The following is a 276,036-nucleotide window of genomic DNA, read 5'->3' on the forward strand; positions in this document are numbered from 1 at the left end:
TCTACCATAAGGGTTATGACCACAGAGTTAAGAAAAGCCAAACCCAGTGCATTTCAGGGAAATAAAAAATATTCCACCTTTCTTAATGGCAGCATGCCTATTATAGTGCCTATTACGCTATGGGAGAGTTGTCCTCTGCTCTTGATTATCCTTAAACCTGAAATCAATTTCTGAACTAAAACTATTCTTCTATTTGGATCTTAGTGGTGACTCCCTAACCCCCACCCCTGCCAAATCCAGGCAGCCAACACAGGTGTTCCCACTATACATTCACACTTCCTTTTTATCTTCAATACCTGATAAAGCAGAGAACGGTGTAGTGTGAGCCCTTTTCAACAATTCCTTTGATGCTGTCATTAATTTAAAAAAAAAAATCCTTTTCTTATGATCCCGTTCTCTGGAGACACAGAGTTCTGGAGAATATCTGTTTTTGTTTCAAATACAGCAGGTGTGTAGCTCTGTTGGTTTTGCGATGAGTGTGTGCTCGTGTGTGTAAGATTACAACAAGTGAAAATTACTCTGAAGCAAAAGGTGATTTAATTTCTTCCTGTTATCTTTAAATTTATGCTATAGTCTCCAAAACTCAAGATACATTTTCTGAAAGGCCGTAAACAGCAGCACTACTGTGAAACAACTACATCCTTCCCTTCCCTGAAAGGGAAATTGAAGCACCAACCCCCCCTTAATTCCTTATGCAAGCTCGTGCAATAGGTTTTTGACAAAATCAGGATTGGGAGCCAGGTCTTCTAACATTTGTTTATTCTCCAGCCACGGATTAGGCTTCCTCTTTGGCGGACAGTAAACTCAGGAATCCCCCTCTTGCAGACCCTTGCTCTAACAGCTAAGAATTGAAAAAAGACCACAGGATTAAGAAGTCAGGTTTTACGTAACATCAAAGTGTCTGTGTGCTTGTGCACATGTACTATATGTGTATATACTACATGTGTGTCTAACCCAAAATATTCAGTAATTTATATATTTTTAACCAAGAACTGCCAGTTTTCCTTCCAATTCTTTGTTAATTCAAACACCTTAAGCTGCCTAAATTTACAGAATATTTCGACCAAATATGCCAAGATACATAATCTGTTCCATGATTAGCTGTTAGACAGCTTTTACCTTGCAAATGTCTTTAAATGATGCACAGATGAAAAGGAAAGCAGTACTGGGACAGGGGCTGTCTGGTGTACAGCCCTGTAGGCCCTCTCTCAGTTTTTCTACGGGTATGTATTGTTCTGCTCAAATCTCTCTTTTATGGTGACCAAACGATTTAACAAGTTGGGATGCTTTTCTAAGCCTTCAAAAACACAACACAAAATTACCCTGTTTGCCCTCCCAACTATGTCAGGGAAGAAACTTAAAAAAAAAAAAAAACCAAAAAACAAACAAAAAAATTAAAAAACAAACAAACAAACAAAAAATCAGCCTATGAGGGCTTAGTTAGATGCTCATTTGCAACTGAAAAGATGAGGCTCACCCAAACTTTGCGCAAATAGGAACGTGCAAAATAGAAACTTCAGATAAGCTGTGGGAAGAGGGTGGGATTTCCAGAAAATAGGGAAGAACTTGTTACACCCTCCTTGTCAAACTTTGCAGGATCACCACAGCTTCTCTGGAGAAACAGTGTGTGCCAAGGGGGAAAGCGAAGAGCTTTCCTTTTGGTTCTGCTTCTCCATACAAACTGCTTGCCTAATTTCCTTTGCAATCAGAGAAATATTCAACTCAAACCCCATCATTTCCACATCTCACTCTGCTGTGTACTTTTGCTACAAAGTCTCTTGCTACTTCCATAATTTTGTATCATGAATATTTTACCAGGATCTCAGTTCTTCTCAGGCCCACGACTGCATCACTGCTGAGCAAGTTAAAGCCTCCAGAGCAGGGGGAAGAGGGAGAGGCTGCAGCCACTCAGCACCTCCCAGCAGAGCCCCTCCAAAAGGCACCAGGGCCAGAGGGCCGAGTCCCTCTCCTGTTTCACACCGTGGCAACACGGGAAGTTACACAGCCCATCTTTCTCAGTGTTTTCTGCGGTAATCCTTGGAGCTTTTCCCTAGACAAGCAGAATAAATGCTTTGTCACACGTGGGTAGCAGGGTCGGGCTTCCTGAGCTCCCCCACTGCCCCTGGCTCCTGAGAGCACATCAGCCCTTCCCGGGATAGGCGCGCCCGGCACCGTCAGCTGAGACGCGTCCTGCTGGAGCTCATCAGCTCCCCGAGCATCCGCGCTGCAGCAGCGGCAGGGGGGCGCGGGAGGGAAGCGGGCAGCACCCTAGCCCGGTCTGGCCAGCAGAGAGCCCCCTCAGGGACATTCATCTGCCTCTAATCCTACCTCGGCACCTCGAGGTACCCCCTGTCCTCACGGGGGATGCATTCAGCCCCACTGCGCACCCTGACAAGTTGGCTGGGCTGGGGTTAGAAAGGAAATACCTAGAAGAAACAAACACCAGGAGGCTTGATGTCAGCAGAGAGGGGAAAAGAAGTTTACACTTATATATTAAAAAAACCATATATTTTGGGGGGCGTTAAAATAGACAAAAAAAAAAATTCTTCAGGAAATTGCACTTCTTGGCTTCTTTAGACTAAGCCTGCCTCTGCACCAGGAAAACACTGGGGAGAATAAAGGTAGGTGCAAGAAACACTGGCTTTTGCAGTGAGATTTCTAAAAAGTTTTGCAGCAGTGATAAGGAAAAAAAAACCAACCCAATATAAATAATAGTACAATTGTCACAAAGTGGGCCTGGAAAGAGCTACCCCAAAGATGGATATTACAGAGAAGGGATTTATATTTTTTTCTGGTAGCCTCATATCAGTTTCAATTTTAACTATGTATCAGAACAAAGAAAATAAACAGGGAATTTGGATTGATCTATGACCATCTCAGAAAACTACACAACAGATTTCTGGACCCCACAGAGTACCTTGGCCTGCTTTAGGCACAAAAATTAAGTACAGGATCCAAGAGTGCACGTCTTCACCTTGTCTCACTCGGCAGGACAGCTGTGATACACGGCAGTGCCCCAGAGGCCACCAGGAGACTCCAGCAGCCATCTCCCTCAGCAAGATTTCAGCAACAGCACGTTCAGACCCACGGGACAGAACAAGAGGGAGATGTTATCACCATTTCCTTTCCCTTCCCTCAGGCGATTGCTCTTTAAAGAAACACTCCCTTCGAAAAAGGGAATTGCAGCAGCACTGGGCTTTCCCCCCCGACCATCCATGCTGCCACTCTGTGACGTTCCCTTTCCAAGGATTTGCTGAGAGGTGCTGTGTGGAAGACCAAATCTGTAGTCCAGAAATTTGTTGGTTCAACAAAAGGGATGGCTGAAACAAGCTGCCTGACAAAGAGCGTGTGCTTCCTGTTGTTGGCAGAAAGTGAGACTTCACACTGTTCCCCCTTGCTTCCTTTAAAAAGAGTGCCAGGAATTGATGTAAATTGGCTTCAGAGCATCTGACCCACAAAGCAGGGAAGTGAGAAACTGTAGGACTCGGGAAGATAGAGCAATATTAGCCACCTATATCTGAATATATACGGGGGTTTAATGTACTCGATCAGATGGCATCAGCGATTTTCCCTTGAGACGTGCTCAAGGGGCTGAAGCCTTCAGCGGCTCCAGAAAATTATTTCTCCAGAGAAATCAATGAAGTGGTTTCCTCAGCCACAAAGGCTCCACACCACCGGGCACGCTGGGCACGCTGCCCAGATAGCTCAGTCGCACACTGGCAGAGGGATCACCCGAAAAGTTAACTCCTTATCCAGCACAAAGGAATTCTGTCGGGGGCATCAGGAGAGGGTCCTGCACTGCCGGGTACGGGTGGTGCTAGTGTTTGACCCTATTGCAAGAGCACAATGATTTTTACTTCTGAGACAATCCTAAGAGAGCAATAAATGCCGTTTACTATCAACCAGAACTCAAATGAATTGAGACTTTTGAATTAACTGGACTCAGTTCCTGTTACCTGATGTGTATCTACATTTCAATGCATTTTCAGGATCTTCAGCCTGGGAGACTGCTCGTACCTGCTCATTTATTCTGTTGTTAAAATTCCCAATCAAGGATCAGTTTTAAATACAAATGCACTGTACCAGGATTTTCACCTCTTTTCCCAGCTCCAGCTGACCTGAGACACAAAGTAAAATTAATCTTTTAGAACCCTGCCTTGGTTAAATAGGAAGTTCTATAAATGTCACCCTGGTTTTTGCAGATCTCTCAAAAAAATCTTAAAAATCGAAGCTCACCCAACGAGAAAACAATAAATACAATAATTAATAAAAGCCCAGTAACAAGTCATTAACACTGGATGATTTTAAGTGACAAAACCAGGAAACAACATTGACTACCCCTGGGCTTTCCTTAAGAAATTGGATGGACTTCTTTGGAAAAAGAACTCCATCTGGTGGCAGGCAACAAAAAAAAAAAAAAAAAAAAAAAAAAAAAAAAAAAAAAAAAAAAAAAATCAACACTACAGCGGTGTTCCTCTCCCCGGAAAAGATTGCTGTTCTTGGAAATGGAGAGGATTTGTGTGGATTACTATTTCTCCATAAATTTCTAAGATAGGATAGGTGGAGCGAGGCGTCCTTCAGGCTTGCTAAGCCTGTACTAAATGCAGGCAGAGCTAAAGCGCCTGAGCTCATCAGGCTCCCATATCCCATCGCACAATTTCTGCTGCTGGCAGCGCTCAGCGAGCCATGCCCCGCCTGTGCAAGATGAGGAGCAGCAGTGCCATTGCCACCTGCACCCGCAGGCACATGCGTCCAGGATATCGGGATTCACCCACAGACAATAACTACATTCCTCTGTGGCGACGTAAATAAGGCGGCATCACTTTTCTGCTGCTCTAAGGGCAATAAAGACTCTTAAAATACGGATTATTTTTTAATGGGATTGTTTTACAGACAAAAGGTAACATTCCCTGGCATGAATTCCCCCTCCTCTGGGGTGACTAGAGGTGTGAATTGTACTACCATGACTATCTGGAGAGTTGCAGTACCACAACTATTTTTAAAAGCACATGAGAAATAGTTTTCATGAATGAAACCACAGTGGAGCAGTCCCCAGCGTGCTCAGCCTTGTCCCTTCTGAGACATCTACAGACACAGTGTTAGTGTGTACTTTCAGCAGATGACAGCAAAAGTTTCTGAAAATTTGGTCTTCTGTTTCTTTGATGCAAAACTTCTGGGTTTGGAACGACTTCTGATATCACAATGTTTTAATTATCACATCTAATTTTTTTCAGTCAGCTCTCACACTCACTGTCATATGATAGTAAGGCACCACATTAAGCAGGGTGGAACCTTTTAAATTTAGCATTAAAATCACTGAAAAAAAATCACAAGGCACGTGCAGAAAATAATGAACTGATTACAGAATTATCACTGAAAGCTTCTTCTTTCTCTCCAGTTGTAGCTATGCCAGCCCAGAGGTTCTGTGACCTTGAAAGTGGAGTTTTCTTTTTCTTTTGTGCCATCACCACTAAATGTTTTTATATAACATTAAGCCATCAACAGGTATTGAAAAATATATCATCAATGGCAAAATAATCTGAAGGTATACATTAATTTTTGTCTTTACATGTAATCGATCTCCCCACCCACAGCACTTTTCAATTTTCTCTGTTGATTCTTTTTGCATGTTCTCTCTTTTTTAGTAAAAGAAGCTGGCACCAGAATAGCTTGCAGACACCAGCTTCCAGAGTCCATGCCCTCTCTGGAAAACAATTCTCCATCACTTAAGAAAAATCAGGAGTATCTGTAATGCTATATAAATATCTATATCCTTCATCACACCAGATCTATATCCATTCTGTAGTACAAAGAATTGGTGTGAAAAAATTACAGTATATCAAGAGAATCAAGCTCCCTTTGTCAATATTTAGTCCTCTTCTTTTTTCTTTTCATACTTGGTAAAAAAAAAAAAATCCACAGGTCAAATAAGTTCTCCTTCTTCAGAATATTGAATTAAGTATGTGAGCACGAGCCATTTCATAACAACTCTTGTAAGAAATCTCACTGGTTACATCAGACCAGCAAGGAGAAGCAGTCACTAATTGCAAGTGTCACAAAATAAAATTACTCATTTGGAGAAAAAAGACTTGTAGGTCTTAACCACCACTGAGGAATATTGGGACTGGTGACATTCATTACTCAAAATGATTCTGCACAACAGGTTTAGGTGGAACTGTCCCAGCTGGCAGAGGCACACTTGCCTTTGGCTGTAGGCAAAAAGTCATAAAGAGACAGGTTTACTAATGCCAGTAATCGAAAATCATAAAAAACATTCTAAATTTAAAAGCAGAAGCCTAGGCAATTTAATCTCTTACTACATTTTAACCCATAGTACATCAAAACCTCTAAGAATTAGGTAGGAATTTTCACAAGCCACTGCCCAGAATTTTGTGATCTACTTCTGAAAAGAAAAAAGCCAGCATTTTTTTCCCCTGTGAACACACAATCGTTCAGTCTTTCAGAGCAATGCATTAGCAGGCTGGCCATCATTTAATTTTAGGTGCTCAGGTGTTTCTATTTTACAAAGCCCAGAGAGAATTTCTGATTGAAGTATGCCAATTCCAAAACCAGGCAAACTAATCTGAAACTGGAATTTTCTATCAGCACAGTTTAGGGAAAGCCTGAGCCCCTGGGAGCTCTTCTCACATGGCTTTGGTGAAAAGCCTCAGAGCAGCCTGGCCGTGTTTGATTACTCTGCACACGTCGTCGTAGCCAAAGGAGGATGTGATAAGATCGGAGGTGCGACAGAACACCAGATGCCACCCTACCCCTGACCACTACAAACCAACCCAACTCAAATGGAGGGGCTCTCCTGGGCTTAGGGTGTTGTTTGGGAATCTGACAGACCACCTCAGCTGCACCCAGGAGCTCGTGGTTGTGATGCTACAACAGATTCACATCCACAGCAGCCTTGTCCCTGCCTGAGCTGGGACAGCTGAAGGTTCCCCTTTTCTGTTCCCCCCCTTCCCTGCCGAGCTAACGACTCCAGTCATGCCTGGGTGAAGAAAGGGCAGTTGTTCCCCTTTCCCCCAGTGACCTACAGTGAGGAAGCAAGGCATCATCTCTCCCCCAGCCAGAAAGAAGGTCTGGTGTCTTTACAGCATCCCTGCAGCTTTCATTCACTTTCCTTGACCCTCAGGTTCTGGAAGAGAACAATATTGCCTTTTGCTTACTGCTCCATCTTTGCCACAGGAAAACAACTTAATGTTCCTCTGGAACAGGTTATGTGCCTTGGCAATATGGGAATGTGGACACAGGACACACCTGCTCTGAGTCTTTCTCATGTGATATTTTCTGAAGACAGAAATCATACAATTGTTGTAACAGCTCTGCCCAGTTAGTTGTAAAGCCATAATCAAAGTGCGGTAAGAGCCAAACAACAAGGCATGTCCGAGATTTCACTTGGGTCTTTCCTGCAGCACTGACGATGGATTCCTTGGTGACCATTAGTGATGGAAGAGGGAGACTCTGCTGTGTAAGGCTGCTGTTGAAACCAGCCTGGGCAAGATGGGAGAACACAGCAACTTCAGAACAACTTTGCTGCAAATGAACAATACTTTGAAAAGTTCATCCATCTGCCACCCTGCACCCATGGACAGTCCTACTCTGCTCCAGTTTCGTCCCTTATCAGTGCCGAGCACTGTCATTTGGAGTACCTCAACACTGAAGAGATATGAGCACACACACATGACTGGAAGTCTAAACAACAGGGTATTATTAAAAAGAGTTTTATTGTAATGCCAAAAAGAGTGGTATTGTAATGCCAAATGAAAACAGATCCCAACTGTTTCAGGTACCTGCTACACAGGGGACAATTAAACCTTTCCCTGTGTCCATGATGTGAGCAATACAGACAGGATAAGGCACAGAACATTTGCACCACAGTAACAGAGATGAAGCACTGCGGAAGAATTTTAATAAATTCCCTTCAATCTTGCTAAAGAAGAATCCAGGCAAGAAAGCCACTTTATTAATGGCTAACACTAAACATTTACCACTCTGTGCTTGCATAGCAGCATCTACTGAATACATCAAGTCCTGAGTGTGACCATGAGTGTGGTATGGGAATAAAGTCCAAAAAGAGACCAAGGTTTTTATAAGTACTGAACATTTTTAAAGAAGAAACCAAGCAAAACATGCATCAGGCATCACAAATAATTCACCTTACATGAAGTGGGAATTTGAGGACTTCTTAGAGTCCTTTCCAGACCCAGAACTCTGTGATAATGCTATCTTGGCTTCACAGCTATGACCCAAGATTCTATGAAGTTTCTCACCTAATGGGACAAAAAAAAGTACTAGAGACCTATTAGTACTACAGCTGCTTATAGCTACAGCATCTTACATGACTGATTTTCTACAGGTAAGATACCGAATGGTAATAAAATACTAAAAAGCTAGGCTAAGAAATTGGGACTTTGGGAATGTTGTGTCTGCCTCTTCCCTAAGCCCTGCATTTACGTGAATTGTTCAGTGCTGGGTGCAAGTGGGAAGGTTTCCGTCGGGGAGGGCTGCAGGGGTGCCCTCCCTGGGGTGGGCACGGCTGGGCCCAGCAGACCCACAGAGCAGATGCCTGCACTGCAGCCCAGGGGACAGCCCATGCTCGTTTGTTTGGTGGGTTGTTTTCCAATGTCACGTTAGCTTGTGAGAAGTTCCATAATTTCTGTTAGAAGGAAAATTGCCTTATGTCAAAAGGACAGTCTTAGTGATGCCCGTAAGAGGCCAGTCTGGTTTCCATCCACTTACCATTAGCAGGTGATGATCATTTCTGCCTCATCAGCTTTTTCCCCTACTTGTGTTGTCACAGTTTTCTGTAAATGAAAATCCCCCCAGGGACTTCATACAGCTCTGAGACAATTTAGCTAACTCAAATTCAAGATGGACTGAGAGTCTGAATTGCCTCATTTATTAATAAGACCTTACTTTTTCAGGACTGCAATTATTTAGCTTTAAAAGAAACTGAGAGATTGTGCACCCAACGCTGCTGAACCACAAAACCAGAGGAGAGTCCTGCATTTCTTCTTCCAAAGATCAGCCAGCCAAAAAGAATAAATAATGAAGTACATAGGTTTCTGCATACACTAAACAGATCCATTAGAGTGGATTTATCTGCACCATTTCCCTTAAATTACAATCATGCCCTATTTCTGTGCAATTTTCTGTATTTTGCGAAATTATGTTCCTGGCAGTCGAATCACTGTGTGGAGGCACTGTTACAGAGGGTTATGAAACTCATCTTGGGCTGACACTGCAAGTCCTGCTGGCTCTGAGCTCTGCAGCAAAGCCCAAAGGATGCTGCATGGCTGAAGAGATGGTCGTGTTACCTGCATCATTACCAAAACAGAATGAACTTTACCTAATGTTCCCTTTCACTGTTTCTATGTGTTTCCGAAGAAAAAAAAGGCGTGTTCATGTAATTAATGTAATGAATAACCTAAAAAGTAGGAGGAATGTTGCTGCCTGTTCTGAACTTCCCCTCCCCCTCCCCAAGACAAGCCAGGACTTGCCTCTGCCATGTGTTCTGAACTCCTTTGTTCCAAGCGCGGGCAAAACCAAATGTAACTCAAACTCTTTAGCAGTGTCTGATTGGCCAGTCACCCCGGGTCTGCCCCCAGTCCTCCCCTTCCCCTTCTCTGAATAAAAGAAGGACTCAAGAGGGGGCCCGCCCTCTTTGGCTTTGCAATCCTTCTGCAAACATCTGTGTGTTTCTGTTTCTGTTTGAAAACTTCCAATTGCAGGAATTGGCAACCGAAGACTGTATTTCTCCCTCTTTGCTTCCACTGGTTGTGTCAGCTTTGCAGCTACCATTTTGCCGCTTTCAGAGCTACTGAAATGCTGGATTGCCCGTGCTACCTCTCTAGGCTGCTCAAGGCTTTCTAAGGCGTTGAACTATGAGCCTAGCCGGTAAAAAGCTGTGAGTATACTTCCTCACTGGAAGAACAGCCTTGTCTGGTGCTGTGGTTCTATTTTTATGTCTTTGACAAGTTTCACTTTGCAGGAGACAAATACGAGGCACAGAACTTTTGTCCCAGTCCTTGCCACCTGAGGAGGAGCTTTATTCTCTTATCACTCACTGGCCCCTCCTTGTAGAGCATTTATATCAAAATGTGACTATTCGGATACACAGATGACCACAGAATGCCCCCTTGGCATACCAGAGTAAAGTCCACCATAAATAAGGCAATTATTTAATCATATGTAAGGCATTTATTAACCCTTGAGCAACCCTTAGATTTTACTAAACAGTTAAAATTCTCTGGGGTTTCATTCACTTTCCTGAGCAATGATTTTAAAGAAATGTTTGGAGAGAGAAAAAAATCTTACCTAGTATGTGTTTATAGCTCTCCAATACTGAACTTGTACGAGCAGGCTTAATCTCATAATCTTTACCCAAGTGGCACAAAAGTCAGTTGTTTTGGACCACATCACACATTTATTCTTACAAAATAATCTAATTCTTTTACTCCCACTATTTCAAAAATGAAGATAAATTCCCATACCTGAATTTTTACATCTCTGCAAAACAATTTCTGATATATACTGGACTTTACTAAAAACATGAGCTACGAGTAAAACTGACTCATTTGTTTAAATCAGGATGAGATCTAAGAAATTCTAAGCCTTCCAAATTATTCTGAATTCAAGGCTCACTGTGGTCTCCTGGGCCCTGTAGTTTCCAAATGTCTTGTAAAAATGCTAGCTAAACAGCATTCATCCAGAGAAATCTGAGGAAGAGCAGCTTTTAAGCTCTGCTTTTTCCCCAGTATGAGAAAACATTCTTTAGAGAAACTGAACACGAAGCGCAGACAGCACAGCAGCCAGCTCTGCCATACTAACAAGGAATCCAAAGGAAAGATTTCCATTTATTTTCCTTATTTTCCTTTCAGGGGCAGCTGTGTTCAGCCAGTGGGCAAGGACAGGTTATGTAAATAAAGGGTCATGCATTCTTTCATACCTTAGGTATGAATGCCAAATATGAGCTAGCCAGCAATTTTACCACTGCTGCATGAGGATTTTTTAAGGAGCAGTAGAACCCAGGAGATGTTGAGACACGGGATTTCTCCTTCCTGACCGCTAGAGCCCAGCACTCTCAGAGTAAGGCATCTTCCATCTTAATCTGATGGATGCAGCTGCTGCCGTTTCTGCTTGGGGTCCAGCAGGGAGCAAGGCTGAGCCCCTTAATCCAAACCAGTGGATACAAAACCACACACACACACAGAGACAAGGACAGAGAGGGAGCAGTGTCTTTCCCAGCATGCACACACACAAACGCACTCCCATATATCCACCCACAGCCCCACCCTGTCCCTCAGCTCCAGCCTCACAGGACCCAAGGTCACAAGCATGAGACACAACCCCCACACACTCCAGTTTCACAAGGACATCTCACTCACAGAGCCTTCAGACACTCCCATGGGATTTAAGTTCATCAAATACCCATGCCCAGACCCTGAGCCCCCTTATCCTGCCACTGGCAAGGCTCTTTTCAGATGCTGGTTTTCCTCCTTGCCAGCTTGTCCAGCCTTTAGTTTGGCAGTGAGTTTTGGATCCCTACAGCACCTGGTTGGCCACACTGGCTACTCCATGGCTAGTCCCCGATCCTAAAGCCCCACAGCATCTTCTCCAGCTGCAGGTGTCCAGACCTCCCAATAAAACACAGCCGCACATGCTGATGCAGCACAGAAAGCAAGGTCAAGCAGAAAATCATCAGAAAAAGTTTTTAATGAGAAGCTGGGATAGATTGCAGTGATGAGTCACAAGGCTGTCAGACAAGAGCAATGCTCAAGAGACCTTCCTCTTTTCTCCCCCCTTCCATTTTTCCATACAAGCCCACATCCACCCCTCCTCCCTTTGCTCCTGTCTCCTCCCAAACTGCCTCTAACTACTCTTCCCCATCTGTCTCAGTTTTGCCATATCCCTACCCAAAATCGGTATTTCTGCTATTACTTGAATCCCTTACTGATACAGCTTGGTGGACATTGCAAGATTCCCCAAATATTCCCTTCAATTATTTGTGAGGTTTGATCACCTTCCCCTTAAACACCAGTGAAATTGATCCATCTTTCCCAGCAATCCCAGCCTCTTGCTCCCACTGCTGTTCAGCAATTTCTCGTATCATGACCAGCAGCTCCTCATAATCTTTTCAGCTGGCAAAGCCTCAGCCAGAGCCTGGACATCTGCCTGCATAACATAAGAAAGTTTAATTCCAAGACAGAAAAAAAAAGTGCAGATGCACCGAACTGCCACGGGTTTAACATGTGGCAGTGCTGAAGTCCTCAACTGTTCCTGTGAAACAGCTGTGATGCAGCTCATCTACCACAGCCAAATGTCTGGTTCCAGGTTTCATAGAGCTCCAGGTCTTTGGGGGACACGCTGGGCCGCACCGATCTCAGGGCACTGTCAAAGTCCAGGAAAGAGATGGGCCGTACCTGGTCCGGCGTGATGGTTGCAATGTCCATGGACTGCAGACTGCGGATAGGGCCCAGAGAAGCTTCCCGACAGAGCTGTGTCATGTCTGCCCCAGAAAACCCATCGGATTTCTGGACTATGAGTTCGATTTCCTCTTCATTTAGAGAGCAGCGCTCCTTTGCCATCAGCCGGGTGACAATCTGCTTCCTGGCAGAGGCTTCTGGGAGAGGGATGTACAGTCTCTTCACCAGTCTCCTTCGGGCAGCTTCATCAATTTCCTGGGGTCGATTTGTTGCTCCAACCACGAGGATACGATCTTCAGAGGAGGTTGTTGCCCCATCTAACTGCACCAGAAATTCAGTTTTTATTCTCCTTGACGACTCATGCTCCCCCTCTCCACGCTGGGACAACAGGGAATCGATCTCATCGATGAAAATCACTGCTGGCTGCTGACACCGCGCCACAGCGAACAGCGCACGGACCATCTTCTCCCCCTCACCCACCCATTTGGAAGTCAGAGAGGAGGCACTGATGCTAAAAAACGTTGCTCCAGACTGGCATGCAATGCACTTGCCTATGAGGGTCTTGCCAGTCCCAGGGGGGCCAAAGAGAAGAATTCCTTTGGGAGGACCACGCAGGCCGGTGAAGATGTCTGGCCTCAGCATGGGCCACACCACTATTTCTTTTATCGTAGCTTTGGCAAACTCAACTCCAGCAATGTCATCCCAGCTGACCGGAGGCCCATGATCCATGATCTCATGCATGATGAGTTCAACCATCTTTGGTTCTATGTTTTTCAGCCGTTCATCCACAGGCAGCGATGGACCTGTTGATACCCCTACATGAGGTTTACACTGTGCTCCTCCATTTTCACTTCCATCTTGTTTCGGAACTGGAGGCACAAACTTGCTGAACGGACCCCGAGACCTGCCTGCACCCAGGGATTTTTTCACACCTCCATATGATGAGACTGGTGCACGCTGGTTTTGAGATTTCTTTTGCTGATCCACCCACAGCTGTTCCTTTGCAGTTTTAAACCCAGGAGCACTGCTCTCTTCATTTCTGTTTCTTTGCCCTGAAAAACCACTGGTTTCTGTAGAAAGGGAAGCCTGACATGGAGCAAGGCTAGGAACAGCTGTGCTGCCTTCATCAGCCAGACCATAGAATGCTTTTCTTTTCCCAGAATTTGCAGACCAGGCAGGTACAGCTGACTGGTTGAAAAGAGACAAATTTTGTGCGCCACAATAGTTACCTGACATTTTCAAAGAACTACTATTAGTGGCTTCTTTACTTCCAAAGAGCGGAGTTGCCTGGAAACCTGGATGAACCTGTTTGCTTAAGGAGGCTGAAGCGGCAGGAAGCGTGTCTGAAGTTTTGGTCACAGGAGGCACACTGCTTTGAAGGGACTTTGAAGATGAGGGATGCTCAAGAAGATCTGGTCCCTGACTTGCACATTTTGCTGAGCCAGCACTGAGCTCAGTCTCCCTGGTACTGCCGAAGACATCAAGTTTAGGAAGAGCTGGAGCAGGGGAGGCACTGACCCCTTTATCAGCTCGCACACAGGCATCTGTTGGTGCCATCTGAGAGCTCTGGAAAAATTTGCCAGCCTGCATCCTCTCTTGCACACACTTTAACTCAAATACATTATCTGTTGTCAAGGCAGATTGCCACTTGTCACTGTCACTTTGCTGACATTTTGCCAAAGTCAAAATGTTTTCTGCATAGTTATTCAAGCCAGTCTCTGCGTTGCCAGAGTCAATAATCGCAGAGTATTTCTCTGCGTACTTCTTAAACAGGTTGGCAGCACAGACCTGGGAGATCTCGGAGTTTGCCCATGCATACTGAATGCGCAGGATCTTGGCACGGTATCCATCTGCCTTCTGCCTGGGTGTGCAGGTGCCAGAGGTGACAGCAAAGTAACTTTGCTGCCAGTCACTCAGGTGCACTGCGCTGGGGGTGGGGGCCTCCATCACTGACACTGGAACAGACAGAAAATACCTGCAGTTACAAAATGCCATCTCACACCATTTGCACAGTCTGCTTCCCCCCTTTCCTAAATACTTACATGGGAAAACCTACATTATTTTAACTGAGAGAAACAGAGCAGGAGGTCTTGAAAGCTACTTAGCCAGTCTGGACACTTTACTGTTTTCAAAAAGCAACCAGCTTTGTGGTGCAAAGGCATTTAGACTGAGGTTCTCTTTTCTTCCTTGTTCAAAGAAAGAAAAGAAGAAGAAAAAAGTGGGGGGGGAAAAAAAAGAGAGAGTTTGCTTCTAACCAGAGGTCTCCTGGGGAGGTAAGTGAACTGCAAAGAATGGTAACAGATGGCCAAGTAAAACTTGGCCTTGTTAAATGAAATCACCAGTGCTTTCACTCTTATTTGACAGACTACGGCACAACGTAACGGGGGACAGAGGATACACCACTGTCAGAATGATTTCATTTATTGCAGTGATGGTAATGAAAATGAAACAAGCCAATAAGTAAAATTGTATGCAGACTCTCCGAGGGGAGATAAAAATGGAATGAATAATCCTGAATGTAGCAATCTTTCAGATTAATAAAATAGTAACAGACTACTAGCAAATGTTCAAAACTATTTATTCCATTTAGAAGGCTCTAAAAAGCCCCCATTTTACACTTTAGAGAAAAAAAGCTCTTGCATGTTTAAAAAGCAGAATTTAAACTCCTTTAGTGTTGGGGTTTTTTTAAGAAATAGGAAGGATAACATTTGGCTCAGGAGTATTTTGTTTGACTTGAAATGATTCGCTCATGTTCATGATGTATTTTCTTTCTCTGCAAAGTTTCATGTCCATATATTCTGCACCCTTTCCAACAGAGTATGAATCAAGTTGCAATCTCCTGGATCAGGTACGGACTATGTAGGAATGCAGATGGAGGTACAGGTGAAATGTCCATACAAGGCTGGGGAGACAGAACTGAAGGGTATTTGGGGGTGTCCTCTCTAATTATTGGCAAAAAGTCTGGCATCAGCATTAGACAACAGAGGGCACAATGTGATTATTGCTCATATGATTATATGGTTACGCACATGATGAATAACAAGGACGTAAATCATTTTGGTTTGAATATTTTTTTTTACTACAGCCCAAATTTGTAGAGCTGTTTAGAAAAGTCAAAATACATTTTATCTGCAAATCTGGCACCTCTACAAGCAAATCCAATTCAAACAAACAAAACAAAACCACAAAAGCAAGGCTTTCTCTCTAAAAAGTTACTGCCAACTTTTGCACCGTGAGAAGTCTAACTCGCACCTAGAGAATCTGATACAAACTCACATCATAACCCCTCCATAGCTGAGTGACAGGTGAACAGAGAAAGGCTGCAGCTTTCTACTTCTTTTCTCTAAACAGCTATCACTGTGCACATAACTTTTTTGTAACTGTTGAACCAAAAATAACTTAAGCGACATAAAAGCTTAAGTTCAGGAAAAGTTTAATAGCAGGTATTTGCTCCGAAGAAATACTTCGGTCATTCAGAACACAAAATCTCAAGTTCACCACCACTTCCTTAAGGATTCAATGGTCCCCTTCATAGCACTGAGAGAAGGTCATAACAAGTGAACAGCGGTAACCAGTTTGAAATTTGTTTAGTTTGATTATTCACAGAATCACAAAATGGGTCAGGTTGGAAGGCACCACAGTGGTCATCTGGTCCAGCCTCCCTGCTCAAGCACGGTCATCCCACAGCACATGGCACAGGATTGTGTCCAGATGGTTCTTGAGTATCTCCAGTCAGGGAGACCCCACAATCTCTAGGAAACCTGTTCCAGTGCTCGGTCACCTGCACAGTGAAGAAGTTCTTCCTTGTATTCAGGTGCAACTTCCTGTGCCTCAGTTTCTGCCCACTGCCTCTTGTCCTATTGCTCGGCACCACCAACAAGAGCCTGGCTCCATCCTCTTGACATCCTCCCTTTAGTTATTTATATACATCTTAAGCATCGTCTAGCATCACATTACCTCCCCCTATTCTAATACCTATTAACTGTCCTCATAGCCTTACAACTTCTCTTCAAGAGAGCCACATGCACACACGTTCAGGCAGAACTGTTCAGAACTGTTCCCAGACGAGGATACCCTACTTCGTGTGCATGCCCGAAGCTGGGGCGTATCCAGGCACTGGCACCAATGGATCTCTGGCACAGAGGTGCGGAGCGGGCGGGAGCTGCTGCTGGTGCCGCTGCCTTCACACACCAGCACAGGGCACGCCTGCCTGCGAGCCAGGGAACCACGGGCAAGTACGCGAGCACACCCGCCCATTCACTGCCCTCAGGCCAGGAATCCAGCCGGGGAGCTGCCCGGGCACGGCTGAGCCCTCGCCGCCCCTACCCAGCCGGCAGCCACGGCCCCTCAGCTCAGGAGCGACGGGCGGGTCCCCTCTCACGGCCCCGGGAAGCGGAGACCAGAGCCCCGAGGAGGTCCCGCAGCTTGCTCGCTCGCTCGCCCTCCTTTCTTCCCTCCCTTCCCTCTCCCCTCCCCCCAGTCCCGGCCGTGCCGCTCCCGCTCCCGCCTCCCGCTCCCGCTCCCGCTCCCGCTCCCGCTCCCGCTCCCCGCACCCCGCACCCACCGGGCCGCCGCCGCTTCTGCGAACCGCGCGCGCCCGCTCCGCAGCCGGCCCCGCCCCGCCCCGCCCGCCAATCGGATAGCAAGGCTCGGGAGGCGCAGCCAATCAGAGGCCGGGAGGGCGGCCCGAGTGGGGGAGGACGGGCTCGCTGCGCTGACGTCACCCGCGGCGCTGGGAGGGACGGCGCGCGGCAGGGCGGGCGCTCCCTATTGGCTGTGCCTGAGGCGCGCGCCGTCCAATGGGCGCGGGGTCCGTGCCTTGGGAGGCGGGGCCGGCCCGCGCCACCCGCAGCTCGTGGCATGGCGCGCGCGTGCCTTCCGCGGATCGGCGCGTGCCTCCGGCCCTGCCGCCTCCTTCCCGGCTCCTTCCCGGCTCCTTCCCGGCTCCCTGCCGGCTCCCTGCTGGCTCCTTCCCGGCTCCCTCCAGGGTTCCCCGCCGAATACCCAGCTGACGGCCCCGGGCGCTTCCCTGGTGCTGGTGCTCCCGCGCCTTGCCAGCCCTGCTCACAAGCTTCGGAATAACTTTCCTGATAAAGGCTTGGCTCCTCAGCTGAAGGTCAGAGCAGCCGAGAATGGAGAGGCTGGAGAGTGTTAAGGGGTTCTGCCATGCTCATTGCCTATCCAGGCCATTTTCAGTAGCGGTAGGAAATGGAAACGTGGAGATGTGCAGTTTGTGAGGCAGACGAAGCCTTTACCTTCAGTTCGGCGGCTGAAGGAGCAGAATTGCTGTGGCTCTTCCTGTGTCAAACTCGAGTCTGGCAGCCCAGAATGGCAGGGCAGCCACCTCCCATCAACATCCCCCAGCTACCCGCTGTTTGTTCCTCTCCTCTCACTCAGAAGCCCCTCTGGATGCCCTTTGCTCTGCTCACAGGCAGCCAGGCCAGTGGCGTCCCGGGCTCTGACCTTGGCAACAGCCGTCCGCGCAGGACGGGCTCCACAGGAGGCAAGTTCCATGAATGATCGCCCAAGCACAAAGCCCGGCTCTCCTGGTGGTGACTTCGCAGCCAGTGACGGGTATCTGGCCCTTATGCACACAAGCACTTGACCACCATGGCCACCTATTTCATCTCTGCCCCTGTGGCAGCGGCTGTGGGGCCACCACGGCAGTGTCAGAAGGGGATGCTGTCTAACACTCCTGAAAACAACAGCTGCTGGACAGGCCTTTTTGGGAGAACCGCTCTGACAAGATGAATGACATACTGTTTTACAGGGCAAAAGATGGTGGATGTATCCCATGAACTGAATGTGGTGGTGGAGTCCTCAGCTGTATCACACCAGCCCACGTTCAAATTAGCGCACCAACCTAGATGCAAATTAGCACTCTAAGCTGCAGTTACACTTCTGATATTAACACAGAGACTTCTGTGTGGGTGAACATTTCCCGTGAGGAACCTTTCCTGCAGTTACTGTCAGGTTTTTGTTACGCATCAGGCTTGTTATACCATTAGCACAGACAGCATATTACATTAAACTGTCTGTGCTGGTATGCAGGCTATCATCTCAGGCCCAGCTGGGCTAACATTTATATAGTTTGTGACTCTGCTGCCATCAAATTTTTCCCAAGGCATGCTTGCCCGATTTCCCTGGGGTTGCACAGGGGTAGGGAGCAAAGGAGCCTTGGGGACACAGGCTGCAGCCAGGGAGGGCTCATGCCATGGGCCCCTTCCCTGTCCTACCTGATGGCACCGGAGCTGCAAACCAAAGCCGAAGCTGGGCAGCTGGCTCCAGTGGCAGATCCAGCTGCAGGACTGTGCAGAACTTGGCAGAAGGGTCAGCATTGGCCCTGGGTATGGCCAGGTATTTTTCAGACTCCTGTTGCTGAGAAGGAAACTTCCTACAGGAAAATTTGCAAACTCCCATTTGCAAAGTAATTTGAAGGACACATTGAAAAAAAGTCCCCGGTGGTGAAAATCAGGGCACTGACTTGATATGAGTGGGGAAGTTGGACCTCTTACAGTGCATCTGGCATGAATGAGTTGGGAAGAGCTTAGTTACGTACAAAGAGACAATAGTCTTAGTTTTGTTTCCATTTATTAATATTGCCAGTTAAAACCTGTATGTCTCTTCAGTAGGTTTTGGATACAGATTTTAAAGGGAGTTGACAGCTCACAAATTATAATTAGAGCATTGAATTTCTGATTATTTTTCCATTTAGAACATACAAACTTTACATATGCTATGTAGATATTATCCATTGACAGTTATTTAACTATCCCAACACCAACCACCCTGGTTTTCAGGATTCTCAGTTTTATTTCACATTTGCTGCTGTCTTTGAGTAATTCAGGTTTATACCTCTCACGGTTTAGACTGCTGGTGTAAGGCAACTTCAATGTGAGTGCTACTCATCACATATGGTGATAACAACACAACAACAACAACAAAATGGCCATGAGCAGAATTTTGTATGTAAAGGCAAGAACAAATTGGAAATTTAATAATTATAATGGAGTTCAGAGTATAATATATTACCAATACTTTCATAAATACATATATTTTCAATATTTCGCCATCAGCAATAAAATATATTTATAATCTGTCATTAAGAATGTAAGTACTGTACTCTGCTAGTTTAAAAAAAAATAAATTTAGGTTACTGAAAAGTCAGGTGTTTTCCCTCCTTCTCTAATAGCCACAGTCTTCCTTGAGATGTGGATATTCTACTAAAGTACAGTTCTGGGATTCTGTAATTATTTTTAATATCAAACAGTATTCATCGGCACAGACTGTATTAGCTTTTGCACACAAGGCACAATAAATCCAGGTTAACATATTAACTATTAATAAATGCAGTGTTTCTCACTTACAGATACATTGCAAAGCTACAGAACAGAAACACCAGTTATGTTCTTCTTTCGAAATGCTCCTTTCAGTGCTTGTTCTTGAGTTGATTACATAGCCCAGATTTCCTTTTTTGTTAATAGTCTAGGAAGGAATTATCACATGGGGAAAAGAGGGTATGAGAGACTCAATACTGTGAAGGCCTTCACTAGTTACATATTCGAATCATCTGAGAATTTCCAAAAAACCAGAACTGTGAACTTCAGGTTTCTGTACTAGACTAGCCATGGGGAAATGTAATTCCATGGGTCTCATCACTGCTGTTTATTAGAAGATTCACTTACATCACTTCTTTAAAAAAGAAAACAAAAATTAAGTTTTACTCCATCTATATTTTAAATTAGCCTTTATCTTAAATTCTTCGCCAAGAGGAGTTTTGCTATCTGAACAACAGCCACTTCTAAAACTGATATCCAGATACTGAAAAAGGTTTAATTGAATGTCAGTTTTGGCAATATTTTCCCACAAATGTCTAAAGGGATCTATGTCTAATTCTGGGCTGTTGGGGACATTTCACCTCTTCTGGGTTTGGATGTGCATCCTTCCTGCATCCCAGTTTTCCAGCAGTTTGAGGCTCACACAGGTGGACATCATTTGTCTGTGTGCTGGTTTCCATGGAGCAGATTTCCAGCAGAATCTTCTTATGTTCAGTTTAGTGGTGCCTTAACTTACGCCTTTCTTTTCCAATACTTATTAGTCAGATTTTTTAATTTCAATTATAGTCACCTAAGCCCAAAGCAACTCCATTTCATTTCAGTGGAATTACCTTGGATTTACTCTGTGATAGCTTTGATCCAAATCTGATCTCTCTCCCTTTTTTTTTTTTTTCCCCAGACAGACCTGCTTATATATTTCACATACAAAATACTGGTTTCTCTCACAGAGAAGGTGTAATTCTTCTCTGGCTCCAAGATTCTAGAATTTTCATAATGTAAAAGTTGTAAAATTGTATCAGTGTGGAAGATATGTGTTACGGATGAACATTGTTTTCCAGGTCATGAGATCTGAATAATGTTGTTTTAAAAAAAATGATAACAGAGAAAGGGAACAATATGCCAGCATTTTTCAGTCTCTTCAGTCTACCAGTCTATTGCATTGTGCTACCACAGAAAAGCTAGATTTCATATTGGTTCTGCTAAAGAGAATGATGCTATCAAAATTTCTGCAACTGACAGTAGTGTCTTGTGTCAGTCACCTGCTCAAATATTACTGTGTTTTACTAAAATCATTGGTCATCCCTTTCTTCATCTGTTACCAGGGAAATCAGTTCCTTATGGAAATAGTAATCCTTCCCAGTTTGCACCCCAGAAGTGAGAGATTAGGAATCACCAGAAAAATCTACCTGGTCCACATTCAAATTTGTTAAGGTCTTCTGGAAAGACAGAGGTAGAAGCAGACCATGTGCCAAATTAACTGTCCTGATCCATGTTCCCTGGTCTACTTGCAACTTCCCAACCATAGGAAGTATATTTGAAAGGGATGAAGGAAGAAAGATGAATAATTGTGCAAGTTGCTCAAGAGGCTTTAGAAGATAATATGAGCATTAAAAGGAAGATTGAAATGCAAATGTAGGAATTAATCCTACATATTATTTTTCTTGGAGCAGCTATTTATGTTGTTCTTATTGACACAGAAACAACTGTCTGGAATTTGCTTTTAAAATGGCAAAAGTACTTCTTGAATTGATAAGGTTCTGACTTTGACCTCTAACTTTCATTTTAGCTCTTTACTGTGCCCACCTTCGACAGGATGACATATCAATGGTTTGTGTCAAATACATACGATTTGACTTTCTCTGAAAGAGGTTTTCCAGTATTTTCATGTTCCATTCATCACTGTTAATGGAAGAAAACCACTGATGGAGGAACCACAGCAGATTTTGGGGGTTAGTTCTCTTACTTTCTATTTTAATTGTCACTTGTTTACTCATTTGTTAGCTAATTTGAGAAACTTAACATTTTAGACATCATATTCCTTAGCACATTTTGTCAAAGATTTATTACACAATGAAGTAATCAAAATGGTAGCCATAAAAACAAATCACAAGTCAGTTTCACAGAACGTATCTTACAGACTATTTTCAAGTAATCACTGCTGATAATAACTTGATTAAAAATATAGAATACCGAGTAGCACATGGCTTTTGACGAGACTCTTCAGGAGGAGCTTTTCAGGGACCTCATTATGAATGATCAATCTGGAAACCAATAGCCAGCATAACCTATTTGCTGGTATTGGACAAAATGAGTGTTTTACAAGCAAACCATTTAGGGGAAAGTAGAGAACCTGCCAGAAGAATTATTAGTAATCAGTCAGTTCTCATTCCCCTGGGTCTGGCTATTCAGTGAAGGAAGTCTTGAAGTCCTTTGTCCTTTGTTCATTTACAAAATTACTGCAGCAAGTGTGTCGTGACATGATAGTGCCCCAAATCCTGGCAACTACATTTGTGCATGCCTATTCAGATATTAATATAACATATTAACATATTTAAACCTGAACAGGTTACTGAACTTCCCCAACTTGGATTCTTTCTGCACTCATAGTAATGTTAAATTAATTGGCTAAAACACCTCTCAGTTTCATCTGTGAGGAAAGGAGGGGGTATGCTAGAGGTGAATGGGGACAACAGAGGGAGCACCAACCCTTCCATTTCCATTGCTTGGTTGAACAAATGCTCTTGGCTACAAACTGGTAAGAAATGACAGCTCAAGTCTCCTTGTCTATGTGCATCTGGAAACAAGCAGGATGAAACTACAGTACAGAGAAGGAATGACTAAGGTTACAACACAACTTGCTGGCAAGGATTTTGCTACTGCAGCTGGGCTATATAACAACAGGTTTTGTATTTTTTTCCTTCATAGTTTGACTTTCGCACCTGCACCTAAAATAAAACTTGGCAACACAGAGAAAGCCAGTTAATTACCTCATCTCCACTTATACTTCATTGCTGTTACTGCTGGTGGTGGTTTTGCTCCCATGTTTTCAGAAGATCAGTTGCCAGCTGTGAGATGTGCTGCCAGGCAAACTTGACATGGGTGGATTCCACTGTGCGGGAACAAATAGCAAAACGTAGCACAAACTTCTCTCTCAGGTGGCACGGGACCAGATGGATCTTCTTGGCATCATTTATGCTTTGAAGAAGTGCCTCATTTAGTTCATTTGAGCCCTGAAATCATTGTAATTCAATGGATATGACAATGAATTTCAGAAACAAGCCTGGAAAATGTAAATCCCACCAAGCAGCCAAGCCCAAGTAGCACCAGTAACAAGCAACCATTTTCTCATCTCTCAGTCCTTTGCTGTCAAAGGATATCAAAAAGATGATGATGTAAGAGAGAAGTTTTGAGCCACAAAGAGATATATGGATTATCTTGGCTTTAGGAGCAGTGTTCACACTGGGGCATTTGTGATAGCTGCCCTTTTGTGACCTAAGATCATGAGCTATGTTAAAAGCATTCATTATTGTATCCATGTTATTACACTCTTCTTGGATCTAATCAAACAAACATGGGAGGAAGCTTTGCAGTGAACTGTACTAACTTTCCTAAAACAAACCTTCCAGTCTTCACTTAAGCATGGCTGCTGTGAGAGAGTCTTTTGAATGTGAAATCTTACCCTTAATTAAAAAATTTTTAAGGTAATGTATCCCTGGCATAAGTAGGTTTCATGTTATTAGTCAACACCCTAAAAAAGTATCTGCCTCAAGTTCTATAAGAATTGTCCACCACAGAATCCATCAGAGGAAGAATCTTAGCTATTGTGCATCCTTTACTCTCTCTATTACACTGGTGGTAACACACAATTGCAAGAGATTCTGGGAGCATCTGCACTTTTACTGCAGTGTCCCCTTACTGAGCACGGACTGTGGAAAAAGAGTCACAAATGGCCAAATCCGTCTGTTCCGCAGCAGTTGTGTTACTGGGGCAGCATTGGTCTTCTTGAAAACTTCCTGATCAGAAAACACCTTCTCTCAAATCTGGGCAGTTGTGACTTTCCTGTTTAGCCTTTTCCATACAAAACCAAAGCATAAGGCCGACAGTTTCCCATTGGCAGCAAGGATAAATGTATCATTCTCAAGTTTTTAGATCGTATTAAGAGTTCGAGTTGAACCCAAGTCAAAACCTTGTTCTGTCTTAGCACAAGTTGTCAGGAATTTTGTGTGATGTCCTGAAATTCATGGCTTAGCCTTACTCTTCTAGGAGATATTTATGCAACTGAACTGCTCCTAAGAAAATGGGCCAGCTTTGGTGTTTTGCAAGTCCCCACCTATTCCTGGTCAGTCACTGACAATGATGTCCTGCTTTCTTATCAAAGGTAATGCCTTATTAAAATGACAATCCTTGCCTTTAATATCAAATGCACAGCACTGGCTTTCAGGCAATGCAAGCAGGTATATGATGTTAATTTGGCAGGGGTGAGGGGAGGAAGGAGAAAGATTCATTTAGCTTTCTTCTGTTCTACTCTCACAGCTCCACCTTAGGGCTGCTGTGACACTCGGGTGTCACGTCAAATTGAAGTTGGTAGTGACTAATCCTCTCCCAGAGCTTTGAGAAGCCAGCTTTGATTGAGTCTGTGAGCTTCAGTAAGACAGCATTCACACCCCCTTGGAGAAATTACTAGCTTGACTTGTATTCATCTGCAGTCATGACAAGGAGGCCTAAAACTAACCCTTTGGCATAACATATTTGATGAAATAATTATAATATGAAAGTCATAGGTAATTAGTCCATTTGCTCAACAGTGTGAAAGGCAAAAAATTAAAAGTTACAGCTAAGCAAAACAATAAAAAAGGGCTTCTCAAGCACAAAGGAAGGAAGAAAAAAAAAATCATACTTTTACAGCTGTGCAGCATTATATTGTTGAAGGCCCCTGATCCTTGGTCCTACTGTAACTACATAAAAGTTACAAATACCCTGCTTCTAAGATGTATTTTAATATGAATTATAAAAATGACAGAAAGATTTTTGAAGGAGTGATATAAAAAGCAAATAAAGCTGTTAAAATACCTATAAAAAACTCTTAATTTGAAAGCTTGCTAGTTTTCTTTTTCTCTTTTTGGATCAGGTATGCAAGAAATGAAAACACTGCTCTTTCTACACTGTTTTTTCAGTGGAATCAGGCCTTCATCCTACAACTTGTCCAAAGGTTTCTTAGCTAAAGGTCCAATATTTACCTCCTATTGTAAAATTGTCTTCCCCTTTAGATGAGATTTCTTCCTCTGAATCATGAGGGACAGGAGAACAGATGAGGATGAGCTACTGGTCTGATCAAAAGTGACAATTCCTGTGTTGCTATGCTCTATTTCACCATAACTGTTCCTTCAAAGTAAATGTAGAGCACTGACTAACAGCTGCCTTTGGATCTGCAAAACTAGTGTTTGCTAGTTCCATGTGAGAGAGCAGACTGCAACCAACATTTTGTTATTGAGCAATAAAAGCCAAAGAATCTATCCCTCAATATCTTTTAAAAGTTCTTTTTAGGAAAGGCATTATATTTGTGTTTCCACTTACTGAAAAAACTCTACATTCTGTAATCTGTCAGATCCCCTAGACACAGGGTCTTTTTCAATTTTATTTTAAACAATATAAATTATAAAAAAAACATTTTCCTATTCCAGATGAATTCACCTTTACTTTAGTATTTAACTGTTAGCTTCTTCAGCCAGTTGCATCAAACTCAGGTAACTGGGGCAACTGAATGACTGGGAAAAGAATTTGTTAAAAATTAATAATAACACACTATCCAGAAGGAGAAAAGATGTGCTTGGAAGCCTTCAGAAAAGCTAAAAGCTCATTTAGGTATCGTGAACTAGAAATAAGTATCATAACTAGAAAACACTAGTGCTAGTTATTATTATTGTTGCTTGGTGGTCAGATTCAGTGTCACAATCCAGTCCTTTACAGAGTCTTTAGCTGAAAGTAACTCTAAAAAATGAGTTCATTACCTAAACTAAGACACTGATCCCTTTTCAATGTCTGATTAAAACAAATGAGCTCTCCCAACTACTGCAGATTTTATGCTCCAAGTGCAGAATGTATTTTCTAGTTTCTGTTGGGCAAGGTCTCTACATCAATGAACTTGGCACTTTGAGAGATTTTGGGGAATAAAAGGCCAAACAGGGCAAAAGGATCATGTTCAGCAATAAAAAGCAGACCACAGCCAAGGGCAGCAGGGAATCTGGCCTCCCATATAACCTGTTTAAACATATCTTGCTTCAATTTTCCCAGTTTGACCACAGAATTTTATAGATAAAAAAGCAGTCTTTAAAGAAAACAATAAAAAAGTGTTTAGTGCTCTAATTTTCATCTGTGACAGTAATTTTTTAATAAAATTGAAAAATAAATTCACATAAGAAATTAACTTGACAAGAGACAGGTAATTTGCACTCATCATACACAGAAGTCTAGGGAAATATACTGAAACAATCATCTTTATCAAAGCTCATCATGCATAGAATGTACCAGTCATTTTGATGACAGGTTACAACATTTGTTTGCCTTGACTATATATTTCCATGCCTTAATATGCTTTAATTTCTCTTAAGCATTTGATTCAGTTTTAACAAGATTGTCTTAAGCTTTTCTCTTTCATCTGCTTTGTTCTAAACGAACTCCCTTTAGTTTCCTTAAAAAATAATCAAGTATATTAACTACAAAGACTGTATTCAGTTGCAGGTTACGGTGTTGCCAGAAACCATGAGAGCAGAAATAGGAGATCTTAGCTGCCTTACCTTCAGCCGGAAACAGACCAGTCCCAAGACAACCTCAGCACAGATCTCAAACCTTTCATCCTGAAGGACTAAGCATTCAAACTGATGCGACAGCCTGACATGCTGAGAAGAGAATGAGAGTATCTATATTGTATACATTGGATTCACCAAGAGAAAAGGTGTGCTGAATGATTTGCCATTCCTTTGCTCTGTTCCTTCTGCTGATGTGTGATAATATTCACATATTGCCATCTGTTTGTGTTAACTTCCATCCTGTTTATGACTTCCAGAGACCATATGGAGCCATTGCTGTCTTAGTATCTCAGTCTGTCAAAGGCAGTACTGGTCTACTTCTTGAGACACTTCAGCACAATTTGATATGATACCACATTAAGAGTAAATAATTTTAGGTAATTCTCCTTTAGTTTTTATGCCACTGCTAGTTTTGGCTGGGAATGGCTGAAGAGTCCAGAAGTCATTAGAGGGAAAGGGGGAAATGGACAGATATGCAGGGAAAAAAGGGTCACAGTTTCAGTGCAAATTAAGCTGGAAAGATACACTTTTTTTTAGAATAGCTCACTTAATATGAGAAATCTGTGAAGAAAGGGACAACTTGCTCACTATTCTGACCTGGGTGCTCAGGTTCAGTTGAAAAGAAAGTTGATGGCAGTATTATCAGGAAAATGGATAGCAAATCTCAGCAAACCTGTTGAGAAGTTACCGAGGCAAAAATGAATTACAGGGGGCACCAAGCCAGAACAATTATTTTGAAGCAGATGAACCCAAAATTCAAATAAATAGGAAAAATACCAACAGACATAGTAAAAACCAGCTGGGAAGTCTTAACATCAGTCAGTGATACTTGCACACTCACACCATGTTTTGCTTTGCTTTCTTTCAAGTAGAAAATTAATTTAAAAGCATTTTCAAAAAACCAACCCATATCCTCATCAGGTACCTGCAGTACTTTATCCAGTCCCCCTCTTACTGGCTTTGTCATTATCTTAGTGTTCACTATCATAAAAAAACCCAAAACCCCAACCAACCAAACAAAAAAGATAAGACAGCAACAGCAATCAGCCATTTGAATTATAGTTTGTCTTCATGCAATAGCCAATCTATACCAAAAATTATCTGAAACATCTAAAAATCATGTTTAAAGGTTCTTCAGCTTTTATATATTTAGGATTGCAAATAGTTTTACAAAAAAAAAAAAACAACTAAGCCCATGCTTTTGCACTTTGACTTTTTGTAAATTCAAGGACAGCTATTAAACAAAAATGAAACATATCACTTTGGGTCAGGGTTAAACGTGGAATGTTTCATCTCAGAGGAACTTCTTCCGAAAGGACAAAACCAAGGCAAAACAGAAATAACAGAAAAGGAAAAAAAAGAAGGAAAAAAGGCCAACACATTTTGCAATCTTAATCATAGCTTTCAGATGGTTTTTTATTTCTTAAAATAGAAAAACATAGTTTAGATTGAATCAAAACATTGCTTCAAACCTTCATATTGCGCTTACTGGTACCCTATGCAACCAGCTAGTTTTCCTGTTGTTACCACTTCCGCTCTGCTGTTTGTTACATCCATTTATCATCTCCCTCTAAAATTAGCCTGAAAGCTCTTTGAGTCAGGAATGAGACCAGTAAAATGTCCAATCCCTTCCAAGGCGTTTGAATGTTCTGCTAATATGAAGAGCATGAATTTACAGCTGTGAAATCCAACCAGAAGTATCTGCATACATACAGATACTTGTATGCATAATAAGTGCATGAAAAACATATGTGAAATAGGCACAGGTGTTGTAATGGTTGTTTACTGTCTCCTCCTGTGCTCACGTTCTGTAGCTTTAACCAAACATGTCTTTTACACAGCTCTGCAAAATTCTGCACTGCATGTACCGTGTCTTGGAAATCAAATCCATAAAACAAATCATGTTCAATGAGATAAGAATTTCACAACTGTCCAGCTGAATGTAATCACCAGCTAAATTTCATCCAAATTTGTCTGGGTAAGAACTGAATAAAACAAACATTTAAGATTTGGCTTACTGTGAGAATTTTGTACAAGGAAACTCCAGACCCAAGCCATGCATTTTATAGCATGTACTTACGTCCAGTTTTTGAACTAAATGATTTTTCAGGAATTTGAAAGAAATAAAAGCAAGGGAAAATAGAAAATTTTTAGTTACGTCACAAACCAAAATTCTAGAAGTATTTTGCTTTCATGTCTGGATGCAAATACTTATATCCACAGCAAGTCTTAACAGCCAGCAATAATTGGTAAAGACACTGGGGGGCACCAAGCGTTTTAGGTTTTACAGAACTGGAAGGAGAGAAAGTGGTGATTTAACTGGAGTTTCACGTGTACAGCTTTGCCTAAGTACAGTTACCCATGGCCCTGCACCTTTGAACCATAAGCTATTATCCTGAATTGCTCTTACAAAGATTGCTGCAACAGTAAAGTTAAATATTATTAAGCCTGGAAGTTCAAGCCCTGTAAAACTGCAGGGCATTTAGGTATCAAACGTGCCTCTCTTAAGTCCAAAAACTGTACCCACGCTCTGGACACGAGTATGGCAGTAACTCACAGGAGGACACGTGTGACTTTAGTGCCTCAGCTTTTCAAGACAGGCAGGTACACTGTGAAAATAAAGTCCCGTTTGGAAAACTGCAGGCACGAAACTGAGGATAGGAAAGAAGGAGAAGTAAAAGACTGACAGGCTGCTCTCAGTTTTCTGCTGAATGTGTACATACCAAGCCTGACCTATGGATATCTTGAATCTCCAAGTACTTTTGATTTTGACATATGTGTCAAGCTGTGTCCCTAGCACCATTAACTAAAGTTGGCATTCAAATATTATTTAACTTTTCAAAATTATTTTATCTAGAGTTGTCATATGATTTAACATATGATTTAATTTATATGATTGTGTATGTGGACATACACAAACCAGCTCACATACTGTTTCTAGAAATACCATTTGGGCAATCCCTTCATCATGTGGGGTTCTCAAAGTGGAATCACATGGACTGTGTTAATGTCCTGAAATATCTTGGTATATAGGAACAGAATTACAGCCCCAGTCGTTACAGTGAAATTTACCTGATTGAGAAAAAGAGGCTTGTAAGGAATTTTTATGTGTCACTATTATCGCAGGTAAATAACCATTGCTTTTCTGCAGTGAGAAAGGAAACAAGGGATCTAATTAAATTGGTTATTCTGGATAAAGGGAAATGTCTTACATAATAATAGGAGCAGTAAACTTGCAAGGCACTAGAATGTGGTCTCTATTTTAAAAAATCTGTATTCTTGTAAATATACTGTGAATAAATAGAAATAAAAATAAAAATCATTATAAATATAAATATAAATATAAATGCTTCTGCACTGACATGTTCAAGCTGAATTTTAATTTCTGGGCAAAGTCTTCAAGAGCTAAAATAGTTTTTGATTGCAGGGAGCTTCTCTGAAGCATCAGAGTACACTACTGTGTATATGCAGATAAACATATTGGCCTAGTCTTGATCACTTTGTACTTTTCCTCCTATAGATTTCACCTCTTTGCCTGCCTTAGCCTGCATCCCACTACACTGAAGGAAAATGCTGTCAAAAGAGTCTTCTTAACAGCCACTTGGACCGTGCCACTCTCCAGTTTTAATGCTATTGCATTGCTGTTCTTTACAGTTCCAGTTTCTTGGACTCTACTGTTAATTTTTAATGGAATTCATTATCCTCAGTACACTGATTACTTCTGGTCCTAAGGAGGATTCAGCTGAGTCAGAATATTCATAGGGATTGCATACAAAAACACACTAACTCCTAAATGTCTCAAACTACTTTTGAGCTCTTTGAGAGGGCTTAAACCAACGAAGGAATAATAAATAGATGGTCAAGCGGTTTGCAAATGGGCCATTTGGATTTCACATTTATACGGACTCTGAGTGGTTGACATCAGTCCAGAAGACTGTTGTTGTTGTTGGTTTTGCCCTCTTTTTACATCTCCTCTGTGGCTTTGGGACTTACCTCCAAAATTTGTATTCGTCTCTCCCCACATCCTTCAAAGATGACTATCCTCCCCTTTACCACTGCTTTAAAACCTATACTTTGCAATAGGTTAATATGACATGCTGTGTGTGAAAAGAGTGCATAACCGGAATGTTTGGAAAACAAAAAAAATTACTGTATCTAAATCCAAGTCACACATTCTCATCTCCTGGGAATATTTTAGTTCCTAAATGCCATCCTCAAGTAAATGCCAAGTTGCAGTGGTTATCCAGTCATTTTGATGTAGACCTTAAGGCTGCAAACACAACAAACATATTTTCCTTAAAATACACTAATAAAATTTTAGTGACAGTTCACCTCAAGAAAAGAAGTTTGTGAAGAGATAGTTACAGATGTCTTTGGTCTTCCACCCAGAAACTTGCTAACACACAACAAATAGGGTGGCTTCTTAAGGATAAACAGTGTTTTTTCCATCTATATCATGTCAGAAAGCTCACCACTATTGAAAATCTCAAATCCCTTTGTAAGTAACACCAGGCTGCACAAAAGAAGCCAAACTAGAAATCTATAAACACTGCACAGATCTTCCTAGAGTTTTCCATGACTTAGGAGCAAACATAGGCATATCCTTCCCCAGATTCCAGCCTAAGGAACTGTTTCAAACCTCTACTCTTCTGCCCGACTCTGTTATCCTTTCCCCGGGGCAACTCCTTAATAATACGAGATTGGGGGGGAGAGAGAGAGAGAGAGGGAGAGAGAGAGAGAGGGAGAGAGAGAGAGAGGGAGAGAGAGAGAGGGAGAGGGAGAGAGCGCGCTTCTTCCTGCTTCCCCAGCTCCAGCACCTCCGCTCTCCACTGGAAGGTTGCAATACCTGCCTCTGCCACTGTTCCTGGGCCTCTTTTCATTCTACATGTCCACTCTATCACCCACTCAAATGCATCTCCAAATCATAATATACTGCTTCAGAAATACTTCTGGCACCTACAAGGCTTCCCTTAAAACCCAGCTAAAAGTCCCAAGTACACAGGAGACAGTACCATCCAGGAACTGCCTGGGACTGCCTTGGCCAGCAATGGGAATATAAAAGCTGCTACTTGCAAGATGCTACAGCATGTTTAAAAGAAAGCAGCTTCTCACGGCCAGGCATGCGGATGAGCAGTGTTAAAGTTCAGTTAACAAGTGAAGCTAAATTCCAAATTATTTTTCATTTGGAAAGTTGTCTGTAGGTTTAAAAATTTAAACCAATGTTGGGCTGGTTTAGATACTTCATTACTACTCTACCAAAAGAAAAGTCATCACAATCTACCTGTAGCTCATGATAATTCCTGAGAAGAGAGGAAAAAGTACAGGATATTAAACACATTTTTAATTTTTATTTTGCAGCTAGTGATATAATTTTACCAACATAGCTGAAAAGTCATAAGAGATACCTTAAACTCTGCTAGAGCAGGGAGCAAATGAAACACAATTATTTCTTGAAATTTAAGTTCAACAGAGGCTTGCTGGAGATACAAATTACATTTTTTTTTAAAGATGCTTTGGAACCCACTGAACCAGCATTCACTGGGAGTGGGCAAGGGGGTATGAGGATAAATTACTTTAATGGTTCCAGCTTGAAGATGTATACAGTGAGCCAAATTCTTCACTTAATTATCCCTCTTTCCCTTTCATAACTTATTTTTATATTTATACTGAAGAACAATTTAGTCCTTAATGAAATATAAACCAAACACACTCATTTCAACAAGCCCTTGGAAATCTTAGCTGTCTGAATTACCTTTACAAATGAGGAAAGATACAAGGGTCTTACTTTGGAATCAGTATCTTTAAGAAGAGATTCATTGGCTTAGCCTTCCTGAACTGTACTGTGATAGAAAATATGAAAGCTTGGTCCTCAGCTATGATTCTACGAAGACACGCAGCTTTTGCCTGGACAGTCCGGGAAATACCTGGGACACAGGGAAAGTGGGAATTTGTTGAATGTAAATACCAACCTGTGGGAACCAGCCTGACAAAAGGCCATGCAGTTGATATGAGTCTTTCAACCCTCTATTTTCCCAGTGAGAGATTTAGCCCTACTTAAAAACAGCATCATACTGCAATAATTGCAGTCGCAAGAAATCTAACCAGAGAGAAAATGCTACTAGGAATGGTAATGGTAATACTAATAAAGGGATAACAAACCTCAAATCAATTTTTCATCAAAAGGATATGTATCAGATTGATACAAGGATGATTGATACAAGAACATCACGATTGCCACAGCTGCCAAAATTTATTTCTGAAAGCCTCATTAAAGACAAAAATCTAGTTTTGGTATTTGTAGAGTTGAAAGCTTTAGTGTGATTAAAATAAGAAGCAAAGAGGGTACTGTCTATCCCATAACCTTTCCAAATGAAAAGATACTTCCTTCTACAGTGATTTTACAAGAGTGGAAAAAGCCTTTCTTAGGAATTCTTCTGTTTAGTACCACAATTGGAAAGAATGTGTGTCTGCAGGGAGTTTGGTATGCTAGGCTAGGCCCTTAGTTAATGGATATTTTTGTAAATATTTAGAGCCAAGTCATGGATCTCCCCTCACTAGAGGTTATCCTGAACTTCATAAAGATAAAAGCTATGCTTGAATTTGACTTTGCCACTACAGAGGAAGTATATATATAATTTAGACTGGCGCCACATATGTTTTTTAGTGATTAAAAAAACCCCCTTTTTACATCAAGAATGAACTTAGTACTTATAAAAATATTAACAAACTGTAAATTGCACACATTTTTTTTAAATGTATTTTAAACAGGAAAGAAAGCAACAGCAGAGGTAGACATGCCAGATAAGTCACTGTATCCCTTAATCATAATCTAAACATGTTATCAATGCATGCACATCAATAATATAATGAAGAAATGAATATCCATGTGTTTCCACAACAAAACCATGGATGTGCTCTGGCTTAATTTGAGAGGGAACTATAGTACCATACTGTAGAAATTCCAAATTCCTAGACTTTTCTTTCCTGAAGACAAGCACAAAATAGACGGCACCTTTAAGCCTGCCATGATATGAAATTGTGACCTTACATGGGGCAAATGAGCAGCACCCCTGTTGAACTGAGCTGCCTAAAACTATTTCCTGTGCTTTCTGATGTGTACAGAAATCATGGAAAGTAGATAGATGGCCAGCTCATTTTCCCTTGCCGTCCCACCACAGGGTACCCAAGAAGGCAATTCCCAGTCACCTTGCGGATGTGCTCCTGCAGCCCCTTGACCCCGTACATCCTCAGCACAAACCAGAGCTTCAGGGAGCGGAACCTCCTGCCCAGGGGGATTTGCCAGTGCTGCAACCAGAGAGAAGAGCCCATGTCAGAAGTCACCATTGCAGTGAAACAGCAGAAAGTATGTTCTGCCATGGTTTTGAAGTGAACCACATTCCACATCCTACGGTCAGTTGCCAGAGGTGGGTCAAATAAGAGTAGAAATATCTATTCCTGGTTTATTAATCCCTGTTTATTAATACCATTTAATATTCAAAATTTTCAAATTAAAATTGGCAAAGGAAGTTGGAGTCAGAATGAAAGGGCCATGAGGCAAACCAAATTTTCTTTGTGGATCCTAAATTCTCCTCAAGGGCTTTAGAAAAACAAGTATCTGAGAAACTCATGTACATTGGCTTGTTTAAAGTTGTGGGGCTAGCATCTACAAAGACAGGTATGTTTTCCATTTCAAAACAACAGTGTTTCCATGGTAAAAGATTAAAATAGAGATGCCTTAAATTTGTTTTCTAATTGTGTTATTCACTATGTTAAAGAAAATAAAACCCAAACCCAAAACTTTAGGAAATTTCTTTCTACTGCCTAAATCTAAAGATACTGCACATGCAAGACAATTTCTGCCTTTAAACAATATTTTTTTTCAAAAAACACAACCCCAAATTTCTGTTCAAGGAATGTTAAAAATTTAGAAAGCTGCATCCTTCTTGAAAAGAAACATAAAGTTTGGAGGTTTATGATAGTAATGAAAAAATAAAAGTCCTAAAAATACCAGTCTGTACAAGTAATAGTATTAATTATTACATTGGTACTGTACTTACCCGATAATCTGTTACAAGACCTGGAAATTAAAGAAAAAATGTTCACATTGCATCATCATCACAACAGCCAAAGACTTCAATCATTCTAATGTTATTGAAAAAGCTGCATCTTAGCTGTCCTTTACATCTGCAACAAAATTCAGCATCATCAGTGTCACCAGGACCACTAAATATCTAGCTGGGTACTTGGCAGCATGTTAAATGAAGGTGCTTTTAATAACCTTCATTCCTTAGCTAGTCAGAATATACCACTAGCAAACAGTTCACAGAAGAAACTATTTTCCTTTCTGTTATACTGCAGATACTATGGAGATGACAGAATAAATACTATGTTTATTTTCTTCCTGTAGGGAAAACAAGCAGTAGATGAAGCAACTATTATTAATTTTGGTTTAAACAGTTTGCAGGATCCCCAGACTCACTTCATAACTCATGCTCTACTATGAAATGTCATCACCTTTACCCTACTGTACTGGTAACACTTCTAAAAATAATCCACTTTTAAATACCTTTTATACTCATACATATATATATTTGTTGCTAATTCTTCAACATGTCTAATACGTGGCTGGAAAAATTCACTCAGAATTTGACCTGTTCCTGCTTGGAGAATAGTATTCTGCAATTTTTTATGGCTTTTCTTCTGATGTAGTGCAAGCCCCTTACAAACACAGATGGACTAAGCCACAGAGCAGTCCAGGGAGGCAAGCAGAGGGCATTATTAGTTATCCTTTATAGAAGCACATGGTGTCAGGATTCACCTACCTTTTTTTTAAATAAAGGAATTAAACTGATTTCACAGTAAAGGAAACTTGAACATAGTTAGTTACTTGCTGTAAGTCAGTGACAGAAATTAAACTGACGTAATATTTAAAGCACTTCTTTAGGAAGCATCTGCTTAGCCTCCTTATTCTGCTTTATTTCTCTGCAGTGGAGTATAAGCTTCATAGGAGAATATGTACTTGGATTCCTTGGGAAAATGCTAAGTACTCCTGGAACTGTCAACTGGAAGGTTGAACTGTAGCTTCTGAATTTGACCAGTCTATGGCATTTACATAATTTTCAGCCTTTATGTTTTCTAGGAAAGAACAAAAAAAAGACTTTTTCCTGTGTTACAAGCTCTCTTGCCAATGTCCTCTCATTTATACAGCCAAAGCATAGGAAATAACATGGTCCTTCTTTCCCTGTAACAGAAGGCCATTGGGTTCTTTAACCTGTTACTATGTTGGTTTCCAGGTGGTAAAAAACCCCAAACCCACAAAACAACCAACAATGATTAACCTGTTCCTGAACTTCAGGAAATGAATATGGTTGTCTCTGCTTGGTAACAAGGTAAATTGATAACATTCATATTCTTCTGCAGCCAATTGTAGCAGCCATTTCTGTTTGATAGCTGCAGGACTGGTAGCAAAGAGAGTAAAGCAACTGGTGACAGATAAATAATCCTACGCTCCTGTAAGGGGCTGGTGTCTAATGATCCACAACAACGCCTTTCCCAAGCTGTGAAGCAGAATGTAATCAGTGATTAGTCCTTGATTCCTTGATTACAAGCCTTAGTCTTACATCTGTATTTAACCAGGAGGAATTGCATTGTGGGAGTGTATGTGGTGTTCACAATAGAGTATAAAGCTGCATTCTTCTAACACTGCCATGAGGATTTGACCTATATCCTGGGTTGCCAGGCAAGCTAGTATAATCTTCCTGGTGTGATGATGCAAATCACATAAAATTATAATTAATGACAAAATAAAGACTCTCCCCTTGGGGACACATATAATTGCCATATGGTTATTAAGAGTAATTGCTCACAGATAGAGATATTTTTCCTCTCATTTAAATTCTTGAGTGAGAGATGAGTGAATTCAGAAATACTACTTCATTTACTTAGTAAACCAGGATAGGAATTCTGAGACCTGAGAATGCGGAGAATTCAAGATCCTCCATACAAGTCATATTTCCAGGAGTGCTGACATTCCATAAATCACACAGGGATCAATGAGTACTGCAGCATCTTCGTGTAGCAAATTTGACTGTGTTTATTGAAGGCATAAGTGTGGGTTGGAAGTTTAACCAGAGGCATTTGCATTTGAAAAGCGTTGTCCAACTCTTCAGAGAATTGATATTGAAAGGGAATGGAGCATAGAAAAAAAATTAGCATTCCTAAACTGCTAGTAATCAGCTGATCTCTTTGAAATCATTGTGTTAGATCACATAATATGCTATCACCCTTCTGAAGGCAAGATGAAGGCTAAAATACTCTTTATCCAACTGGGGTGATAAAGTTTTCAGGTCAACTAGGTGGCCTTACTGAAACCACCTGTTTTTAAGAAAGATTTGATTTTTTTCAAGCGTTATTTAACCTAGGTAAGACCTAAAGTTTTTGTATCAGCACTGTCAGTTGTCCCAAGAACATATTTTCATTTTAGTTAAGGCTGGATTTTCTTCTCCTGAAGAGAAATATTTTTTATGTATGTTAAGTAAAAGATAGTGCCTTAAGTGTATTTGCTGTAACTTGTATTTTTCAGTAAAAAAGGCAAAAAAAAGTATACATTCTTTTCTTAACAATTAGAGCCTTTAGAGGGTGAACCTCAGCTCCAGAATTACTACATGTTCCTTTTTGCTGCACTGTTCTATGTTTGCATTGCTTGGAAATGGAGGAAAACAATAAAATGCAAGGTTTATACCAGTTCATGATTAAGGCACATGAATCCATTTTTCCTAGGGCTTTTTAGTGAATAGTGGAATTCTGGATGGTATTAATTTAAATGTCAGTGAGTTCATAGCCATAACAGGATACACTTCAGTACACAGATGAGCACCAGCAATTCCATGAAAATGATGCAGTTTAGCATATGGTAAAACCTTCTACAGATGATTCAGCCTCTTGAGAAAGTTATGATGGAACATCCACCACATGTTGACACTGCACTGCTATGACCTTCTTCACAATTACTCTGTTAATAACCAAATGTGTAAAAATGGGCTTCAGGAGGGCAAATACCACTCTGCAGTTGCTAGGTATGTGCAAGGACCAGCACAAATCCACTAAGGAGCTTTGTACAGAGCCTGAGATTTGTAAGTTCTTTGTGAGCATTTTGTGAAGAGCTTTCATGAGCATTTTGTACAAGACAGATAGTCCACTCTTACCGCCTTTTTCTACAGCCAGTGTAAGAGCATGAGGGCTACAGCATAATGTCCCAGAAAGCTACCACTCAAAAGCAGAGCACAGACAGCAAACACAGTTCACCCCTTCTTTGTAGTTTCAGGGAGTGTTTGCTCCTCACATGGGTTTCTGAAAAATTTGAATCAGAACTTGCATGAATAACTAAGAAAAAAAGTCACAGAGCTTAGGAACTCTAAAACCAAATCAGATCCTGAAATCATTCTGGAGAAAGATGTGGTGGGGAAGACAGGTTAAGGAGCTTGTTACACAACACTCAATAATACGTTTATCTGACAGCCCAAAGATCATAAGAATTTTCTCAACACTCCTGCAATCAATCAGTGGTAAGTCTGAAACTGGGGAAATCCCAATACAAAAGTAGTAATACAATGGTTTATGAAATTACTTTCCTTCTATTGCTTTCAACTAACTAAAATCTCACTAGACACGTATTTGCACTTTAATGAGCTTAGCTCCCTAGAGTGCTCAGAAAATGGAAACAGCCTCCTAAACAACTTGGGTAGTTTAAGGATTGGCGTTTTCATCTTAAGTCCTTTTTTTGCATTACATAACAGAGAACAAACAAAATAACAATAATCTCATTTAATCACAAAATTACCAGACTCCTGATGGTGATGCTGCAGGTAAAGAGGTTCTAATTTAAAGGCACCTATTAAATCTGATCTTTTTTTCACCCTGTATAAAAAAAGAAAGAAATCAAATTGAGAAATTTAAGAATAAAGACTTAAGGGATTAAATTTCCACAAGAAGTGAAGTAAAATTGAATGTGTTTAAACTGGCATATTTCCTGAGCACAGCCTGTGCCATTTTCAGTGCTTTTTCACAGCCATATCAGTACTGTACTTACAAGTAGTTAAGTGTAAGGCTCAGCAGGAACGGGCAGCATGACTGCACGACTGCATATTTAAAAACAGACAAGAAACAGACATAGAGGATCTTTTTATGGTGATAGACACTCACACCAGAATGTGAGACTAGCTGAAGCAATGTTAATGTTTGCAGTCAACAGAAGTTGTCTTGAAATTACTGCAGTACAAAGCTGCGTGGGAAGAGCTGTTGCTTCCTAAACACCGCACAGATCGCGCTGAGGCTGCGGGGGGTGCTGGCCACTGTCTCTCCGTGCTGCTGGGGAAGCAGCAGCAGCAGCCACCGGAAGGGACCAGCCACCCAGTCCTGCCTCAGGCTCCCCTCTTGTACCACCCTGCCATGAGCTGGATCCAACACACAATTCCTGACATTCTACAGCACAATGCTACACTGGGAAGCATAGCTTACTATTGCCAGCTAGGGGTGGTGTGACTGGACTGAGGTTCAAAAGCCAGTGTGTCCTTTTTAGGGAGAATAAGCTATGTTTTGCCAGTGATTAACAACAAGATTTTTCTGGTTCATGCCTCATGTTGTGTAAGACTGACTCACCTCCACAAATGTTGGGGTTTATAGAGGCAGAAGAAGAAGAAACCATAAATCAAATAGGGAAAGACTGTTACATCATTAGATTATGCCTATAAATATATTACAAAGTAAGCAAAAATCATATCAGCACAGGGATACTCTAAAAGACAAAAGTCCAAAGCTTTTTTCTGTGTTTTAATGGTTTAATATAGAATTGTAAAATTCTAAGTAAAAATCTAATTTCCAATATTTTAGTGTGTATGTATAAATGCACAGGCCAGTACATACTCCCACTCTCATGCACATTTAGACTGTGGTCATAAAACATCTTATTCAAACAAACAAAAAGCCTTCCTCTCCCTAATGGTCAGGGAAGTACCAAGGTAACAGCCAAGTATTTGCCTTCAGGTATGGGAAGTACATAACTGAAAATAAGTAAACTTATGCACATGACAGTAGTAACAGATTTTCAGATAAAATAAAAAAAATTAATAACCTAACTATTGCTAGAAATGTCCTGTGGACAAAAGGAAGAAAACATTACCTGAAAAGAGGTTTAATTAGGATAAATATTTTTAACAAATTCTAAGTTGCTCTACTGTAGTTCATTTGAAATATTTGATTACTTTGCTATATTCGTGTTTCAGTAGCTCATTCTGTATGCAGCTAATCCAAGTTACAAGCAATGTGCTTAGCTGTTTTGTGAGAGCTTAATCTCTTCTCCTGTAAGATGCTGTATTAAACAATGGAACAGATGACTATTCTGCAGGAACATCTAGCTTAGAAGACACAAAAAAGACATGGAAGTTTCCGTAGGCAGGGCACGCAGGAAGGGTGCTGCTGCATTCTGCAAGTAGGTCCACACCTCAGGCAAGTCCTAAGTGCTCAGGAGGTCCCCACCAGAGTGCTGAGTGCTCCAGGTCTCTGCCATAATGGTGGGCACCCACCTCAGAGCCAAGCCCAGTGTGTCTACGGAGGCAGCCCGTGAGAAGTCTGATGCTGCCAATCAGGCAGAACTGGTAAGGAAGGAGACATCAGTACAGCTGGTAGCTTGCAATGGATGCGCAGATACTTCTCCTGGAGAAAAGGCTGCGACCTGCACAAAGTGTGGATGACCTGTTGTGGCAGGTGGCTGCATTACAAGACACAGACAATAGGCTGTGTGGTAGTAGAGGGACTGAAACAGAGCTAGATGTGTGGCTCCAGAACCATACACCTACAGTAGATAACTCTGAGCTTGAGACACCTTGGACAAAAGCAGGGCTCCAACCTCCACCCTCCAACATTCAGACCAAAATCAGGTATGATGCTTTAGAGGTTTTTGATGTCTGTGAGCAAGGCAAACAAGGAGAATGTACACCAGGAGGACATGGTGGTTACTGTAAAAAGAAATGCTGAGTGACTGTAGTGGGCAATTCCCTGTTAAGGGACTCTGAGGCACCCATCCACCAGCCTGAAAGATGTTCCTTGACTACCTCTCAAGATGAAAATCATAGGGCTAGTGATCTCCAGAAGTCCCTCCCAACCCTAAAGAATCTGTGATCCTGTGAATATGTACTTCACAAATTATACTGGTAAACTAGAATTGTTTTAAGGCTAATAGACCAAGACCTAGCTTAAGTAGCACAGATTCACATATTAAGTACTCATAATACAAAATGCACAACAAAAGTCCTGGTGAATAAAGTGATGAAAATCCGTGAGGAGTGACTTAGATGAATTGCACATCTGCAGCTTTTAACTGCCTCTCTATTTTGTGCATTTTTAGTGACAGATAAAAAGGTGACCTCATATTATGAACCAACAGGAAAATTTCACTTCTGTTTATGTTCAAGTGGATCGTTCAAATTTTTTCAGTTGAAGTCAGGAAGTGAAATACAATTTCATTTCAAGCAGTTTCCAAGGCCAGGCTGGATGGGGCTTTGAGCACCTTGGGCGAGTAGAAGGTGTCCCTGCCCATGGCAGTGGGGTTGGAAGTAGATGACCTTTAAGTTCCCTTTCAACCCAAACTATTCTGTGTTCTATGATCTACAGGTAAGTATTTCCTGTAAGCACCTTCTTTCAGTTACTGAAACACCCTTCCCAATCAAAAGTTAACACTTAAACCCTGAAAAGAGTAATAAAAATCAAAAATACCAAGACTTTGCAAAATTGTTATTTTTATTCCCTCTGAATGAAGATACTTCTTCCTATTTTATAATATTCCAGAGTATCAATTAAACAAGTCAGGCAAAACTGACTGTAGTTTCAAGACAAAGTCTCTAAAGGACTCTAATATTTGAATATAGAAAATACACCCTTCTTGGACTGGCTGTATTAAATTCCTTTTTATAGGAAATTGACTGCTCTTTTCTGTACATCAGGAAGTCTGAGAATATTTTACAAAAGGTTTATAATGAAATTGCCTCCAAATCTGAAATGATATCAGTGCCACATATTGCACTGAGTAGTTTAATAATTACATTACAGATCTAATGGGTAGATTATTTTAATCAGTTTGCAGCGAAAAGAAATGTGAATGTTTACTGGGGAAAGTGCTGAGGAGTCTGGGTTATTTTGAAGTCTGCCCATCAGTGGAACTCAGATTACTTTGATTCTGAAATGGTGTTCAGTGTTTGCTGAACTCTTTCCATACTACCATAGTATCATGCTTAATACTTTTCATGGATCCTAAGAGGACTATGTATCCTTCACAGTTACTTTTTCTTACCATCCTTTATTGTTACTTTTCACCTTCTCAGGGAGTGTAACAGTTGGTAAAACAAGTGAATTTTGGACATGGGTCTTAGAATTAGCTGGACAATGGACTTGGCTTTAAGTCAAAGAGTTTAAGTGTACATTTATTCTGTATTAAGTGAATAACCCCTATACATAAATGCCTTGCTGAATCGAAGCCCAAGTGGCTTTAGTTGTGAAACTTTTACTCTGAGTAAGGAGACGTTGCAAGATCTCTTCAGAGTCCTTGTATTGGAATCTTCCTACCTATGAAAACAAGCATTTTATGCAATGGTTTATCTAAAAAAAACCCAACAAGAAACAAAATGCAGACAAATACTTTCCTAAGTCTAAAGTCTAAGCTTTACTAGGAATAACCTAAAATCATCTGAGATGGGAACTCACAGAGTGATTGCATATACCTTGTTTTACTGGAAAACCAGGTAAAATGCCTTTAACATAGTTCCACAGAGTTTTCAGGGAAAGCAGAATTAATGAGAAACTAAACTGTTAGGGAATAGACAGTGGTTCCTAATTGTTCTACAAGCATCAAAGAGAATGATAGTGTATTGTCTTATTTGCAAGTGGCTCTGTTTTTAACAGTGTCTTTGAGTGATAAGAAAAAGATGGGAGGAACTAGCAAAGGAGTTTGTTTCATCATCTTCCTACTTCCTTATACACAGAGACACAGCACACTGTGGGGTGCTGCCACTACTGATGAATTAAGGTCAAAATGTAAGCCATCTACCCTAAGGAAAAGAAAAAAAACATAATGTATTGGAAGATTTGAAATGACTGCACCAGCTGAAATATTAAAGTAAAAACCATAATATCTAACCTGAAAAGTCTACTTTGCCAGGGAAATTAAAAGGGATGAAGGTTAACCAAAAGCAACTGAGGGACCATTGTCTTACATTTATTCTTCTTTTAAATAAGATGACCTATTTCTGGATGATGTTTTGGAGTCTTCTTTTTTTTTGCTTTTGCAAATTTCCTTCTATTATAACTGAAATTAATATTTTCATTTATTTTGATAAATAGTCTGCATTTGTTGAATAGCTATTTTGCTAATAAGTATCATTAGTTGTGATGCTGGTAAGCGTTTAGTTTGGGACAAAATAGGATCATCTACTATGGAATGTTCTTAACAAACCCATGCTATTATTACTGCCATGATACTTTGCTTTGTTTGAAAGTATGTCTGTGAGTTTCTATTTTGGCATCTTTTAATATCAAAATGTTGTCTCTGGTGTCATCTGGGAAAATTGAAAGTCACTACAAAATTGCATAAATAGTCCTTTTTGAAATCAGCTGCTTTTCATCAGCCAAATCTTAAAACATTTTTAGAAAGGCTTTTAAAAGAATCAAAGCTCAAACCAAAAGAAATTTTATGGAAAAGCAAGAGAAGAAAAAAAAAAGCCCTGTTTAGCATGCTGTTCATTGCACTGATATCTTTAAAGTAAGGTTTTTTATTTACATTTTAAACAGCCCCAAAATGGATTATGTATAAATCTGCAGACTTTTTGGGACTTCTCTCTCTTTCTGGAACATAATGCAGAGCTCAGGCCTATTTCTAAGTTTCATGGTTTTGAACCTTGGATTAAATGAAAGTTTGAATTCTGTAAATGATTTATAAGAGTTAAAGCTATCCAGTTCTCCTCATTTCAATAGAGAAATGTAACTAAATGTCTACTGCTAGAAAGGAAGACTAATATAACCCCAGTTTTGTCTTTTGTAATGTTTCCCTTTACTGTAATACTTACCACATAGCAGAGCAGTCAAAATTCACTAGGAGCCATTTGTGAGGATTGAAGTTAAATGAGTCTGCAAACTGAGAATAGATAAATAAAAACAGAATTATGAAAGAGAAAAGGATCCACTTGCTCATGATACAACTTTGTCAAATTGTCTGTGTAACTATGAATCAGTTCCTGAACTGGGTCTTTAAAATGTTCATACTGATGTCACCTTATTTAGAAACTGCTGTAGTTCAATCTTCATTTATTTTGGGAGTGGAATTCACGTTAGGTATGCAGTTAGGCTAGTGGTATTATCAACATTACGAGCACTTGTTTACAATTACACTTTCTAGATACGTATATATGGAAAAGTATATATCTTATTGTGAACTAAAATAAATAAATAAATCTGCATACTCAGAAACATTCACTGGGGTTCATATCACATTTTCCAATAACAATTCCCTAAGCTTTCTATTTCCAAGAATATTAAAATAATACATGCACAATTCAGATATATAGCAATAAATTATACATGTAATTCCGAATCTGCACATCATATTCCTTAAAAAAATTACAACTGACTAGGAATTTTTTTTTCTTTTTTTTTTTTGCTGACAGAGTATTTTCTTTCAGTAGAAATTATTGTTTCATTTAAATCAAAAGAAAAATGACCAAAGAGTAAGCACTCGCAATACATATTTATACACCATGTGCCTGGCCTACTTTACTTGGCATATGTTTAGGTGGGGCATCAGAAGAAACCCGGGTGGGTAAGATGGACACCATGTGGGAAAGGCTTCATCCATGTTTTCTGTTTTAACAAAGGCAGAAGTCACCAGCCTTAAAAAGCCTGGGATGGGGACCTGGCAGCATCAAGGTCTGACTATTCCATATAGCACTTTTCTGTTCTCATTTGCTTCTCATAGCCTTCCCTGTCACCTGTAAACAATTAATAATTGCTCTAATAAGAGAATATTATCTGTCTATCTATCTATCTATACATCCATCTAGCTATCACCCTGTACTATGCAAGGTAGGAAACCTATTCATGGTTGTTAAATATTTACTCTTATGACAAATGCTGGCCCAGACAAGGGATGCTGTTTCATTTCCTTCAGGAACCAATAACAATAATTTTAAAAATATTCCCCCACAGGAAATTACAACAAGCTTCATTTGCTGATAAGAAAGAGACAGAAAGAAATGTTTTATTTGTGAGGGGGTTTTCCCTCCTCTTCTTCATTAGTCACTGCCTATCAGTGCTGTGTTTAAACTTCTGGCTTTACCAAACAGTAATATTTTCTCCACTGACATGGAAGACAAGGACTTATCTGACTGTCTGAGGGGAGCAGCAGGAAATTGAAGTATTCTTATCTAAGCAACTGAATGCCAAGTAGCTCAGCAAGGCGGCGGAAAAGGAACAGCAGTGCTGTTGGGGGAATATTTCATTTAGGTCTCCTGGTTATTAAACCCTGTCTGTTTGAGATACAGCTACTGGCTCTATACTATATGATTTTCAGGATGTAAGAAAAAGAACAGACATAATGAGCTCATTAATTTGTCAAAATTATTATTTTTTTCCTCTTTCTTTGTGTAATGTAGAATTAGGATGTCACAAATATGTCTTTAGCGACGTTTGGGAAAAAGTTCCTCTTTTCTATTTGTTGATTCAGTACTACTTGCTATTCTGAATGACAAACTTCTTATAGAGAGGTGCTTGCATACTCCCAGTATAAACCAGTAAAAATTTAAGTAACAGAATACACAGGGATTTGTAGTGCAAACCGAGGTGCAGCTTACTCGGAGATTCTGGAAGAGCCATTAATCTTGGGTGCATAAGAAACCCACAAATTCTATGAAAGAGCAAGGTTTCAGCAGGCTGCTAGAGAAAAAACACTCATTCACCTCCACTCCATTTAAAAGATGCCTGAATTCAGGGCAGATGAAAGCACTCCCCGCATAGGCTGCATCAATATGCATCCATATATTTTCCTTATTACCTAAAAAAATAATTGAAGGAAATAAATTAAACAGCAGATTAAAAAGCCCAATTAATTTGCATGAAACCAAGTGCCTGAGAGATTTCTCTTTGATGTTATTATTTTCCCAATTTAAAATTAAATTAAGAGATTAAATGTTTCCACCATCTGGGTTTTCATTAATATATAAAAATGTATATATAACGTATTCTTTTTCCTTCCCACTTCTAATGGAACAAAGTTACAGAACCATAGAATATCCTACGTTGGAAAGGACCCAAAAGGATCATCATCTCTAGGTTTCTCTTACTAAAATTAAGCAACATAAATTATTTTGTGGTTTTGATTTAAGAACCATTATAAAATACACTTTAAAAAAAACGTATCTAGAGATTTAGCTATCGTATCTATGGTAATAAAACTACTTTAGCAGAAGGAGCTAGAATATTAGCTGTGCTCCCCACTTCTAACTCATGAATCACAAACATGTTTCTAAACAGTGTTTTTTACATATTGATAAATGTGCATGCACATGCTTTTGAATTATGTGCAGCAAACTATTTATTTCAAGGACAGAGACATTTATGCAAAAGCAAGCACTGACATGCTAAGAAAGTGCTACTTTTGATTAATCACTGAATGGTTTCTACAGAAATATTTTGGCATATGAACAGCTCACATATACTCTGTAATTTAGTATTCAGTCTACTAGAGATCACTGCTTTAATGCACTCAGTAACAATTCTGGTCTACCAGTTGATGGCTGAAGCCCACATAACATCTGTAAACTGGTCACCAAATAATTCTGATGGTTATTTCCACATAGAGAGGTATATCCATTGAGATCTGCAGTTGAGCACCAAGATCATGCTGAAATTTTCCTTCTTGTGAACAAAATTTTGGTTTTGCATGAATTTCTGGGAAAAGCTAATAAAATACTATTCACAGCATCCACAACTTAGGTTTATTTGAACACATGTTAAAAGTTTAACTGATTATCTATTTTTCTGTATATACTAGTTTTGAGACACTGCCTTTATATCACAGGACTACTGCTCATGTATGCTAAGGAGAAAATTAAGCAGAAAAGCTAGCATGAGACTTCTGACTTCACTGCCATGGTTCTGCTGGGCTCTGCTGCACAAGCAGGGGATGACTGAGGTGAAAAACGATTACTTGCTATGCCTAAACTTATTGGTGTCACTGTTTTATTAGGTCAGGTCTATAGGAATAACCCAAACAGCAAAAGAATCTGTAGCTGCTAAGCAGACTACTAGGAACCTGTTTAAAAAGAAAGATTGGGTAAAACTGAGTCTCTGAGGCTTGTGCTGAAGGGCAGGAGACCTCACAGAGCTGTGTAAAAGTGACCACCACATAAGCTCCAAAGTTTTTAACCTCACCGGAGTAAATTAACAGGACATCAAATCAAGCTGTGTTTCTATGAAGCTGCTTCCAGGTGCTTACATCTATGGTTTTCCTGTTCTAAATGAACACTTGAAGAGATATGGTGCACTTTGGTAGCATTTACATCAGCCACCAAACGTGTGCTTTTGACCAAGCCCTGCTGCAGATCAAAGCTTGACACAACAAACCATAACTCAGAAACACTTAGGAAGAGTCCATGACTCAACCACTGTATTAAACACCCTGGCATTTGTCCTATTTTCTTGAAAGAGGAAGGAAATTGGGGAGGGGAGAGTAAGGATTAAGAATACATGGGGATTTTTCGTGCATATTTCCCTACTTTTTATAGTTGTTAGAACCACGCAGAAACAAAACACTTGGTGCAGAGCAGAATTAAGAGTTCGACTTTTCCCCAGTTTCCAGCATTGCTCTAGATGCACTTGCAGGTAGAAGGGCTAGAAGAAAAATGTTACAAACTGAGGCACTTACAGTAATGCTTAACTGACAGTGTTCCAAAATATACCCCCCCAGAAAAGAAACCCTTGAGGCAATGTCTCCTAACTCTTTTAACAGTTTGAGAATGCACATTTGCTGCTTGACCTAATATTAGAAATAAAACTATAACTGAAGGTCTCATCTATAAGTTGCTTTATTGGATTTGGACACAGACTCTGCATAATGTCCTGGAAATGACTCAGCATGGCTTACACTGGTATCTGCAATTTTAGAAAGAAGCAGTGAAGACTTACAAATAGGACCCAGTTCTAACAATTTGTCAAAGGAGCAGCAAGGGGTGGTTCCAAGTGTTGCACAGAACTGTAGAGCCAAAAAACAAAAAAAAAGTGTTACAGCATAGAAAATTACCAAATGAGAAAAGCTGTCTGCAAAAGCAGCAATAAACAAAAAGAAGAGATTATAGGGCAAAAAACTGATGTTAGTCATTACCTGCCCTTGGTGGAATTTTTGACTGTGGGTGGGTTTTTTCCAAAGCGCCTGTAACAGTCCATTGAAGTAGATGCATAAAATCAAATTTTAATATAAAATTGAGTGATAAGTACTATAATATAGTACAGTATTGTGCCAATGCTATTTTTTATATAGTTTCTATATGTCCCACATGCTTATCGTGTGGCTCAATACTACCCTAACACATGCAAATCCCATCAGAACGATTCGCAGTTCAGGGTATATAAGCAAGTTCTGAACTTGAGCAACTCAAAGGTGCTGGAATTATTGTTGACAGAATAGATAGACAAATGTTGCTGTCTTGATAAGAGCCACAGCTCTGCAACAGAGATTTGTAACAAATTTATGCTCAAGAGATCTGCAACCTGGAACCTGTTCACTAGTAGCATATGTTCACTATTTGGCTTGCAAGACTTTTTCCCAGAGAAACTTCTTCTCCCAGATTCCTCCTAAAACACTGGAACAGTTCTTCCTTCGTTCTGTTAATGTCTCATTTAATGTATTCTTCTGTGTGACCAGTGGCCCAAAAGAAGAGGCAAAATAAATGCTGAAGTTTCACAGTAGAAAGAGAATATAACTAGGTGAAAACGAGCTATTGAAATTTACTTGCAATACACAGGTAGAATTTTTACCAAAAAAAACCAACTACCAAGGGCATATAAACATTATTTTATTTTTCATTGCTACACTTATGTTTTAAACACCCTGTCTTATTTTTGAAAGCACTAATAAAGGCTGAGTCTGGTTTTTCTCTTGTACTAGATTTTTACATAATAAAAGACACTTTACAGTTTAAATAGACAAAGTATGCTGTGTTTTAGTCAGAGTATTAAAGTACAAAAGAATTAGATAATTTATCCAAGGTCACACTTAAACTATAGTACAGCTAGGAGATGATTATAAAATGCCAAGCCCAGAATTTTGCCTTTTTTAGTTTAGTATTTCTGATTACCTTTTCTGCCAAGTACACCATCAATGCAACATATTTTGCTCCTACAGTTTTACCCTATATACCTGGAACTAGCCACATTTTCCTGTGTGTATGTCTGCCCACGTCCCTTAGCAAATTCACAGTGAGACCAATAAGAAGAGAAAGGAAAACATAAATACTTGTCCATCCACCAGACTTTTCAAGAAACAAACGTTCTGTCACAGCAAAACTTGAAAAAAGTCATTATTAAAATAATAAAGGGACAATTCAGTATTTCTTCTATATTAAGCTACTAAGAACCAGAGTTTGAAACAAATACAGTTCTGAAAATGAGAAGCATATTGTATGTATACAGTTAGTAAAATTGTGAGATAACATATTTTTCCCTCAAGATAATCTAATCTTTGTCTATACTGGGCCCTCCTATATTCCTGAAACACATGAGAAAAACAGAAAAATTGAAGTGCCTTGAGGTACGTTTATGACTTCTCTGGAAGACTCATCACCCTCTGAGAGAGGCTGCTTTGAAAAGATTGCAGGATTTTTTTTAATAGAAATAAATTTGGTCCCTATTTTTCCTAAGAAGGCACATATGTATGGAGTGAAAATATATTTATCACATTGTTGTCTGCCTAGAATGTTCCAGAAGAAACCTGCATTTCATCTTTGGCTGAACTACAGATCTATACATTGGATCAGTTTTTCCATATGCATAAAGATATAACCCATTGGATTGGGAAATAAATAAAAAGAGTGCACTATAGACTTAACTCTGCTTTTACACATATATTTTATGGTAATATGGTATTAATTTTCTGACATGATTAGAGTGAAATTGTCTTGGTTAGTCCACCAATTAAAATAACAATGGAAATTTCACCACAAAAAGTTACACATTTTTGTTATTAGTGTTGTACTGCAGTTTAGGTATTCTTCTTCTAATCAGGATGAGGAGTATGTTTTTTCAGTGAGAGATTATATGAGTTAAAACATATGCTTACTTGTTTAAATAGTGTCTTATTCTGTAAAGTATACCTCAATTTCTAAAATAATTTTGTTTTCCTCTCTGCAGGTGTCTAAGCCTCAAAGCTACTTGCTTTAATTCTCAGAAACCACTTAAAGTGACAGTGTCTGCTCTTGTCAGGACTCTCATTACCCCGCCTCAGTACTACAGAATCAACCTAACTCAATTTGTAGCCTGTGTAACACCAGAAAAATCACATTTGCGCAAAGGGCAGGGGACAGGCTGCATCACAGAAATGGGACTGATGGCTCAGTATAGCCTGCAGGCCTTTTCCTTTTCAGGTTGTGCACTTCAAATTTGACTCAGCCCTTGGTTGTGAATATAAAGCAGCTAAAATGCTTGCCTCAGTCAACTCATGTATTACTTTCCTGAAATGGAGACCTATGTCAGGAAACATGCATGAATCTTTATGATTCCTGAGAGCAATTACTCTTAATCTTTTCAACGGGAAGACCTCCTACAGCTTTTGAAAAAGATGTGGACACATTTTGCATGGTTCCACCACAAAGCTTTTCATTTGCAAATAACTAAAATGAGGCAGAACTTTCAATGGTCACTTACTGTTTTTATTTTCTCCTATTCAGTTCTTGCTAGCTTGCACTCATGAGAATGTCTGGGGCCTGAAGAAAACTGCAACAGTTCTCTAAACCACCATTCAGTATTTTACAGAACAGCAGTCATTCACAAACCAGGGGTTAAGAAACATCACCCCAGACATCTGTACATGTCTCAAGAATGCTTCTTCCAAATGGAAATCTGTGGTCAGGATCTAAGTGTTAACTTCTACTAAAAAGATGGCTCCTCTGTCAGTCTGATTCTGATTTATTGTTTCCTGAGTGAGTCTGGATACAAACAGCCTGCTTCTTAATATCCTGCAGATCATCATTCAGAAGAGTCATTTCATCTAGAACCAGAGAGATTTCATGCTGGGCAGCAGGCAATTGTGTTGTAGCAGCTTTATGTGGTTGAGGTCGTTGAAGTATATTGTACCTTGCATATGCCAGCTGCAATCTATCAGTGCTGACTTATGAAAGACAGCACAAAGCTCACAGGCCACTTACACACATTCAGGTAAACTAAGCTTGAATGCAGTGGGCACTCTATATGAGTTTAGAAGTGCTTAACTTAGTGGTCTTCACTTCTGAGCATCCCAGCTAACCTTCAGCCAGCACAGAGGCCTGTCTCAAGCTGGGAGCATAGGGCACAACTGAGAGAGGCATTTACACATGGGCTCAACCACCAGTGTGTGTTTACAATTAATGAAATGGACATGACTTCAGCACGTGCTTTAAAGCTCCCCCTGAACTCAGGGCCAGCTGAAGGGCTGCACATCATCCATGCTGGGAAATGGCTCCTCAGCAAATTATGGCAACTTTAGTGCCTCAACACCTGACGTGGTTAAGCGCTTTGTTTGCACAGTCTGCTTGCTTTAGCATATGAAAATATCTCTGTTTCAGTTTCTGCAGAAGTATTTTGAAAGAGACAAATTTTAAAAAGTCTGAACTTAGAAATAAAAGAAAGAAAATAAAAGTAGAGATCTGGGTACCCTAGTGGCAACAGCTTTTACTGAACAAAATGATAGACACATTAATAGTGCTACAAGATATTTACGGTGAGTAGGAATGCAAAGATTCCTTTTAAAGACAATGCCTCTCCCCAAAAAAGGCTGACTGCCAAATCCTATGTATGTGAAAAGCAAACCTTTAATTAACAGATTGCTGTAATGACAGAACCTGTTTCACATCAAGCAAACCTGACCCTGATTCTCCACTCACCTCTACAGGGAAAGCACTGCTATCAAGTTCAGTATAATGATTCTTCAGTTATTCATTAAGTGTAAGAGGAGAAACATGCCTATAAGGCATTGCAACTTACTTGTATTTTCTTTTTAATCCCTTACAAAACTTTTTCTTGTTGCTAAGGGAGACCGTAACAGCTTGGATGCAAACAAGACATCTTCATTAGGAATGATGTCTCTGCTGTCACAAGTCTCTTCAGGCAGAATTTCTTCCATCAAACTTGTTGCTTTGATGTTGAATCACTCCCTTTAGCGAAGGATCAGTGAATACGGGGAGACAAGGAATCAAGTGGCTGTAAGGTGTTTCCTTGGCAATGTGCATATCTTTGTCGCCAAAACAAAATACAACAGCACCAAATTACTCAAGAACAAAAGAAATGGAAAGGCTTTTGAAATCTGCAAGAAAAGGGAGCACTAATACAGTGCATGGACTGCTGCTCAGCATGACAGAGAATTAACACACCGTTTGAGTTAAGAGGCCAACCATACCGATAATGAGATCGAGTTTAATCTAAGCGGACATGTTTTATGTATACAAATAAATGGAAGACTTGATACAGGCTGTATTAACTCAGGCAGAGCCTCTACTGTCTTTGAAAGCCGGTTTTGCACAGCTAAACAAACAGAGGAAGAAAAACAGCAGTAAATCACCTTTTGTAAAGGTGTCACTGAATTAATAAATTAGAATTTTTTATTTCCTCTTGCTATGCATAGAAGAATTAATAAGGCATGAATATCTATGAGGGGCAAGTTGTATTTTTTTTGCTAATGGACAAAAGCTGAGGAAAAAACACATTAACTTTATAGTTACTGCATGAAGATGTGATATCGTACTGTACTTGTAATTATTTACAATTAACAGTGAGATACACAAACAGGATCTTGTGCAAGGTATTATGAGCTGGGATCATAACACAGAGAAATAAAACACACCTTGTGGCATGTTCTTCACCTCAATAGGTGCATCCCACAGAAAAAAGTTCTTTTTGGAATCCCTAGAGATGTTTTATTTCTCAGTCAGAATCTTGTTATATTGTAAAGCAATTGACAGGATGTGCTTGGTCATTCTAAGGACTTGCTGCTTCTAGGCAGCCTAGAAATTAGCAGCATTCTGCACATTTGAAAACCACTTCTCACTCTAGTAATCCTCATACTACATAAAAACATTCTCTAAAGGTTAATAACAAGAAGAGTAAAAAGATTATATTTTCAAAAGAGCTTGGTGAAATTTAAGCTTCTTTGGCCCATTTGGCACTTATCCATGACTATAAGCAAGCTTAATCTTCTAATTCTTCTGAAAACAGTTCATAGAAAATTTAAGTCATATTATCCCTTTTCAAAATGTTAGAAGACTAAAGAAAAGAAACAACCATTGTCAGACATGACTTTTGTGGGTAAAAAAAGTGACTTATTTTTCAGTCTCTTAAAAAATCCCATTTCTGAAATTCTCAGTTTCTAAATTAGTTGTGTGGGGGATTTTCTCTTCAGTTTTTGTTCAGTGGAGGCCAGTAAAAACATATTCTTTGTAGCATATATTATACCCATTAATAGATCTATACACCCCATGGTCTGTATCAAGTTTAGTAGAGCATAATGCTTGGAAGTGAAAAAAGAATTTTACTGATGATGTACAAAACCACAATAGAAGTTACCTACTTCATGGGAAAAAACCAAATGGCAAAATCTTGTTTTAACTTGAAGTAATAAACATGGTGTTCTGAACTGGCAGGAGGAGTAGATCTGATGAATAAGCAAATGTTCTTTTTGATCAGGTGCTTATCATGGTAGAACCAAATTTTAGAATTTTATCTAATCTAACAATGCTCTACGTCAAAAATTGGGGGATTTTGATCTTAAGCTACTGAGACATAACTATATTTGCCTTTGCTGTCCTGCTGTGGAAGCAGGCATCTCTGGAAAAGGAAGTGGAGAGATAACAAGAAATGGTGACACCTAAAGTTTCCACAGCTGCATTCCCTATAGCTCACTTGTTAGAGATTAGTTACATACAAGTACCTGACTGACAATGTCTGATCTCGATGATATTTGGGGTATATTATGGAGGTTCATTTCTTTGCTAAAGTAGTATCAAAGGGAAACTATTGTTTCTTGAAGACACTTGAGCTTGAGATAGCATCATTTAATTTATTGCCTTTAAACTTGTTTTATTTGTAAGTAAGTTGGAACCTGAAAAATAAAGGCAAACAGTTCAGAATTCAGGGGTTAGGAGATTATAACACTGCAGGACTACATACAACTACAAAATTGACCCCAAACATAATTTTACTGAGAATTGCAACCAGCTGCTCCAATTAGTTTCTCCTCCTGCACAGAAAGGCATGTGAAGAACACTCATGGAACCTCTCCTAGTATTCTAACTCAGCTGCCTATCAGTGCCTCTGTTAGGGATGAGATCATCTATTCATGTCAAAAGCGTCTTAACAGAAGCATTAAATCCACTGATTAATTAAAATCCAGTACTCACAAAGAATGGTATAAGACCAGCAGCTTTGTCTTCATCCAGAACTTTCTTCAGGGCTGAACCACAAACACTAAATGTGTCATCTGAAGGAACATTTTTAATCTTCACAGCGCCAATCAGTGCAGCCCTTTCCACAGATGAATGAGCCTAGAAGGAAATGGGCAAGTTTTAAGACCAACACCTTTTACTGGAATGTAAGACGTTCATCTGAATTTACAAAGAAAACAATTAAGTCCTTTCAAGTAAAGGCATACTTGAGATCCTTGGACTGTTGATGATATGTAACAGATACATACTTCTCCACCTTTCATATATGTAGATGGACACATACATATACATAAATATACATATAATATACATAAATACATGTATATACATAAATACACACTAATAAATAAACTAATAGCAACCCTGACATATCCTTGAGACCATTGCCATGACACCATTCAGACAAGAGTTCCATTAACCTCAGAGAGAGCTTTAATTTACATGGTAGGATTGATGCAGAGCTTCAGGATTTGACTCTAAATCAATCAAAAGACGTGCAGACAATCATCTTGTCTGATAATGATTCAGGTGCTTGCTAGCATATTTTTATGGTGTACAGTTTTGCTGAACTCTAAAATTATATATGTCACAGTATGGTACAGACAGATATTTTCTTACATGTCCATTTTTTTCAGATTACATACTGACTAAATTGTGGTTCGATCATTCATTCACTTTTTTAGGCAAGTAAGAATCATTCCCAATATGTTATTTCATTTACAACCCCCTTCATTTGAATTCCCCTGAAATAATACTGTTTTAGAAAATAAAGCACATCTCAGTAAATAAAAACAAGATATCACTAAGAAATTCTTATACATTTGTAAAGTACAATAGAATAATAACACGAATAAAAACTCCATTGACAATGAAAGATACATTTAGCCTCAAAATACTCTCCTTTAAAGCATGATTTAAACAAACAAACATAAAAGCTATTTTACCTTCTACCTTCTACAATTTCATTAATCATCATTAATTTGAAAGAGGAAAATTCCTCACCTTTTCATATCATGACTATTCTCATTCACAATCTCCTTGTTGATTCTTGGCAGTGCCTATAAGACTGCTTATTAATTCTATTTTAATTTAGCATACAATCACAAAAATAACAATCCAGAATTTTTTTCAAGTAGATTAGATCAAGTTTTTGCCTTCCAACTTCACATATCCCTGGAATGACGTGTTTTAAAGACAGATGTACCACTAATTTTTATCTCAGCAGTGCCTCTTGTTAAAGTGCTTTGGTAACTAATTAGGCACCAACTTGAGAAAATTTGGAAGCCTAGACTTGAAATATAACTTTTTAAGCGGAAAACAAGGTGTGTTGCATAGCGGTACCATACTTCATTCAAGTGTACAATGGAAAAATGTATTTTAGAACTTATTTATACTACAATTGCAAATAAGCAAACTATAATAATACACTGAGGTTGTTAGCCAGTCAGAACCCCTAAATAGCTTCATCAAGACTCAAAAACTGTAGCAAGATTCCTTTCCAAACGCATTCTTGCATTGCTGGGCTGTATCAGTGAATGGTTTTCCCTCCCACAGAATGGCTTACGTTTAACTTTCTTTTGTGGATTATTGCCTGTGAGTCACCCAGGTCTGTTCTTAACGCAGAAGGAACAGTGAGCTCGGCAACAATCTGCTTGGAAAGGTCAGCAGTATCTTAAGGCAAATCCTTCTGTAAACATAAGATCCTCTGACCTTCAGTAGGCAGGAAGGCCTGTCAGTCCTCATTTCAGGTCAGTCTCTTATATGGGACAAAAAAGTCAAAGCAAGTAAAAGGTTTTGTGCATCACTGGGTCGGTCAGAGCTCTGGGACTGGTGGTCTGTGCAATATTGACCTTAGGGTCCCAAGCAAAAAAAAAAAGGCTAAATATCCTTTGTGCCTCTTGAAAGCAGTCATGTTTTGTCATAGTTTCCTGTCCTGAATCTTCTCACCATGCAAGTGTAGTCCCTCTTCCCACCAGCAAAGAGCAAGTGTAGTGCTAACTTCTTCTACCACACTTTCTAACATACACTTTGCAGTAAATCAAAGGCTGAAACCTGGCCATTTTACCCTGCATATCAGATATTAGTTTAAAATAAACATTAAGTACTAAGAGAGGGGTTATTTTCTGTCTCATTGACATGTAGGTAAGAAAATGTCACAGATATTAAGAGAAACAACTTTGGATGGCCCTTCAGTAGGATTACTGTGTCAGAAATGTAGCAGCAGCAGAACTCACATGAGCAGAATTTGTTTTCATTAACATTAAAAGCCCCTCATAGTCATGGCCTGCTGAGAATTTAGTGTAACTCAGTCTGTTAAATACCACTCACAGTCAGAAATCAAGGATTACGTTTTCTGTTTCCTTGTAAGATTTTTTTAGTTGGATTGACAGATGGATATCTTAAAGGTTTTCCTTTTTTAAAAAAAACCAATATTTTGGTTTCTTCAAGTACTGTGACCAATTTTCTTTATATTCACACATTAGGTTTTTCTGTGTACATGCATCTTTACCCATGCATGCATATAGGGGGAGGATGTATGTGTGTTTGTTTGCACATGAGCTTGTAGGAGGAAAATGCTGTGTGCACAGATGGACGTAGAAGACTGGATGTAACAAAAGATGGCCTAGACTTACTAAAATAACTGAAATCATTACCTTATTTAATTATATCTTTACTTACTTCAAGCAAGCTCTTCATAAAGATATTTAACACTGACATCTGGATATTTGACCTTTATATTATGATAGCACACATGAAATTCCAGTTCACTTATCACAGAATCATAGAATGGCCTGGGTTGGATTGGAAGGGACCTTACAGATCAGCTAGTACAAATCCCACTGTCACGGGCAGGGACACCTTTCACTAGACAAGGTTGTGCAGAGCTTCATCCGTCCTGGTCTTGCAAACCTCCAGGGGTGGGACATCCACAACTTCTGTAGGCAATCTGTTCCAGAGCCTCACCACTCTCAGAGTAAAGAATTTCTTTAATATGTTCACCCTACTAGCAGTTTTAAATCATTCCCCCTTGTCCTGTCACTACATGCTCTTGTAAAAAGTCCATGTCTTTCTTGTAGGCTGCTTTAGGTCACAATTTGGTCGCTGCTTTAGGTCAGCCCAAAACCTTCTCTTCTCCAGGCTGAACAATCCTAATTCTCTCAGACTTTCTTCATAGAAGAAGTGCTTAATCCTCTGATCATCCTGATGTCCCTCCTCTGGACTCACTCCAACAGGTCCATGTCCTCCCTGTGCTGGGACCCCAGAGCTGGATGCAGCACTGCAGGTGGGGTCTCACCAGAGCAGAGCAGAGGGGCAGAATCCCCTCCCTCACCCTGCTGCCCACGCTGCTTTGGATGCAGCCCAGGACACGTTTGGCTTCCTGGGCTGTGAGTGCACAGTGCTGGGTCATGTCCAGCCTCTCATCCCCCAGCAACCCCAAGTCCTTCTGGGCAGGGCTGCTCTGATTTGTTCATCCCCCAGCCTATGTTGGTACTGGGGGTTGCCCAGATCCAGGTGCAGCACCTTGCACTTTGTCTTATTAAAGCTCATGGGATTCCCACGGGCCCAATTTTCAAGTTTGTCCAGGTCCCTCTATGGCATCCCATTCTCAGGTGTGTAAACTGCACCACTCAGTTCAGTGTCATCTCCAAATTTACTGAGGGTGCACTCAGTCCCTTCGTCTATGTCATTAATGAAGATAATAAACAACACTGATCCCAATATGGACCACTGTGGAACACACTTATGATGTACAGTAAGATTTAAACAACCAAAATCAAATAGTCACCAATCCAGAGTTAATACCAAATTCACCTGCCTATTCAGATGGCTGTAATTATTAAGTATAGACACTGTGTTTCCATGTTAATGAGAGGTACTCACCTGATCAGAAGCATAAGCCACCAGCCTGCCCATGATCTCTGCTTCTGTTAGCTCAGGCTGTTCTGACTGCACCCGTCTGATAGTCTTTGTTCTTGCAGCAAGCAGTGCAATCAGGGTGGCCTCGCTTGCACTCCCCTGTGGGACAAATTGAGGGAAGATTCAAAATCAAAACATTGCAGAAGAAGAAAAGCAGCATTTATTCTGCATGAATTGTGAAGTTCTTAACAGAAACTGCAGATGAGAAACTGTGCAATCTCAAGTTTTTTTAAAAATATGTCTGACAGCAAGGGAGGAATCTCTGTTTAATCTTGGTCTCCTCCTTGATGCCTTTGCCTGTTCTCTTTAATCTCTGTGCTTGTTCAGTTTAGGCAACAGCCTTGCAATCAGTGCTAGAAAGCTGGACTCACAGTGATGCCATGATGATTTGTTGCCTTTTCTTTTACACCCCTGTTGTACCGTTTTACAACTTCTGTATACCTAGTGCTTTTTGCCTACATTCTTGTTTGTTCAGCTAGGAGACTAAACATTTTAGAAGCTTTGTAGCTAGGGATCAGTGTGCCCCAGACCCCAAGGTCCTCTCCAGCACACATTCTGTAAACTAAGATAGAACCATCCAGGGGAAGGCTCCTAGGGGAGGGGGGCTCACTCGAGCCTCCCACTGGGGAATCTTTGATAGATATGCTAATTAGTAAAACCTATAAGGTTATATCCGAACTTTTGGGGTGGGTATTGTGGTGTGCATTTCAGTGCATTCGACCTGGACATAGTGCACCTAAGGATCCTTAAAATAAATACCAAGGTAAAATCATTATTTCCCCTCTAACCATGTTTGACTCTTGATTTTAAGACTAGGAAAAGGCATCAATAAACTCAAATGTATGTGAAAAGACTCTCAAACCAGGCACTAATCTGATGTTAACTCATAACAATGTCAGAGTAACTGTTGATTTCTGCACATTTAACTTCCATCAGAACCTGAATTCCAACTCTCACTTCTATCAAGCAACATGCCTAATTATATGCCTTCTTTCATATTAGAATTACCCTGGGCAAGTAAATTATTGTGGCTAAAAGGGAAAAAAAACACTGAAAAACCAAAACTGCTATGATTCAATATAGTTAACTGCAGTTCAAAGTATTAGTTATGTATGTTTTCTTCATCACCAACAAAGATGAAAGGAACAGTCACACATTATTTCTAAATTGCACTTTGACTCACAAAACATCAGTTTAAAATGTGTCTTGGATCCTCTGTGACAACAGAAAGGAGAAATTTTTGTATCAATTTATCAGTAAATTTCACAGAATACAACTTCCCAGAAATTCTTTATACGGTTTCCATCTAGAACATGCACCTGAAACATGCCCTAAACTGCTCTTTTAAACTGTAAGTAGCAGTTTGTAAATACATGCTTATAAATTTCAGTGTATTGGGGTGTCTCTATGCGAGATGAAGTTTTTAGGTACTTTCAAAGTTGATCAAACATCATGTGACTCATAACAGTGCGATGAATAGTCACTTATATTAATATCTATGTCTCAGAAATATCCCCAGTGTGAACAAACTAATTCTCTCTTCCCTCTGTTGAAGACCAGCGTATATTTATGAATGACAACAAATTTTTCAGTATTTGGGAAATATTTTTATTTCCCTGAAGGTGGGCCTGATCTGACAGATTTCATATGTGAGAATGATCCCAGTGAATTCAGACTTTCTCCTATACTGAAGTTAGCTGAACTATTCGTATGAGACCAAGCTGCCTTCTACACATGTCAACATCTCAACAGTGAATGAGTGCAATCCAGCTGAAATTCAACAGCCTCATCAATGGAGTAAACAGGGAAAAGGACAGTCCCCAAACATTCACTGAATGTATTGGCAATGATAAATATATTTTATCTACCTTTCTGGTGGTGTGAGATTTGAGGAATGTAGACCCCAGGGCAAAAAGACAAACTGGAGACAGTTTTGTGTACTTTTTTGCATTTTTTATAGCTGCTGTTGCTGCATACAGTATTATGGCAACTGAGGGAAATATTACAGATACAGTATGGAATAAGGATACAAATACTCCTTTTGGTCAAGTAAGGTAGAACTTCCATGTGGAGGCAAGGGGTGAAGGAAATTCGGTTTATTAATAACAGAAAACATAATTTGGCAATCTCCTCCTTTAATGTTATTCTGTATATGGTCTGTAGCTGGACAGAGCTCTCATAAGAATATCAGAACATGGAGAAATCATCCTACTTTTTCTGTCTAAAAAGTCAAAATAGCTGAAATAAAATAACTATTTACACTGTTAGTGTATTTCCAGGACATGTATGGAATACGCATGTTACAAAAATGGGCATTAATATATAGAAGAAAATGACTGTAAGAAATTTCAAAGATTAAGGCATTAATTTGGGATCTGGAAATTTAGGCCTCACTATTCTGGTGATAGTCTGGCTGGGTGGGCAAATGACTTTGGCTGAAGAATAGCCTCGTCTTTCTGAGGAGTGCCACAAGATATCCTGGGTCTTCATCTATGTTGGTGCATAGTCAATGTACACAACAGTTCTTGTATGAATTTCCTTTTACAGAAACAAGGATGAAAAGAAAAGGGCCTGTTGCCCAGCTGAATTTTGCCTCCTGATATACAGCTGGGATGCAGCCTAAAGGCACCTGAATCCAAAACAGGGAAATGTTTTTGGATGTCTCACGATAGACCCAGGCATTTTCCCCTTGCCTCAGTTTCCGTAAATGACTTGTTTTATACTGAGTCACCTTTTTTACACTGAAGCTTTTTACACTGCTTGCAGATCCTGGTTTGCAACGCTCTTCTATACACTTGGCACCAAAGCCTTCTGCTAAAAATTTTTGAGGAAAAAAAACGCCTTGGTTCTTGAACTACTTGGCTAACTGACAAGTAAGATAAACCAGCAGTGTTCTTTGCCAGGCCAAAGATATTTTTGTCTCACCCCTAAAATACTTTTTCTTTGCAGAGCAAGAAAACTCTTTAAAATTCAAAGCAGGTACACTTTCCAGCAATTTATCTAGAATGAACAGCAGGATACAAACTTCAGGAAGAAAGTTGCTTTCTCACTTATTTTTGAAAGCTGTTTTTTCTCCTCTTGAATGCTGTATTCTGCATTAAGTGAAGGATGATGATACCTCTGCTTTTACCACAGTCAAACAAAGGTTGCCATGGCAAGCAGGCTCAAGAGGCGGAAGAAATATCAGCAAGAGCTGATGTTCATGTCCACCAGCGCTCTGAACTGAAATTTTCTTTCATCTTTTGCCATTTTGAAGTGTCATCTTGCACACAACAACAAAGTGCTTCATATTGACATAGACTTTCAAATGTAATTAAGAGGCAATTTTTCACAGGCTCAGTTTTATCCAATAGCACAATAATTACTTGGCATTTACAAACAGAATGATTGGCACTTTCACGCACTCACGTTGTCTTTGCCTCACGCTCTCTGGCTTGGATCATTATTGTTTCAAGAGCAAGACAAGAGGATCTGCAGCCCAAATGACTGCATCGTAAGCAGGAACACAGAGCCCACTTTCGATTCTGAAACTGACTGGTTTCTGATGAAAATTATGGGCAATCCAGCACTGTCAGCCTGGAGGGGCAACATTTCCTGCTGATAACAATCAGGCATAATTGCTTGCTTTCACTGGTACAAAATAGATGCTGCTAAGATGCACGAGGGAAGCTTGATTTCTTGAACATAAAGCCCTCCCTAGCAATCGTAATGATAAACATACTAACAGAGCAAGCAGATGAGTAAAGAACTACACTGGAAATACACTGGTGTAGGTACAGCTCCATCTAGGACAATGACAGCATTTGGGTTAAATTCATTCTTGCCTGGGAAGATGTTGGGAAGAATTCACTGGAATATGCTGTAGGCATTTGCAGCTGAGATCAAAGAAAGAAGCCCCCAGTTCTAGCATCTAATTCAGATGTATATTAGAAGCCTGTCATAGGATAAAATGGATTGTGCCCTGGCCTGCAATGACCAGACTCCAGAGATTATCAAAGGAGCACAGAACAATTATTTAAATTTCAATCTTCTTCATAGTAGAGATCTACTTTAGATAGGTTAATAACTGTGACCAGAGCTGCATTTGCAGAATGACCATGTGCTAGCGGAGCCATGGTTGACAAACAATACAGCTTTATTATGCATGCAAGATTGCCCATTAATGATATATTCATTATTGTTCAGGTTATCTGTTCAGACATTATAAGTTTCATTAAGCAGTCAATATCAAAGTCTGGGGTTTTCTTCCAGTTTGGATATGCCATGTAGTCTCAAAATTGTATCATCTACTGATAGAACTGCTTAGATTCAAATTTTAAGCAGCTCTTCATTTTCTTATAATATTCTGATATTTCCTTTTGTTATGTAAGAAAAACTTGAAATAATTTCAATCTCTTTAGCAAAAATTGATAGACTTTCTACTACATTCTGCTATTTCTATTTATCAAAGTTTATCTCCAGTGTTCTGTGGAAACTAACTGAAGTAAACAATTGCACATGTAAAAGGCAGACTTCTAACTTCAGCTACGAAACATTGCTGCATATTGTTGGTTAGTATGAGCTAAATTCACTGAGTAACAAATTAAAGTCTCCATCCTACATTATTCTGATTTGAATATTAAGCCTAAATTTTAAATTGAACTACTAGCAATTCTTCACTGAGAAGTGTTTTAGAAATCGGTTGCTCTAAAAACAAAAGCATTACTTTCATGAATGATCCTGCCCACCTATAGACATTCTCACAGACCATCAGTCTTTCTGAAAATTTGAAAGGAACCCATGTGGCAGCAGAAAAAAAAAAGTATTTCTTTCATTAGTGTCTTAGTATAAAGACTTAACAAAATCATGAATTCACTAACTCAATCCATATTCTTTTTTCATGTCCCCTCTTACCTGAATGACTCCTCCACCTTGGCCATCCTTCCCAGCTAAAAACTCTTCAGGCAAATTAACCATCTTCCCTAGCCAATCCAGCATGACAGTCTCCAGCTCAGTGCAAGCTGGACTTGAAGCCTGTGTTGAAAAACAGGGCAGAGGGAATAATCTCACTAGACCGTGAAGAGAAATCAGATCTACCAGAGGAAGAATAATTCTTTCTTTCTTTCTTTTGACTATAAAGGAAGAGACCAGACTAACGTCACAAGCCAAGTTAGGGACCTGAAGACCATTTTGTGCATGTAGTTTCTAACATTTACTAAAAAAATGTCAAAATAGCCCTTACATAGAACAACGATGATCAAATGTCAAAGCAGGATTTGCATCTTGCGTATGTTTTTTTAAATCAAATACCAGCCTCTTCTGAGAAGAGTATACCTCACATGAATGTGGGGGTTTAAAGACAATTTTCCATTCATCCAGATGAAAAGAGAAATAACAACACTGGGTGCTAAACAATAGTTATACTTCTTTCTGGATTACCAGTATGTTTGCATTGCTACCACTAATTCTAAATGTTGGTGATTTTTCAAGAACAAAACTTATTCCTGGAATCATTCAGGGTGTCTATGTACAAACCCTTAATTAATCAAAGAAATTTACCTACAAAAATACTCCTGAGACTTCATTGCTATTGATCAATAATTTCATTGTAGAATGTTACTGAAATGCTTAAAATCTTGGCATGGTGAAGCGCCATTACCACACACCAGAGTAAACTCACCCAGGAGAAGCCCACACATCCTATTCCACCACACAACATATCTGCAAGAAGAGCCGGGAAGGAAGAGGCTGCAGGGAAGTAGGCAAAAAAGTACGGACTGTGCCAGTGAGTCACCTGTAACAAGGGGAAAATAGCTATTTTTAACTAATAAGGGAAGCAGAAACAAATTGTCACCAAAAAAAAGGTTAGAGGTTGTGACAAGCCAGCAGTTCTTGACTACCTGGCTGTAACACAGGATCCCATTTTTTAGAAAAACTTACCTTGTTTTTTTCATGATTTTTTATCTATCTTTTACTCAAATTAAAAATAAGTAAGTTGTCACCCCAACCCCCAAACAGCTCCAAAATCAGAGTTCTCCATTTATCTTCCTAGAAGGCAAGGATTGTGTTGGCCATGGCAGCCTGAGCTGCTGTGCAGTACACTGCTCTTAAGCCTCTACCATCAGGGACTCTCTGGTATTTTGTTTTTCCATCTCTGTCCTGCAACTGACATAGGAAGAGTGTCTTCAGTGCAGAAGAGGTCCACAGAACTCTTACCCACACTCTCGTGTTATTTGCTAATACTCAGGCACTGAATCTGGCCAAACAGCTCCTCACCACAAAGTCCCACAACTCACAAAAATAACCCATCCCAGTATACAATACCTTCTGTACAAAATTAAACTCTCATCTCCCTTTAACAAGTTGTGATTTATAGACAATTTCACTTTGTATGTACTAATATGAGAGAACAACATGCATAAATGGTAGTCAATTGTCTTGCCAAAGCAACATTAGAATTGTCTTATGTAACATCCAAGCAATCTTAAGAATCTGTGAGATACTTGATAGTGCTCCACAACTCCAATCTAATAAAATTCAAAAGCAGGAAATGTACAGCTACACTGTAATGTTCAGTGGAAATAATGGGGTATGTGAGACGTTTGGCAAAAACTGCTTACACATTCAAGATAAAAGGCGAGTTTTTGAAAAAATGCTTCTAGAGCTGTAAGCAAGAATTCAGCAGAATCTATTTAAGATTTTTTTCACGGCTGGAAATCAAGAGGCTGCTGAGTTATTGAAGGCTAGCCTTTTCTTACACCATTTTGTTTCCTTTTTTTTTAAATACTGGAATTCTTCTGTTACAACTGGAGGACAGTAAGAATATACATTCTCTCTTGCCTGTTTCTGTGCTGTGTTGTTCCACATTCCCACCTCTGATGAATTTTACTTTTTACACTGCTCTCTCTCCCAGACCGTGGTAAGATTTCTGGTTCTGGAGCAATCTCATGGATTGCTGTACCACACTGTTCTGCATGCTGCAAATAATCCCTTTCTTTCCTCTTCTAACCTTCCTCATGCCAACAACCAGCTCTTCTTTAAGGGATGTGGTCCATGTTAAGGGGAAACTGTCTCAACTCTTCACAGAGTGAATTAGGTATCACTTTCCCTGATGCAGTGTACCAATTTCAGATGCCCCCATCTCTTTCACATGAAAACATCTCCTATTTGTTACAATTTCCCACTGTCTAAACTAGCCCTGTATCTGGTATGTTCAAGATTTCATTTTTACTGGTCACTAGATTCAAACCTGTCAAATCAGTTATCCAAAGACAAGCCACTGTGAACATTTTCAGCTGTATCTCATATTGGGTCAGGATATCTTTCTTTGCTGTAACAAAGTTTTAGAGCACTTGTGGCAAACGCCTTCCCTTCACAAGTCAGAAAAAAAACCCCAGATGGGTCATGGTGCTTCACAGGAAAACAATAAAATATTCAAGAAGCAATGGTCCCTGCTAGGATCCACATGCACAGACTTTCACTGATGTCCATAATGAGCCAGAGCTGCCACTGTTCATCTCCCCAGCTCTAATCCTCTGTGATCTGTAAGACTTGTGACATTCATCTTGGGTTAATCAAGTTAAACTGACTGCTTGCTGGGAGCCATTTGTTTGATGAAACACAGCAGATTCCAGTTGCACCACTCACGCAAAGCGAAAAAGCTAAAAGCCCTGGGGCAAGCGCAGCTGCACTTCTTCCTCCTGCCTCCCCTTCCCCCGTCCCTTGAAGCAGCTGTAAAATTCTTTTTTTTCACCATGTTGGAACAGACGCACTTAGTCAGATATTGCAAAAAGCCCGACGTAATTGATGCCTGTTTTTTCAGCCCTCTACTGATAAATAATGATACACAAATGTCTTGGGTTCACTCTAATTACCACTCTAGTGCCTCTCAGAGACATTTTATTTCCAAGATTTCTTCTAAGGATGTCTTTCTCTGGCTTGCTTACTCTAAGCAATAGTCTTCCTTTACCACACACTAAGGATAGGTGCTTCAGCTGAAGCTTCATAGATTAATGGATCCAATGTGAGGAAAATTAGCATCTTTAGTACTGCTATTTGCGGTTACACATACACTTGATCATATTCAGCTCTAAAAAAGGAGGAGAACAAAGCAAATCTAAGAGAGAAAGGCGACTCTGATTGATATTTTTACATACAGGTCCTTTCCATGTTGTCTACCTGCTGTGGAGATCAGAGTTCTGCAGTTACTCCCTCTGTCTCTGTGTTAGTATCAGGAACTTACCACCATTATTGTCATTATCATTTGGTGGACTACCCTTTGAAGGTTTACCTTACATTTCACAATAAGTCCTCATAAAGAAGTTTCAACACTTATGAATGCTTGAACCCTGTCCTACAGGGTAAAGATAGCAACAGATACTACATTATTATTGCTTCACACAATTAATTGATCCCTGATCTTCTGAAGGAACACCATTTTCACATTTTTAGTCATACAATACGGAGCAAATATCTGAACACAACTAACACAGTAAAGGTGTCAGCATGAATGAAACAAGAATCACTTACGGGCCACTAATAGCTTACAGGCAAAACAAGGGTTTATGATATGTCATATAATTTATTCTTTCTGAAGAAGCCCTTTCTGAAGTTCTTCATTTATAAAACGGATATAAGACATTCCCTGGTGAAACAGTAGAAAAATGCTATAGATGAAAAACACTAGATGTACTTTTAAATTAAATATTATTCTTGTCAGGAAAAACATGGGAAGAAGATTAAGGGAAAATATAACCTGAACAATTAGGGCATAAATATCTTTGCAGACTGGCTGGATAACCTGGTAAGGAGACCTTTAAACCAGGAATGATAAGGGAAGGGGAGAAAAACCCGCAATCAAGGGAGGAAGATGGACCAAGCTGGCAAGCAAAGGGTGAAGCGTAACGTGGACATGAGAGAACTCAAAAAGGAGCTAAGGCTAAAGCAGACCGTTCCCCAATGCACCCACATAAATAAGGAAGTGCTGAGAGGGCAGCATTAGGGCAGGGGCGGGACAGACGGGCTCACATCTTTTCTGGGAAATCAAGACAAATGGGTGCCTCTCTGAAGCACACCACATGGGGAACAAACAGGAGGAAACAGAAGGCTGTGTGCAAGTACACGGCTGTGATTTCGCTGGGATCACAGATATGCTGTGGGATTGCTCGCGTGACTGAAGTGCTGCAGCAGATGAGGACAGGCTCCTCAGGAAGGTCAGACCAGGAAGGTGAGGCAGAGGAGTGGTCCTTTATGCAAGAGAACAGCAGGAATGCACTGGCCTCTGCCTGAGAATGGACAATGAGCCAGTCAAGAACTTGTGAGTCAGGACTGGTGAAGGTCTCAAGATGGGCAACATTTGGGGGTGCGTGTCTGCTACAGACCACTTGATGAGAAGAAGCACATGAGTGCACCATTCAGACAGCTGGAAGAAACCTCATGTTCAGAAGTCATAGTCCTCACATCCGCTGGGCAGACAACACAGCAGGACACAATTAGTCCAGGAGGGTTCTGGAGTGCCTGGGAAAAAGTGGAAGAACTGATGAAAATGTTCCCATGGTGTGGGACTGCACATTTACCAACAGAAAAGAATTGGTGAAGGCAGTGTCCTGGGCTGCATCCAAAGCAGCGTGGGCAGCAGGGCAAGGGAGGGGATTCTGCCCCTCTGCTCTGCTCTGGTGAGACCCCACCTGCAGTGCTGCATCCAGCTCTGGGGTCCCAGCACAGGGAGGACATGGACCTTGTAGAACGAGTCCAGAGGAAGAACATCAAGATGATCAGAGGAATGGAGCACCTCTCCTGTGAAGAAAGGCTGAGAGAAATGGGATTTCTCAGCCTGGAAAACAGAAGGCTTTGGGGTGATCTAACTGTGGCCTTCCAGTACCTGAAGGGAGCCTACAAGAAAGATGGAGAGAGACTCATTTCAAGGGCATGTAGTGATAGGACATGACAGAATGGTTTTAAACTGAGAGTAGCTTTAGATTATATATTTGAAAAAAATTCTTTACTGTGAGGGTGGTGAGGCACTGGAACAGTTGCCCAAGGAGGTTGTGGGTGCTCCATCCCTGGAAGTGTTCAAGGCTAGATCAGATGGAGAATGAAGGGGAAAGGCCAATACTGTTTAAGATCTTAACTATAAACCTCAGTGATGAGACAGAGTGCACCCTCAGCAGTGTTGCTCTGAAGAAATGGACCTGGGGATCCTGGTGGCCAAGCTGAACAGCAGTGTGCCCTGGCAGCAGTGTGACCCAAGACCATCCTGGGCCATGGTAACAAACTGTTGCCAGAAGGTCAAAAGAGGTGATCCTTCCCTTCTATGCAGCAGTGGTAAGGCCACATCTGGAATGCCACATCCAGTTCTGGGCTCTCCAGTACAAGGAACAAAGACATGGTTATACTGGAGTGATTCCAGTGAAAGACCATGAAGATAATTAATTTCTGCATCTGTCATATTACAGGCTGCTGAAAGAGCTGGGGTTGTTCAGCCTGCAGGAAGCTCAGGGGGCATCTTGTTAATGTGCATAAACACCTCATGGGAGGGTGTATAGAAGATGAAGCTGGATTTTTCTCAGAAGTACCCAGTGAGAAGACATCAAGAAATGTGCACGAATCAAAATACAGAAAATTCCACTTGAATGTAAGAAAAAGCTTTATTACTGGGAGGATGATCCAACCTTGGAACAGGACAGCAGAGTTCATCCTTGGAGATATTCATGACCAATTGGACATAGTCCTGAACAACCTGCTCTAGCTGACTCAGCACTGAGCAGTGGGGATGGACTAAATGACCTCCAGAGATACCATCCAATCTCTACTGTACTATGACCTCGTGATTCTGTGCTCATGTGAGTCTTCAGAATTGAGTATAAACAAGACAGGTAGAATCAGAGTTACTCTAAGAACTGGGATTTATATTGTGCTCTTTGTGTCATTTCACACCGGTGAAAAAATTTAGGATAGAATATTTTTTTCAGAATGCATCACATTGTAAAAGTAAATTTGTTTGCAGGGCACGTAAATATCAAGAAAAAGTCAATTTAGTTAAGAGGGAACATGACATGTTGATGACATAATTAGAATTCAATGTCTCGCTTTCTATTCTCAAATGATTCATCTCTTATTTTCTAAGCCATTATTATTTTATTGAAAGTTTGAAAGTTTGCAAGTGTTCAAAGTGTTTGCTCTTCTACTTCACAGACATTACTGTTTTCCTCCAATGAAAAAGAAAAGGCAATTATACCTATGAGCAGCAATTAAAATATTTGCATGTGTTGGACATAATTCTCTTATCTAATCTGCATTGATTTAATTCTCTTGGATTTAAGACGTCATCCACAAACTTTTGAAAAGAGTGCAGAGATTTCAATTTACTTCAGTGGAGCTTTTGCCTGTTAAAGGACAGCAGGGCTGGCTCCAAGGAAAACAAGATAAAGTCATATTGAATATCAAATAATTATATTGGTCAATGAAAAGGAATTGGTATTATACTACACTGACTAAAGACATTTCCAGATTGTGATGTCCACTCCCATCACAATCATATCACCTATCTGCATCTAGAGAAGAAACCCAAAGTGTTTATTGCAGAGATCCAAAGGAGAGATTCCTCATTGACATGTACTAATAATTCAGCCCTCTTCAAGCTACTTAGAGGCTTTAGGAGACATGCATATACTTAAAATAAAAAAGGTGTACCATGAGTGGAAGAAGAAGAAAGATTCAGGCCTGGACAAATGCCAGATGCTTTGTTCTGCATTGTCTGCCCAGTAGTGATCTATTCAAGGACTAATATTTAGGCAGTGGCTGTCTGCCTTAAAAGCTACGAGAAGAAGTTGACATTTAGGAGAGTAAGTCAACAGAATAAGTATTAGGGAGAATCCTTTCCAGTCAACTCTGTAATAAAAAGAAATCTCCTAAGAGAATGTTAACATTTAAAGATCAGCTTGAAGGAGCCGTTTGGGCACAGCAGACTAATAAAAATACTATTTTGTAAAATATTTAATGTGCTATGAAAGTAGTAAAAATATCACATGCAATTGAAAGTTATGAACTTTTGCCTTAACCAGTTCAAGGGAGGAAAGGGAGTTATTTCCAAAAGTAAGCTATGCATGAAGGAAAAGAATGATTTGATTATTTCTAGGAAGAACAGAAAACATTAGTTAGATCATATTTAACATGTAAAGCTGACTCCTGCCTTCTAAAAGTTAATCAGTGTGGGTCCTTATCTTGGTAAAGTCTAGCTGCACAGTCTTCAACCCACACTTTCTTTACGGTCTTTGAAAACCTAAATGCAGTACTGAACAGTGCACTACAGTTCCATTTTTCTTACCCCTGGCATAATGATCTTCTCAATGTCTTTAAAGACATCCTCAAAGCTCTCAGGATCCTGGGGTGCACATTCTGCGATGAGGGGCCTTAGGTATCCTGGTTCCACATCTGGGAAGACCTGTCGTTTTTCTATCTTCTCCAGGTAATCCGCAACATAGTCCACCATCTCCTTCCCTCTCTTGCGGAATTCTGCAGCATCCATGGGTATCAGCACTTAGGTCTTGTTCTCAGAAAAACACTTTAGAAAAGAGGGAAAAACAGTCATTTTTGAAAGAAAATGTTACTAGTTTTAAGCCTGTTATTCAGATGATTTGTAGGAAGACTCATATGGCCATGACATAGGTTAGCTTAACACAGATAGACAGTAAGTGTAGCACAGAAGAACAGTAGAAGCACATTGATGAAGATTCAAAATTACACATTTAATCCCTACAGCTGCTGGTTGACACAAGGATGTGGCACTGTTAAGTGGCACATAATCAACTCCCTCCTGCCTTATAAAGAGGTCTAAGACAACAGCCTGCTGTGTGTCTCTATTATAATCAGTAATAACAAACTGTAACAATCACAGTTATCACAGTGATCCACTGTGCAGCCCTGTCATTTTATCTGCTTGTTGACTCCTGTCTAGCCTCAAGATTTAACTTCTTTACTCTTTCACTGTAAATGCACATGCTGTGTCATCTACAAAACTTTGTTTCTTTGAGAGGTTTCAAACAGAATTCACTTCAAGTTGATCTGTACTGTATTTTGCAGGAGAATTTGAGGAGTCTCTGTCTGGGGCTGTCCATGTTTCCAAGATGTTGGGCTGCAGCTCCAGGCGTTCTTTGAGATAGGGAGATTGTGTGAGCACACCCAAGGTGATCTGCGGCTCAGCTGAGATGAGCTGGAGTTCACCTGCAAAGTGCTCTGCAAACACAAATTTGTGATACGAGGGTGTCTGCTCCTGCCACCCTGGCCCACCCAACCTTTTTACTCTGTGTAGCTGTGCATTTTGAGTACTTATTTAATATACAGTTGAAACTTTGTATTCACTGAGTACTTAAAAAGTGTCCCAGCATCTTTACAAACTCAGGTTGAGGGATACTGTTCCTTGGGATCTAGTAAGAAACTCGGCAAGTGGAAAAAGGACTTGCTGGTGTCAAGAACTACTGTGCTTAGCTCACATACCTTTAGATCTTCGCTTTGTAAGGAAATAATTATATTAAGCACAGTGTGAATATTAGATAATTAGGAGACAATTTTTCAGATATCAAGTATTTGTGGTAAGGATTTATAACTGAGGACACCATTTTGAGAAAAGAGAAACTCCTGGGCTTTATTACATTTAAATTAGTACTGTAACATCACAAAAGAAAGACATCGTTAATAAGCACTGTCCTAGAGACATCTCTGCTGCTACAAATAGAGGATCTGGGATTTGTGTGGAGCAGCAGCTGCTGCTACTTAAGAAGGCAAGATGCTGCTGTAGGTCATGAAACACTTGGGAGAGCAAGGATCTGCACAGTAGGGACTTCTAGACTCCCCAGAGAATGGCTGTTCCTGTTGCTATTTTACTAGAGTTTTAGTATTCTCTTTAATCATAATGTAAATGTTTATTTGGCTGTGTCTACGCCTTTCATCAAGGGGCATTAGGACCTCTCTCATATCTTGCTACTAAGTTGCTGGAGATACATTACCAGTGGTCACTGCAGTCCTTACAGTCTCCAGTGAGCAGCTTTGTGTGTCAGAACCCTTTTTGAAAAGTTGTGTTTAAGCAAGCAGTTTTGTTTCTACTCCTCTAAAATCAGGATGATTCAGTTTCTTCCATACCCCCTAAATCTTATGTGCATTTTCACTTAACACATCTTTGTTCACTGTTCAAAATTTTAATAATCTTTCTAAAGAAATCAGCATGAACTGCAGCAATCAATATGCATCTCTGGCAGCAATCTAATTACACCCCAAGGCTCTGTTCTTTGGTTTAAATATTTTTGCCAGAAGAAATCTAAATATTGTACTATTGCACTTCTTTTTCAATGCATCTCTAACTTAACCCTTAACTTATTCTATTGTGTTTTCTTTTATGCTACTTCATTCACGAGTTCATTGCTATAGCATGCTCTAAGGAATTTGCATGAGGTAACCTGTTATTTTTTTTCCTCTAGTTTCAAAGAAGAAAGCTGTGAAAAAAAGAATTTAACACACAACTGACAAATTAGTGGGAGATGCCTGAGACTGAACTGACTCAGAACATGAAGACTGGTGTTTCCAGCACCACTGTTGCTCACCACTGTGTTAGTTATTCCTACAGACCTCCACACACGGATCAGTTCTGCTGAGTATCTCGTTCCACATCTGTGGTTCCAGTGAACGCTAAGTACAGCATCAAGAAAGTTAAGAGTGTCACTGTGTAAGAGCATCACTAAACTACTCTCTAGCTTTACTTCATAGTAATCAAATATAGGGCACCACTTAACATCAAAAGTGCTGTGGATCGCTTGGTCATTTCCTAAAATACTAATCAAATGGCATAAATTAAATCACATTGTGTGCAAGCTCAAAACAGCTCCCAAACATGCAGAAAAAAGTGAATTTACTTTATCATATTACCAGAACACAGATCGTATTTTTTATAGCTTGCGACCAGTTTTCCACGAACTAATTTTTTTTTCCAGAAATTCGTATTACATTTACATCATCTTGGTGCTACACAGTATGCTGATATAATTTATTGTCATTTTTATTATTTGAACTTTGGACAAAGTTCTTTTTGGATATCAGGATAAGCAAATAAATTTTAACATATTCTGTGATTTCAGTCTATTGCTATGGAATTCAAATTTGACAAAATACACATTTTGTATAGTCACTGAGATCCTGTTTGTTATTGGCTAACTTTACTTTTTCCCAAGAATGTCATAAATCACTGTTGCAATAGCAAAATTCAGGTAAAGAATTAAACTACAGGGGAAACCCACTGTTTTGCATGGAAGAAGTAGCTGAACCAGGAAGCTTAAGCATTAAGAACAGAAGATTGAGCCTTCCATCCCAAATGTGCTACAGTGGTTGCAGTGTTATAAATTGATATGAACTAGTATTTACTTAACCTCTAACATTCTTACAACTCAGTTTGATCCAGTGAAATATGTCAATCTGCTCCAGTATGAAGCAAAGTATTTAATTCTTCCTTCCTCCAAAGACAATACCAAGAAATTTAAAATCTATTTTTTTCTATTCATGCATCTTCTTTCCTAGAAGTCCATCCCTGAAAATTCCATACCTACAGTAATACATGTATCTCACGGAGGAACTGTGAAGGCATACTCCTTGCAGGAACACCGTGGTCATCCTTTTCACCTCCTGTTTTATATCTGTTCTTCTGTGAGTGACAAGACCCACTTACACTTTCATCCCTATTTTTATTCTCTTCCGGAACTCTTCGCTATAGATCTCACTTCATCTCCTTGAAAGTACTACTTGCTATGGAAGCCATCTCCAGCAGACAATTGTAATGCTCACCAGTGAGTACTATCAAAATGCAAATTACTTCACGTCTCTACCAGTACAGAATATCTCTACCTCTTACATGCACATACAACTCCTGTACAATGCAACAACACAATGCATAGGGAGAGACCTTACCTCTACGCCAGTATATTTTAAAAATATAGAGATTTTCTAAGAAGAAAAGTACTTCAGACAACTCAAGACTTAGGGTTTAAAATGAAAACACTGTTTGAGAGAATCTGTATTTTGTGAAGGGATGAGTGTTATAGTCTGCATGCACTCAAGATATCCACTTAACTCAAAGGAACTTAAACTGCAAAATAATACAACCCAAGTTTCCAAAACTAAATGGAAATTTCAGAGAAACTAAGCCTCTCTCTAAAGTATTTAATAGTGGTCTATAATCTTGAAGGCCTCTAAAGAGTGAGAAATGCTTTCAGAGATCCCACACCTCCGAGGATGAGTTTCAGCATATTCAGTATCTGCCAGCTGAACCCCAGGTGAGGAGAGCACAGCTCCTCAGGAGGTGCCCTGCCTAATTATCAACCTCTACCACACTGTGAGCAGTCTGTATGCAAATTCATTGACAGCCTCACTCTGATTGATAAAATACACTTTTACCAAGCATATATTCTGCCTGAGCATTTTTGTTCCCAGCAAGAATCAATGACTATTGTCACCATTGCATACTTCAGATCAAATCCTACTTTACTGGAGAAGATTGAGTTCTGCTCTACACTGCAGGTGAAACCAAGAAAAATCATGTTAAACCTTAAATTATTTTGGTGTATCTTTTTTATTCATTCATATAGAAACTCCTTGGTCTGATTTTGCTGTAATTTGTCAGAGGACAAGTACACTACACAATCTAAACTTGACATATCTTTTGTTGCTTTTTTTAAACTACTCCTTCTACCTCAGTGCAATGAAATTAGAATATAGCCGCATTTTATTTTAGTGAAGTTACCAAAAATTCTAGTTGCTAGTCTTTAGATTGCATATGTTCATTTGCAAGCAGTTTTCTACTGTATCTGAAACTGAACCATACAAATGAGTAGTTTACACACCAGTAATTATTAAAGTTATTTATAGGTATATTGTGTTGATAACATTCAGCTTATTCATTATTTCTGTTAAAAAGTATTGTCTATAATTTTAGAATCTGGGTCGGTTTTTTCATATTTACTAAATATAAGTTTAAAATATATCTAAATGCTACCAGGAAATTTGTTATGAGAAAGAAAAAGAAAAAAATATGAAAAATGAGAAAAAAGAGGGAAAAGAGGAAAAGCAGAACAAATGAGGAGAGATGGTATATTTGATGCATTAAAATTTTATGTCTGCCTCTTCTCCAGTTCATCAAAGTAAAATAAACAACAGCTAACAAAATAAAATCTTTTAGCAGCTTCTGTTATTAAACACAGACAGGAAGAATGCATAGACACATTAGTAGCACCTAAAACTGATAGCTGCATTTGCTCAAAAGAAGTAATAACTTTGTATCTTTCCAATACATGAGTCAAGTGCATTTTCTGTTCTGCCAACTGATTGTTGCAGAACAAAATGTCATTTAAGGGCTCGTGGTGCTTCAGTGACACCACTGAAGCCATGAGAACTTCCTGCTACTGAACCCAACTGAAGGTTTTTGCAGCTGTTGCCACTGTTAAGCTGAACTTCCCCTGCTGGCAATAGGATATTGCCAGAAAAAGGGCCAAAGGATTTCAGCACAAGTAAAAAGGAACTGGATCTACTCTGTACTTCTACCTTTGCACAAGTCAAGTTACAGTCCCTACATTTTATTTAAAGAATTACATTTTCCAGAAGTTGCTGGCTGTATTCATTTACTGTCACTGGCACAGAGTCTCCAATTCCATAGTTTTCCCTGTTGAGGTTTTACTACAGTGATGGGAAAGGGTTATTTCTGAGGAAAACTTCACCCTAAAAAGTCATGCATTTAATTTATCTTAGAATTTTATTATTCAGAATATTTGGCAGAGAATTTCTCAAGTTCTGCTTGGTTATTGCAAGCACTGCTGTACTTGGAAAGACAAGATACAAACTTTTGTATGCATGGGATTCTGCATAAATGTATATAAAGAGTCACAGCTGACATACATCAGATGTAAAAACAAGCAAACATAAAACAAGAGGTGCACATTACATTGTGCAAACTTAGATTAAAAATAATGCTGCTTTTTATTATTATTATTATTATTATTATTATTATTATTATCCCTAATAACACAAGCTGGCTGTTTATTAACTGAGCTTCCACTCTCCATAACCAATTGTTGCATTAATCCAAATGTACCTACTTGAATTTAATAACCATAAAGCCTTAAGGACAAAGGATGTTACTTACAGCGAGTTGATAAGGTTTTTCCTTCTCCCCTGCCCTTCTCACTGTCTTTCTTTGCTCTTCAGTGACAGCTATAAAGCGGAGAGGATGCAGTTGCCAGTATATATAGGCAGAGTATCCATGTCCCTTCAGCCTATCACAGCCACGGGCTTTGCACTGAACGTGCAGCAGCAGCATCTCCCCCTCCTCCCACAGCTCCTCCAAAATACTTCGCAAAGAAAGCTCCCCAAAAGGCAGCTGGACCTGGCCGAGGAACGGCCCTTGCCTGGGTTAGCTGTGCAGTGCCGTGTGTTTTCTTCCAGGAGCTCCATTCACAAGTTCGTTAGCACCGAGTGTCTGATCACATGCTCCCCGTCTGTGCTGCACACTCCGGGACACTTCTGCTGAGGCTGCTGCAAGTAAAAGCAAGTGCTTTGATCCACTTCTGTGAAATGTTATTGCCAGGAAAGATACACGGATATGGCTGATGTACCACTCAAGTGACTGCAAGCTCTGAGCAGGTATATAGCTGTGGAATTAATTCTCAGATAAGCTTTATCCAACTTTTTCCTGTTTCTCTCTTTAATCATATGCACACTTAAAAGCAATACTAAGTGTTCAAGATTTTTTTTCCTACTCTACATGTTTTATGGGGAGTTCTCTTTCCTAGATGAATCCAGGTCACTGCCTGTCATTTTTATTTCGTTCAAGTTAATCTAAAAAAAAATACTATCAGCATTTCATAGTCCTCAACAGCTTATAACCAGGTAGTGTGGCAGATCTGGGACAGTCAGTGCTCTCAGACCAGTCTCCAGTCCACTGCAGTATTACACCCAACCTTTTGTGAAGGAGGAAAAAGTCCCAGCTTTTTAAAACTGTCATGGCTGTGTTTGCTCTTCTAATGTTACAAGACCAATGACAACTCTGCTACAATTCTGGAAGAGTCTACTCAAATTAAGAACAGGACCTAAGCTCCCCAGGTGAGCTTGCTGGTGTCATTGCACTTGTTGTGCCAGGATGTTACTCTATGATCTGACTCGCATTTCCAATGCATGTGTTGGCTGATGTAATGATTAGTCTGCAATCTTGAAAATCATCAAGAAATCCCATTCAGTTGCAGCAGGCTTTGAGACGTTTTCCACCTCAAATCAGCTCCTGAGAGCACAGGGTTACAACCTGGACCCCCATAGGAAAACAAGTGGTTTGGAGACTTTTCCTATTTTTTTCTTTCACCCTGAATTTGACTGAAAAGGCTAAAAATTCAAAATTTGTTGTGAGGGTATAAGAGATGCAAATATTGAAGTTGTCTCCAGTAAACTTAAAGATAACTGAAATCTCACTTCAGTGTTTCATCCAAATGGCTTGCAAAAGGTAAATAACTTTCAACGGAAATTAAAAATGGAAACTACAATTAAGATTGGAGTATTAAAATGTTGGTTTAATCAGTGTTGAAATACAACCTCAGTCACCTGATGTGTTTTTATTTCTCTCCTGTACCTGTAAAGCTTGCTGTGAAGAGGCAGTAGTCACGTTTTCCATTAAGATATTTCTTTTTTTAATTTCTCAGGAAGAAAAAGGAAACAAAGTGTGAAGGTAACACAAGCAAGCTGGAAAAGGGGAATGAAATGCCCTTCTAAAAAGCATGTTCCATGTTCTCTCCTACAATTGTAGAAATTCTTCTGGCTCATTCTAGTTTCATAATCCTCATCATCAACTGTTAGCAATACACAAATCTTTGTTTAGCAGAATCTTTCTGTGGTGGACAAAAAGAAGATCACTAAGTTTTCTATCATAGGTGCTGGCTAAGTCAGATCTGATGGGGCCCTGTGAATTTGTTCCAGACCCTTCAAACTGCTCTCACTGCCACAGAGAACAACTTGTTTTACTGCTGAAACACAAGGAATAGAGATCCCACCTTTAGTGCCAAACTGTTCCAAAATTCAGGATACCAGTGTGTGAGAAATAACAGATGATCCCAAAAGGTTTAAAGGCTGGGGCTTGTTGGTAAGCACCCACCAGACCTATTTTTCACAGCTAACAAGAGACAAGCTTCAATATGTTTTTGCATCTGGAAGTCACCCTGATGATGATATACAAACAATGCTGTGCCCATGCAGTAATGGCACCAATTTATTACCATTACTGAACTCTTTGGTTTGCAAACAAGGTGGGAGAGAGGCTGTGTTTGAACAGGAGGCTCCAGCACAGCACCAGAAAATGAAGCAGACAATGTGTTATCAGTCACTGCAGTCCCACTGCCAGTCCGTGTGCAAAGACACGGATCAAAGCAGAGGGGATTAAACATTTGTACCCATTTCCTAACAGCTTTCACCTCTTCCACCATTGGACAGTGCAGGTTAGAAATGAAAAAGCAGTGTCCCCAGGCTTTTAGACCAGTTATGGTTAGATGGCTCTACTTCCAACTTTGTTTTTCCCTCACCTGCATGGCCTGACACTCTTCTCAAGCTAACCTCATGGTGTGGCTCTAGGTACTAAATCTGAGGATGTGTTTGTGCTGTAGTTCACTGAGCCTAACATTATTTGACCAAACCTGTTCTGAGCTATAATGTGAAGGGCTTTAAATGGACTCAGATATACTCAATATCTTAGCTATTGAGAAAATAATTTGAAACAATTAATTAGGGATCTAGCACAATGTTTGTGCCTGTTTTCCACATTTGGTATCAAAGGAACAGTCACTGTTGCCTATGCATAAGAAAAAACACTGGCTTGTTTTATTTGGTTTACTCTGTGTCTGTAGTCTGAGGATGTTATTTGGAGGCTGCAGGCATTTTTTCCAGTTTTCCTTGCTGTTGCTCCTTCAAAAAGAGAACAGTAGTAGAACCCTGTCTTTGTCTTTCTTCTTCCCCCCATATATTCTTCCATTAATGTAAAAATACTAATAACAGAAAATTATTTACAAGAAGCTAAAAAAAAGACAAAAAATGAGAATGGAATGAAAAGTCCTTTTATGTTCCATAAATAAGGTCCAAATCTGCATAAGCATAAGGATGAGACAAGAAAGAAGAGAATATTTTAGCTAAAATGTGCAACTAACAATTTTCTATTTAAAACAAAGGGTGTGTTTCCTTTGGAAGAAAATAAGAATTAAATAAAGCCTTCAGACACAAATAGATGGATTACTTGCAACGTATGAGGATAAAACCTAAGTCTCCTGCAGAACATAAGTAGACTTTGCAACAGATTAGCCAGGAGATGAATCTGAGACAGAGCTGACAAACTGGGAAAGTAACTATCCTCTTTTTTCATAAATATTTTTTGTGTGACTTGTTTTCCCTGTTCAGTTCCTATTGCTGGCTGTGTGAACATGTGAAGGTAAACCAAAGAAGGAGAAAAAGGAACTGCTAACGAAGTGAACATGGACACAGACTCACACACACAGTTTCAGAGGAGTTAATGTACCATTTGCTGGTTCGAGGCAGCCTGAGCATATTACTCTTATGGAAGCAAGCCTACAGAAAAGAGAGGTTGTGATGAACTGAAAAAGTGTCAACAGAAAAACTGACAGGCTGTGAAGAGTCACAGAGACAGTGAGAGCAGGCTGCAATCACAGTAGGCAGACTCTTCCAATACAGAGATAGGAATAGCTTCTGCTGTGAGCTATGTGCTTACCTAGGGGCGTAGGCACTGCCAGGGCACTCGTCCAGCCATGTATTGCTCACAGAGTGTTCTCCAGCACTGACTACTGTGAACTTCACTGTGGCTGATAGATGAACTGCTATTGAGGCCCTAAATGTGCTGTGAAGACTTCATGTTAGAAAAGCAAGTTGGAACAGTTAGTTTATGAATGGAATAACCCCCTGTGTGGATGAAAAGGCAGACCCAGGTGAGACATGAGGAACAAAGATGGCTTGAGATACAGAGGGAACACAATGCAGTGCTTGTTCTTGAGCAAGTGATTTGTTTGGATCACTATTTACAGAGATATCTCAACCAAAATGCTTGGTTGAGACGGTATTTTGCCACTGAGTGTGATTAATGCCCTGTCATGAGGGCCATGCACTACCATGCCCTATTTGCAATAAACTTGGAAGAGTATTTGCCACCACTATAAGACTTGAATAATTCTTGAAAGGATGAGAACATCACTAGAGTCTCCTCCCAAAGAGCCTAGTTGTCTGAGATTACAGCAAGTACTGTAGTGCTTCTTGCCCTTCCTCCCTGTCAGCCTTTCTGCAGAGGTGTCTCTGGCTCCCATTCAGTCTGTCCTAACACATGCACCTTTCCAGAAAGACCAAGGCAAAGCTTCAGGAGACTTTATGCTTAATACAGCACGTTAGAGAAGGTCATGGAGGACTGTGTCCTGTGCGAGGGACCCTACACTGAAGCAGGGGAAGGACTCCTCTCCCTGAGCAGTGGGAGAAACAACCTGTGATGAACTGACCATAGGCCCAATTCCCTGACTCTCATCACCACTGGGGAAGGAGGAGGTAGAGCTTGGGAAGGAAAGAGGGGTGCAGTGAAGGTGTTTTAAAGATTTATTTTACTTCTCATTATCCTGCTCTGATTTTTTTAGTAATGAATTCAGTTAATATCCCCAATTTGAGCCTGTTTTGCCCATGATGATATCTGATGAGTTATCTGTCCCAGTCCTTAACCCAGGAACCCTTGGTTATATTTTCTCTCCCCTGCCCAGCTGCAGAGGGGAGTGACAGAGAGGCTTTGGTGGGTGCTAGGATCCGGTGAGGGTTAACCACTACACACATATCCCAAAACGAGAGTGGGAACTGGATCTTCCACATGCACCAGTCTCCCTGGTCATGGACACACATTCACAGCTGAAGCCATGAGTAAGGTAATGTTTGCTCCCTTCTGCTCTGGGTTATTGTCTTCGCCTCAGAGCTGGGAGTGATATATGTACACAGCCCACCTGCTTGAGTGCAGGAAGATGCACTTACACTAAGATGAGGCTTTCTCTTGTAGCCATGTGACCCTGCTCCTGACTCCTGGTAATATAGTTAGCATAACCAACGCCATTTCCTAAGACAAACAGTCATAACATGTAAGTGTGCTGGTCACACATCACCTCCTTCTCTTTTCCCCTTTTCAACACTGTAGTTGTCACCAAGATGTGATGACCCCCACGACAGAACAGCCAGATCCCCTGTCATCATTGAGAAAATATTTGCCCAAGCAGGACTGCTGCCAGGCTGTGGTGACATCTGTTATGGAACACAAAAATGTAACCATATATGAGATACTGCCTATAAAATCAAACAGCTGCAAGTCCTGATGCTGGACAGCAAAACTTGTGATCCCCCAGTGGTCTGGGACACAGCCACTGCTGTCTTCTTCCTCTGAAGACTGAGTGAATCATGTTCTCCCAGGTAAAGTCTGAGTCCAGATTATGATTATTGTATCATGCACTGATTAATGAGAATTTGACACGATCTGCAGAGGGTCCAAGTGACTAAAAGTGTAGGTAAAGACAGACTCTCAATAGTAAGAAAGCTACAATCATTACTAGAAATTTTGCTTAACTGAAAGTATAATTCATAAAAACTGTGCAACAATAAACTACATTAAATCCTAAAAATTGTAGATAACAATAAACTATGCTGAAAATTAAGTGTTTAATTGTAGTAATAAAGGTCTAATTGTACCTAAAGCCCTGTGGCAAATTCTCTTCTGTCAAAGATCCCTAAAAGAATCTGCCTGTCCCTGTGACATTAGGTGACAGAGCCACCAAGTGTTCACACACTCCACCCTGCCAACTCTGTAAGAAAGGTAATCATCTCCAGCTAGGAGGGAAAACAGTGAGCCAGGAAAGATAACAGCTTAAGCTGCTGCAGGTAGCTTCACCACAGTGCAGCCAGCCATCTCCCCACTCAGAACTGCTTGCCATCTGTTCTCCTTATGATCTTTTTCACTTCCACACCTCAGATAATCACAGCTTCCACATTATCATTAGGAGAGACAGGCTCTCATTTAGCCAGGATTTACTGGCAGAGACAGGCAGTTAAATAAGGACAGTCCAATGTATTCACTACATTTGTGCTCAGAGGCCTTAGTTCAAGCTCTTGCTTTCAAGTACAGATGCAAGTCTTTGCCATATGCTGTGAAATTCTGGGTAAGTTCTGAGAGGAATTTTCCGTAAAATATTTTGCTAGAAAGGGTTGTTCTCTTCCAGCTTATTTTTCTGTGCTACCATGTTTGGCTCCAGCTGGATTTGGAATCCAAACAGCCTAAATCTAGGCCAGGTTTAAAGTGGCAGCACCCTCTGTCAGAACTCTGGCAGTGTTTGTCTCTGGTCCGAGGCACAAATTTTGAACCTCTCTGTGCTGAGGTCAGACGGTGCCAGTCTAGAAGCAAACTGTTCTTACAGCAGTCTGATATTCTGCATAGTTCTCTGAAAGACAGTCTAGGAAAGTTTTAGAAATTTTCAGATTTCTGGTTTTTTCCTTCCTGGCAACTCTTAAAAAAGCACTCTCTCTTTTATTTATCATTTTATTTATTTTGATCTGTATAGTCTGAAGAGGCATCTCTCCCACCAAGCTAACTTTTGTCAGCAGGAAGCAGTCAAGAAATGTCATTTTTCACTGTTTTTCAGTGCTCAGAGAACACAGAATGGTGTGAAAGTATGCTTAGGGAAGGAGAATCACTACCACATTTTATGTTACATACATTGCAAAATATAATGAAGCACAATAACTTACCTGCCCATAGCTTCTGCTGAATTCTATGGGATATTTTCAGTTTCTCTCTTTCAACAACATACCAGTCTAAACCTATCAGTGATGCCCCATAAAGCGAAAAGTAGAAAACTGCTACGTATCTACATTCTCTGACTTGTGAATGATTTAAAAGCAGTTAATATTTTACACTGGTTGCTAATTTTCTTTCTGAATATGTATGCTCAGCATGTAAAATCACACTAATCTTTCATCAAAATTATGATTTATTTACTTTATCTTCCACAATAATAAACTCATACAACCCAGGTCAGTAGTCTACATTTTATGTGACTGTAGTCTTCAAGAAGAATAATTGTGGAAATTTTTTTACTATATAAAAAAAATAAAGCCTAACTCAAGATTGTTCAGCTGTGAGTACAATGCACATCAACCACATTCCAATCCTGCAACACTGCTAAGATAAAGGAAATAACTCAAAGCGATGTTAAACAAAGGATGAATTACATGATCTCCTTACTTCCCATTCACTGAAAAAACCCCATGAAAAATAGTGTTACACTAAATTCAATGGATACTTACAAAGAAGAGTTGGTTTCTACCAATCCTAGAATAGCAAGCTGTCACAAAAAACCTGGCAGTATTTCTGGATGCTCAAGACAATACAGTTCTCTTCAGCTCTGCAGCTTTCAGCTCTGCTGGCTGCTACTGCTGCTATCCAGGAAGACAAGCTGTAAAACTGTGATGACAAGGTGACCAGAAGCATCCTCAACTAGCATGTGGAAGAAGATTGGGGAATAAGGGATCCAGAACCTGTGTTAAGACTCAAAACATTTGCTACGGTTCTGCCTGCTGAATTTGAAATAGAGATAGGTGGAGCTGTGGGTTTTCTTACAGTAAAGCTGTTCACATCCTCATCAAGCATCTAAAAGCAATTTTTTTCTTCTGTGAAAAATGGGCTGAATATTGTGCCTGGGATTGAAAAGGGAGTGTAGAGGCACTGAGAAGTGAAGAAGGGAATGATGTACAAATTACAGCAGGGGACATGACTTCCTGTACTTACAGCTCAGTTACACTCCATCATCTAGCACTACCTATTTCATATTTCTCTTTATGTTTGTCCTGCTAAACATCTATTGAATAAGCCATTCACATTCATAACATTTCCTATTTGGTTGGAAAGATAACCTTCCTGCTGCTTTTCCAAAAAATGAATGGTGCTTCTATGTCTATGTTTGTTCTGCCTTCCTTCCAGTTTCCTTTAACAGGTACTTTCCTTGAGCAAATGAATACTTTAGCCTGCTTTGGTTACAGTAAATTTTGATTCATCATCTCAACGATTTCAAAACATCTCCACTACTTACCAGAGGCTTCTGTTGCTAAAGTAACTACCAGTTGTCTGTAGGAACTGTATTTTTTAAAAAAAACCCCTAATCCTCTCCTGTAAACAAGTACTGGATTTACTTCTAACATGGAGTTGTGCTGAGCAGTAGCAACCACAAAGAGATGACAAATCAGAACCTGGCAGCAAGGTCAGCTGTACTAGACGTGAAAATCTGTGTACTGTAATTATGCTGTAACAACATGATGTAATAACACTCAAAGCTTCAGAATAGCAAACACCTTTCTTCACACAACTTCTTTTTGCAATTTATGTACCAAACATACGTACACTAAAAACAAATACTCAAAAGCCATTTGCAGCAAATAGCCTCCATAGCCTCGTTCTTGTGATGGAACTTGATCCTCAAAACAAGCAAGATAAATTAAAGATGTGTCAATATACCTTTCCTATTAGAACAGCACAAACAAGAACCTGCAGAATATCATGATCATTTTAAGTTTCAAAACCAATGGAACATTCAAACTAGGGATGATTTTCTAAATAACAAAATGGCAACCAAAAAGTGTTTTTTTAACAGCCATTATCAGGAGCAGGATAAATAAGAACAGGTGAGAACTAGGCACTAACACACCAATCTGTAATAGCATTACACTAACACAGTTACTAATCTGTAATGGCATTTTTTATTTTGTAAGATTAATAATACTGGCTTCCCTATACTACCTATAATATCTTACTCCTTCTGCCAGCTACGAAATTTTGCCCAAATTTATGTGCCTTTAAAGTGACTATTCATAAAGATGGATTACATCAAAAATTGTTGCTCCAAAAGGGCACGATGTATTTTTAAGAAACATATATTCAAAAGCATAAGAAATCTGCTCTTGAAAAATTTAAAAAATCATTGTCCAAAGGAACCTTCAGAATAAAGTAAAAGCTGTGGCAAAGAAGGCACTTTTTGTCTTATTTTCTTTTTAACCTTGAAAGGAAACATGTGAGAAAGCCACAGTAGTAGCAAATGAGTAGTTCACCACTCAATCTTAAAGTCATTTAAGGACTAGTACACAATTAAGTAATTACTGGGCTGAACAGAACAGCAGTCAACATGGTAACAAATTACTGCAATGGTAAAAAAATTTTTTTTTTTTTTAGAAAAAAGAAAATTAAACAGATAAAAAACATGTTTGCGTCTCAGATTTTTGGACAGAGCTAGAATGGAAATCACCCAAAGGCAGGAACATACTCATTAGGATGTACAATAGAAATATGTATCAATAACCTTGAAAAGGAGGAGGCAGAGGTAGGCGTAAGAACAACCCAGGGCATGAATTCACACAACAGTTGTGTGCCGTGGGCAGATATTCTTGAGATCAGCCTTATAACTAACTAGCTGAGCTGCTGATGCAGCTACAGAGAATCCTCACACTTACATACAATCATAATAATGCATTCTATTTTTTGTGCCTTACCTTTCACTAGCACCAAACACATTTTCAAGGCTCTGGGCTTTACTTTTTGAACTTAAACTTTTCATTGTAACAAATGTCATTTTCAGCAGCCTAGCACAAAAATAAACCCTTATCCTGGCAGGTGTGGCAGGCCTCAGGATGTGGTCCTGCAATACTTGCTCAGGAATGAACATATTTGTACCTGGTCTCCAGATACCCAAAGAGATTGGCACAATATGGGCCCGTTTAAAAGCTGGCAGGGCAGGCACACGAGGAGACAAGTCGTTGCCTCCGTGAGCAGTGCCAAGAAAAAAATCCTGGCATGTGCAAGGCAACAGAAAACAGGAGAGAGAATGCGTGAGGCACCTGTCATGTTAGCAACCAGCAAATAAAGGACTTCTGAGAGTCTGAAAAGATCTTGTAAGAGAAGCTTAACATACGTAAGCATGTACATACATACCCACCTGAGTAAAGGCTGTATGTCATTAGCCTCAACAAACAAGGAACGTATGGCTAAATAATTAAATAAATTCTACTGTGATGATCAAAAGAAGGATTCTAGGGACAGATGCCAACATTAAATATAAATTTCCTTGGAGGAAAAAGAATAGCGAATAAACAGGAGATTATGCCATAATAAAAAGGATTAAAATGCTAAAAAAGCAGTAAAAAAGGAAGACCACAGCAGTAAGCATAATGTGTGCATCCAGTCACAGGTTGCTGGTTTTGCCCGCTGGCTCAGGCCAGGGCCCTGCTGCTGGCTGGTGACTGCCTGGGGACGCCTGTACTGGTGCTCTAGCTGGGGTGCAAAACGCTCTCTGTTCAAGTGTTCACATTCCTCAAAGCTAGGCTTATGCTGTAATTGCTTACAAAGCTTCACAAATGCTTTCTATTGCTTAATAGGTTACTCTGAATTCATCAATTGAATTGGTTAATTAACGTGAATAAATACCAAAAAAATGTATTTGGTTGCAGGACTTCTATTTCTGGGCAATTATAGTTCTGTATCTACATTTGTTATGAAGTTTGACTTCATACACCGGTTTATCATTGGTCTTCAATAATAATAATAGTGTTAAGCAGTCAGGCAGAGGTTTTCAAGCTATCAAAATCAAGTATTTTCTTTGATTTTACATTGTAATAGTAAATTTTTTTACACATTATTTTGGAAACTCATTGATATGAAGGGATTTTCCTCATAGATTAATATCATCGCTAAGTTGCTTTTAATTATCAAATCTTTACTGTTTAATATGAAGACATCTGTAACACCTTCCTAGTTTCTACTTTTCATGAGAGATGTTTCAAAAAGATATTCTCTAGCCGTAATTTATTTCTTTCCAAAAATTAATTATTTTGTTCCCTGGGTGTTTCCACTTGCAATGCGAAATCTGTAAAATTAGCTGGTCTTTTATACTTGGGCAGCAAATATTATCATCTTATGGAACATCTTCAGTATGTGTCAATAACCATGGGCAACAGACCACAGAATCATTGAATGGGTCAAGTTGAAGGGACCACAGCGGTCATCTGGTCCAGCCTCCCTGCTCAAGCAGGATCATCCCACAGCGCATGGCACAGGATTGTGTCCAGATGGTTCTTGAGTATCTCCAGTCAGGGAGACTCCAGAACCTCTCTGGGAAACCTGTTCCAGTGCTCAGTGCACCGGAAAGAAGTTCTTCCTCATGTTCAGGTGGAACTTCCTGTACATCAGTTTCTGCCCATTGCCTCTTGTCCTGTTGCTGGGCACCACTGAAAAGAACCGGGATCCACCCTCTCGACACCCTCCCTTCAGATATTTATACGCATTAATGAGGTCCCGTCTCACTTGTCTCTTCTCAAGACTGAAAAGGCCCAGCTCCCTCAGCCTATCCTCATAAGAGAGATACACACAATATTCCTCTCTCTCTCTCCCACAAATTCTCTTAGATGCTAGTTTATCTTTTATTAGAATACAGCCTTACTCATCATCTTCCATCTCAGACCTGTCACTACCCACCACTGCAGCAAGTATTCCTCCTGGTCCATTCTTTCTATGTCCCATCTTAACCATAGTTCCTGCCAAGGAGGTCTCAGAGTCCTCTACTTCAGCTGCCTAAAAGATATGAAAGCCGCAACCTGGGGGTTTTTATATTTGTGAGATACAAAATCTTGCAGTGAGAGGGTATCATTCCACTATCCCATCATTCCCCTCCCCCCCCTTCTTTTTTCCTATTAAAGATGCAGCCACAGGAGCTGGGGAGGAGAGCTACCAATGTCACATCTTGAATAGTCAGTACAGAGTTGCAGGAAGCTCAGTACAAATAATCTGAAGTAACACAGGATGCAGAGAGGGTTAAGAAGTCTTAAGGGTCAAACTTCCTTTAATCAATCGTGGTGGCACTGTTGGATGAAAACCTCTGTTTAATAAGCAGCATGATCAAGAATAGCAAGAAGTTTGGATCCACTAAGAACAAGACTGAGAATTATAGGAAAAATATTCTAGTGACTTTTGATCAATTGTTGGAACATTTCTGGAATATTCAATATTCTCTCAGATTTTCACTTTCAAAAAGACTTCAGTGCCCTCCTGAAGTGTAAGAGAAGATTTCTGTTCAAAGGCACTTATGCTGTCCTCTAGGGAAGATTCAAATGAGTGGGCCGGGTTAGCTTTGAAAACTGAACAACATGAAGGAAACCAAGGAAAGGGTAAGTGAACAAAAGAATACAGGGAGAAGACAAAGAACTTCTTTCTGTTTTTCAAATTCTAAAAGCCCAAGAGGGACTACTCTGGGAAATTAAAGATAGCACATTAAAAACAGACAGAAGGAAACACCTTTTCACATTATGTGTGGTTAAAACTGCATAAAATATAATTACCACAGGAAGAACTACAGTCAAGAACTCCGCAAGATTCTGATGGGTTTGCAGATGTATAAGGATATCAAACATATCAATAGCAATTTAAAACTGCTGGAAGGGACATGTATTTCTTCAAGGAAAACTGTCCAAGCATTTTAAAACTGCACAAAGACATGTGCTAATCAGAGTGAGAGACAAAGGAAAAGGTCTCTGCAAGATAATGCACACACAGGATGCCGTTAAAGAAACGACACCTCCTCTGAAATCCTTTGCATTCATTCTCTCTCCCTCCCTTTAAAGGAGCAGCACAGAAAGGGACAATATCTGCCACAGTGAAAGCCCATTTCCTTTAGGGTATTGTCCGAGATGAAAAGGTGTCTGCCAGCCATTCTCCCAGCATGCTGGCATTTCAGCAGTCTTCAGCTTGTCCTATGTGTCTGGATGTATACTTGCCTTGAAATTCATAGAGCTGGTTCTACGATTAGCTGGATCCTTTCTACTTTTCTGAACTCAGATGGTTTTTAAAAGCAGAAAGCACCATATGTAGTATATCTGTAATTTCCCATCTCGCTTTTTTGCATGACTAAGTAGTTACAGCAATGATGCCTCCCTCTTGTTATGCCGTGTTAACTGCACCTGCACTGTCAGAGAAAAGAAAATCTAAAAACTGTGAGGTTTATTCATTTAAATGAAACAGTTTGTCAACAGCATAACTGAGTGCAAGTGAGGCCAAAACATAGGGAGGTGTTATAACTGTCTCAGCAAAAGCATTAGTCTGATGCTGAATTTATAGCCTTCCTAAACAATACACTCCAGTGCATATTTTTTTCTAGGACCTCTTTTTCCACCAGTTTTAGTCTGTTACTTACATCCTGTCTACTGAGCAGGAAGAGATTATTCCCTTTCTTTTTTTAAAGTGAACTCCAAATGATATGACAGTATTGCTGACACCAGTGCTTGACGTTGCCCTAGCAATCAGACAGTAGATGGTACTTGGTATATAAAAAAAAAAAAAAAAAAAAAAATTCTGAAGCATAAGGAATGTCACAAACCCAAGTTTGGCACAACTGGCTTGAAACTCTGAAATGCTAATAATAACCCTGACTTAGGGTTATACATATTCCAGCTTCTACTGGAATGCACAGTTGCTGCTACTATGGCTTCAATTGCCTCCAGCATTAAGATCAGATGAGTCTCACGTCCTCTCTCATTATACTCCTTTCAGTGACTGAAACCTTTCCACCTTATCTTTGTTCAAAACACTTCAAAACCTTCCTAACCTCTCTACTACATATCCAGTCTTGCAAATACAGGCTGCACCTAACAGATGGGGAGATACATCCTCTATAGAGGCTGTTTGAGAGGTGACACAGAACTGGAGTCACATCTTCACCTTCAAGTCATCCCGTGTTCCTACACTGAGACTCACAGCATGGCACTTCACTGAGGGAGAATAAATGGAAAAAAAAAATCTTGTGCTGCCATTAATCTTCATATCAGTAATCAACTTCTTAGGAACAGTATCTGTCTGCCTTCGAAGCTGTAAAAACTAAATTCAGGAATAAAGTAATATGTCTGACATAATACAAGAATAATAACATTAAACTACATTTGACTCCTTGTAAATCATCCAATTCCTTTGAAAACATACAACCAGGAAAGATAAAACTAATTTCTATTTACACCTTGACAAAGCTTAGCAAACTCTCCCTGAATTTTCAAACCAAATGTTCCTTTCAAAAACAAGCAGGGAGTGGGGGGGAGAAGGGGGAATGATATAGTATTATTTAATCATAAACTCTAAGAGCAACCTTTTAAGCATACAGTGCTCTTGCCAGCTCTCTGACAAAGCCTAACACTAAAATCCCAATTTACCTTCCAAGTAATGAGTATTTATCACTATATTTCTTCTTCTGTTTATTCATTTGGTTTTAAATAGATAGAGATACAATCTGCACAGGATCAAGAAAGAAGGTGAAAAATGTACAACAAAATAGTTGTTTCATTCCAAACATTTTCTACAGGAAAGATACCACTGCTAGGAGAAAAAAATGTTATCAGCACAAACACTGGATAAATGCAGAGACACTCATCAGAGGAACACTGGAGGATTGTGGACATGCAGAGGCAACAGACTTGGTTGAGATAAATAACAGGATTGTGATTAGGATATGCTGGAAGTAAATTGAGTTTGTTGCATAGGTTGGACTAATTTTTTTTTTTATTTACCAATGACAAAATAGTGTTGGCCATGTATTTTTCTGATTACACAATATATTATCTGCGATTGAAAAAATATACCATTTTCTGTGCCTCAGAAGAATGAGATGAACAGTTCTTCACAGAATCACAGAATGAATTAGGCTGGAAAAGAACTTTGAGATCATCAAGTCCAACCCATGACCTAACACCTCCTCATCAACTAAACCATGGCACTGAGTGCCACATCCAGTCTTTTTTTAAACACATCCAGGGACAGTGATTCCACCACCTCCCTGGGCAGATGATTCCAGTGCCCAATCACTCTTTCAGTGAAGAATTTTTTCCTGATGTCTAACCTAAACTTCCCCTGGTGCAGCTTAAGACGATGTCCTCTTGTTCTGTCAGTGGTTGCCTGGGAGAAGAGACCGACCCCCCACCTGGCTGCAACCACCTTTCAGGCAGTTGTAGAGAGTGGAAAGGTCTCCCCTGAGCCTCCTTTTCTCCAGGCTAAGCAACCCCAGCTCCCTCAACTGTTCCTCACAGGGCTTGTGTTCCAAGCCCTTCAGCAGCCTTGTCGCCCTCCTCTGGATGCATTTGAGCATCCCAATGTCCTTCCTGAACTGAGGGGCCCAGAACTGGACACAGCATAATGGAAGGAACAGAGTAAGAAATATACTATAATGCAGCACAGAAATTTCCCATGGATCTGTATCAATTGACCATTCAAAGAAACTCTCGTACAACTTTAAACAAGCTTTAGCAATTTTAGCAAGAAATTCCAGTTTCCTCACTTTGTGTTGCTGGTGGGGGATGCACACTTTGAATATCAGAATTCCAGGATGCTCTTCCTTGAGGTGTCACTCGCCCAAAAGAAATCTTTCAGCATGTATCACAGTCATACTGAAAACCTGTTTTTTCACTGAACTTTCATTAGAGTATCTTTTTTCCCTGCTTTTATTTACCATTGACATGAAAAGTATATTTCTGTAATGTAAATGATGATTGTCATTTTATTTCACCTTTCCTTTTCCAATTTCAGCATCTTCTTGCTCTTTGAATCCCAGCAGCACTGTAAAAATTTTTGCTGATTCACATTTATCCCCACAAAAAATTGCAGTGTCAACATACGAGGATCACTCGAGCCCCTGTGCCATAAACAGGATCTCTACAAGAGGATACACCTCATATGATACTTTTACAATGAAACCAAGCTCAAGGACTAGGAGCACAAAATTTTCAAACAAATAAGAACTTTTTTTCTGACCAAATATGAATAGATTACTAAAATTACCTTGTCAGCTGGGATCCAGCTCCAAGACTGCACCGTACACCATCATTTAGAGGTACTGCCATCCCTCCAGACTGCTTCCCTTTAGCAGCAGTGCCCTCAAGCCAATTTTTAGAAGCAGTTAAGAAGGGGTTCTCTTAAAAATGTAGCGAATTGCAAAGCTTTGATTTCAAAATACTCCATGAACTCTTGACTATTTCACCAAAACTGGCTTAAGCACATGTAAATTAAAATATTTACACTTAGCTTATTATGCTGCACTTCTAAACACTGACGAGCTTAATACTTTACAAATTATGTGGATTTATTGGATCAGACTATTTGGTGAAAGTACAGAGACATTACCGAATTAATCCTTACCTTTTGGGGGACCTCACTCCTTTTCCAGGTATCTTGCAAACACGTATTTTCTTTAGTTCCCTACAGTTCCCTGTAGTTCACAGTCTCCCTGTGACAAAGAAGTCACCAGAAGTGGCTAAGGAATTTTAGTATCAAGAAATTTCTAAGGCTTTTCCAGCAACTATCGAGTCTTCACGGGTACTGAGCTCACCCTGCACTCCTTCGTTAACCATTAACCAGGCGCGGCCCTATGTCAGCTTTATCAGGTGCTCTTTCTCAACACGGGGAAACCAGAAAACCTGTGGGCTCATTCAGCCGCAATTCGCAGCCATTGGGACGGGAGGGACGTGGGATTCCTCACTTATTGAGAGCCTTAAGTGAAAAATCCAACGAGACTGAGATGAAGCGAGCCAGCAGCCCCGGCAGATGCTGCCTCTGCCGGGGTTAAGCCGACGAGGATATCCACGCCACGGCGATGTCTGGCGGGTCACACGAGGAAGCGAGTGGGACAATTTGCGAAACCCCAGAGCCAAAGCTGCCGGGGCAGCGGCTGCCCGGCGGCTCCCGCCTGCCGGTGCCTCGGGGGCGCTGCCGGGGCGGGGAAAACCCTCATGTCCCCGGACCGGGACACGCTCCCCGTGGCGGGGACGGGGCGGGCGCCGCTGCCAGCCGTGTGCCACCGCTGCTCTTTGCACCAGGGGGGCATCCCGCCTGCGCTTAGAGCTGCTTTACAGCGGTTTCACAGGAGACGAGGCCCAGGGTGCCGCCCTAAGACAGAGGAACCCCAACCAATGGAAAACCCCGCGCTCCCACGTGTAGGGCAGGCCCGTGTGCCGCGCCTTCTGCCGGCCCGGGCAGGGAACGGGAGCCGGGCGTGCCCGCGGGCCTCCGGCCTCGCCAACACGGCCTGTCCCAGATGCGGGACCGGGCACAGCCCGGCCTTTATGTCAGCTGGCCCGCGCTGATGCGACTTACTCCAGGATTTAGACTTGTCAGAATCGGAGACTGGAAATCAGCAAAATGGGGTTCCATTGTCACCAGCTCCTGTTTGTTAGAGGCGGTCCCCGGGCCCTCGCAGGGCAGCAGCTGCCTGGGGCCAGCCCGGGTGAGCCCTCACTGGGGCAGGACAGAGCCCAGCCGCATTCTGAGGGCTGCTGCTGGGAGATCATCCGGCAGCAGGATCCTCAGGACCGCCATGGAACCAGGCTGGGCACCAGCATCTGATCTCATCAATGCATATAAGTGTCTCAGAGGGGGGTGCTAAGAGGATGGTGCCAGACTTTTCAGTGGTGCCCAGAGACAGGATGAGAAGCAATGGCCATAAACTAAAACACAAGTTCCACCTCAACATGAAGAAGAACTTCTTTACACTGAGGGTGGAAAGAGAGGTCATGGAATCTCCCTGTCTGGAGACATTCAAAACTCAACTGGGCACGTTGCTATGTAACCTGATCTAGGTGACTGTGCCATGGCAGGCAGGTTGGACTGGATGATCTCCAGAGATCCCTTCCAACCCTAACAATTCTGTGATTTGCTCCTCTCATTCTCTTCCTGCCTGAGCAGCAGTGGATGGCTGGGGAGAGCCTCGACAGTTCCCCATGTGCCCCCCACACCTGGCCTGCCCTTCCAGCACAGCACTCTCCCTCCAGCTGCACCATAACTTTGAGTGGGAAAAATCACCTGCCTTGAGCAGATGCATGACCCTTTCTGTTCCTCAGATGTCAATGGTGTAGGAAAAGCTGCATTTCACCCAGGAGAACCCTTCACAACATGTGCCTGTGCACCGCTGAACAAAAATGCCCAGAGATACCCATTTATACGCAACTTTTAGGATACCCATTTCTGACTTGAGAGGGAGTAGCGCCTATTCTTTGTTTAGAGCTCATTTTAGAGGACACCTCAAAAGCTCAGCTTAGTCCCTGTCACTTAGGACCCAGTTTTGAGGCTGAATGAAGCCAGACACTACTCTTGAACAACTTCAGAGCCTGTTGGACTCAACTCTGCTGTGGCAGTCCCCACACCCTCAGCAAACCCTCCCAGTGGCAGGCTGGAGTAGGGGAAGGCAAACGAGGACAGGACAGCTGTTGCAGACCATGGAGGCATCACTTGGTAGGGTGGTAGGAAGCAAATTCAATACTTACATGGCTGTTTCGCTAAGGGCAGCCTTAATTCAGTCAAAGGGAGACTGTAGAGCAGGTTTTCTTGGTCGTTCCTCAGCTCTTAAGTGCTACCTTCAGTTGCTTCTGTATGAGCCAGCCCTCATGCAGGCACATTACTGGGTCGGATAAAAAGTATCTATAGCCCTTGTCTTAGTAGTGGACATGTAGGGAAGATGTACTTATATATGTGCTGTCAAGTAATGATTTTTCCCTTGGAGACTGCTCCTGGCACTTAGTGACATGTGACCAATGGACTTTCAGAGAAGAAGATGGTATTTTTGTAGTTATCCATCAGCTGAGTTTTGTCTATCATGATGTGATAGAAGCCCTTTGTGAACCTGTGTGAACTTTTGCCACGTGCTACATTTTGTGGTGGACAATGCAAGAGATTGCATGAGCAGTTTATGAAGAAATATTTCTGGTTTTCCTGAATTGGTCCTCTGCATACTTCAGGTGACTTATGCATCGAAAAATCTCATCATTAAGTGTTTTGTGTTCTGCTTAGCTGCCTATGTTTATCTATAAATTTATTCTCCTACCTCACTGAACTGTTTTATTATATATTTGATTGACCCTCATGTTTGCTCTTCCATTTCTATTGCATCCTAAGACTCCTTTTCTGCTGTCATAGGAGTTCCTGCTCTCTTATATTTTTAAGGAGAGGATGCAATTCCTTCCTAGGTACGTGCTCTTCTCTGAAGCACTCTGTTTTCTAGAGCAGGTCAAATGCTTGTTCTGGCAATTGATTGTAAGTATTTTGAGGCAAACTTTGTGAGCTTTCAATGACTTTCACCCTTGTTTAGTCAGCTGTTTTCACAAACCTTACCGTCTAGTGAAAAAAACCCAAAATAAGTCTTCTATCCACCAATTCTATAATTATCAATTTACATTCTTCCATGACTGGATGTATCGTGGAGTCATTTTTCAGGAATAATCCTCACAGCTTGCCTCGTTTCTGTATTTGTTTTTGAATCTGAGAGCAACCTGAAAACTAGAAGGTGGTAAGAGTCACACAGAGCACATTATTGCCATGCACAAATTTAGCAGCAAAGAGAAGTATTATGGAGGAAATCAAATAACGAAAAGGTGTAAATAATTAATTTTTTAAAAATAGGATGTATCTAGGATTCTTTGTGGAGTGATGATATTGTATGATGATATATGTATTGTATTCAGGGCTGTGCTTAGCCAGTTGCTTTAACCATCATTGGTTTTGGCAGAACCATACTACCATACTTCCACCTTCCTTTTCCTCTAATGGCAGTTGGACAGGCTGTTTTGGAAATGGGCACGTTGTAGAGAACACGAATTCCACTGCTGTTTCTCTCCTTGGTAACACAAGATGCCGGTCCTCACACCTCTGGAGAATGTGTTTCAAAAGGCAAATAAAATGGAAGTCTTTATGTAGAAGCGTCTTCACAAGTTTGAGGGAAGAGGAGGGGAAACTGACTCAGGGAGTGGTGAGCAGCACTCAGGGCATCACAGCACTGTCTTCACTGTGTTCCTAGTCACACCCAAACCATCCCGTGGACAATAATGCCCAAGAGTAATTTTTTTCTCCCTTCCACTTCCCTCCCTGTCTCTCTTTTGAGCTCTAAGAAGTTGTACCTCTAAGCACAGCTGAGCTGAGCTTCAGGGCCCATAAACCCAGGGTGTATTTTGGCTCAGGGCTAGCAGCTGTTTGTAATTTCACCTTCCTATTCCCCAATTGTGGCACCAGAGTCTTGCAGCCAAGGGATGGTATGTGTGCAAAATGACAAGCAATTAGAGCAGAATTGTCTTTGGGCTAAGGGTTTGCAATGCGAGTGTTACATAAACTAATTCATTTTCAAGTCTCAGATGTGACTAATCGCAGTATCTAATGAAAATCATATAGCTCTTGGACATAGCTGTGGTTATGCTGGGTGTTCAAATACTAATTAAATTGTGCTTCAAGTTAAGGAAGGAAGACATAAGATTTAGGATGCAGAAGCAACCCAAATCAAGGCAACATGGATATTTCAGAGGAAGATCTTTTGTCCAGCTGCTGACATTGTTACTGAAGTTTCCAGGATGTCAGACAAACAATGTCCAAGACACAACGCAATCTACAGACTGGACATTGTCAAACCAGATTAAAGCATTACTAAATTAGCAATAACAAAGACCAAAAGTCATCTAAAGTTCAACTTGAAGAGAAATGGCTCATCTGGTGATGTTTTTCTCATCTGGTTTTGCAGGTACAGGCTGAAGCAACAATTTAGCATTGAAGTCAGTTTAAGTGTTCTTTGTATCAGGATGAAAGTCCTGCAGCCACGTGCTGTAAAACATGAGCCTGATAAGAATTTACTTATAGGTCCAAATGCATTTAAGCTGTTTTGCCAGGTGAACTTCATGCCAGAGTGCTTTATGTGGGATCAGGTGTCTGATCATGTCTGTTGTTCTGCAACTAATGTAGAAGAAGCACAAACCTATCAGGCAAGTAATTGAAATCTGTGCCACAGACCCACTTCTGGCCCAGACTGATTTTGTACTGGTGATGTTCTGATAGCCCAAGTAGCCACTGCTAATGCCTAGGGCCAGATTTCACAGGTATTTTGCATCTGCCGCAGAGGTGGGCAGTTTGGACAAACATGCAGACAGCACGGCACTGGGGAGGCGTACTGAGATCTTCTTACCATGTTGCCTTTTTTTAATGCCATACAAGGATTACAGGGGTAAATAATTGCTTTTTGGAAGTACTGTTGAAAAGTTTTCTGATCCAACAGCTATCAGGCCAACGAAGTGTTTTATGCAGAGTGTGCATTTTCCATGAGTTATAACTTTATGACCTTAAAGATGGTCATGGTACGTTGGTCTGATATGGTTCTAGTAGCCATCCCAGATGAATACCGTAGATTTCATAGCAGAATATCCCCAGTAATTTTCCTCAAACAAAAGGGGTGAACAAGTTCTTTTCTAAATAAAATGCAGTCTATCCTAATACAAATCTTAAGACAGAACAGCTAGGATTAAGGTATCTTGGGGATTGTGTTTCCTTGTCACGCTTCTTAAAAGCTGTTTAACATGATCCACCCAATTAACCTGAATTAAGGCAAGAGATACACAGTGTACTGATATATCCAAAAGACGACATTCATTCCAATATAAAATGAATAGCATTGTATTAACGTTTATTTCTAATTACAAGAAACAGAATATCAGTCCCTTATTTGTACAAAAATACCTGAAAGATTACAATTAGGTTCACAAGCCAAAAAGCTATTTACAGTATGAAGCAAAGCATATTGAATAAAGGTTTTGTCTCTTAAGTTAATACCTTTTGCATTCCCTGAAACTTTAAACTTTATTCCATTTTACAGTCACTAAATCTTGCATTGTGACAATATAATTTACGATAAGCAAGTCTTGCCACTGGAAAGGTGCATTGATTGGTCAAACTGTCAGGTATTTAGTGCAGAAAAGATAAGACAAAACATCTAAACTGAGGCACGTGTTTCTTCAAGATTAATTAACAAATAAAAAGTTTTTTGTACTTTAACACCTATTGTAACATAACTTAACTAGTAACCTCATTACCAAAATGGTTTGGCATTTTCCTTCTCAACATATTCAAGATTGCTACATGAAGTATTTATTTAGAAAATAAAATCACAGGCAAAAAGATAAAAATTCAACAGGCTCCAAAACAACCCTGAGCATCCCCTTTACATTCATGTCATTTAAATACAAAAATAAGAGTCAAATGTCCTTCAGTCCTTGGTATTCTGAGCTGGCAGCCAGCTGAATCTGTTGGAAAACTAAGGTGGTATTGACTGTTTTCCAGCAGAAAGAAGACAAAGCAGTGATCTGCTTAAGTAAGATTGTTGCCACTTTGAAGGTGGTCACTTTCTCAAAACAGCTCACTTTAGCTGGGAAGAGTACAAAATACTAAGTCAACCATCTACATACAAAAATCATGGTTCATAGTCAAACTTTTATTCTCAATTTAAATAAGATGCAAGGTTTTTTTTTATAAATATGAAACACTGCAAATACTATCCGCCTACTGGGAAAAATGCATGGTTGTCACTAAGCTATGTAAACAGAAAAACTTAAAACTACAGCATAAATGGTCTTATTAAACTGGTAATGTAGTCAATACAAGTATCTTTTTTCTCCTAATAGGGGCCAAATAGAAGCATGCAAAGTGAAGTCAGACTTAAGTTAGCTCAATTTCAAGGTTTAAAAATACATTGTCTAGAAAGCAGGAACACTCATTTCACTATGTACAATTAAAAAAAGCAAAACAAAACAAAACAAAAAAGGCTTCTACTAAAAACAAAATCAATTCTTCATTTTTAGTATCTAGACATTAAATGGAAAAACAATACTAAATGTGTTCTGTAAACTAAAATACAGTGTTTCTATACCATTGACATAGTTTAAGCTGATATGGACGACTCAGGCAGGTTATGGTTTGTCTTAAGCTATTCTTAACACTACATGAAGACCTTAAAGTGTAGGATTGGTTTTCCTTCTTTACCCTTTCAGATGGCTAGGATTTCAAACCCAGTGGCAAATATTAAGGATTAACTAGCCTGTGTAAATAATTTACCATTTTACAAATGCTCCATTCTGCACTACACTCTGCAAGTTCCCAGGGTGGAATACTTCTCACTGTGGCTAATGGCACCAAGCACTGGGAAGTTATTTCAGTTCAAACAGTTGCTGAAGGAATGGTTGGTTGCAATTGCAGGATCAAGGTGGGACTTGTCTGACTTTAATACTGATTTATCATCAGAAAGAGTTATTGTGTAAACATGAAATAATTCATTTAAACATTAACAATAAAGTAGTTCTGATGACAAACCAGCACCAGAGCAAGATACATGCTTGTCTGCCACGGGTACTGGCGTGCAGTAGCACACATGACACAGGGATCACCAGTTACCTCGATGGATGATATTGCCAGCAGCTACTTCACAATCAAATCTGTTTCTATTCCCAGAATGTTCCTTCTCACCATGTAAACTTTCATGGCCCTACAAAAAGCAGAAGGGGTACAGTTCTTCTTATGCCCTATCCCCAGGAGAGCTTTGTGTCACTGTAGCTTTACTATATCGAAAGAGCTCTTTGAAACAGTCTGAAAATTCAAGGAGCTATAAAGCTAAAAACACTGGTTTTTAATTTTTTTTTTTATTTTGTCATACTAAGACTACCTGCAGAAGAATCTTCTCACAAAAAATGGTGGTTTCAAATACAAGTGTAGTCATTCAGTCCTACTCTATTTAGTAACAGTAAGTTTCCTCAGGAAAACAGTCAAAAGGCTGTAAAAAACAAACCACCACTCCAATAATAAAAATTTGTGCATAGAATCTAATACAGTTTCTGCATGACTGGATGCCACTAATATGCCATCAACATACTACAGCCATAATGCTACAAGTCAACAGTTTTAAGAGTACGTATATTGGTGGTATGTTCTTTTAGAATTGTATCCTCATTGCTTCTTCAAAGACATCTGCAGATCTTTGAACCTCAGGTCTCTCTCAGGAAAGTACTGAGACGCGCGCACACACACACACACACACACACACACTTCTTGATTTTCTTCTAGATCCTTTTAGGCTGAAGCATTCCATACATTTTAGGGTGCAGATTAATACCCAACTCCTGCATGAATTTTAAAAGCCACATCAGCTCCTAATATAGGCTGCATACAATATCCGAAAATAAGTAGGAGTGCAAAAAAAGTGATCAATACAAAAAGTAAACACACTAGTCTTAATTGTCAAGATTATTCCAGGGCAAGAGTTCTTTTCAAAGATTTCTCTTCACACTTGTTCCTGTTAAGTGGCCCAGCCAAGATAGTTTCCAGTTTTGTTTTAAATTTACTCATTGTTTTACAGACCCTCCCCCCATTTTTGGGATGCTGGGACACTCAGCAGCAATCACTCTTAGGTGTTAGACAAACCAGCAATCTTGGTCTGTTGGCACCTGTCGAATCCATCCCTTTCAGAGTCCCAAGGTGCATAATATTTATCTTTTTTAACCAACTTACGAATCTGCCAATTCCCCAGTGTCAGCGTTCTCTTACAATTACTCTTCTATCAAATCCAGTCTTCAGTGAGAGTCAGATTTAAGGTCATAAGGCCACTCGGATGCAGTGGTGTTTGAGTTTGCAGGGCAAGACTCCTTTGTTTAGTTGATAGAATTCAACAAGCTGGATTAGATCACTGAATTTGGTGTTCCCATCATCCAGACTGAAAAATATCTGTCCATCATCTTCACACTAGGAAAACAAAACATCAAGTTAGGCTGCTCATGAAGAGATACAAGCACGGAAAAACTTAGAGAATACCACCAGTGTGTGACATAAATAAATGATGGCCACTTGGTTGGCACTTGGTTGCCCAAGCAACCCAGTGCCTGCAGTTCTTTGTGACATGCACAGCGCTAGAAAAAACATACCTTAACACAACTTGTAACGTTTTGCTTATGAAAGTGAAAGCTTGTGGGCGGAGTAATTGAAAGTTGTACAGACAGCACTGGCATTCATTAGATAAAACAAAAGTACCCCAAAAGGATTTGGTAGCTGTTTGTAAAATTGGTAGGCTAAACAAGGGAGGAGGATTTGGAACAATAATAAAAAGGTCTACAAAATCTTAAATTTTTTCATGCTTCTTTTGATCAAGATAAAAATCAAATTGTTTTCCAAATTCTCAGTGTAACATTATTTGAAGCTCAACATTATTGGATAACCTCCAGAATAAAACTTTTTAAAGTTTCCCAAAGTTATTCTATGTTTGTTTAAGTGACATGGGAGACAACAGCTGCTGTTGTTGCTGTCAGTCACAGAGAACAAGTTCCGTGCATTACAGACTTGTATGATGTGGTGACTTACACTAAGTTTTCCAGCAATGTTAATCAATAATTTTAATCAGACATTTGACAATTCTAAAGATTATCTGCTTACATACTTGCTAATGGAAACATCCTTGTTAGTTACATCAGTAATTAATAAGAGGTCTCCTCAGAAGTTGGCAAAAACTTCATGGTTTAAAATTTCGGGTTGTGTTATCAGTATCAAAAATAATCTACTTACCGGCAAGATTTGAAAATGCTTTATTTTTTGATGATGGCATAACGTAAGTACAAATGCCTTTGGATTGCTTTGGCTGTCCCGGAGAAGAAATAATCTAGGAGAGAACATTTTTAAGAACAAATTGAATACTCCTATTTTTTGTTCTTAAATACTCAGAACTACTAAGTAATTCTGTGCCACTGCCAAACTCTTCTTTAGTTGCTTTAAGAGGTGATTCCATAACTGGCAATTTGCTTTCAGTTACTTTACCACACCTATGCAACATTAACAGATGAAGAAACAAGAGGTGCAACATACATGACAGTAATTCTTCCCCTAAGAATGTACCTATGAGGCTTTTTTTAAGGTTCCCTCTAACTCAGCTTTCCATTAATGATACATGCTCTCATGACGAAAATGTTATCATTTAATTCTAGAGAAAACCTGAAGTTCTGTAGATGGCAAAGTAATATATGGGAATCTGTTCCCACTCTACTATCTTGCATCAGTTCACAAAAATCCAGTGTCAGCAAAGTTATGTGTAGGTTAAATGGCTGCAGTTGCACAGTAACAGCTCAATACTTTTTAAAAATTATTTCCCAGTTATGTAGCTTCCACATCATCAAGATGGGGAAAACACACACTGATGTTTCCTCTAGAACACTCATGGTATTTTTCCCTCAGCATTACGGAAAAAAATGTACTTTAGGCGTACAGCTACCAACATCATACACTATGTAGCTGTCACTTTTAAGTTAACCCACAAAACTGAAGTCCTACCCCAAATGGACTTTATTTAACATCCATACTGGGAAGAGGAGGAAAAGAGCTAGATAAGAAACCCCGTGTTTCCTCCCCTTAACATTTATGAACTAAGGAAGCAGATCCTCTCCACGCCACAGGAAACAAGAATGTACTTTTGGCACAAGGCTTATAACACTAATCAGTGGGTTTGTGAGATGGCTGAGCTCAGGACTGGGGTAGGCCTCTTAATTGCTGACCACTAAGCCAGGAACACACTTTCCCAAGGCGCAGTTGCAAGAACTGCTTGTAGTCTTAAGAACCCAAAGAATTTACTCCAGCTCCTCAGAACTGATTGAGAAATGTCAGTACCACAAAAATGCACCATCATAACCAGGGTCAGTTCAGTAGTCGGGGACAGGCATGTCTTGCCACCCTCAGAAGCCATGCATGGTACTTGAACATTCCTTTATAATCCTGGGAAGACCAGATGTGTGGAAAAGGGACAAAAGCATTTATAAATTAGGATCCATGTGAGGGAGAAAGACCTTACCTGCCCTGTGGTTACTGCAGTTCATGCAGATATCTCAATTATTTTTTATCTAGCTGTTTCAGATAATGCATGGTATCGTAAGCTGGTGGCACAAAGCAAAGCTTTGCACAACTGATGCTGCAACTGTTTACTCAACCTCTGGCAAGCAACCAGCTACCACACAAACAGTGACTACAAAGATAGATGCACCCTCAACAGGAGCTTCAAGACATATCAAAGATAGCAGCATCAGTTGCTTGTATACATTGTTGAGCCTCTTCCACGAACCATCAGGAAACTTAACTTTCTGCCTCCTTTTGTTCAAGAACACACAGAGCAGGAAAACGTAGGCAGGAGTTTTCCACCCTGAAAATCAGGATCCTTAGATCTCAGAGCACATAGGTAACATGGTTCTTTTGTCACTGCTGATGGACCTTATTATGGCCAAACTAACCAATTTTCACCTTCCACAGTAAGTAAGCTGATCAGGCACAAATTTAACACAGCCTCAAACACATGAACACATTTATGAAGACCTCAAGAAGGATGGACCACTGGATTCCTAAGGCAGCGAGTCAAAATGAGCCCAAGATTATAATGATATGTGGTATGAGAAAACCAGAAACCCAAAAAGTCAGCAGTGCTCCTTTGCTTTCTTAGCTTTTCTTCTCTGTTGGACCTGCTAAGCTAAACCCAATTGCCTTAGCCTAGACAAGACTGCCCCAAAAATAAGCAAACACTGCTCGATGAATATATACATGCAATTTTTACTTCCCTAATGTATTTTAGTCTTCAGAAAGATTAGTGTTGCTTCGAATCAGAAAACGATGAAGAAAGGTTTGAATTTCACTGTCTCCTGTGAAGCCAACATGGATGTTTCTACCTTAACCCTGAGAGCAGTGAGGATAGTGAACCAAAGGCAACCATGCCTTTCCCATCCTGCAAATAAACATTGCTGAATGCAACTTCCCTTCAGTAACTATAACTGCATATAAATAAGGAAAACAGATGCTTAGGAGATACTTAAATCTCAACTACAGACATTTTAGAGAGTGCTGGAACAGGTACTTCAATTTCTTTGCTCTAGAACAGAAATAAATAGTGAGCCAGCACCATTAGCTGCTCTGATTCATGCAAAAGAGCATGGATGGCTGATTATAAATTTGTAGGCAAATGGTTAGGTACAGCTTTGCTTGAAAAATATGCCCTCAGTGCAGATTACAAGAATTAACTATTTTCAAGTTCTAACACTGACGAAAACTTGATTGCTTCTGTTGGAAAAAAAGAAGGACATTTAAGTGTATTCCTAAGATTTTACTTTTCAAATTAAAAGTTAGGACCCACTCCTACAAACACACACTCTGACTTTTTGGAATCCAGGCATAGGTTATAACGGGGCTACTCGGCAATCAGGTTACTCAGAAGTGCTCAGAAACCTGTAAACCATTACAGCAGAAGCTGTGCTCTCATCTGTAAAGATTAGACTCTCAGATCATAAATACTGAGCAACAAGAATACCTACCCATCTACAAGCCCTTGTTGCTTAATAATCCTGTGAGATTCTTCTCTAGAGATTCTGCCATGAAACCAGTGCTGTGTCCTATGAATAACTGGAGAAGAGAGGAAAAAGAAGGAGAGGACGGTTAAAAACAGTTACACATGCAACCATTTATTCCACATACTAATTATTTAAACATTTTAAAAGTGGGTATAGTTCTCTTACAGAATATAAAGTATCTTCCATCAACCTACATAATAAAAGAATAAATATAAAAAAATGCATCTACTTAATATACCAAGTAGAGAGGCATTATCTCCATGTATTTTCTGATTTGCAGATATACAATCAGGTAAACAAGAGAAGTCTCTTAGAATATTGCCTTCTCATAGCTTCTTGAAAATGTTGGGACTAAAAATTCTTAGAACACAACGTGTGAGTGAACAAGTTAGAAATAAGTCTCTCTAACTCTCAAAGAAAGAAAAGCACTTCAGATGGTGCTTTCAAGAGTCGAGTTACCCCCAAATACTTTTATCTTTATTGTTTTGTTTTTCAAATGGTATTTTAAAATTCTTTTAACAGAATAGCAAAAGAGAATAGCTGTATTTCTTCCAAGAAGTCTAGGATATTAATATGAAATTTCCTGTTGTTTTATTAAACTTACAATTTCAAAGAAATGTTCAGGACCTGCATATTTTACATTTTTCAGTTATTATGGAATGAATTCTGTTTTGAAAACTCTCATTTCTACTCTTTAAAGATTAAAAGATCACTCATAGACTTTTCTTGTCCAAAACAGCCAATTAACTGCTGGATTCTTTTAAATGGAAACATTTATGGAGTGTCTGTTTTTACAAAATCTGGGTTTCAAAAGACTAGTCCTAAAGAGAAGCTTGAGTGGGCCATCAAAGGAAAACAAGCTCCTTCTACGGTGTTCATATGGGTAAGGATGTTAAATGACACAGAAGCTACTGATTAAGATCGTACGTGACGTCAAGGCATTCCTTCTACATGGTTGCACTCTATATGAAATGTACCTTTTCTTTACCCACAGAGGCCTCTGATACTATGGTTACAAACCATCAGAATTTACCTGTACTCAGTGTGGAAGGATGGAGTGGACTTTGGCTACCCAAGATGTTCATTCTTGTGCTACGTTTCTATAGAGAAAATGAATTACCGTTAAATCCACACTAACGCCTCAGGAGAAGAGAATTAGTGCACATGCAATACAAATTTAATTTACAGGAAACTGGGGGCTGGGCAGATTTAATGCAAGGATGAGAAAAAGAAATGCAACTTTGAAGGGGGCTAATCTACAAGCAGCAGCTCATTTCAGTTGGCTTAAAACACAAGCCAGATGTTAATGATGAAAGCTCAGTATCTTAAAAGAAAAAAAAAAAAAGGAAAAAAAAAGACAGAAAAAAAGAAAAGTCTGATATGTTTCTGCTCAGGCAAAACACCAGGCACTCAGTAAATCAAGCAGTATTTCCCTCCCGTACATAAAGCACCAGCTAATGCTTCAGTAATGACTCCTTTTCCCTAAAAGACGAGCATGTGGGAAAACTTGTACTGCAGCTGTCTGTCCACAAGACACTATAAACAAGTTACATCAGTTTTCATTGCAAGAGGTCCTGCCTCTTGTATATTCTGCAATTAAACTTACTGGGAGCAAGCCATTAGTCAGAGCCCCAGCCTCTTCCATGTGGGGAAGCATTTAATTTGACATATTCCTCCTCAGAGACTGGTTTTGCAAACTGGCAGTAAAGTTCTGGTGGGTCTGCTTTCCCCCTCAACTTTCCTCTGGACACTAGGGGGACAGAGAAGCAGTGGTAGAAGGTTGTTGTGAATGTGACAGTTTTGCTAAAGATGGATATTGACTTTCAGATCTGCATGCTTGCAGTGTGATTGCTTCAGGTTGGAGCTAAGCTATACTGTGACCAGCACTGCACTAACATCATAGCACACTCTGTGTTTTGGCTCTCAACAGACACTTACTGATCGCAAAAATAGAAAAGAAGAGAAGATAGCTACCCTCCAAGCATGTCCTTCTTCCAAGGCAGCACTCTGTGCTTCAGCAGGATTTTCAATAACTCTTCCTATTTGCCCCGAAAAATCCATTGCTACTAGTGAGTTTTCAGATACACTTCTCTGAAAAGGAATTTTCACTTGTTTCAAAAAACAGGGAAAGAAAAAACCAGCTTGAGAGTTTCATTTCAAACTGTTTTGGTTTCAGAAGACTGTCCAAAGTCCTCCTTCAAAAGCACAGAAAATACATCTTATTTTTTTCCCCTTTCAAAAGATTCAGAGACAAAAATAGATGGTTTTTCTTTTTCAACCGTAGGGGAGGGAGACGATTCAAAAGCTCAGAATAAAATCTGTTTGCTCAAGTTGCCCACTTGCCCTATTACAATATTCCAGTAATTCTCAGGACCAGTTGGGATCCAAATATAGGATCTTCCCTTTTAGGTAGGTAACAGTCAGCTCTTGGCCCAACATATTTTAGGAAATTTACGTGTTAGTTTTGCCAGACCTAAGCTGGCTTCTGCAGAGACAGCCAGATGTCTCTGTACCGTACATCTCAAAGAGCATGACGTAGCCAAGATTTTTCAATCATGTGGATCATGTAAGCCTAAGATAATGGAGAGCCAACCATGGGAACTGTACTCATGCAAAACATGAACTTTACATTGATTTGCTACACAATGCTGAATTTACATTTCTTAGCGTAAAATTTTCCACTTTTAAAATGCAAAAGCAAATATATCTTTTCCAACATTCCAACATATCAGTGAGTAAAGTTCATTACTTACTACTGGAGTGGAAAAGTGTGGAAGCATGGCTTTTCGCTGCTGAGGAATTCTATAATTCTGGTACAATAGCATTCCATACTGCCAACAGAAACACAAGGACATCATTATTCAAATATATGCCCTAGGGAAAAAAACTATAGTGATTTCATAATACCACTTATACTGGAGCAAGGTGCCACCAGTTTATTATTTTCCTGATCAGAAGCTGTCCCAAAGCCATTTGCATTGAGTAATAGTGATTGGCAGGTGGCAATCAAAGAGTAAATATGCACAAGTTTTATTTAAAAAAATACATGCTTGAGTGATATACACAGGTAATTTCTGCCACTCTCAGCTACCACTATGTTTGCCTTGTAGAACACAAGCTTTCAGTTGAAGTCAGAACAGACACATTAATTCCCTTCTTTTTACCTCCTAGAACTTAAAAAATATCTGTGCAAGACATCCAAACCCGGTTTCCATAAAGATAAAAAATAAGAACCTTTCTAATTCACTAGCTCTTTCAATAAATTTCACCAGGAAATATCACTTGGTACTTTTCTCATCCTTAAAAAAATAAGGTGATTGAATTCCAGTCATGCTCTTGGTTGAACATGATAAATTTTAGCAACACTAGTAGCTAGGATGGTAGGAAAAACACCTACTCAGTGCCTTCCCTAGAGGCACAGTGCTGAAGTATAGCAACATTGATTACTGAATGTTCTAACTGAAATGGTTTATACAGGGTAATACAGGACTATGGAAAGCTAAATGAGATGGTGAATAAAAAGGAGGGTTATGAACACAGCCTTGGGGCACAGCCTTAATTTTCACTGACTGTACACCTTTAATCATCTTTTGGTGTGTCTTAAAAACAAACTTTTTTTTTTTCTGTATGTAGGACATAGTAAGGTACAGAAGAACACAGCAGTTTTCAAGGCAGAACATTCAGAAAAAGACTTAGAACCAAACCAGAATTTATGTACATTTTCCTATGAAGATCAGGACGTTCTCTGGTTCAAGGGGCACAAAATAGTCAGCTTTCTCCTCAGTTCTCTCCATCCTGATTTTGTTTCAAAAAGCAGTGAAGCCTCCTATCACATTATCAAGAAATTTCATTGTTTGCTCTTAGATATGAGTAACTTTCACCCAGACATAGGGTTACTTATCTTTGTTACTTCTAATAGAACTTCCAGAAAAAATGAAAAAAACCACAAAAATTGCGAAAGGCATTCTGGTCTGGCTAAGAGAACCACTTACCATTATGAAAACATTAGCTTTATGATAACTTGAAAATACCTTGTTAAGCAGGTTTTTAAATTCATTCACGTATCTCAAATTTGGGTCCAAAACTAAAATTATACTTCATTCATATGTGGAAGGAATAGACCTCTGTCCTGTGCTTAAATTCTTAGGTGGGACAGGTCTGCTTGGCATTTTTCTCTTATCCATACTGTTTTGGAGCAGATGATAATTAAGAACACACAGGTAATTTCTCATTAACAAAATAACAAATGCCACTTAACTATAGGTGTAGCTTTGCAAAACTAGAAGAGATTAAATACCTTGAGGAGTCGAAACGCAGTCATCCAGCATGTCCTGCTTTGCTCATCTTCAGCACACAACAACCGCAGTTCCTTAGTTTCATTTCTCACTCTGTTTGGCTTTAAAGTAGTAGAGGGAAGTCAGATATATTCATTAGAAAACCAACAACACTGTAAGCTTACTGCAGGGTAAAAGGAAGGTGCAGTACAAGTCTAAAGAATTAGCCAGAAAAAGCTCCCACCACACTGAATTTAAAGCTCAGGAGAGGCTGAGCATGCTTTGAAAGAAACCACTTTCTCAGCTGGGTCCAACAAGATAAAATGTTGGTGCCTCCTGACTTTCAGAAGCTGGGCTCATTGATCCTTGTAGGTCCCCTCCAACTCAGGATATTCTATGATTCGATGATTTGAAATAATGTGCAGTTCTAGCAGTTTATAGGAACAAGGTACTCAAGCCATGCTGAGAACTCAAAACCAGACCTGGGCACTTAGTTTTGCTGGTTGTGGTAGTTGAAGGGGGTTTTTTGGTGGTTTGGGTTTTGTTATCTTTTTTTTTTTTCAAATCTGTGAGAAGTTTTATAAACTCCCATTTGAGATGAAGGATGAAAGTTTCCATAACAGAAGGTAACTGAAAGTTTGCTTCCATCAGTTCAGGTTCTGTCCTGCAGCCAGTCTCTTTGATGCAAACCCTTGTTTTCTAGCTCTGCAATGGCTGCTAGGAAGGAAACTGCTTCACTACTGTCATAAAACCAGCTCCCAGCTTTATTTTCTTCTCAGAAAATTACACTTTTCAAAGCATTGAAATACTTTCCAAATGAATCTTTCAGCACAACAGTTTTAAAAATCTTCAAAGGCAACTGGTTATTCTTATATTCATTTTTCCAAGACAGTCTTCCTCTTTAAATAAAGGCGAACCTCTGGCCCACAATAATGGTAAAATTGCACCCCATCAGAGCTTGCTGCGATATAGTTTTGGTGCTTGCTGTCCACAGAAACTTTTCTATTCAATTAGAGAACTTGGAAAAGCTTTCATCTGTGAGGTGAACCAAGGCCACCTCACAAGCACACCATGCTTCAGCACTGAGCTGCTCTTGAACAAAAATTTCCCAAACCAAAGGAGCACCAGATAAAGTGTTAAAAGTGTCACATAAAATGATGACAAGATTCACAGGACATGCCTGCCAAATGAAAGATGTTAAAGATCAAGTCCTCATGACAGAAAAGGCTTGCAGAGTTTTACATACAAATCCCATTTAGCTGGGGGTTGGGGTGACTCTGAGCTACCAACACCGTCTGGAACTTTGAAAGAATTCAGTGAGAAGGTTTACCTTTATACAAAATCCATACTCTGCAGGGGCATTGTACAACTTCTTGCCTGCTATCAATGAGAAGATATTGCTGTCTTCTAGGTCAGCCAACAATTGCAAATGTCTTGGCTCCTGGGGAAATAACATGATTTAGCACAGGTAAGTGAAAGATTTTGGAAGATGTTGTGCAAGCTCTGCAGTCTCTCAAGCCCAGCTTCCAACAGAGGGCAGTGCACGAGCGCTGCTCCTCTCCCAGGCAGCCCTCGAGTGGACATGGCACACACCCCCTAAATATCAGCCTACCAGCTGAAGGTGCTTGGTACAAGAAGCTCACAAAATACTTGTGCAAACACATCACATTAAAAATGGCCTGGCCTATTACATTGCTTCAGAGAAATCTGAAGGTTAGCACAACTTTAGTGGCCCCAATGATGTTGCCTAGCTGGTTCGTTTTTATTTTATATTGAAACTCTATGGCTGTGTTCATGCATTGAGAGCCCAGGGCTTGACTGTCATTTGATCGTGCCTTACTTATCCTTTTCTATGGAATAAAAAAAGGGAACACTGTGTGGAAATTTTTAAAAAACAGCAAAAAATACCCACTGTAAAAGCAGAAAATGCTTTCACATGCTACTACTGTGCAACTTCTTTTTTAATCTTACCTTTGAAGTTCCTTTTGTAGAACAATAAAGTCCTGATCTCCTCAAACACATAAACAGTTTCTTCCATGATTTCCTACCCAGCTCTTTCACATGCAAGAAACCTTGAATTTCAGGGCAGCTACTGGAGTTTAAAAAGTTCTGTTGGAGAGGAAAATGTAGATGAACATTGTGTCCTATGGATGAATTATAAAATTGTCACTGTATTTGCAGAACAGAGAAGAAAATGGCAAATCACTATGCTGACTTGAGGCGCAGTTTCACACTAGGCTTTAACTGACCTAGATGTTTAATCTGATTTACAACCGAAATAGATATTCCTGCTCCTCCCATTGCATCTACCTGGCCATCTCCTCCTGCAAGTGACACCTTCCTATTCTCTGCATCAAGATTTAAATCTCAAAAAAGATATCGCTTCTCTGTATCCCCATTCATCTTGCACTTGGCCTGAAGGGAGAGAAAGTAAGCTTATTAATTCTTAAAATAATACTGTGTCACAGTAATTCTGGCAAATTGTCTAACTGGAAACATTGGCCAAAATCCCCATCTTTATCCTAAAGTTTTTGAAAGGGAAGAGCCTATTTCAGGATTTCAAGTTTTCCCAGGACAGGAGGTATAAAAGACCACAGAGTATTTAACTGAAAATGACATGTAGAGCAGTCAAGTAAGTGCCAGCAGTTATACCAGACTTCAAGATTCAGAAGCATTTATGTTCTTGACGTAAGTAGAAGGACTACATACAGAATAATTGGTGATGTATCACAGGAAGGAAGCATTAATTATGTAGGAGAACTGATGGATTGCTCCCTTATTACAACAGCCCGGATTTTTAAATGACAGAGGGCTTGATCAGTAAGTTAAATGCCAAATTAATAAATTCGACAAGTATGAAGAAAACTGCAGGAATCTTGTTGGTCCAGATGTCTCTGCAATTCTTCAAAGTTGTGTTTTGGTCTTATTTGGCGGACAATGCCCACAGGAAACAAAACCAAAACCAGTGCCCTGTGTCAAAATTCTTACTTGCATTAAACCCTATTTTTTTCCAGTCCTCCTCCTCATCTCATCTAACACAATGGGAAAGAACCATCAATTTTCTTTCTATTTGTACTATGAATTCACTTCTCAGCTGTGAAAGGGAAAGACCAAAAGGAGAATAGATTCTTTTTGTCTAGTCAGCTAAAACAAAGGTAAACTAAGATGGCAAGCTTTTCTGCATGTCTGAGCCAGGTTGAGACTAGGAAAACAGATCCTAGTGGTTTTAATGCTATTGTCATGACTAAAAATACTAGCTCTTATTGCAGTATATGATATCATGAGATGGTATTTAATATTCTTCCCTCTTATGTGTGTCATTAAAACCAGCAGAATTGCTCAGTGTTTCAGGTGGCCTCACACGCAACATGGTTAATGACTACAAGGCTGCAGGAGGTTTACCTTCAATAAATTACAACTGCCACTGAAATTCTGAAAAATGGTTGTGTGTTTTTTAAAAGAAAAGAAGTACTTAAAAGATATACTTTAACGAAGATAATTTTTTGTGGTTAAACAATGAACTAGAGAGAATATACTCACCCTCTTTCCCCCACCCTCTTGTGTTAACCCCCAAGACTTATGCTTCTCCAGGACTGTACCTTTCTGAGCCCTCCCAGAAGCAAACTCTCATACCTCATGAGGTTGTAAGGTTTTCCTTTTGCTACCACTTGAGTTACCCTCAAAACTTTTCCATCTTCAAGAACATCTTGCTCTTTTGGGGAGTCCTGCTGCTTGTATTAACAAGCAAATTCAATTCTCCACTTAAACTACTGGGAAAATGGGTCCAAGGTATGAAGACCTCTTTCCCTACCAGTCTGTTGCAATGCCAGTCCATGCCAGTTTTGGTTCCTGATTACAACCTCATTGCACATGACTTTCATTTATAATTCCAGAAATTGGCCTGATTTTTTTGTTTGCTTGTTTCCCAGATGAAAGTGGATGCTAATGTTTTAAATTTTGTCAGTGAATGTGGAACTAAAATTTAGTGGACTTTGATATAGTTAAGGGACAAAATGAGTGCACTGGTTTAAAAGTTAGTAGAAACTTGTCATCTTTAAACAGAAAGTCAGTGCATACTTGCAAACATGCAAAATGACAGAAATCAAGCCAAAATCAGCTATTTGTACATATATATTCTTCATCTATTTGTGCTTCTGCTTTATAATTTGCCTGTTATTCATGGCACTGTCTTCCAGGCATCATGGTCTTATGTTCTTAGTACAGTACTCTTTTAATAACTGTGTTTTAATTTGGCTCCAGAGTTGAATGTCCACAGTTTAAGAAAACAAGTGAAAATTATTTACACTATGGGGCTTAGATTAGAGTGCTAAAATTGAGAGATTTAAGTGACACTGTTACTGATCAGAGAAGTAGCCCACCCTTCAGCATCATCCTTGAAGGCCAACCAACTGTGCCACCACCACGGTTCCTTTATGAGCAAGCAAGAAACTGTACAGTGACAGCAGAACTTCAGCATAAATGCAGCACACGTGCCACCACCACGTAGATTGCACAACTCTACCACCACATATGCATAAGGAACACACCCCTGCAATTTAACTGGGGGAGCTTTAAATGGGATTACTTTGCAAATACTGTGTACAAATTTCTACTTGCACTTACTTCTTAGGGCATTATTTTTCTACACAAAAGAGCTTCTAGTTGGCTGAATCATGGGGAAGTTGGTCCTTATTGTTAATTCTTGCCAGGCACAAACATAGGACACAAAAAGCAAAAGCAAAACCTCTCATCATCTCAAACTCATCTTCTAATATCCACTTGCATTTTTACACTTTCTCCTGTGCTGTGATGTGGAGTATAGAAGAGTACTTCTGTTCTGCCTTTTATAAAAGGTATATTTGTTTTTCTAGAAATGTATCTGCCAAGACTGTTTGGGAGTAACATTAGGTGGCTAAACCAGATACCCACAGAGTAAGTTGAGTATTAATGGAACAAATATGTATGACCATAGCTATGAATACTTTGTGTTTACAATTTACACCTCAATGCCACTGGGCAAGATCTTTGTTAGATATTTTCAACATTAGCCCCATATGCTAACTCACTACACTGGTCTTTCTCTGACCGACTATTTTCCAGACCTTCGAATTCCCTCCCTCCCTTCCTCCCTTCCTCCCTTCCTCCCTCTCAACCCCTCCCCTCCACTTCCAAAACTTTCTTTGTCCATACAGATAATTTACAGTACCTGCAAAAGTTGTGACTGTGGGATACTGCCATTCGTTTGCTGGCACCAGGCAACCATTTGTTCTGGAAAGAAATTCTAGACACAAAAAGAAGACAATTGGAAGTCACATTATATTTGAACACTCTTACAGAGAACTAGTGACATTTTCTTCAGTCATTATTTTTTTGGAACTATCACTATTAAATCAAATTGGAAATCCCCTGACACAGAAAGTAATACTAGGGCTTTTCAAGTGCAGTTCTTCCCTTCCTTCTGCTCACCAGATGCCCATGCAGACAGATTGTGGGTTTTTAAAATATCTGACATGCAGCATTTCGTAAGTGCATTTTCCCATCACTTCCTCTTCTACTGAGGGCTTTTGGGGATTTCTAACAGCCTCTACTTTCTTGGGAAGGAAAGGATGAATAGTCCTGCAAGTTGAGTATGCAGCGACTCCTTGCTTATTGCATCAATGACTTGACTTCAGATTTATTCCTCCAGTTCCCCTTTCATCTGCTGTTTCAAAATTCCTGTATAATTTGGTACACTGAATTTACTATACACAGCAATGACATGAAATCATTCTTGAGGTTTTTAAACATTATTTGAAGCATGGAGACATACAGAAATGCCTGAAATAAAACAATGACTGATTATAACAAGATGAATCACAACAAAAACATTTCCAGTTTAGAACATTTGTCACTCTTCAAGCAATATAAATTTCAGTCTTTAGGGCATAAAGAGAAGGGCTGAAGAGGAATCACCCTTCTGCCAGGTAAGTTGCACAATGAGTTATGAAAACTAACATTTACCAGCCTCTCTTGAGTAGAAATAGTGCCATATGGCAACAGCTAATGCAACGGATAGGGAGCCTTCGCATTCTTACACCACAAGAATGATTTATTCTGTGATTGCAGGAGCCTGGGACCGAATGCCAAGCATTCTGGGTTTTACTCCCATGCTCTGTTATTAATTAAAATATACCACATGAAACCAATGTGCTAGCTCCTCTGATACCCAAACTTCTGTACAACGCTCAGATGTTCATAGGTTATCAGATGGTGAGATCAACAGAAGTGAAAAACTAGGAACACTCCATGTACAGAAATGTTTCACAGAGTAAGTCAAGGCACAGACTGAAACAAGCACCAGCAGATGACAAATGTACATGTGAGCACACGTGCAAGGATGCAGCAACTGTGCACTTGCATCTATGAGGAAAGGAATGAATTTGTCACCTGCAGTTACTTCAGCAGTGAGTTCAAATGTGACCTCGTGCATCTTTTTTTCTTCTCGCACCACGAATGCCTGACTGACCCAAAATCTGTTCTTACCTAACCACCTCTGGATTACCCTTCCTCAGCTATCTCAGTGGGTTACACCAGCTGACATTGCTTCATGCCAACAGTCTGCTCCAACATAATTGTTTAGATAAAATGTGAAAAATCATCCCCAGATAAGCAGTTACACTGTAACCAGTTTAAAATTACAATGTTTGAAGATCTTACAAATCCAGGAATAGGTATAGCTATGGCCTATACCTATCAAGCATGGCTATACATGAGGACATAGAGAGGGCAAGCTACTATGGTCAGTAAAGAAGGCAGACCACACCAGTAAAGCACAGCCACAGGTGAAACAATGTTCAATATACGTAACGATAAACTGGACATTCCTTGTATGAAGTAAGCGCTTTAGGGGTTACCCAGATGGGTTTTGGTGTTTTATTAATTATTACTGCCAGAAATTAAAAGATTTGGATACTGCATGTTATGTGATTAATTTGCTTCGAATCAAGTAACTTTGAAGATAACGAGTAAATTGTATTTCTGGTTGTTTTTCTTAAACCTATAAAGATTTCCCTGTCTTGGTCACTCTCCAACATAACTACAGACATTTTGAAACCAGTATATTTGGTAACTTGAAAACACTTGAGGTTTTTAGGCTGGGAGGAGAGTACAAGGAATTTAAACATTGGTTAAAATTTCTTTGGAAAGAATTCTGTTAGTTGGTTGCCTATTTTTTTTAATAATAGATGTTTAAGACATAACAGTGCCCAGCAATGTTATTGCAATCCACCCCTCTGTGGTGTAAACAACTAAGTAATGAGACTCACCATGGGATTTTTGAAAAATTCATATTTTGCGTAATTCTTCCTGAACAAAAATTTACTTTCACTTCCCATAGTGGACTCAACTTGAACTATGAGCTCATGATCTTCCAAGCACCTCTCTGTGGAAAAAGAACATGATGTTAACACACAGCCAACCAACAGAAGGAATGAGACCAACTAAGAACAGAAGTAAAACAACCCAGTGTCATTCCATTACCTTTTAAGAAATTAGCAAAACACATTATAATTTTCAAACCATACTGCCATGAGGCAATACCTTACTTTGTAATGTATTACAAAGTTTAACATTATAAGGCAGTGTTCTTCAAGAAATTCTTACATCAAGGCTTCATAAGCACAGACTTTTGAGACAGGAATAGATTTTTTTTTTTGTGTACAGTAGCTACAATAATACAGACAAACTTCTGCTTTTGGCACTGGTTGTATACTGTAGAACTGGAAAGGTGGACAGGTTTAAGGGGGAAAAAAGTTACAGAAAGGCCACTGTTAGGTCTTGAACTATTACTGAAATACAGTGTTGTATTTGATTGCACTCTATAAAACCAGTTCATTTCAAGGTGAACTTCAGGCCTTCATTGTAGATGCTAGACAATGGGGTTTATTATGAAAGAGGTCACAGGATCTACTTTACAGGAATACTGACAGAGACAAATGTTTTGTACACATGACAGGGCAATTTTCTGCTCTAGATTTGGTTACAAGGTAACTCCCCATAACCACCACTTCTCTGGTCAAAAGAATGGGACATCAAAGCATGAACAGATAGCTTAACAAACCCAATTCACTGAATGCAGTAACTCGAAAGCAGGCAACTGGCTAAGTGTGCACTACTTAATGAACTCATTATCTTGACAAGTCTTCAGAACTTTCTGAGAAAATATTTAGGTATTTTTTAAAAGTTTTAACTAGTCAGTGCTTTCATGACTTACATAATACAAAATTAAAAACAGAACTTTAAACAAAAGGCCTGTGACTTGCTGACCAAAGAAGTTTGGGGAGTCCCTTCCCCACTTTATGTTTCTGCAATCCTTGTATTTCTACGGTAAGAAATGCCAGGGTGCCACCCAAGTTCTCTTGGGGTGTTTTCAGGAGAAAGCAAGCAGTCAATGGCACCTCAAAAAGAGCAAGCTCTGAAATATCACTTGAATTACTAAACTCAGCAGATTATGTGATGTTCTTTTATTGAAAATTTAACCTATGATGGAATGATCCCATCATCTATCACCTTTTTCACCTGCACTTAGGTTGTCAGTCATCACCAGCTCAATGACAACTTCAGCATTTACTGTGCATTTGCAATGTCCAGCCTTGCTATAGATTGCATTTTCAAAGGGGTTAACATTGAAAAACTTCCATAGTGGGCTGCTCTCAAATAAAGAGCTGTTTCTTAGTGCATCAGGCATAACACCATTTTGAAGGGGTAGTTCTTTGACTAATGTCCACAACAATACTGCTGCGGGTGGCTGTTAATAAAGGACATTTTGCACCACCTCAGCATTCATCACCTAAACTTACACATTATCTAGGGGCTTTGCAGATAAAGTTTCAGGTATTGCTGATCTGTTGCTATTATCATGGTTTTTAAGCAACTGGTGAAGTCAAATCTCCTCCACATTGTGATGAGGACACATAGGGTGAAGGGCCTATTTTTTAAATTATGCTTCCTCCAAAATACATCTAATTACATTGGTATGAAACTTCATCGCAGTATGAACCCCGAAAGACCACATGTCCTGTTACTGTCTGCTTCTGCCACCACCCAAAGTTGTGGTCTTCGCTTTCCTAACACACTGAACATTGCTTGTCAGGGACAAACTGTTTGTTCTGAGGAAATCAAGTATAGATGAACATTTGTCAATTGGTTTTGTATTTCAATGTTTAGTTTCTGTAAATATACTCGGTGTCTGTTTCTTAGGTGCTTTAGACAACTGACCTAGATGTATTCTGTTACGACATCAAGACCCTTTTGAGATTCTGTGGTGATACTCCCACTGATTTAATGTTTATATTTCCATTTTGATGGTCAAAGCCACCTTGGAAAAAAGGTGCAGCATTTCACAGCACGTGCATGTAAAAAAAGGAAGCTAGTCCTGGTCAGTTTGCTATTACTTCATGGAATACTTGGGAATACTTGTACACTTGGGAAGTCCTTGGTAATTTGCACTCGGTTGGTACAAATGGGATGAACTTGACACATGAGAAACTCAGCCTCAGCCCTGCTTTGAGCTTCCTGCTACAACACTAGAAGCACAGATGTCAGCCTGTTCAGTTCAATAGGTCAGTCTGTCTTCAAGTGGCATTGCTGTTGAAGTGACCAGAAATGTGTCCTTTCAGTTTATCTGATAGGCCCCACTCAGTCTCCTCTACAGACTTCCTGGAACAAACTTTCCCCCCACCCCACCCAAGTTAATCTGTATTATCAGAACTTCTACAGAACTGTAGCAGTGATACAAGGTGGGAAAAGGAGCTGGATTCCATCAGGAACAACTCACAGGGCATGGCCCAAAATTCCCAATTAGAGAATCACTACAAATGACAGGTGGACCCCTGTATGAAATAGCCCACCCTGCCTTTGCATTTTAGCAAGCACTGTGTTTATCTGTTCCACTTTTAATTCACTCGTATTAAGGGAAGTCAATGCACGTAAACAAGAAAATCTATGTACAAAACTGCAGCAATGCTTTCTTCTAACCCTCCCATATTTCAGAGCCCTGCTACGTTCTTTCCTGCTTCAACTGTATTTAAGTAAGATGTACAGTCATTTCTGGAGCTGGAAAAATGAAGCGTGTAGGTAGGGAGGGATGCTTTCAGTGTCCAGACACATACTATCATGTGAATGTCTTCACCATTATTATTTGTGCTAATGTCCAATACAGAGATCTCTGTCCCCATCCTAAATGGATGATAGTTAAGCATGGAATAGAACACAGGGAGAATACCACATTTTATGAACAGGTTAGGTATACTTACAGTAGCAAATGAAATAATGGGACTGATTCAAATTTCATAGACTGCTTAAATATTGACCACAACGTGCTTTAGATATTAGTGGTATGGTGCAGCAGGAACCACTTTCAAATGTCAAATCAAGAAAGTCTGATGGCAAATTGTCCCACCACTGCCTACAGTGAGAACACAAATACTTTGTGCAGTCAAATAGCTGATTAAAGTTATGTGCAAGCACACATGTTATTTGGAATTAACTTGGCTATGCTTGTGAACAGTGAGGTGAGGGTTCCTTACAAAGTGGGACCTCAAAGACCAATGCAATGATAAATATGCAGCTGGCTTCAAAAATTTGATCTTGTCCTCAGTCTGCCCAATAGTAGTACAATGAACTGTTTCTGGAACCCAGCTCTTTTGGAAAGTACTATTAGGCAAAATATGGGGAGGGAAAAAAAAAAGCGAACTAAATGAAGGAACTCCTCTCTTTTGGTGGGCTTCAAGACTACCACCTACAGCATTAAGTCAGCAAGGATGTATTATATAAGAAATAATGTCTTCTGGAAACACAGAATTCTGACTGCTCTTAAACCATATTTCTTTTCACACTAAGTATTTATTCACCATTGTTTCATACTTATACTAGCAATCTTATATCTAGAGGAACAAATATGGGACATCAGACACCTGATGATAACTTCACCCAGGTTGCAGACAGATTACTACATTGATCTGACAGTCTCCAAAATACAGGAAAGCATTTAAGCTACAGAGAAGCTAGAAATAAGCAGCCAAATAATAAAAAAATTCAAACTGCATCCAAAACTGGTGGAAGCATGAAAGTTGATATTTGAAGTTTATTGAATATGTCACAGTGTATACTTTAGACCCCAGATTCAAGAAACTGGATGATTTTGTCTCCTGTTAAATGAACTCATTTATTCCCTTTTCTGTCCTCATCCTTTCAAATATGTGAAATCTGTATAATTACATTTTTTTGATTCTTTAAATATTTTTTCTTTGTTGTCTTTACACCCCCAAAGGTTGCATTACTTCTCTCACAGATCTACTGCGTTGCCTACAGGGGACAACCCTGGAGCAGCCCTTGTGGAAGGAAGTTTGGTGGCTGCTGAAGCCCCATCCTACACACCCCACTTCTCTGGGGGATCGCTTTGTGCTTCAGTTTGAAACAGAGGTCCAAGGCAGGCAGGTCCCCATGTATATAAATGCAGCCCGATAAGTATCTTGCTCTTTTCCCATCATTGTTAATTACCAAGTTATTTGTGTGTAAACAGAAGCTTTTGATTTCCTAATCAGCCTCCTGCCCGATTCATTCAGAGATGTCACACACCAGAGTTTGACAGCACAATTAGTCACCATGGAAGCTATTGTGATGTCACAAACACTGAATTGTGGCATCATTGAATGAATCTGGCAGGAGAAGGATGTTGGTTACAAAGGAGAAGGCTTCTGTTTACACAATACCTTGGTAATCAGCAATGATGGGAAAGAGACTATAGAAAAAAAGAGCCTAGTAGTTTAATGAGCATTGATAAAACTGAAAATTTGTAAAGGTTTTCAGAAGTGCATGTGGCATATTAAGCCACGGAGATAAAGATTCTGTAATTTATACCTTAATTATTCACCTCATCCTATGTCCTCAGAACTGAAAGTATATCACAGACATAGACCAGTGAGTGTTTCATCTTAATTTTTTCATATATTTCTACATTAGGAGAGATAATAAAACCATTCAATAATCAGGATATCCTATGTGTTTGGGGTTTTTGCAAGTGTTAGTCTGCAGAACAATGAATTTGTTAGTGTTTAACAGTATTGGTTTAGGGCATCACAATTCCAGCAAATAATTTCCTTTTTTTATTCGTAAGGGTTCTGAATTACATTTTTAGACATAAAACCCCCTCTGTTAGCTACAGATAGTATTCACAATTCCAGTGCTGGCGATTGCAGCTTATGATTTGTCTTCCTCTCTTTTCTAGAAAAAACGTTCCCCGTGAAGTATATCGACTAATACTCCAAATGCTACACTTTCTAAAGCATTATGGCATGCTATGGAGAATTATAGATAGCATTATCTGAGCGATACGCTGTTGCAAGCTGCACAGCAGAACCCTGCAACTAATCAGTGCCACAAAGTAACAGGAAAAGCAAGACTCAATAACATGAGATCCTTTCAGGTACTGTAATTAAACCAATTCACGGTGTTATTTAATTCCCCACGGTTCTTCCTCTTGCTGCCTTCTTGAAACTGTAACCATGACACCTTAATTTCAATCAGGTGGAGGAGCTGCTGCCTGGAGAGCAGATACCACCGCTGGTCCAGAAATTGCCCATGGATTTGCGGGTGGTGCCACCATTTTTTCCCTGCCTGAAGTCAAGTTTGGCCAACCCCCTCCCCCACCTCAGCATGTCTAGCTTTCATAAGCATTACTGTAGGTATGTAAGGCTGAGTCTCTTCACCCAGGTCTCCCAGCTGGTGATGAGCTGAGCTGTTTCATAGGACCGTACTCTAAGGATCAAGCTTAATTTGCCTAAGCTGTTTATTTGCAATAGCTTCAGACACAGCAAGGCAGCAACAGAGCGCTAGCGTGAAGATTAGACAATTCTTCTTTTTTTATAGAATAAAAAATCGGAATGGGAAATAACGGAAGGACTTTAAATGGCTTAAAACGCTTAACACATCAAATTGTAATACACAGAAAGCACGTATGTGACTTCAGCTAATTGTACAAATAAAAGCAGTGGAAAAGAAAACGTTCCGTCTGGAAGCACATTTATATGAATCACACATATTTTATGTTCCCAGGTAACCATGCCACCCCTTTGACCATTCCCTACCTAATCCTAGGTGAGGGTGATGCTCCACTAGAGTCCAGCTGTTATCATCCACACAATGACTTTTGTAAACGAGCAGCTGACAGAGGTCCCTGGCTGTCATGTCTGCTAGAATCTCGACCACTTTGCTTGTTCCATCTTCACTAAAGACTTTTACATCCTGCAACATAAAGGGTACACTTACAGATCAACAGCTCTGAACATAGGCAAACCACACAGCTACTGTAGAAAAGCATCATCCTCTTGGTGTGAGGGTTCCAAGCACCTTGGCAGCCAGGACAAATGAAATGGATGATTCACTTTATAACACTTTCTCTCGATGCCCCCTAGACCTATTTCCCCTCCCCCCTCCCCAACACCTCCCTGCACTAAACAAAGATTCAGCAGGGTTAATATGACCACGTACACAGGAAAAGTGAGAGAGCAGGTTCTTTATAAAGCTGTGTAAGGTAAGCAAACGTGAAACAATGTCGAGAGAGTACTTTGGCAACAGTGGGCGAGAGAAATCACATCCAGTCAAACACACAATTTTCACTGTGATCCCATCGGAGGCCTCTGAACATTCACAGGGGAGCAGGCCAAGACCCCAAAGATTAAAAACGGCTCTCTTGTTCCCCACTAACTTTTGATTGTTTCATGTGGGGAAGTCCCACTTGCAGTTTGCCGGCAAATCAATTACCTAGCACAGTCCACACATTTCTCTCCCTGCCCTGACTTCTCTTTTGATCCTAGCTTGAAAGTAGTTTGAAACCAAATGTGCACACGCTGCACATCCTAAATATCAATGGGGATGAGAGAGCAAGTCAGGAACCTTCTCCCCACCTCCTGAATTATACAGATGCTTTCCTCTTCGCATTGTTCTGCTCAAGCGAGAGACACTTGCCGCAGAATTATTTCTCCGGGCGAACGTGCAGGTCCCAGATTTAAATCAACTGTGTTTAAAACGCTCCGCATCCTAGTGAGAGAAGGAGAGTCTAACAAAAACCTCGAGGGTAATTTGATATGGAAAATCTTACCTCAACGGCACGTAAAAGGCAGCAGTCGGAAGAACAAGATGGCATTTTAAATGGGGATTGCCTCTTGAGAGTTAGTTCTCTGCCTCCGCCGACCCTCTGCAGCCTGCGGCTGGGCGCCCGGGGTGCCGGCGGCGTCAGGGGGGGCCGTACCCTACCTGTCACGTAGCCCCTGCTATGGGGACTGTTTCTGGGGAGGGAAACAACTCTGCCAGAGCTCCACTCAAAGGGTTACACGCAATCTTTGCGGTAGTGAATCAAACCACACTGTGCAGACCAATCCTAGCCCTCCCTCCGACTGATGTAATCATTTCCCACACACTATCAGACTTCCAAATTATTCCCGCCTCCCCCACCCCCCCCTCCCCAAAAAAAGAAGGAATTACAAAGGAAATGTGTTTTTTTATGACGACCTTGGGGCGCTTGAGACCCCTGGGGCGGCCGCGGGGCGGGGTGTGGGGCGCCCGGCACGCGTGTGCTGCTGCCCCGGTGCCGATCCCGCCCGCAGCCCGGCCTGCCCGCGCTGATGTCATCGCCTGCAACTTGGGCACTTGAACTTCTCCGCCGCCGCTCCCCCGCCCGGCCCGACCCGCGCCCGGCTCCGGCTCCGCTCCCGGCGGTGCCACCGGGCCGGGGGCGAGCGAGCATGGCCGGCGCCGCCCCCACCCCCCCGCTCCCCGGTGCCCCGGCTACGCACAAATTCGAGCCCAGTGAGGGAGGAGTTAAAGCCTCATCCAGCCCAAGTGACTCAAACCCGCGCGTTCAGGAAACGGCTTCATCTGACAGCAGGGATGAGCCAGCTCTTTCGGAAGCGGGCTGAGGAGAGGAGAGGAGAGGAGAGGAGAGGAGAGGAGAGGAGAGGAGAGGAGAGGAGAGGGAATCCCGGTTGCTCTGGGGAAGGCATGCGTGCTGTGCAATGGAACGGCTGCACTCCTGCCAACGCTTAGCCACGCCAGAGGCATCCTCACACACGCAGGAATTTGTTGGGCGTGGGGGTGCCCCGTTTTCTGTCCTGCGGGCAAGTCTCTGTTGTGTCACTAGCCCCGTGTCGCAGCAGAGCCCCGCATCACACCCGCAGCGGTCCCGGCCCGCTCCGCCACTCGGCAGCGCGCCCGTGGGACGGGGGGACACGAGTGGAGGGATGCTCGAGACACCCCGCGGGCATCGCACCGCAGCGTGCGAGTGGGGAGCGTAGCTCTCGTGTTCCCTCCCAGCATGGGCAAGCACACCGAAAAGCCAGTATGCAACAAGACGGAAAGTAGTTACTTTGTTCGTTTCAGTGGGGAATGGGAGGGACTAACACCCGCTTGATATTTTTTTTTTCTTCTACTTTTTGTAGTATAGCGATAGATTGGAAAGCAGGGACGAAACCGTAAAGTTGGTGATTAAAGAATTCCTTTCTACTTTCAGCTTACTCTGTGCATATAACTGCACTTTCTGTATTGAAACTAAACTATTTTGGATGGATTTCCTGCCTCGGGAACCAACCTGGTGACATCATTCATTCATTAATCACGAGAAGCACAGCCCTCTGCTCCCTGCCTCAGCTTTCACCGGGGAGCCCTAATCAGGAATGCGCCACAGCAATCGCCGCTTTTGCAACACCTGGAGGACAGACCCCCCTTTTCCTTTCCTGCTGGGAACATGGCAGTGATACAGGACAGACTGCACTCGATCATCGCCAGTGCCAAGTCCCAGAAGAGGGGCAAAGCTGTTCTGCTGAGGGTGCCTCTCCAGCCCGTGCAGGTGGAAAAGAGAGAACTGTAAGACAACCACCACACTTTTCTCTGTTCCCAAGCATGGAAAGCCTTAATGCCGTGTGGCCACTGGAAGAAAGCTGCAGCTGTCTTTTATGGTCATTCATGCTGTGCTTTCTCGGTATGAAGTAAAGGGGTCATGGGTACGTGTCCCACCCTCCCCCTCCTTTGCCCAGAGTCTGAGCTGATGCCGATGCCAGCCCCCCTGAAGCACCACAGCATCTTAAACTCCTGGATACCCAACACTGCTGTTTGGTGTGCGATTACTGTAATGCCATGTTCCCTCCTCCGGAGAGCCAGGCCCTCTAGGCAGCACCCACTATCCCAACACCACAGCCACTGTGGGAGTTGCGTTACAAACATGGATATGTTCCTTCGTGGGACCAGTCAGCCCTTGGGGTGTTAACAGTGCCTTTAAAGCTCAGGGACTGGAGCGCAGTGGGTGGGCAGCGATGAGCAAGTTAACTTCACTGACTATTAATAGAGCTGTGTTTGCCATCAAGGGCAGTGCAAGGCCACGTATCACCACTGACATCACAGATATAAAACACTGCATCAGGAGGGGTTGTAATGGCCTGAGCTGAACCCTGCCCCGGGGGATGGGAGAGAGGCAGAAGTGAGATGAAACCCTGTGCCTCTGCAGAGGCAAGAGTGCAACAGTCCCCAAGAGGCTTACATGGAAGGTAAGGGGATTTTATGTCCCCACACACCGCTGCAGAGTTATGACGTATAACCACAAATACGAAACCATCTTGATGACAAAGCTTCACCTCCAACTTTCTGACAGTTTCTGTGACAAAAGATGCCAATAACAGTACTCCTGTATCACAGAGGGGACTGAATTTAAAGTCAGTTGGTCAAATCCAACTCTCTCACATTTCGTGTCTTTTTTTTTTTTTTTTTTAAGGAAGCACCTCCCACTTTAAGATATTAAGGGCTCCCTATTCAAACTTCTTCCAGCAGAAACTTGGTGTTTGGAGTGTTTCACTTCCAAAATTGAATTGGGGCTTATTGTCTATAAAGGAAAATGAAGCAGGATTCATTTGAATAAAATACTCCAATAATGAAAACACTTAGCCTGATGAGAGGTTCAAAAAGTTAGTCTGACACTTTTGCCCTGCATCTCTCTGAGAAATGCAGTGAAATGCAACAGCAGACTGCCTGCAACAGTGATTTACAAAAGGCCCTAATTACGTCAGCAGCACAAGGCACCTTCTATTCAAAATTACGGTTAAGAATGCTAAGCCAACCAGAGCACTATATTGGCTGAACATTCAGTGCTTTACAGTGCAAAGGAGCAGATAACAGACTGCACCATTGTTCTGGGAAGAAGTCTTCCCCCAAGCTTTTCTTTTCTTTTTCTTTTCTTGAAAGACAAAAAGACTTAAAAAATTAAAAATTTAAAAGAACATTAATATTCATCACTTCAGTGGTTTCATATAATGGGTCACATATCTTGAGTATCTTCATGTCTGTTTCATCTTCCAGCCTCAGTTCCTCAACCTCACTGCAGTATTTTTTGTGTATCAAGCAATACAAATATTTTAGGAATGTGGAGGGAAAAAAAAACCCAACAAAAACCAGAAAACCAAAACAGTCATGTGATGGTCACATCATTTCTTCTCCACTTTTTGTGCTATTTCTTTCCTTTTTCTTCGAAACAAAACCTATGACTATACACAATCATCACAGAATTTCACTCTGTTAAATGATGTTATGCTGAAAATCTTCAGTGGCAAACAGATCTACATTTACATTCTACAGCCTGAAATTATACGGTGTAATTTATATCAGTGCAAACCAACCTTTGTTATCCTGGGTTATGACTCCACACGTAAGAAGAGAGCACCAGTTATCAGAAGGCCCTCTGACTGAAATCTAATAGATACAAGGTTAAAAGGTTTCAGTGCACCAGTTCAACAAGAGTTTCTCCCTCGGAAAGAGATGAAGATCAGAGACTTCACAGAAAGCCATTAAAATACACTGAAGAGTCATTACTATGATCTGCACAAACTGAAAATCAGTCCAGCAAGTTTTGACTTCCATCCCCCAATTTCACTCACCAAGACTGTTCAGCCATGAGAATCATACAATTGGTGAGGTAAATAGAAGGAAAATGGAACTGAAATGTAAGCATGTACCTTGTGCAAGCAAAAGCAGCTATTTATTGCAGAAGACACCTATGTACCAGGCAGGTACTTGCTGTTTTCACTGGAACCCTGTTTTGATGAGATCTTTTTTCCAAAAGCTTTCTATAATCAAAGCTTATCAGCTCACAAGAGCAGAGTCAGAGTCACTGGAGGAATGGGGAAGCTTTCAATTAGGATCAGTCAACTCAAAGCTGCTGAAGACTCAAGCTCTGCCTGGAGGCTACCCTTAAACTGCTATTTGCCTAGTTGAAAAAGCAACAAATAAAGGAAGGTTTTGCTTCCTAAAGTTACAAACCTTTGAAAAAGAAAGGCCTCTAAGCATGCTCAGTGCACACCTGACAGGCAAGCAACTCAGTCAACCACATCTACATGCTGGAGCACCAGCCAGTCCCCCTGTACTTGCCCAGCAGCATTAAGGCAGTTTTATAAGGCATGGGAATTTCAACTGCTGCAATGAAATAAATATATAGGTCAACCCTATGGCTCTTTTTGCCTTCTCTGTTGCACTGCTCATGCAGGAAAATAGCCCTTCAGACAAACAGCAGCGGTAACAGCAATACATCGTGGCTAAGATCACTTATACACAAGGCATCAGATCGTACTTCCTTATACAAGAAAAAAACCTGTGAGTTATTTGATCATTGCTTTTTTTTCTCCTACGTATACACATAAAACCCTTGGAAATGCTGAGGTTAAGGTTCTCATAGCAACATTAACTCTCTCCTCTGGCATATACTATATTTAGGTACACATTTAAAAGCCTATGAACAACAAAGGAGAACAACTGTTGTACGATCAAGATCTTAAGCCTTTGACTTTCATATTCAGAACAGCAATCTCAAAAAAAAAAAAAACCAAAAACAAACCCCACAACCCCCCACTTTAGTTGGCCATGTTTCAAAACCCTCACTTTGTCCTCCTTCACTGGGCATTGAATTTTAAACCCATTCCCAAGGGTCAGAGAAATAACCTGACCTGAAAGGTAATTACAGTATCATCTTATATTCAGTGGTCACCAAAACCAGTACTGAAGTCATAAATTGCATGAGGGTTGTACTAGCAAGAGAGGTTTTGGGAGTCACAGTGGTGTGGGCAGAGAAGGGCAGGGCAGGACTAGTGCCAGGTTCAAGTCGGCATTGGTATTTGGAGGGTTAGCTCTTCTGAAGCCATCATGTATGGACATCCAATCACACATGCACCCAGTACTTTTGGAGAGTTACATTCTTTCTGGAAGTAAGGGAGAGAGATGGAGCAACTTAACATCTCAAGCACATGACAAAGGCTCCTGACTCTGGACTTAAGCTGGATACCGTAAGCTATGTTGGCTGAATTCATGCCACTGTGGTGATTAATCAAGCAAACATGTCTCTCTGCACTATTTCCATCGTGGTTTAACCCCAGCCAGAAGCTCAGCCCCACACAGGTGCTCACTTACTGCCCCCAGTGAGATGGGGGAGAGAATTGGAGGGAATCAAGTTAGAAAACTGATGGGTTGAGACAAAGCCAGTTTAATTAGGAAAGCAAAAGCCATGTACGTGAGCAAAGCAAAACATGAAACTCATTCCCCGCTTTCCATGGGCTGGGAGGTGTTCAGTCATCCCCAGGAAAGCCCATCATGAGTAACGGTGATTTGGGAAGATTAACACCATCACTTCAAACATTTTCCCCCTTGCCTTGTCCTTCTTCTTCCCCCAGCTTCATATGCCAAGCAAGACACCAAATGGTGCAGGATTTCCCCTGGGTTAGTAGTTGGGGTCAGCTGTCCCAACTGTGTCCCCTCGAGCTTCTTGTGTTCCCCTCCCCTCCTTGCTGGAGGGGTGGGATGAGGACCAGAAAAAACCTTGCCTCTGTGTAAGCACTGCTTAGCAGTGACTAAAACATCTCTGGAATTATCAACACTGTTTTCATCACAAATCCAAAACATGGCCCCATACCAGCAACTAAGAAGAAAATTAACTCTACCCCAGTCAAAACCAGCACAATTACACACTGCAACTGTTGACATTTGAGCTTAAAGAAATAAGCAAAGTGTGTTATGCGGCATGTATACTAAGCACATTTAAAGGAACATATACAATGAGAACATTTTGGGTACTATTGAAGTTTAAAATAGAAATATTGTAGTAACAAGCCAAAGCTTTTCCTCCTCTAATTCAAAACTGCATGTGAAAATGGTTATTTGTTATGCAGGCACTGAATTATCTGCTTGTATCTTCTCAAAACTTGAAGTATTTCTTAAATCTAAAAGTATTGCTCTCTGTATAGGTTCAGTATTGTATAGCAACTGCATCGAAGCATCTGCAAAAATCTCAGCTATTTACATACAACTGTGCAATATCCTCCAAAGGAAAGACTGTGCAGAGCACATTTTCAAGACAGAACCACTGCCTGCACAAACAAAAGATTTATTCCAATGTGTGTGCACATACTTAGAGGCTGAAGGTTTGGAAACTGTAAGTTGCTACCCTGTAATTTCCATATTTTAAAAATAAATAGCAGAATGCAGTTTTAAGTGATACATACCTACATACAGACAACACATCAATTTTGTGACAGTATTCCCAAAAGCTGTTTCAACTCTTTCCCACTTTGGTTTAAGGTTCAGATGTTCAGATAGATCATTTGACCTGTTTGACATTTTCACATCTTCCCACTCAATTCCTCATTTGCCTCCCATTTTTAGGTAAAAGAAAGGAGAAAGACTAATTTTCAATCCTTCTAAGAGTAATAATAGGCCTTTATGAATTTTGCTGAAGCTTCAGGGTATTTGCAGAACACTGGAAGAGTGAAAGCTTGGGAAGCAATTTGTATAGGCTTTGACAGTCCACACCAGCAGGAAGGGAGTGCAGCAACAACCAGCTCACTCAGTCCTGGATTTGGGGGTCCAGACTGTTCCAGCGTTTTCTGTTAGTTTTGACTGTAAGTCTGTAAACGTGCTCCCTTCTCTCCACACAGCTCCTCCTAACAGCAATTGCTTTTTATGCAAAAATCCTTTCTGGTTTCAAGATCCTTTACATACATTAAAAAAGACAGTTACAGACACTGTTACACTCCTTTGATTATGTAATGAAAGGCATTAAATTATGTTGCTGGCATTAACCTTTATCTTTCATATATTTTATTGTGCAATTTATCCCTAGATTGCAATTTTCCTCAGCTGTGCTTACAGAATGCATTATTTATTGTCTGAATTTGCTCCAAGAGAAAGGTTAGTACAAAAGTTCTTGCAAACAATTTAAATCACTAACAACCCTAGAAAGGGTAATACAAAGGAAAACCATAATAATTTCTTGATTAAATCCTTAAGTAACCAAGCTAGTTACTGAGTATTTTAAATTGCTCTGCCATTATAAATTACTCTGTAGAAAAGGAATTATTACCACATCTTCCTTGCTGCACAGGCTTCCAACCACAAGAACCACATTAATTTGAAGCTTGGCAGAGGGTGCAACAAGGCTCCAGGGAGCAACTTCTCATAGGATTTAGGAAAATGGTACAGGTCCCCAAGACTTGGATGGCTCCTTCTTTCCCACTAGGACACTGCGACAACTGCAGCTGAGGCCCTTGTCATCTAGGGCCCAGGCCACCCTACGAGCCAAAAAGCCATTTCAGCACAGGGTTTGGCAATGTGCAATTGGCTTCTCACTTTGATTTACGATTATTCCAGTAGAACTTCTGCATGGGTAGTCCACAAAACCCCCCTTCCCTTGCACGCTTTTCTGGGGAGAGAGGAGCAGAGAGGTTGCAGAGCAGACCTCTGCAGGAACACCTTTAAGGGCTGCAGGCACACCTAGACCTGGCTCCAGCACTCTTATTTGCATGTACCCGTCCAGCCACATATTGTTAGGAAAGGCACCAGGGACTGCTTTCAAAGATGTCTTTGGAGACTGAGGATTAATATTTGAAGATAGATGCATTTTTAAAGCATGGGAAAACCTTGGGGGCGGTGACTGTCTCTTATGTGATAAAATGGGACCTTAGGTTGATGTAGTAACAGAAATAAAATAGAACAAAAACAGCAGCCCAACAATAGGCGACAATGCCAAATAAACTATATTTGGAATGTCCAGACACAACAAAACAAACACATTATTTTAAGAATGAGTAGTTATGAAATTTGTCGTGAACAAATGAAATCCAATTTACCTAGTCTGGTAGCAGAGGAATCTAAGCAAGCATTAAGATGTAGGGCTGGACAGAAATTACAAACTTAGAATGCAATACAGGGGAAGACAAAGATAGACCCTCTTCCCACTCCTGTGTGTTTCTCCAACCCAAAAAAGTAATCACAAGGAGTGAAAAAGCCAAGGATTTAAGGACTTGTAAATCTGTTCCCCAGTGCTTGCAAGTGCAGAGTTCCTAAGGTTTTCTCTGCATCCCTGAAGGCTAGAATGAATTAAATCAATTATCTATCTTCACAAGAGTTCCTTTATTCCTCACACACACACACACATCCTGATGAAGCAATGACATCCCAGACCAGGAAGTTACACCAAAGATGCCAGGAGAGAGGGGGGGCTGGAAAGCAAAACAAAAGAAACTTTAAGAAAAACCTCTATGAATTCAACATGCATAGATCAGAGAAGAATCAAGTATGGTACATCACATGGAGACAAAACACAAGGGCTACAACCAACGTAAGTGTGAGAATATGAAGATGAGAACAACTTAGGGCAGTGAAAAAGATAATGGAAGCTACTGGAAAAAAAAGGGCAAAACATGGAGAAAGACTCCTAATGAAAACCAGCTGTAACCTACAGACACTCAAGGACTGATGACCATTTAAAGTATAAACACCCTATGAAATCTACATCACAACGGCTTCCATGTGCTGAAAATCCCAAAAGCTCAAGCACATCTTGGAAACACAAAATTCCCGCACTCTGACAGCATCAGGCGCAACTCCCAATCAGTTTTTCCAAAGGGGCTGAGTTCATACTGCTCTGATAGCAGCAGCAGGGTGCTTTGTAAGGAGAGGGTGACAGGCTTAACCACAGTGGCATGGCAGAGCATCCCTAATGCCCGGCTGTCAGCTGCCTCCGCGCTGTACAGTGTGCAGCAATATTGCTCAACTTCCCGTCTCCCAAGCTACCGGCTCTGGAAGGCGGCGATTCCAAGCAGCGAGTATCAGCTAATTGTTGCAGCCTGCAACGTCCAGGATGTTTTATGGGACAGTTTGTCACATGCACATAGTAAATGCTTTTAAGAGAGCTGCTCACATTGGGCGGGGGGTGGTGGCGGGGGGGTATTTCTGTGCAACTGTGTAAGCATCAATTGTGTGGCCAGAATTAACCCCCTGCAGATCTTTACCCAGGAAAAGTTATGTCAGTGGAAGAAGAGAGCTTATGTTATCCTCTCCCCAAAGCATGTGAAATTCACATTTTCAGCAATTTCTTTAATGGGAAGAAAACTGTTCCATGACACTGCTCTGCTGTTTAATTTTTGGTAGATTTAAGTATCAGAGGAGAACAGTGGTGTGATATAGCAAAAGTTTCCAGGGCTGATGTAAGATCTAGGATTATGGCACCACAATTAAGCTGGATATTCTTTCTTGAATGCAGCTAGCCCCATGCAAATCTCACTCTCTTCCAACCTGCTAAGAATTTTTCATTTTCAGTGGAAAAAAAGTGAGAAAAATATTGGCATAAATCCAAAACCAACAATGCAAGGAGTTTATTAGCATACAGTGTCTAACTACCCCACCCCAAAACACCTAATGTAGAGATCCAAGGTACCAAGAAATTTTTCACATCTCTCACTACTCTGCTTCACTGCTGCACCCATCCATCCGTGCACACTACAGGAAGATCAACTCTTGAGTTTAAGTCCACAGCAAGCATCTCTAACTTATCTATTTCCAAGTCCCCTCTCCAGGGCTTGCTCGAGACCACTTTGCATACCCCTTCCTCTAAGTAGGGGCACCACAAACAAAAAAACAAACACAAAAAAACCCCACACAACCCAACCCTTTGCTTAGCTTACAGGGACAAATTCCCTGCTGCCATGGTTACCACTCCAACTTCTCCTGTGGAACTAGAAATAAAAAAAATAATAAAAAAAAAACTTCCCTGAGAACAGACGGCTATATGTTAGCTCTCCCTCCCCTCACTCATCATTGTTAGCCACTAAATCAGCTACATCTGGCATATTTAATTTGGACTAAATGAAATGTCACTAATTAAAAAGATGCCGAACAAGCAATCCATGACATTATAGAAACAGCTTAGTATTCAGCCTATTATGAACTGAAAGGAATCAACCAGTTTTTACCAAAAGCTGAGAAACAAAGGCAACTAAATGGTCCTCTATACAATCCTACTCACAACAATGTCCTCCAGCTTTTCCCTATCATCTACATGTACTGAGGTTTCCAGGCATTAATTCCTGGAGCAGCAGTGGCTCAAAAGTGAAGTAGTTAGCTCATTATAGATTGTATTATATGGATTGAAGTCTGCAGCATTTATGCCAACTTTTAAAAAGAAGGTTACTTTGCTAAAGCTACAATGAGTAAAGACATTCACCAGGCATACACACAAGTTGCTTTAAAGGACCTGTGGCCACATAGCAGATGAACAGTAATAGCCTCTCCTCTCTTCTCTCATGTTCTCCCCAGTTCTCAGTGGCCTGATTTGAAGTATCACAAACTACTCCATCCTTCCTCTCTTGCAGCTCCTCTCTTCAGCCCATTCCTGAAGGTTAATATGTCAGCTCTCTGCACCTCCTGCTGCAGGTTGCAGTGCAGAGATGTGAGCACTGCTTTGTACCAACACCTATTCCAGAGCAGCTCCTCTTACCCTGATACCAAGACACCCTCCCCACCCAGTCCTTCCCATCGTACTACACATCTTTCTCCTTTGCAGGTACATCGTTATCAGTATTCCACTGCCGCTTATCAAACAGATTTCAGTGCAAAGCTGCACGGAACCATATAAACCTCTTTTCACAGCCCTTACATGTTTTCCATCATCTTCTTTGCCAACTGGTAATCTTTCATTCTATCCCTTGTGACTAGTTGGATAAGCATTTGAGTGATGTTATTTTTAGTGCCTCCAAAGCTGAGGACTTCCCATGAGAACAGATCATCTTCTAAATGCTCTAGTCCAGGTTCTCATCATTTATAAATCAGACGACTGGCTCTTCTATTTTTACTGATATATGACATAGAACAGATATTTAGGTGTACTTTGATTGCCATTGCTCAGTTTCAGTACTGTTCATAATCAAATAAGATCCCAACGTTCAACATAGAAATCCCTCCCCTAAAGTAAATTTTAATAGAATTCTTACAAGATATTCAAGTGGATTGTGTTGGTAATGCTGGCACATGCCAGGCAAGCACAAACATTACTCTTAGAAACTCGTAGTTATAAATGAATTAATAGGGAGCTTTACCCTCATAACTCCAAACTTTATTATTAAAGACATAACACTGAGACGAAATGTTTCAAGATCAACACACCTTTAACCGTTCTTTGGTTTGGGTTTTTTCTTTTCATTATAAAAATTTAAGAAGAAGAAAAGGCTCATATGAGGTTAAGGGATGGAAGGGATATCTGGAGGTCATCTGATCCACCCTGTAACTCAAGCAGGGTCACCTAGAGCCCTTTTTCCGGGACAGCGTCCAGGTACCTTGGAGTATCTCCAGGAACAGAGATTCTCAACCTCCTGGGCTGTGACTGAGAGCAGGCAGTCACCCTCACAGTTAAAAGTGTTGCCTCATACTCTGAGGGAACATCCTGTATTGCCATTTGTGCCCATTACCTCTGGTCCTACCACCGGGCACCACTGGAAAGAGCCTGGGTCTTTCCTCTTGGCACCCTCCCTCAAGGTAATTATACACATTCAGAAGATGCTCCTGAGCTTTCTCTTCTCCAGGCTGAACAGTCCTAGCTCTGTCTGCCTTTCCTCACAGCACAGATGCTCCGGTCCCTTAATCACCTCTCTAGGCCTTTGTTGGATGTTCTCCAGTATGTCCCTGTCTCTCTTGTGCTGGGGAGCCCAGAACTGGACCCAGTACTCCACACGTGGCCTCACCAGTGCTGAATAAACCTCCCTTAACCCACGGGCGATGCTTTGCCTTTGGCAGCCCAGGCTATCATCAGCCTTCTTGGCAGCAAGGGCATATTGTTGGTTCACATTCAACTTGGAGTCCACCAGGATCCCCAGGTCTTTCTTTGCCAAGCTGTTTTCCAGCTGGGTGACTCCCAACATGTAGTGGTGCCTGAGGTTGTTCCTCCAAAGGTGCAGGACTTTACACTTGCCCTTGTTAAACTCCATGAGCTTTCTTGCAGCCCAGTTCTCTAGCCTCTAATCTCTTATACAGATAGTGAAAAGTTATGTAACCACCATGACATTAACTAAAAGCATAAAAAAGTTCTAGTTTGATCATACTTCAGGAACCCTAAATAGGTCTTTTCGTAGGATTCTTCATCACTATTTTCCCAAGCCAAGCCAAAGTGGTTCAAAAATTCCTTTTAAGTTAGTGTTACAGTCTGTTTGTCAAAGGCTGATGAACTTAACAGTGGAGGTATAAATCACAAAGAATCACACAGAATCACCAGGTTGGAAGAGACTTTCAAGATCACTGAGTCCAACCCATGCCCTAACACCACCTCAACTAAACCACGGCACTGAGTGAAGTAGTGTGCCAAAATCAATGTCACGATAAAAAAATGCTTCCTCATATAGAACTAGATAACATAATGCTAGAGATCTGATGCCAAAGCCTGCACGAAAGAAAATGATACTTCTTCATTCAGCATCTGCTTCAGATTATTTTACATGGAAGTCACTGCTGCTCTGAAGCTGTCAAGGCACAGTCAGCTTCCAATTAAGCTATCTTATCGTTGAAGTTGATTGGAAGCAAAGCTTTCTCCTCCCTATAGGCATCCCCCTAAAAGCAGGTAATCTGAGATAATTTCCTAACGTATGTATTCTGTGCTGTCCACCCAATTAAATATTTTACACAAATGCAATCAAAGAGCCTTCTCTCTAATTGAAAAGTTTATGCAACAATTTTCATGAGGATCCCATTAATCATTTAAAATAATTACCTGCATCAAAAAGACAATTATATTCAAATAGCTCACGTGCCTAGTTTCTTTGTTCAGTGTAGGCAAATGGGTATGAAAAAACTCCTCAGAGGAAAAGACCAAACATTGGGCAAATCTTTTAAGAGAAGAGACACTCCCTAGGAAACAATTCTGCATGATATTAAGTGGGAAATCTTTTAACAGTGGCCTTTCTACTGTAGCTGATCATAGAGAAACCAACCATTTCCAAGACTCAGAAAGGCAATGACAAGGGAGCTGACTGTATTTTTATGTGCTATAGATAAAACTCATTACCTACAAGCATGCTTCCTTCTGCCCCTTTCTCCCCTCCCTAAATTATTGTCACGAGGTTAAAGAAATCCACCATGCAGAGATACCAGTAACTTTATCTCTGTCCTGGCACGAATGATAATTTTTTTCTCAAAGGATTTTGATGGCTCTGTATCTATATCATGGATCTTCTTTAGGATTATGCTGAGAAAAATCTGGGTCATTGAAACCTTCTTGAACTGAACCACAGAGAAAATGAAAGAGAATATAAAGGCACTGATATCAGGTTTATTAAAGGAAAATGCCTATTCCCAAGCTCATTTTTCCCCCCAGACTGACTGGCAGAAGGTAGATCAACCTTTGGACATCTTTCTTATTCTGAAGTTTCTATTTCCATGAGTGCAAAATTCCATTCCCTTTAAAAATAAAACATTTTTTTAAATGTTGTGCACTTGGCTCACAGACCCAGCTACCTAAGTACAAGTTTAAGAAAGCTAGGCTTAAAGGGCAAAAGTACAACTTAGATCAACATGTAACAGAGGACATGTAAACTTCTCAAGATCTTAGGGTCCTGAGCAACATAATAATTTAGTAGTCCCTTCTAGACAAAACTTGAATAAATACATTTGAATGCAAACAGTGTTTCTCCCTTCCCTTCCTGCCCCAAACAGTAGCTTGGGTTTGATATGAATCTGAATACTAAAGAACTGCTTCCCTTAGTCTCTATGCTTATTGCAGGCTTGTATTTATGTAAACTAGAAACACTTAAATATCTCCTATACATTTCAAATTTCAGTATCTAATTCTTCCATTCAATTGCCATGTAGAATTTCATAGGCTAAATATATGGTTGTACATGAGAAAATTAACTTATTTTGAAGTGTCTTTTAAAAACATATTGTATTAATAACTGGCAATAATGATTAATATTAGCTGTTAATTATTACTTCACTTCTAACTGTGTCAAACCAAATCTGCCAACTTCAGCAAATCTCACTAGTTACCACTCTCCATTCATGTAGAGACAATTCTACACATAAGAAAAACTTTATTGCCTTTTCAAGCTTCAGAAGGTTGGTGGCTTTGGATGGTGACTGATGGTTTCTTACTGGAGAAAAATCTATCTAGCCTTTTCTACAGCATAGAAGAGTGTCACAACACTTGCTTCTTCCACAATCCCCCCATCTTCCTGCACGAGATTACACATGGTAAAAGTAAAACATTTTGGCTACTTGCAGAGGATTAACAAAAAATCTTCAGTACTGAAACTATTTTTGGTTCAACTGTTGCTTATACACTCTTCAACATAACAGATAGTGATCAGACCCAGAGTGTAACTTGTAAGAAATAAGTGGGTTTGTGAATTTGTTTCCAGAGTTCTGCAAGTTCTTCTTTCGGTGAACCCATCTGTACACAAAACAACCCAAGTTTGCTTGGCTCACATTAACTGAGGCTTTGCCAACCTGTGCACCCTATGAATTTCACTTTTCAAAGTGTAACAAAATAGCTGGTGCATGAACTTTCTTCAGCTATGCCATGAAAACCCTGTTTAAAGAATAAGTGAAAAGGTACATCCTCTTTGAGCATGATACAGCACACTTCCCTTCCACAGACAGTGCCTCATTAGACCAAATGTTTTAATCCTCTCTGCAGAGACCATTATTTTCCATGTGTACAGACTGGATTAGGCAAATTACCAGGTAGCCTCATTCTGGGGTTCAACATGGAAAGCATCTTGAGATGACAAATTCAGCTTTTTTAGTTAGCTAAAACATCAGAAAGAGATCTTAATGACTTTGATTGTCCATTACAAAGATGATCAGTTGGGGAAATTAATCCTCCTTCCTTCTTCACAAACCAACTCGAGTTTGTTGCATTTGGTTTTCTAAACAAAACAAGAGCTAAGGGTAGCTTTCCCTAGTACAAAATCAGAAAGAAAATCAGAGGTAAGTTACTTTCTGAAATGGCAGTCTAGTTCCACAACCCTCTTTCTTAGAAACTCCTGCTATTGCCCTCCCCTGTGGTCTTACTGGCTCTTGAAGAAGAGATATTCCCCCAGCCCAGATTCCCATTTGTTACTAATTTTTTTTTTCTCAAGAATTGGCATCACTACTGTGTATCAAGTGCCAATGGCTAAAACTATCTGTCTATGAGAGTCTGTATTCCCTCCCTAAATCTTATCTATAGTCCTCTACTGAAAAGGCTACCTCAAATGTCTGAGAACTGAAGAAGACATTGGCCGTTCAGGCACACAGTCAAACAAGGCCCGATTCGGTCCCAATAAAATCGCTCGGTAACTTAGGGGAAGGAAAGGATCTTCATGATCACAGATCACTACCTGGTTTGCATTCCACCTGAACTACACAGAGGTGGCAGTCACCTCAGCTGTCACTAGCCACCTCAGTCAAAGCACATCTCCTCTTCACTGTCATTCAGGTTCCCACTGCGCTCAACGGAAGGAGGAAGAGGCGCTTTGTGCAATTTATCATCTTTTATAGCTTTGCTACCCTAGGACAGCATGAAAGCACTTGACAGGTTCTTCCCTATCTCACCATTAACTGGAGACAAGCAACCCAAATACGAGGTGAGGAGGAATAGAGCACACATGAAGGTCCCTTGGCCAGACCATAAGGCTCATCAAGCAAAATACGGAATGCAACAACTTCCCAAAAAAGCACTTGCTGTTAAGTTGTTTTTGACAGGAAGCAAGCAGCCACCTGAAGAGGTCTGTGAACAGAAGGACAGTAAAAGGCTGGGACTACCATGTCTGCATCTGACAGCAGGGATCTGACAGCAGGGATCTGGCAGCCTAAGGGTGATTAAACACAACTCTCTGACAGAGCTTTTATGAAACTTTTGTACTGAGTTTGAGCCAACTGCTGATTTGACCACTCATGATATGAAGTTGGACACAAAAATGTGAAGATTACCTTCACCAAGAAATCCCAGTATCTTCCTTTGAAGTTAAAGTTTTTTATCTCCACTTCTCCCAAGCTGAGATTCAAAAAAGGGCTCCGTGTAGGTGGGAAAACAACTATGCTGGATATGTTCATTAGTCTACATGCCACTTTCCAGCAGAAAAAAACATACACATCAAATAATATGAAAAGCACGGCCACTCCTACTACTTCTTTGTTGTAGTAAAGATCTCCAAGTTTGTCTGACAGTAATGAATACCCTTTATAATTCAATATGGAATTGATAATCAATACAGGTATTTAATTCCAGATACTGGTAGCTCAGCTACAGCATACAAACCTAATTTGTAACCATGTTATGCAAAATCAAATACGTCCTCCAAAAATACTTTATTATGGTTGTAGTGAAAAAGCAGAATTGCCCAGCACAAAGAAATACTCTTCAACAACCATTCAAAAGATCTATTAAGTGACTCTAAGAAAACTTGCGTTGCAAAAGTTTTGCACCAACACAATTGGGTTTGTACAAAAAAATCATGGAAGAAGTCCTTCCAAACCAGGGTCAGAGTTGTGCATTGACTGCAAGTCTAAGCCAAGCAATCTGAGCTACTATCCAATCAGACTTTAAATACCTTCTCTTCAAACATTTCTAATGTATTTCTTGCACTCAGTGAGACCTTACTGGTTTGAAATTTTATATAAATATTGTGACATAATTTAGGAGGAAAAAATTACTTTCTACTTCTCTACATTTACATATTTTAAAATTAAAAAATGAAGATATTTAACTAATTTCCCTACAATCCATCAGTCCTCATACCTAGATATTGCCACTAAGTTGCACCTAATATGTGCAGAAAAGACACAGCTGTAGCAGAGATGAACTCAATTATGCAGAAAGCAGAGACTGCTCCAAACTCAAAAATGCAGTCATTACGAATCATGTCTGACACTGTACATGTTTTTTATATAATTTTCGCTGGAAATTTTATTAGGGTCTCCCCTTTCTTAATGGCTAGTATTTGAATGGAGGGCTATTAGTACTTCCAGGCCCCTGGCATGGGGATGAAACAAGCCCTTTGCATGCACATCATCCTTGAGGATTTTGATAGACAAGTTAAACATCACAGCTTTACAGCTGCATGTTGGAGGGCTTGGGAAACAGGCAAAGCAGAGAAGTTGATGTGACCATGTTTACAGTGCTGTAAAAGTTATTTCACCATCTTCAGAGCTACTAGATTATTTATTTATTTGAGCGATAAAGGTAACATATAGAAAGCTTCCTATGAAGTTCATTCAGCTCTTTCATTTTAATGATTATGTGCTGTCGAAGCAAGTCTTTCACCTCAAAGCCATTTGGACATTGATGGATGAACTGCTGGAGACACCCAAAGCCAGCACCTGCTGCACAGGCAATTTCTCTACTCCCTGAAAGATTCCATCATGCTCTGTCTCGCTTCTTGCAGGATTTCCTGCAAAGAACTGAAATCCTAAAAGGTTTTTCTGTGACCTCTGAAGATCATCCAAGTGCTATTCCATGGACACAGAGGGCAAGACACAATGAAACCTTAGACACAGCAGCTAGCACAACCTTGGGCAGAGCACAAAGTTAATTTCTTGTTAGCCAGATTGGCTTGAAGTTCCTCTGTATTACTTGAAGTGTTGCAATTAAGTACTGCTCTAAGCTATGCTTAATTAGCCTGTAAGCAAATGCTCATTTGTAACTTGCATGCAGTGTAACACAGAACTGAATGTTCACTGGGAGCAACGGGAAATTACACTGAAGGTACAATTGCACAAATATAGCTGGGAGCCTCCTGATTTTCCCCTTCTTACTAATATCCTAGAAAATACTAAAAAATGTGTTACATTGTACAAATGGTTAGAAATAGACAATCTTTATCCCTGTGACTGAATGTGGTGCTCTTGTGGGCTCACAGCTGATAAGCACTTCACTTCCCTTGGAATGACAGCCTCTCTCTGCAGAAGATGAAAAGCCCAGGATTAAGATTACCTTTTCCAACTGTGCAGGCAAAACAAAAACAAACCCAACAACCCAACACCAAAAAAACAACCAAAGGCCCCAATACACTAGGATGCAAATCATGGTGGGTAAGTATGCTCAAAGAAAAACAAAAAGCAAAACCAAAACTTTCACCCAAAGCACTGACTGGATCCATGTTCAGGAGTAAAACCCAGTCTCAGCACCGCTCATAAAGAGAAAAAAAGAAATAAGTGTTCTCAAATACACTTAGGACCTTTTAAATGCTAGAAATGGAATGACATTAGCTCAAGCATAGCAATTTTTCAGCAAAACATTATTTGAGTCTGCCTTTTAGAGGATGCTCATTTGACAAAGCTGTAACACAAGAGGCAGGACTCAGCCTCACTTGGATGAGCTTTACAAAGCTTTAACAAGCTAGTTTGTTAAAGAAAAAAGTTCAAACGTGTCTTGGTTTTTGAGACAAAACTTCAGGAGGAACCACCCTGGAATGAGCGTTCCTCCCTTTTCCTCCGTCAATGAGACAAATGGGTCACAAGGAGTGGAAGTGGGAAAAAGAAACCAAACTGTTTATTAACATAGGAACAAAACAGGGTAGAACAGGATAAAAAAAACAAAACTCAAAATACAACAAATGCCCAGAGAGGGAACAGACCCCCGGGCTTGCACCAGCTGGGGCCACCCCACAGGCTCCCTGGACTGGCGAGGAGGGAAGGGAGGCAGTGGGCAAGGGGAAGGAAAGGGAAAAAAGAACAAGAAAAAGAACCCCACCAGAACCTTTTCCCAGCTATCTGGAACACAAAGGAAACCCAAAAAGCAGCACAGTGCTCCCAGCACACTCCCTCCCGAGCCCTGCCCAGACCCTGGAGCCCTTGGGCTGAACCGCTCAACCGCCCCCTCCTGTCCGTGGCTCTGGCCCCACCCCCCGGTCCATCTTAAAGGCTGTCTTGGGGTGACTTTATGATGTATCCCATTATCACTGTTCTATGCCCAGAAATTAACTTTGTGCCTTTCTATGCCTTTAAACTGAGCCTGAGGGGAGGGGAGAAAAAAAAACCTGAGAGAACTCTCAAAGCAATTTGCAGTTTGTTTTCAAGGACACAGATAAAACCTCTCTGCGTTCTGCTGCGGCGAGAGAGAGGAGTGGGAGGAAGCACTGCTTGCTTCCCAGCCAGCTTTCGGCTACTTTTTCTCCAGAGAGAGACAGAGTTGAACTTTTGTTTTCCTGGGACTTCGATTTTTTTCCCTTTTTCTCTTCTGGACTGTTTTCAACATCAGAACACATCAGGACTTTTTCCACCGAGGTGGAGGCCCTGGAGGAGGGCCCACCCTGTCCCAGCTCCAAGGAGGAGGAGAGAGGCTACCTATGGAAGGACTCTGAAATTTTCCCAGGTTTTTCTCAGCAGAGCAAGAGGTTTTCTTATTTAGCATTATTATTCTTTTTCTGTGTGTTTGTTAAATAAAGAGGTTTTATTCACTTTCCTTCAAGGAAAATTTATTTTGTCCCGAACCTGGTGGGGGAGGGCTGGTTGTATATCCTCTCTCAGAGGATATATTTCCAAACTTGCCCAAACCAGCACAAAGGCACAGAATCCTTGGGCATTGAGCGGATGGTTCAGGAATAAAGCGGCTTCATAACATCACCCCAGGACAAAAGGTCAGCCATGGAAAAAAATACATAGAACAAACAGGCATATAACACAGAAAAACACATGGAGAATATCAAATACAAGGTTTTACCTGCATGACTAGATGATGTTATTTCTGTAACATTAGCTTTCTTTTCTTTGCCTCATGAAGAGGAGGATGATCCTTATATATTTATTGTCTATTTCTTTTCAAACTGTCCCATAAATCCATTATAAGGTGTGTGACAGTACTGCAAGCAATCTTTTGATTTTCACCTACACACAATCACATATATATATATGTGTGTGTGTGTGTGTGTGTGTGTGTGTGTGAGTGTATATATATGCTTCAAACATTTAACGTAACACTACTCTGGAGTTTGTGACAACTTAGTAAAAAGCATCCATAAACTGAAGCACAACAGGCATTTTTCAATGCTAAAACTGTGTACTTGATACCTGATGCTTATCAAAGATCCCATCTACAGATTGTTCAACAGAACCGAGTACTTGGTGAATGGGAATTGCGGAAAACATCTGTAAAGTTACTTACAAGCTCTAGAAACACTGTGGTTGTCTTGCTTTCAGTGGGTTTTAGCAACCAAAAGGAAAAATAAGTGCAACCGGCAACAATGTGACAAGCAAGTTACTTCAGAGTAATTAGCTGCTCTTAAAGTTTGCAGATGAGGACGTGCTCACAAATGACTCATCGCAGCCTGAGGGCAACTTGTCTGTAAAATTAAATCCAGGTGTTTTACTGTGCAGACACTGTTATTTAGCTTAGAATACTCTTTTCATTAATATTTTGCACCCCTTTTTTCTCTGCAGTTTTTTTTAAGTAATGTTTGTTCCTTATGAATGGCTTTTTCCTATTCTTACTACCTATTCTGGCAAGGATGATAGGGAAATACGATTTTTAAAGGTGAACATAAAAGGCGAGAGGAGGAACACGAGCACGGTCAGCACACGGTGAGGCAGCCAGCCTTCCCCAGTGAGTCGGGCACAGACATCAGTCCCAGCAATCAGAGCTGCTTCCTCTGCAGCTCCTGAGCGCGATCCAGCGAGCCCAATGCCTCCTGCAGCAGCGCAGGACATCTGGCAGGCATGTGGCACAGAGCAGGAGATAATGCTCCTATGAAATGTCTGGATGGACAGTGCACACCATAAACTTTGTGTGTGTGCAGGGTGAAGCAGTGTCCTCATAGTCCATCTCTAAATAACCCCAAAAAACAGAGCAGTTCCTCACTCTGGCCAGACAGATCTAGGCAGATGAACGGGGTGGCTGAAAAGATCTGGGTGCTACAAAGTGGCACCTGTTTGGTAAGACACAGAAGCAGCTTTTAAAGGTCTCTCCCACTTTCATCCCCTTCTCCCATAAAAACTTAGAGAACAGTGTTTTCTTTACTGTTAATGAAATCTCACTGGAAGTAAGTCTGCTGTGACAAAGTTGCTTTATTCACTTTCCCCAGAAACATCCCATGCTCAACATGGGATCTTGGATCCCGACTTCCAGCTGATAGTCAATCCATTTTGTTTCTGAGTGCTATTCATTTCTCCCTCAGCAACACCAGAAAAACCCAAACACTCCAGGCATGAAGCACAATGGTATTTCCAATTCTGTTGCTTCCTGAAATGCAGCAGGCAAAACCAGCTCCAGTAACCCCAGCAGCAGCAGGGTCTACCGCTGGAGAGAACAAGCAATCCTAATGCCAATGGAGAAACACGACATGCAGCTTCTATGAACCATTGATGGCTTGTGCTTCTGCAAGTCCAGACTAAACTCACTCTTATGTAAATTTTGTAAATGATGTTCAGATTATAGCCAGGCTGCAGCAAAGAGTGAAGGTACTTACATTAATTAAACAAAATCACTTTTTAGTACAGTAATTCTGCACTCCTATTAGGAGGAAGAATAATATAATAAGAATTTGATAGCAATAGGAGACTATAAATCAAGAGCAAAGAGAACTGAAACTCATCCCACAATGATTTAATTAACTCAGCGGTATTCTTCCAATACAAAAATGCTATTAAATTCCAACTAACATCTCCCCCTGTTAGGAAATGGAACAAAACTGTATCTGCAAGCTCTGGCACAATGCAAGAGCATTCCACTACCAAGACAATGAACCAGCTTCCAAATTCCTTCTTCCCCATGCATCCACACACAAACACCACCTAAGTGAAGATGGACATTTCAAACAGATTTCCACTTTAATTGTGGGCACAGGTCACTGTCCAGGACATTAAAACAAGTCCAAAGAAGCCTTTTACCTGCTGTGAATGAACAGCATCACTCCTCATACTTAAGCAATGACTGTGCTTATGGGTTGGAAAGGAACAAACTAAACACTGGCTTTGCCTTCCATCTCCAGAAGTAGATGCCAGCAAGCATCTTGGTGCTAGGGTGTCTTCCCAGTCCTGCACTCCATACATCCACAGCATCCACCAGGGATCACCAGCAGCTCAGCCGCAGGTGCCAGCACAGCTCACCTCAGGAAGGACCTCGTGGTCAGCTCACCTACCAGCTGCTGGCAACAACCTGGTGCCACAAGTTCACATAGGATACACAGCAGAGGCTCTTAATTATGACTTGGTGTTTTCTTTCACCTGCCCCACTAGGGTAGCAGAGGTCCAAAAACGCTTCTATCCAAAATGTCTAAAATTGACCTGAACTCACACCTCGAGTCCAGACAGCACAGAGGTCACACAGATTCAGTGCAGCTATTCCTACTTTGTTGAATGACTCCTTAAAGGCTATCAGCCTAAAGTTATGACATCTCTGATTCACCTCAACCATTCGTTTATGGTATAATTACAGTTACTCAATATAGTTCTGGGTTCTTTTTAATTCCCTACTGCACTTATGTTTACATCCAAACCCATTCCTGCCTGCCTCACCAGGCACAGAGAGAATTAGAATTCCTCTCATGTTATGCTTTCCCATTTTTCACTGCATTCTCAGCCTGATCGCTCCTCAGCTCTGTCAATTCCTGATCAAAGCATAGAACAGCTAAGTTATATTCTTACTCTGCCATTAATAAAACATAGCAAGAGTAACATTGTGCAACAAAATGTGCAAGGGCACACGTAATTAAGATGCACACACCAAAATGTAGAGTGAACACGCTAATGCAGTTACTGCAGCAAATACTACAGGCTGCTCAGTACTATTACTGTGCAACAGCTTTTTAAATCAACTGCAAGCATTTCTGTGTGGCTGGAGACCCAGTGGGGGTACCAGCACACATGGAGCAAGGCAAGCTTGGGTCAGGTCGGTTCCATCCTGCCCTGTGAGCCAGACCAGCGTCAGCTGGACAGTGTGTTCCCCCGCTGGTCCTGACCACGCAGCCCTCCTCCCAGCACGCTCCTGCACCGCAGCATCACTTCCGGGTAGGGAGCCAAAACGCTCCTGGGAGCTGGGCCAGGTTTGTGTCAGTAGAAACAAAAAAATCCCAACAAATAACACAGTCTTGGGTTTGAGCATGAGATGCCCTTCATATTTCCAGTAATTCATGTTGGGACTGTAACTACTGTTCTGGCACTTTCCAAAAGCAAGAACAAAGAGATTCATTTCTTTCTACCACAAAGCTTCTTGCTGTAAGAGGTGTGAGGAAGGAGAAACAGCAGCTTTGCCTCGGTGCTGATCCCAGTCCTCAGCAGGCCACGTGCAGGGCTCCAGCTGGAGAGCCTGCAGACCCACCGGGTGACCAGCACTAACAGCACCGAGGGCTGCCGCTCCTTAGCTTAGTGCAGAAGACTCATTTGTCCTCAGATATTCATCACTCTCTTCTTCAGCAATGAGAAAATGAGACTTTCAGAATGATGTGAACTCACCCCCCACCCTGGTTTCTTCAGGAGAAACAGGACAACATGTTTTCATGAGAGAGGAGATAAGATGGCAAGTAATGCAACATCTTTCCTACACTGCCCATCAAATTTAGCTCGTTTAGTTCAGAGAAGTGTTATTTCTCCAAACAAGAGAGGGGCACCCAAAGGCCTGCTTTTATGCAGTTAGATCACAGCCCTGCAGCAGAGGCCTGCTCTTTCCCTATTTTTTCCAAACACAATTGCAACTGCCTTCAAAAAAAAGCATCTGAGTTAAACATGCTGCAGAGCAATTTATGTATGATTTATTTACTTAGTGTAAGAGCCTTGCTTCAAATAAAGATTTGAGAGAAACAACATGATGTGTCATGAGAGGTACTCACAAAAACCCTTGTTTTAAAGTTGGGCCAAAGGGAGTGCCTGGACTTGGACCTAAGGAAATGACTAGATTATATCCAGCTATAGATTTGGCCTGTTTAGAGAAAGTAATGCCCTGTTGACTCACTCAGATGTCAGTATTTATTTTCAAAATGTCTTCTTGCTAAAGATTGTTCCACTGAAGGATCAAGTACAAGATTTGCTGTCACACATTGCAAAATCTGACTTAGTACATAATGCCTGCATTATACAGAAGTTCATATTTTTATACAGCTTCTCTTTAGAAAATCAACATCCTCATCTTCAAAAGAGCCAATATAAAAGTTTTATGGGAAGAAAAATAAAAAAAATGTGCATCATAACATGTAATTAGAACAACAAAAACTAAGAAGTCTGTTTACACAAGTTCCCTTGAAGGGTAACTAAATCTGGAAAAAAGAATGACATTAATTCATACCCATTTGTGAATTTAATTTGCTAGAAAAGAGTAAATAATTTGGGTACATCAAACTGCTTTTTGGAAGCTTGCCTGGGCTGTATAGAGGGGGGATGTGAGAAATTTGCCCTATTTTTACAGTTGAAAGCTTCATTGACTCACACAAGATACTTAAGCCTAATATCCTGTGGCATTGCAGTGACCTACATGTAATTATTGCATGCTTTTTCCAAAATATTTGTACACAACCAGAAATTATAACCTAAGTTACCAACTAGTTCTTAGTTTATACCAGCAACACAAAGATGGACTTCAATTGGCAGTAAGGTAACTGTCTGATGTTTTTAGCAATCTTTTGGACAAATGTTTGGTCTCGGTTTGGTGTAATTTTCTGGCTTCCATTTTTCGTAGACAAACATATTTATCCTGTTAAGTAAACAATGTTATAAAAACTTTCAGCTGTCCCTTCTGGCCTGCAACCACTGTCCCCCCTCAGACATGGGGTGATCTTGTGTTTGTAGGTGTGCATGACCCTTGCACACAAAAATGTAGGAAAAGGGAGACAGATATCAAGTGGTCTTGCAATGCCACTGGGTGTCACCCAGACCATGTCCTTCCTGCTCCTGCCTTTTCCTGCCCTCCCTAAGCACGGAAAGTGGGAGCACTCTCAGAGGTGTGCTGAAATTCTGGGCTCTGTGGTGAGGAGCAGATGGGTGATACTTAGAGGACAATGAGGCACATGATGAAGAGGGGAATGTTTGGGACGTACTGATCAGGGAGCTCCTCTCCTGTCAGCCTCCTGTCCAAGCTCACAGACAATGCTGCTCTCAGCTCAAGGACTTAAGAGCTCTTTGTCAGCTTCCCCTTCAAGGGTCATGCTTTCTCCAAGCACAAGACATGTGCACTGTCTCACTCATCACACCAGCAGTTAAAGGAGCTACTGACTCAACAGCACAACCAGCTGGTGCTTTTCATCCAGGTGCTCACCAGCTGGTTGGCTACATTACTAAAACTTGATCTCTGCCAATTTTTACTGCTGTTCACTATCAACAGGTCAGCATCTAACATTCTTCACTGTAAAACTAAGCTCAAAGTGGGCCATTTCCAGCTGCAGACCTGTGATAAAGGATCATAGCATTGAACCCCAAAGAGGCATGCATCTCTTTAATTACAAATAATTTTGGAATGTCTATCACCAGGTTTCTTTGGTCACACAACCATATTAGCACAGATGCTGCCACTGTGGAGGTAGTTCAGTGCAGGATAGCCTTTGAAATGTAACCTAAAGGTTCACAGTTATTTCTCTTCTAAATCTTTTACTACTAAATTATGTGCCAGTTTCTCAACCTACGTGTGCTCAGAAAAAAATTACCCACAAGACCCACAAGTGACTCACAAGTAACCCACAAGATTAGGTTCGTTTTCTAAAGCAAAGATTACCCAATGTTAAAAAAAACCCAACCCATAACAAATCTGAAATTATTTCAATAAGCCTAACACTCCAGTTTTACCTTCCAGATTGCTTCTCCCATTAAATGACTATCCCATTTGCCTACACACAATTTTAGTTTTGTGCTAGTACTGCAGACCTGTTATTTCTCACGGTTCTCTGTCTTCTGGGGAGCAGCTGCAGTACGCTGCTGCAGCCATCAGCTTTAAAAGCAGTATTCAGTGCCTGACTGGCAGCAGAGTTAGAGGTGTATACTGCTTCCTGCTGTGGTGAAATTAGTACCATTACCCAACAGATCTTGTAAAATTATTTTTTTTAAAAAATGAAATTATTGCACTTTTCTGAGTAAAATAAAGAAAATGCTTCATCACCATAAGAAGACAGAAAAAAAGAACCCACCACAAAAAAGTAAGAAAGGTTTATTACAGTTATTTTTCACTGTTTTACTGTTTTTACCTTTCTTTGCTGAGCCAAGAGTATGAAACAAATGCAGAGCAGCGCATAAAGCAATGCTGTGAACTGCTTGTTAAAAAAAGCAGTGGCAACTGCATGAAAAAAATAAGGAAGAGACTCAGAAGCAACAAGAAAACTGTATCTCAGGCTCCAGCTACAGAATCAAACTTTGCCTATGAGAAAAGACAATATCCATTATTTCAGCCACAGATATAATTCAAGCTTTCTGACCGGAAAGCTCCTGTACTCACTCTTTCATTCACACCTGCATCCTTTTCCTATGGGGAACAATGTACATTTCCTATGGGGGAAAAGTAAAACTTTTACTAAAACTTGAATAGAGCTGGCATTTCTTTAGGCCCAAGGCTTGGCAATATGACATGAGACTTTTCTATGTTTAACAAGACTGGATCTTTAAATTCCTCTTGCATAACCACTACTAGGTTTTATCATTGCAGAGTTGTATTTTACAATTATTAAAAAATAACACTGAGGCGTTCCCAGAGGAATAATACTAACATTTCCTTTCTTATGAAGGCATCAGACACTCCAGCTTCCCAGTGACCCCTCCACTGTTTCACATGGTCAGCAAACAAAATACTCACTTCTTTCTGAAATCCCCAAAGGCTACATTACCCTGAGACCCTCTCAAGCGCCACAAGTACGAGCTGACCAAAGGCAACACTTCCTCCACACCATGCGTGTGCCGTGATGCCCTGTGTGACCAGAGCTGCAGCACTGCTGGCTGGAACTGCTATTTGCTTATTTACCTGTAAATGCTCAAGAAGCACCAAAGGAATTCACTAACACCTCAGATATCCCATGTAATCAGAATGGCTCATTCCCATATCCAATTTAAATCTTTGTTTACAATTTGCAAGCAGAGAACCTGAAATTAGGCACCTTGGTGTTTTACCTCGGTTAGCATTTAACATTGTATTTATATTTGTCTTAAAGCACACTATTTTCATTAACTGCCAGGTATTAAAGCTTGCTATTGCAGTCCTTTAACTAAGCTCATCACTCGTTTTATTAATCAGCAGTTTGTATCGTATAGACAGACATTTATCTCAGCCAGAGCATGTCCTAAAACAATTTACTCAAATTCCCAAAATCTACATTTTTTTATGGGTTGAAGTTGGAAAGATGTATAACATTTCTTAAGTTACTAATTTTTTTTACTCATGATATTTAGCAGACTCCAGTGAAGGGAACTAAAATTGGGTTAAACAAAAATTATGTGGAGGCTGAACAGAGAGATTATTTTGTTATCCAACGACACTCCATGTTTAAAATTGAGGTAGTTTTCTTCCTTCATGAAGAAACCAAACCTACACTCTTTTACTTTTGCCCAGTAATACTTTAAAACTAGAAGGTTTTTTTCAGTTCTGTTCCTCTAATCCTTCATTAAAGAGGAGAAAATACTTTGTTGGAGAGGAAAAGAACACTTTCCTATCCTTCCCTCACCCCAAGCCAGTGTTTCTCAACTGCCTCCAATGAATTGATATGCTGAAATGAACAGTGTATTTTCATCTACAAAACAAACTCCTATTGCCCAACATGCTTTACCCCCTCAGCTTGTACCCTAAAAGGTTTTGCCACTATAATGGATTGTCTTTGATTAAAAAACTCAGCAGCAAGCATTTCTATACAATAAAAACAATTTCATTTTAGGCTTTCAAAACATTTGTCAAAATTTTTCATTTTAAAGTAAGGTAGAATTTTTTTTTTTTTTAAATTGTAAGGTAAAATTTGGGAAAAGATCTTCTATTCTGCCTTTTTAGACATCTTCTTACGTCCATTAAAAGACTGGTTATTTTTATATTCATCTGCTGTTAAACCCCAAGTTTCTAAATTCCATCAAAAATTGACTCACAGATCATTTAGGGCTCCTTAAGGTTTTACAGAGCTAAGTTTAAGGTGGCTTGGTTAATTTTAGTAAAATATAGAGCTAAAAGGCAAAGAAACCCTGAACCCAGGGAATATTTGAAGAGGTAAACACAGGCTCATCAGAAACTAAAGTTTGTTTCAGAAAGACAGCTATGCTGCTGTCCTGCTGGCAAGTGCCAGGAGGCAAAATTGCCCCTGGTTTTATCTCCCCAGAGTCACATCAACACTGCCTTGGCAAAACAGCCTCTCTGCTTAGCCAGTACCTGGGTCTCTGACAGGGCCCTGTGCTAAATTCCCAACAGGATGGCTCAATTTTTTCCCAGGGCATTATTTGGTTACCTGTCTGTCTTGCCTGTGTAAGAAATACAGTAAAACCAGTGGAGATGCACTGTGTCTTTCAGGAAAGCAGGCAGCTGTTTATGGCACTGTAACACAACACAGAACATGCAAGGGCACACATTTGGGTCTACTGCTTGTAGCTGAACAGGCCCACCCAAGCCCTTTATCTCTCAGAGAGGATGTAGGAGCTAATTACAAACTAATTGAGCAGTGACACAAAACTTCTCAATATTTTTGGGTACTCAAGAACAGAATTGTTGTAAGCCAACAGTCAGTTACAGTAACCCATCTTTTCATTCCCATGCAAGTCAGCACAGTTTACAAAAAAAAGGTTTTTGAGCCCAGCTTTAGTCTTCAAGTGTGCTTGAGGAATGATACAAAACAAGATGATTGTTTCTTATAGAGTGGAGTAGGACAGAGAAGAAAATCTGCCGTGTCACTGAGGTTACTGCTCTGCGCCACATGAGAACTCAGTCTGTACTATCTTAGCTGCCAAGAACACAGACAATGACTCCACCAGCTTAACCCTCCTCTTAAATCCCGCTACCTAGAGCTGTACCTAGTTACAAGCTCTAACAACACCTTTGCTTCTTGAACAACTTCATGAAAAACAGCAAATAAAGCACCACCATGTCTCTAAAGAACTCAGCTGCTCAGCATTTTTGTGGCACCTAGAATGTGCAGTATAAAAGGCACAGATCCTCATCCAACTCTAATTAACTTGACTTCTGAATTAGTAAGTCTTTATGTGGAATAACAAAATCTGAAGGATATTAAGCATTACTGCTTCATTCACAACACGCATTTATCTGAAAGAGGCTTACTTCATTTTTACACCTCTTTCTTACAAACCTTTTAAAAAAGTCTGAAGCCTATTTGAAGATACTCTCTCGGCCAGTGCTGCCCTACTCACGGACAAAGTCTACAAGAGTTTTTACTTATCTGGAAGCTTTCTTTCTGCCTTCAAAATGAAGTAGTCTGCTGCTGGTTTGCACGCGAATGGATGACCCAAAGCTTCATCCCATACTCACATGCTTACTAGCAGGTTGACTCTGAGGTAAAGATCCAGGGGCCAGCACTGGAGAGCTCGCAGGGCTACAAAGTTCTGGGAAGGGATTTGGGATGGCCGGCAAAGATGATGTTCTGAATTGCTGTTCTTCTTCTTGAAGACGCCTATAAACACAGAAGCACTACGCATTAAGAGGAGCAAACTGGCATCACTAGACCTGGATCTCCTGCCCCAGCATTTTGATAACGACACTAAAGACAAGGAATCAAACCCACTCTTTTTCTAGGCAACTACTACACAGTTACAGCAACTGCTAGCACAAAGTAGGTAATTGCATGTGAAAAATGACCAGTCAGGCATCTTTCCTTGTTTTGTTGCTCATAATTTGATTACTTGGGTGAGTAACTGAGGTAACTGTGCAAATAAAATAAACAGAAATATCTATCTGCACTCACTGTTGTAAGCACTAGATTACAAGCTTAAGCTCTGTGTGCCAGAAAGTCAGTAAAGCTCTTCCAAACCAATGTGAAAGAGGAGAAAACAATGGCAGTCACTCAGAGCCAAATTCCAGGTGGATTTGAAAACAAATGTGTACCCCACTGTAAAGTTCTCTAAGCTGAGACTTAAACCAATATTGTCACCTCATTATAATACCAGATTCTATCTCCAAGCAACTCGGCATTTCCTGGAGAAATGAAAATGCAAAGACGCGGCCTCAGCAATAAGCTGGAATTACACCCTCCCACCTCACGCCCATTGTACAGTTACTGTTCAGACGAGTTTGCGTCTGCCAAAATACGACTCATGAGTCTACAGACAACAGAGTTTCAAGTTCCAGTTTATAATACACCTGCACTGCCCACACCAACAAAAGACAAACCAAAACCTACCAGAAAAGCTGTAAGACCTATTCATGACCGCACAGATGGCTTTTGGTTTCCCTGATGCCAGGGCATCACCACTGAAGATGCACCAGCTGACTGCAGCAGGCTGCCCTTCAATGCCTAAGCAGAAGGCACCATCTAGTGGCAATGATCAAAGTTTCCAAATCAACTAACTCCTGGATTTGGAAGGCAAATCATTAAAAACTCAGTTTGCTCTCATTTTTCTGCACACCTTCAACAAGCAGAGCCTCCTTAACAGAGCTGCCTGGAAGACAGCCCCCCGGCAGCACGTCCCACTCTGGGTACTCTCACTGTCTTTGCCTCTACCAGAACCTGGGGGATGACAAAATTTACCAGCTGCGAAATCTGCTCCACAGGTAACTTTGTCCTGCAATTTACTTGCCTTGGCGTTCCATGAATGAGTCTTACAGATCTGGGGGGGTGCAATAAATAACAGGTTCCACCCATAACTATGAACTATGCCAACAACTACTTGACCTGCTTCATTTTTTTTTTTTTTTTTTTGTGGTCCCCATGTGTGCAGTTCCCTACAGAACAGGGTAAGAGGACAGTATAAGATTTCTTCAGATCAGTAGACATGTCATATCTGTGCAATAGTGCACTGTACTGCAAGTTTTTGACTGACCTCCACTGTAAGTGGAACCACAGACTCACTACAATCAGAAAGGTGTGGTTTCCCGAAGCTGGGAATTCTCTGTGCTGTGCTCTGCTGCACCTGTACTGCTGCCAGTGCATCATTGACTTCATAACTGATACACACATAAACCTTTATGCTCCTAGGAGACCACAGTCAATCACTCTGTTCTGGTGGCAAACAAGATGGGTCCAGATAACTGTGAAAAGAAGTTTCACCATTATCTTCTTTGATGATAAACTCAGGATGCTCTTGTGTGCATGGAAGCACAGATTTCAGAAAGGCAGAGTGTTCTCAAAATAAGAGTTGCTAAGTTTTTAAGTACCAAAAATAAGTGTTTTGACTGAGATATTTACAAAACATCAACAGCTATAGTACTCCAGAGAGTACGTTTTCTAGTACAGTCCTATTCGAGGTGAACTATGAAACACCTGTAGAACTGATGGCATTATCAGCTTCGTTGCACTGCATACTTCCCATTCAAATAGAAAAGCTGCCTGTCTTAAGTATACCATTTCTATAGGTAATACATCAGTGTAAAGAATTAAAAGCCACCCCTTCCGCATCTGGGATTTTTCTTATATTATTACTTTTCACTTATTTTAGAGAAGACATTGTTAACTAGCAGGAAAGAAATTATTTACCTACTCATGCTGACAGGAGGTCCTTTCCTTTTGCTGCCTAAAAAGATTTTAAGAACCTCTACATCACCTACATACTCTCCCATCACCATCAGGAGTTTTCCACTTGAAGCCTGAATTCCAGTCCTGAGCCTTACAACACGGAGACAACTTCAACAATTCTTTTTTTTTTGGTAATGATTTAGTGCACTCAAGTGAGAGAGCTGAAAGTGCTCTGGGAAGAACACATATAACTAAGATGTACTCCTTTTTTTTGTTGGTCTTAAACCATTCAGGAAACCTCCACAAAGAGAGAGGTACTTTCTGTATATCAAAAGCAGCTGAGTGCACCCTCATCTACCTACACAATCTCTAATGTTTAATAAAACCTATAAGCTGTCAGTAGACACCAGATTTGAGAGCACTGGTTTTGACAGTTTGGAAAAAAATCCAAATATGGGTATAGTTTCTGCCACTTGCTATCAATGATACACTTCTACAAATCAGCTACTGCAGATACATCAAACCTCGACTAAAAGAGATTATATGGGGAAATATTATGTCCTTCACCTACTTAGTACATTTTTCTATGCAAAAGTCTAGTCTGACACTACTAAGTTCCTTACCAAAGTGCATCTCCTATTTGAAAATGTAGTTCTTTTGAAGCCAGCTCATGACACCGTACGGAAAAGGAGGCGAGTGCCTTGCCCCTACCTGACTGCCATGATGCGCACTGGCTGCGAGCGCTGCACCTTCTGCCTCGGGGACGTGGGCTGCAGGGTGCTGGACCCCGAGGCTGGCAGCTGGCTGCGGTTCAGCTGACCATTCTGGAGGAGCGGAGTGGTTTCCGACTGCATGCTGCACGTAGAGTATAAACTTTCAAACGAGGAATTCATGTCATTCACCAAAGCTTCCAGGTCCACATCGTCATCTGAAAGACAAAATAAAGGCAGTGTAACACACCTGGAAGTCCCAGGCAAAGGAAATGTGGCAAGAGCAAAGACTAAGTTTCAGTAAAATTATCACATTATTTAACTCTGTTTTTACAGTGCAAATTATTATTATTGCAGAAATTATTTATTTATTTCAGAGCAGAAAACCACAGCTAGTAAGAGCCAGCAATGGACATTTATTTCGTCTTCCTTGGTGAAAAGCTATGGACACGGAATAAATGTTACAGTATTTACTATATATATGTGTGTGTCTGCACTGAACCAGAATTTGGTGGGATTTTTAATAATGACAATGTTAATGTGAAGCAGCACTTCACTTACTGATAAACTGACACCCATTTCCAAAGCATATCACTTACAAATACCTCCGTTTGCCTTGTCAGTGTATCAAGTTCAGATCTCCCAACACTGTAATAAACACTTTGCAAGCCCAAATAATTTAGAAGGAAAAAAACCTAAGACAGTGCTGCCGTGCTGGAAGACATCATTATACAAGTGATCATTATATCTTGCTAAAAATCCTACCATATTTTTGTGATATGGTATTTTGAAGGGCAGTCCAAGGACTTTAATATAAGAAGATCTATTTGTATCCTTGCTCTTGCAGTGTGATAGACCTCTACCTTGAAGAGTACAAAGTAAATCAACCAGGGACGTGGTGTGGCTGGCTGAAGGAACATCAGTCCCTAAAAAGGGCACCAACCTTGCTATATATGCCACCTTACCTCACTGTAAATAAGTAACTTGTGCTCAGTCATTCCTCCTTAACAATCATAAATACTCTGCAAGACAAGAGAACTCTGCGAGCCCTTTGCACTAACCACTCTCTGAACTCCTCTTGCAGAGCACTGTAATTACTCCCTAGCCACAAGTTACATCACTCCCTATCAGGAGTTCAGTGGGCTGATGAACACACACATCGATATCTGCCTCTGGTTACAGCACAGCCACTGCCTGAACAGCTACTCCTGACCAAACAGAGCTTTGTGCAGCCAAAAATGTGCCCTTATTTTCCATCTGTATCGACTGGCCTGGCAAAATATACCATTGCTGCCTGCAAACTTTCTGTCTCACAAAACTCTTCATGACAGGGATGGAAAGTAGAGCAAAGTGATAGAGCTGGCAAACACACAGTGCTATGCAGCTTAAACACACTGTATTTTCCAATATCCATTATTTTGCCATGTTTTCTAGGTAAATGAACCATCAGAAGCAGTTATCCAGCTTGCAACCAACTGCACTATTTTTTTTTAGATACCATAAATGATTTTGTACAAGTATCATGTTTCTTGAGGATATAATCTAAAACAGCATCACTCAATTTTTGTCCACCAACAATGTGCCTTGATAACCATAATGAGATCTGAACATGGCATTCACGTGGCAATTGCATTGGGATGCTGATGACCTCAGTTCTTGGCGTTGGGTGAACAAAAGATCTGCTCAGAATTAAACAGGTGCTGGTCATGCCCCTACACCTGAACTCTGTTTAGTGACCTGAAATACCATGTTTCTCACTGAAAGTCAGTAGGCTCCTTACTATAAAGCAACAGCCACTTAACCTTCACTTAAAATGTACTCAAGAAGATTTCAAGGTTTGAACACATGTCAAAAAAAAAAGAAAGAAAAAAAACCCACATCACCCCACAAACAGGTTTCTTCCTTTCATTTCTTTACGGTAAGTTCCCTTCATTTTTGTATTTAACAGCTAATACACTACTGCTAAGACTCACCTTCACTAGGCTACACCATCTCCTCTGTATGTCAGCTAGTTCATGCATTTTCAACAATCTAAGCTTTGCTTTGCTTGGACAAAGTCTACAATAATTTTCCTGCTATTTTTAGTGATCTTGAGACAGAGCTGCAATTTAAATTTCATTCCATCCTCCAGATTCTTATCCTATTTGGAGAGGACATATCGAAAACACTTCTTGAGCAATCACAAGGGAACCACAGGAGTAGGAGTATAAAGAGGGAGAGGCCAAATTACAAGGCTTTTAAATTTTATCATTAATCTAAAGTACTAGAAGACTGAGCTGTAGGGTGTCAGATGGCTGTCAAGTAAAAGCTTAGGGGGTGGATGTAGAAGACATAAAGGACAGACCCTGACCACAGAGTCAGGGAGTCAATTACAGCAACTAACAGCAATTGTTTAGCATGGTGAAAAGCAGAAAGGGAAGAAAGTTGAGGCATATATTCAGTGGAAGTCCATATGGCTTGGTCCCTGAGGGTGCTAATTTATTAACAATTTAGACAAAGCTATTAGCGTGCAAGATCATTAAGTTTTTAGGTGATTGTAACACAGGAGGAATGATTAAGAGTCACCTCAAGCTATCCCTGAATAATCAAATAGTTGCAAAGGTGTCCTATGTACCCTAATATGCATAAAATGAGGCACTTAATGCAAAACACTAAGCAAAACAAGTACATAGTTGAAAGCATTGAATTACCATTAGCAAGCTTTTAAGTATATCAATTACACACCTAAACTCAATTTCTAACAGGGCAGGCACTGGCAAGGTGCATAAAGAGTTCTCCTAATAATATGCTGCACTGAAGTCCAGAATCTGGCTTCACTCCTCTGTCAGCTCCTTTTCTCTGCAGGTGCAGCACTGTTAATAGTAGCCCTCAGTCTTGCCATAAACCTCTTGCAGGAGCAAAAGATTCCTAAGATCCTTAAGCTTTTTGAAGACAAAGCCTGCAATCTTGAATTTCATACAGTTTCATCTCTATACAATGGCATTTACTACTAAATACCATTATGTTTTGGAGATTTCAGCATGATGCAATAGGAAACCTCGCTGCTGTAGCCTACACCTCGGAAGTGCCAGCAGATGTCTCAGCCTGCCAAGTAATCCACTATGTTACTGTGATGGTTCTCCACAGAGCTTAATTAAAGTCAAATAAGCCCTCCACAGGATTTCTAACTGTTCCAGCCATCTGCAGGTACACTGCTCAGAAGGGTATTTCATATATAGTGCGATCCTTCAAAGTATCTTTCTCTACCAACCAGTGAGATCCAGCCTCCATCAAGACAATCCTAATCAGAAAAAAAAATGTTGACAAAGCTGACTTTGAGAAGGCTAGCTGGTTAACAGCAAAATTCGCAAATTTTGCTGGACTTTGAGTCAGCACAGCACCATGCTGGTCCTCTAAGTATGCACGCACAAATTTTGTGACCAATCTGAAAGAATCTAGCAGGCAGAGTTGCCGGTAGCTGAGGAGCCTCTAGCTCCCCAACCATCTTGCATACATGCACTTCCAGGGATACAAAAGGGTATTTTCCTTAATCTGTATTGAATTCTGCCATAAGATCAAGGAGTATGAAAGTGGACATTCAAGGTCTATTCTTGCACTTCAACTGAACAGCACAGAGGCTGCTTATCACTTTAATGCACAAACATGCAAACAGCCCTTAGCTTTTGACTGACATTTTTAAAGGAGAACACTTGCAAAACCTAGCTCTGACATACTTCTGGTGGTGGACAGGGTACTGGCAGATTTGTAGACTCTTCTGCGAGCAGTGTTCTTTCCCAAACAAGAACCAAAGTGCACACACTGGCAGTTGTCTGAACTTCACTTTGTTTCTTTGCCCACAACTTGTTAAACTTTGGCTTTGTTCAGAAACCAGCTCCACTGGATGTTGCAAGTAATATGTTTGGTAAAGGAAATCATGATTTCAATTACAAGAAAAGATTTAAAAGTTCAGTTCAAGGAAAGAGGAAAACTTTGTTACAAAACTGTACTAAACTAGTGAGCTAAGCTATCACGTTCCACTAGAACAAAGCACCTTGAATACATTTTTAATGTTTTTGAGCATAACATAGGAGGGATGATAACCCCTAAATTAGGCCTGAGCAAACTTTAATCTATGCATAACCATGTCCCACTTGCCTTTCTGCTTCTAGCCCTTCTCAATCCCCTAGATCCTCATTTATTTACTTATTTTGGTAGTTGTTGGCCTTGACATGCTAAGCTCAGCTAACAAGACTAAGCAGGATCCCACTTATTCTGAAGCAACATAAAGCTGAAATGATCCCTGCTCATCTTCTGTGCCAGCCTCCCAAAGAAAGCAGGTATTTTCACAGCTGTCAAAGGGCTCATTGCATTGCAGAAATTCTATTTACTGAAAAAAGATGAACATGGAAAGAATCTCAGCTTTGGACTACAGACCAGGATGCATTTCATGTCTCTAAATGACAGTTCAGCAAATACCCTTTCCTTTTACATATGGTTCGTACGTGGGAACACTATGAAAAACATCACAGGACCTAAATTAGTTGTGATTTAAGAGGCTTGTAAAAACTTTTTGGTTTAAAAAATAAATAATTTCCTTCTCATTTATTCATTTTTGAATTTAATCACCCAGCATTATCCCTCGCATCAGGTCTGAGAGATAATTGATGCAAGAGCTACTAAGAATTCAGTAGAAGATTTATAAAAAGATTATAGCACTTTTTTGTCACCATGGAATTAAGTCTGATACTATATGAAGCCTAACAGCACATATATAAACAAAGGTTTGATACAGTAAGGCAGCTGTTGATTGATCTCCTATTCCTATTTGACAAGCTAACATGAGCAATCAGTTCCCCAAAATGAGTTTCAGAGCAGCACATTCAAGAGCCATCTTGACAAAACAAAAAAGCTAAGATATAACTAATATAAGATTTATTGAAGTTAGCGGAGTAGAGGATGGCATCCAAGTGGTTAGTAGTCCCTCCAGCACACATGAATTAACCCTCAAGGAGACGGATGGAAACAATGCAAGAAAAGGAACACACAGTTGCATATACCCTACCATCCTGCATTGATGATGCAGTGAAACACTATGCAAATCACAGGTGACACAAGGAAAATACATTTATAGTAAAATGAACAGAAGAACTTAACCAGATTTGGACAAGGAAAAAAAAGACATAAAATACTTGTGGTATCTACCTCAACATCCTGTTTCAAATCCTCCAAAACCGCATGTAAGTTATTCTGATTCACACTGGTGATGCAATTACGTTTTGCAAGGGTTTTGGCACTGTGGAAATCTCATGTCTTATGATCAAAAATGCAGGTAAGGATTACCACAGCGAGATCTGTATACAAACTCCTTTTATAAGACGACCCCTCATATTAAGGGGACCCCTTGCACAGGAGGACTGCAGCACATCCCTCCAGTACCATGGCCAAATGCCATTTTCAAAAGACTTGTCAGAAATCTCAATGACTACAACTTTTTGAAAGCATACTATTACTGACCACACACAGTTGTAAAGATGCAAAAAGAAGTCCATTCTAGGTAACACTCACACTCCTCTATTGCTTTCTCCCTCTGAGCATGTCACTACACTCGCTATGTTTACACAAATGTCTCATATCCCTCCGTACTCTGGTTTCAGCTTCCACTAATGCCACAGGCACCAGTTGATCTGCAATTTTTGTACAATTGGTATCCACAGCCCCCTATGGATGCATGTATTTAGTACTTGGCAGCTTCCACACCTCTGAGAGACACATGCAACAGAAGGTGGATGAAAATAAGCAGATCTCTTACAATTTTTTTAAAACCCCAGTGTCCTCTACAGTGATGCTACAGCTGAATGACGCCCTCCATTCCCAATAGCAGCTCCAATTCTATGCAATCTCTCCCCTCCTGATTTCTTGAAAGCTCCATATGGATGGGAAGTTTTGTGCAAGAAACAAAAGGCAATATAAAAAAAACATTTGCAAACCCTACGCTTTCACACTGCTCTCCAGATCAGAGAAGGCTGTCAGACACAATTATAAAAATATCAAGACTGCCTTAGTTGAACATTAGAAGCTTAGAGGGGTTTTTTTTGTTCATTTCAAGTGAAAGCAGAAGACAGAAAGACAACTTCGTGTCCTAGAGGCATCACCATCTCCACAGTGGCCACAGTTTGAATTAAAAATTACAAGCCTGAACTCCAAAACTTTATATACCCTGTGAGTCTCCTTATGGGCTTCTGCACTGAAGACTCCTTTCCTTTATTGCATTGTAATGTTCTTCAGCTTAAGTGAAATGCTCTATTTTGCACTGTAACTATGGTTGCTGGCCTACAAAATGTCACATCAGTGCATGTGCAGCTTGCAAAATGCTAAATGGACCATGCTGTGGAGAGAAGGGCAAGAAACAGAGATGCTCCTTGGTAAAAGAGCATGAAATTGAGATAGGCACCTGTGCTCTTTGAGCACACTGAAACAGCACACAGAGAAATCAACAGCAAACTTGTAACTGCTCCAGTATTCTCCAGGTAATTTTTAAATGCCACACGCATCTATTGCCATTTCTGCCAGTAAGGCTGTGATGGCTAACACCAAGTACACGTACATTAATTATAGGTGCTGGAGAGAATTCTCTTTATTATTTCACACCTCTTTTCTAAAGGCTCATGGTTGGACTCCAGATACGTTCTTAAAACACACCTGATAGATTTCTTGAAATAGAAGGCAAACTAAATTGAACAAAACTAATGTTGCTAGGTAACAACTATAGGAATAAGCTACATATGAAAGGTGCTCATAAAAAAACCCAAAGCTTCAATGAGTAACAGGAGCAACTGGCTATAGGTGCCCTACAGCAGGAAGGAACGAAGTTGTACACGTGGATTAGTGCATAAATTGAGTTTTAGGAATTCTGACAGAAAAAGATAGAAAGTTAACAAATGAAAAATTCAGTTCTCATCCAGTTCACATACTTAACACTTGACATCCTAAAGAGCAGAGAAGATGAAAGCTAGGCATTTGGGGAATGGGAGGGTGGACAAGGAGGGATTATTTGTTTAATTACGGGGACAAACTAAGGCAAAGCATGTCTCTGATGGAGATTTTAATGGTTTTGCCCTTTGATGATGCTGCAACTATTCACAGACAACATTCACAAGGACCTCCCAATGTACATGCTCCCATTTCAAACCCAAGGATCGTAGAGTCAGGTTGGTCCCTTTGTGGAGTGGATGGATGTTGGTTGCCTCAACAGACAATTGATGTAGGGGGTATCACCATCGCCACTGCTGAACTCTTGCTTGACTGTACGGCACACACAAGTGTTGAAGCACTAATGGCACCAGTATGAGAGAAGGGCTTGAAATCCAAGGAGAACATCTAAACCATCTAGAATTCTGATTATGCACATTCCAACTATAGGAGATACGATTAAAATATGTAAGTCATGGCCAGTCTAAAATATGCAAGTCATGGTCAGTCCCTTTTCCAGACTCACACAGACCATTTAGAAAACAGAATTCCTGATACCTGTTTTCTCAAAGGAAATTTGCAGCTTTGGTGGGAGTGGGGTGGGGGGAAAGAAAGAATACCTTCCTTCCTAAAAAAAACATCAGGTCAAAGTTTGAACCCAAAGTCAAACAGGACACCAGATGATCCTGTGTGACTGCACAATGGGACTGCCCACCTCCTGTTGGGTGAGCACACCCTCGTCCAGCTATCGCTGATGACAGCAATCAGCTGGTGACCTTTCAAAACCCTCTTTGCAGGCCAATGCCTGTATAACCACTGCTCTATGGTAAATACTGAGTAAATGCATCACTTAAAGCAGAATACCAGATTAAGTAGACCTCTGGGAAACCATAGTTCTTGCACAGATTACAAAATCCAGTGAAAAGATTAATTTTCAAGTAACTGGTAACATCTGCAGTTTTCTTCCATGAACATGAGGTTCAGTGGTTTTCCTGTACCATTCTGTCATGTCACCTGCTTTTAGTTCATTAATTAAAAAAAAAGACTGATAAAGACCTTTAAAAAGAAAGCATTTCTTTGTTTGAGTTTATCAAGACAAGGAAAACCCAAACCAGCCTCAGTTACCCAGACAGAAGCAGCACCATAGAAGGCAGAATGGCATATTCTTTCAGAGGCCAAACCTGGGGCTGGAGTAGACTAATCCTCAAAAAATCCTTAAGGACAGAGCGGTTACATTGGCGAAGGAAGCAACACATCATAGGGTGCATAGGTCAGATGGATTTTCCCAGCCCAAAAGGAGATGTGAACAGAAGGAAAGCTAAAGATGAAGTCATAACTGTGTGAGGGGCAGTCATGAACCTATAGCCTTATTGTGGCCCACCCTTAAATCAGGACAAAAAAGAAAAGAAGGAGTGAACAGGAGACACAGACATCAGCTGACCCAGGGATTCTCCATTCAAGTCTTACCTTCCTGGTGAGATTAACCCGATGCCTCACTCTCAATGCGTTACCTCAACAGCAAAACTGAGAAAGCAAGCCCTGTCAGTACATCCCGAAATGATGATCATAGACTGTCACTTGTCCTTCCAGAGGACAGGGGTGGGGGAACACCTGGGCAGCAGAAGGGCTCCTGGCCCATGCAGCCCATACAAAACAAACAGAAAATCCACTGGAGCTTTTCAGACAACAGGCAAGCCCATGTTAACCTACTGAGCCATAAGGAACTTACAAGTCAGAGCTCAGGAAGCACAACGTCAGGTGGCAATGAAGAGGTGAATTGAAATACTGTCAGCTGACCACATGGCAAATGCATGACTGCATATTATATTAGACTGTGTATGACTATATATATAGTCATATTTATGAGAGAATGGCTTTAAGAAGATATCATGCATCAGTGAGAGCTGCAATTTGACACAGAAAAGATCAGGTTTAGTTGCATTTTTATTAAGATTACGTGGTCCTACATTAGAAACAGAACAAAAGGCTTTAAAATATCTAATAATTAATTTTTTTCTTATGTTTACATGCATAAAAATTATTTATTTTTCTAATTTATTCTACCATTTCCCATATACAGATTTCTACTCAGAGTGCTTCTCTAAACTTTTACTTGGATATTTTCTTCTTATTGTCCGTGCCAGAGAAAAAGAAGAAAAAAAGAGAAGGTGCAAACCAAACACAGACAAATAACACTACTACACAAGTCACAGTTTAAAAGGAAAATTGACATAGATGAGAAGAGCTACATGTGTCTTGCAAATTTAAAGCTATTAAAGGCAAAGTTAAAAACAGTCAAAGCATCTCTTGCTTTACTTTAGGGAACCTGTGTTCTCCCTCCCTGATTAAATACCATAATACCCAGTTGAGTAATCCCAGCTGAACAATCCTTACAAATCAATATAAGTACCACTGCAGGGATTAGTCCCTCCCATCGTGCCAAGAAAGCCCAAGCTTTATCCCTGCTCCGGGAAACATCGTGCGTAACCTCCTAACGTGCTGCCGGAGCTGCAGCCAAAGCCCGCAATGCCCTGCCTGCTCCAGCACCAGTGCCGGCGGCTGCTCCAAGACAGCAGCGCCCGACTACCTGGGGAAGTCCCTGCCCAGCAGCCTGCAAACCCCAGGCTTCTTGCATAGGGGGTTCCATTTCAAAGCCACTCCTCAACAACTTCAACAAAGCTTTCAAGTAAAAAGTGTCTGGATGAAACCAGAAAGTCCATTAGCATTTCTCTTCGGGAAGTGATGGGTCTGCAGAGCTGGCATTGAAGCATTACTATTATTATTGTTATTATTATTATTAAATTAGGCGTGTCCCTCATCACCTGATACCTGAGCTAACCTTTGCTCCTACTAAGGTTAAACCATGAGTTTTAAATTTTGCTTCAAACAAGTTTGTTGCTGGCTTAGAAAGCATGTTTGAGGATGTAATATAAGTTCCAAAAGTTGCACACAGAAATTAATGAATCAGCTATTCCTCCAAGTTAATTAAATATTGCATCTTCAGCATATAATAGTTACCTAGCTATGACCAATGGACTTACAAAGCAGACAACAGGAATATTTCTTATTTAAGGTACTTCTTGTCAAACTTAACAGGACCAAAGTCATATGAAAAAGTAAAATGCTTAAATGCCAGGGTAATTTTGGTTTCTTTTTATCAGTTGCTTTAATAGTTTAGTATTAACTACAATTGTCATTTTGGTAAATTATCTACAAGAGACTAAACTGGGGGAGAGTTGTTTGGAATTGCAACACTGCATAAAAAAAGCCTCCTTTAAGAGCCTGTTGGGGATTAAAATGAATTTACTTGTAGAACGTTAGAAATTGCCTCTGACTTGACTTTTAAACCCAGTGCCTGACAAATAATGATGAGCAAGCCTGCCTACCTTAGCTCCACTTCAGAGATGAAGGCAGCTGCCATCCAGATGTCCTCTTATTGCCTAGGCAGCACCTCGATAGAAGCTTTGCCCACATTTCTTTGCCCTACTAAAGGAGCAGCATTTTGGGGCATGCATTTAATTTCATCTACACACAGATACGCTGTCCCTGAATCAGGCATCTATTTTAGGCTCTCCTTTCAGGCAACCCGAGCAGTTGCTTCTGAAAAAGCTCGTCCTTAGGGGTGCAGAACAAGGAGATCTCCCCTGGCCTTGCCAGCAAAGGGTGGATAATTTGTGAGGAATTACTGCTGTAACGAAGCGTGAACCTCCACTGCGTGAGAAGGGAACGCCACAGTCCTGCCGCACGGATCCCCAGATGGCAAAGCATATTGCTGCAGTCTCATCCCAAATGGCGGTGTGGAGCCACCGCTGAAGGTGTCTGTGCCCCACTCCGCTCAGGAGGAAAACAGTCATTTATAAAAGCTCTGTGATACCTCCCTCTACCATGACTACATTGGTTCCAAGAACTCCCGTTAGTCAACCTGTTTTGGTTTTTTTTAGCATAAAATAACAACTAAAAAATCCCCAATCCCAATCGAGGAATACGCCACCAACAACAACCCTGAGACCAGCAACAATACAAAAGAACAAGTAATCTACATTTACCATTCTAAACTTCACTGAAAATCAATAACATCAGCCTAACTGTATTTAGGCCTAAGAAATCCAGAAATGTGTTAATGTTTCTTCTGAACTCACCAAATCCAGTTTCTTTTTTTTTTCAGCTAGGCAAAGCCTGGTCCTTCACGATTTAAATCCCAGAGATAAGCTGTGCTGGTGAAAATCAGTCAAGATCAGGCTCACTCAGGCAAAAGCTGCAGGTGTGCTATGCAGAAGACTCATCGCAGCTCAGTGTGAATCAAAACAAACTTGTCCATTTAGGCCTGTTTTCCTTCTGAGATCCATGTGGCTGATTTCACAAGCTGTGTGCATTCCTGGTTCAGGTACGCAGGGCATACCCCGTGATTTTGGGAAACCAGCCTGCTGCTCTTCTCCATCGCGTCGGTGTTCATGGAGCCCAATCCCCTGCCTAGACTCACCTCCTTGCACACCCACAGAACAAGGCTGGAAGCAGGACACAAGATATTTTCCCTCAAGGGTACTCTGTTAACAGACCATCGCTTCCTATGAGGCTGTCTCCACTTCCTTTACCTCACATGACAAGGATGTCACCAGCATGCTCAAATGAGCTTGCAAGGCGCCAATGTCCTGCACTGCGCTGCTTTAACTCACTCCCACCGCTCCTCTTAGGAGAGACACCCCAAAAAACCTGGGGACACAGGGTCAGTGTTCTCAAGAGGTGAGACAACCTGCTCACCTTGCTCTGTTTCACATCTGAAATACAGCCCAGAAAAGCAGAGAAGACTGGTTTGCTCCGCCAAAAGCACGCCCACGTATTTACAGACCTAGAAAGCCTTAGACCTAGAAAGAGGCAATGCGTCAACAGGACAGAGCTCAAGGTAGGCCAGAAGTGTTGCTGTAAAGCCCGAAGGCTCTGAAGGACTTCTCTCAGCGGCTTTTTAACAAAGTCAGCACCTCCAGGTTAGCCACCATGGGAGTATTACCCACAGGTGTCCCAGCAGCAAGCTTTCCCAGCTTGGGTTCCCCAACCGAACGACTCATCAGTGATGCTGCCCTTGCCTCAGAGGTGACCTGTATTAGGACTTTAGTATATTCCACATTCTGTCTCCGATGAGTACTTTTTCTACCTAGGCTCTAAAACTCATTGTCATCTTCTGAAGAATACTTATGGTTATTCTGGAGCCTAGAAGCTACCTAGCTGTAGTCACTGTGCTCATCACCCACTTGTCTGTGAGTTGCAGACCTTGCAACTTAAAAACCCATCATCTGCAGTACTTCAGATCTCAGAGGGACCTGGAAGACTCTACTATGCCTGAGCTCTCCAAGATTTTTCAACCACTTAAGGACAAACCACAAAACATACACAAAAACAGTAATTCCTTTTGTTCTTGAACAACAGCAAGCTCACAAATTATTGCAAAGATAAACAAAAAAATTAGCAGTACTCATGAAGCCTTGTTTTAGATATAAACTTATTACCATCCTAGCTTAAAAAAATTTAGAAGTGCATGCACATGTAAATTCTCGAGCAAGGTATGTTAATTAGGAGGGTTAACAAGGCACAGGCAGTACAAGACGCTCCTGCGCAGTTACAGATCCACTCAGACAGTGGTGCTGTAGCACACCCGAACACCACACTGCTCCCAACCTCATCTTGGACATGGCACAAATTGCCTGCAATCTTGATTTGGACAGAAAGACTTAAATATTGTTACTGCAATCCTAACACCATTAATGAAACTACATACTAATTGCTTTGGTCAGTAGCACCTTATATACTTTAATTACTTAAGCAGCTGCTTGCTGTTAAGAACTCCAAATTTAGCTACATCTCATGCTATATTTTGAAAGGTTTTTTTTTGTTTAGCTGGTTTGCCCCATTTAAATCTGGCTTTTTTTTTAGCTGAAAATGCAGCTATCTTGACAGAATCTTGTCCTTTTTAATAGGCACAAAGAGACTTAGAAAATGTAACAAATTCAGATTGATCTTCCCCTTGAAGCTTCTTGGCTTTAAGAAAAGTGCTGCAACCTTTTTCAACCTCAATGCAAGAATGTCAGCTCCTTTGATGCATTTCTCAAGTATCCTCACATGACACAGCTTGCTGAAGTGCTGTCATGAACCACTTGCGGCATAATGTTTACATAAAGGCAGAAATAAATACTGCGCTGCTTATCTCAGGTAAGCTGAAAGACAGTGATGACTGAAGCTTATTGTTACAATGCTGTGCTGTGGTAAAAGATTTTAGTGCAGAACTGACAGCAAATTACAACAGAGTTGTTTTTCTACAGATTTTCCTTATTTTATTGAGCTATGGAATTTGAGGGGTTTTCTCCCCTCCTCTTATTACGTGAACTTAAAACAAGTCTCAAGCTTGTTATACCTGCTTTATAGACAAAGTAAGAAATCAGAGTTACAGAAATGTACTATTCCAGTTCATTTTGGGACAACTTTAACATCACACGATTTTTTTCAAAGCTACAGGCACCATAAATAATGCAAGACTACAATATTATCTTTTGCTATGTCACTCCCCTTTAAAAAATTCAAAAGCATTTTCTTGGTATGACAACATATTTTCACTGATGTTCCTTAATCTTCTCTTAGATGGACCTGAAGACCATCTGACTAGAAAAACAAACAAACAAGCACAGACTTTGTTTCCTTATTTGACAAATTTACAACTTAAAGCACAAGCCAAGGCAGCTGCAGCATAACATCAGAATGTATAGTTACCTAAAAATATTTTTAATCTTTAGTAGTAAAAAATAAATGAAGGTTCTTTCTCTTTTCTGATGTGTTTATGCACCTGAATGTACTTAACTCTAACCATAAAATGAATAAAACACTAACATACGGTCTCAGAACAGGAAAGACCTGCACTAAGAGCTTCTGCACCACGTAAAGCACTAGAAACCACTTCAAAGTTTCCTCCATCTCCAACAGTCCTCCAAAGTGGACAGTCCACATGGGCTTCCTTTCAACTTGCAGTGAACTAATTTTAAGAGTTATCTTGCTGAAGAGCAACACTTTCTTTTATAAGTTACTCAAACGGATTTCACATTCTTACTGTCTTCCTCTTTCACCACAGTAGGGTACCATTTCACTGAGAGCTACTTATGTTCTTTGCTACCCTATTAACCTCTCTAGTGTCCACTCTGTCAACAACACCCCCCAATTCTGCCCTCATTAGCAAGTCTGTCTGTTGGCCCCTTAAAACTGAGGATGAACTAGAAGACTCTGCCTTCCCACAAGCTTTCAATAAAATGCATTTTGTATAGGTTCTGCACATTTTCTTGCAATACAAGGAAAGGTTGCAAACAACCAGTTAAATAGAAATGACTCCACATTTCTACTGTTTTTCCTGTTAAAATAGCTGTATTTCTAGCCCAGTATAAGTGTCTAAGAATGCTTTTATTGCTGCATTTCATTTCACTTGTCAAACCAGAATAAACTTCCTTCAGAGAAAGTGGTTTTTTGCTATTACAAGTGCATTAGGAAGTGTGCCAGTGCAGCTGTACCACCAAACCCCTGGGAGACACCAGACCCTGGGGAAAGCAAATGGTCTGAGAACATCTCTTTTCAGGGAAAAGTCATCAGCACGGAGATCACCAAGTCTTCTTGCTCAAACACCCTCGCTGTAAGAAAGGAGGCATTCACCCCAGACATGCCTTCAGCAAATTTCTCTGATCCTCTCAGTTTGCCTTGGAGCCAACAGTCTGCCAGATTCATCTCTAAACTTGCTCTTCAGAAAGAGATCTCTCTGTTTTGTATTTCACCAGCATAACACAGCAGGAGACATGTATCCTGGCCCACAAAGCTCTGCGCTACTGCCATACGGAGGAAGGGTTGAGAGGTTTTTTGTTTTGCTTTGTTTAGTCATTTTATTAAACAGAAAGTTTATAGAGATACACAATGGTAGAAAGATATTACCACAAACACAAATACTGTATTAGTAGACATTTTGGCTCCTACAGTAATGAAAACAAATTAGATCTCTTTCAATAGTTTCATTTCAGCTACATACTAAAACCATCTTAAAGAAACTCCATGGCTTTTCACTATGCTTTATGTCTCAAGTGTTTTTAACTTATCTCTTTATCCCACATTAATTGCTTTTTTTTTCTTTTCAGTAAATGTTCCAATGTCATCTGGCAAGTCTGGTCACTGCTCCCAACTTTAATTTCAACCCCCACATGCACAAAGCTTCAAGTACCCTTCAGCTCAATTCACTGACCTCCTCCCTACTGTGAGTCAAGAATTATGCACCATCAATCAAAGCACATTTGTAGTACTTAGAGGCTGCATCATCTCTCATCACTTCCATGTCATAGGCTGCATACAAACAAGTCAATTTACAGAAAGGCTACCTGTCATACCAAAGTAATACCCTGTGGTTTACCCAATGTATTAGGACACCATCTCACATATGTTCGCATTTCAGTCTTGACTTCATCTCTTCAGAACTAGCTCTTGACTTAGTACCATGAACAAAGCTGAAGTGAGACTTCACCTTCAAAAAGAGCACCCACACTACTAAGCAGATCTCAACCACACATTTGACAGAAGTTCTGCAATAGCAATATTCTCATTTTGCTGATGGGGAAAATGTACATAGACATCTACAGTGATTTGTTTCATCCCATGTAGGAGCTGATTCGTTGAACGAGTGCTTCTAACTCTTTGCCCTGCCCCACACAGGCACAGTGGCCAAGCCCAACAAATGTTTCCAGCTTCTACACAGAGGGGGTTGTGGGCTGTGGAGTGGAGAGCCCATGGCTGCTTCTGCATTCTCATGTAAAGAAACACAGACTTGTCATCATCCTGCCATGAATTCTGCACTCCAGTTACTCTGGGCAGCGGATGGATGCCTGAGTCATAGCTGGTTAGCTACCACCACACGGGAGCCAGGTCTGCTGCTGCCATCATTAACTGCTACAGTTTGCAGCCACTCGTTCCCATCTGTGCCTAAGAGTCCGCGCAACCCCACAGTGCAGGCTGTGGACGATTGTTACTCCATGCGACTTCCAAAAGGAGTGAAAAATAACCATCCCCCCATCCCACTGCTACCTATAAAGCTGCCAGCCAGCCCAAGGTCAATCACATTCTTTTAGCAAGGACTGACTGTAAATACAGGCAGGATACTCCTCAAAGATGCAGAGCTTACAGAATGAACCAGAAAGTTCCTGTAATCAAAGCCTGTGCCATTTTACACTCTTCTTGCTATCTGAAGTCTGACTTAATTCATGAATCTTTAATCATTTTTTAAACATAGAAAAAAAATCATGTTGAGACTTAAATAAACATAACTCTGCCACTAAGAAAGCCTACTTTCACATTCACCCAAAACCCCGGAAATTTATTAGCAAACTATTTTTAGTGACATCCTTTTTTTTTTTTGATATACCACAGTGTATGTTCTTTTTGACATAACTAAGTTAAGGTACACTTGCTGATACAGACCATGAATGCATTCCAGTGTAATTTGTTTGTCTCAGCTAAAACAGATATATGTCCCATGCTGGAAAACTCTTAAAATCTGCAGTCCTCAACTTCCCAGTCATCTGGCAGAACCAGTCTTTATTTTATACACAGATTAGAAAAGACGTTTCTAAGAAAGATCATGTTTAAGCTATAACTTGAACTGGGCATTTTCCTGCCAGCTGTACAATGTGTTATGTGTTTATGTGACAGTCCCATTTTTCTAGTACGTTTGCTCCTGAAATTTATTTTAATATGCAGAAAAGGATACTGAAACCTTAAACTAATTCTATATTTCTTCAGACTGCTTAACCTAAATTTGCTACAATACTGCCAGCCAACTTTTAAAATCCATTCAATTTTTAAGCACAAGGCCAACTTTTGTTTAGCATTTATAATTCTTCCTCTAATTAAGACCAACTAACAAGTGAAAAGGAGGAGCACGAAGCGGTTGATTCATAAGGAACCCTAAAGCAACAGAAGCCTTTGCCAGGAGTACTGTGGTATCAGAAATATGCCCCATTTCACTATTGCAAACAAGTCTTACCTCACCCTTGTTCTATTTCTTACCCCGGACATGTTACAGAGATAGACATTGCTTGGTTATTTTTTCATTTAATAATTTTTAGTTTTTAAAAGAGAAGCAAAGTGAAGTTCTCTATTCATTTCTAAGATGATAAAAGCTCTGCTTTAAAAATGAAGCTCACAAAAAAGTAAATTAACTTATACTTTTCTTCACCTGAGGCACTGGAAAGAAGAGACAGAAACCAAAGGTTAGGACACTTATTAGGACAAACAATGGAAGGAAACTAAGAGCTGTACTGCCTGCTTTCCATCCTCTCACTACTTTGACAGAGACCAAAAATATAACTTTGAAGGTCAGGGGAAAACAAAAATCCAAAATGTGGATACACGTCTCTCAGAACTGTTTGTGGACAAGAGGGCTGCACTGTGTCAGCTATTAAAAATTACCTGCATCACAAGAGAGATCAAAGGTGCATGGCTGGTCAGAGACAGAACAAAAATCAATTCAGTGTGCTTTAAACAGGGGTGGGAGTAAATCAGGACTTTATCTGGTTAAATGCATTTCATTTTGAAAAAAAAAAAATCTGATTCCAAAATTGTTAAATGTAGGCTGTTGAAATGTTTCTTGCAAGGATGAAGTCTAGCCAATCTCAATTCAGGGAGCAGTTTCTGACATTACATCTGCCCCTGCCTCACCACACCACTGCTACCACACTCTCGGAAATCCATTTCATAGAAAACGGGGTCTATTTTCCCCTATTACCTTCAGAAAGCACAGAGACACAGTTAACACTGTGCTCTCAAGAAATCTGCCTGCTTTTACCAAAACTGAGAGATTTAAAAAATAAAATAGCCTGCCCTGAACAGTCACAGTGATTTCAAACATTCCATGTGCTGCAGATAAATGGCAATCAGTTTCTAACAGATGATACTCTTAAAAGTCCGAATAAGCAGAATAGATTTATTTCGGACTTGAACACACAGTCATGAAACCAGATTAAAGCCCTAGAGCTTTCCATGTAATCAGATACTGAAAGTCAGTTCTCTCTCCATTAAAGCTGACCTTGCATAGTGACGTTGTACTTTTATCTCAAAAATTAGAGATACTTCTTAAAAGATTATTTTTGAAATATGTAACAGACAGTACAGCTGCAGTGAGTATGGATTGTTTCCATCTCTAAATACACCCTTCCCCTTTACACGTCAAACTGCCTTTGAAACATAGAATTTGATTTTGGTTAAGGTGTCAGAATCCAAAGTTAATATTCTGATGTTGCAGAGACACTGTTTTTACTGAACAACTGCCATTGTTACGGCATGATTAAAAGCCAGGCTACATAATAAATCAACTTTCTTAGCTGGGAAGCTCATTAGTACTGAGATTATTTTAAGTGCCCAAAGCCATGTTTTGACATTTGCCTGTAACACCTTCACTGAAAGGTTCAAAAGCTTCTTACATAAAGCTAAATATACTTAAAACATTCCCCCTAACAGGGAATATGCAAAACCCAAGAACGTGAAGGAAGAGGGTGTAGTGGCACAGGCAAGAATTCAACTCAGCCACGTTAAAAATGTCATCCAGTAGCTATCAAAAGAGCCTGTGTTGATATTATGAATTTCCATCCTTTTGCTCTAACATATTGACAGTAGAAATTTAGTCAGATTACAAAAGAAAACATAGAAGCAATACAGTTATGCCAGAGAACATTTGAGCTGGTCCCAAGATTTTACAGTTAACTTGCATTGATTAAACTAGGAGAGAATATTTCAGATCACTAAGTTCAATTTTGGACCACTAACTCAAATGGAAGAAATAAGCTGCCTAGGAGGCAGAGGAAGACCTGAGACCAGAAGTGCCCCAATACCTGTTGGATAGTATAAATAAGTATATAAAATGGTTTAAATAATAGTGAAATCTATCACATTTGGCTGCTTTAGCAATGGCATGGTGCAATTTGCTAAGCAAATACACTTACAGAGGAGGGAGTGCACCATCCATGGGATAATAGACTTTTTTTTCCCCTCACAAAAGACATGAGACAAACACACAAGAAATGAGCTCAGGTCTGGTACATGGGGAGAAACACCTCATCAGGAGGTAGATATTGAATCACTGGTTTCCCTCAGATACATGAATTTCCCCAAGCACACCATTTCAAACAGAAGCGTCAGACCCACGAGCTCAAGGCCGATAAACAGAATGCCTGGAATAACATCCTCCCCATGAAGGGCCTGCAGGCTGCTTCCCTCCAGGAGCCCTCTCTCAGCCCGTGCAAGGTGCTCTCCCTCCCAAGGAGTCACCAGCCAGGCTGTGGCACCAGGCAGCCCACACACAGTGCCCGCTCAGCAAGGGCACGGGTGACCCAACACAGCTGGAGCGGCAGCAGCGGCACAGAAGTGTTTGCGCCGCCCGTGGCATCGCCTCATGGATGGAAACGGGATGTGAGCGTCAGCCTCCTGCGAACGGAGCGGACACTCCCTCCCAACAGACCAGTGTGTTTAGGCACCCAGCCCCAGCACCCCAGCCCCTCGCCCCGAATCGTGCCGCTCCCCTGAGCCACCCTTGTGCAATAGCTGCAGCAGAGAGAGGAAGTTCTCCACGGGATGCCCCCGAGTGCGCACCCACCAGCAAAGAGAGAGGGTGTCCCATGCTGCCTCTTGCGTTACCCAGACAAGGGATGCAAAAAGAACAGATAGATTTGCTCTGCTTCAGCGGCAGCAGGAAATGCACATACTTTAATATTAAAGACAAAAGTGAATTAAAAAGGACATTTGATTTTACAATTGATTTTGCAGTCTCACCCTATTTGATTTGTGATGAGTTTCTTAAAGAGCCACCGCTGTAGGCTTATGCTAGCACTAAGCTAACTTGTTTTCAAGGCGGTAACGCACAGGGTGAGGGAGGTAAATGCCCTCTTTTTCTGAGAGGGATCTGTAAAGAAGCAAGAAAAGCTCATCACCCAGATGCCCAATCTACACCTTCCTCTCCCAAAGCCTTAGACAAGAATTTAACAATAACAAGAAAGGAGCTTCTAACTACCCTCAATTCACACTTTGTGAATCTACTCCCCTCTGTGCCATGGTAACTGCAAATACAAATCTTGAAAGAGAAGGTGGAGGAACACCTATCTGCAGTATAAAAAACCCCAAAGCACTCTTTCAGATGTCATACACCCATACAGCCTCAGTCCCTGAGGGATGAGTATAGTGTGCCATGGACTGTCTGGAACAAGGAACCCAATTTCCCAGTCCAGCTCCACTGGCTCTTCCAATGCAACTGCTCTGCCCCAGCAGCCATCTTCCCCTTCAGCACAGCAAAAAGGTCATTGCACATCTGGTAATAGCTTTACCATTCTTCCATAGGCCACAGGGGAAAAAAAAAACAAAAAACCAGGCTTAAAATTAATTTTTAATATTGTAGTACTTCTTGGTTTGGCTTACTTAAAATTCTTCATTTTTTCTACATCTCAACTTGTAAAACTTCCAGTGAATAAAGGCCCCAAGGCAAACCCTAAACAAGACAGTGGGCTCCTTCCCTGCATTGAATCCTACTTTGTCAGAGAAATTCAAAAGACTGATACACTGAATCCTGAGATTATAAACAGGCTTAAAATACCATGCTTGTCAACTATGAGATACTACAGTGCTTTTTTATTCATATCAGGTGGCTTCAGCTGAACACATTTAATTTTATATATGTCCAAAGCCAAAGATTTGCAAGCTGATACTAAAAAGTTGATATATGAAAAATAAAATAAAAAATAAAATTAAAAAATACAATAAAAATGAAAGAAAATACATCAGCTACCTAAAAATGCTTTTCTTTGAATATGCAACATTTTAAATAATTTTTGGTCTGTTTCTTCTCATTTCACTGTTTTCACTCAATCTTCACTATATTATGTACAGAGTCTTCCAGCTAAACTCATACAGTTCAGTTCATCTGTGTTCCATAGCTCACTGCAAATCTCTGAAACAATCTGTACTAAACACCAATCTACTCTGTCTTCTCTTTTCATAACTTTTTTTTTTCAGAGTTCTGTCAGCCCAAGGGTTTGGAAACTAATCTAATGAGGGAAGTTAAACTTCTACACAGCTATTATGGGTGCCCTCCTAGTAGCTGTGCTAACAAGATTCATCACCAAATATAAATGGAAGCATTCTCCAAAAGAAGACAAAGGTACTGTAATGAGCTAGGCAGGAAGCAGGGCCTCCGCTCTCTGCGTAAGATTAGTCAGTGTAAATCATTTTGGCACTAATGGTGGTTTTTTTCTAAGGCTGGACAATGACAACAACATTTATACAAAGCACGAGAATTCATGAATGTCTGGCAGTATTGTCTCCAAAATACAAACAATGTTTGTTTTTCATTCTACACTTTCAGTTCAGTACCAGCTGGATTCTGCAAAAAACATGGGTCAGTTCTGATACACCAGATAACCAACTCATCCCAGTCAGATCACACAACTGAGGCATTCCAGAAGCAGCACCGGCTGTTACTAAACACACTCCTCCTTAGCTACAGAATGAATAACAACATCACCTCAACTTCTCATGCCTATCCTCAGGCAAATACAAAAGAAAATATATTCAAATCAAGTAATAACAACAATGGTGGAGAAAAAGAGTGCTACACAGTATTATTTTTCTGGGCTAAATCTTAGGCATTGTAATACTTCACCTACACCCATGCTTATTCAAAAGTCTGACTGTATGTACATGGGCTTGTATTGTTTGGACCCAGGACTGTTCCAGTGTGCTAGAAGGGAAGTTTCCACCATGTCTCTATAAAAATTAATATTTTAGTGACTAGCCAGCGAGGTACAGGACAGCATCCACCTCAAGAGCCGGCTGCAGTATGGTGCAAGCTGGCAGATGCCCCGGATCCCTCCAGTTTCACTGGGAGCCAAGTGGTCTGTACACACAGGCAGGAAATCTTAATGCCCACCCAATCCGCAACCAAAGCAGGTTCATCGTCTCACTACAGGCAAGGCTTCCTACCACAACCAACCAAGAAAGACCAAAGGCTGTTGGCAAAGGACAGCTGTTGGCTAAAACGACTGTCATCACCATTTCCTTTCTGCTGCTGGAGCCACCTGGCTATGGAGCCAGAGGTGCCGTAAGGTTCAGCTCAGCTCTGTCTGCAAACTGCAGTGACAAAAAGCATCACGTCCAACAAGAGCTGAGAGCACCTTGGGAAAGGAAGCCTTCATGTGAGTGCACTAATAAAAGGAAGATAAATCTTTCATCACAGACCCATGGCAAAACACATTTGTACAGAAACTGACAATCATTCCACAAGTACATACATACAGAAAGTGCCAGAACTGTGTGTCTAATACTTCCACTAAAGGCAAGGTGACAAAATGTGCCTTATTTATGCCTGGCTTTAAAATTCTGAATAAGAAGTAGCTACCCAATCTCAAAAAGTACATGTCAAGTACCAATAAAAAGTATTACCCATAAACTTCACATCTGGGACTGGAGTTGGCAGTATTTGCTGCCTGCTAGAAAAACAAACAGAAAAAATGAGCTCCAAAATATGCATCAGCAAAGAAGATCCCAGAAGTACAGAGCAAGAAGAGAAACAGCAGTGGCATGGCAGGCAGGTTGAACCCCCCGAAGTCCAAGAGCCAACAAATTCTGTTGGGCTTACAGTTTTCTGTAGCATAGTGTATTTTGCCATCATAATTCATATAGCAAAGCTCTTCCACGGTAGCACAGGGAAATCTATATGATAGCTTTGTCTTGCTAATGAGACACACTCAAGGTTAGATTTGGCAGCATTACACAGCAGCATCACAGAGCAGCCTAGAGGAACAGAGGGCTGCACTGCCAGGGTACTTGGAGAGAGAGGAGAACCAGCAGCACCCTTTGGGAAGGGACAAGGGAGAACAAATGCTGGAGTTTATCACCTCTTTGGAAGACCTTTAAATGGCATCCCTGTGTGAATGCAAGGATCAGAACTAAAATCACTACTATGGTCCCCAGCTCTGCCTCTCACTGATGGACAGAGTACAAATACTATAGGCTACACACTGCAGAAAATCTGTCATTGCAAAATTTTAAACATTTGTGACTGCTGAATCTTTTGCAAAGTGAGAAGGAAAAAAATTTTTAAAAAACCAATACTTGTCGTCACCTCCTAAGCATGCTCTCACTTCCTCTTGGTTTTTTTGAAGATGGTGAATAATTGTTTTGCTTGTTTCTTCACCTACTACCTTTTCCTCTTCAGAAAAGCCACATAGTTTAGAAATATTTTTCTTCTCCAAGCCTAGAGGCTTTGCCACAGCTTCTGGAAAGACTGTTCCAGAAATACTTAGACTTGCTGGTTATTAAATGCCAAATCCTGGCAGGCTGTTCTTAACTTTCTCTAACTTTTAGGTATCTGAAGCATATCTGTTCCTTTGCATTAGTGGTTATTAGTATTGTTCAGCTAGACAGCTTGTTCTTTCCTATTACATTTGCTAATGGGGAATATAGGAAAGAAATCATAGTCCCCTCTCTTTGCATTTACTACCTTTACAAAACTTGCCCAATTAGAAGAATCATTGAAAAGTGAGTACTAAATAATAGCTTAGATACAAAAACATTTACTGTTAAAGTAAGCAAGCTTATTAGCATACCTACACATAAGCAGTTATTAAACTATTTCTAGGAAAAAACACTATTCCATCTGCACTCAATTTTGCACATTAGTTTCACATGAAACCTTCCTATTCTAAAGACTCCTCACATTACAGAAGTATCTTCTGCTCCCCAATCTTTACAAGACATTCTTTTGAAAGAAGAAGCTGAAGAGTTATAAAGCATCTGCTTGTGTAAAAACAGTGATTCAGCAGGAAACACGTACTTGAAATACCCTTCACAAGAAAGGGCTTATTCACGCAGGGACAGTTGGCAGGGCTATCTCAGTCTCCACTTGAATGCTTTTTCCAGTTTGTGTTAAAGGGATTCAGATGCCTGGGAAGAAGCTAATCACCATTTTTATAGGCTGTGGAAAGCAGTCTTGGTTCAGAATTGCAGGTGCTTGTACCAAAAGCCCTCCCAGTGAAAAGCAGAGGACCACAAGTTAATGTTCAACAGAAACTGGCAAATCTGCTGCGCTCACTGAGCAATGTGGTCAGGTGTGAACTGCAAGTGCACACAGAAAACAACCTAACAACTACGGCTGCTCAAAGCACTTAACGCACAATACGCTAAAGAGAAAAAGGCAGAGAACACCTAACACAGGAATTATTTTAGCCAATTCTAATCCTTCCACAATTTCTGCTCACGCCAATCACAGGAAGCTTTAGGCCTCCTAATAGGTATGTGCTTAATTCAGCAAGTAATGTTGCATATAACTGGAAGCAAAAATTGCCATAGTCTGTTGCAAACACCTTTATCATCAACATAATCAAGGCATACCACCAAACATTCATTTGCAGTGGTTCTGCAAGTTGTTTCTGGATATAGGTTTACTCTTCTAAGCTTTAAACCAGTGTCAGTGCCAGCAAGGCTTTAATAGAAAGTAATGGATAATTAAGTTTAGTGGAAGAGTAAGAACAACCAAAGCAAACACTGGCCAGGCCACAGAACATAAAAATCCATTTCGTGTCAATAATCTAATCTTCCTATGTATGATGTGAATAATATGACTGCATGAGAGCTAGTTCAGACTATGTCACAATTCTCTGAGCTGAAGCTCTTTGTGCTGTATTTTTCTATGTACTATTCATTAATCTGGAATTCTACAATATATGCCAGCTCTAAAAATACTTGTACTTTCAAGTTCTTGGACAAGAGTATTTATTTCATATGCTATGAAAAGAGTGTAGATGCTCCTACTTAGACAGAACAAACACATAAGACATGACGTAACATCACACCTATGGCTGCTTCCACTTCCAAGACAGTACCAAAGCAGCAGGTACCTTGCTTCCCTCCAACACTGCAAAAAGGCAGAAGTCCTACAGCCCAGCTCAGCATTAAAGGCCACCTTTGGGCACTTGGGTTTCAGTTCTTAATCCACACCACTAACATAACAGCGTCAAGATTAATACTGTACTATGTACTGACTTCGGCAACAAAATCAAAAAGATGTTAGAAATACTGGATTTGATTGCTGCCAGTCAGCTGATATAGAAGAAAAATCCCAAACAAATTGTGGATGCATAAGTGATCTTTACTTCAAAAAGTATTGGGGAAAAACATTAACTGCGTCTTGCTTGAGAAGCAGGCATTGAACTGCCAGTACCTCCTCTGTTTCCTAAATTAATTTGGACCACCACATACAGACATTTGTCTCAAAGTGTCTGAGAAAGAGCCACATGTCAGGTGACTCCGTATGGATCCTTTTGCTGTACAACAATATGGATAGGGGAAAAGAAAGATCTGAAAAGGAAGTGGGAAAATGTCAGGCTGCAAAGCTGCTGTTCTGCCATCAAAACACAGTATTACCTATTTCTTCTATAGATGTTCAGACTTCAAAAGCAGCAGCCGCATGCACTGTAGCACACGAACCCAGACCACACAGGATGTCTTCCCCCCCCACCCCAAAAAATCCCTTGATTAAAGGGGGATATTTACAAATAGCTTCAGAAGTCTGTATAAATCTGTTCCAAAATTTGCACATCCTAAGATAGGTGAAAGTAATATAACAACCATTATTAATTCTAAAACAAATGAAAAATTGAACTTATAAAATGTGTTCTATGCGTGCAAACATGACACAAAACATTGCCTCTGCTACTGCAAGTTTTAGACTGGATTACATTGCAGCCTGTTGCCTTCTCTTTTCAATTGAAAGCAAAGCTTTAAAAACACCAGAAAACTTGGAGCATGGAAAGGGGAGCAAGTTAAAATACAATCCTCCTTACATTCTGAGACTTGTTTATGAAACTTTAATTGTCTTGATAATCTACAAGTCATGAAATTTAAGTCTTGCTGCCCTTGACAAATAAAAAAAGCTGGATTTTTAAAGGACAAGTTAAACATGTCACGTTTGGCAAATATTTTAATAATGTGCTTGTAAACTTTTTTGTTTCAATAGTCTTGTTCTGTCTGCATTACTATTAGTTGTTGCACTGATGAAACAACATTTGAAGATGACCTTCAAGGACTTGGCTTCAAATTAAACCATCAGGAACCCTTAGGTTCTTAGGATAAGAGGGTTCAGTGCTTAAGAAAGCACTATTATCAATTATCAATTATTTCAAACTTAAAGAAATAATAATAGTAACTGTTGTCTTTTAGGTCTCTGAACAGACAGAAATCAGGGAAGACAGAGTTTTAAGATTTGTTTTAGCTTTTTATGAACAGTCCTGTTGAATAACAGAAGCTAAACTATTACACCCACATTACAACATCTAGTTCAGGGCTATCTTTTCCCAAATGAGCTGACTTCTCTCAGGAAAAGCAAGTAAACATGGTTTTTTTTTTTCTTCTCCTACTGCAGACATTGAGCCAGAGCCATTCTTATGGCAGTCAAAGATTTTTTTAAAATGCAACCTTAACATTACAAATGTTGAATGCAATGTCAGTACTTCCCTCCTCCCCACTCCTAAAAATAGGAGAATATCACTGTCACCCAGGCTAGTAATCCTATCTTGGGCTACAAGGTTTGAGATGCATACAAGTCCTTCATCGTCTTCACTCACAGCTCCCAGGACAGTTGTGACAAAAACCGATTTCTTCAGCTCTCCTTCTCCAACCATCCAGAACACTTTTTTTTCCCCCCAATGAGACGGAGAAATGGCAACATGGAGGCAAAACCATGTCTGCATTCCCCCAAGAAGCCTGGACTTCCACGCGCTATTCCTTACCTTGGTGGTTCAGGGAGATGCGGTTAGACGGTTCTTGGAAACCCGGTTCCACCAGATCCCGCCGACCATGAGCTGAAGTCTGATCTACATTGTCCTAAAAACAGAAGAGTAGAATATCTTACCAAAACCAGGCATTCTGTACTCCCTGCAAGCTACATTACACGGAGTCAAACCACCAAGACAAAACAGAAAAGCCCTGCCATGCCTCTGAAAGGAGAAACCAATGTCAGAGAAGGTGGGGGAGCAGATCACAGGGGGACACTAGGCTGCCACATTAATACGCGTGGCATGGATCCAGAATCAATGACTGTGCTGTTGGCTCATCTGTACACCAGTTTGCATTTCAAACTGAGAAACAGTGAATGTAAATGCACTTCCTAGTTTAACAAAAGTTTCTTCTTGCATCAAATTATGCAGAGGCTTGGGGCTTTGTTTTCTTTAATTCCAAGTCTGTGGCTTAGGGCTTTGTAACTAATTAACTGGACTGAAACAGATTCAGTAGTGAACTACTAAACCTCAAGAGAAATCAGAAGTTCAGTTTAGATAAACATCCATGGCTCTGGATGCCAACCTGTTGTTTTTTTCATACTGGAACTCTCACAAGATCAAGTTTCATGAAGTTTTAACACAAACTGAATTTGGCTAAGTCTAAAATACCAGGGTTTCTCACAGATCTTGCCAAAGAAGACAACTAGGAGAAAGCAGGAAAATTGAAATACAAACAAGAAAATAGGAAAAGTAAGATAAGACACATTCTAGAAGTATGAGGAGACTTAGAGCAGGTACATGGTTTTAAAAAAGTGGCATACCTTTGCATATACCAGTTAAGGGTGGGTGTGGAAAAGCGCATAAAGTCGACTGCACTGATATATCACCAAGCATAAACTGCTGCAGCGATATACGTGACTATATACATGACCCTACTCTGCCCAAAATGTGGGCTAAATACACAGTGGCATGACCTGCTTTTATGTTAAAACACAGGAACCACCTTCACAGCAAATGACATTGTAATTAAGGCAGAGCAGTAACACACACAGCGAGCGTCAATTCAACTATGCGCAACCATGAGCCCTCAGCCCAGCATTGAAAAAATATAAGCTAATGCTCAAAAACATAATGGATGTAGTGTTTGGGGACTAGAACTGTATATAGTTATACCAGTATCTCTTCATCAGAGACCGTCTCAGCAAATGCTTGAGCTTTGAATCAAGCACTCAAGCACTGCTCTCGAGTGTCGTCACCATCAGGGATCAGTTCAGGAGCCCAAAGGCATTTATAAGACAGAAACTGACAACAGTGGTATGACTAAGAAAGGTTTTTATGAGTAAACACTGTATGATAAGATACAAATGGCATCTACCTATCTATGCCAGATACAACTGGGACCACTCAAACTTCTGCCTCCATACTGGCTATCTCCCCTTACAGCTCTTTACATTCTTTGCACTGGTTTTCACAACACTGGCTGTTATTTCATGCACCACATCTCGCTTATCTCATGAGTTTTTGTTATTGCTTCTCAGGAATCAAAAAAAACCCCAAACCACATCAGACCTTCCATCAGCACAACTGCCTTTGTTCTTACTTTCTTGAAACACAGCAGTATTTGCTGGCTCTTTCACTGGAGCTAACTGAACACTCAGTAGGAACAAGCAACTCAGGAGCTCCTGTTTTCATCAAATCCCTCGCAACTACAGGGTATCACATTCTAACATTATTTTCACTTTTGGAGCACTAGTCATTCTCACTGTATTTATCTCATTTTCTTTGGGACACCACACCGCCATCCCTGACCTGGCCCACATCATCTCCACTTTAAATTTGGGGCAGAAAATCTGGGACTTGCAGCACAAGGCAACTGCAGAAAGGACATACAAAATTATGTGTCTGTTCCCCAGAAAGTTCAGTTGTGATTTTTCCAAGGTGCCAGGGGCAACAGCAGGAGGAGATGCTTATCTAGGAAAAGTTTCAGTCAAAACTTAAAAGCTGAACCTGACTTCTCTCAGTACAAAGGCTAAGAGGTAAGCATCACAGGCATGGAGAACTCAGCAGAATGTCCCTCCCCAGCCCAGAGCTTTTCTCTGTGCATTTCCCTTCATGAAATTCAACATGACCAATTTTTATGGGGTAGCTAAAACCCCACAGATGCAGTTTAGCAGCATTAGTTCCACTTCCCAGGAAGAAGTCCCAATGTCTAACACATGGATGCAGTGACGTATTGCCTCTTAGCTGGGAAGAGCAACAGGGCATCCCAAGAGAAATAAAAGTTGGAACAAGAAAACCAGTTATAAGTTATTTGTCACACACCTAAATGTGTTGTCAGTTGCCCCAACATATACAAGTCCCTTCTGGAAGGCAGGATTCATGAAGTACTATGTAGTAACAAAGGTGAAATGGGGCCAAGATGCATCATTTTACATTTGGGTTTCCCACAGCAGTAACACACAAACACTTAACTGAGAGACCTTATTTCAGGCTTTCACTGGGCTCCAGGCCCGTAACTCTTCAATTAAACCAGACTTTTCTTTTTTTTTAACTAGCAATTGCCAAAAATCTACAGGAATAGGATACGCCCTCTCTGGAATCACCTTACATCTGTACCAGAAGATGCTGAGAACCACAGGCCTTACTCACAAAGTTGAGCCAAAGCCATGGTAAGGCAGATCAAAGTTTTCAGAAGCAGAGGTTACAGTGACTAATGACTGCTGGTGCTGCCCGTATAAAGCTGATGCCCCTGCCTGCTTTGTTCAGTGCAAACACCTGCCCACAAGATCCAGAGAGTTCTCCTGCAGCTTGAGCAAAACAGGGAGGCAAAGGTTTCCTCCGGACACTGCGGGCCAGCAAAACCCAGGTGCTAAAGCAAAGCGACAGGCCGTGCATAAACAAAGCCACACCTGTTACAGCAATGCAGGCAGTGGAGGGGAAAAGGTAAGGGCGGTGAGGTTTAAAGAGCCAGGGGTAGTTTCACATGACCCTCCAGAATCTGTTTGTGTCCGTTGTGCACAGACAAACACTGGCACTTGGCCAGCTGCAGTGGAGATCACACACTGGAACAAGGGTAAAAGAAGAGAGGGGAGGGGGGCAGGAAATAAAGTTATATAATTGCTCCGTGCCAGCAGCCTTATTGTCGGGCCCCAGCTCAGGGCTGAGGCCATGGCCTTCAGCAAGGTGGGCACCTGCTTTGGTCCATCACCATCCCCGTGCTGCAGCTGAAAGCAGCCTCCAAGTAAGTAATTTGTTTGCTTCATGGTTTAATCCCCAGCTCTCCCTCGTCCTCCAATAAATGGTCTCAATATGAAATTAAAGCATGTTACCTAACTTACTGTACCATCCAGCTATCGTAGTATTTTTAGAAGCTAGCTGAGCATTAGCCCTCGCTGACTTTTTGCATGTGCTGTTTTCTCTGTCAGTCAGCATCCGCAACCAAGGATGATTTAATTGAGTGACTAGCAAGAGTGCTAGAAGGACTTGAAGCAGAGTCCTTTAAAGCATTAGCATTTCATAAAGCCAAACACACCATCATTACAGGTCAGATTACAGTGTCCTTTTGCAAACCCATGTTGCACGACACAAAATGCTACATGCTTGCATCGCCTTAAGAGCCAAAGTCCACTCATAGACAGTGTTATCTCTACGTATCAGTAACCAGGACAATCTAGATTTATTTTTCAATCTATAACCCAGCCTTTCAAGTTGCACTCCTTCAACTATGACATACAATGTTTGCTGCTGTTTGTGCTAGCACAATAAGCATTTCAGTTATCTAAGAAAATACTAAATCTCATCTTTTAATCAGAGAATCAGCCAGACATATACTACAGCAGCTCTGCTGTCTGCACAGGTGCTCTTTAATCACCTCTTTGGCTCCAAGTGCCACTGTTCCCACCTGCACTGTAGCTCAGGGGAGTATGAGATAGCATTATTAGACAGACCAGTGTGTTGCTACTACTCTACTGCTGCTTCTCTCATCCTAGTTTTTTCAGCACAGGTTATCTAGTCAGTCATTCAGGGTAATCTCACAGGCAAATAGAGAAGGGAGGAGGCAGATTTGAAAGCACAAATAATGAAGTATCATTTATACTTCCCTTCTCCCTCATTCTTTGCGAAGAAAGGGGTCTAGCATTAGCAGAGACAGAGCAGCTTTCTGGAGAGGTCTGGAAATCCCCTGAAGGCTTCTGCTTCTTCTAATTTCAGTAGTCACTGGAAGTTTACGAGATGAAGAAAGGCTACAAGTGGCAGCACAGCTTCTCGGAAGGACCTGGGAGCACGGCCAGACTGAGGATGTCCAGACCACCAAGACAACAGCCCCTGTTTTTGGATTTACTGTAGCTGTCTGCAAACCCACAGTGCCGTGCCCCTGAACAAAAGGTTCAATTGAGCAAGAGCCACGCGTACTCATGCCAGCAGGCCCACAGCAACAAATTAAGATCATGACATACTTCTGATGTTTGTACACCGTCCAGCACAACAGAAAGCAAAGTCAGACGTGCTGATGGGTCTCACCGCAATTTAGGAGACTATCAAGGCAGATATGCCTCAGTTTGCAGAGAGGGCACTCCTGCCAAGCAGGAGCTCCCTGCCAACCTGGCGGTACTCCTTCATCACACCAAGGTACAGGTCTTAAAACCAGCTGAGCGTAAATAGAAAATTAGCGAAGTCATTATTTGAACCACCACAGCTTCACTCTGTTCAGGCAACTTGTGCACAGCAAAATAAAGTACCTTATATTACCACAGACCGAGGAAGCTATTGCAGAGTGCTCAAGCGTAAGTGGTTCCCAGAAAAAAAAACAATTACACAAATTCACTGAAGAGGTGAACACCAGGGTCTGTGGAAAAGTGGACACAGCTCCAGGCTTCAGGAGCAGAAAGGGGATACTTTGAGAAATTACACTCTCTTTATATCTGCAACTAGTTGCTCTTAGATGAAGGACACAGATAGACAAACATTTCTTTATCTGACCCGGTACTGTCATTCTTAATATGCCCCTGGAGTTTCCTTAGTCAATGAACAGATTAGACATCATTTCTTCTGAGGATGCTTCGTAAGATTCCTCACTTTCCAAACAAAAGACTGCTTGCATTTATGTAAAGTAGCTTCCTGCACTGCTTTTTAAGCTACGCTGATTCTTTATACCATGATTTTGCAGCTTTGGTTTACTTCAAGCATGAAGTGTAGGAGGAGGATAATAGGAGGAGGATAATCAATTATGCTAAGTGCCGAGTAGCCAGCTAGTCATCTAAGTAAACTTTCCTACAGCTTACTGGTATCTACAGCCATCCAGAGTTTCTGCTCACTCAATTTTACTCTTAGCCCTGTGAAGGCAAACACACAGGCTATTACAAGAACAAATCCGACTGAAGGATCCAGACCAGCGTTCAAGTTCTAATCCAAACTCCGCAGTCCAGATCAATTAGTAATTCATGTGATGCTCCTTTCCTAGAAATACAGCAGCACAGTCCCCTACCAGACAGCTGTTTAGTACAACATATTTTCAGCAAGCTGGCACTCCAGAGTTTGAGGAAATTTGTCCCAAGTAAGAGTCCTGAGGGAAGTGCAAGGCTCTTGGATTTGTCCAAAGTCACTGCTTTGCAAACGATTTCAAGTTTACTCAAACACAGCGTGTATGTTTTACTGTTTTCTGCCAGAGTGCTTAACATGTCATACAAATAAAGAAAACACAAGCTTTGCACACTAGGCAAAAAACTTTAAAGCGCATTCTCAGACAACCCACATATTACATAATTAAAGACCTGTAACCTGGTTTCCTGCCTCTTAACTATAGCCATTTGACTAGGTAAGAGCCAAGTGAAAGGCTCAGTAAGTCAACAGAGTAACTGTGAACCTAGAATTTTAGCATTCCCATTGCTAAGAGAGCTTGTACAAACAAGAGCTTAAAATAAAGCCACTTAGCTTTGTCAAAAGTTGGGCTCTCTCTCCTGAAGTAGCAAAGCCACTAACTGCAGGAATCCTTCTGATTTTACAGTACTGGCTGTCAAGACAGAGAGCAATAACCCTAGAGACCAAGAACAAACAAGCCAGCTCAGGATTACAGGAGCAGCAAAGGCAGCAGCACATTCCTCCTGACACACCACAGCACCTCCGATCCTCACTGCCACAAATCACTGAAAACATTCAATAACCTGGCAGGGCACACAGACCTGTTGTGACCCACACGTTCCTACAACCCTCAGCAGACTTACCAGCCCACCACACAACGTATATGATAGCTACAACAGACCGGGAACTAGCAAAGAGAGAAGGAAAATGAGGCTGACAGACAAGACAGATCTGCGCCCGTGGTCCATGTCTCTGCAGTGGCAGAGAATTTGTTAAATGAATCACAGGAATTATATTACGTCCCATGATACAGGGGAAGGCAGAAAGGCTTGTCAGTCTGACCTTGGAGGAACTTCTCTCCCGACCCTCTCTGGGCTTCAACAACCCACTGATCAGAAATCCTTGAAGTCTGAAAAAAATTGGGGGTTTGGACCCTGTTGTCAACACTGAAACCCCATAGTGTGCATGCCTCAAGCCAGTGAAGTGTTTCTTCCTAAAAGCTGTGGCCTGACACAGTTATAGAAGCCACTGCTATAGCTGAGCCAGAAAGTTATTTTTCTGAAGGTGCTTCAGATTTATTTTTAGGAGTCTAGTTATGTGACTTATCACTACCTGCATTGCAACTGATATCAAGGCAAACCAAAAACCGCTGTCATCTACCAGCCAGCTTCTTCCTGTCACCCCTGCCCCGACTCCCAGTGTCTCTTTGGCATCCAGGAAATTAATTAATTAATTAATTAACGTAGTCTGTCAAGAGCTGGACCACAACTAGCAAGCTCCATCAGTATCTGGTAGCAGCAGTTTACTCCTAAAAGGCTTTTCTCCAGCAAGGCAGGAGTGAGCACACCATTTTAGCTGACAGCTGCAGCAATGCACTTTTACAGCATGCATACAGGCTAACATTACAGACTCAGATTCTCTAGCCTGACTTTTGCAAAACTGGCATTAACAGGGCTTTCAGCACTCCTGAACCCAAAGTTTGGCAAGAACTCTCTCATTAGATACAGTCCTCTCTTAGTAGGAACCAATCACTTCTGCAAGAATTGAGCTGTCTCCCCATACTCTGCACAGGGAAATTGGATAGTATATTCCACAGTGTGCACTTTTCGGGCCAAACTGCCATTTATTATGGTAGAAGAAAATTCTGGGCATCGTGGTTGCTGTCTTTTAATCAGTTAGCAAGGAGGGAATCCAACCAACAGGCTTAGAAATGCTAAAAGCTTTGTTCTATTTTTAAAGAGACTGAAACCACTGTGGCTGTTAGAGACAGTTTACATAGTTTACAGCTTAAATAAAGTCTTGAAATACAGAAAAGAAACAAGTGCACAAAGTGCTCAGCGACAGCAATCACTCCTTAGAGGTGTGTTCACCTATAAAGTACTTAGAAAAATGAAGCATTTGCTTACTCATAAAGCATCCTTTTACTTATGTTTTTAAAATAAACTAGGTTTCTTTTCATGTCCAACAAAACACCACTGAATAAATGAAGTTTATATTAGGAAATTCATCACAGTAGAAAAGTCGCATGCTTACATGGAAATTTTGTTTCTTCTGCTGGTGCCCACAGAACCTGATAAAGTATCTTTAGCTTGTATTTAATTGTAAGTTAACCTTACCTCCAGAGCAAGTCACTTTCACTGGCAAGGGACTGCCACTGACAAAGTTATATGTTCAAAGCTACATCCTTTGCTGCATGTTCTAAGCTCTTTGGTTTTGGTCAATACTGACTCAAGCATTAAAGTCCCTGAAAAATCTGTTTTTTGTGAGAGTGAACCGTAATTATCCACGGTAATTTAAAAATTGAGTTTTGTTACCATGAGAAGGTATAACCTAAAGCAGTATGTCATATTCCTCTTCTTTTTAAATAGGCTTTTCAGTGAGATCTTGTATCAAAGAACTGACACTTAACAGACTACACTACTTAAATGGAGCCAAAAGCACAAATCCATACGATTTAACTACTATGTCAGATGGTGCTCTCGCAATCTAAGGGAGTAATGCAACCCACAACAATGTGTTGCTGCTCATAAAACCTTTAGCCTATTCAAGAATCCTTACCAGGGTCACTTTTCATGTTTTGTCCAAGTTTCTGAAGTCATGGTCAGACTATATTCCTTCTTCATCAGAAGGACAAAAAGAAACATAATGGGAATTAATATCTGTACCCTGGTGCAATGGAAAAATTCAGCATGTCACACACTTGCTAACACACCTGTCCAATCTGAGAAAGCATCTTCAAAATTATTTCCTTTTAGCTTGTATTTAAAAAAAAACAAAAAACAAAAAACAAAAACCAACCACAAACCAAAAAAACCCTCCATAAATTCTTTCGGGGGGAGCTGTAACACAGAAAGAAGGTACGGGATATTTAATCCTTTCCAACACACTGGCCTCCCCATGCTCAGACCTGTGAAATACAAGGTAGCTCATCTGTTCTACTTGGCATCAAACCTACTACAGCTTTGGTTATAGCAGCACTGCTGGCCAGCTGCTTCCAAGAACACTGGCTTTGGGAGTCAGGTTTTGACAGCATCCTTCCACCACATGGACAGGAGACGTTCCGCAAAATGTCTCGGACAGTCTGTCCCGGCACAGGCTAATGATGCCCTGAAATAACCTTGGAAGGCTCAGTGCTTGAAAGGATGAGCTGATAGACTCTGGATCTGGCACTGCAGCAACACATTTGTGTGTCTCAGGCCAGGGGAGGGAGGACAGAAGGGAAGACGCCACCGGGTTGAAGGAACCGCTATTTCCATACAAGTGCATTCTCTTCAGGAATTTATATTAAAATCTGTATGCTTTGGGAAGTGGCACCCACAGCCAGATAACCTAAATTACATGTAAATTACATTAATGTAAGCTTTTAGCTAGGAAGCTCTAGACATCAAGACAGATGAAACTTTTAACAAAGGAATGGAAGTAGCATGAAATACAAAAGAATTTATACCAACTGAATGTGGGTCTGCTCTCTTACAGGCAATAGTGCTATCCCCCCTTTTGTCTTTGTGAGGGTTCAGCTTCAAACTGAGAATCTGAACAGGCCAACAAGTGAAGATGGTTCTTTACATGCCTCAATGGAAGTTACAAAATTATAAACCTCCTGTGGGACAGGAGCCACTGTGCCCACACAGACCATTAAAATTTACTGGAAGTCAGCAAGCAAAGTAACTCTCACCTACTAATGAAATTGCTCTTCAGGTCTTCAAACTGAAAATCTGACCAATGCTAGGTGTCATGTTGAACAAATTCATACAAGACTACCTTACTATCCTTCCTTGCTTCAACTATCAGCAATGTGGACCTCATGACTCTACGTTCTAGCCAATTTGCTCAATTGCTGAAATTTAGGGTGTGCTTGGTGTCCCTCCCCTCCTTCCCAACAGTGTTCTTTGGCACTAGATACATAGTTAACTAGAAGTGTCTGTCCCATCTGAGCACACCTGTGATCCTAATTACCTGGACCACACACCTTCCTGCTCAGATAAAGATCCATTCTCCTGTTACATGGTCCCATCTGCCCCAGAACTCATTGCTCACTTCAGACAAGGGGATTTGTAGTCCAGGTGACTTGCTCTCAATTAGATACAGAATTAACTCTTTACACATCTCCACATCAGCAAGCCTTACCCAAAAAAAAAGACATTTCAGAATCTCAGATATGAGGTAAATGTTTTTACACTTCAGTTGATCGCTCTATACCCTACTTAAACCCCACAGAAATCATAGCCCCCTAAGGCACAATAATTATTCATGATTAATCACCCAGCATCAGATCTTGTATTGGAACAGACTGCTGTGCTCTCCCCTAATCAAATGTCAGGGTTACAGTCAGAGCAAATCAGTAATGTAATTTATGAAAAAAAATGCTGGAGTCTAAGAAACAGTCTGCAATATACGGGTACTTAAAAATAAATAGTTCTTTTGTACTGCTTACACTGCAGAAACAGATTACTTTGCAAGCCTTTAGAATAGAAAAAAAAAAAAAATAAACCAAACCCCACATGTTTACCAACAGAACATGATGCCTGAATGTCTGCATTTCTTTCCTTAATCATGTATGAATCTCACTTAAACTGTGCAGCTTTAAGGAAGTCACATACATAACTGTGCCTTTCACAGCGATGTTCTCAGTTTTCCTGAGAAAAAGAAAAATCCTCACAGTGACAATCTATTAGACTTCATAAAGTTGTCACCCCCAAGTGTTAGCACACAATGGTTAGACAAAAATTCTAATATAAATGATGCTGCAGTCTGCATGACAGAAATACCTACATAGAAATTGTCAATTCATAACAGCTGGAAAGAAAACAAAAATTAAGATAAGACTAACAACAGGAGCCATCCTGACTATTTCGGTGCATCACTGTCTCATTCCCATTTCTCAAAATGAAAGAAACTTGCAGGGCTCAATATTGGGCCCAGTCCTCTTCAGTATCTTTAGTGATGATCTGGATGAGGGTACCACGGGCGCCCTCAGGGAGTTCATGGGCAACACTAAGTTGGGTGGGAGTCCTGATCTGCTGGAGGGCAGGAAGACTCTGCAGAGGGATCTGGATCGAAGGGACAGTTATATGAGGTTCAACAAGTCCAAGCGCCAGCTCCTGTACTTGGGTCACAATAACCCCATACAACACTCCAGGCTGGGGAAGAGCGTCTGGAAAGTTTTCCAGAAAAGAAAACCTGGAGGCACTGGTCAACAGCAGCTGAACTTGAGCCAGCGCATGCCCAGGTGGCCAAGAAGGCCAAGGGCATCGTGGTTGTACCAAAAATAGGCCAGCAGTACCAGGGCAGTGATGGTCACCCTGTACTCAGCCACTGGTGAAGCCACGCTTTGAATCTCTGTGTCCAGTTCTGGGGTCCTCACTACAAGAAAGACACTGAGGTGCTGGAGCAAGTCCAGAGAAGGGCAACAGAACCGTGAAGGGTCCAGAGAATGAGTCCTATGATGAGTGGCTGAGGGAGCTGAGGTTGTTTGGCCTGGAGAAAAGAAGGCTCAGGGGGACCTTATCACTCTCCACAACTACCTGAAAGGATGCTGTAGCCAGGTGGGGGTCGGCCCTTTTTCCCAGACAACCAGCGACAGGATGGGAATACACAGCATCAAGCTGCACCAGAGGAGATTCAGGTTGGACCTGAATTCAAGAGGAGTTTCTTCATGAAAAGGACTGTTAAACAATGGGACAAACTGTACCAGAAGGTGATGGAATCACCATCCCTGGAGGTGTTCACAACTGGATAGGGAGCTTAATGCCATAGTCTAGTTGACAGGGTGGTGATCTGTCATAGGTTGAATTCAATGGTCTTAGAGGTCTTTTCCAACGTAAATGATTCTGATTTTCTTGATCTTCATTGTCCTTTGAAAAAGAAGTAACTAAGTTTGACTGTAGTAAAATCCAAGCACCTCAAAGGTACTTTTTAGCCTGAGAACTTCTCTCAGTGCTTGGCCTAGTTTACCTATCTCTGTCTAATTTTCAAAAATGTAGGTACCATATGAGATATGCTTCATTGTTACACTTGTTCCAGTATCAATAAAAATACATATTTGTATCTATCCATCTCAAGGTGGCAGCTGCCATGTTTTCCTCTCCTTGAGGAAAGGGAGTTAATTGCAAGTAGCTCTACCAGTTATCCTGCATTAAGAAGGTGGCTTTATCAGAAAATCTTTATTGACTTAACATTCTCTGAAGGAAGAAAATTTACAAAAGATCAGCAATTTGCATTTAAATAGTAACAAATTACATGTAAAATTGCATGCTGTCCCAGGAAAACACAATACAAAGTATAAATCTTCAGTTTTTGCAGAAGCTGGCACACTAAAAGCAAGCACGTCAATCACCTCTTCATGCTTGGAAGGTTTTCTTTTTGTTTTGCTCTGTTTTAAAGTTGTTCACAGTGTAAGTGTGTCAAGTGACCACTTATTTAATACAGCTCCTCCCCACTTCTTTCAACACCTACTGGACACATCCAAGGCAGTTATCCACAGCACATCAGAACATACACTGAGGTGCTTCTACGTGGTTAGCAGCAGCTGCTTTAATTCCACACAAAGCCTCTGAGGCTACATTAAAGCCTCAACAGATCAAAAGGGTTTCATAACTTCCAGTATGCTACTGGAGGAAGGTCTGGTGTGCCAAACAGTGCCAAGGCAGCACATGAAACAAAACAAGAAAACCACCTCAGAACAAGACCTGCCCAGGTAAAGGGTCGCCAAACAAGGAGAGATTTGAAGGGAGATTGCAAAACTGGTCAGCCAGAAGAAAAGTTCAAGAAATCCCACAGTTGTAATAAATCCACATGTGGAATGTTTGATCATGCTGGCTTTAGCAACACTGAAACACTACTGCCATCAACCGCGAGAACATCTCGGCAAATGGATTTCTACTGTTTGCTCCAAGAAAAGATGGGATGCAATTGGATGAGCTGCTGTTCAATCAGTATTGAAGTGGCTTTTCTTTCTCTTCTGTGAAACCACTGCTGAAGACTACGTAGGGGAAGTAACTTGTTTACCTCGCAGTTCAAGGGGCTGGCAGCTTGCACACGAGCAGCTACCACGCTTCAGCTGAATGGTGATTAATTCAAGGTGGTATATTTTACAGCACAACCAGTATCTATTGTACTGCTTCCTCTAGTTTTGAGCTATTCTTTCTAACCCACAAATGCAGGTCTATGAAATAAAGGTAGTGGAAAAGATTCCTGCTGAGATTAACGACAAAAAAAAAAAAAAAAAGGAATCGTAGGATGAGAAGGAGAACAGGGAAGACTTTGAACTAGGCTTCAGAAGCAAGCTGTGGATGAGAGGAATGGGCCACCTTCTGGATACAGATAAACAGAAGACTACTTATTTAGCTAAAACAAGAAAATTAGCTGTGACAGATTACCTAGAAGCTCATTAGCACACCACAATGCTGACAGCATGTGTATAATCTTACGTCATAATAATACATGCTACTGTGTCAATATCCCTGTTTCAAAAGATGCTACTGGGACAGTCAATGGATGAGAAGTTTCTGGTCTTGTGGGTTTGGGTTTATTTTAATCTTTAGGGCAAGTCATACTCTAAAAGATACATTGTCAGAAAACTATTTTTCCAACTTGCTCTCATCCAGCATAGCAGTTATGGTTTATGACTTAACCATACAGGCAGTTCACGTTCAACAGCCAGCAGCTTGTCATAATTCTGAGGACATAGAGGACTCCAGAAAAAACAAGATTGCAAGAGATGCCTTGTTCAGAACATCTTTAGCACACTTCAGTTAGACCTTTTCCTCAGACCATGGCAAAAAAAATATATTTCATGCAGAAATTTCACCAGCAAACACAGAGAAAGGATTTTTTTCCATCAAATTTGCAACACACTGCCTTATACTTCTGTATGGCCAGAAGCAGAGAAACAGGTCCTCTGAAGGCTTAATTCACATACACCTTAGAAAACAGGCTCTACAAACACTTCCAGCTGCGAAACACTTGAGGTGACTACCTCAAATATTGGCATTTATATTTGGGTTGAAAAATTCCTTGAGTCTGTCCTGAATTTGAAAAGGAAAAAAAATTCACCTAACTTGAGAGGGCATGTATGGGTGAGTAAACATGCTAAGTTGCTTTAATAAATGGATTATTTATGTATGTATGTAACATGTGTTACATATGATCCTGGAGTTACCTTCTGCAGAAATCTTTCCAAGAGGTCATGGTGGTGTGGCCAAGAAGAAAGAGCTCTGGAAGAAGGAGGATATGCAGAGGGGGAACAGGGTAGGAGCACACAGAAGGACTGTGCAGGATAAAAGGGCTTCTCTCAAGCAGGTGGCAGGAGACCCAGAGCCTGTAGAGGGTGACTAGGAAAGAAAGGCCATGGAAGTGGACTAGCCACAAATACTAGCCACAGTTAACTGTCACCTGACATCATCATTGCCAAGATGTGTTCCAGAAAGAGCCCATGATCTCCTTCCAGGACGGCCAGAACATCTTCTCCCAAGCTCATCCATGCACTGCTCTCCATCAGCCTGAACATAACCACTCAAAGAAATCCTGGGAGTCCACCAGGTGTCTGCCAGAGAGATGGAAGAGGTAGAAAACCCACAGGCAGGAAAGGGAGATGTGAGCCTTGCCAGGCTAGGCACAAACTCTTTACAACCAATAAGACAGTTCATGCATTTGAAGGCTTTTGTCAGCCCTCCCTCCCTGACCTGTGCTGCCTCCTTGCTCTCCCGGCACATGGATAGCACCTCTTCTACAATGGGCCCACAGTGGAAAGAAAAGGGGAACATGTGGCCAGGACTCTCCTGCCTCCCCACCAAATGACTCAGAGTCAGGGGCAGTCATGACCAAAGGACAGCAGCATCATGAGGGTGGAAGCTCATAAGCCACTCAGTAAGGGGGAGCTACCCTACATCGCCCCAAGGGCGGTCCTGGGGAGATACAGCTGGCAGTAGGTCCTCAGAGAAAGCAGCACAGGAGATGTTCCACTTGGATGTAAGCCTTGTGAGAGAGAGCAAACAACAGGGAAGCCGGGAGAGTGCCATGACAGGAGACTGAGTACCAAAAGCCTGTCTGGGAAGCCACAAAGGACAGTGCTGGGACAGGAAGCACCTGAACAATTATCTAGCACCTCTAGGTTCTCCTTTGCTTCTGTCACGCTGCCAAGTCCCTCATTTTTCACTGCAATACTTCTTCCCAAAAGAGGCACCCACCATCTTTAAGAAGATTAATGTTCAGAATACCTGTCTTGCTCCAACCAAACAAATCCATTTTTGCAGCCAGGTGCATGGGATGGGGAGAAACTGGACACAAATCAGCTAAATCACATTTCTGACCCACTCACGAGCAAACAGTGCCATTCCAGCTGCAGGCAGCACTGAACATTACAGAGATTTCTGGAGTGGGTTGAAGATAACTTCACATCACAAGTGATCAGTGAGCCAACTGGGGAAGCATTTTCCTGCTTGACCAACAAGCTGGCAAAGCCAGCTGGTGGACAAAGAAGAGCCAGTTGGCGAGGAAGAGGTTGACGGCAGTGGAGATGATGCAAAGATGACAGTAATGAGTAAGCAAAGAGAGCAAGACTAGCAGCAGAAGTACAGTCTTGGACTGTGGGAAAGCAGATTTTTGGCCTATTCAAGGATCTGCGTGCAAAGTTCCCATGGCAGACTTCTCTGAAGAACCAAGGTGTACAGGGCAACAATCTGATCTTGCAGGACAGCCTCCTCAAACCTCAAAAATGGCCCATTGTGGCATGCAGAAAGTCACAGGGGAATGGCAGAAAGCAAGCTGAATGGACAGGCAACTCCTGCCTCAGCTTAAATGCTGAAACACAAAGAAGGTTGAAGCAGGAGGAGGTTACGCAGAAAGAATATGGAGATTGTACACATGCTGAAGAGTTAGAGCAAGCAAAGGATGCCAAGAAAAAACAAGGAATTGGTATACAGGCAAGTAAGGACAAAAGGATGGCTAATATTAGTTTACTTCATTCTCAATTGTGCACAGGACCCAGCAGCTAATGATGCAAAAGACCAATGACTTTTTTGCCTCAGTTTTCCCTAGTTCCTCCTCATGTCTCCCAGTTCTTTGAGCACAGTGTCAGCATCTGGAGGATTGAACTATTACTCACAGCAAAGTTACGGATCAGACAAGCTAAATAGGAGAAGATAGGATGCGTTAGAAGGTGCCAAGGAAGCTCGCCAATACCACTGCAAGGCTACTCCCTATTATCTTCAAAAGAGTAAGTCACTAATCAGAGGATGATTCTGGTGACTGCAGAGGCAGAAAACACATTCCTCTTCAAAACAGGTGAGGATGACAATATGAAGAACCAGAAGCTGGTCAGCCTTGACAAGTTGGCAAGAGTAAGGAGCAAGTCTCCCTGGAAGTCACTGCCAGGAACGCAAAGGACAAAAACAAGCAACTGGTAAATCTACACTGGCTGTTCCAAAGAACAAGTCATACTCGTTTGCAATTTATACCATTTGTTACTAAGGGTCTTATCTCTCAAGAAACCAAAGATTCTGATTTCATCTAGCTGCACATACTAGGTTTCTTCAAACATAGAGTTGAAATTTTACAATGCTGGACAATCATATGGGATTTTTGGAACATCTATTTTCATTAGAAGAGTAGGCACCTCATTTGTACTCCCCACAGCCCAAAGCAACCTGCCTCAATATAGCTAAAGGCTGTAGAAAAGTCAACTGAATATTTGAGAAGAACCTACTGCAACAGTGTAATATTAATCAAAGATACCTCTTTGCCTCCACTGAAGTATCAATTCTACAAAACTCACATGAGCTGAAATAACAAGCCTGTCACTCTCCTACACTAATAGCTTCAAGAACTTCTTCAAGAAAGGTGCCAACACCACTTTGTCAGAAACCCCCTCCTGAACTGTGCAGAAGTATTCACTCTTCTGGGGAACTTGCCAGCATGACAGTATTTACTGTATGACTAATATGCATTAATGAAGCACAAATGGACAACTATTTACTTGTGCTAATAACTAAAGCACTTTATTAGAGCTAAGGCCTCCAGCATGAAGGACTGCCAGGTTCCCCCACTTGCCAAAGTTATGTCAAAAAATGGAGCCAGTGTGTAAGACATCAAGAGCTACAGCCAGTGTGTAGTAGAGTCTTAAGTCATTGTTTAACATTCAGCTTGCAAAGGACCAGCATGCTCCAGAACCACTGGCTGTTTCCGAGGGCTTGCCTTTTCATTGTAGAGGCTAGAATTTCAAATATGCACACTGGTTGTACCAGCACACAGGCCAAAGCTATCTTAAAATAGCAGTAAAGCCTGAGAGCTTTGCTGGGAGTTTGTGTTCTACCTTTGATTGCTCACTGTTCTTTCAAAACCAGAAATAAAAACACTGTATCTTAATGCCTCAGATTAAAATATCAATACTATCTAGCATAAAAGGCCATTAATACCAATAATCTGGCCCTTTGTTCATGAAGGATTCCTGAAAGCTGATCAATTTGGTAAAATTCCATCCCGAAAAAGCAAAGTCAGCCATACAAGAACAAAGTCCTTGCTCCATCCCACCTCTCCACGACAGGAACATACCTGCAACACTAAGAATAAGGGATACACCTCGAAAAGAGGCATGGTTTTGTGGGAACCTAGGAATAACTTTTTAGAAAGACCATTTCAGATTACATTATATTAGGAACTGAAAGAAAAATTCTTAGGGGATGGAAAAAGAGCAGGTAAAGACTGTTTTCAGTCATAGCTAGTGCTAGGTGGACTTGATATATTTACCCCTAGCTTTACCAAGTAAGCGGCACCTTCACTACACCAAGGCCACAGTGAGTTCGGGCTCTCCCTTCTTCTTTGAATCAGCACCTTCAGTTTGGAGTAGAAAGTCTGCAGGTGTAGAAATGGAGATCTCTGAGGCATCACATAAAGTTTGGAAATTGTACCCTCTGTTTCTTTTTAGGAACAGGAAAATTCTCCTCTCAGATCTGATCACATGAACAGCTTGATGCAGAATCACAGGATTTGGGGTGGTAGTTTGGAAGAGTTTTTTCCTCCCTCCAATTTTAACTTAAAAAAAAAATTTAAGTAAGTGCTTATGAAATATTGTCCTTCCTTTGATCAAACACATTCTCTTTAGACTATGTAAGGCAAGAAAATACTGGGCATAACTTTGCACAAGGCCTGTATCTAGATACATTTCTTGGAAATACTTAAATATAAGGCAACATTATATCATTGGTCTTTTCCAAGGATAGAAAAGACCTCTCTGAGCCAACTGGCATGGACAACAACATTAAGAATTATCCAAGCCACAGTGCTTTCTTGAAAACTGACAGCTCCAAATACACAGCAATATTATCTTCCTCTTAAAAAAACAAAATAATCTTCTCCGCTGGTTACTGTTTACTCATATGTAGAGCACAGAACACCTGTAGGAGGAAGGTTCATTAAAAGCACACCCCTCCAAACTACCACTAACATAATTCCAGTTGGCTATAACAAATGCAATTTTAAAAACAATGCTTCCATTCCTTTGTATTTTAGGTTTCTTGTCTTATATTTATGCAGGTGTTTGAAGTGTGAAGCTGTGTTAGGACTGGTACATCAACTCTCTTCTGTTAAACTAGAGCTGTTACTAACATGAAAAAACTCATACCGGTAAGTCTCCAAATAACCAGTTGGTAAACAGCCTGTTAAATATTTACTCATTTGGAAAAGATCCAACTCATTAAAAAATATACAGGAATTTTTTTGGTGCTATAGTCTGCTAAACTGATTGTTACCATTGCTTCAGAAGCTTTGTGAGAGAACAGAAAATAGTCTGTTCTTATCAATGTGGGTATTTTTTCAGTCTGAAATTATCGTATTAAAAGTTGCATAGAAGTCAGAACCTAAAGAGACCCACTGCTTTTGATTTTCACAGTATCACTGAATGATTGGGGTTGGAAGAGATCTCTGGCTGTCACCTGCTCCAATCCCCTGCTCAGGGCCACCTACAGCCAGTTGCCTGAGACTACGTGTGGATGGCTTTGGACTACCTCCAAGGGTGGAGATTTCACCACCTCTCCTAGGCAACCTCTGTCAGTGCTCAGTCACCCTCACAGTGAAAGAGCGCTACCCAATATTTAGAGGGAACCTCCTGTGTTTCAGATTGTGTCCATTGGCTCTGGTCACCAGGGAAAAGAGCCTGGGCTCCATTCCGTTTGCAACATTTCAGGTATTTATATATTTATATATATTCCTAACATCCCATCCCCTCTCAGCTTTCTCTCAAGTATAAAAGTAGCAAACTGTAGGCTTAAACATGTATGAAAACCAGAGGTAAACCAAGAGACTGCTTGCATTTAACAACAGGTTCAGTCTAGTGTTTAAGCATGAAATCATTAACAGGAAGATGCAAAATTAAACTTCTTTACTTTATTTCTTCACTTGATTTGCAACATCTGTGTTGTTTACTAACCAGTGTTAGTAGTAATGCAAGTAGCAAATAATATGATTGACAACTAGAGTGCTTTGAGTCTTTTTTCTCGATGGGTTGAAAAAATTCATATAATTGAAAAATGTGGACTGAGCCACTTGAAATTTCTTGCTCACATTCACCTTCGAAAAAAGACTTCATGTTTTGCCAACCAACTTCTATAAATTAGAATACAAAAGCAGAAGTGCAAAAAGGTACATGCCTGCGATTGGAAATGTAGAAAGGTAAACTGGTACAGCAAAAAACAAAAAACAAAATTGATGAGCATTTCTTGTAAGAAGGGAAACTGTAATCAATTGCATATAAGCTTAGTGTAAGATACAAATTTCTTTGATGTTATTTTGCTTCATTTAAGTATTCTGATGATACACCATAGTGCTGGCAAGTACACTTCCAGTGGCATCTTTAGGAGGTAAGCCCCACACTTTTATTTCAATGTTAATGAAAACAACTTGCTTTGGGACAATTTTTTAAACAGATTTTTTTCCAAGAAAAATAGAGGCTAGAAATCTAGCTTCAGTTGGTCTTCAATGAAAACTAACAAGCAGCATCAACTCTATCTGTAAAAAACATTTGCAGTCTCCACTCAGGGAGACAGATTTCATAACTTCATATTGGAGGCAACATGTCTTGTAAAAACATTCACTAATGTTCACGCTGCTTTGTGCTTTGTGTCTGCTCCAGTCCGTCAACCCTCTACACCACATACATGTAAACTGTTAAAACAAGAGTATCGTCAATAAAAGATCCGTTGACTGACACCATATTTCACAAATCTGATGACTTTCTGCATTGGCAGTAGCAACATTTCAGCTTTTCTTTATGCAATATGTAGAAGAATGATGCAATGTAATAATGCATCTGGTGGTTTTTCACTCAGCTATGCCCAAGGACTTTGAAAGCCTGCTTGTGCACTCCGGTCCTTCCATACTGTCCTCTTAGCATGAAAAACCCAAACCCTGGGACTAATTTTATGCAAGCAGAATCCTTGTACATTTAAGCCTTATAAGAGTAAATTAAGCTACTGTTTATTTTGAATCTTGAAAATCATGTATTGGGTTTGCATGTGAAGGCTTTGGAAGTGGGGGGAGGAACAGGGGTGGCTTCTGTGAGGAAAAAAAAATCACCTCTGTTCGATTATGTCCTGGTTCTGACCAAGGCTGGGTTAATTTTTGTAGTAGCTGGGAGGCAGCATGGCGAGGACACTGAAGTTATTCTATGCCACCTCACCTTATAGCCAGGGGTGGAAAAAAAGGGGAGTCTGAGGAGAAGGGGTTCCTTCCTGATGAGCAAGCCTGGTACTAGTCAGGTTCCAGGAGCATTTTGCGTGTGAAATCACTCTCTAAGAAATACTTTTGTTGTCAATATTGTTGCTGTTACTGTTCCTTTTCTTATCTCATAGCTGTTTGCAGTACATTGTTCTTATTTTAATCTGTTATCTTTGCCTTTGTGCCTAAAATTCGCCTCTCTGGTCACCCCCAAGTGACCTAGGGACAGTGGGGTTTGGAGAGGCTCAGTGGGAGAACTAAATCAGGGAGCATCATTCCTAAACCACGACAAATAGCAGATGAAGAGAGGAGTGGGAATATGTGAGAGAAATAGCTCTGCAGAAACCAGGGTCGGTGAAGGAGAGGGAGGAGGTGCTCCAGGAGCTGGAGGTGAGATTCTCCTGCAGCACATGGTGATGACCATGGTGAAGCAGCTGTGTCCCTGCAGGGACCATGGAGTCCCACAGAGATCCACCTGCAGCCCATCCAGGGCTCTATGCCAGAGCATGTAGATACAAAAATGAGGCTGTGACACTGTGGGAAGCCCACACTGGAGCAGGCTCCTGGTGGGACCTGTGCACCCATGGAGAGAGGAGCTCACACTGGAGCAGGTTTGCTGGCCCTGTTTCTGCCTTGTAACCCTCCCAAGGCACAGCTGCCTGTTCCAGAAGGACTTCACCCCGTGGGAGGGACTATGCTCATGTGGGAAGGACCCACACTGGACAAGTTCATGGAGATCTGTCTCCCTGGGAAGGGGCCATGCTGGAGCAAAGGAAGAGTGTGAGGAGTCCTCCCCCTAAGGAGGAAAGATCGTCAGAGACAACTGACTGCAATCTCCATTCCCCGGCATCACTGGAGGGGAGGAGAGGGAGCAAATCGGGAGTGAAGTTGAAACTGGGAAGAAGGACAGAGTTGGGGGAATCTGTTTTTAAGATTCAGCTTTCTCATTACCCTATTCTGATTTGATTGGTAATAAATCAAACTAATTTCCCCTAGTCAAGTCTGTTTTGCCTGTGACGGTACCTGGTGAGCGCTTCTCCCTGCCTTTATCTCATCCCATAAGCCTTTTATGATATTTTCTCCCCCCGCTCAGCTGAGGAGTGACCAGCACCACCTTGGCCTGGCATCTTTCTTACCACAACTGGCAAGAAACATCTCCAAAGAATCGATAAACAATTGTCAACAGCCAAGTTAACGAAGATTTTCAAACAGCATCAGGCAGACAATGAGGGCCAAAACATAGGGTTTCAAGAGCTCTTTCCAAGGCCACTTGGAGACAGGTTCTGCAATCGAATGTTTTTCATGCAGGTTTTTTTACGATAAAAGACATTTTATGCACACAAACAAGGACTGCAGCATGTATGCCTATATTAACACTAAATAACAGAGTGTTCAATTCCAAATTGGCAGAGATAAGCCTGCGTCATATAGAAGGCACCTGGATGTCACAAAGGTAAGGATTATTGCATCCATCAAGGTAATTCTCTAAATAAATTAGAGAGTTAATAAAATCAAAAGGGTTTTTTTCTCTCCTTTCACTAAAAGAGAAACCCTCTCTTCTCTAACTGCCCAAGCCACCCCTGAAAATAAAAATGCGAGTTTCCCGAAAACCACACTCACCAAGATGAAGCACTCTAGAAAAACAAGTATAACCTCAATATGCCATGGACTTGGATCAGGTGACCTCCAAAGGTGTCTTCTAACATACTGTGTCATTTTATTGAAAACAAGAATCAAAGCTGCCATACTAAAACCTGGAGAACCTCTGCCTAACTGTTGCTCCAGATGAAGGCAGAGGAATGTCACTATTGTAGTTCTAGTATTGGCAGCAAATCACCTTCACATCCGCAAACCTGACATCATTCAAAGAGGCTTTCATTACAGTAGCTAGCCTCTGATTAATTCTCTTAGGTATTTAATTCCTACTCTTGCAGTGCACAAAGCTTCTCAAGTATGATGTGCAATATTCTGCACTCTTATCTGATCAAGAGGATTATTAGCAATCCTGAAATCCACAGTTCTGTACATATAAGAAAAAGCAACTTCCATCTTCTCCCTACTTTGTGGCCAAGCGCTTGTAGTCCATTTTGTACCAAGTTACAAGTCCTTTCTCAAATAAGAATTCAGCTCACTAAAACCAAAATATATTACTTATTATTGAAGTCATACCTGCATCTTGGTCATGAGAAAACAAACAGAAGGCAGAAAGTGGAAGATAAACAGAACATTCCCAGATGCCCAAAATTTTATCTTTATAAACCGAGAAAAACACCCCATCTTTTTGTTATTTATGTCACTGAGACTTGTACAATTAACGCAAAGGGTTAAAGAACTAAATATTCCCTAAGAGTTCAAGTCACTGCACATAAATACTGTTGTGACTACAGATTGCAAAAGAACGGAAACACAGTAAATCATCCCGTTTTTTCTGAGAAATTCTGGGACTATGTTCTGAATTTCCAGGAACAGAAGACAAGCACTGCCAATTCTCACTGCCGGATTTTTATTGAAGAGTTCAAGAATTTGGAAATGACTCCTGAAAGCCACTGAAAGATAGTATTGATTTTTTTTTTTTTTTTTTTTTTTTTTTACAGACCTAGAGATTGTTTCTAGGAGAATGCACTCAGTGTGACCGGTTCATGTGCTAACTCCTGAGAAATTTAAAGAAAAAGAAGAAAAAGACTCTTAAACAAGACCTGAAAGCTTCTGAAAGAAGCAAACCTAGCAAACAAAGAACTCAGTAACAAAGTCAGAGATCTATACTTTGCCCATCTCTCCAAAAACATAAAAAACCTGAGAAAAGGTGGACTGGCAGCAAGACATCCTAAAGCACATTCTGTAGTGCATACTCACTTATCCAGGTTCTCATTTTTCTTGCCTTGAATATAATCCCAACCTCCAATGTGTCAATTTATTCTAATACTGAATTTACAGCATTAAGGTCCCAACCTTGGGATCTCTGGAGCAGTGGCCTTCATAGCCTTTCATTCATATTAAGTAAGAAAATGTGCTGAAAAAAGAGAATACTTCTTTACACTCTAATCTAGAGCAAATTTAGTTTAACCTTCTTTCAGCCCTTTACCAACAAAATGCTTTCACTGCAGCCAAATTTGAAAGACAAGTTGATGAAAGCTCCTAAGTCAGATTTAGTAGGGGTGGAAAAACAGATGTTCAGGGTTTTTTTAATGCAAACTTCAGTTCTGACAGAAGGCACAGTAGTTGTGAATGGGCTTCCACAGTTAGTCTTCAAACTGGTTATAAGCACTTAGGGTAGTTAATACACAGTAAGCTTACACCAAAAATAACTGAGTGCCTTTCCCACCATCTTAAGTCACCCCATGTTGCTCTGACACTTCCAGTCTGCTGACTGCCCCAGACTAAAGCAGGTTATCTACCAGGTTCGTCAGAGCAAGGGAAGTACCAATGAAAATTCACATTCTTACTTCCTATGAACCACTAAAGGCACTATTTTCACAGGAAAGATTGACACTTGCAGCCCAAAAACGACTGCCTAGAATGTCAAGTTTCTCTTACATAGCTCTCCTTTCCATCAGCTTTGCATCATGACTCAAATGATGCTCCAAATGAATTGGAAGCATAATTTCACAGTGCATCCAAATTATGAAGTCCAGGCACATCTATTCACATATTCCTTTAAAATCATAGATCCAAGTATAGTAACAGGTTTTCAGAACATCCAATTTCTCAAAGTCCAGTCTATTTTTATAGCTGCAAAAGAAGCTATAAAAGAACTCTTATGTTTTTTCCTGTTATCCAGAGAAGCATTCAGGTACATTCAGCTGACAACTCAGCATATACTAACATTAGACTTTTAACTAATTTGAGGTTTCCTGTTGGGGAAGAAAAAATTGTAAGCTGACATATTACACAACATGTATAAATCCTAAAGAGATTTTTTGGAAATTTTGTTGTTGTTTTTGTCTGGTTTTTTGCTTGTCTTCCAAATGAGTAGCATGACTGTAGTAATCACTACTAGCAATGTCTCTCTTGGGACAGAGGGAAAAGGTTTTAATGTCACATGACACTGTTTAATTATTTGTGTATCTACAGGGTCCAAAATCATAACTGAATCCTCTGTGTGGTAATCATATTATGAAAACAGATGATAAAAAGTGCAAAGAAAAGATTATATCCAAACTAGCAATTTGCAGTTTCATAGAAAATACAAAGCAAGCATTATGCCAACTAAAACTGCCCAGGGGAAAAAAAGAGAACTTTCACATGCATTTTTGTCAAGTATCTTTGAATTTAGCTGAGGGTTTTTTAAAATATACTCTTTGTAATATGCCATATTGGCTGCTTAGATACAGCACAATGACTCAAAAAGCATAGGATCTAACCAAGTGTAAAAATCTCTGCCTTTGTTCCTACAAATATAGCATTCAGCAAACTGATACATTTTGATGCAAGGCACTTAGCTGGTATTGTAGCTTGCCACCTTTTCTTTGCCTTCTCCCAAATAGGAAATGGCTATTTTTAAGGCAAATTTCAAATCTTAATCCATATATATTAATAACCCAATTTTTTTCAGCAGCAGAACTTGAACACAGGATGGTAACAGAGGCTCTGTTTCCAAATGTTAGCAAAACCCAGAGAATTGCCAGACAGCTATTAGCAGTTTGATGAAAAGTTTGAATGCACCACCAATCACCGGCACACAGCAATATGATGCTACAAGCTGACACGAACATGCAGTTTCACAACTTACTATCCGATAAGGAAGATGTAAAAAGGAGTCTGGGCAGCCAGCTAAAGCCATTTGTTCCTTCAAATTTTCTTCAAATTACATCTACTGCTTCCCAGGACCTGCAGAGTACAAACAAACTGTCAGAAACCATACTGAAGACATTTCATCAACTTATTATTGAAAACAGTTGGAGGAGGAAGACCAAGAAGATCAAGATGAGGTGATGAGGATTTGCATCAACTTGAAGCAGAAACTGTGCACATTTGCTGCCTGTAGCCTAGCAAACACGTTCAATTTGGTATTTCATTTCAAAGCCCAACATAACTATTCTCAGGACACGTGGCTTCTACTTTATTCCCACTGTTCAGGCAAAAATGAAAGCCTCCCTTCACAGCAAAACCCTAGCCATTTGAAAACTGGCTCTCACCACCTGAGGCTATGTTTTCAATTGTGGAAAGAAAACACTGAAATCTGCGAGTTAATTAAGATGACTGTCACTTATCACAGCATCATTTGAGTTGGAAAAGACCCACAAGATCACCAAGATCATTATGCAGCATTAGCCTTCAATGCCTGGCTACACAACTTCTAACCTTTACCCTTTCCTGCCTGCCTTTTCTCTCATGGTTTTATTCTCACACAATATATCAGTGTCACATACAAATTAATTCAAGTCGTGCACTTGCTCTTCTGAGTGATTATTAGCAGCAACTTTGCAAGGTGAGTTGTGTTTCTTTAAAGCATCAACTTTGTGATCAGATAGAGCTTGAAAAGAAATCTGCAAACATTTAGAGGAACATATGGCTAAAGAACTAAAAATAAAAAGGCAAGACAATGTCAAGAAAGTTATTATAACTGCCTCCTAAAGGAAACAAAAATAAACCACAATAAATAAATAAAGCACTATTTTCTGCTCCAGCATTTCTTCCAACCAGTGGTGAAGACATCCCTGCAGTGTAAGACAAGTGATACCACCTCCAAGTAGATGAAAAAAGCATGACTGGGGGAAGAGAAAGCAGGCTGCAAAGCACAGTCAGAACTTTTACTTCTACCACAAGCGAGCTCCTGTGTTGTGACTCCTGTTCACTATTAATTATTGATTATGTACTCAAAACAAAAGCCCAAGTTTTAAACAGGCTACCCACTGCTCTCTGGTAAGCATGAACTATCACCAAACCAAAGCTGCCACCAAAATTTATGGGACAGTTAAGTCAGGGACAAGGGTTAAAAAACATCTTGGACAAAGTGTTCCCAGAGGACTTCCAGCCTATGGTCCACAAACCATGCGCTCATCAAGGAAGCTTTATTTTACCTAGTCCCAGGATGAGTTTGGCTGAGGTATGGTAGCCTCCTCATCTATCAGTAAAGCAGGCAAACTCCTGGGAACTTTCCAGGAAGTAGTTACTGGGCTTCTGCTGTTTTCTGTGATCAATTCATACAGCCAATTACCTCAGGAGGAAACTGGTTTTGGCAATAGCAAGTCTGAAAATCCATTTAACCAAATATGCATAAATCCAGTTGTTCATTCTAGGTAAGTAAATGGAAAAAAAAATTAAACCCAAAATCTTACAGGATCCAAAGTGGGGTAGGCAACACCAAACATCTAACTGTAGGCACGTTAGTCAACTTGCACTATTGCTAAACATATAAACAGTGGTATACAGCCATCTAACTACTTCTCCACACCTAAAAGTTTGCAGTCAGTTTTAAAGATTGATCTGAAGATTTCACCTTAATCACCCAGTTTGTTCCGGGAGAATTAAGCACAGATTTAAGAAAAGCTCTTTAAAACCTTTTCACTTGGGGGAGTAGCCATTTTCTTTTCTTTTTTGTAAGCACATCTACAGAGAAATTAAGCAAGCCACTGGAGTAGCTGTTATGAAGTTGGTAAAATGCTTTAAGAATAAAGAGAACTGTATTATTGGCCTCTAAACCCACCAAGACTAAAGTTTACATAAAGGGAATAAGGGAAAAGAATTGAGCTTTACACGGCAACAGTTTTGTTTATTACCACCTCAGTATTTAGCCATCAAGAAAAGGCACAACTGCTGCAAATTTAATGGTAGGTTATTTAGGACTGAGTATCAACACACCGGGCTTTTGATGTTTCAGCAAAAGGCTCCAATTCACTTATAGCAAGATAGATTAAATATGTTCCTAAACAATACCAGACCAATTTGTCTACTCTAGGGTGTGCTGCAGTTTACGCCACAGCCCCATTACACCAATGGAAGATCATAAATTACCTCAAACAATAGTTGGAGTCAAGACTGCATAATTTATCAAGAACCATTTGCTTCACTGCTACATTCTTGAGTATTCATTTGTTAACACTGCAGAAACAGAGGAAAGCAATAATCTCTAGATGATATCATTCCTGGTCAGTCACATATTAACACTGATTTAAGATCTCATCTCTTTTGTCTGTCTAAAAACAGTTTATCAACCTAGTCCTACCCCAGGAATACAAAAAGCCTTTGCTCACCTTTGGTCTAAGGTCCTTTGTGCCACACCAACAAGTAATAAATTTCATAGGGACAGAACTCTACACCAATTCATGTGTTCAGTAGATAAATATTAGGACTTAAAAAGAAAAAATAGATCAATTTTTCCTGTGCTGTTGTCTTTAAACATGATTTTTAGCATGTCACTTCTCTTCAGAGACTGTAGCTGCATACAGATATACATGTTCTTGCCACACAATTTACACAGCACAAATCACAAAGTAGTATTCAAGTGCCAAGTTACTGCCCTTCTCCTAAAATGCCTTACATGGGGGAGGGAAATTCCAAAGGATTGTAAACAGACAACCAGCTATGTAGTCGATCACTGTTACAAAACTCGGGACGTTCAGCTGAGAGAATAACTGTCATGCAACATTGAGCGAGACAGCCTGTGCACATTCAGAACCAAGCGATTTCATCTGCTTTTATTGGCTTCAGAGCTCTGCCTTGGACAGAGGCCCTGAAAGGACAGTCATGATAAACCAAGTTTCAAAGGTCATGAGACTAATTTTTGGTATGACATTCTCTAGAATAAAGAATGGACTATTGTAAGGCACAGCTTTGGTGTCTCAGTCTCTAAAAAGTGTTAAACGAACTCACACCATCCAAAAGATTGCGATCAATCCTGCATGGAAAACACTGCAGGTATGCACCCTGGAGACTGTCACTGCTCTGAATGGGTTGTTTAAGTCACAATCAAATTATTTAACTAACCAGCAGATTAAGTTGTTGGTTAACTGCAAATTCTGCCCATTGCCAGGTATGTTTTTCTGATTTATCTCTTGTTCTCTGCACATTCCCAGCAGAGGAAACGGTATCTCGCCCAGCACTCTGGAAGCAGACACAGCCTACGCACCTACGGATACTGTGGTAGGAAAATGGCAGGGGTATGGTCACTCTGCCAATTCAGGAAGTTTTCCAGGTTCTACATGTGCCATCTGTCAAAGTCTTTAAATTCAAGAGAAAAATAATTTTTAAAACGCAATTGCTTGCAGATTAGTTAGGAACAGGAGGAGGGAAAAAAAAAAAAAAAAAGGATTTTAACCTGGCAGAGTTGCAAGACAAGCTCCAGAGCTCTTGAAAACTGGATTTATGCTCTTTTATGAAAGGTGACTTAACAAATTTGTTGAATGCTATACCCTTTTAAGTATTTCAACATTTTTCTTCATAATGTTCTGCTTTCTACAACTGAACTACTGTGAAAGAGGGAAGGTGAGAAAGCTTCAACATAGCCTTAATTTTGACCTGAAGACCTTTATCTAAGATCTCAGGTTTTACATACAAGTTAGAAATCTTTCCCTCTTTTTTATGTATACCTTTTATTCTCTCAGACACTAAGTATCACTATTCCATTTCTCCCCACAATGCAGAATGAGGCTTAGCAGACCAAACCTGGATTTTCCTAAGAAACTAGAACAAAGTCTTAAAACTGAATCAATCCAATATTCTCCCCTAAGTTTCCTTCAGGACTGTGTGGGTTAAGTCTACTGGTCTTAAAATTTAACATCTTGAAGACCCAGGGAGAAAAACACCCTCTCCTTAGCCTACACAAGGAGCAGTCTCCAAGACTTTAACTGTTCTCCTGGCCGTAGGCTCCCCACTACTTCACATCATCTAGGAAAGTGTTCTGATTTTTCTGCAAACATGTACATATATATATATATATGTATGTATGTATGTATCTGTATCACTGAAACAGGTTTACAAGACGCAGCAGTTATATGGACACACCGAGCAACCCTCTGCAACACAGGCATGAGTACCCATACTCTGACACTTCCTTACCAGTCTACTCCTATTGCCATAGTTACAATGGAAATAAAGTTGGATACAAGCAGCATGAGGCATGCCAATGAATTTTCTGTAGTTGAAAGACCTGACAGCTAGCAATGTCCCCAGCTGCACTGAAACTGTGGGACCCAGATGTGCTTTTGCATGCAAGATCCACACAGCTTCTCACAAAAATGAAGCCTGAATGACTATGTGGGCTGAAAAAGTGCCATCAGATTCCTTAGCTGGCTGGACCAAGAAGACTAAAGCATCCTTGGCAGCTCACAAGTTTGCCATCAGGTTTCACCATAGCTTCAGCAATCAGTACATGCAAGGATTTGTAAAGCATCTTGCCCTCTTTTAGACATAGCTTCAGGTGGAGACTGTGTCAATTTGCAACACTGAGAACGCCCTTCTCCCTCCCCAAGGGATCACTTAGCAAGCAGGTCTGGATTCATCACCTCAGACGTGTTACTGACCACGTTCTTCGCTTACCCAATTCAAACACACACTTGCTTCTCTCCCCAGCTCTGAATGTCCCTCCTCACACCCAAAGTCTTCATTTGCCCATGCTGAAAAACAATACTCGGCCACTTTCCCTTCAAACAAGTTTTTTCTTCCGAAACATCTCCCCAAACACTCCGGAATGGAATCACCCTGCAACCACAAAAGACTTAATGACATGATCGTCAACACCCTGATGGCCTACTGAGATTAGCAGCAGGCAATATTTAAGAATAGCTGCAGTTTTCCCAATTTCTCCCCATTTCCCTTGCACGAGTTGGTATCTTCACATGCATTTTGTTACACATATGTACCCAAAAGGCATTTGCAAGTCTATGATATGGAGCAAATGCCTAACTAGAGGAATACTTTGAACATCTTTGAAAACAAAGCATTGTTCTAGCTAAAATTTCAAGGGAGTGTTGCGCACTAAAATGAAAAGCACTGTTCAAAATATAAATCATCAATCAAAAGCACTTCAGTTACGTCCAAACACTCCCACGAAAACCTACTAAAAAATCTGGTCTTATAAAAAAAGGGAATATAATTCTCTTTTGCCATTCTTAATTGCAAAGCTGTTAGTCTAAATATTACACCTTGTAAAGGAAGCCATTTGCCATTGTACTTTTGCCAGAAAGTGAAGAATCTTGGCAACGGCAATACAGGCTTTTGAAAGCCAAAACAGATACATACTTCAGAAGAAGCACAGAAGAGCTGATGCCATCCCACTTCGAGCCTTGCCAAATAAAATTAAATAAAATATATGCAGTTCAGCATTTTTTGGTTTCCTGAATCGGCCTAAAATTTTGAAAGGGCTCAAGACTCATAGCCCATGAATTCATGTTCACCTCCTGACAGAACAGTTTCACTGACAGCAAAGATAAAGTCCTGGGAGAAAAACAGTATTTAGCTCAACAACACCAACAAAAAATCAACCAACCAACAAAACAAAAAAAAAAAAAAACGAACCACCAACCAGAACAAGCCACCAAACAAAATCAAAAAACCGAACAACAAATCCCAAACCTATAACAAACTTTGGAAATACTTACAAAACTCTGCAGTTTACTGTTTTCCTTGATCACTGAAAATCCTCTTCTGTCTCCTAATAGCTTCAAATCCATAGCTTTGAAGCAGGAACTTTGGCAACTAAACAGACTTTTACCCAAGTCTAAGTGAAATGTTAATTAGACAGAAACTGAAATAAAAAACTACATCATATACAGGAGACAAAACCCATCAGCAAGCCATATGCAGAGGTAGAGCAGGTACAAGGATGCATGACTGGGACATGAGATGCACAGGGAGGCAGCCCAAAGTTAACTTCATCTGACAATGCCATGACTAATGGTCTCTAATTTTGCATATACAGTTCCTCACTACATCCTTTGCCTCCAGAGAACTGAAAAAACACTGTCTCTATTCACTGTGTTGTCACTGTCTTGCCTTTCTTCCCCACTCCAATCTAGTCACATTTCTCATAAAACAGAATCCAAAATTTTATAATTTTGGGAAGCAGTCTAAATAATTATTTCCTTGTGTTATTTTAAGCTTTTATTATCCAACCTGAAGACTTAGAGTGAAGTTATACAACAGTCAAGATGATTTAATAGCTTGTTACTGCCAAGAACAGGACAGACATCCCACTCTCTTCATCAGCCCTTGTTCTGCCTTCTTCCCCCACTTCCTCCCAGAAGCTTCATGGCACTCCCTCCTTCTCCCCCTTTTGTGTCATGTATGGTCCTTAATGAGTTCAGCTTGTGTTAATTAACGCATTTGTTTTGCTGGGTTAGTGTTCTGCTAAGGAAGCAAATGCAATAAACTTAGATCTGACAGGCAGTTCAGCTGGCACAATGTGAACGGCAGGAGACCATGAGCAAGAAGGGAAGGAAACAGGATCACCCCTCTCTAGTGGCAGCAAACTATTACATTGGCCAAGGCAACCTGTGAACTTCCATTTTCTTTGTTTACTGCCATTAGGAGCTGGCAAACCTTTCCTACTGCACATCCGTGAGAATTACTGCATTCCAGGCATCTCACAGAAGTTAAACATTTGGATAGATCTCTAAATAAAATATGAAGTTTTTCTCACAGGCACGTTCACCTTGTGGCCCCAACTCAGCTGAAGTCTGCTTTTGTTGCCTACTTACCCAAACATTGCTTTTTGCATTCAACACTCTAATGAGCCTTTGTGTTTCCAACCTGCAACTGGTGTGAATGGTCCTGCCCCCTGCTCTGCAGTGGGATTTGAAAGCCAAGGGCTCTAGACCCCCCAGCCCAGAGACTAAACTACACACAAGACATTTTTCTAAACAATTTGAAGTGAGTTCATCAGCCTCGCACAGTGCTTTTTTTTTAAGAAAGTCAGATCATTACAGATTCTGTCTGAAACCATAGTTTAATCTACATGCCTATCCATAAACATCCATTGGAAAATCTACCAGACTCAACTAGCCTTTACTAAGGTGGTAAGATGGTAGCATGCACTCCTCAGCTCTTACTTTTACAGACTCCTGACAAAAGTTAGGAGAGATAATAGTTGAAATACATATACAATGGTTTGATAGAGAGACTTTTAAATTCATAGAGTAGCAATCTGCAGCAAGGATGCCCTGTTCCCAGGTTATGTTCCCTTATTTCTCTACAACACTCCTTCATTTTGGAGAATATTCCAAAGCAGGCAGAAACCTTTTTTCCTCTCCTGTCTGATGCAAGACATAGATATTGAAAAATAAAAAGAAAAACAAAGAACAAAAGGCAATCTCCGATCACATGACCTACTGATCAGTTTTTCAAGCGTTTTAAGCCTGTTTCATCCAAATGATGCATTCATCAATCATTACAATTCTTCACAGCCTATTCTTCTTTACTTGGATCTTTATGCAGGGGACTCTGTAGCTTGAAGAAGAACTTGCTAGTTTTTGTTGCACCATACTGGCTACAGAGGGCTGACCATAAGGCTGACTTCAAAACCAACACTCACACTTGTGCACAGAAGCTACAAGCACATATTTATCAATACCATTCACATCCCTCCTTAGGGTCTCTCCTGCTCTCCAGGGTTTTCAGGTGGGTTAAAATTCTTTTCCTGGATTTAAAACTTCATTATTGTGGACCAATGACATCAGACATTAGGGTTTTTACTTAGACAATTTACAGGGTTTAATACTGATAGTTAACACAGTAATTGTACATGTATCACTGTTCCCTTGGTACAAGATTTTTTTTTGGAAGAGTTATTAACTAGGATTATCAGAAGCTTTTATTTAGACATCAAGTTCATGTTTTTGAAGAAAATCAATTGACAGAGGCTTCTACAGTTATCTATGATTTATGTTCATGAATAAGCACTGGTTTATTTAAATAGTCTCATCCCATATAAATGGTTGAAGCTAGAAGGCAAGTTTAGACATTTCAATTCAAACTGCAAGCTACTCACTGAGATGGTATCTTTCTGAGATACCATAAGAGGTACACTTAAGTCAGCAGGTTATTCTCAGTATACCTCATTTGTATGGTTGGAACACTCAAAAAAAGACTTTCTGCTCAGCCTCTAAAAAAAAAAAATCACATTCTGTGAGCAGAAATGCATTCCCCAGCCATCAACGGCATGTTAATTCACCCTCCAAATAATTTCATGGTAACTATTCCCAAACATGATTTATTCTAAAGAATTCAACTGTTGAAACAATTCTGACAAAGACACCATAGTAAGTAACAGTAGCAAGTAGCAAAAATAAAAAAGCAAGCCCCTTTTAACTCTCATGCACAGCAGGGTAAGGGTTACCACAGAATGACTTTTAAGTGATAACAGAGCCAGGAGAGCCCAGGACTACACCAACCCCAAGCAAGCAGGCAATGACCAACTCTGCTGCTAGTTGCAAAGAGAGCAAGGAGGCAACTCCAACAAATACTGTGCTGGCCCTTGAGATGAACAGAAAGTCCTGTCTCTTCAAGAGGGCTACAATAAAAAAGTGCAAGGGATAACACACAAATTAAAGCAATGCATACACCCTTGATTGACTGGAACATAAAAAAACTGTACCCAGTTTGGAGACTGCACTCATTCAATCCCATGCAATGAAGCAAAGCAGGGCAAAGCTCGCTCAGCTGCAAAAAACCTGCTTTTTAAGATACTGATGTCACAGATACCCCACGTGTACTTTAACGCTGCCTCACTAACGAATCACAGCAATCTCTTCTTAGAGCAAAGAGACCATTTTGTAATCTCAAATGCATTTGCTGGCATTATGCAACACACAAGCTTCAAATCCACGGGTGGCTTATGGTTAGCAGCAGGCAATCAGTGCCAGCTTTCAGAACACAACTAAAATGTTACTGGTGCTCTATTCTTGAATACAGGCTAAGAATTTCTATAAATAAATAAATAAAGGATATCAGCAATGCAAAAGTCTTTCTTACCCTCTTATGTCTTTTAGCCCTTGAAAAACAGTTTCAAGCTGACATCTCAAAAGCAAGTATGCTGACCTACTTGCAAATATACCACCCTGGGACAAACAGGGCATAGCTTTTTCAAATAAGTGTAAACAAAACAGAAAACAAACCTACATAACAGGTTAATATTTTGTAGAAGGGCTAATGTTCAACAAAGCTGAAATCTGGCCAACTGATCACATGTTTCATGTGCATTACTGAACACTTATTTATTGCTATTAACCTGTACCTGCAGAGATGAAGAAAGAGAATACTCTTGCTTTGATTCTGAAGGTCACGAGGTGACCAAAATCCCAACTTAATGAAGGCTGTGGTGAGGTTGCAAGTGTCACAGCTTCCACCAACCCTTTCAAAACGCAGTGTTGGAAAGCACAGGGAAGAAAACTGAAGTAATACCACCCAGGCTTCATAGACTATGTCAACTTAATTAGAATGGTATTTTGGCAGTACCAAAAGATTACATATCGAAGGCTGGGTAGTAGGCCAAATGACTAGAATATTTTGCCAAGCCACCTACATTAAGAGCTACTTCCCTGTACTTGCAGGGTGCCATAAAGGAAATCTGTTGTTTCAGGCCTTATGAGGCTGTTTAACAGAGGTATGAAGTGTTGAATATCCCCAGCACTGAAGGTTAACTAGATATGAGTTAAACAAGGAACATCCCTAGTTAACCTTCAGACTCCGGAGCTACCAAAGGGGAACACTTGTTCTCCAAGGGTGCAGGCTCCAGATGTAGTGCCTTCCCTGTGTACCGATGTGCTTTAACCCACAAAACACTCCAAGCCTGGAACCCACACACAGGTCTCATCTGCATTCTCCCACCTCCAAGGTTGTCCAACTGGTACTAGCAGCAGTGGAAAGGCGGGAGAGAGAGGACAGAGCATAAGTATCCCCAGACACAACATCGTTTTATAGGCCTGGAGTTTGCCCACAGAAGCAAACCAACATCCAGGCTGCGCATGGAGCTGACCACAACACTATTACAGGATATGAAGGCAGTCACACACCCCTGGTGGTGGTATGTGTACAGGAGAAGTGTACACGCCTGCACTGCCACATCAGGGAGGAGAAACAGGCTATCCTTATGTGCAGTCCATCTCATTCCACAGCAGCTATCTGGATGTCAGAGAAAGCTGGGGCTTGCCTGAGCTGAGCTCAAGAAGCCACTTGCACCCTATACAATTCAATGAAGCACACTACTGGAGCACCTGGTTCTTTCCATTGACAACAGCAGGAATTTAGAAAACTGGTTCAGATGTAGCCATCCATAATCTGGAGACACAAAACCAGCCAGAGGAGTCCCTCCCCAGTGTACAGCACCTGAACTTCAAACTCTTAGCACCTCTGGAAAAGACTGACAATTATGCCAGACCAGTCACGCACTATCCCCAGACTTTTGGTCTCTGTACTGCAGAAGTCAATCCTGACAAAACTTCAGTTTCTCCCAGTAGCTTTAAGGGTTTAATTTCACTCAGTGTGTGTGTCTTTATAATACATATATTATACACATATGTTACACACACACATTTACATGTGAGTGTGAACTCTATAAACAGATGAAGAGATTCTTTAGCAGCAACATAGGATGCAAGATGACCTGGCAGAACTCAGTCAACCTCATGAAAAATGAAAAATAAAGTCTCAGTTCTCTTCCCTGAATTTCTTTTGCTGTTTGAGGCAGAAATTTTGTTCACACTTTGCTCTTCCAAAAAGTTCTCCCCCTTCAAAATACACTGCAGTGTAACAAAACATTTATCAAAGGAGCAGATGAGCTCTCTTGCAAAAGCCTCTGTGAATATCAAAAATTTGAATTTCTAATTGCTGCTGTTAATTGATGAAATAACAATTCAAAAATGGTTTCTTGCTACTTTGTATTTTGATCTATAAAAGCATTTGCTCATCATTAATACAATCAATTTGACAGATGCACCAGAAAAGTCTCGATTTTCATTTCAGCCTCACTAATTAGCAGTTCTATTTTATTAAAAACAGCTCTGCATGAAGAGATGGCTTCACACAACTGCCTGTTTTACACAAATACCTCCCACAGGCTTTCATGCTACTTTCTATCACTGGAAGAAAGAGAAAATTCCCTTCACCTAATGCTCTGATGCTTACAGATCTCAGCAATCACTAGCGAGTAATATTCCCCATCTCCTTCAAATGGACAGCAGTACCACAGAATTTGCCACCAATGCCCGATATTGCCTCCTCTTTATGGCATTATTGGTCTTAGATAAATTACACTATGGCTTGGAAACTATCACATTTGTTTCCTGCAACATCTTTGCCTACGCATCTTTTCCAGTCAAATAACTCGTATAAGTCAATAGCCCAAAATGAGCAGCACAATTTTCATGAGGACTCTCCCATTTAACTAAATGACAACCTCCTCATTATACAAAACCAAAAAGCTTCTCTCCAAAACACAAGACAGAAACAGAAGTTCATTGAAGCTGGATGCCTCCCAAGAGTCAGGTTTGAGAAGGCTGCTCCATACAGAAGTGCTCTTCTCTCTGTGGCAGGTGATGATAGCCACTGTTCCCAGCTGCAGAACTTCCTAGTGTTGTCTCCTAAGCTACAGGCATACCCTCATACTCTGACCCTGCAGAAGTGCAACAACACATTGCCTAATGCAGCACCCCAGTCAGTGTCAGTGGGACAAGCAAGCCGCAGGAATGACACAGATACAACTTTTCCCATGACAGCAAGTAGCAGCACTTGGTCAGAAAAGATCTTGCAGCTCAAGTAAAGAAATGCAGGATTACAGAAACCCACTACCAATGCATGGGGAGGGAGAAATATTGAGCACACCAGGAAACAAGCACCTGAACTGCTCCCATGATCTAAGGGACAGGAAGATAGGGCTGATTTTCTACCAGACTGTGATGATAGATCCCTAAGTCTTTATACAGATCTCTGTCTTAGGCAGGTTAAACCTTTTAAGACTTAAATCTCTAATGAGATCCACTTTTAAACACACCAAAAAAGACAACTGGAAAGCGCAGAATCCCTCTGCTTTTGCGCCAAGTCGGAACGCAAACAGCTCCTTCTGTGGAGGCCACATGTGCCAAGAAGGACTAGGCTCCAGCTCCTGGCACTTGAGCAGCACTGAAGTTTTCATTCTCTGGATGGAAAGTACAACACTGCTGATCATTTGCTCTGCAGACAAGTTAAGAAATCACCCCGTACAGTCAGACAAAATTAAGTAATTCGCTACCATTCGCTACCAGAAACCTCCTCCCTGATATCCAGTGACAGATGTGTGGGAATGGTTCACAGCTGAGTCAGGGGAGGCTCAGACTAGATACACAGAAACACTACCAAGAGGGTAGTCAAACACTGGAAGTGGCTTCCTAGAGAGGTGGTCAATGTCCCAAGCCTGTCAGTATTTAAGAAGCCCTTGGACAATGCCCTTAACAACATACTTTGACCTTTGGTCAGCCCTGAAACGGTCAGACAGTTGGACTGAATGATAACTATAGGTACCTTCCAATTGGAATACTCTATTCCACTTATCAGACATTCAATGTTCCATTCAAGGAACATTCTTTTATACCAAAATGGCATTACGTGAGTGAATGGTCTTAACTGAAGTTCAGAAAATTCTCTTTCTTTAATGTGTAATTTTTTTTTTTCTGATACAAGTCTGAACTGAGGCACTGAGGCAGCACTGCAAATAACCACTCCTAGAAATGTCCTTCTCAGAGCACTCAGGTGCTCTCTTGCCATCAAATTTGAGTTTATGGAAAAAACATCAGTCAGCTGCTAAATGGTAACCCTCCCCTCAACAACCCTATTCTGTCTCAAAGTAAGAGTAAAACCAGTCAGAGTCAAGAGCAGTTTAGGAAAAACAGTTTTATTTGACACTGAAATGGACTGGGAAGTTTAGGGGATCAAGGTAAGGGGCTGACAACATCCCACAGCCATCTCAGGAACCATCTGACCCCCACTGCCACAGTGCCTCACATTTTACACACAATTCCCACTTCTCATCCTGCACCCTCACTTTCAGCATGTGGCTCTTGGCTAAAGTGGGCCAGTTTTCACTGACTGCTGACCAGTGATGCTGGCCATCGAGGGACCAGTTAACAACATGAATTTCACAAGCCCACAATTACAAAACAGATATGAGCAAGTACTCTGTTGGCAATTAGAGCTCCAGCTTTATTTTATTTATTCTAGTATAAGAACAGATGTTGCAGTTATTCAAAGGTTTTCACAACCTTAATTGCTGACCTTAATTGTTGTTAATCTTTCCCATGAAGTGGAGACAGACAGACGCCGCCCGTATTTTGTGAAGAAGATAGTGAGCTGCAGGGTATGAATAATAAAAGACAGTATTGTCTGCCTTCTCCCTCCAGTGTGAAATACAAGGGTACTGGGATTGGCCAGCAGCATGGAAGAAAAAGAATGAACGAATGACTCAGCTGTTTTATTTATTTTTTTGAGGGATGCATCTGCTACAGGGTTGAGCCTTGACACTGACATTTCTTCCCCCTCCCCGGGAACGGGTGAAGCTTCCAAGTGCCAGCTAAGGAAGTGCTGCATTTAGCCTTCACGACGCCTGAAACAGCTGATACACAAAGCACCCCGTCCACCTCATTGAGCATCACTAAAGCTGTAGTATTAAGAAGCAGAGCGTTGAGTTTCATAGGGCAATATTAGGTTTCATAAACAAGCTCTCAGACTGGACAAAAAAGCAGCATTTAATTATGTGCTAGAAACATTGCAAAAGATACATGAGAGCTTCCCAAGTCTTTTCCTCTGCTAGTGGGAAGCTTGCCTGACTTCTTACTCAGGTGTGGAAATTTTATATCCATCTTTTTGCTGCAGAACTTGGAGATTTAAGTTTTCTAACCAAGAAGTACATTCCTCTGACTTTGTTCTGCCAAGTGTACTCGAAGATGTTAACTTGCTGTCCCAGTAATTTGAGACCAGGCAAGGCAGAGGAGGGACACAAGTTCAGAAATGCAACACAGGATGTACTGATGCTGTAACAGGCATGCCCTACAACCTAAGGCAGGAGGCCCAGAAGTCAGGAGAGTGAAGATCAATTTCATGTTTACAGTTGCCTTCAAGTAAATGCCTGGAGTGAACTTGGTGCACAAGATTTAACCCAAAACCAGACTAGAATGGCATCAGCTACCAGCTCTGCTGCAACATACAGGAAATCAAGTCTTTCGCCCACCTCTCACGTCAAAACTCACCTTAACTGCAAACACCTTCAAGGACTCGTGACAGAAAGAAAAGTTAAGGACTGTTTTGGTTTTAGTTCCTTAAGACATACTACATTTATTCATTAAAAAAAGTCAAAATAAAGAAGCCAACCAGGCACCATGTATACTAAATAACCACTCACAGATCACATTTTAAGAGCAGCATTAAAACGTTGTTATAAATTGCACAATGGAAGGAATTCAGTTAAGATTTCTAAAGGAAAACATCAAACTACCAAGCTGTTAATTGCTATACATACCCTGTCATACCTAAAGGGACTTGGACATAGCATGAAAGATGCTAAGTTATGTCAGTTTTTAGAAATGAGTTCAAGGTAAATCCAGGGAACTTAAAAATCAGGAAAAAACTTCTTTTCTGAAAGAACTAGCTAAAACTAGGTAACACAGACATGAATAATCAGTTAGATAGCATGAGCAAGAGTCAGTACACCTTCTGCAGAAGTTATTACTCAAATCTACCCAAGGTTTATTATGACACTGTATAAATGAGACACAATACTCAGTATTAACCCTAGTGACTCTTAAAAGGACCTGAGCTGCTGCACCTTGCAGGAGTGGTTCCCCCCTTAATATCGAGCCAAAGGATAACAGTTAACGGTAGGAAAACATGGAGCTTTTTTCCATACAAGGAGTCTTCAGAATTACCATAGTGGCCATTCTTTTCAACACATCCTTAAGCTCTCTCAAATGTGACAACCAGGGAGGTGACATGAGGTTTGCCAGCAGTATGGTGTGTTCAGTCAGAGCTGGAGCTTCATGCAAAGTACAGCAGAACGATCTCATGATCACAGGCAAATGGGTAGCCAAAAGGGCAACTCTGATTTAATTTTCACAAACTCAAGCCAATGTGCTAGAAAAATAACCCTGCCTGTGTGTACCACTGAAGTAAGTGTCAGGAGTCTGAAGTCTTGTTTGAAGTATCATCTTGGAGGAGAAAGGGAGGGGAGGAAAAGAAAACAGACAATACCTCACAAGGAAATACAGTATTAAGAATCAAGGAACTGCCACAAGCAAAGCAGAATCATGACAAGTCATTAAATCCAGGGCACACCCACTTCTTGAAAACTGTGGGCTGTTATGACATTGAAAGGGTAAAACAGAATTAGAAAGAGTACAGAGAAGAGGAATTCCTAGAGCAGAAACTAACAGTCCTGGATCATTTGGCACAGAAAAGAGACAGCTGAGGGAAAAGAAGGCAGACATCAAGTCAGTTATAGAGGATATGGAAAAAGTGCCCAGAGAATAAGCATTCCCCCTCAAAAGAAAAATTCAGAAAATCTGAAATCAATAGGAAACATGAAAATCTTTTCCGAGGGGTGACTGGATTAATGAAGGTGTTAAAATAATAATAATATAGGCAAGCACTGGAGACAGCTCGTAAGGGATAGCAATGATAGTAATAGATGTGCACACTCCAGATAACTGCAGCACAGCTCACCATGAAGCAGAAGGGTCTAAAAGCAGAGAAAAACTCCTTGCAGTCTTTCTACCTAAGCAACTGCAATTCAAACCAACATTTTTCTTTTTTAATTAATATTCCTGGCTGAGAACTGTGGGCACTAGACATTAACCTAATGGGGATGGTGGTGAAGGAGAGCTGGAGGAACAGCCACATCACCGCGGTGCCGAAGCACCACCTCAGCACTGCCACACTGCATCCTCCAGAAAACACTGCACCAATCTAACAGATTTGCACCTTCAACTATTTGGCACAGACCTAAAAACTACAGTTGCTAGGCATCCTCCATGTAACATTTACTTTAAACAGCAAGTCCTGCAGGCTGCTGCAGTATGCAGAAGGTAGAATACATGTAGCCCACAAGTTGACAAGCACATGCCTAAATGCTGGCTCTCCGCAACACACAACGTGATCCGCTTTGCCAAAGTGCCTTTCCCACTATTTCCCTGGGAGTCTACTACATCCATGATGCAATACATTTTAGCACTGAATACAAAGGTGCTGTTTTCATAATGGGCATCTAGGAAGACCCCTCCTTTTCATTTCAGGCCAGGACAAGAGCAAATTGAAATCTAAGGTTTTAAAGTACATGATTTCTGCATGATTAAGGAAACCTGATTAAGTCCTCCCAAAATCACAACTTAAGGCCAACACCATATTGAAAGCTGCTAAGAGACCACAGCTGAAAAAAGCCTTGAACACCTCTTATCAGCTTTTTATTTTGAAAAAAAATGTAGAGCTACTTTCAAAACAGCATGAGAGTCACAACACCAGAAAGATCCTGGCTTTTTCATGTTCTCAAAATAGCATGCTAGAAAGACATCTACAAAAACAGAAATTTTAGGTGCATTTTGCTTTCATCTCGAGCATCAGCTCAAGTCTATCCAACGCAGCGTTTGCGTAAGGCTCCATAAAGCATTCCCTCATCCACAACCCCACTCTGAGCAGTGGCAGAAAACTGTGATCAGATGCAGCCAATCACTTGAAAGCCCTCCAAGACCAGGGGATTTGGATGCTGGAGCATGCTTGTCCCTTCCCCATCGCCCCACACACACTGTACACTGAGAAATTCAGATTCCTCTAACTTGCTTCACTGAAATCCAAGCGGTCTAATAGAAGGTGGCAGCCAGCAGCATCACCAAAAATAAAACCATCAGAGAGAAACTAGTGAAGTGTAAAGTAATGCTTTGTTTCAGGAGGTTAAATGTGCAAGTCATTTTCACTGTATTTCTTGACACAGAAAACTAAGTAGCAGCAGCAACAAATTTCGGGAACCATACTCCCTGCTTCTCCATTCCCAGAAGGCAAACCAAGGGAAAAGCAACTGTGTTCAAAGAGCCCCTCTGCTCCTTGACTGCCCAGATTCACCCTTGCTGCCCTTCTGTGGGGCAGAGTGAAGCTCACTTGCTGTGTCAGGGAGAGCACCGCTCCTCACCTCCCGCTCCCTGCCTTCTAGGAATTTCGCACACCAACACTGGCGGATTAGGAGCTGTAATGCTATTAAACACTGCAATATCAAAATGTGAACTAAAGCACATAAAGTCTGCCTTAAGAGGAAGGGTATTTGGGGGTTTTTTGAGGGTTTTTTTAACCTCTGGAAAAGCATCTAAGGAAAACAGCGAGGAAGCAGTGTCAAAACTGGCAACTCCACAAGCAAAACAGCCAAGTTTACGTGCGCATTGCAGCCTGCCTGCTACTTCAGATTACTGATTGCAGAGCAACAAGTTATTCTCTCCCTAATTGGGTCCCAGTCTAAAATAGTCCTGTTATTTTTAGTACAGTACTTAAGTGTCTGAACTGTGCCCTGTACTGCCAAAGCTGGCAAGCATCCCTGGCCATACCACAAATTCCGGTATTAAACAAGAACACACATGCCACATACCCAGGACGACGTTTGTTCTTCTGCCTTGTCTTTAGTGGGCAACTTTAAAGACTTTAAACATTAACAGCCAGCCAAAAATGGCACAGGCTTATATGCTAATTCTGCATTTAAAGCCTTTCTCCCAGCTACTGTGCAACAAGAGAATAAACCCAGCAAAGGAAGACTGAGGGTTGCAATACCACTGATTAGTTAGAGACAGTCAGTTTGCTTTTAGGGCACAGACAGAAGATAAGAATGGGATTATTAAATCTCCATTTTGCTTGGTTTGAGTCCGTACAAGTTCTGGGCTACTGGAGGAGAGGATAAATCCAAAATGCATTCTAACTCACCCCTCTTCTGTCCCCTTCCACACCGTACATACACTATTAAATTTAAACTAGTCAAGAAACAAAAGGCCTGTGTTAAATATGTTTACACACACCACAGAAGGAGGATTATGTAAGCTCTGTCTCACAAACAATATGCTTCTTCTGCAGAAGAAATTGATCAAAGCAAGACCTGTGCATGCTCCCAAGTCAGTCTTCCCACCTTCCATCACAGGGGTGACAACCGTCCTGCAGCATGCTAATTCTGAAGTGCAGGGAGCAGAACAAAATCCAAAATATCCATAGGCTGCTTCAACAAAGCCTACCTGTCACCGTGAGCTGACTGTCCCTCACCTTGTGTTTCCACTGTAATCTCGTTTTTGTTAGACCAGGAAGAACAAGTTCCCAGGAGGAATTTACTCTGTCCTTTTATCAAGTACTTTGCAGCAAGGAAGTCAACTCTATGAAAGAGCTTTAAAGAAAAAACCCAACCTGAAAGACGGCTGCCAGCCAACAAAAATTTGTTAGTCTCTATTACCACTAGACCATCTGTTCTTGAAACTGTACGTTCCTTTTCAGAAGGGTTCTTATTTTGTGAACAGCATTAGCATTGTTCACTCTCTCCACTCTGTCAACATCCCCTTATCCAACACGCTTCTAGATCTGGTGGTGACACAAGACTAAGCCTGTAGTTTATCATATCATTATCTAGTCATTTTGGGTTCATCAGTATATTTCAGTACTTTCTATTTTCAATTATTCTAATCTCAGACAGTAGCAGAAGCAACATATATAAAACGTTTCATGGCTTCTGAATTATGGCTGGGCTGACCAGGAGCACAAACTAAATGTTGTTCTCAAACCCAAGTCTGACAAAAAAGCTGAGGCAAAAATTCAGCCTGTTGGCATTTGCCCTTTAACCATTTCAGTATATTCATTCTGGATGAAAGAATTTGCTTTGTATTTGAAGAGAGCCTTCTGCCACTGAGTGTTCATTCTCTCTCATCTCCAGATTTTAGTTAATCCTCAGACCCAAGATATTTAAGTTTTACGGTTGCCCACACAAGACAAAAAGCAAGCAACAGTTAGTCTGTCTGCCTCGTTAGGTAGAGAGGTCAAGCAAAGTCCATCCATCTGCACTCCACTAAAAGAGCAACAGCCTGCAGATAATTATTGCAATATCAAAATAAGTGAAAGTGAAACAAGACACATCAAAAACTCATTCTGCAATTCCACAGCAATAAAATAATAATTAAGGGAAAGGTCAGCTAACTCAACACCTTCTCAAAAAAGCTACAGGTAACAAGACCAAAACAAAAACCAAAACAAAAAACACCCCCCCCCCAAAAAAAAAAAAAAAAAAAACAACTCAAAAAAAGACCCAAAACAAAAGAAAAAAACCCAAAAAAACCCAAAAAAAACCAACCAACCAAAAAAAAAACCCACTAAAAAACAAAAGAACCACAACAAGAAAAAGCCCCCAACAACAACAAACTCAAACTATTACTAGTGATGATAGGAGAGAGAAGAAAAAATAAAGAGATGAATCAGCTTTCTCTCAAATTAGCTGGTTTTCATGAAACTCAGTAATGAATTGAACAGTTTGGATTTTGTTTTTTTAATGCTTCACATCATTAGCAGTCATTTTTGAAAGTTCATAGTGGATTGAGAAGGTAGCAGAGGCTGGAGAATGGCAAACAGTGATTTCCTACAGAAGTGGGAGGGGAAAGGAGTGGAAAGAAAAACATTAAGAATGATACTTGTTGCTTAATTCACACGTTTGCCATTAAACCCATTTCTAGGGCCAAAAAGAAAATAAAAGATTAAACTCAACAAAAACTGGTTGTTCATGTATAAGCCAAGTCAAACCAACTCAACATCCTGCTACGTCAGAATAATGTATTTTAGGAACACAGAAGCAGCAGACACTGAATCTGAATCTTGACATTAGTGAAACCACATCAAAAGATTCAAACTGCATTCTTACCAAAAGATAAGAAAACTTTGTCATACTGTTATCAATGCAAACAGTCATCTTACGGCAGATTTGAAAGTGACTGGGCAACTGCACTGACTTGTATCTGCTCAGAACGTCAAAAAAACCTGAAATACTCAAAAAATAGCCTGACATACTGAATAACCTTTGCAGAGATCTGCCCTGGTCCCACACTATTCTAACTCTAATGATCTAGATAATGAAGGAGAAAATGACACTCATTAAACTTGGGGAAGCTGCTAACTTTAAGCAGTCAGCTTGCTGGAAGATTTAATTCAAAGCAAGTTTTAGAAACTAGAAGATTCTTTGTTGAGAAAGAGGCAAATACCATAGAGGAATGTATAGAGGAACATATGTGAGAATCATGAAGCAACAGTTCTGCTCTACTTGTGGCTGATAAAGCTTCCAGCACAAAGCTGCACCCGATCTTCAGCAAATTTCGGAAAAGATCAACTGGAAAGAATCCAAGCAAAAGCAATAGGAACATCACAGAATTAGAAAAACATGACATCTGGGAGGAAAAAAGAAAAAACAGAATTAACTGGAGCTCAGCCAAAAGAAGCAAAAGTAAGGGTCATGATGAAATCTTTCAAATCTATGAAAGCGTGCTGCAAAGAAAAGAGGGAATACTATGTTCTCCATGCCCACAACTTTGAGAAGAAACAGAAAGGTTTAAAAAGCAAAGATTTAGGAAAACATTACTGTACTGGGTGGAGTGAGGGCATAGGGAAAAGATAAAAGAGAAGCACCAAGTCAAAACTGATAAAGGGGCAAAAAAACCCCAGAGAGTCGACAGCCAAGATCTGTGAGGAATAAGCAGTTTTCCCAACCGCTGCCACCAAGCTGCCGTCAGAAACACACCTACAACTCCAGCTTTTCCTTGACTAGCTGACCTGTGTAAAGTCTCCTTTCCAGATCCAGCACTGTGCTACAAGAAAAATAAGCTTAACAGACGCATTGTCTCCTCTCTTTCTTCAAAGCACAGTACCCAAAATGAGAATACCAACAAGCTGCATACCCACTGTAACCTTCAGGGCTCAAATGACCCAAAAAAAAAAAAAGAAAAAAAAGAAAATCCCAACCAAGTTAAAACCTTAGGTGTTAAAGTATCTTTTAAAGTCTAACACAGGCACTTGCCTCTGTTGATACACGGATCCAGCTATGTCCTAACACTACAAACAAACCAGAACCTGACAGGAGAGAGGCACGTGGGCCATACCCTCAAGCCCTACGAATTTTACTGTTCAGTCTTATTCTGGAGGACAAATAGCAGAAACACCACTTTGACTGTAATGTCTATGTGCATTTTTTAATGCTTAGCCTCAATCTACAAGCTGTGGATCAAAATCTTATGGTTCCACTGCCCATCAGGTTTTTGAAGAATACATGGAACAGAGAAATTTCTTCTTGCAGAAGAGGGTGGAAGATAATAATGTATACATGGCTACCCCAGGACAGCTAACTCAGTCAGTACTGAAAGATGCAATCCTATCACTCTGCAGCTTGGCACTAACACTTACTCAGTAGCAAGCATATCTGGAAGTTTGGGGGTGGCAAGGGTAACCAACAAAACCTCAATCCCTTCAATTTTTTTTTTTTTAGCTCATGGACTGTGAGCACCAGTGTATTCCAAACTGCATTTGCATTTGTTCTCACTATGCAAAACCTCTGGGAATATCTACAGGAAATGAACTCTGATTAGACATAACTGCAAGCACTATCATCTTATTCAGCCAATTTTCTCTCTCCAGCCCCTCTCCACATACACCACTTCGACCTCCACCATTTGCATCAATGGAAGTAGCTGGGGATAGGCATTTCACAAATCTCCCAAATGCAGCACTCCTGGGTACAAGACCTATTTCAGCCTTTAACCGTGCAACTGGAAGATATTTAAGCATGCCACAGAGGCTTAAGGGAGGCTTTGAAATTGCATTTGCTTTATACTGTGCATGTCAAAAAGACAGTCATTTGTCATCTTTTCTTGAGTATCCCTGAGTAAGATGCTGATGCAGAGATAAATATTCATAAGGCTAGCTCATGCAGTTTTCCTCAAATCTGACTAGATCCAACTCCCTCTCGTTTTAAGAAGAAGGAATTATATGTAAATATCACAGCAAAGGAAGATGTAGGAGTTAAGATCAGGTTTCTGTGCATGGGAGGGACCCACTGTGGATTTACAGGATTAGTGGCAGTGCCCATCCCTCTCCATCAGGAATGACCCTCTGCTCTCCACTTTGCACATTTACAACTGCAGATACTGGGATCTTGGAGCATGAGGCTGACAGTCCACAAAGGCAAAGCACAAGTCACTCCTAAAGAGTGACAGGGCTGGAAAATAGAAGAAGGAAAAATAAAATTATTTTAAAAAATAAAATCAATCGGTGTAAACACTTTAAGTCAAGAAAGGTAAGCACACACTGCCATTTCATGGAGTTCCACTGTGCCACTGTTTGCATTCAGCAGAAGCACTTTTGCTCAGGTGCCTCACCATGTGGTTATCCCTGGAATCCCTGGCTGTCCAAACGGCCACCAGGCCACAAGACACCCAGCACATAAACATCCACTCAAAAGTAACACTTGTGGTTTAGACCAGGACAGAAGCCAGGCCAAGTTTTAGACATGACTTAGCTACCTGTATCACAAGCAGGATGTTTACTATGCACTGTGGTATAAATACTCCTTCTCTCCCCATTTTTTTCCTAACACTTCCTCCACCTTTGGAGAAGCCATCATCTCTGAGAGAATTTAACTTCCACGAGCTGGGACGTGGGAGCAAACACAGAGTGATACAACCATCACACAGGCAAAACACATCCACCAAAAACTGCAGGCTTCTCTCATACAGATGCCTCACAGCAGCTCCAAGAAAGTGTTAGCATTACTCCAAAAAGACAATCATATCAGTAATCTTTTTCAGAGCCATGATTTAGCCATGCTGTGAGTTAAGACATTCCCCCACCCATCACATCATCTTCACCAGAGGAGGGTGGGGGTGCAGCCTACTTTGCCTTTTCTCCATATCACACTAGAAAGACACATGTGACTGTGGAAGTCAATTTGATTCCTTCTCCTCTCACACTGCTAAGAAGTGGATGCACTATGAGAAGGGAAACTCCAAAAGATCAAGAAGATGAAAAAGTTGAGTTGTATCAATACTGCCCTTCTTTGTGCCTCCTCTTCTAGGTTCTCAGCATGGCTCCTAAACTCTCTCCTTTAAGGCAGCTTTCCCTCTCCCCTCCCAATGCTACAAAACACACATATGAGCAGAGAGGTCACTTAGAAACTGTTAATCAAATGCTGAAAACCAGACTGAAATTGTTTCTAATATTTCTTTTTTTGGTATGTATCACAATAAAAAAAAAGATCCAACCATTTTTAGTTGGCCTTCATTTATATTCTTAGATAAATTTCACATCTCTAGTCTGTATTCAGCTTTTCCTCCCTAATAATGAGATGGCTCAGATTCTTTCTTACAGGATGCAAAAGGGCAGGAGATCTTGTGGTGTTTCCCAGTGGAAGATGACATGATAATTCAAAGCTTTATAGGTTAGGTCAGTGTTAGGATACAGCTACTTCAGGATAAAGCTACTCTGCTTTAGTTTTTACAAATGCTGTTACTTCTTCATTGACCAGGCAAATCTTTAGGAAGATTACTGCCATGCTACAAAATCATCTCCATTGATAAAATAAAACATTCACGATCCAGGCTGCACTTAAAGCAACAAGCTTGTAAAGAGACTCATCTAATAAAAGTGGCAGAAACTCATAAAAATTAATTTAAGCTACCCAGAATATTTGGTTAATTTTAAACTGCTAATGGATTTCAGAGACAGCACCTTGGGTGAAAATCACTTTTATTAAAACCTTGCAGTCCCTTGGTTTTCTAGGGACCTCACTTGAGGCTAAGGTATCAGGTATCCTGAGTTACCCCGTTACAGCACTACTTTTAAAAGGATCCCAGAAGACTATACAAAGACTTAACCCGAAGCTCCCTGCTCCAAGCCTCTCAGCTCCACACACAGCCACAGCCCTGCAAAGCTTCCACACTACCACCAAGCCCAGCAGCCCCCAGCCCCACTCAGAACTTCAACACAAACCAGCCCTGCATACACCACGTTGCTGAAACGCTTCATCCTAACGTCCCAGGGATTCCAAAGAAGTGTTGGATGTAGCATGCATTGAACTGCAAAGGAGATACACCTCTCTCAGAAACTAAAAAAGGGCTATACATATATGTGTTCCACCTCAGAAACCTCCAGGCTTTCAAAATGGTAAGTCAGAATTTAAAGAGTTCTTGAGCTCCTCACACAATACACACACTTCCTTGCTTGGTTTCACAGTTACAGCTGCAGAAGTAGAGGATATTGGCAGGAAGAGGTGACTAAGACCAGGTACTGGAAGATCATTGCCCATACAACGCAACAATTTATGGCTCTAACACAGGTTTAGGCAAAAATTCACTCTGACCACACCGCTTGATCTGTAGCCAAACACTGACTTTAGACAAGCCGCAGTTGCACACAGGAAGAAAGCTTCAGTCCCCACACACTTTAAAAAAAAAAAAATAAAACAATTAATTTTAAAAAGTACTCATCCCATGAACGCTTCTCTGGCTGGATGAGTCTTCTCTGAACCACTGCCAAAGTCAGTACAGATGTGACATGGCTGAAGGAAAGCATACAAGTTGGCCAGATATCCTGAGAAGAGGAACAAACTTGCTATTTGTATGCAACCACATTAGTGTGCCCATGAAATTACTGCTCGTTCATTACTTCCTTCACCTCAACAGCCCCAAAATCTAACACAGCTACGCAAAGCAACTGAAGCTTTATGAGTAGCATTTGTTATAAAACCTGAAGTTCATTCAGCAGCTGATAGAGAATGCTCAAAGTAAAACACAGGGCATGGGGAGAACATTTAATACACATTTTGTCATTCTCCAAATGACCTTGCAAGAGACAGAAACTGTTTCTAGATGAGGCAAGCCCCTGTAATAAAGGCTGAGAAAAGATCCCTTCCTCCATCCATCTAAGAGTCCACAATATAATGGAATTGGTATCCAGCCAGAAAGACTAAGCTAGTCAAAACTCAATCATTTTTGTGCTAAAATTATGGAAAACACTACTCAGAAATGTTTCTGAAGAGAAACCCCAGCCACTGCTGTGCAATCCTGAACCCAAGAACCTGAACTCCAGGCCTTCCCAAACTCTGGTAAAATGAAGAAAATCCATGACATGTCACCTTGCTCCCAAAATCATTCCACATTTACCACAGACAAGAATAATAATTACTGAAGAACTTATTTTGGTTTTCAGTCTGCAGGGTTGTTGGTTGGTTGGTTGGTTTTTTTTCAGGCTAAAGCAGGCCAGCCTTAGCAGGGATGAGAAATTGCAGCTCTAAGGCAGCCCCTCAAGAGTCACAGGAGTTCACGGGCAAGATCTGCCCCACAGCCATCAAGACCACTTCCTATCAGACTCCAGAGCACTCACCTCAAATGCCTTTATTTGACTTTGGCTACAGAAATCCTTCTTGATCAGAGCAGAACGGCTAAACCAGCTCACAGGCAGTTCTAGGATTCTGAGACTGGGAACAGATGAGACATTCCAGGAAAAAAAAACATTTCAGCTGGTAACTGGTCTGAAACAAGTATGTTTTACCACTACGTTTCAGAGCAAGTCAACCAAATCTCTGGTGTTTGAACAGCTATTATGCTTGCTATTTCTCATAATATGAATAATGATGGATTTATTACCAGTTACTTCCTCAGTTGCTCTGTTTTATGACGATCATATAATAAGATACAGCTACACATACCTTACATAATCTTCTGAAACTGTGAAGGTGATATTTTTATCTTCTTTAAATGTACAACAGCAATAGTAACATTTTTGTTACGGCTGAGTTGCTCAATAAAAAACCCCACCTAGCACTGACATATTTCTTACTCATTTTAAGAAAACAGCCCAGCAACACAGGTCCATTTTATCAAAAAAATAAGTTAAATTAAGGCGAACATCGCTTTCATCCACATTCCAGGGCAGCAAAGAGATCAAACACAAGGTTAACCCCCACACATTGCAGAAAACTCCCTTCAACAGGTAAAGCTTGCAAACACAAGCAGGCTCTGGAAACCCTCTACAAAGCCAGGTCTAGTCTTTAGCTTGCTTGCTTGTGTAGCACCATAAGATCTGTTGAAATGCACAAAGAAAAAAAAAAAAATTTGCTGGGTTGCCAAGCTGGCCCAGCAGTTTGCTGCCACTGAAAAGAGATGGGACCTATTCTTCTCTTTCTTGTTCCTCTTCCTTTCCCTGGAAGGGCACCTCACCTCAGCTGCCCCACCACATGCTTCCAAGAACTGATCCTATCCTTTAACCCAGAAGAAAACCAACCTCAGGAAAAACAAGTACACAGTATAGCTTTTCTACCCGGTTAGAGTGTCAGCCATGCACACACGTAGCAAACCACCAAGCTGGCCCAAGGTAAGACACCCAAACACTCCAACAAAAACATCATCATCTTTTGGTAACAGTGAGCTCTTAACATGGCCCACATCCCTTGAGAAATGAAGATCTGCCTCTCTTCTAGGGGAGAAGTTTCTTCACCTCTTCAAATTGTAGACACACACAAAAAATTAGTATTTCAACACTCAAAGAGGTAAAAGTGATCTGCCTCTCTGACAGCTGCAGGTGTGCTGTCTCCCTGAAACTCTACCACAGTTGAGCACTGTCAAATTGAGCTGGAAGGCAACTTCACATCACCCATAGATATGTCACCTTAGCTCACATGAACTTAAATGAGACCCCTGGGGAATAAATCTTGTTAAGGAAGAGCTGGACTGTTGGACATGAGGGACCCAAGAAGTTCTCAGAGATGAACACATGCAAAACGAAGTCAGGCTGTTACAGCACAGAACTCTTTCACTGAATTTTTTAAAATAATCCATTTTCCAAACACCTGTGAGAACTACTTCTGCTCCTGGGAAGAAGAGTTGAACCATTAACAAGTAAATGAAGACAAATTACACATTTACCAAAATTAGTTAAGGTTAAGATTAGCAAGACATCTTGCAATGCCATTCTTCTACTGAAGGCTGGTATCAATACTGTTTTTCAAAGACCACTGAGGAGGAAAGTTTTCCAACAACTCAACCAGGTGTTACAACTGTTACCACACACTTAAACTGCAGCAGCTGCAGCAGCCTTTGCAATGCTCCTCTGACTTCCCGTGTGTTAACAGTGTAATCCACCTCTGCTAGCAAGGAGCTCCACAGAGATTTTTCCTGACCTTTTTTAGCATCAGCTCTAGAACAAAAAAATGCATGCCGAATGTGAAATAAGTCTGAGTACACATTAGAGATGTCAGTAACTTGAACAGCATTTGCTCTCCACTCCTACAGCTCATCTCAGTCTCGCTGCTCAGTTCTCCTGAAGCCTTTTGGAAAGTAAACCCAATGCCTCTTGGAAACCCTTTCAACTGCTAAATGTGATGACTATGTGTAATGTTATAATAGCCTACCAGTAAAGTGCATCAAAAGAATCAGTTCATGAAAGTCAGTATAGACTGTGACATTCCAGTCTAGTCATTTCTAGAGCATCGTAAAGGGCTATTTTGATTGCTTTCCCCTCACAGGGCTGTCCTGGTTTCAACTGAGGTACAATTATTTTCTTTCTAGAAGCTGGTACAGCACTGTGTTTTGGATTTAGGATGAGAATAATACTGATAACACACTGATGTTGTAGTCATTGCTGTGCAGTGCTCGCACCAAGTCAACAGCTCTTCAGCTTCTCACCCCACCAGTGAGGAGGCTTGGGGTGAACAACAGGCTGGGAAGGGATACAGCCGGGACAGCTGACCCAAACTGGCCAAAGGAATATTCCATACTATATGGCATCATGCTGAACAAAAAAACCGGGGAGAGTTGGCTGGGAGGCAGTGGCCTGTTGCTTGGAGACTGGGTGGGCATCAATCAGCAGGTGCTGAGCGATTACACTGTTCACCACTTGCTTGTATACTCTTTTTTAGTTATTATTTTACCTTCCTTTTCTGTTCTACTACACTGTCTTTATCTCAAGCCACTAGTTTTGCCTTCTTTCCAATTCTCCTCACTGTCCCAGTGATGTGGAGGAAAGTGAGTGAACAACTGTGCAGCATTTAGCTGCCTGGCAGGTTAAACCACAAGGGCCTTCATTATAATCATCATTTAAAAACTAAAACTAGGTGCCCAACAGCCAGGGAGGGAAAAAAAGCAAACCAACAAAAAACAACAAACCAACCAACAGACCAGGGGGGAAAAAAAGCCTCCACCACAAAACCCACCCCCTTTTGGCCTCAACTTTTCGGACTTCAGAATTCCTGGAATGACAAACAAAATAATACAACAAATAACAGAACAAAACAAAAGATGACAATGTTACAGCTGGTAAGCTTTTTCATAAAGTGTTAAAAATGCATGCGTTCTGCATGTAGATTATGGCAAATCTGCCTCTAGCATAAGATGCAGAGGCAAGAAGCATTTTGTCCTCACAATCATGCTGCACAGATACGCTTCTCTTGGATATTGTTTACTACACCTCTTGCTGTGACCATGTACAGTAACTGGAACATCACAGTTAGAGATGGACAGGATAAACAAAAGCAACCTGAGCCATCAAGAAAGCATCTGCCAGCACTTGAGCCATTGTTCTGCACAATATCAAGGCTTGAATTCTGACATAATCCCCTGACATCTCGGGTGATGTCAGCAGGAGTAGCTATTAGAATGAAGAATGATCCCCCACAAGACATTAATTCAGAAAGAATCGATAGCCTTGCAATACATATTTCTCCCTGAACATTCTCCTAAATGGACTTTAATACATTCGAGCCAGAAGGGGAAGCAGGCCTTTTAAGAAAGCTTGTGATATTTCTGTCTTGTGCCTTCTGAATTTTTAGCTTTTCCAACTCCTTGAAGTTTAATTCCACACTTGTGCTTTGATATAATAAAAGCTCCTCATTCCTTTCCAAGGATGCTCAGAGCTTTAACAGTACACTAAGCAAGACCAACCTACAGATTTTACCTTCCCCCAGTCCTTCTCACCCCCTCTCTCAATTCCCATTTAAGGAGAGAGAACATTCTCCTATCTGAATCCATACCTAGTAGTTTGACAGAGATGAACATCACGGAAAAGAAGAAAAGAAGAAAGCAGGGAGGAAAAAAAAATCACCACCCCATTTTTATTTCAGACTTGAAAACTCCTGCTCTAATCCTTTCTAATATACAACTTTCTTGTCCTACTATCCTCCATTAGAATCAGTATCTGGGAAAATTTTTCTAGCAGTTTTTTCTCTAGTAAAGGATTCAAATCCTTGCTGCCAGTTAGTTTTGATATCTACAAATATATGAAGCATGCACACAGAGCCCAGTTGCAACTCCCCGACCAAAACTACATATAAGTGTCAAATCAGAATCACAGAACCACAGATCATTCACTAACAGCAACATCAACAGTGAAAGATCTGAGTGACATTTTACGGATTCCCTTCCTCATAGTTTCAAAATTTAAATTAACACCTGAAGATGACCTAGAAATAAAGTCAAGCAAAGTAAAAAAAGTAACTCATGAAAACTTAGTTCATGCTACAAACTAACAATGTAAGTTTGGACAGAGCTATAGCCACTCAATCAAGTCATCAATAAGGCAGAATTTGGACGCTGAGCACTGAAAGAAGTTTCTAAGTGTTCATCACATGCTAATCTCTACCACGAAAAGAGAGTCTACAGACTTACAGATTCTCCCTGCTTATTGATTTTCTCACCAGGGATGCATAATGGAAGAATGATACTGGTCTCGTGGAGTATTATCCACCCTTTCTTAGCTGCCTTCAGCAACCATAGGCTCAGCTTGAATGCGGACGCTCAGTTTCTCAGATTTCTCTGCTGACACAAAATTCTGCAGCAAGAGCATCAAGGGAGTGCAAGGACCACACTCTGATGTTTACTGTGTGAACAAATGTAGAAATCCCCACTCCTGCTCAGCAGGAGAGCTCCTTCCTACTGGGCTATAGGCTTATTCCAACATGATGGTATGGTATTTCCTCTATGGTTTGTCTGCCAGGAAAGTAATTTCCTATTTTTGTCCTGTTGTGAGCTAGTAGAAGCTGGCATTGATGGAGGCTGGGAAGAATGAGAGGTTGATTTGCTTGTGGTTTAACCAAACATATGTTTACAATTACCCCATTCATCATGCCCTGTCTGTGCAAAACTGTCTTTTTTGGAACGTCCCCATGGTCCTTGGGTTTGGCCTCCAAAAAAGCTAAAACAGACTCACTAAGAAATGCATTGTTTGAATATTACAGCTAGAGCAACAAAACCGTCCAATGGTTAATATTGCAACCATTAATGCAATTGTTGAGCACTAAGATAAACATAGCTGCTCAACTTGTTGCTGTTGGCCTAAGGATGACAGCTCAACAGCAGGAGGGTAAGATAATGGGAAAACCTCTTGCAGTCTTCCCCTGGAGTCCAGCAAAAGAATACAACAGAAATAGGGCACCGTATTTCTTTCCCAAATATTCTACAGCATCTGCGCACAAGAAGAGAATGCAGAGATGGTAGTGGTGCTCCCGGTAAGTTTGTCTGGGGCACTCACCACCTCCACATCCAAGGACTGTGACTATCCCCATCGTCCCAAAGCTTTTTCATAAATACACTGCACAGTATAATTAAGACTTGCAACCCCCCTCACCCTCTCCCCAGTTATTACTTAAGGGAAGAATAAACAGTCTGTTCCATCATCATGTGGTAAAGGGGGAGTTTCTCACTGCTGATCCTTTCTCCAACAGGTCAAACTATTCCAGCAAATATGCCTTATCCCATCATACCTGAAACAGCATAAACTCAAAGACAGCAGTCTTGAAAGCTGCAAAGATTTCCAGGAAAGACACATTTCACCTCTCTCAGTGTCAATCAGGTAGACTTTCATGCCATGCACCTAGATTATTCTAGATCTAGTTTGGCAATCTACAAGCTTGATATAACCTGTAATTTTACTTCATATCATATGTCAGAGAACTACACATTTTCCTCAACCATTTTACTCTCTCCAAAGTTATCATTTGATACCCAGGGATATAACAACTTACCAAAGATTTCTGAAAGGATTCAGGAAGAAGGTCCCTCACACTAATTTACAGCAGTACTTACATGTTGTATAATCCATGATACTGAAGAAGGTGTCCTACTCTGCTAAAAAGATCATCCACTTTAAAACAACTGATCTTCATGACAGACAGCTTTTGCTGCACCCATTCAGGAGTGGTAATCTGCATTCCCCATGGGTTAACTAACTGGGATGCAATTAGCAGATTTCATTAAAAGCTCTCTTGACTTGTAAACAACCATTAGTGTTGGGCTTCGAAGAACACATCCTTAATTCGTCCTGACTATATCTTTTGTTCAATCTACACCTGAGTCTCTGGTCAATGCCACTACAGGTTGCTTGCCTGTAAAAACCCAAGCAGCAGCCATAAAGCTGTTGCCACCTTCTAACAGAAGGTGACTCACCCAGCGCTCAAAATCTCCTACTTTTGTGAGTGACTCCTCACCATCAATCAGAAATCTCTGGTCTTTTCTGTTACAGAGACCAGGAAAAACAGAACTGTTCACAAGGGCACTACTCTAAAGCAGGGGATGAACTTGCAATGCCTTGAGTCCTGAGACCCACGTCCATCTGCTCTGCATGAACTGGTCCATCTACGACTTATGAAGGACCCTAGGAAGGCAAGGAGGGAAAGAAGTTTTCAGTCAATGGATGCATATTAGTGTGAATGTGAACATCTCTTTTTTAAAGAGTTTCAGGATACCTTGGCACTGATTCAGTGCTCCTATGTACATCTGAAGTCCAAAAGCTGCTAGAAACCATAAACACCACCATTTTCAGATGAATGTACCTGTACGAAAAATGTAGTGTCTGTCTCTCTACACCAGGTACCTGCTGACAAGATGGTATCCAGGGGAATAAAGCATGTAAGAAAAGGGAATGTCAAATACATCCAACCAAATCTTATAAAGTCAGGCTATTTCGGTTGTTTCATCTCTGAAGACATTAAGAGACTGTTTGTAGACAGGATGCCTCATACTGATCAACAGTTTTCTTTAATGATGCACCCATAGTGGAATCTGGCTTTCTAGGATAGTACTCTCCAAATCCACAATGAGACAGAGGAGCCATATTGAGCTAAAGGGAGAACTGCTGTCCAATTCAACAGATGGCATGAGAATAGGAAAGACCTGGCACAGCACTAGTTCAGAAGTGCACAGTTCAACATGTATAAAGAAAGAGAAGTCAGTGAGGTGACATCTGTTTACTTCATAACATTATGTTTCAAAACAACCACTGGTTTGGGAGAAAAAGGGAATCAAGACTACTTTGCCACATCCAAGTTTAGACTGCAACATGCTCTCCTGACCAGCAGGCAGTGCAAGGACAGCAGACCTGTAAATAAAGCTCAATGACAATAAAGGGTTCCTTGGTAACCTCGTTCCTTGTAATTCCTAAAAAAGATTGTGGGGTTTCAACTTTTTGGTAAAGGATCTCCATTCCTAGATTTCCCTGGGTGAACAGTTGCAACTGGTGTATTTTGGACATGGCCAGGAGCAGGTCCAGTTTCCAAGAAAAACAATCCCAACTTCTTAGCCTGCTTTCCTACAGAAGGAGGCTTATGCAATCACACTGTAGCCAAGCCAGTTGGCAAGCTGCATGCAAGCCTGACAGAGGCAGAGGTCTCAGGAGTTATCTTCCTTGTTTGTGAAAACACTGGGCCAGGTGGGCACACTTAAGAAACACTGCACTATGAACTGGCATCAACGTTCTCATAGCTGAGATAAATCCAAAGAAAAGCAGGCTTCCTTAGTCTTAGTTTGGACAAAAATGTTGGCTTAAAGCGAAGAAAAGCTTTTCCCCTGACCCCATTAATAAAGTTCACTCAGAGGTTTAGAATAAAAAGGCCAGCAGAAAATAGTAGTGGGTTTCACCACAGTGTTTTCTGCAACCAGTGGAATTTTTAATTGAGCAAATACTTAAATGCATCCTAAAAATGCATACCACTGGACATCAAAAGGTGCCCCTCCAGCTACTACCCCACCCCCCATTTCAGTGGTCTGAAGAAGCACCTGAGTGCATTTCACACACAAACATACACACACACTTCCCAAGACAGATCTGAGCTGGTCTAAGCAGAAGTTATACCTAGAAATCTGGCCTCATATAGCACGGTCACCTCCCTAACCACACGTAGAGAGGCACAGCAAAAGGGAGCGACAGCAGGTTCCCACCCAGAGTGACACTACCCGGGAGCCCCTCAGTTTGCCTGCTGCCACTGCTACGCACGCCCAGGGAAGCTGACAGTGCCTCATAGTCTAGAGGGACATCTGCTAGTTTGGGGCTGTCAGAAAACAAATTCCCAGCGCAACACTCTGGTGCTGCTGGCAGAAGCAGTGCATGACCCAGCTATGCCTCTCCTCTGCCAGCTGGGAACTCCCTGCCTTGGAAGGATACCTTTGCCAGAAAGATCCAGATACTTTTTGCCCATTTACATCCCAAGCACAGATGAGAACATGACCAAAGATTTCTAAAAAATCTTTGTGACAATTCTTGCTGGAGTCATTTAAGCTCTCGCAAGACAGAGGGCTGCAAACACTTGTTTTATTCACAGAGTGCACACTATACACTTCAGCAGAACTGAGATGCAGAGATCCATTTTGCATTTAGGCAATACTTTTGGACTACGTAGTAAAAAACACAGGAATGAGCTACTGAAATCCAGGTGTGGCTGTATGTGAGGATAAAAGCCAACTCACACAGTGTTAGGAGAGGGGATAGTTTGATTAACAAAACAAAGGAAAACCATGGAAGCACCACAAGATCTTTAATATGTAGCCAGGGCAAACAAGACCTACTTTAAAAACAAATAACCTCCAAGTGAAGAAAATAGATCAGACTATAACATGGTAAAATGATCACCGGAGGCAAGCGTCAGGGTCTGCTGCTCTATCCGTTTACTGTTCGCAGTAAGGCTACCAAAGAGCACTCTTCAGGCTCTGCTGTTTGCTCTACACTGTGCAGGATTCTAACAAGAGTCCAGTGTTGGAGAAAGAAAACCCAAGCAGCTCTGATATTAACATATACCCGTACAAAGGTAGCCAGAGGAATATGGCTCTGGAGTAGCTCTCCTTCTTATGCTGCACTGAGAGGTTAAGCCCTGCAGGAAGACTAACAGCATGGGAAGAGCATCCTGCTTACCTCCTGCACCCTGCCTCAGCCCCAAAACAATCGTCAAGCACAGTCAGAGCTCTCATTTAAAGTTTCAAGTGTATTTCCCCTTTTCCAAGCAGGTGTTCTAATCTCCATGTGTTTGTGGTGGTTTTTTTTTAACCTGTCCTCATAACTCACTCCCTTTAATCCCAGGATTAGCCTTGTTGCCCTTCTCTGTACCTTTTCTAGAGCTGTAAGTACAACTACTAGCCTCAAAACACAGGAATAGATGGAGCTGGAGTATTAATGCATCCTTGCTACGCATCCCGCAACATCTCCGTTAAAACACATAAGCACCTTTACAAGGCAAAACAATTTCAGCTGTCTCTTAGAAGCACAACTTAAGGTGGCAGACGCTCACATCCCTTCTATCCTGCCCTCTCTTGCTTCACCCCAAACCCAAATTCATTCTGCCTTAGTGAAGGGAAAAGCAAACCACCTTCTTTGGGTCTGTTTTAGAAAACCTGATCAATGCTGCTTTGACATACCAGCAACACATGTTCCCATTTCAACAAATGGGAGCATTTCAGGCAGACCACCACTTCAGATGGAGTGGGGCTCCTGGCTGCTGAATCAGCACTTTCCATCCTGCTGGCAATACAGAGTTATGTGACGCTTCAAAGGAAAGCGGGGAAAAGGGGGAAACGGGTGGGAGGGGGCGCTGGCACTTAAGCAACAGAAGCGGGCAAGAGGATTGTGCAGGAGTTCATCTGCCAAACCAATTAACTGCAAACTGTTCTTATAAAGATGCCACGGTTTCAGCCCCGGTTTGCAGTACCACAGTTATACAATGAGAGCCATGCGTGCGCGGCTCTCCCCGGCGGGGAGCTGGGGCAGGAGAAGCCCCGCACTTCCCCCAGGGAGGGTCTCCCGGGCTATCCACAGGCTCTCGGCACGGCGGGGGCGCGGCAGGGCCGCTCTTCGCGGGCACACGGCCGCCCGGCTTGCCGCCGCACATCCCCACCGCGGATGAGCAGGAAGGTGGCAGCACTCCGGGGTGGCATTTCTGCGAACTACCCATCCGCCAGCTCTCCCGCAACGATGAACGCAGCGCGGGGAACACCGGGGAGTTTGGGCGGCAGCAGCACCACCAGCAGCTGGCGGGGCAGGTCTTCGCTCTCCTCCAGCGCGGGGCGACGGGAAAGCCCGGCACCGCCGGGGCGAGGCGCGCAGCAGGCGAGCAAACAAAACGCGGCAAGGAAGCCCCGAGACGGGGGAAAAGGGCCGATCCCCGGAGCCCCGCGGCCGCGGGCCGAACGCCGTCCGACCCCGGGGGCTCCGCGCCGGGCGGCGCGGTGCGCGGGGGGCGCTCCCCGCGGGCACTGGGGGGGGCTCGCCGGCGGCCCCAGGAAAAGGAAGTTTGCTCTCCTCCTCCTCCCACCGGCCTCCGCCACCGAGGAGCCGGCGAGCCCTCACCCACCCCGGCCCGGCCTCCCCCCGCTGCGGCTCCCCAGAGGCAGCAGCAGCCGCCGCCCCCCTGCGCACCCCGCGCCGTCCCCCGGCCCCTTACCTGCTGGGCGGGCGGGCGGCCGGCACCGTCCCCGCCGGGCGCCACGCACCCGCCAAGTTTGGGGCGGGCGCAGGGGGTCGGGGGAAGGGTCGTGCGCGGCGGTGGCGGGGACAGGAGCGCGGGCGGGGAGGGGGATCCTCCGGGCGGCGGGGCGGAGTGGGGCGCGGGCGGGGGAGAGCGAGCTCTCGGAGCCACGCGCCTCAAAACCAACAATAACAAAAGAAAAAAATTAAACTGAAAAAAATTAAATTAAAAATCAAATATATATTAAAAAAAAAAAAAGGCAATTAAACAAGTTAAAAAAAAAAAAAGAAAAAACAGGCAAAACACACCCAACACGAACGGGGACGTTCGCGCCTCTGCAAGGCGTCCCCGGGCTGCGGGAGGGATCTGCGGAGAAAACTTCTGCCCGCCTGTCCGCGCTGCTGCCGCCGGCTCCGGTGCTAACGGCGCCCGCCGCGCTCTCCCCTCGCGCCCAGCTGACTCCCGGCGGCCCCGCCCCGCTCCCGCCTCGGCCCCGCCCCGCTCCCGCCCCCGCCGCACGCAGCCGCAGCCCCGGCCCGCGCCTCGCCGAGGGCGGGGGGTGGCCGGCAGTGCGGGCGGCCGCGGGCGCTGCGGGCGCGGTGCCTCTGCCCGCCCTCCCGCGTCCCGGGGCGAGCGGGGCTGGAGGCGGCAGATCTCTGAGCTGTGGCGGGTCTCCTGCCCTCTAACAAAAGTTCACCCGCAGGTAGCACCGGCGCGTGCTTGTCTTGGGAAGGGCTGTTTTTTCTTTAAAATAAAACCAACAGAGCATCTGCACACGCGAGGCATTTGTCCTTGGATTTTTTTCTTTAACCTTATCGGTCCTGTTTTCACATTTTTCCCCGCGAAACTGCGCAGGGAAAGTGCCCTAGCTCCCTTTCCTGCTCTCCAGACAGCACGGAGCAGGCTCCCGGCGTGGGCCAACAGTGGGCTGTTCAGAGCTCCTCCGTACTGCCAAGCGCCCTGCTCTCCCGGGATCCTCAGGCTGCCACTAGCACTCCTACAGACGGCTGCTGCGAACTTGTGTGCATTGGGACCTTTGGTATCTCACCCCGGTAGCTCCGAGCCATCCTATCTGCAAGTACCTTGCAAATAACTCGGACTGTGGACAAGCTCTTTTAAGGGAAGCGAAGCTGCACGCTTCCCTAAGAGCTACTGTTTAAAGCTTACAGACTTCCAACAAGAGCTGTCACACTCCGTGAAGAGAGGAAAATTCACTTCGCTAGACGCAAAAACACTTCTCATAAGAAAGTGGTCAGCCCTGGAAAAGGAAATTGAGCCCAAAGAGAAGTGAGAGAAATCTCTGGGCTTCTCCTCCTAAGACAGATGCATGTACACTAATGGGTGTATTGTGGCTAAGCGGCCGAGCTGAATATATTTTGAAATGTAACAGGATACCTTCTCTGCTCTTGCTCTTTCTTTTTCCGTGGCTCTTCTTTACTGTATTTAAAGGAATGTTTTTCTTATCAGCCCGCCCCTCCTGTCCCCGTGTTTCCAGCCATGCTCTGGTCTCTCTCTGTTCTCACCACTCGCTCTCCCTGTACAAGTCCTCAAATAATCTCTCCAGCTTCCTTGTGTGTGTCACCTCAGCCTCTTGAACACACATGCCACTCTGCTGCCTGCTCGCTGCTCACCCTGCTCTCGCCACCAGCCCCCCGGCCTCTTCTCGGCACTGCGCTTCCCTCGGCCGTCTCCACTTGATGCAGTGGCTGAGCGCTGCTCTTCAGTCTGTCAGCACCGCTGCCGCCCGTCCTGTCCTGTCCTGACCCAGTCCATAGGGACCTTGCTTTGTGGGCCGTCGCTTCTCAGCCCCGTTCAGCCCTCTCTTCCTACCCCCGGGCTGGTCTGCCCTGACTTGCTGTGAGCCGCTATCCACCCTGACCTTGCGTTTTGTGGGTCCAGCCTCAGAGTGCTGGTGCCTTACCAAAGGAGAACCTGTCTCCTGTCCAGATTATTTAGTGAAAAAGCGAATGCAGGTGGTACCAGATTCCTGCTTGGGATTACTCCAGAGGCAAGGAGGCACCTACTCCCTGCTAGACCCCAGGTGGATGGACTAGCATTGCTGGCATCACAGTCCCACATGCTTATCTAAGAAACTTTCTGCACATGAAGATCCAGCCCAGATTGGAAGGGAACTCCAAAAATCACCTGGTCCAGCTTTTTATGGGAAAGGGATGAGGTTGTCACCCTGTCCAATCAGATCTTGAATCCCTCCAGTTGTGGGGACTCCACCCCATCCCTGGGGATGATTTTCCAGTGGGTAATTGTTCTAACTGTAAAACAATTTCTTTTTTTTCAGTGAATCAAAATTAAGATGAAACCTCTCTTTGTGCAACTTGTACCTGTTGCTGCTTGCCTGCTCCCTATGTCTCCCTGTGAAGAGAGAATCTCCATCTTTTTTGCAGCCGTACATGTACCTGTATGATTTGACCAGGGTTTGGGCAATAGGTGTCCAATTCTTGCTGCTTTCGCAGAATCCGCTGCTGTGGGCATGGCCAAGGACTTTGACACACGCCTCTTCTACACACTGTTGAATGTTATTTGCCCCCGGCACATTCCTTAGCTGCACAATGCAACAGTTATACTTTGTCATCTGTAGTATTTCCACCCTAGAATATCAATTTACAGCCCTGCATTACAGCCTGTCCTCAAAAAGCAAGAAGTGAAAGGAGAGAAGTTATATAACTGGTCTGGTGCTGCAGAGCCAGCCAGCCACCAGCAGGATTGCATTGCAGGGATTCCCGCCTTCCAAAACATCCCCTTCTTCCCCAAAAGTCCTGCTACCTCAACCTCTAAGGCAATTTACACGCTTCGTCTTAAAACCAGACCACCTTTATGACTGTGGTGCTCTGCATCCACCACTGGAGGGAAACTGGAGGGATAAAGCTCAGGTATTTTGGAAGCATCACGCAGGCAGCCACCTGGCTGCCTTCCAGTTTGCTCTTCCTTTGAGTGTGCTCACTGTTTCTCATATATAAGACTGCTGATCCATCAGTTAATCATATTGAGTAAGTACCTAAAATTAACTTTTAAATTATTAATGCATGAGAACATATCCGTTTGCCATGTACATTATTTTAAAGGATTACAGTGTGTACACTGAGTGCCATTAACATTACATTTTGAAGCCAGTAAATTGACTTGTATGGAAATCAGAAGAGTTGATGGATTCCTCTAAAGATGCCTTTGACAATGATAAAATGTTCAATTGAATTATTACTAAGCATGTGTCTATACTTAAATTTCTTTCTAATACATACAAAAATAAATGGCTGCTCAAGTCTTATTAGTATAATATTTTTCATTTTGTGGTGGGTTAAAAAAAATAGATACACATGAGTATTGAAAATACTCATCTGACAAATAAAAACACCAGGAAAGATATGTTTAGTTTCCTAGACTACAGCTGTATCGTTCAAGACAAAACTGTACTGTCATAAGGTTTTTTATCCAAAATAGCACCACTAAAATGGTTAAGTGGAGAAGTAGCAATGCATCTTTTCAGTGGCAGTGAAGTACATGCTTATCTTTTCCCTTAAATAACTTATCTCTGGTAACACCCTACACGATGCTGTACCATGAAAATAACAACCTAAAATGCTGATATTTTCTCTAAGAATAAAAGATTGTCATTTTCTGCAAGAAAAAGCACACAAGAAATAATGTTGGCAATAATGTACTCTGACTATGTAAACATTATTCCTGCTCAAGGACAGTCTAAAAAGTAAAGGCAAACATTGGTGCAAAAGCCTTGATGCCTTCAGGACTTTGTGCCCAGGAGAAGTTTGTCCCAGCTCCCTGTTTTCTTCTTCTTTGTAGTGGTTAAGGTTTGGGCTAGAGAAGATAAATTCCTCTGACCCATGACGGAAGAAGAAGATGGAAGAACTAATGAGACTGCCTGGCTGTGCTCAAGGGTATCCAGGCCACTGGGGGTGAAGAGGACAGAACATGCAGTCCCCTCCTAGATGGAGAGGGTCTTGCTGCTCTGCAGCTTCCAAGCTCAGAGCCTGTGGTACACTTGGACTTAGGGTATCAGTTTATTCTCTAATGTACTTCCTCAAGATATCCAGAAAGCCCAGAAAATACTCTTTTTTGCCATTTGTACTCCTCAGAGACTTGCATTAACGTAAGTGTCTCATGTGTTAAGGGTTCAAAACCAGGTCCAAAATATAAGCAGAATATAGGCATTCTCTGCCTATTTAGCACTACATTTAAGACTCAATAACTAATAATAAATGGCTGTTGGAGTTCGAATACTGTGGACTTGGTTTTCTTTCTGCAAAGACTTGAACTCTGCAGGGTGACTTTTCATTTTGGAACTTAGCCAAAGGACACTAAGCTCTACAATTCAGTTAGTTCCAAGAGAGAAAAAGGTCATTTAAAAGTTTTATTAAATAGACTAATGAAAACTGTCTAGTAGATATGAAGTTTTCTTTAGAAACATTATTATATTTCATATATATACTGAGAACAGGCATAATTTTCTTTTCTATTACGTTGATTTAGGAAATGAAAATCCAGTAGCAGAAGATCTGAAGAGGAGAGATCAGAATCTGGCCACTGCTTTCACTCTCAAAGGAACTTTCATGAAAGCATTATATGAAAGTCGGCATTAAGCATGATCTTTAACTAGTAGAATGCACTGATAAAAGAATCCAGCGATCTAAAAAGGGTCAACTTGGTCATTATTGCCTAGTAGGTATATAAGCAAAAGTGCTGACCAACCTTTGAAATGATAATAAGTTTCTTTTGTCATGGACAAAGCTTTTCACCTTAAATAGACAGGAAGTCTTCTAACACAGTAGAATTTTAATAAAGCTTAATCTGGAACAAAACCAACTCAAAATTATTTCTGTTTCTTTTACTATAAATGAAGCAAAGGCTTAAAATATTTTTAAAAGCTGTCCAGAAAAAAAATAAGTCTTTTTAACATCAAGATGGAAGGGGGGAAAACATTTTCCTTCCTTTCTGTCTACATACTTCTTTTCCATTGTGTTTATTCTATCACTCAATATATGGTGGAGATTGTAAGCTGAAAGGGGAAATGAAAGCACTAAGAAAAAAACCTAACATTTGTAAAAAGACTCACTAAATATAGCTCTATGAGCTAAAGGATACAAATTGATTTTCAGTATTCACCAAAAGACTGAAAAGACTGAAATTTTCAAAACTTTACATGTTTTCTACCAAGTATTCACTCCATTCTGGTTTTTAACTGATTCAGCAAGAACTTCATCAAATACATTAGTTTTAGATGTTTAGAGACTTCATCTTCTGCCCAGTTGTTATCAAGAGGATTTCCTAATATCAGTTGAGTATAGAAAAGACTTTTTCTGTAGTCTATGTCTAAAGACTAGCGACAGAAAAAGAAAAGCTATGGCATGACCATAACTGAATAAACTCACTGTGTTCATAGACCACATTGTGGAGATCTACTTTTTGTTGCTAGGTAAGTTATATCTCTATTTACAGCTTTTTCAAAAGGCTGAATAGTCAGAGACATTTTGTAATTTGAGATGGAGTCCTAAGCTCCAGTGAGAGAGATGTGCTCTTCCTGGACTGTACAAAATAGAGCAGTTACACAAGGTGGTGTAGAGGAGAGGGGAATTTTAAGCGATACTGATCATTCAAACAGAAACTACATTAAAAAGATGAATACATTCAGCCCACCCTTCTACAAAAACACATCTGTTCCCACTGCTAGCTCCACAATTAACACACAGACTGATTCAACACTAAGAATTATAAATTGCTGTATTCTCTCAGTTCCAATGAAGTGATGAAGAAAATAGGTACTTTTGGACATCAAAGGTGTTAAATGAAATGACACCTTAAAAGAATTTACTTTCCCCAAATCAAAGTCAGCTACTTTCCTGATGCATAATAAGTTTTCAACTAGGATGCCAAATAACACTAGAAGAAAAATTCAAAATTATACTGCAATAGGAGGAGATTCAGTTCAAACTATACTTTATATTCTCATTTATGACATGAGAAATCAGGATTTATTCAAAATGTAGTGCTCATTCACAGCTTTGCCACAGATAAGGAGAGAAGGCAACAAGAATTGTGACTCAAAATGAAATCCAGCCACACTGCAGTCAGTGGCAAAACTCTTAGGGAGCTTAGCGTGACTGTGATTTTGTCTCAAGTATTTTCTTGGTTCCTGAGGGAGGGGTAATTAAAATAATAAAGACAAAGAGAAAATCTTCAATGCCATAACTTGCCTGCAGGCTGTAGCTTTTAGAGCATATTTTCACAACAGCTGAAGCAGGATCATCAGGCTACTGCCATCTGAAAACCAGAAATATTTAAATGGTGTAAACAAAAATAGATTACATAGAAGTAGGTTTTACCAAGCTGAGAGAAGAGGCACAGCAGTCCAGCTGTACTGGAAATAAAACAGATCTTTGCTCAGTGAGTGCACTGAGCTGTGTGCAGATCCCAGCACCCTCTAAATTAAAACGCACCTCTGTACAACACAGCCTTGCAAGGAGTCTGTGCCTTTTGTTGGCTTTCAGGGTATGGATGCAGAGCTGAGATGTGTTTCAGGCGGGTTCTCCCCATGTGCTGTAGGCACCAACACTCTCCATAGCAGCCAGGTCATGTCTCAAGCCATTCTCCAGAGCAGCTGGTATGGAGTTTTGAGAGCATTCCCATCCTGTGACTTTAAATAAGCAAAATGCAGATGTCTAATAGTCAGTTCAAGTCTGAACTACATGCTTTGTGTTTAAACTGCTGTTTTCAAAGGAAGTCATATTTTGCTTTCTTGGTGCAAGAACCACTAAAAAAATTGCCAAACCAAAACCAATGTACACTGCATTATAATTGAAATTAATCCCTTGTCACAAAGTTTTAATCTCTCACTAACTCTTCTTACCCACTTAAGCCAAAACTTTCTCAGAAACTATCTGGTAGGAGAAGATTCCCTTGCTCCATCCACAGCAAGCAGTGGATTGGCTGCTTAAAGAGAGTGTTGAGAACTTGTGTTAAAATAGAAGTTGTGTCCGCAGTGATTTAAAAGTCTATTTTTTACAAGTCTTGTCTATTTATTCAGCTATACTAAAGGAGTAAGGAGTCGTTCTCTGGTTTAAATTATTTCCTTTTGTTTGGAAAAATAGTCATCCAAGGAGACTGATGGGACTTGCACTTCATACTGTCTGGCCAGAAGTAGGCACTTAGCATATCTTTATTAAAGGGAAAAACTTGGAGGACAAATTATATGATATACACAAAGTGATATACATCCTTTGATAAGAGAGCAGTCTTTCAACAGAAAGGACTGCCCTGTGATTGCTATTCTGACAAAATGAAGATTTCTTGGTGGTCATTCCAACGTTGATTCTATGATTCCTCGCCTCTCAAAACTGTGATGGCTGTTCTTTATCAAAGGACCTCTTTTCCATGATTGTCAGATGTATACAAATAGTCTGCATATATTCTTAGAGCAATTTGTAACTTTCTTGAGAAGGAAATTTTTGAGGATTCTTCATTTTGCTATCAAATTGTGTAATTAAAATTACTAAGGTCAAATTACCCTGACTGTTTTCCTCTGATGCTTTAGCAGATGTGAAATAGGAAAACAAAGACGTGGTACAACACAGTAGTCCAGACACTTCATCTTCAGCAGCACTCTACATCCACAGGCAGTGAGAAGTCTCAGGGAGTCTCTACAGCAGCTGAGAGGAAATCCACTAGTGCTCCTCAGGAAGTTCTCACCACCTCTAGCTGGAAGTTTGGGACAAACAAGCTTGTCACCAATAGCCTAAGGTTTAGCTCTGATTTATTCTGTTTTTCTAAACTTACTCATGTAAAGGTGCACATCTGTCTAATCTCATATGCTAATTGGACCTCAAAATGTTTAGTGAAAGTGAACAGAGAATATCTTTGCAGAAAAGACTTTCAGAACAGTTGCACTCACCACATAAGATCAGTTCTTTCTCCTTGACCAAGAGCCTTTTTAACACACACTAACTACTCCGTGAAGATTTAGCCAGGCTGCTGCATGGCAAAAAGGCCTCAGCTGGACTGGGACTCCAGCACTGAGGCTCCCTTGAAGCAGGAATGTGGCTCCTCTGTGACCATGTGCCCACCTCAAGGGCGTGGGTTCTGTTCCAAACAGCCCTTGTTCTAAGATGACAGATGACATTTCTGGTCTTACATTGATTGCTTTGTAGGTTCTCCCTCCTCCTCCCAAAGATTTGATGATCATCTTATCCTAGTTATTGTCTGGCAAGCGTTTGAGCAGACCATTATTTCATCCATGCCTCAGGGATGAGATAATGTAGAAAATGCCATATTAAGAAACAACCAAACAAACTTCATTCTGTGAACCACAATGGAGTGACGATAGAGCTAGGATATTTACAGCAAATCAATGAATCTGCCTAATTACTATGCTCTAATTTAGATCATTTGCTTCTACAGTGGGAGGCAGACTGCTGGTGGATTGTTCCTCCCTCTTTAAGACCTAGAGCTACATATGTCATATTGTGAAAATGTGATACAAAATTGATTCTAAAAAATTGCCTTCATTTTACTCACTAGGAAGCAATTGGAGTCAGGCCAGGAGCAGATGGCAGCTCAAAAGGCAATCCTCTTCCTCCTCGAGAAGCACTATTACTTTGTACTTCAATGGCAGTATTGATCTCAGATACCTGATGCCTTTTACAAACAGTAATGAACGTAATTTTATAGTGCCCTGGTAGCAGAGTTAGTAGGATTTTTCTGCTTTAGCACATGGGGAAACTGATGCAGGCCAGGTTTGCAGCATTCCCATGCCCACAGTTTTCCAAGAGATTCCATTCTCCATCTGAAGAAGAATCAGCATCTCTAAAACCCCAGCATTCTGCCACAAGCGTGGCACCCAAACATCAAGCACATGAAATTAAGGGATGCTAATTAGAGGCAGAGACAAAGCCATTGGAAAAAGGAGACTTTCCCAAGCCCCACAGGAAAGCAGGTAACAGGACCAGGACTCAGAGCAGCTCAGTTCTGGGCTGTGCTTTGTAGACTCTCCCTGTGAGCCCATGGGGAGTATTCAGCTACTCCTGAAACAACTTGCCCACAAAAAGCATCTCTTGTACAAATTAAGCACTTGTTTAAAGTGGAACTGAATTTCTGAATGTGAATACCTGCTAGTTGTTATACCTTGCAGCACAGCTGGATCCAGGGAACCTGCTGAGATGGTGAAACTCTCCATAAATAGGCATCAGTATGTTTCCCTAGTCAGGGCTGAGCAAACCTGGATAATGACAGAGACATTTTTTAAATGGAAGAAGCAGAAAGATTTTCCTACTTCTTGCACTGATATAGTAACCAATACAGTAATGATATTGAAATGTGAAGAATTTCAGCCCAAATGTTGGGGGATGGTATAAATAAGTTATCTTGAGAGAGGGAGAAAGCTTGCATACTTCTCAGAACTTATTCTAATATGCAGTGAGGTCAAAAACAAAACCCTCAAGCACGAACAACATTGGGCACACAGCAAACAACTTGGCTGTAAATTACAGTACGTATCCCCAACAGCAGATCTTTACTGGGTCTAAACTCTCTATGCAAGTGAAGCTAGAAAAACTTGTATCAGCCAAACATTATCTTCAGATGTACGTTGAATGATTGTGGAATACATGGCACGGTTTGCAAAGTTTTCAGTAACACTTAGGTAGATGTGAAACTTTGGCATGATTTGAAGTGGGGTTTCTCCTCATAAGGATTTTATTTCATGCTTATGGAAGGGTGGTTTCTCATGGGTACTCAAAAGTAGACTTTTTCATAACATAGATACTTTATAATGATCTTCACCATGTAAGTTAGCAAAGGAGAAAAAGAACCAGTGGCAAACTACATAGGAGACAAAAAATACAAATTTCTGAAGAGTCAGATTCCATTTTTCTACTAGCAGTTTAGAAAATTTTGTAGTGTTGCAAAGAGCAAGCTACTTTTATAAAAAGGTGTTTTGCTTTATAGAATTTAATTAATGTATTGCTCTGGGTGTATTTCAGTGCTGACACTCACACCCTGCCAGGCTACTTTTCAAGAAAGCAGGCTGCATTATAAACTAGGATCCAGTTCTGGTTCCAGTGAGGTCAAAGTGTGAGTTGGAGTCAGACTTGATTTCTTCATCTCTAAACTTTGCAGCATGTTGTATAGTTAAAAGTCACTTTTTCTTTTGATTGCTTACACACTAATATTTTAATTTGTCTTTATTTCTGGGATACTGAAGGGAGGTATGTTGAGGTCTGTATATTTTTTTGTCAACTCACCTTCCCATACTTTGAGGCAATGAGGTAGGGCATCATTCTATTGTCATGTGAGGATAGACCAAATGTTAAGAAACAGCAGGAAATAGAAGTATTTCTCCAGGACAGTGAAACACTACCTGATGGTAAGTTTTCAGAAAGCAAGCAGCAACTGACCCTAAGGTTCAGGTTGGACATTAGGAGGAATTTCTTCATAGAAAGGGTGATTAGACATTAGAAGGAACTTCCCAGGGAGGTGGTGGAGTCACTGTCCCTGGAGGTATTTAAGGAAAGACTGGATGTGGCATTTGGTATCATGGTCTAGTTGACACAGTGGTGTTAGGCCATAGGTTGGACTCGATGATCTCAGAGCTCTTTTCCAACTTAGCTCATTCTGGGGTTCTGTACAATACCTGTACTGAACCTTGTGGTCAGATAGCCTTTGTATCTGCAGTGGAAGGGTCCTTTCACTCAGGTGCACAGGAGAACGTGGCCCTCATTATAGCAAAATGCAGGCACCCAGTATCACATGAGAATCATACATGGCTATATAATTTCAACATCATGTCATATGAACTCCTGCTGCCTAACTAAGCATGAATATCTCTGGGAAACACCAGTGCCTGTATCATATGATAGGACAGAGACCAAAGGGCATGCAGGAAAGGGAACAAGAGGGAGAAGACTGTGCCCTTTATACAAATGGTAAAAAGACTTGATGTGGCCAATATGTTATGGCATGTGTATCCATGCTCTAGAGACTGATTAAAAGAACAATATTTTTGAGTCATAATGTGTCACAGCAAAGCAAGGATCACATTTAAAGATAAGTCTGCTGGTGCAGAGCAGAGCTGATGTGGAACTGGAAGGCACAGTTAAATCCATGCTGTGACAGACAAAGGACTCTTTTCATTTAGTAGATAGCATTCACATACAGACATCCTTCCAGTCTATGTTATTTGCTGCACCAGCATATTCAGTGCTATTTACACAAAGGAAGTAAGTAAATTGTCTTCCATGAATAGCAAAAATCCCAGTCTCCCTTTCTCCTTGAGAAATACAGAAGCCAGTAAAGGTAAGCCAACACCATAAATCCCATTATTTGTATTACAAGAGTTCCCAGGAACTCTGATTGCATGACAGAAAGTCAGTGCACTGGTCAAACATTGGAAAACATTTAATTAGCTTATAGAGCTATTAGTTGATCTCCATTTTACTAGGTGCACCCCATCATGGAATACCCCATAACTGAACTTGTCCTTGAATACAATCATAGGAAGTCAAGGTGTTCTCACTTTCTCTAACAGGAGGATTTTGCAACAGACACAGCAACACAGCTTCACACTCACAGTGTGAACACTAGAGTCTGTATTGCACAGAACCTTGACTGTATGATGACACTGGCATAGTTGTATCTGTCCAATCTGTCCCTGCTGCATATGAGTCCTAAGGACTACTGGTAACAACAGGACTGGCTGGGATGACTTGGGTAAGCAGGCCACTAACCCTCTAATTGCAGGTAGTCATGGCAGGCGAAGACTCTGAGTACTTGAGGATTTCTATCATCAAATTCAGTCTTAAGAAATTCTCCTAGTTGGTGTACAATCCCTTTCATGAGCTTACGAAGCTAAATGATAAAGCAATTTTAGTTACTTCTCTTAGCTCAGTTCTTCCTAATTAGAAAACTATATCAGAATTGCATTCCTCAGGTAGTCTGCAGCCATCTTCTAATTTCCAACCTAAATATATTCACAGCCAATCTTATTTCCTTCCTGACACCATTTGTCTGTCTGGCCTATTTGTGACTCAGTCCTTATTTATGACTCACTGGTGTGAAAGATAAGATTTGTGGCTTAGTGAGTGGCCTAATTGCCCAAGCAATGATTATATTAGAAATACACTAAGGGAACATGCAAGTGCCCTCTTAAAGTCCAATTAAGGAAATATATTTACATCTAAAGAGCTGTAAATAAAAATTTTTAAATATATTTGATGTGGAATTTTCTGGATAAATATTTATGCTGTGTTTGCTAATCACCGCAGCAATTTTCTTCCTGAGCCTCTTGTTTAACATGTGTACAAGGAAAAAGGCAAGGTGGCATGGATTATATGATGATTCTACCTTTCTCTGTTTCATTAGTGTCCAGTTGTGGGAGTGACCAGCTTTCATGATGTCTGTGCTAGGTTGTGGTTCATGTGAGCTTGGTTGAGCTGACGGTATGTGGGCGTCTTGGCAGAATAGCTGGAACAAATGGCAAAAGTTAACTTGGTCACCCATCTGAGGGAGCATGTTCTGGCTTTAGTTCATCAGCTCTGCCCCATAAAGATCTGGCTGGAATTTCAGCTGCTTATGGGTGTTGGGACAACAGCAGTGGACAGCAACATTTTTCAAAATGTGCTTAGATCTCAGTTCTGCAACACACTAATGGTGGTTGGATTGAAGATTTTGCAAGAGCAAAATTAAAAGTTCATATAGGCTGCCCAGAGAAGGCCCAGGAGCAGTTATCCTTTACTAGTAATTGTTCATTTTATTATTCTTGAAGTACGATCTACAGACTTTAGCAACAGACAAGATCTTCATTGTCCTCAGCACCATAAAAAGCCAGAACAAATGGCCAATTTTTTTCTGTATTTGGTGGAGTATTAGCAAACATTTTCTTGGAGGAGGCTGTTTTTTTCTGATGGCAGTCTATCAAATCCCAGTTTCAGCTCTGCTACCCACCGTCTATTCCATGAGTGTTATTACAGAGTCCATCCTCAGGTAGCACAGATCAAATACGCTGCTGTGTCAGTCACCCAAACCATGCTGATTTATGCTCGCTGCAGCACTTCAGCAAGGACAGTGACATTACACCAACTGACACCAGCACAGGATCTGGCCCTCGGATGCTGTCAATGCCGTTTAGTACCACTCTTCTCTTTCTGCTTCTTCCTCAGTGCAAGGAGATTATTCTGGCTGACTGCAACCAGGAGGCAGGCGCAACTCGGCTCCCTTCCTGCACCCAGCCTCCCCAGCTCATTAGATCCCAGAGGAACAGGGGGTGTGGGAGGGGAGAAGATCCGGCCCTTTAGAGGTGGTTCCATTTATAAATATTGACTTTAATGCTAATTTCATGTAGTTGCTTGTAAAAGTCTTTTAGGCTGAAGCAGAAGGCACACTGCAGATGGCAAGGATATTTTTCACAGTTTTTATGGTGGATAACAATATACTTGACATTTTGCTCATTAAATGTGAGCCTTGGTATGTGAGTAAACATGCTAAGCATCTGCGCTCTAAAATTACCAGTGTGAAAAGCAACAACTCAAATGTTTCAGTCAATAAATGTACAGCACAGAAGCAACATTCAGCAACTTTCGGAATGCTGCGTGCAAGGCGAGGACTGAGTTTGCAGTATTACATGGAACACTCTAGAACCAACAAGGAAGAAATAACATATTGCTTTACAGTCCATATTTTTGAGGGAGAGAATTACATCCAAAAATCTCTAAAGTCAACGTAAACACGTGGTAGACCATACCCATCAATTTGTGTTTCTAGGGGAAATAACATGTGCCTTGTCAAGCCGCAAAACTACATCGGAAAAAAAAGGAATGGAGCCAGAATGAGCTGGAAAGGTGGAAGAGATGGTCTGTGGAGAAGAAGGCATTCTGCCATTGGGAAAAACAGTAGACTGGGACAAGAAGGGGCTGAAGGACAGATGTGTGGTGCAGTGTGAGCAGTTGTGATGAGTGACCAGCCATGAGGAGATCAAACAGAAGAGGTGCCACAGAACTACCACAGGCACTTTTCTGCTGCCCTTCTTTGGGTTTTCACACATTCATAAAGAAATGAACAAGAGAAAGGATGTGAACTCAGGTGGAAAGAAAAGCTCAAAGGGTAAGATAGCTATAGGATATCGATCTAGTATACATGCTTTCTGCTTGTCTTTTAAACATTTTGGAGATACTACCTTGAGATAGCTGCAATTCTGAGTGAAATAAAACACACCTGAGGAAAACAGAATTTAGCTTAGTACATCTTGTGATGTTCACGACTCCAGGCTCTTCCAGAAACCAATACCATGTAGGCAACTACAGCAAGGTTAAAATTTAAAAACTAAAGGATATCTAGATTGAAGTAAGCAGAAGACTGGTGTCTCATAGTTTTACTCATGGATTTAGCATGTTCTTTGGCACATTTCAAGACAAACAATTTGTTAAATCTCTGTGATGGAAACGGGTATGAAGAAAGTGAGACTCGCCATATGAAATGATGATTTATTTAAGAAAAGACCAGGAGGATTAAGGTAATGCTGACTTCTTCATTATCCTCCGTCTCTCACAGCAGTGTTGGCCTATAAACATATTTTTTTGTTTCATAATATACACAGATGCCCTCTCCCTTTTCTCATGCCTTCCTCTTCCCTCATGTCTCCCAATTAAATCTACCTTCATCCCAGAGTTAAATTCCTATTTTCTTTGACAGCTACTCTTCAAGTCGTGTCTCATTTCTCCCTCCAAATAAAACTCCTTGAAGCTTTCATTACCTGCAGGGAGTCAGGTCTTTGGTATATCACATCATGATGTTAGAGACACTATTAAAAAGAAAAGATTTCAAGATCAACTTGAAATGGGAACTCTGATACGATCTCGGCTACAGTACTTCTTACTGCAGTAGAGGATTCTGCCAACTGAAGCAGTGGATAAAACTCCAGTTAGTGTAAGTGGAAATGAGGTTAGATCTATAATTGACCAAATTTAAAGAGATTGGATGGATTTTATGCAAAAAGAAGGTAAGTACTCAAAATCTTTTCACCTTTAGACCCATCTAGTCACTCAATCTAACAATCCTCATGCTGAAACCACATTCCAGCACTTTTTTTCCAATAGTTACAGAGGAGCAAAACTTGAATGAGAACAAAAACAAACCAAATTCTGAATTTGTTACAGAAGAATTTAAGTGGCAGTCTCACACTTCACACTTAGCAAGATCAGAAGAATTACTGAAATCCCAGAATGGGGTAAATTAATTTGCATAACAAACTGTACATTAGGACATCTTCCTGACACTTGAGAGTTTATCCGTAAAATATCTTCATCTGTCTTCTTAAGTACTTCATTCTCAGAGGTAGGCCCCAATTCTTTTATATACAGCATCAAAGCTCACCGGGTTAGCTGTAGTTATGAAGTTTCCAGAAATTACTGTGACAGCTAGGTGTATAATTTATAGTGGAGAAATTAAATATTTAGCAAGATAAGTCTGGTCAGATTATTTCTGAAGGTTTAATGTCAGGTCTGATTGAGCAATGACCACCTTACCAGGTTAGCCAGCTGTATAGATGTCTACATCAAGTTGAATAAGGTCCTAGAACCTGATATCATCTTCTTGAAAGGGTATGTGACAAACAGTAATAAATAGGAAAAAAAAGGATGAGGGGAGCAAATACGTAGTTAAATTAAACAGGCCTCAACATTGAACTGATGCCCACTAATTAAGCATGTTAACTCAGGCATACATTTTTCTTAGGAGTCTGATGTTTCTTCATGAAGTAGTGTGAATTTACAAGTAGTGTGAAGTGAATCTCTGACAATCCCACTGAAATCAATCACATATAATCCATCAAAAGAAAATGGTTTTCCTTCCTTGTCCTCATTTGCTTCAGGAACTACCAGGTAGGTCCCCCAGAAATCCTAAAGCACCATCTCATAGTTCAGTTATCACACAATTTTGAACCAGGACTAATATGTCCTCTGTTTTGTGTTATGTGTCCAGTTCAGGCAGCTGAAGCAAGAGAATTTGGGGAATGGAAGAAACACATCATTGGTCTCCTATTTGTAAATACCCTACTGCTGTTTCACTGAGGAATCCTGCTCTTGGAGTAGCTCTGGAAAGCAGGAGGTGTTTGCTGAGGTAGGATTTGATGTGAGGAAGGGTGACAGAATCTAGAATTTGCATATGCTGTTATATTTTCCTAGAAATGCTTATAATCAGTTTGTTGTGATGATTGATCTGTTCCACTGCTAAATGGTCTCAGGCTGTAAGTCCTCATTCAGCAGGGAATTAGTAAGATCCCATGCTCAATATTAATATAGCCGTTAGCTGACACCAGGGCACTCAGAGAAGGAGACATTTATTCCAGACAGATAGCAGTGAAATGTTTCCGATAATTCCTGACAAGGAGACTTGACATCATGACATATATTCTATGATTTAGAAGAAACTGTGATTATTAAACTGTGGCGTCTGCTCCGTATTTCTTAAAAAGAAATCCTAGATACTTGGAAGGCAGAACTGTGAAGCTTTTCCCATCTATTGAAAAATGGACATGTTACTAACATGGCTTTCAAATGGTAAATATTACTCACTCGTACCTAAGATCCTGAGAAGCCTCAACAGCAAAATGTCAGTATTGCGGTGTGGTGTGCTGTGACATAAGAGCTTATCCAAATCAAGACCTCCTTTGGTGATAAAGCATTTATATCTGAGAGCCCAGCATCTTGCTCAAGTTGCCACATATAATATACCACCAAATCTCAGCTGTTACAGGACTACCAGTTACCAGCTTGTAACAAACCCATGGTACTGCAGATACCCCCACAAGAAAACAGACACATATTCTGGGTCAGGATTTCTGGTGTCAGTTGAAATAATGTTGGAAGAAAGATAATGTGGCATCAGAAGTAAACAGTGCAGTCATTCAGGGGTTGGCATCCATTCCTGAACATGGCATGTGTATGTTCTTTGTCCACAGCACCACCACCCTTCTAAATTGCTAAGGGGGAAAAGATGTCTCTGGAGTTTTGCCACACAAAACACATTCAGCGCTGGTTTTCAAAAATGCCTTCTTTTTCTCACCTGAGGTGCATTTCCATGGCTGCAGTCAGGTGAGGAATATCAGCACACAGTGAGACCAGAGGATGTGAAGAAAGAATGACTGATGTATCTCTCTGGGACTGGTGGAATATCCATCTTACCATTGACTCAGGTATGAAGGCTAGATATGCATCAGCTAGATGAATTTTTAGAGATACGAGCAGTCAGTATCTGTCAGGGGCATTGATTTTCCTCTACTTGGAAGGAAAATATCTTCAGAATTCCCGGACAGAGTATCTGGAATTACCAATTCTTTGGTAGCATTTGGTCTTGATAGAAAGTTGATCTAGCCTATTATTTTCAAAGTTCTTGAAGAGAGCGGTGCTTCAGAACTGGTGGCACTCAGCTCCTGACCAGTTGGGCCTGTGAACATAACAGTGGTGGTACTGGGTCAGACCAAGGTCACCAGCCCGGTGCCGTGCCTGGAGGGATGGCCAATACGTAGATGCACGTGGGAGAATATAGCAGCATATCAAACACAAAGTGGTATTTCCTTCAGTAGTTCCCTGTTCTTAATGTTTTGTGCCTCAGGGATTCCCTGCATGAGAGCTATCTTCTTTTAATTTAATGTATTTGCCAATCAGATTTTGCACCCATACAATTTTTAAGTCTTCACAAAATCCTGTGATTAAACTGAGGAGCTACTTGCTATAAGTTGCATAATGTGGTATCTCTGTCTATTTTAAACCTGTTGCCTGCTGTTCTTTTTTGATATCCTCTGATTATTATATCATAAAAGAAATCAGGCACTATTCCATGTCCACCTGTCTTCTGCTTTGTTACTCATCTCTTGGAAAGAAGGTGGCCTTCATGGGGTGGATGTTAGCTCTGTTCATCCCTGCTTCATTCAGGCCTTCCTGCACTGCGGAAACATTTTGCACCAGGCTGCCTGTGATGAGAGGAACCTCTTATCTATCTCCACTTTTTCCTCACAGCTACTTCTTAATTTCACATGCTGTGAGAAGATAATCTTTCTAACGAGACAGAGCCGGAGCAAGCATCCTGGGAAAAAAGAAGAGGATAAGAAGGAAGAAAATTTCAGAAATCATGCCAGAAATGGGAAAATCTTAGCACAGAATTCCTCTTAGGGGCTTTCTATATGGCAAAGGGAAGATGGAGCAAATGTAGCAGCTCCTTTTCTCTGAGACCCACAGCTGTAGAAAGAGGCATTTCAAAACCATCAGAGTTTATCAGGTCCTGACACAGACTCCAACTGCTGCTGTACTAAAGAGGGAGTCTGGAATAGGTGTCCAGGGAAAACACCACAAGATCTGTGCCATGCAGAGAAACAGAGGATGAAAACACGGGCAAGAGCATCCACACAGATTCACCTTGAGGTCTGCACTGCGCAAGGACTTAGAAATTAAAGAAGGATGTGGGTTAAGGCATATCTCTGGATGAATTTGCTGTCTTTATGGAAGTGCCCATCACTCAGAGCAGAAAGGAGCCTTTCACTGCAAGACCTGCTGGGTCTACACTAACCCACCTGCATGCCAAAGCAAACATTATTCCCGCAGGCCCCTCTGTGCTACGTGAGGAGTACAGTTTCAAACCTCCCCTGCTCCATCCACTTTGGGCACTAAATGCGAAACTGTAGACCAGCTTCTCAGCTGGTTTAGACTGGCTCAGCTCCTTCAAAATCAGTGGAGTTCCACTGCCACCATCTAAGTGGGGTTTTGGCCCAATATTCAGCTTTCAGTTCTTTAAGAAGGCAAGTTGTGAATGTTTTTTAACCCATTGCAGATGTTCCTTTTTTTTGCCCTTTTCTCCCCCTTTCCTTTTCCCTTTCCCTTTCCCTTTCCCTGCTGCAGCCATCTCTCCCTATCTCCTCAGCTACCAGAGCTCACATAGAGGACATTGTTAGTTACACTTTACAGGGGGTGGAAAGCACTAAATCATGGGTTAGGAAAATAAAGTTCTTACCCTGCAGCAATCAGAGGCAAGCAATACTTCACCACCGAAACATGGCATGTGCAATGGTGCATTTTAACTGGATTCCAGGGCACAGAAATATTTGCAGCTCTCGATACTAAATTATACTCACATCCAATATCTCGGATTTTCATATTACTCAAACATAAAACTGTCACCATGTACATTTGGGGCTTAAATTATGTAGAGATGATATTTTATTGCATAGAATTTGTTTGCATCTCTGTGGAAACCTGGAAGCTATCCCACTGCTGAAGTCCAAAGGGGCAGTGACAATTTAGGAAAAAGCTGAGAAACAATCCAAGAAAACAAGCTACATATGCTTAGTTATCCAATTGCTTTTTTTTTTTTTTTTAATATTGGAAGGAAAAAATCGTGGAAGAAAGCAAAATTAAATAAAAGCTGACCTTGAGTAATTTGAACGAATGACCAAGCAGCAGCATAGGATATTTTCACAGGAATTGACCTTCACCCTGTTTAGGTTCCTGTTTGGGGTAGAGTTAACTCATCTACTGGATTGCACAAGCTACCTGTAAGTGGTAGAACTTCAGCCTGGGGGAAATAAACCTAGTTGTCACTCCTCTGCAGCCATGGAACGGGTAAAGACAGGTAGGTGTGATGCCCTGGGATTTTGGTACGCAGGAAAAGGGCTGCAGAAGGCTTAGGATTTCTCCTCCTATGCACTGAGGAAGTGTGTGTTCCTGGATGTGCGGTCGTGATATCTCCTTAGCCCACTTGGTTTGGAAGGAGTGGTGCTGACACCAAGAGATAAGGTGAAAGATGGTGGAAACAGGACCTTTCTGACCACTCCAGGTGGCACAGCAACTGCCAAAAGAAGATGTGAGCTCAAACACCTTTCCCTTGGAATAAAGGACGGGTAGGGAATAATGAATTTTAACCCCCAAATGTGACCTCACCTCACCTCCATGAGCAGCACAGCTATTCTCTCATACATTGCAGAATCCAACTGGTGAAGATGTTCTCCAGCCATCCACGGGGCAAGCTTGCTGCCTGTGCCTGGGAGATGTGTGCTGGGACCATGTGGCTTTCACTTCTGAATTCTATCTGAGCTGGCATATCATGCCCAGTGTGAAATTTGATGGGAAATGACTCTGCATGAAGGGTCTTGTGTTTTGCTTGTTCAGGTGTGTCTCTGTGTGTCTTAAGCTCTGGGAGGGGGAAAAAAATTAAATAATGCATTGATTTTTAAAAAATGAAAATAATCAGGCATTTAATTATGACTGGACCTTGATAAAGTAAAAAAAAAAAAAAGAGAGAAAAATAATGTATAAACAGCTCTCAACAACATTTCCTCCAGAGTAATAGAAAATTTTGTTAGCTGATGTTAATTTTCATGCTTCTGTGGGAGAAGTGAAAAAGGCATGCTGAAAGTGATATTTTTGAGATACCACTAATAAAAATGCAGCATTAAAGTAGCACCTTAATTCTGTGTTCCTGCTAGAGAGTACACTTTTTTGGCTCAGGTTTTTTCCTGTCTCTGCACTCTGTGCACATAGCTATCACCAAATCTGCACTCCAAATGATGATAACAGCACAGCCATCCTTCATCAAGACCAGTTCATTTCCCAAACTACACTTCGTGCAACCAAGTTACTCTAACAGGTATCCAGTTTCTTTTTCTTGCCCTCACTTTTAGTTTTGGGTGGATCACAGATAAGGAACTGCCCTGCTGGCATCCTCATGGGCCGCAAATAGAAAGGGTACCAGACAGACCAGATGTTGCAACCTGCCTGGAAATTTTGCATGTGCTGGTCTGGAGCTGTTTCTGACTGGGACACCCATTAGTCTTCCCTGGGTGAGGTTGTGTGAAATGAAAGCCCATCCCAGACAACTATCCCCCTACCCCCCATCCTGTGCATTTGGGACAAGCCATTAAGACAGGGCACTGCCTGCCAGCAGTTTTCCATGTCTTGTGTGGTGCTTATCTCAGTCAGTTCCTATTTCTGCACCTGCTGTGTCTGGAAAAGGGTAGGCAAGAAAGCACAACCCTGGGCAGCTAGAGGAAAGCACAAGGAAGGTAGCCTGTGTTAATGAATGTCTCCAAAATACAGGTGGAGTATTTTAAGCAGGTACTTACTGAGCCTGCTTCATACTCTCTCTGTGTAAGTAGTTCTCTCCCAGGGCAACTGCAGGCATTTCTCTCCTATGTGCTGCCCATACTTCTGCATTCAGCCATAGTCTCCTCAGATGCCACCATTCTGAAGAACTCTTCCTCCTCCCACTGACTTCCCACCAACTTCCCACCCTTACATGCATTCATGCTTAGCATGTCCTTGCTCCCCACAATTTCTATTTTGAGAATGGAAGGCTCCCTGCTCACCCTGCCCCACCCCCATCTTCATGCTGGGGTTTTGAGGGGACAAGAGGGTACCTGAGCTTCCTTCCCTCTCTGCTGCAGCCTGTAAGAACAGCGTTGGGCACAGCGAATCCACCTGTCCCTGGTATTAAGCCACACCTTCTCCCTGGTGGAAAACCCTACTCTCGTTGAAGAATAAGAGCGTTTCCATGTCTGCTGCTCTGCACTTCCCATGCTTCTCCCCAGAACTAGTGCAACTGTGGGGGAGGGAGGCACAGAAAAAGCACTCCCTTCTACACAGAGGATTTGCAGGCATTTCATGCTTTTGTTATATAAAATTTTACAAGTGGATTTGCAAATATTGAGCACAGATATCATAGTTGTCCATGTCTTCTCTGGAAGAAGGGCCCTGGGCCAGACATAGATCAGGGCAAGAGAGGAAGGGGGAAGGAACATATGTAAATCTGCTAACCTGTGTTATCTTTCATTGAAATTTTTATGTAGAGCACATATATTTGTGAAGTGTAAAACCCCTGTAAAGAAATGGTCTCAGAAAGATGTCTCCAGATGCATATTTATTTTTTTAAAGAGAGTACATTGCTATAAAACTCTCCAGCCAATTTTTTATTATTATTTTGTTAGACTGCCTGAGCATTCCTTTGCAAAATGAGCTAATAAAGCTAGGAAAACTGATGACACTTGTGCTTGGACAGCTATCAGAGGAAAAGAATAAAGTATTCGTGTAGGGAGAGAACTGAAACATTTCCAGAACTCCATTAACAGAATGAGAAGTGTTTTCAGAGAAGATGAGCTTCTATATTAGGAAAGCTTTACTTATTTCCTCTGAGATTCTGCCAGTCCCATGGGAGAAAGAAAAGGCAGTGGTGGGGGTAGGAAGAGAATAGCAGCAAATAGACAGGAATTGAGAGGATTATGTGGAGAAAAATACTTTGCCACTTTTTATGCAGGATAAAAAGGGTATCCTGTCTGAGCATGAGAAGAGCTTTCTTTAAGCAGCACCTGCCATACAGTTTTCCTGCAGCTTCCCAGGACTGGGACCAGATGGGAGAGAACACTTTTCAGTCTTTGAATTGGTGGTACACACTGAGCACAGAGGGATTACAGCGCCAACCTCCACACACCGACACTGTAGTGCAAGCATGGCAGTCGGAAAGTGAAGCTGTGAAGAAAGTGCACCCACCCCACACACACACACACACACACACACACAGAGGGCAGGATAGCAGAGCAAAAAGAGGTTAGAGGAGAAGTGTCCTTTTGTACAACTGAGCTGTAGCAGCAGGAACTGCTAGAAGCTAAAGTGACAGCAGCAATTAAAAACAAGAACCAACATCTGTTGATAAGATGTGCTGCTGCAAGTGAGATGTGTTTACAATAGCTGAAAGAGATTAGAAGAAAATTTCTACTCCTCCCCACTTACTCAATGTGTTTGACAGCTCTCTTGATATTTTAAGTTTTAGTGTCTTTACTTGTTAGCTAGACAGTTCTCCTTGTTTGTGCAGGTCCTGCATGACAGTGTGTAAAGGAAAAAACTTTAGTAAGAGAGGAAAATCATCTGGTTGTAACCCCCTTTCCCCCCCAGAATGGGTGGGCTGTCTGTCTCTTCTCTTTGAAGAGAAAAGGGAATTTAATTTCTAGTTGATGGCTTTTATGTGAGAAAGTGGATCCGTGGCAAAGAAAAACCTCAACAAAAATAAAAGAACCATGGTGGGAGAGGTGGAAACTATTTGCTATAGTAATATAGAAATCCTAATTTGCTGTTCAATCAAAGCCTGACATCCTAAGTGACACTTTTCCAACACTGGTTCCTGTATGCTCTTTCAGGCTCCTTCACTGGTTTCCTCAGTCTTGGTTACCCAGGCTCATCAATGTGTTCATCAGACGTGGCTAAATTTATGGCAGCCCTGTTTGCTGGGAATTTACACCTTACGTACGCGGATGCAAGCCAGGAAATCTACAATGGCAACTTTGCAATCACCACTTCGGTGAATGGGGCAGGGGCAGAAAAGAAGTGAGATGCAATCAAAATAAAGTATGAAGGGTAGCAGCTTGGCATACAAAAAACATTCCCTTATGCTGCAAAACAGCACAGGCTCCTGCAAACCCACAATAGAGAATCACTCTGTCGTCAGCCGTGAGGGACCAGACATCCAGTGGGGAATCCCTACAGTGGATGCAACAGCAGGACCCGAAGATAAAACCATTGTTGCCCGAAACCTATGAGGTCCCAGACTTCTGATGGAGTGGCATTTCCCACCCAGACCCTACAATACCTTTGCTAAGTACTTGTCACGCTCCTGCTTTTCAGCTACACTTTCCTACCTCCCAATAATAAGAGTATTAATTAATTAGCTCTCCCACCTCCCTAGGAAAGGCAACAAAGAAGAAAGAGGGAGAAATGCAAATGCAACAGTAAAAGAATTAGCAGAAGGAAAGTGGAATTTGATATGTGGATTTAAATCTGTCCTTGTTAAAGATAACAATGAGAAATGTATGCTACAGAAGTGTAAAGGAGCCTATCAGAGTACAGGCAGAACTACACATCAGACAGAGCTGTAAATGGGAAATTCTGACTGAGCTTTTGCTTGAATTGATGCTTGAATACAATGCACATTTTTCAGTCTTGCTTTGGTACAGATGGACTTGATTTGACATCCTCTGGAAAGAATCCACGTTTCTTCCTCAATTACGCAACTCCTGGGTGGCTATGAAGCTCCGGTCTGATGTGGCCTCTGTGTTGCTCATCACTATATATCCTCATAATTTCTGAAATACTTTACAGATGTCAACAACTCTAATGTCTTCCAGCCATCAGTGAGTTGCCCCACAATGAAATGCTTCATTCTCCACCCAAATCCAGAGCTGGACACCATGACTTTAAATATGAGAGATGGAAGAGTCCCAGCTTTCCCAGACTTGTTCACAGTTCAGTGACAGACGACCCATAAAAGCTAAACAGGGAAAACAAAAAACTGTTTCTTCCTTGTGTGATGATTAGTTCTTAGACCTTGCAGTCTTTACATATTTGTGTTGTGGCTAAGTCCTCAAACAACCTCAGAAGTTAGTCATCTAGATTCTGTTGCAATTTTTAGGATCTTCCTGCTAGAGGCCTTTAAGGTGGAAGGGCTTTCCCTCAAAAGCCTCTTCCATTTGTATCTGCTGGAGAACTCTCCCTAACCTCCCCTATTAATTTTATATAAAAGAACAGATTTTCTTCCTTCCTATCTTTATAGGAGTTAGAAAGGGGAGAAAATTAGAGGGCTTTTTTCACATGTTGCATAGGAGAGAACAGGTCCAGGATATTCTGGTTCCAAAGAGACATAATTGTAGAGGCTTTCTTTCGATAGCTATTTATTTTTATCCCTTGCTCACAATTAGCTAAAAGGAGTTTATGTGCAAACTGACAGTACAGCAGAGACACCAGTCAGATCTAGGAGAATTTCCTCCCCTACTAAGTGGCAGTTCAAATCTACTTGAACAGCAAAGAAAATGTTCACAATTTGAGATTCAAGATCATACTATGAGCATAAATCCTTACCAGTCCCTCTATACAGCTAAAGAAAAGTAATTTCCTTTTATTCCTGATAACATACATTTGTATCAGATAATGTGTCTCCACTGGATCATGGTCTTGGCAGTAGGATAGTCAAAGCTAAATGACAGGCAGTGGAAGGATAGTTCAGGCAAACCCAAACAGGTCCGTATTTTAGTCCTTCATTTACCACTACACAAATAAACACTGCATACACTTAAAAGTAATTTTATCATTCAGCTCAAATAGCAAGTCCCTCTGCTTCATATATCCTTGTGCTTTGTAAAGCTTCTGACCCTATCTTGATAAAAGTGCACAAGGAATTTTCCTTCGCTTTCACTTTAAGGAAGGCCAAACCCCCTGCAATTTAGAGAAATAAATCTAGGCTCCCTCGTGTTCAAGCATGAACGTTTCTGAGTAGATAGCTGACCTCATTTCCCTAGGCAGTTTTCTGACAGATAGGGAGCAATGTACCTGCAAGTTCCTCAAGCTTCTTTTTGTTTTCATGTCTAGCAGGTTAATATTACCTGCTGTGGGTTCACTGGGAACGAAAGTGCAACCAACACATAGGTGAGCTCTGTCCTATCGCATAACACAGGTTGTAATGAATCACACATTTATGACCTAGTAAAACCTTCTCACTGTCTATTTTCAAGCTCGGGTTTGAGGCATGTATGCTTTGCATTGTCCTTTAGGAGGAGTAAAAATCGATTGCTCTTTTTATTGCCCTTGCAAAGGTGCTGTGGCACCCGTTCCTGGACAAGGACGGGCCGAGCAGCACTTGGCATGGCTGGGAGGCAGTGGTACAGGGATAACTTCGAAGCCTATTTTCCTTCTATCTTGGGGCCATTTCACAGAGGTTTCCCAGTAATGCTGTGGTGACTTACATCAGCAATTATCAGGTCCAATGAATGGTGCGTTTCAGACTTATGAGTATTGTCAGGACATAGCCAAAATTTGTGGTGCCCCAGACACGCAGCAAGCTGAATCATCCTCGTGTAGTTATCTCACTGCTGTTTGGTCTTTCTTCTTTTAGAAGTAAATTAGGTCTCACTTTGATCAAGGTACAGTACATGCATCTGTTGCTACACATGCAAAAGTGCATAAGATGTTGTCTGAAAGGACTGACAAGACAAAGTATCCTACTGATTTATAATGGAAACCTTTTCACACAGATGAATAGAGATGTGGGAGAGAAGAGGTGGAATGATGAAGAGACAAGCCAAAGGAAAAGTAAATCAGCTCATGACATGTGATCTGAAAGACTGATACTTCTTTTTATTTCAGGAACCATAAAATGGTCAAAAGCAGACTTCTTTGGTTACTCATAACACAAGGCATTGTATTAAATATTCGTAAGGCTTCTTCAGTTTAATTTCTTAGTTGTTTTTCTTGAAGGTTGTTTTGAATTTCAGGAGAGAAACAATTTTTCAAAACATGGACAGTAAAATAGGGCAAATAAGGAGGTTTTAAACAAATTCCCTGAAGAATGAGTATTTGAATACTTTTTTCTTTCTCAATACGTTGCTTAAAAGAGGCATACAGCTCATGGAGGTGAGGTGATTATGAGTACCAAATCATCTCCATTGAGTTCAACTGAATTAGACATCCTGCTGGCTGTATTTCTGTGCTTAGACATTTACAGATTTGGGCTGTTGCCTAGGGAATTGGCCTCATTAGGAAACTGTATTGTATATAACTGTGACTATGAAGTAATTTATACAAACCATGACTGGCTATTCTTTCTACATCACAGAACAGGAGAAATCCCACTTGTGTCAATTCTGATTTAACGTTGGTGTTAGAAAGCAGATGGACAACAGAGAACGGATATGTCACATCAGTTACAACCATATCAGTGATAAGGAATTGTTAAACATTCTGTATTCAAAGAGGAAAGCACTTCAGTCTAGAAATACTAGGATTATATTAGTGTCTCCGATAGCACTTCTCTTCATTTTATTCAGTGAAAGTGTCTCTAAGCAGATAAAGACATCTAATAAAAGCATTAGCTATGTCAACAGAAGTAGAATATATCTATATATATGTGTGTATATAAACCTATATATGTATATGCACACACACATATATATCATTTTTTAAAATTTAGCATTAATTTAAAATGCCTAGAGACATTTTCATTTATTTAAAAAAAACCCAAAACAAAGCGCAGACCTTCATCTGCGTCCAAGAATGGAAATTGTGCAGCAATCCAATTTCTGTCCAAGTCAGAAGCTGGATGGTGTTGTTTTCTGTAGAATTTTTATTCATGCATGCATCCAAAGTTTTATATAAACACATGTTTTTCGAAAGAATCTATTTAAACTATGTTAATCTAAATCACTTATAAACCAAATGACATTTTTAAAAATCAATGTAAGAACAACTTTGTTGTGTAGGCAAGCCCTTAAGAAGTGTCAAATGTGGGAAGCAGAGATTGTAGATGTATTTATCTGATAGTGTTAGCAGGGAGGTCTTCAACACTGCTATTAGTTTAGAGCAGTAATTTGTCAGCACGTCTAATTTTTGGAAGGGATAATGCTCTACTCAATGTTAGTGATCCTCTGACTTGCCATCAGGCATTATGCATTTTTAAACTTCTTAAGATTCCCTTAGCCTAGTATGTCTGCATCGATAAATAGGCTTAACTAGCAGATGCCTACCTTATTGCCTGGCCTTTGCATCCACCAAAACTGTATGTACCTGTTGCCTCAAAGAGCATAACAGTATCATTTAAATCTGCGATTGCCGGGTGCCAGCCTCACTGCCAACTGCCGGGTGGGAAAGCCGGTTAGTGAAAGCAGCACCAATACATAAATATTATGTAAATGCATCTGTAATATAAATACCACAATACTGACAGCAGACTGGCAAATGAACATGGAGACATTCCTCTGTCAACATTGTAAAACAGGATTGCTGAATGAAAGACCGCCGTGTGTATGCCTTGTTTTGCCAGCTGTGCTGAAGCACGTGCTTCTGGGGTTGGATGGCTCATGTAGAATAGTATGGGGCTTCTGGGAAGGGACTGAATGTAGCCTGGTGTATCATAGTTCCTGGGCAGGCCTAACTGTGAAGGAAACATGGGCATTAGTGTAATTGAGATTCTTCTCATGGTCATTCAGTGTTGAGCCGTCAGAGGAGTTTTTGACGCAGTAGGTGATGAGATAAAAGACTTCCTCTTGTAGGACATCTGCTCAGTGGGATTGCCAGTCGGTGGCTTTCTCTCCTCCATGCACAGTCATATTGTGGTCAGCCAGGGGATGGACTTCTGGCGTTTACTCTCTGCAGTGTCCAAAATCCTGCAGCATTACTCTCTTTGATACTTAGCATACCCTGACTTCCTCTGGGATGTCTTCCATATGTGATAGAAGTATTTTTCCCCTCCCTAGGTAGGAACTTCCCACTTTGATTTTTCTTTTACACATTGTTTCATTAGTTGTGTTCTGCTGAAGGAAAGCCAGGCATGATACTGAGGCCTTTGCTTTGGGGCAAAGACATTTTAGAGAGCAGCACATGGAAAGTGTTCACATCAAGAGAAAGCTGCAATGGGGATCTAGATTCCCAGAGAAAGAAAGTGAGAATATTTTAATTCCACCTATTAAAAAAGGAGAAAGTCCATTACACGTGGACTAAACAGATTAAAGGTCTGGGGAGCTTTGCAGGGGAGATAAGGTGATGAGCAGTAGCTTTATAAAGTAAAATGGAATCTAGAAATGAAGAAAGATCAAAATGTAGTGGCACCAGCAAAAAGCAAAGTGGTTTTTTTTAAGGGTTGAATGAGCTATGAAGAGCTGATCTTAAAAAAAACCTTATTTTGTGATTTAGGTCTAATTCATAGCATTAACATATATTGAACAAAAATAAATCCCAAATTATGCAGCTGTTTATTTTTAATAAGATTATAATGGTAAATTTATATTATGATATGAATAAAACTAGTATGGCCAATTACAATGTCAGCACTTCCACCATCTTGTTTAATCTTGTTTAACATGAAGAGGAGGAAGAAATCTCTGAGCTTCTGGTTAGTTTTTTGTGCACATCCTGACCATGTCTTAGATGCATCTTATGCATACTGGAACTGATTGGCCTGATCTTCTCTGCCTATTTCCATGTAACTGTCTCCTTGGAACAGGCCCTCTTGGAAAGAAAACAAAAAGAGGAAAAACAAAACCCAGAAGCACAGTACTTGGACTGCCCTCTTGCTTTTTTTCCACCCTTCCAGTCAGGCATGATTTTAACAGGTTCTATCTTGAGAAGTACTAAATCCAGAAGCCAGTATTTTATGCCATCTGGAAGCTTGATATCCTTGTTTTTCAAATGGCTTACAAAATATATCTAATTCTAAATACTCACAAATTACGGGTGGCTAAAATCCAATTCAGAGCAGAATAAAAGCTAACTGAGCGAGGTAAACAGAGACCTAATGTATTGCAATGCACCAGGCAAGTGGCGGAATCAACACAAAAGAAAGAGATGTCTGAGACCTGCTAATGGACTGGGAAGGAGAAGAAGTTTTCCAGACAGAAACACAAAATGAAAATGTAGAAATGCTTGTATAGCAGCTGGAAAGAGTAAGGAGAGCTGTGCAGGGTGTAAGACTTGGGGCAGGCAGGGAGGGTGTATAGCAGCAGCACTCAGGAGCAGACGGGTGCCTATCAGAGTGGGGCAGCAGCAAAGAGGCTCAAGGTGGGAGATGGTAGCAGTTTTATTGCAAAATGATGAGGAAATATAAATAGGAGAAGAGAAGTGAGCCATGGAGGCTGAAAAGAGAGGCTTGGTAATATTACCAGAGGATGAAAAGCAGACAGATGAAGCAGGCTTTTGGCCGCCCTTCCGTCCACTCCAGAGAGACGCAAGTGAAGAGGCTGCAAGGATGCTGCTGCTCTGCAGACAAGGGTAGAGTCCTTTGCCTTGGGTGCTAGGAAAGACTGCAGTGCAAAAACCAGCTTCTCAAGATTGGCTTTGGGTTTAAAGCTTCAGTGAATGTTTATCTTTAGTGTGTAAATAAAACTGTAGATATATGTACACATACACACACATTTTGGTTTCTTTCTTTTCAGAGCTGCAGTGAAAATAATCAACAGCATTGCCAGGTAGCCTTGAGCTTATTGCCTCCTCAAAGATATGAACCACTGGTCCCACAGCATATCCACAACAACTACAGAGGGTGAAAGAAAGGCAAAAGAATATGCACAATAGAAATAAAGAAAAATAAAATTCAAATAAAGGAATGACTCATCTTTTCTACCTTGTAATTCTTGGGTATAATATGAAATCAAACTTCTGTTCCTGAAAAAAAATATTTGCAGTACAACTTCTGAAGAATAAATGAAAATGAAGGCTGTTAATGGCTACATAATAGGCAAGGAAAAAACCCAAACAACTCTGGCTGCGATTGTGAGGAGTTTTGAAAACTTGGTGAGAGAAGGGAGTTTTCCACTGTCTGAAATCTTAGAGAGTCATTGTGGAAGTGTATGAGAACTGGGTTCAGAACATCTCTTGGTACTGCAACCAATTATGACTTCTAGTGAACGTAATCCAAAGGCAGTGATATGCAGCCCCTTGGCAAAGTTTAAATCTGCTATACTAATTAAGTCTTTTCAAAGAGATATGTTAGACACATGCAGATTGAGGGAAAGGACCCTGACTTCTATGAATAGGCTAATCTTGTGCCCTGTGAAGGAAAGGGATTTTTCCCACTGCTTCATCAGGAAGGACAAATCTCCGCTCTTACAGTGGCAGCAGACTTTCCAAACCTAACCAAATATTATTTTAAAAAATGAATCATTGACCCTTAAATGCATCCCCAGATGTTCATATTGAATTTGCAGTATTTAGCATACTGAGCTTAATCGTCCATTCAAACCACCCTAACTGAGGAGTGCTCTGCTTAAGGGAGTCACCATATGCCAATATAAAACCTGTGTTAAGTGACTGGAGAATCAAGCCTACGCTGTTTTACTTTACATCACTATGCATTGCTCTAATCCGAGGGAGAAATAATTGCAAACGTTTTAACTGTGAAAGAATAGGGAGTCATCAAACCTTCAATCATATTTTAATATGCAGTCACACTCCACTTTCATAAATAGGAATTGGAATAATTATAAAGACATCATTTTTAATTGTCACTCATCATTTATTCAACTCCTTAAGTAGAACACACATTTAATTAATGCCTTAGGTTTTAGCGTCAATTACCACATTAGATGTTCTCCCATATTCATTCCATCTGCTACAAGTAAATACTTTACCACTGCAGAGTTATACACCCATATAAGATCATGATCACAAATTTTCCTGTCTCCTCATGACCTATTGTACAGCAAGTGAAAAATTTTGCAAAACATAGGCACAAAAATTAAGTTTTGGCTTGAAATTAGAGATGTTTTCTTACAAGCATAAGGAATTTGCTCAGCTCGCAGGTATTAGTTTAGCTAAGAATGATATGTTGCTCATAATGAAGATATAGAGCATGTTTAGCCTCTGAGATGCCAATATGAACATCTTTGGATTACCCAACACTCAGGGCATGGGACATCATTTTGTTGTTTTATGGTTTCAAGTCTTTTTCATCTGTCTTGTACTTTTTCATAGCTAGTTTGATTTAAAGGCTTCAGGTGATTTAGGTTTGACCATGTTCTGCAGTAAATTGTGCTAACAATTGCTTACATTCACTGTTAAGTGGTTAGATCAGCATCCTTATGTCATTTACTATAAGGCAAAGCCTTCCAGCCTTTCTTTTTGCCCTTTTTTGACCTTTTCCAACTTTTCGCGCCCTTTTTCTAGTGTAAGTCTTCCATCTTTCAGCTGAAGTCTTTGTATTGCCTCAGGCAGCCACAGGAATCTCCCTTCTCAGTGCCCCCCAGCTTGTTCGTCCCCTTATTGACTCTCACGTGCCTTCTCCACACTTGGAGACCCACTTAGGGTAGCTGTGTGCCACTACTCCTGGGTTTCATTCAGGTCACTATGCTCCTGAGCACTGCCTCCATGCCATCTGCCTGCTTTATTCCCATGATCTACATGAGTAATCCCTCAGCAGTGGGGGCAGACCCTGCTATCCTGGTTGCCTTACCCAGTGAGGAGCCTGTTGCAGGGTGAAGGCTAAGACTAAGGCAGCCCCCAGTGTGTTCCCCTGCATAAATGCACCTTGCCCTGACCCCATTCGCAATGGTCATTGTGCTGCTGCCAGGAAAACCTCATGGCAGCTCAAATGGGCTGAAAAAATAAGACAAAGGAAGGAAAGGAGAACACACAGGTGCCCCTAATTTGGTCTGGTCCAAGACAGAAGGAAGGGGAAGAGAGAAACATCTCAGGTGGAGGAAGATGGTCTGAATGTGCTGATATTGCTCAACAAAACCAGCTCCCTGAGGAGCATGTCAATAGGGTACGCTGACCTCTCTTGCACTGGGGCCCTACTTCATGAGAAAGATCATTTTTACCGACTGGTCTTTCCGTGGCAGAACTTGGAGGCCTTTCACTTCTAATTCCTCCTTTCTCACACCCTGCCGGGAGCCCCGTGCTGACCTTTGAGAATGGCCAGCACAGACAGGACGGTACCGAAAGTGTTCAGCTCCCGGGAATGTGCCTGAAGCTGGCTTGCCAAACTGCTTGCAAGCATTTTCTGGGCCATTTACTGCTGCTCTGAAGTTTTTCAAGTGTCCGCAGGCTTTAGGTGCAACTGGCAGTACCTCCTGGGAGCACTTCTGCAGGGAACAGGTAATGATGGTCTTTACCCCAGTGATCACAGGGTGTTAGGAGAGAAAGGAATGTGAGCCCGAATGGCTCCCTGAAGGTGCCAGAGGCACATGGCAATTATCTCCCCAAACACCAAATTCTTGTGTTCACTGTAGTTAGCTTTTCCTCTTGAAAGCAGTTATTTCCTCTAGCAGAGTCCAGACAAGTGAAAATCTCACACTACCCCACGGTCCTCTGCTGAAGTGGCATCCCCAAACTGGTAATCTCTATTATGACTTCCCCAGCATCTGCCCATTGGGTGGAATGACCTGAAAATCAGTAAGAACAATGAATCCCAGGATTCCAGTCAGCACTGGCACTCCTAATTGCTGCCCTGCACAATGGGTTGCTGTGTT

At 41.0% G+C, this 276,036-nt stretch overlaps 3 protein-coding genes and 1 long non-coding RNA gene across 15 annotated transcripts; 1 reads left to right on the top strand and 3 right to left on the bottom strand.

Annotated features, from left to right (window-relative positions):
- Window positions 1-11,706: 11,706 nt before the first annotated feature.
- Window positions 11,707-17,040, bottom strand: FIGNL1 (fidgetin like 1). The gene is made up of 2 exons (XM_039550134.1): window positions 16,999-17,040; window positions 11,707-14,389 (listed from the first exon to the last, which is right to left on the bottom strand). Exon 2 carries the CDS (start codon window positions 14,379-14,381, stop codon window positions 12,312-12,314), a length of 2,070 nt encoding a protein of 689 aa, XP_039406068.1. The 5' UTR covers window positions 14,382-14,389; window positions 16,999-17,040; the 3' UTR covers window positions 11,707-12,311.
- Window positions 17,041-19,008: 1,968 nt separating this feature from the next.
- Window positions 19,009-92,895, bottom strand: DDC (dopa decarboxylase). 6 transcript variants are annotated; one of them, XM_019282599.3, is made up of 15 exons: window positions 92,485-92,695; window positions 76,634-76,760; window positions 70,522-70,758; window positions 63,877-63,990; window positions 63,111-63,230; window positions 58,182-58,316; window positions 54,255-54,398; window positions 47,800-47,866; window positions 45,573-45,667; window positions 43,689-43,756; window positions 38,417-38,493; window positions 34,635-34,654; window positions 33,784-33,882; window positions 26,566-26,667; window positions 19,009-23,001 (listed from the first exon to the last, which is right to left on the bottom strand). In XM_019282599.3, the coding sequence occupies exons 3-15, from the start codon at window positions 70,720-70,722 to the stop codon at window positions 22,786-22,788; spliced, it is 1,458 nt and encodes a 485-aa protein (XP_019138144.2). In that variant the 5' UTR covers window positions 70,723-70,758; window positions 76,634-76,760; window positions 92,485-92,695; the 3' UTR covers window positions 19,009-22,785. The 6 variants fall into 6 exon arrangements, with proteins under 6 accessions (XP_019138144.2, XP_010392240.2, XP_019138145.2 ...); XM_010393938.4 differs by lacking the exon at window positions 92,485-92,695 and adding an exon at window positions 83,583-83,797; XM_019282600.3 differs by lacking the exon at window positions 76,634-76,760.
- A 4,853-nt stretch (window positions 92,896-97,748) lies between these two features.
- Window positions 97,749-243,486, bottom strand: GRB10 (growth factor receptor bound protein 10). Of its 4 annotated transcripts, none has more exons than XM_039548443.1 (17): window positions 243,350-243,486; window positions 207,120-207,217; window positions 182,120-182,213; window positions 155,341-155,557; window positions 152,490-152,631; window positions 121,897-122,053; window positions 116,077-116,192; window positions 113,979-114,053; window positions 110,744-110,881; window positions 110,103-110,213; window positions 108,796-108,894; window positions 107,252-107,329; window positions 106,473-106,589; window positions 105,532-105,598; window positions 104,463-104,550; window positions 101,689-101,782; window positions 97,749-100,875 (listed from the first exon to the last, which is right to left on the bottom strand). In XM_039548443.1, exons 2-17 carry the CDS (start codon window positions 207,168-207,170, stop codon window positions 100,729-100,731), a joined length of 1,791 nt encoding a protein of 596 aa, XP_039404377.1. In that variant the 5' UTR covers window positions 207,171-207,217; window positions 243,350-243,486; the 3' UTR covers window positions 97,749-100,728. The 4 variants fall into 4 exon arrangements, with proteins under 4 accessions (XP_039404377.1, XP_039404379.1, XP_039404378.1 ...); XM_039548444.1 differs by lacking the exon at window positions 243,350-243,486 and adding an exon at window positions 243,018-243,286 and having other exon boundaries at window positions 100,606-100,875; XM_019282571.1 differs by lacking the exon at window positions 243,350-243,486 and adding an exon at window positions 216,299-216,351 and having other exon boundaries at window positions 100,606-100,875.
- On the top strand, window positions 200,661-207,125 carry LOC109143858. Of its 4 annotated transcripts, XR_005601394.1 has the most exons (4): window positions 200,661-200,861; window positions 201,478-201,534; window positions 203,484-203,843; window positions 204,985-205,300. It is a non-coding gene; the product is annotated as an uncharacterized LOC109143858 (long non-coding RNA). The 4 variants fall into 4 exon arrangements; XR_005601393.1 differs by having other exon boundaries at window positions 200,661-201,534; XR_005601395.1 differs by lacking the exon at window positions 204,985-205,300 and adding an exon at window positions 206,943-207,125 and having other exon boundaries at window positions 200,708-201,534.
- Window positions 243,487-276,036: the final 32,550 nt, after the last annotated feature.

The sequence above is a fragment of the Corvus cornix genome, chromosome 2 (assembly GCF_000738735.6).
Source record: "Corvus cornix cornix isolate S_Up_H32 chromosome 2, ASM73873v5, whole genome shotgun sequence".
NCBI lineage: Eukaryota > Metazoa > Chordata > Aves > Passeriformes > Corvidae > Corvus > Corvus cornix.

Excerpts from the sequence above, each read along its gene's own strand:
- FIGNL1 (XM_039550134.1), bottom strand. The coding sequence starts at position 14,381 with ATGGAGGCCCCCACCCCCAGCGCAGTGCACCTGAGTGACTGGCAGCAA.
- DDC (XM_019282600.3), bottom strand. The coding sequence starts at position 70,722 with ATGGATGCTGCAGAATTCCGCAAGAGAGGGAAGGAGATGGTGGACTAT. Across the intron at positions 34,655-38,416 it reads GCATCACCATCAGGAGTCTG|GTCTTGTAACAGATTATCGG; the intron begins GTAATTTTGTGA and ends TTTAATTTCCAG. Across the intron at positions 33,883-34,634 it reads GTCTTGTAACAGATTATCGG|CACTGGCAAATCCCCCTGGG; the intron begins GTAAGTACAGTA and ends CTCTGGTTGCAG.
- GRB10 (XM_039548443.1), bottom strand. The coding sequence starts at position 207,170 with ATGGCTTTAGCTGGCTGCCCAGACTCCTTTTTACATCTTCCTTATCGG. Across the intron at positions 107,330-108,795 it reads CTGCGTTTCGACTCCTCAAG|TATGGAATGCTATTGTACCA; the intron begins GTATTTAATCTC and ends TTCTGTTGGCAG. Across the intron at positions 106,590-107,251 it reads CACACTTTTCCACTCCAGTA|AGAAGTGTATCTGAAAACTC; the intron begins GTAAGTAATGAA and ends ATTCCTTTTCAG.